The following is a 288358-nucleotide window of genomic DNA, read 5'->3' as shown; positions in this document are numbered from 1 at the left end:
AGTCGTCAATGACTAGGGTTTCAATTTGTCAGAGCTAATGGTGGGAGGCTTCGGCGTCTCAGACCCCGTAACGGGAGGAGGAGAGACCAGAGAAGGCTCAGCCTCTGCCTCCGACATGTTGCTTAATGGGGAGAACTGGTAAAAAGTTTCTGTCGGCTGAATGAGTGACACCGGTTGAGCATTCCTACAACATTTCCTTCCAGAAGCCATGAGAAAATTGTCTGGCTTCGGGGACTGTGCAAGGGGATCTATACTACTATCTGTACTTATTGGTGGCAGAGACGCTGTTTCATCCTTTTCCTTCACTTAAAATTCCCCTTGCCTAACGATTGCGTCTGAAGCTGGGCTTGCAGCACAGCTATCCTCGCCATAAGGCGATCGTTCTCCTGTATAATATGAGTACAGCGACTGCAATTAGAAGACATAATGTTAATGTTACTACTTAGCTTCGGCTGGTGGAGGTCCTCACAATTACATCCAGATAAAGCGCCCGGGGTGAAAAAGTTGAGGGAAAAACAAAAAATATAAACGGTAATTAAAAAGTAAAAACCGTAAAGTTGGCAGGTAGCAAAGTAAGGTTAGTAACAAGCAGCATGTCTACAAGTTGTGACCGGAAATGACGAGACTGAGAGATGCCACAGGGATGAGACTGAAAATACTAATGGTATTTTCACCAGCCGTGCTTACAGAGGTTCTTCATAAACCTTCCAGCACCTTCCAGGTTTCTTGTAAACCTCGTTTTACCGGCTTCTTATTTAATTGGTCAGTTTGTTATCCAAATGCACATCATTTGAATGGTTAAGTACCTAAGAAGGTCTTATCCTGAGTCACCAATGGAATCAAATATAATTGCCTACACAAGCGTATTTTTGCAATAGGAAAGTATGTTTGGCATACTTGAGGAATGATTTGTTAATTATCCCATGCCAAAGGAATGAGTGAATAATTGTTTCCATTTACGGGGGAAATGTACATCAGCACTTTGTTAAATATATACAGCAACAGATTGTTTAAAACAATTTCAAAAAGATAACTTTTCACATACTTAGTCATACTGTCTGGTACTTCTAATGGTCATGGTATTTGTATTGTTTTGCCAAATATGGAATTGTTTTAAGATGGTCATACTATGGATCATTTAGCTATTTGATTTAGAATTTTAGGACAGTTGGAATTTTAGGACAGAGGAAGACATCCACAGGGGATTATCATATTGTCATGCTGGTCATTGGCTTTGAGATTGAATTGAACATACATTTACACATTGACATCTTCAAAGGTAGAACTTTTGCATATGGGTGTGTAATTATTTTGGTGCGTAATTGACACGTTTGGTGAGTAACTGATCAGTTGTTACCAGCTAAAATATTGTAATCAGATGAATGATACTTTTAAAAAACTAGATGATTACTTATTGGATTACTTTTAAATCAGAAAGGATGTTTGTGAAAAAATACATTGACACCTTTCTGTTTTCTCAATGACATTCAATTCAGCACTGAAAAAAGTTGCAATTTTAAGTTTGTTCCACCTGAGCAAGTCTGACCACAAGTCACAGACCATTATTATGAGGCACCAAATGTTCTTGATGGATCCATTTTGTCTTCTTCGAATGCTTCTTAAGGGGTAAAGTAATCAGATTATGTAATTAGGAACTGTAACATGATTACATTTAGAAAGTAACCTACCCAACCCTGTTTGTAGGCTAATAGCAATTATGCATGGTGAGAGGTTCAGGAAGTTCATTAATATATTATTTGATATATCCTTCCTCAAGGGTTCACATTTCCTCCTATGAATAGACTAACAAGAACAATAACTAGTATTTATTATCAGTGCAATTAATGCATGATTCCATGACTAGCCTAACATCTCAGGCATTTCTAACAGTAAATTAATATGAGAAGAACTCTGCATAAAATGCATATGCTATTGAAGCATAGAAATGGTCAATTCAGTAGAATAGGGGCTCTATTCAATCTGCGGAGGCGAATGCTCCTGCTTTAGCAGAGACTACAGGAATTTGCAACGTTTCCGCTTGGTTAAAATGGGTTACTCATACCAACGTCAACACGTTTAACTGACTAATAGGCTATGTTAAAACCAACCTCAGTGACGCCCAATGCGCTTGCATAGGCGCGCACTTAAATAAGCGGTCTTGTTTCTGGACCAAAGAAATCAAGCATCTATTTGAATCCAAAGGAGAGGTGCATTAGCCTACATAATGACGGTATGTAGAAACATATGCTTAGTCTGTATGAAAACGGTATTTTTAGTTCATTGCAATTAATTGAATATGAATTTGTGAACCTGCTGTATAAACAAAGTGAATGACAACCTGTCTGTTCTATCTCTACAGCTCTTTTTTATGTTGATGCTAGTCAGTGCTGATGCCAGTATGGCACTACACGCCCGAACTTTCAAAAACGATGATCGTTACTCTGGTCTTTCGTTAGTGTGTGACCGCTGTCCACCTGGAACGTACCTCCGCGCGCCCTGCAGTGCAACGCGAAAGAGCGACTGTGCGGAATGTCCCAATGGGGCATACACTGAATTTTGGAACCACATCTCCAAGTGCCTGCGCTGCAGCATGTGCGCCGAGAACCAGGTTGTCAAGCAGGCGTGTTCTCCATCCAACAACTGCGAGTGCGAGTGCAAGGAGGATTACTACTTCAACGAGAGATACGAAGCATGCATCAAACATAAAGAATGTCCCCCCGGGTATGGAGCGAATACTACAGGTATGGCTAAAATAGAGGCCGCGTTTTACATACAGAAAATGTTATACGCCAAATGACTATTTCCACTTAATCTATTTGATTTAAACACTTTCTTATCATCACCGTTTACAGTCTATAGTTCCATATTCATAGGTTGCATGTTCAGATGTCTCAGTCTCTCCTGATTGTGTTTGTCTTGGTTTGGATTGTAAAAATGGCATTTTGGTATCAATAACAAATCTGCGAATTAAGATGGATTAAAGGGATACTTCAATTATTTCATTTATGTAGATATGGTTCATTTCCACGAAAGCAGTCTATAGACATGTAGTGACTGCAATACACACTATGGTTTAGTTAAACTAGCCACGCAAACAATTAGCAAACATGCAAATCAATTCCCCCGTTCAGCATGTACCGAATGTCAAACCCAAATCAAATCTTAAATGGATTGTGTTCCTCATTTAATTGGTAAAACATGATTTTGAGATGAATAACGTGGCACACATTTCAAAATATTTCCTCAGGTACACCACAACAAGATACAGAATGTGTGCAGTGCCAGGCCGGATTCTATTCTGAAGTTTCCTCCGCAAAAGCGACCTGTCTAGCGCAATCAAACTGCAAAATTGGTGGACTGCGCGTGGTTCTGAAAGGCCAGGACTGGCACGATAAACTGTGCGCCTCATGCCATGACCTCAGAACTCGTGGTAAAACACATTTTGAATAACAATATTTATAATGAACTAATCATTTGTGGCCTCTACTGAGTTTAAGTTTCCCAACCATGTTTTTTTAAATTTTCAGATGGAGCTGAATATCTGCATGAAATCCTCCCTACGTTCTTCATTCAACTTCACCAGACAATGGGAATCAAAAGAATGCGTCGGTTAGCAATGAGGCTGCCACAAGAGGGAGGCAAGAAACCGCTCATAGGAACGGTCATGAAGCTTAATAGAAGGGGTATTCACGACTTTATGAACAGTTGGGACCAAGGTGCAGGGAACGATCAGGTTAGGAAACTTCCTGAGGTGTTGAGGAAGATAGGGGCCTTCAACATGGGAGACAAACTAGAGCGTAAACTGGCATATATCGACCAGCAATCCAAACTCTGTGAAGAGTTAGTTGAAGTAGCCCAAAATTAGTTCAAGTAGCCTGTCATCCCCATCTTCTGAATAACATATTGAGCAGGACAGCAAAAAGTTATTCAGTTCAACAGGTGTCCATTCATTTTAAATGGTCCATATAGGGTATGTGGGCTATACAGTCTAGACCAGGGTTCTCCAATAGGTTGCCCGTGGGCCAAATTCTGCGCTTGGTTTTTTTATTTGACCACACAAGTTCTGGGCAAAAAAGAAGAAGATGTTTTTTATAGGCCTATATAATTTTCTTTGTTGGACATAAAATATTGTAATATCACCAGGAATCAGCTCAAAGTCATTTTAATTTAGGAAATCTGTTCCCAAGTATTCCTACACATACATAGGGGTATACTGTATGTGATTGTATCCCAATGTGATCAAGGTTTGAAATTATTCTGCTTTTGTCAAACACTATATCTGTTTGGGATTCTTGCGGTCGATTTGCAGTGTACAAATGATTTAGAACTATTCAAAAAACATTCCTTACCCCAGGATATTTCAACTGGTGACTATCCGGCAGAATAAAGAAAAAAGGTGCTCTCAGTTTCTGCATAAATCTGATAGATTTCTTGATGGGACAAACCAGCTTTTTCTGTTAAGCTGGGCTGAATCGCGTTTGGGTATACCTTTTTTCCCATTATTTATAACTGTGTTGCGGCCCCCCGACCATGCACTCAAGGAAAAATCGTCCCAAGGCTGAATGTAACTGGGGACCCCATGTCTAGATATATTGTTTCACTGATTGTTTCATTAAATGTATCATGTTCCTACCTCTGTTGCAATCAATGGTTACGCCTTCAAACACACACACACACACACAAAATGTTGCTGTTATGCAAACATGTTTTGTGATTTTGTTGCATTTTAAGAAAGATTTCAAGATTTAAGAAATATTTTTTTATTTATTTAAGGCACACTTTTTGTATATGGAAAATGTTCTAATATAGTATAAGATAGAATCCATAAAGCTGTCCTTAAATGCTTCTTGCAATAATGTTTCTTCCTTTTCATGTAATTGTTCATGTGAGACACAAGGACTTTGGGCTACTCTTACATAAATGTCTCTCTACACTTCAAAGTAGCATTTTTTTTTATTTGTGAAAAGTTGTCTTTTTTATTTTGCTTTAAACTTTACACAGCACATATGTTTGCAGTAATCTCGGCACCCATAACCAAATAGACTATCTTTCGCACACGTAGATATACTATACAGTACAAGTTTCTGATCTGCTAAAGCCATTTTTCACTGAGTGTTACCCATGGAATGTGTAATCAGTTCAATAGTCAATAAAACAATTCAACATACACGCTTGACTTCCTTGCCCTGCTTCGTGAAGAGTTTTCATTATTATTTCAGCTGAAAGATTTACATTTAATAACTTGACATAAGCATTGCTGTATCCACTCAAATAACAAACTCTCAATTTACGCAAATAATCTGCAATGAAATAATCCAGGCAATAGCCCAACTATTGTGTGAGTCATCGCTTACTTTTAGGCTACAGACAATAAACTGAGATCTAGATCTAAAGATCTGCTTTAAAGAAGTGCTCCTCTGTGTTCTCCCCGGTCATCATCACCTAGGAAATATCATCAAATCAAATGTATTTATATAGCCCTTCGTACATCAGCTGATATCTCAAAGTGCTGTACAGAAACCCAGCCTAAAACCCCAAACAGCAAGCAATGCAGGTGTAGAAGCATGGTGGCTAGGAAAAACAACCTAGGAAGAAACCTAGAGAAGAACCAGGCTATTAGGGGTGGCCAGTCAGTCCACTGGCTGTGCCAAGTGGAGATTATAACAGAACATGGCCAAGATGTTGAAATGTTCATAAATGACCGGCATGGTCAAATAATAATAATCACAGGCAGAACAGTTGAAACTGGAGCAGCAGCACAGCCAGGTGGACTGGGGACAGCAAGGAGTCATCATGCCAGGTAGTCCTGAGGCATGGTCCTAGGGCTCAGGTCCTCCGAGAGAGAGAAAGAAAGAGAAAGAAAGAGAGAATTAGAGAGAGCATACTTAAATTCACACAGGAAACCGGATAAGACAGGAGGGGTACTCCAGATATAACAAACTGACCCTAGCCCCCCAGTGTCTCCTGACCCCTTCTGTCTCAGCCTCCAGTATGTATGCTGCAGTTTATATCTATTAACAGCAGTTGATATCAGTGCAATTGGTGAGTTGTAGCATACATGTTAGAATAAAAAATATACACAGTCTGATTGTGCAATGTTGGTTAAAATGGTCTAGCAAGCTGAAGGCTTCGATATACTGGACATCAGGGGACTTTATGGTTCTTATTCCAGTTTAAAATGGCCAAGTAACTTTTTTGTTTGTTACTTAGGGATATAACCCCACCCACTTTGCCAAAGCACAGCCCCCACACCACTAGAGGGATATCTTCAACCACCAACTTACCATCCTGAGACAAGGCCGAGTATAGCCCACAAAGATCTCCGACACGGCACAACCCAAGGGGGGGGCGCCAACCCAGACAGGAAGATCACATCAGTGACTCAACCCACTCAAGTGACGCATACTCAACACAGTGTTGTACTATTTGCTTAGTCATCACATGCTCATCAGTACATTTTACATTTTATCAGGCTTCATCACAACCCCTTTTCGTGTGATATACCACATACAGTACGTGCCCACACTTAAGGATTTTCACCCCACATTTTCGCCCCTTAAATGCGCAGTCATGGCCATCATTATCACTGACTGTGCACAATGTCATCCACATAACCAGACAAATAGGCTGTGTAATCTCAGTAATACTGACAGACGCTGCTGGAGGACATACTTTTCTGATGAACGATTAGGGAGTGTGTGTTAGGCAAGCAGTGTGTCACACCACCCTTGTTTTTAAAGACAGATGGCCTTCAGATGCTTTGTCATTATGTAAACACAGCAAAACACTGAAGGCTTTTTATGAGTAGAAGGAAAAAGGAAATAGTAGCTGAAGGGGAATTTGAGCATAGTTGTATTCACTTCAATGCATAGCAGCTGGCTCTGGGAAAGTACAGTAAAACTGTATTATACCCTGCTGAGAAGTGACAAAACAGCTGTTTGTGTTTCAGGATACATACCTTGTAGGGACCCGGGATCCGTATTGGCCCCGTTCTGAGTACGGATTCGGACCATGGCTCGCATGGAAGTTAGAGAGGCGGACCAGTAGCTGGAAGGTTCAAGCCCAGGGCCTGGCGATAAAAGTCTGGTCTCTGCTCCCAGGCACCATTCACTGCCGTTGTGCCCTTGAGCAAGGCACTTAATAACCCAGCCACACTGATCTGCAACTGACACTATGCTACTCCTATCCTTGTGTGTGTATGTAATGGAGGTTGGGTATTGTGACAATGAATCAAGCAATTTCAATTGTAAAAAAGAGAATGTATTTTGATGTATTTATACTTTTTTTACAATGACAACAACAGCACAGTGACAACAAACATCAAAACATGACAATAAACAATAGAAGGGGAGGGGGTACCTTTCATAAATACAGACAATTGAAATATTAGGCTATGCTCTATGGTTTACCAATCAAATCAAACTTGATTTCTCACATGCACCAAATACAACAAGTGTGGACCTTACCGTGAAATGCTTACTTAAATCCCTTAACTCTTCCTGAACTACACTGTTGGTTAAGAAAGTATTTACTAATATTTATTTAAACTAAAGTAAAAAATGATAAAAAGTAACACAATTAAATAGCAATACGAGGCTGTATACAGGGGGCACCGGTACCGAGTCAATATGCGGGGGTACAGGTTAGTCGAGGTAATTTGTACATGTAGGTAGGGGTGAAGTGACTATGTATAGATAATAAACAGCGAGTAGCAGTAGTGTACAAAACAAATGGAGGGGTTGGTCAATGTATCGCTTGCCGTGCGGTACCTCTGTGCGGTAGCAGAGAAAACAGTCTATGGGTGACTGGAGTCTCTGACTATTTTTGGGCATTCCTCTGGCATTCCTCTGGCACTGCTTATTATATACAGTTGAAGTTGGAAGTTTACATACACCTTAGCCAAATACATTTAAACTCAGTTTTTTTTTACAATTCCTGGCATTTAATCCTAGTAAAAATTCACTGTTTTAGGTCAGTTAGGATCACCACTTTATTTTAAGAATGTGAAATGTAAGAATAAGAGTAGAGAAAATTATTTATTTCAGCTTTTATTTCTTTCATCACATTCCCAGTGGATCCGAAGTTTACATGAACTCAATTAGTATTTGGTAGCATTGCCTTTAAATTGTTTAACTTGGGTCAACGTTTTGGGTAGCCTTCCACAAGCTTGCCACAATAAGTTGGGTGAATTTTGGTTCATTTCTCCTGACAGAGCTGGTGTAACTGAGTCAGGTTTGTAGGCCTCCTTTGCTTGCACACTGCTTTTCAGTTCTGCCCACAAATTTTCTTTAGGATTGAGGTCAGGGTTTTGTGATTGCCACTCCAATACCTTGAATTTGTTGTCCTTAAGCCATTTTACCACAACTTTGGAAGTATACTTGTGACCATTGTCCATTTGGAAGACCTATTTGTGACCAAGCTTTAACTTCCTGACTGATGTCTGAGATGTTGCTTCAATATATCCACATAATTTGCCACATAATCCACCTCTACGCAGACGACACCTTTCTGTATACATCTGGCCCTTCTTTGGACACTGTGTTAACTAACCTCCAAACAAGCTTCAATGCCATACAACACTCCTTCCGTGGCTTGCAACTGCTCTTAAACGCTAATAAAACGCTAATAAAACCAAATGCATGTTTTTCAACAGTTCGCTGCCGCACCTGCCCACCCGACTAGCATCATTACTCTGGATGGTTCTGACCTAGACAACTACAAATGCCTTGGTGTCTGGCTAGACTGTAAACTCTCCTTTCAGACTCATATCAAACATCTCCAATCCAAAATTAAATCTAGAATCGGCTTCCTATTTTGCAACAAAGCCTCCTTCACTCACGCCGCCAAACATACCCTTGTAAAACTGACTATCCTACCGATCCTCGACTTCGGCGATGTCATTTACAAAATCACTTCCAATACTCTACTCAGCAAACTGGATTCAGTCTATCACTGTGCCATCTGTTTTGTCACCAAAGCCCCCTATACCACCCACCACTGCGACCTGTATACTCTAGTCAGCTGGCCCTCGCTAAATATTCGTCGCCAAACCCACTGGCTCCAAGTCATCTATAAGTCTTTGCTAGGTAAAGTGGCGCCTTATCTCAGGTCACGATAACAACACCCTCCCGTAGCAAGTGCTCCAGCAGGTATATCTCACTGGTCATCCCCAAAGCCAACACCTCCTTTGGCCACCTTTCCTTCCAGTTCTCTGTTGCCAGTGACTGGAACGAATTGCAAACATTGCTGAAGCTGGAGACTTACATTTCCTTCACTAACTTTAAACATCAGCTATCCGAGCAGCTAACCGATCACTGCAGCTGTACAGTCCATCTGTAAATAGCCCAACCAATCTACATATCTCATCCCTATATTGTTTTTATTTACTTTGCTGCTCTTTTTTCTAATGTGTTATTGACTGTATGCTTGTTTATTCCATGTGTAACTCTGTGTTGTGGTTTCTTTTGCACTGCTTTATCTTGGCCATGTCGCAATTGTAAATGATAACTTTTTCTCACCTAGGTTACCTAGTTAAATAAAGGTGAAAATTAAAAATAAATTTAAAATTTAAAATAAAGCTAACTGGATGGAATATGGGGGAAAATGCACCAAATTCTTGTATAATCTTCAACATAGAAATGCTACCAAAAATTATTTACTGAAACTTGTTACAAATTATGTAGTCACCCATAATTCACCAAATTATATTTGGAAAGAGGTAGCAAAGTACTTTACGTATATGTTTTCGTTTCAGTCTCCTCCATCTCCACTAACCAAAGTAAATTTTAAGGATTTTTTTCTATTCATTTTATTTTTTGTTTTAAAACTTCTCTAGGATAGGTGGGACGGAAGCTGGCAAACATCCAGCGAAAATGCAGAGCGCCAAATTCAAATAAATTACTATAAAAATTTAACTTTCCTGAAATCACACATGCAATACACCAAATTAAAGCTACACTTGTTGGGAATCCAGCCAACATGTCAGATTTGAAAAAGGTTTTACAGCAAAAGCATACGATGCTATTATCTGAGTATAGCACCTCAGCAAACAAACACAGGCAATCATATTTCAACCCGCTAGGCGCGACACAAACCCCAGAAATAAAGATATATTTCATACCTTACCTTTGAAGATCTTCCTCTGTTGGCACTCCAATATGTCCCATAAACATCACAAATGGTCCTTTTGTTCGATTAATTCCGTTGATATATATCCAAAATGTCAATTTATTTGGCGCGTTTGATTCAGAAAAACACCGGTTCCAACACGTGCGACATGACTACAAACTATCTCAAAAGTTACCTGTATTCCTTCTCCAAACATTTCAAACAACTTTCCTGATACAACTTTAGGTATTTAACGTAAATAATCGATCAAATTTAAGGCGGAATAAACAGCATTCAATTCCGGAGGAAAACAAAGTGGAGCCTGCTTTTCAGGTCACGCGCCACTTCCCTCGTTCTGAACAGTGCTACTTCTTCATTTCTCAAAGGAAAAACCTCAATAATCTACAAGGTTATGTTCTGTTATACTTACAGACATCATTCAAACAGTTTTAGAAACATCAGAGTGTTTTCTATCCAAATCTACTAATAATATGCATATCTTAGTTTCTGGGCCTGAGTAGCAGGCAGATTACTTTGGACACGCTTTTCATCCGGACGTGAAACTACTGCCCCCTATCCCAATGAAGTTTTATTTTCTGTTTTAACCACTCCTATAAGAGTTGTAGATTATCAGACAACAGGACCCAAGTGGTAAATAGATCCCCAGTCCATTTTGAAAATGTCAGAGTTGTGAAACAAAAATTCTAACAAAATGCATAGCGCATAGAATTAAAAAGGTATTGTCGGATATTATTCCTCCTAATCAGACAGTTTTTTTTACATGGACGATACATTGGAGATACTTTAAGACAAGTACTGGAAACAATAGAACACTATGACAAATCTGGGAAACCAGGCCTGGTATTCATAGCTGACTTTGAAAAGGCTTTGTCACAGTCGTTATACGAAGGATACCAAGGCGCAGCGTGATATGCATACTTTCTTCTTTTATTGAAGAAAGAACGCAGAACAAACTAACAAAATCACAAAACGACCAGGAAGCTATACAAAACGGGTGCTGACAGGCAACTACACATAGACAAGAACCCACAAATACCCTAGGTAAAATGGCTACCTAAATATGGTCCCCAATCAGAGACAACGATAAACAGCTGTCTCTGATTGGTAACCAATTCAGGCCACCATAGACATACAATGCCTAGACTTACAAAAACCCTAGATATACAAAGAACCCTAGATAATACAAAAACTAACATACCCACCCTAGTCACACCCTGACCTAACCAAAATAATAAAGAAAACAAAGATAACTAAGGTCAGGGCGTGACAGGCTTTTGATAAAGTACGACTGGAATTTATATATAAATACCTGGAATACTTTAATTTTGGATAATTTCTTATACAATGGGTTAACGTTATGTATCGTAACCTTAGGTGTAAAATAGTCAATCATAGCTACAGTGGGGCAAAAAAGTAGTCAGCCACCAATTGTGCAAGTTCTCCCACTTTAAAAAATGAGAGAGGCCTGTAATTTTCATCATAGGTACACTTCAACTATGACAGACAAAATGAGAAAAAAAATCCAGAAAATCACATTTTTTATTAATTTATTTGCAAATTATGGTGGAAAATAAGTATTTGATCAATAACAAAAGTTTATCTCAATACTTTGTTATATACCCTTTGTTGGCAATGACAGAGGTCAAACGTTTTCTGTAAGTCTTCACAAGGTTTTCACACACTGTTGCTGGTATTTTGGCCCATTCCTCCATGCAGATCTCCTCTAGAGCAGTGATGTTTTGGGGCTGTTGCTGGGCAACACGGACTTTCAACTCCCTCCAAAGATTTGAGAAGAGGTTGAGATCTGGAGACTGGCTAGGACACAAAATAAATTCTCACTACAATGCATTTTAATAGAAAGTGTGCAAAAATAGATGAAATCTTGCTACCATAGAAAATAAAATATCTGTCTATTTGTGGAAAAATAATCCGGGTTAACTCTTTAGATATATCCCAGATTACCTATTTGTTTATGGCCTTGCTTATTACACCTAGCAACTTGTTTTCAAAATTATATGAGCAAAAAATATTACATTTAAAAGTCAGAGAAAATTAAACGGGCCTATTTATATAATGAATATGAATTCGGAGGGCAGAAATAATTTAATATTAAAGCATTAGGCCACTCACTAAAGGCTTCAGGCATACAAAAGTTATACTTAAAGTTATACTGCCTCACTCATGTTAAAGAATGGCGTTTTCCCCTTTATTCAGAATACATTTTATTCATTTTTGGCTATTTGAAAATGAAAACATCTCCAAAATATCGCTATTTTTAAAACAAGCCATAGAAGGTTGGTTGCAATTTCAGTTTAAGCCACCAGAAAAGACTAAACAAATATTGTCGGCTGGGTGGTAGCCTAGCGGTTAAGCGGTTAGGCCAGTAACTGAAAGGTTGCGGGTTCAAATCTCCAAGCTGACTATGTGAACTCTGTCAATGTGCCCATGAGCAAGGCACTTAATCCTAATTGTTCTGGATAAGCACATCTGCTAAATGACAACAACAAAAAATACAACAAATATAATGGTTAAACTCAAAAAATACTAATGAATAAAAACAGTATAATCTTTGCAAATTATATCATAACAAAAAATATATGGAAATGTCTGCTCTACTGAAAATTACAACCAACTATTGGCAGCATTACTGCAAAATGGAAGATGCATGTGAAAGGGGGAGAAAGTAAGGAACTTGTCTGTCGGCCCTGCATTAAAGACCAAAAATGGTTAAAGAAAAATGTTGTAAATAAAAAATTGTGAATGTTATATACACTACCTTTCAAAAGTTTTTTGTCCATTAAAATAACACCAAATTGACTCCTGGATGCTGGCCTTCTAGGCAAAGTTCCTCTGTCCAGTGTCTGTGGTACTTTACTCATTTTAATATTTTATTTTTATTGGCCAGTCTGAGATATGGCTTTTTCTTTGCAACTCTGCCTAAAAAGCCAGCATCCCAGAGTCACAAAGACCCGGCGGATGGATCCAAATATCTCCAAATTAGACTCCAGACCAAAGGAAACATTTCCACCGGTCTAAAGTCCATCGCTCGTGTTTCTTGGCCCAAGAAAGTCTCTTCTTATTATTGGTGTCCTTTAGTTGTGTTCTTTGCAGAAATTCGACCATGAAGCCCTGATTCACACAGTCTCTCCTGGACAGTTGATGTTGAGACGTGTCTGTTACTTGAACTCTGTGAAGCATTTATTTGGGCTGCAATTTCGGAGGACGGTAATTATTTTGTAAAAAATTGTGTGTGAATTTTATGTCTTTTCACCCCCAATTTCATGGTATCCAATTGTTTTTAGTAGCTACAATCTTGCCTCATCGCTACAACTCCCGTACGGGCTCGGGAGAGACGAAGGTTGAAAGTCATGCGTCCTCCGATACACAACCCAACCAAGCCACACTGCTTCTTAACACAGCGCGCATCCAACCATGAAGCCAGCCGCACCAATGTGTCGGAGGAAACACGTGCACCTGGCAATCTTGGTTAGCGCGCACTGTGCCCGGCCTGCCACAGGAGTCGCTGGTGCACGATAAGACAAGTATATCCCTACCGGCCAACCCCTCCCTAACCCGGACGACGCTAGGCCAATTGTGCATTGCCCCACGGACCTCCCGGTCGCGGCCGGTTACGACAGAGCCTGGGCGCGAACCCAGAGTCTCTGGTGGCACAGCTGGCCGAGAACGGTAATTCTAATGAACTTATCCTCTGCAACAGAGGTAAATCTGGATCTGCCATTCCTGTGGCGGTCCTCATGAGAGCCAGTTTACTCATAGCTTTGATGGTTTTTGTGACTGCACTTGAAGAAACTTTCAAAGTTCTTGAAATGTTCTGTATTGGCTGACCTTCATGTCTTAAAGTAATGATGGGCTGTCGTTTCTCTTTGCTTATTTCAGCTGTTCCTGCCATAATATGGACTTGGTCTTTTATCAAATAGGGCTGTCATCTCTATACTCCCATATCTTGTCACAACACAACGGATTGGCTCAAACGCATTAAGAAGGAAAGAAATTCCACAAATGAACTATTAACAAGGCACACCTGTTAATTGAAAGGCATTCCATGTGACGACCTCATGAAAATGGTTGAGAATGCCAAGAGTGTGCTAAAGCTGTTATCAAGGCAAAGGGTGGCTATTTGAATATAAAATATATCTTGATTTGTTTAACACTTTTTTGGTTACTACATGATCCCATACATGTTATTTCATAGTTTTGATGTCTTCACTACAATGTAGAAAATAGTAAAAATAAAGAAAAACCCTTGAATGAGTAGGTGTTCTAAAATTTTGACCGGTAGTGTGTATGTATATATATATATATATATATATTAACTGCATCATTGTTGGTTAAAACTTGTTGTAACTCCCATCCCGTGAACGGGATCATTGTCATCATCTGACACTAATTAGCATAACGCAACAAACATAAATATTCATAGAAAATATTCCTATTCATGAAAATCACAAGTGAAATATAATGAAACACAGCTTAGCCTTTTGTTAATCAGCCTGTCATCTCAGATTTTTAAAATATGCTTTACAGCCAAAGCAAGACAAGCATTTGTGTTAGTTTATCAATAGCCTAGCATAGCATTATGTCCAGCTAGCAGCAGGTAACTTGGTCACGAAAATCAGAAAAGCAATCAAATTAAATCGTTCACCTTTGGTGAGCTTCGGATGTTTTCACTCACGAGACTCCCAGTTAGATAGCAAATGTTCCTTTTTTACAAAAATATTATTTTTGTAGGCAAAATAACTCAGTTTGTTCTTCACGTTTGGCTGAGAAATCGACCGGAAATTGCGGTCAAGACAACGTCGAAAAATATTCAAAATTAGCTCCATAATATCGACAGCAACATAGAAAACGTTGTTTATAATCAATCCTCAAGGTGTTTTTCAAATATCTATTCGATAATATATCCACCAGGACAATTGGTTTTTCAGTAGGAGCGAGAGGAAAAATATAATAATAATAATAATAATATATGCCATTTAGCAGACGCTTTTATCCAAAGCGACTTACAGTCATGTGTGCATACATTCTACGTATGGGTGGTCCCGGGAATCGAACCCACTACCCTGGCGTTACAAGCGCCATGCTCTACCAACTGAGCTACAGAAGGACCAAAAATGGCTACCTCTGAGAGCCATCAGGTGACCACTTGCGCAATGTAGCCGCTTACGGGTATTCTTCAACATAAAGGCGTGAAACTACGTCACAATGCTGTAGACACCTTGGGGAATACAGAGAAAAAAGGAATGTGGTTGATAGCCCATTCACTGCTCAATAGGGACGCATCGGAATGCAGAGCATTCAAAACATGAGTCACTTCCGGATTGGATTTTTCTCAGGCTTTTGTCTGCAATATCAGTTCTGTTATAGTCACAGACAGTATTTGTACAGTTTTGGAAACGTTAGAGTGTTTTCTATCCTAAGCTGTCAATTCTATGCATATTCTAGCATCTTGTCCTGACAAAATATCCTGTTTACTTTGGGAATGTTATTTTTCAAAAAATGAAAATACTGCCCCCTAGTCACAACAGGTTTTAAGGGCTTGTAGTAAGCATTTCATTGTTAGGTCTACACCTGTTTAATTCGGTGCATGTGACAAATATAATTTGATTTGATATAAGCCCTGTGCAAGACCTTCATTTGAATAATTGTATACCTTACAAAGTTGTGTTTTTCCATATTGCATCCCATCCCACTGAACTGTGGTGAGAGATACACCCATGTCCTCTTCCAATTTCCTGTTCCCAACATAACTGAGTAGGGATGTTGCTGTTTGGGGAAGAGGCCAACCAGCTTGTATAAGGTGGAAACCATTCCTTTTCCAAGATCAAATCAAATGTATTTATATAGCCCTTCGTACATCAGCTGATATCTCAAAGTGCTGTACAGAAACCCAGCCTAAAACCCCAAACAGCAAGCAATGCAGGTGTAGAAGCACGGTGGCTAGGAAAAACTCCCTAAATAGCAGCATTCCTCAGTTTGATGTCTAGCTCACTTTTAGATCCCACATCAATACCTTTTGAAGAAATACACTTGAATATGGGTTATAATTTAGGCATGTAAAACTAATGGCATCCTACAAGGGTTGGGGTTGATTATATTTCAATACAGTAAATGAAAGGGTCAATTTTTATGAGGATATTCATCCATTCATTTATTCGTCTGTTCCTAAAATTGAGTTTCACTCCAAGAATTGACTGCACTGATATGGAATTGACTCCATACTGAGTGCCTTAAAGTGCTGCAAAGTGTGTGTCCAGAAAAAACACACAAGTGTATCATGCAAAGTGTTCTATTTTCATTTTGTTAATGCAGCTATTACATAGCCGCTATTACAATTTTGCTATGTGTAGTTCTAGTTCTAAAAACAGACACAGCACATAGCCTATCATACATTTGTTTTGTAAATATATGATGAGGATGTTTTCACTATATGTACACAGATAGTACAGTATAAGATGCATGCTGCTGTCACGAAAGCTTTTTCCCTGAATAGGGTTGTCTGGTTTCTCAGTGCATAACTGACAGTGCATTCAGTCTATGCAAATGACTTTATAAAAGGAAATTTGACTCTAGGTACGTGCTGAGTAGAGTCACATGCTGACTAGACAAAAAAATAGAAAGCATTACATTATACCAATGAGATCTAAATACAGCATCAACTCACCTGCAGCCCATACAAATGCACAAATCCTTCTAAGCAAATAGCATGCTGTGCCTGGCTTTGCTTACGTAGAAATTCTATAAAACCATTAAAAACTCAGTGCTTTTACCATCTTGAGTTTCTCAATTTGAAGATGCTGTACTAAACAAAAAAATATTGAAAAAAGTGTTATTCTGCATGTGAATTGATTGTCTGGTCCTACAATCTGGTGGTCAATGATCTTTGAGAAACTCAAGACCACCTTGGCCTAGCAGGAAATAGAGGTATTCAGTTGTGTATAGTACTACAGTCTTGTGTATTGTGCCAATTTGAATAGAAAAATCATATGGGCTAAAATTATCCCATCTAATTTGACTGTTGCGTATGCTTATGTCAATGGCTATTCAACCAACCAAAGCCCTAGAGATACAGTGCCTTCTGAAAGTATTCACATTTTCCACATTTATTCATGTTACAGCCTGAAATTAGAATGGATAAAGTTTAGATTTTTGGTCACTGTCCTACACACAATCACCCATAATGTCGAAGCAAATTATGTTTTTAGAACTTTTTACAAATGAATTAAAAATGAAAAGCTGAAATGTCTTGAGTCAGTAAGTATTCAACCCTTTTGTTGTGGCAAGCCTAAATAAGTTCAATATGTAACGGCCGATTCCGGACAGGAGAAGCAGGTCAGACATTTATTCGGGAACTGATGTGGGAACAGACAAGGAAACAAGACAGGAACAGCGTCTGAACACGGGTAAACGGACATGAGACAAATAATCCCAAAGCAGGGAACGGGAGTTTGGGAACAGACAGACATAGGGAAGGTAATGACACAAGTAATTGAGTCCAAGTGAGTCCAATGATCGCTGATGCGCGTGATGGGGTGAAGGCATGTGTGCGTACTGAAGGTGGTTTGAGTGCGTAGTGCTGAGGATCCTGGCACCAGGGGGAGGAAGAGCCGGAGCAGGCTTGACGTAATAAGTATTAAACTCCTTTGTTATGACAAGCTTAAATAACTTCAGGAGTCAAATTTGCTAAACACGTCACATAATTTGCATGGGCTCACTTTGTGTACAATAATAATGTTTAACGTGATTTTTGAATGACTACCTCATCTCTGTACCCCACACATACAATTATGGAGATGGGTAAGAAATTGAAAATCCCTTTGAATATGGTGAAGTTATTAATTACATTTTGGATGGTGTATCAATACACCCAGTCACTACAAAGATACAGGCATTGTTCCTAACTCAGTTGCCGAAGAGGAAGGAAACCGCTCAGGGATTTCACCATGTGGCCAGTGGTAACTTGAAAACAGTTACAGAGCTTAATGGCTGTGATAGGAGAAAGCTGAGGATGGATCAACAACATTGTAGTTTCTCCACAATACTAGAAAAGTTCAAGGAAAGCCTCACACTCTAGGAGCTCACCCTCCTAGGGAGGGTGACATGTTTGATGCCAAAGTAACGTAGGGACGATATTGAGTGGTTTGCTTAAAAAAATGGGATACAATACTAACCTAATTGATAGAGTGACTAGAAGAAAGCCTGTACAGAATAAAACATATTGCAAAACATGCACCCTGTTTGAAACAAGGCACTAAAGTAATACTGCAAAAAATGTGGCAAAGCAATTCACTTTTTGTCCTGTATACAAAGTGTTATGTTTGGGGTAAATCCAATACAACACATTACTGAGTACCACTCTCCATATGTTCAAGCATAGTAGTGGCTGCACCATGTTATCGGTATGCTTGTAATCATTAAGGACTGGGAAGTTTTTCAGGATATAAAATAAACAGAATGAAGCCAAGTACAGGCAGAATCCTAGAGGAAAACCTGGTTCAGTCTGCTTTCCACCAGACACTGGGAGATTAATTCACCTTTCAGTCGGAGAAAAAACGAAAACACAAGGCCAAATCTACACTGGAGTTGTTTACCGAGAAGACAGTGAATGTTCCTGAGTGGCCGAGTTACAGTTTTGACTTAAATCTTGAAAATCTATGGAAAGACCTGAAAATGGTTGATCAAATACCAATTTGACAGCTTAAAGAATTTGGAAAAGAATAATGAGCAGTTGTTGCACAATCCAGGTGTGAATTAGAGACTTACCCAGAAAGCCTCAAAGCTGTAATCGCTACCAAAGGTGCACCTAGAAAGTATTGACTCATGACTGTGAATACTTATGTAAATTACATATATCTGTATTTAATTTTCAATACATTTGCACACAAAAATACATGTTTTCACTTTGTCATTATGGGCTATTGCGTGTACATGGGTGAGAATAAAAAATATATATATTTTGAATTCAGGATGTAACACAAGTCAACGGTATGAATAAGTCAACGGTATGAATACTTTCTGAAGGCACTGTACATGGCTCTCAGTCCAAAAAGTATTACATCATATTACAAACACCTTGTACATCAAGGAGACGGACTCATAGTAATTTATAATAATTGATATGTTCGTTCACCTCAATATTGACTCTGTCTGTGAGTCAGAGGCCTGGGTGCCATATCTTGGGCAATATGAGGCGCTGAACATTCATTTATTGTATACAACTTTTCGTCTTCACATTTAAAAAAAAAGAAGCTATCTTCTAATGTTAGCAGAGTAAAATATAACAAATATTCTGACATGCTAAACTGAGTGAACTCAACTGTGAATGGTCCTGGCGTACCAAAAAAATGTGTTAAGGGAAGCCTGTTTGGATTCTCCCCTATCACATCGCATCAGGAGAATTACGTCATTGACAGAAACAACTTGAATTGTTGCATCTCATTGTGTTGTTGTCTTCCGGTAGCTAGCTAAAATTGTCCCTTTCCTAAATTAGCCATGGATGGAAATAAGGATTTGGACTGGTGGTTTTACTTAATTCTCAGTACTGGCCAGTGAGTATAACGGCGATTCTGATCGAACCATAAATGAATACATTGTGCCCCTGGCCTGAGCGAATGGAAGTTATGTAGCTAGATGTAGAATGCGAATGTTAAATAGCTAAAGTTGCTCATGAAAATAAATTAGGCTAGCGAGCAAAAATTTCTATTCTGCCACTGTGTCTTCTTATTGTCTCGGATTTAGGCCTATATATCACAGTCGCAAGGTCCATGAACTAATAGGTTATAGAGCAAACAACACAATTATCACAACACAGGTTGTAATATCGCTTTTTTACAGGTTTGACTTCCTCAGTAATTTTACCCACGCACTGCTACTGTTTATGTATGTCATCGTGGTCCTGAGCAATGTCTTTGGGTCAAGGCTGACTTAGCCACTTTAGTTCATGCGTAGGCTGCTACACATAAACTTACCCATATAGAAAAAGTTCAAGAACGTTGTATCTTAACCGGCAATGTTTGCCATGTCAAATACCATTGTAATGACTGTTCATTTTGGTGGTCTACAAAGGAAAGTATTTTCTGGGAAAAAGCACAGGATACCTTCACTTCTATGTGCTGAATCAGACCACTGTCTGTTCCAGAGAGTTGTTCATTAAAACCAGACCAGGAAAGGTCATGTGCCCAATTATGTTAATTATTAACAAACTACAAAGTAAACTTGAAATCCACTGTAATTCTTCAAACCACATGGGCTTCCTGTCATCAAATCTACAGAGCTGTTCATTTCCGCACCAGAAAGTATCAAGAATTTTGTAATGAGACCCACTGTCTGTGTCAATTCACTTTTGGTCACCCGAGTGGTGCAGCAGTCTAAGGCACTGCATCTCATCGTTAAAGGCGTCACTACAGACACCCTAGTTCAAATCCAGGCTGTATCACAACCGGGTGTGATTGGGAATCCCATAGGGTGGCGCACAATTGGCATCGGCCGGTGTAAACCGTCATTGTGAATAAGAATTTGTTCTTAACTGACTTGCCTCGTTAAGTAAAAAAGATCTATATATTGAAGACTCCTAAATGCTGATACTCATGTATGGCTTTTGGGGGGATTTCCAGGAAATTCTCTGCAGTGAAATTTGATTATCTTAAAACATAAGGATCTGTTGCCATCTTGTGGCCACAAAATGAACAACAATCAAATGACCTATTTGAGTGTGTAAACAAGCACAAGACAGTTAACGGGATAAAATAGTAAAAAGTTGTTCAAAGTAAGGAAGCGCTTGCTTGTCCGAGTAAAGGCAAATTGCTTCCTCCCTCCCTTCTGCCCTCGTTCACTTCCCTTTATGAATATGAACGAAGGGTCGAAAAAAAAAATTGGTGGGGCAATTCTAACATTAGTAAATTCTTTGTCAGAAAGGATGTTTGATTTTAAGAAAATCATTGTGAACGTGGCCATTTTAGGCCCTTTTAGACCTACTCATGACCCTATTATCAGTGAACTGTAGATGATTCAGACATCTTGGTGTAATTTTACTTCTTATATTTTTCTCTCAAATATAGAGTATGTCTAGATTCTGAAATACAATGTTTCTCATTAATTTATTCAAAATAAAAAATACATTAATATTTAAAAAATGTACCTTTTAGATTTTCCTTCTTTAAAAAAAATATTGTTTGTGACTATATACTCTTCAAACACACAACATTTCCAGAGTGGGCTCTCTGGTACTTTTAATGATATGACCCATTGTATACATAGAAATTGAAATATAGGTAATTAACCAATCACAGCCTTCCTTTAGGATTGCACATTCAGCAAATCACCAGCAGAGGGAGTTCCCTTTGAATACATTTTCCGATTCATTGTGTTGGTGGTGCTCAAAAAATGTATATTTCAGAATTAGCAGAGAGCCCACTCTGGAAATGTGATGTACTTCTAGCGATATTGTTACAAACAATATTTCTTAAATTGAACAACATTAAAAAGTGTACATTTGAGATATTAATATTATTATTTTTTATTTATTCGAATTTATTTCAAATGTATAATAAAAAAATTAAATACCATATTTACATAAGTATTCAGACCCTTTAATCAGCACTCTGTTGAAGCGCCTTAGGCAGCGATTACAGCGTTGAGTCTTCTTGGGTATGACGCTACAAGCTTGACGACCTGTATTTGGGGAGTTTCCCATTCTTCTCTGCAGATCCTCTCAAGATCTGTCAGGTTGGAAGGGGAGTGTCACTGCACAGCTATTTTCAGGTCTCTCCAGAGATGTTTGATCTGGTTCAAGTATGGGTTCTGGCTGGGCCACTCAAGGACATTCAGAGCATTGTCCCGAAGCCACTCCGACCTTATCTTGGCTGTGTGCTTAGGGTCATTGTCCTGTTGGAAGGTGAACCTTCGCCCCAGTCTGAGGTCCTGAGCATTCTGAGCACGTATTTTTTATCAAGGATTCCTCTGTACTTTGCTCTGTTCATCTTTCCCTCGATCCTGACTGGTCTGCAAGTCTCTGCCTCTGAAAAACATCCCCACAGCATGATGCTGCCACCACCATGCTTCTGTAACAGTATAGCTTCCGTCCCTCTCCTCGCCCCAACCTGGGCTCGAATCAGGGACCCTCTGCACACATCAACAGTCACCCACGAAGCATTGTTATCCATCGCTCCACAAAAGCCACGGCCCTTGCAGAGCAAGGGGAACCACTACTTCTAGGTCTTAGAGAGAGTGACGTCACCGATTGAAACGCTATTAGCACGCACCACCGCTAACTAGTTAGCCATTTTACATCGGTTACACTCACCCTCCTTTTGACCTTCTCCGCAACACCCAGTGATCCGGGTCAACAGCATCAATGTAACAGTATAACTTTAGTCCGTCCCCTCGCCGGGCTCGAACCAGGGACCCTCTGCACACATCAACAGTCACCCACGAAGCATTGTTATCCATCGCTCCACAAAAGCCACGGCCCTTGCAGAGCAAGGGGAACCACTACTTCTCGGTCTCAGAGCGAGTGATGTCACATAATGAAACGCTATTAATGCGCACCACCGCTAACTAGCTAGCCATTTCACATCGGTTACACTTCACCATAGAGATGTTGCCAGGTTTCCTCCAGACGTGATGCTTGGCATTCAGGCCAAAGAGTTCAATCTTGGTTTCATCTGAGAGTTATTTAGGTGCCTTTGTGGGCTGTCATGTGCCTTTTCCTGAGGAGTGGCTTCCGTCTGGCCCCTCTACCATAAAGGCCTGATTGGTGGAGTGCTGCAGAGGTGGTTGTCCTTCTGGAAGGTTCTCCCATCTCCAAAGAGGAACACTGGAGCTCTGTCAGAGTGGCCATCGGGTTCTTGGTCACCTCTCTTACCAAGGCCCTTCTCCCCTGATTGCTAAGTTTGGCCGGGCAGCCAGCTCTAGGAAGACTCTTGGTGGTTCCAAACTTCTTCCATCTTCGGGATAAAGCTGTAACGTAACAAAATGTGGAAAAAATCAACTGGTCTGAATACTTTCCGAATGCACTGTAAGTCTAAAAAGGGCCTAAAATGGCCACTTACATAAATCAAAATCAAATACATTTTTATTTGTTACAGGCTTCAGGTGTAGACTAACAGTGAAATGCTAACTTGTGTGGCCTTCCCAACAATGCACAGAGAAAAAAAGAGAACTCATAGAAAATAAGGAATAAATACAGAATGAGTAATGTTAACTTGGCTATATATGCATGGTACCTGTACCGAGTCGATGTGCAGGAGTACAGTGGCAAGAAAAAGTATGTGAACTCTTTGAAAATACCTGGATTTCTGCATAAATTGATCATAAAATGTTGATCTGACCTTCATCTAGGCCACAACAGTCTGCTTAAACGAATAACACAAACAATTATACGTTTTCATGTCTTTATTGAACACACCATGTAAACATTCACAGTGCTGGGGGGAAAAGTATGTGAACCCTTGATTAAATAACTGGTTGACCATCCTTTGGCAGCAATAACCTCAACTAAACGTTTTATGTAGTTGCGGATCAGACTTGCACAACGGTCAGGAGGAATTTTGGACCATTCCTCTTTACAAACCTGTTTCAGTTCAGTAATATTATTGGGATGTCTGGTGTGAACCGCTCTCTTGAGGTCATGCCACAGCATCTGAATCGGGTTGAGGTCAGGACTCTGACTGGGCCACTCGAGAAGGCGTATTTTCTTTTGTTGAAGCCATTCTGTTGTTGATTTACTTCTGTGTTTTGAGTCATTGTCTTCTTGCATCACTCAACTTCTGTTGAGCTTCAATTGGCAGACAGACAGCCTAACATTCTCCTGCAAAATAGCTTGATAAACTTGGGAATGCATCTTTCTGTCGATGATAGCAAGCCGTCCAGACCCTGAGGCAGAAAAGCAGCCCCAAACCATGATGCTCCCTCCACCATACTTTACAGTTGGGATGAGGTTGATGTTGGTGTGCTGTGTGTTTTTTTTTTCTCCACACAGTGGTGTGTGTTCCTTCCAAACAACTCAACTGGGGCGGCAGGTAGCCTAGTGGTTAGAGTGTTGGGCCAGTAACTGAAAGGTTGCTAGATTGAATCCCCGAGCTGACAAGGTAAAAATCTGTCGTTCTGCCCCTAAACAAGGCACTTAACCCACTGTTCCTAGGCTGTCATTATAAATAAGAATTTGTTCTTAACTGACTTGCCTGGTTAGTTAAATAAAAAACTGTAGGTTCATCTGTCCACATAATATTTTGCCAGTAGCGCTGTGGAACATCCAGGTGCACTTTTTCAAACTTCAGACGTGCAGCAATGTTTCTTTTGGACACCAAAGGCTTCTTCCGTGTTGTCCTCCCATGAACACCACTCTTATTTAGTGTTTTACGTATTGTAGACTCGTCAACGAAGATGTTAGCATGTTCCAGAGATTTCTGTAAGTCTTTAGCTGACACCCTAGGATTCTTCTTAACCTCATTGAGCCTTCTGTGCTGTGCTCTTGCAGTCATCTTTGCAGGACGGCCACTCCTAAGGAGAATAGCAACAGTGCTGAACTTTCTCCATTTTTAGGTAATTTGTCTTACCATGGACTGATGAACATCAAGGCTTTTAGAAATACTTTTATAACCCTTTCCAGCTTTATGCAAGTCAACCATTCTTAATCTTAGTTTTTTTATAGGGCAAGGCAGGACTAACCAACATCTCCAATCTCATCGCATTGATTTGACTCCAGGTTACCTGACTCCTGACTCCAATTAGCTTTTGGAAAAGTCATTAGCCTAGGGGTTCACATACTTTTCCCAACTTACAGTGTGAATGTTTAAATTACGTATTCAATATAAACAAGAAAAATGCAATAATTAGTTTAAGCACACTGTTTGTCTGTTGTTGTGACTTAGATGAAGATCAGATTAAATTTTATGACAATTCGAAGGGTTCACATACTTTTTCTTGCCACTGTAATTGAGGTGGATACTGTATGTAGATATAGGTAGGGGTAAAGTGACTAGGCAACAGGATAGATAATAAACAGAAGCAGCAGTGTATGTGATGAGCCAAAAGAGTTAGTGCAAAAAGAGTCAATGCAGATAGTCCGGGTAGCTTTCTGGTTAACTATTTAGCCTTATGTCTTAAGTCTTATGGCTTGGGGGTAGAAGCTGTTCAGGGTCCTGCTGGTTCCATACTTGGTGTGTCGGTACCGCTTTTGATGTGAACCCCCACTTAAAGCTCTCAACCCGCTTCACTACATCCGCATCAATGTGGATGGGGGCGTGCTCGCCCCTCTGTTTTCTATAGTCTACGATCAACTCCGTTGTCTTGCTGACGTTGAGGGAGAGGTTGTTGTCCTGGCACCACACTGCCAGGTCACTGACATCCTCCTTATAGGCTGCCTCATCGTCGTCAGTGATAAGGCCTATAACCGTTGTGTTGTCAGCAAACTTAATGATGGTGTTAAAGTCATGAGCAGCCATGCAGTCATTGGTGAACAGGGAATGTTGAGGGTCAGAGTTTATCATGATTTTCTCAAAAATGGTTTGTGATACAAAGGTAAAAAGCATGTCAAACATCCTTCCTCCTAATGAAGTTTTTCTATGTGAGAATTGAGAGAACAATCTGAGATATAAAAATATATATTCGGGCTACGCTGGCATGGAATTCCCCAAGGACCTTCCTTTAGATACACTATGGAGGTGTATTTTCTTGTCACGTCCTGACCATAGAGAGACTTTATTTTCTATGGTGGAGTAGGTCAGAGCGTGACTGGGGGGTTAGTCTAGTTTATATTTTCTACGTGGGGTTCTAGGTTGTTTTTTCTATGTTGGGGTTTTGGTATGATTCCCAATTAGAGGCTATCGTCTCTAATTGGGGATCACACTTAAGTAGCATTTTTCCCACCTGTGGGTTATGGGATATTGTTTATGTTTGGAGTTAGTGCAAATAGCACCTCAGTAGTCACGGTTTGTTCATTTATTGTTTTTTTGTTGTTAAGTTTCACTAATATTAAAGTATGTGGAACTCATACCGTGCCGCATCTTGGTCCGACCATTATTACGAACAACATGACATTACTGTATTTACTTATGTCAAAATTTGGCTTGGATGCTGTATGGTTATAATATTACTTGTTTTTTTATCTCATAAAAACACACAAATCCTTACATTTAAGAAAACAATATGCTTTTGCTCATAGGTGTGGTAAGGTATGCCCCTTTCTATTCAATGAAGTCATATCTGGACAATATTTATGTCTGTTTTTGGGACAAGTTTTGGCTCAAAGCACTCCCAAGAGGCAAACGTTCTGTTTAGCTATAGTCAGCAACTGTAGCCTACAACTTCGAAGACGCATTTAAAAGGTTGGCTGCATATGACACATATGTTGTGTTTTTGAGAATTATTGCTGGCTTAATAACTAAACTTGGGAAACCATTAATTGAAGTTGTTGAAGTAGTAATCAGCAGTTGTATTATACTGTAATGACTTTGCTGTACTTATGGTAGCCTAGGCCTACTCTTTAGTGGTTCTTTACCTGCACAGAGTCAGAAAGATGTGGCATAATGTCACCAGGCAGGACCTGGCCATTCTGCCACCCTAGGTTAGACAAAATAATGCTTCCCCTACTAGAAGTCCCAGTAAGCAAAATGACGTTGAAAAGACATCTAAAATACATATTTTCCAGACGTTGAAATCAGGTTCATTTTAGGCTCTGAATTAAAGTTGAAACTACATTTCTAGACATCTATGTTTTGGCCAAATCAAGGCTGGTCCAGACCAGTCAAAATCTGAATAAACATAGATGTCTGCACCAAAAAAACATGTCCAAATGGCATCGGTGTCGTCCCGTGCTTACTGAAGTATTGCCTACAGTGTCACCTGAAATGTTATTTTATGAATGCCCATCCATGTGGGCTTCCGAGTTGCTCAGCAGTCTAAGGCACTGCATCTCAGTGCAAGAGTCATCACTACAGTCCCTGGTTTGATTCCATGCTGTATCACATCTGGCTGTGATTGGGAGTCCCATAGAGCAGCGCCCAGTGTAGTCTGGGGTAGGCCATCATTGTAAATAAGAATAGGTTCTTTACTGACATGCCTAGTTTTAAAAAAAAAATGTGGTAGGCCCACTGCTTTTAACACTTGCTGTTGCATTGGCTTTATCAGTCCTGATTTCTGTAATGAATACATTTGTCTATTTAAACTCAGAATATCAGCTACCCAACTTTATCAGGAGTTATCCTGAGCCTATTTGCAATGCATTTACACAGCGGGAAATGCAGAAGTATTTTATTTTTTCGTTATGATCAGGATACAAACTTGAAACACTGATCATGACAATTTAGCCTACCGGATTAAGCTCCTGGATAGCAGTTGTAGCCTGATTGTCTATTATATATTGTCCACTTTACTTTGACCTGTCCTATTTTTAGGATATTTGGTTTGTTAACATGACAACGCATTTTGTATTTGATTGGGCGCCATTTAGGTGAGGTTATTTGATCGGAGAAACATGCACGATGTAAAAACGTTCCATCTCATTAAGTGTAAAACGTATCATCACTGTCATACATTTTATATCCAGCGTGTATGCTACAGAAAAGGCCACACACTATTTCTACTACATTATTTATTTTGGAGGATTTTTTTTTTTTACAGAATGTTGGTGAAGTGCCGCTGCGATTCATCTCTCCAACAGCACCCTGGAGAGGCGCGCTGGGAATGGACAAGATAAAAAATATATTGGATCCCTGCCTTTTTACAAAGCTTATCACAGGGCGGCATCAACAGTCACCTAAAAAGCCCATATGCCAATGGTTGAGAGAGAAATTGTCGTTGTTTTGGGGCATATTATGTGAGGTTTTGTGTTGTTGGAGGTGCGCCTTGGACAGTAGCTCAGAAAATGCCGCACTCGTCAATCTGCCGTGATAGGTAGGCAGCCGCTTCCTGCCTAATGAGCGGGCCGGCCCTGCCACCAGGTGTCACATTTTCCCTACTTGACTTCGGTGAGTAGCCTACCTTTTGTTGAGGAGGGAGGGATCATTCAGGAGTTTGCTGAAAGTATGTGATTATTTTTTTGCAACAGACTCGCAGAGTATGCTAGTCCAAGCATAACGTCGTCTTCAATTTTTCTCATGTCATTGTATTCGTTAATTTCGGCTCTTGAGCTCCAAAAGGTACATTGCTCTGACGCGCTCGAGGATGAATGGAGAAAGTAAGCAAAACGACCCCAGGTACTCAAGAAACTGGACTAGGCTACTCGTCGGTGGATAACTTTACATTTTAATCCATGTCGTGCTTAGTCTTTGTGCTTTTGTAACTGCACATAACTCTCCTAATTCTTAAACATGTCTGAAGAAGATACGGGTATTCCTAAGGAGTTGCTGGGTAAGAAACTTTTTAACAGTAATGTAATTTATTTGGCCTAAAATTAACGTTACTATTGCATTGAAAATGTTCATTTTAAATTGCTCAACGACTATGGGGGGGATAAACATGATATGTCAGCTGTTTCGAGCTCCACCTGATTGCCACATACATTTGTACACAAAGTTGGAAAGAAGAAATGGAGCTGCTCTTCTCTTGAGAAATTCCCCCAGAGTGTGATGACACCATTGGGATGACACATGCCTCCTCTAGGATAGACCAATGTATGGATAAACCATTGTCATACTACGCAAAGCACAGGACATACAACAAGCACAGACGGTCATATGAGATTTCTTCCTCAGTTTTTCTCACAGTTCTTTCAAATTGTTAAATTTTTCTTTTGAGAATGGACACTGATCAAGTTATGGAACCATCATGAAAACAACTGCAAAAACAGTTTTCAGACATTAGTTTCAGAGAACTGTGGATGCATAAATAGATGTCCAAAAATGGCAGTCTGGGCCATGTTTGGAAATCTCTCTGTCTGTAAATGTTCTGATCTGAGTTGATGACCTCATGTCCAGAGAGTGATGTAATCCAGAGTTTCCCCCACTCTTGCCAGGATTCCCTGAAGAAAAACAAGACTACATTTTTTTTTAGGTGCCTCACCTAAACAGATCAGTCCCTCCCTCAGCTGGTTTCCTGGTTGGCATCTGGCTTCCCTTTTAATATAAAATTGACAACAGAATCATGAAACCTGTAAGAGGCAGACGCTGGTTAAAGCTGTGTTTGGTATTACATGGGAGAAGAAAGTGCACAAATGTTGAATTGCTAACCTCCCTAGCACTACCATATGGCCTGGGGGAAACCCACTACCATATGGCCTGGGGGAAACCCACTACCATATGGCCTGGGGGAAACCCACTACCATATGGCCTGGGAGAAACCCACTACCATATGGCCTGGGAGAAACCCACTACCATATGGCCTGGGGGAAACCCACTACCATATGGCCTGGGAGAAACCCACTACCATATGGCCTGGGGGAAACCCACTACCATATGGCCTGGGGGAAACCCACTACCATATGGCCTGGGAGAAACCCACTACCATATGGCCTGGGAGAAACCCACTACCATATGGCCTGGGAGAAACCCACTACCATATGGCCTGGGAGAAACCCACTACCATATGGCCTGGGAGAAACCCACTACCATATGGCCTGGGAGAAACCCACTACCATATGGCCTGGGAGAAACCCACTACCATATGGCCTGGGAGAAACCCACTACCATATGGCCTGGGAGAAACCCACTACCATATGGCCTGGGGGAAACCCACTACCATATGGCCTGGGGGAAACCCACTACCATATGGCCTGGGGGAAACCCACTACCATATGGCCTGGGGGAAACCCACTACCATATGGCCTGGGGGAAACCCACTGTCTATGGACTGTGGTATTTTCAATACTTATGAGTTACTTTTTGAATAGTGGTTACGAAACTGGCATTAGGTCCACTGTTGATACATCTGTTTAAAAGAAACAGCTCAATGCAGGCAAAGTGAATCCTAAGTTGGGTTTTATTTCCTATCAAAAAGCATTTCTGCTTCTGTTATTAATATGATTTCCCAGGCCAAGCATGAGTTATTTATGATTTTATAAAGGCCTCCAATAAGCCTACATGCAGTAGAGGAAACGATAGCGTGATCGTATCAATCTTCCAATTTGTTCCTCCTAGAGAGTCTGAGAGATGCCGTGGGAAGGAAGATCAAGCTCACCCTGAAGAAGAGGTTGAAACTGGAGGTCAAGGGTGACAAACTGGAGAACCGAGTTCTGGTAAGACATCAGGCCTGCATTCTAGGCTCCCATATAATTGGTTTCTCATTGTGCAGTTCTCTAAATGTAGCGTTAAATATGCAGACACAACACAACCCTTCTATGTAGGAGAACATCAACTTGTCATTCTGAGCAACCCAGTGTTTGTAATTTTAAATGTTACAGGATGAGCCTCCACAACTGTCTAATTTTTGTTAGCAACTTCAGAGCACTTTCAAAAGAGCGCCAAAATGTATTGTGTTTCAATTGGAATATCAGTTGCCTCCATCAAACCCAAGGAATACCAGAGACCCTTCGGCCTCTTTCCAAACAAAATTCTTCATAAGGTGTTGCAAGCTGATCTTCTTTATCCCTAAGCCCTGGGCCATGTTCATTAGGCATCGAATGGAAGAAAACAGACTAATACATTTTATTTGCGCCTTTCAAAATACCCAAGAACATGTACAGAATAAGAAACACTCTTTTTCATTTTCCATTGTAAAAGGTTTTCCATTTCATGCTCTAATGAATACAGCCCTGTATAGACACTATTCAGTCTCACCTCATACTTAGCAACTTCATCATCCTTTAACCCTTTTCTCTAAGCCGTGGGCCAGAAAAGACATGAAAAGCATCAGACCCAACTTTCAAAAGACATTTGAGTCCTCAGTCTCAGTGTAATATTGTGTAAGAGGAAGAACAATGGATAAAGTGGTGTGGGAGTAGGCCTACTATTGGATATGGGCCTATCTTGTTTCATGTAACTGCATGTCTCTAAACCCTGTCTGTGTGTGTGTGTAATACTACTCAGCAGACAACATATAACAGTGTGTGGATTTAAAAAACTAAGCTTCTTGGACACTCTTGGCACGCTAATGTTTGCTGTACCACCCTCAAGAGTAAACAGACAAGAGCAAGGTTCTGTTTTAATTGTAGAACATGTGCAGCTTACTAGCTTTGGGAGATACTCTGAAACACCTATGTGTTTCCTAGTTCATAAAAAGGACAAATGTTGGCAACTGATTTTAAACACATAGTATAATGAGGATATAACTGGCTTGTTACTCTAAATACGCATCCTCAACTCATGAAACTCGATGCCATTTTCACATTTGAAGGCATATCATTTCTGGAAAGTTGTCCTTCCTTAGAGTTCAGTGTGAAATGGGCATATTGTTGGTTCTGGGGGCCTATTGGACACGGTGTAGGCTCTGGGGGCCTATTGGACACGGTGTAGGCTCTGGGGGCCTATTGGACACGGTGTAGGCTCTGGGGGCCTATTGGACACGGTGTAGGCTCTGGGGGCCTATTGGACACGGTGTAGGCTCTGGGGGCCTATTGGACACTGTGTAGGCTCTGGGGGCCTATTGGACACGGTGTAGGCTCTGGGGGCCTATTGGACACGGTGTAGGCTCTGGGTGCTTATTTTCTTTGTAAAGTTTCACAATTTGGTGGCATGTATGTTCACTGTCTCCTGTCTTGACTTGACACAACATTTCCCCACAGGACACTGACTGAGATCATCAGACACTGATTAACACCGCCCACCACATTGGCACATTCTTAGGCCTTGCTAGAATTGGGATTGTAAATTAATCCGCCAAACTCAGTGGTCAAAATTGGGTTGAGTTGTCTTTACTTTTTAAGACACAATGGATAAGTGGGTCTTACCTGTAAGAATCATTATGGGATTGTGAAATGTATGTGTGTCTATGTGTGCATGATTAGTGTGTGTGTGAACATGCAACACCCCTCCCCCTTTTACACCTGAGATACTTGAAAATAAAATACAAATCTGAAACAGGTTGTCCAGAGCAGAGAGGGGCGGGGTCTCCAGCCTCACACCCAGCCATTGGCTCACTAAGCCACTATCAATGCTCATATTTGGCCTTGAGTGACTTCACTCCAAAAACCCACATACCACAGCTATCTGATCCACAGACAGTTCTCTCTTTCTCCTCTTGACTATAACTTTGTATTCACCTGTAGCATGATACTTTTGCATGTCTCTAGAAATGAGTTAGCTACCACAGTGTGATTTCAATTGAGTTTTCTCCAGTGTCTTTAAGAATAGAAAGGTTTAACACACAGAATCTATAGTTAAAACAAGAGACCATGTTCTTTACGTGTGTCCCAACTCTAGGTCTCTTTCACTTGGCTCTACAGTTGATATTTAAATTTCTTCTAGACAATAACAGCTGCAAACCGCTGGTGGAAAGGCTTAGTACTGTAACTCTGTCCAGTTCTAGTTGTACAGTTGTTGACTTCTGTTACGTCTCTGATCTGTCTCGCTCTCCTACAGGCTTTGGCATCCCATCGGGTCTTTCTGCTTACTGCAAGGGTCCCTGCCAAGGTAAGGGGGAGTGTGCCGTGTGTGCGAGGTGAGACGGCGTACATGCACATGTGAGACACTGAGTGTTTGAATGTGTGTTACTGTATACCCTGATCTTCCTATGTCTCAAATAGCTGCGTCCCACAGAAGCTTAAACACTAGTTTACTAGTGTGCTACATTTGTGCATAGTGCTACGGGAGTTAACATCAATATTACTCAAGGCCATTTAAGTTCTTGTAAAGTTGAAATCGCTGCAACTCCCTTTTATGTACTACGTAATGATGACAGACAGGGAATTCACTCCATTACGACACATAGTGAGTGGGGTGACTTCTGTCTGGAGGAATTGAGGATACCTCAATTAGACTGACTGTCTTCCTCCCGCCCCCAGTCATCCATGATGGTCCTACTTGGGAATGTTTGGTTAGTCTATCTCCGAGCGTGCTCCTGCTTGTTTTGGAGGAGCGTTTCTGGAATTCTCTCTGGTACAGTTGCTGGCCCAAGGAGCAAGTCTCTGCAGATCTCTCCCCTATTTCTGTTTAATTCTTTTGACTCTCTCCATTTTTAGGTTTTTCAGAAAGCATTGACTGTTTTTCTTTCCCACAGGCTGTGTTCACAGCTGCATTGTGGGTAAACATGTCAGATGTCATGGCATATGGTGGGACCTGCTCACTTGTGCCAGGCGATAATGTGCTGGTTAACGAATACCAGTAACTGCAATCTTTGGACTGTGCATTTCATGAATGTGGTTAATTACAAATACAGTGCCTTCAGAAAGTATTCATTTTCATTTTGTTGTGGACAAAGTGGGATTAAAATAGTTGTTTGTCAACGATATACACACAATTCTTGGTCATGTGAAAGTGGATGAAAAATTCAAAAATTTGTTAGTGTTTTATTTTTCAGAAATTAATTATCTTGATTAGATAAGTATTCAAACCCCTGAGTCAACACATGTTAGAATCACATTTGGCAGCAATTACAGCTGTGTGTCTTTCTGGGTAAGTCTTAAGAGCTTTGCACAACTGGATTGTACAATATTTGCACAACTGGATTGTACAATATTTGCACATGATTCTTAAAAGAATTCTTCAAGCTCTGTGAAGTTACTTGTTGATCATTGCTAGACAGCCATTTTCAAGTCTTGCCATAGATTTTCAAGCCAGTTTAAATCCAAACTGTAACTAGGCCACTCAGGAACAGTCCATGTCATCTTGGCAAGCAGTACTGTTATTGACCTGCTGAAAGATGAATTTGTCTCCCAGTGTCTGTTGGAAAGCAGACTGAACCAGGATTTCCTCTTGAATTTTGCCTGTGCTTAGCTCTCATCTCCGTTTATTTTTATTGTTAAAAAAACTCCCTAGTCCTTGTCGATGACGAGCATACCCATAACATGATGCAGTCACCACCATGCTTGAAAATATGAAGTGGATTTGACACAAACATAACGCTTTGTATTCAGGACATAAAGTTTTTAAAAATTGCCACATTTTATTTTTATTCTGTATGGTAGTGGTCACCAACCTTTTCTGGGTCAAGATCACTTTCTGATCAAAATGCAAGCCAAGATCTACCACTCAGATTTTTTTTGAGCATGACTTAAAAAGCGTAAGCCTATGCAACATTAACCTTTTAAAAACAGTACTGTAGCAATGAGGTTTGTGCAGTGGGCTATAGGACCAATACATTATCACTGCATATTAGCTTTGCATGAAATGCCTTGCCAATGCATTGTTGTTCAGGCCATTTAAAACATATATATTTACGTGTAGGCTATAATATGACCACACTGGTAATAGATCAGTTGTTGTATTACTTGCGAGACACAGCTGAGTGAGCATGCATTTAAATAATTAGCTTTTTATTTTACTGTGCTAATGGTGCCTGCATCTGATGCTCAGTCTCATCGGAGGGAGAGAGCAGCAGACTGAGGGTCCGCCTCTCAACGTCCCGCCGATCCCTTTCCTCTGCTGACCAAAAGGGGACATCGTCTTCCAGCTAATGGCGAAAAAATATTATGGGGTAGTGTGTGTGTGTAGGCCATTGACAAATCTAAATGTAATCCATTTTCAATTCAGGCAGTGTAACAACAAAATGTGAAAAAAGTCCATGGGTGTGAATACTTTCCGAAGCTACTTCTTCAATTACTAGTCATTAAAACCAATGCACTTAAAAAAAAAATTAAGTTGCACTATTTGCAGAGCCCTACAAGTATTCATGCTAATTCCTCTTTCGGGTGTATTTTAGTCTTATACTCGTAACATCTGGAAAGGTGAAACCCCTGAGGTGATTTTTGGTAACACTAGGCTACATGCTTATTACAAGTTATACATAAAGTATTATAGCTGCAGGCTAAAGTTTTAGCATTTAGTTTTCCTGTATCCTGGAAAGAAGTCATAGTATGATGGTGTATGGATTATTATACGCTCTGTGTACGACAGAGGCTCAGTTTTTCCTGGGAGTAAAATCTTGTCCTTGGAGTTTTGTGTTCCGAGCAAAGACATTGGAGGGATTTAACAGCTGGAGGGGAAGGTTTTTCTTTCCTCCTTCAGCCTGGGCCTCTAGCGTCAGAAAGATAGCAGCTCTGGATTAGTTTGACCTCCTCTCTCTCTCCCCTGTCATCCTGCCAGTTGTGTGTGGGTGGGGGGGCTGTATTGGGGTTTGTCCATCTACACTATATATACAAAAGTTTGTGGACACCCCTTCAAATGATTGGATTTGGCTATTTCAGCCACACCCATTGCTGATGTGTATAAAATTGAGCACACCGCCATGCAATCTCCATAGACAAACATTGTCAGGAGAATATCCTTACTGAAGTGCTCAGTGACTTTTAACATGGCACCGTCCTAGGATGAGTTCCAAACTGCCTCTGGAAGCAACATCAGCACAAGAACTGTTCGTCGGGAGCTTCATGAAATGGGTTTCCAAGGCCGACCAGCCGGACACAAGCCTAAGATCACCATGCGCAATGCCAGGCGATGGCTGGAGTGGTGTAATGCTCGCCGCCATTGGATTCTGGAGCAGTGGGAACGTGTTCTCTGGAGTGATGAATCATGCTTCGCCATCTGGCAGTCCGACGGACGAATCTGGGTTTGGCGGATGCCAGGAGAATCTGCCCCAATGCATAGTGCCAACTGTAAAGTTTGGTGGAGGAGAAATAATGGTCTGGGCTGTTTTTCATGGTTCGGAGTAGGCCACCTAGTTCCAGTGAAGGAAAATCTTAATGCTTCAGCATAAAATACATTCTAGACAATTCTGTGCTTCCAACTTTGTAGCAACAGCTTGGGGAACGCCTTTTCCTGTTTCAGCATGACTATGCCCCCGTGCATGAAGCAGAGGTCCATACAGAAATGGTTTGTCGAGATCAGTGTAGAAGAACTTGACTGGCCTGCACAGAGCCCTGACCTCAACACCATTGAACCCCTTTGGGATGAATTTGAACACTGACTGTGAGCCAGGCCAAATCACCGAACATCAGTGCCCGACCTCAGTAATGCTCTTGTGGCTAAATGCTGCGGAGACTTGCTTCCATTGTTCCAACATCTAGTGGAAAACCTTCCCAGAAGAGTGGAGGCTATTATAGCAGCAAAAGGGGGGACCAACTCCATATTAATGGTCATGCTTTTGGAATGAGATGTCCACATACTTTTGATAATGTTGTGTATCTCAGTGCCTGTTTATGACTTTGTGTCTTTTTTTTTTGTCTGTGTTGGCCTTTTATAGCTGTGAAAGAGAAAGTGGACACGTGTACTTCACATGTTTTTTGATTTTATCAATGTGTTTTCCAACATTTTGATTCCATACCTTTTTTTCATTTTTAGAGTATAGTACAGATTTTTGTTGTTGTGTGGTTTCAGATTGAACAGACCTTCAATTACCTAGATATACAGGGGATCATTAGTAACCAGCCCACTCAGGTAAGATAGTCCTGGCTTTAAACATTAAACAACTTCTGTTGAAACCAAACATGTTACAGACAGTATCAGTTGACACTGTGTTGCGCCCCCTACAGTTGTTGTTGGAGTATGACCGAGGCCAGCTGTCCCTGAAGCTTGGCTCTGTGGAGGATGTGGATGAGGTGGTGGCCCACATTGGGAGCTGTCTACACAGAATCTGTCCAGGCCTCTCCCCAGCGTAGGTCCCCTCTACTTTGTCACGCACTCTTTTTTTACTTTCTTTATTGTCACTTCATTATTCTTTGACTCATACAAGCACATACATTAGTGAGTCACTCATTCACTCGCTTGCGTGCTCATTCACTCGCTTGCGTGCTCATTCACTAGCTTGCGTGCTCATTCACTCGCTTGCATGCTCATTCACTTCCTCAGTCAGACTGTCACCCACTGTCACCCACTCTCACTTTACTCATGTCCGACATGCTAAAGTGACAGTGTGTGTTTTGTCCTCTGGGCTGACATGATAGAGTGACAGAAGTCGACATGGTAAAGTGACCGTTTGTGGTGTGTCCCCTGCACTGTGAAAGGAAGGCGATGAAGAAGTTGACCCTGAAGCCTCCTGAGAGGACGGCCGCCCTACAGTCTCTCTGGGAGGACCAGGCCACCACAGACCTAGGGCCATGTGGTAACGTTATAATATAGAACATATTTCACAAAAATCCCAACTGTAACATAGTTGACTTTCTGAATTCACCTCTCTCATTCTCTCTTAGGTGGTTTCTCCCACATGTACTGGTGTCTCTGTGACCAGCTGGGTCTGCCATTCAGAGAGGAGGTGCAGTGGGTTAGTAGATATCTCTTCATTTAATATTGCTAATTGATCATAGTGGAACGGGGCAATTTATGGAGGTCCAGTAGCCTGAATATCCTATTCATGTAGATGGGCATCTGTGCTAAAGTTTTCTAACATTGTATTTCTTGAAATACATGTATACTGACCTGGTTTGACATCCTGTGGGTTATTTTAGCTATATCAGTGCAAATTTCGCCGTTGTTTGAGTTATTCCCATCTTGGTCACGTCTCTCCATGTTGCCCAACAGGATGTGGACACAATCTATCAGACCCAGGACACCAGGGAACTGAACCTGCAGGATTTCGTACATCTTGATAACCGGTAACTTCACTGTTGTCAAATGTACACATAGCGTGAACAACCGTGTCTTTTATACCATTTTGTTTTTGATAATCAATGCTATTTACTTCTCCTCCAGAGATTTGGTGGCCATCATTGTGGTCCTGGAGTATAACCAATGGTTCACCAAGCTCTCCACAAAGGACTACAAACTGGTACATGCCATTCTGAACCGTGCTGGTGACGAATTTTCCATTTTCTGTTACACTTATGAAGGGAAAAACTATTTGCCATCGTACCGTTCAACATAGGTAAATAAATTGGAGAAACAAGCATCATGCCACTCTTGAAGAGAGGTGGAAGTTAAATAAATTGTGAATATTTTACATTAAGCCTGTACTGAAGGTATATGCATTATGATTAGTGCTGGGCGATTAACTGAAATTTCAGTTAATATAATTTTAAAAAACTAATTGACCAACGTCGGTTCAATTATTTGAATTCCATTTTGTTCTGTTTTTTTTCTTCAAAGTTTCTCTAGAGATAAATCAGATCAAGCCCGAACTGTGCGATGTAGAAGGGAGTTATTCTAATATTCTTTCCCACAGAAAACGTCATAATTAACTACTCTGGTCTGTGTGGGGTTGTTTGGGGTTTCTTTTACGCCTGCTATGTTAGGTTAGTATGGGGTAGACATGGAGAGGGAGAAGAAATGGAGAAATGGTTGCTTCACAAGGGATCTCTATCTCTAGGGATCTCTATCTCAGTGATTTGATAGTTTGTATTCAGCAGTCATTAAAGTGTCAACTGCACATTTTAGAGTGGCCTTTTATTATCCCCAGCAGATGGTGCAACCTGTGCAATCACCATGCTGTTTAATCAGCTTCTTGGTATGCCATGCCTGTCAGGTGGATGGATTATCTTGGCAAAGGAGAAATGCACACGAACAAGGATGTAAACAAATTTTGCACAAATGTGAAAGAACTAAGCTTTTGGTGCATATTGAAAATGTTGTGCATCTTTTATGGATCTTTTTATTTCAGCTCAGGAAACATGTGACCAACACCTTACATGTTGCATTTTTGTTGTTCTGTTTTTGAAGAACTACTAAAATAGGGATTTTGTCAGACAGCATAGAGATGAGATGATGACTTGGAATTAAATAAGTCATCAAATAAAACAAATGTAATATATACAACAAATTAAATATTTTATTAAAGTGATAAATTCTGGTTAATAAGTGGTAAGCAGTAATGGGCAGTCGCTACCATCACGGGACTTTTATCAAGTTGTTTTATTCTGTGTTACAGCATTCAACCCACATAAAGCAGACTGTAGTGCGTCCGTTTAAAACATGATTGAAATCGAAAACCCTAAATGTTTAATAATCATGCCAAAATGACCTCAAACACTAATATCTCAGCACTAATTTAGGATGCAGTTAAAATGCATTGTAAGACTTTCATTAAGTGCTTATTTTGTATTGAAACCATTCTTTATTATATAACTTCCACTATCCTCTGAGAGTGGCTGAACACGCAATTGTAAAGGGGACACTGTCCACAGCAGGAAGAGGACAGCTGTGTGTGTATAAAGGAGTGTGTGTTCTGGTGGTGGCAGGCAGAGAGGAGGCATGCGGATGAGATGTCAACAAGCTCTTATTAGTCAGGGATGGTGTGACTGCTGCTGATACTTAGTCATAGGAGGTGTGTGTTTGCTCGCACACTGCGTGTGTTTTGGTGAATGTGTCCTTGTGTGTGTTTTGCATTTGCGTTCTTGTGTGTTTATGCATTTGAAAGGTTTTACGTTTTTGTACAGTAAGTTATGCATGTGTTTACACAAGCCTGAGCTTGTTACTTTTCACACTGAAGTGTTTGCTTGCAGTCCACAGATGTGTGTGAACAAATTCTGCGAGTTGTGTCCCGCTCCAGTCGCTTAGAGGAGCTGGTTTTAGAGAATGCAGGTCTCAGAAGGTGAGCACTAAGCACTGGTAATAAGCTCTACTGGCTTTATTTTATCCCATACACACACACACACACAGATGCGGGTGCAAACACAAAACGCACACACAGTTTCAGAATGAATCATGCTCTCGAACGCAGCCACCTTCCATGCATGCTGTTCAGTGGGAAGCTAAGGGAGCAAGCTCACACACTAGTTAAATACATGACTCACTATTATCAGAAATATACTTCATGTAGAAAATACTGAGAGAACTTATGTAGAGCTCTGGGGAAAAAGTGTACCCAATTGAGCTTCAGCCCAGCCCAAACGAAAAAGGGGGAATCGGGTTCTCGACTGAGGGACTTGAAAATCCCCAAAACATTCTTTACCCCTGGATACTTCAACTGGTGACTATCCGGAAGAATAAAGAGCACTCTGTTTCTGCGTCAATCTAATAGATTTATTGACAGGACAAACAAACATTAGGCTCTGATGAAGGTGATTCATGCCGAAACGTAAGCATGTTTTTCTTTATTCTCCCAGATAGGCACCGGTATCCTGGGGTAAGGAATGTTTTTGAGATTATGTAGAGCTGTGTCTTTTCTTGATATTTTCAGTGATTTCGTGCAGAAGCTAGCCAACGCTCTGACCTGCAACCCTGCCTCTGTACTTCACACCCTCAACCTTACAAACAACTCCCTGGAGGACAAGGGTACAACAAACTCCCTGCTTTCATTTTTTTATTATGATATTCAATGATTTAGATATATAGGAAAATGCACAGATCAAGAATTCTAGCTTCTATTATTCTGTCCTACGTTGGCATGGATCGTCTCAATGGCCAAATGTGTGTCTCAAAGTTTTAAGTTCATGAAAGGTTTAAGTCTGTTCATAAGTTTGTAATGTACTGCATTGTTTTCTAGGCATATCTGCTCTCAGTGCACAGCTTGCCAAACTCCCAACGGGTCTCAAGCATTTGAACCTTTCAAAGACCTCCATATCGCAAAAAGGTATTGAAATCCCTAACCGATTTCCTTGACAAATATCATGTGTTATGTCATTTCCTCTGAACTTCCTGTGCATGTGTTGTCAGGGGTTAACAGTCTGGCTCAGGCGCTGAGTGCCAACCCTGCTGTCCCCACTACCCTCACACACCTGGACCTCTGTGGGAACTCACTCCGAGGAGACGACCTCTCAGTATGTACATCTCCTGGTAGAAGTTGCTAGCACAGATCAAGGATCAGCTAATACTCCACAAAGCCTAATCTTAATCATAAGGGGAGGGAGTGCAGAACTGATCTTAGGTTAGTGTTGTATTGGTAACATAATCAAAAGCATAAATGTTCTGTCCTGGCTTTCATATGTTTCACACAGGCCACAGAAATGGTTCCCCCTTCATTGTACTCAGTGTTTTGTTGTTTTCTTCATAATTTCTCTGACTCTTTTCACAGAATCTGTACAATTTCCTGGGTCAACATAACAGTCTAGTAACTCTGGATCTGTCCAGCAGTGACTGCTGTCTGGACCAAGTAAGTGAACCCCCATCCAATCCTAAAAATAATTCACACTGCTATAGTTGTACAATGATTGGACATTTGGACTTTAACCCTTTTTATGGGCACATTACATACAGTGGGGCAAAAAAATATTTAGTCAGCCACCAATTGTGCAAGTTCTCCCACTTAAAAAGATGAGAGGCCTGTAATTTTCATCATAGGTACACTAAATACTTTGTTGTATACCCTTTGTTGGCAATGACAGAGGTGAAATGTTTTCTCCAAGTCTTCACAGGGTTTTCACCCACTGTTGCTGGCAGATCTCCTCTAGAGCATTGATGTTTTGGGGGTGTTGCTGGGCAACACGGACTTTCAACTCCCTCCAAAGATTTTCTATGGGGTTGAGATCTGGAGACTGGCTAGACCACTCCAGGACCTTGAAATGCTTCTTACGAAGCCATTCCTTTGTTGCCCGGCGGTGTGTTTGGGATCATTGTCATGCTGAAAGACCCAGCCACGTTTCATATTCAATGCCCTTGCTGATGGAAGGAGGTTTTCACTCAAAATCTCACGATACATGGCCCCATTCATTCTTTCCTTTACACGGATCAGTCGTCCTGGTCCCTTTGCAGAAAAACAGCCCCAAAGCATGATGTTTCCACCTCCATGCTTCACAGTAGGTATGGTGTTCTTTGGATGCAACTCAGTATTCTTTGTTCTCCAAACACGACGAGTTGAGTTTTTACCAAAAAGTTATATTTTGGTTTCATCTGACCATATGAGTTTTTACCAATCTTCTTCTGGATCATCCAAATGCTCTCTAGCAAACTTCAGACGGGCCTGGACATGTACTGGCTTAAGCAGGGGGACATGTCTGGCACTGCAGGATTTGAGTCCCTGGCAGCGTAGTGTGTTACTGATGGTAGGCTTTGTTACTTTAGTCCCAGCTCTCTGCAGGTCATTCACTAGGTCCCCCCGTGTGGTTCCGGGATTTTTGCTCACCGTTCTTGTGATCATTTTGACCCCACGGGGTGAGATCTTGTGTGGAGCCCCAGATCGCGGGAGATTATCAGTGGTCTTGTATGTCTTCAATTTCCTAATAAGTGCTCCCACAGTGGATTTATTCAAACCAAGCTGCTTACCTATTGCAGATTCAGTCTTCTCAGCCTGGTGCAGGTCTACAATTTTGTTTCTGGTGTCCTTTGACAGCTCTTTGGTCTTGGCCATAGTGGAGTTTGGAGTGTGACTGTTTGAGGTTGTGGACAGGTGTCTTTTATACTGATAACAAGTTCAAACAGGTGCCATTAATACAGGTAATGAGTGGAGGACAGAGGAGCCTCTTAAAGAAGTTGTTACAGGTCTGTGAGAGCCAGAAATCTTGCTTGTTTGTAGGTGACCAAATACTTATTTTCCACCATAATTTGCAAATAAATTCATAAAAAAATCCTACAATGTGATTTTCTGGATAGTTTTTTCTCATTTTGTCTGTCATAGTTGAAGTGTACCTATGATGAAAATTACAGGCCTCTCATCTTTTTAAGTGGGAGAACTTGTACAATTGGTGGCTGACTAAATCAACGTTTTTGCCCCACTGTAGCTATTCTAAACCAAATCAAAAATCCATATTAAGTAGATTAGTTTAATTGTAATAATATGCAGTTGGCCTCCCGAGTGTTGCAGTGGTCTAAGTCACTGTGTCGCAGTACTAGAGGCGTCACTACAGACCTGGGTCTGATCCCAGGCTGTGTCGCAGCTGACTGCGACCGGGAGACCCATGAGGCGGCGCACAATTGGCCCAGTCCGGGTTAGGGGAGGGTTTGGCTGGCCGGTATGTCCTTGTCCCATCGTGCTCTAGCGACTCCTTGTGGTGGGCCGGGTGCATGCATGCTGACTATGTTTTGCCAGTTCAACAGTTTTTCCTCCGACACATTGGTGCGACTGGCTTCCGGGTTAAGCGAGTAGTGTGTCAAGAAGCAATGCGGCTTGGCAGGGTCGTGTTTCGCAAGACTCATGGCTTTTGACCTCTGCCTCTCCCGAGCCCATACGGGAGTTGCAGCAATGAGTCAAGACTGTAACTACCAATTGGATATCACAAAATTGGAGAGAAAAAGTACAACAAAAAATTATAGTATGCAATGACAGTGAACATGACATATTTGGATATCATGTGAGCACTGTTTATAAGTAGCGTGCTGTCTGCTTTTGATATCACTTATAGTTATATTTATGGATCTTGTTGTTATATTTGTTGCTATGCAAATGGCCATTCCATTTCATAAAATACTGTCTGTAGTTCCCTAGACTGTGAACTTGGATAAAAGATGTGATGTCACTTGACTAGTCCATGTTGTTCAGATGCTCAACACCTGTCTTCCAGGTCTGCACTTCACTTCTACGAGGTTCTCTCAAGCACCTCTCAGTGCTCAACATGTCGAAGAGTGTTTTCTCTCACAGGTGAGCCATACAACAACAGAATCACTTGCTTATGCTAAAATAAGCCTGTCACTCAATAGTTGCTGTTGTCTTCTATGTCCATGTGTCGTATACTGCTCAGTTTGTCAAAGTGAGAACACCTGAGAACTTCAGAACAAATAACCCAAGTGTGTTGGCCTTCTTTTTAACCCACAGGAGAAGTAAAGATGTCCCGCATTCCTTCAAGCAGTTCTTTGGCACTGCACTGGCGCTGAGCAGTGTCAACCTGTCTGGAACCAAGCTCCCCCTGGAGGCACTCAAGTGAGCTTGCAGTCTGCTCCATTTAACTGTATTACACCAAGAATGAAAATATGATCTAGAAAACTGGAGAATATTCCTGGAGAAACTGTGCATGTCTGTAAATGGTTAGTGATGTATCTTTTAGACAGGATGTCATAGTTATTTGGCTTTTTAAATGTTTTTATGTTAAAGTAGTATGGAAACATTACTTAAAGTTGCAGTGAACAAGAAAGCAATCTAATAACACCAAGTATTAAATTCCTGCATACTTCAGTCTGCTTTGATTTAACTGAATAGAAAATAAACCGTTGAGTTTGAATTAGTTTCTTTCTCTTCAGAGCACTTTTACTAGGTCTTGGTTGCAATCCTAATCTCAGTGAAGTATCACTGGATCTCAGCAGCTCTGAGGTAAGAGGCTGAACTACTGCCTTGGCCCTGGCACAGTTACCTGAATCTCCTGAGGGAGAAATTAAAGGGGAAGTCTACTCTGAAATAAAATTCTAAAATTAAATGTCTTGACACCCCTTTATTATTTGGGCTGATGCTCTGCATATTCTGAATTTGAATTACTTAGCTTTATTTACTTGTTGTACCCTGAATGACAATCAAATACATCACCAAAATACACTTGCTATCCTTTCTCTTAATGTTTTGTTTGTTACTTCAGCTAAGATCTGGAGGCTCTCAGATTCTGGAGGGCTGCATAGCTGAGATTCCCAACATCTCCAGCCTGGACATCTCAGACAACGGTGAGGCCTGAGTAGACACTGTATGTACATTGATTGTGAATGTACCCTGATTTTTTTACTTGATATTGTGTTAAATGTGATGCTCAGGTTTGGATTCAGACCTGACCACTCTCTTGGTGTGGCTGGCCAAAAATCGCTCCATCCGCCACCTCTCACTGGGCAAGAACTTCAATAACATCAAATCAAAGTACGATACTTAATTACCTTGGAATTTGATTTTTTAATACTCATTTTAATTAGCCTGTCACTTAATATCCTCCTGTTTGTATTGTCCTCTCTGTCTGGAATGTAACGACGTATGCATGTCTTCCCGCAGAAATTTGTCTCATGTCTTGGACAACCTGGTGCACATGATACAGGAGGAGGAATCGGTGAGTTGACTCTTATGGTGACACTTAGCCATAACAGCTTAGCATAAAAATGTGTCTTGACCATTCATTACCATCGTTCAACTAACCTCTTTGTCACTTAGCCCCTGACGTCCCTCTCCCTGGCCGACTCCAAGCTGAAGGGAGATCTGTCCATCGTGCTGAACGCTCTGGGCAGCAACACCAGCCTGATCCGGGTGGACATCAGTGGCAACGGCATGGGAGACATGGGGGCCAAGATGCTGGCCAAGGCCCTACAGATCAACACCAAGCTCCGGTAAGAGGTCAAGGCTCAAGAAGAGGTCCACAAGGTTCAGCTGTGCCAAGCTCCAATACTGCATAATATGGATTCTACTATATTATATTCTTTGTCATCTCTTATGCGTTTTGTACAGGACAGTTATGTGGGACAAAAACAATGTCAGCCTACAAGGCCTCCAGGATGTGGCAGCTGCTTTAGAAAAGTATGTATCTCTGTGTGTCACAATTTTATATTTATTTATACTCCTCTGCACATCTTCCCATGGATATTTTGGTTAGGATATATGAGTAGGCATACACTTATTTACATATACAGTACTGTTACCCTCTCTTTCTTTCAGGAACCACACCATTCGCTTCATGCCTATCCCCATCATCGATGCTGCCCAGGCCCTCAAGGCCAGCCCTGAGAAAACCGAGGACGCCCTACTAAAGGTCAAAGTTCACATTTGTCTGCATGGTGGATATGAACTCATAACAGAATTGATGTCAATTGTCATTGATAAGAAGGCATCTATAGCAGTGTTGAATGCAAAAATGGTCACATTTCCATCAACATGAATATTATTATATTTTTTAAACGTTTAATTTTTTATATCGATCTCTACAAATCAATTCCCCTGCAGATGGAGCAGTATCTCCTAAGGAACCACGAGACTCGAAAATACCTCCAAGAGCAAGCTTACCGGCTTCAGCAAGGCATTGTCACGACAACCACACAACAGGTGACCCCTCTGTTTATATGTTTGATATGTAACTTTGGTATTTTATTTGAATCCCCATCAGCTGTTGCAAAAGCAGCAGCTACTCTTCCTGGGGTCTACATAAAACATACAGAGCATCAATAGACAAGAACAGCTCAAGGACAGAACTACATACGTTATTTAAAAAGGCATACATAGCCTACATATCAATGGATACACACAAACTATCTATGTCAAATAGGGCGTTGTGCAGCCAGGTGTTGCTTTATCTGTTTTTTGAAACCAGGTTTGCTGTTTATTTGAGCAATATGAGATGGACGGAAGTTTCATGCAATAAGGGCTCTATATAATACTGAATGCTTTCTTGAATTTGTTCTGGATTTGGCCACTGTGAAAAGACCCCTGGTGGCATGTCTGTTGGGATAAGTGTGTGTCAGAGCTGTGTGTAAGTTGAATATGCAAACAATTTGGGACTTTCAATACATTGACTACATCACTTTTGATAAGAAACATTAGTCTCTCCACAACTCTTAACCAAGAGAGACTGGCTTGCATAGTATTTATATCAGCCCTCTGATTACAATGAAGCGTAATACATGCCACTCTGTTCTGGACCAGCTGCAGCTTAACTAGGTCTCTCCTTGCAGCACTGGACCACACGACTGGACAATAATCAAAATGAGACAAAACCAAGTAATTTAGTCTCCTCAACTTGTACAACAGCCATACCATTCATTACCAGATTCAGCTGAGGTCTAGAACTTAAGGAATGATTTGTACCAAAACAATGCTCTTAGTTTTAGAGATGTTCATGGCCAGTGTATTACTGGCCACCCATTCCAAAACAAACTCTTTGTTAAGGGTTTCAGTGACTTCATTAGCTGTGGTTGCTGATGCGTGTGTGGTTAAGTCCTCAGCATACATGGACACACATGCTTTGCTTTAATGCCAGTGGCAGGTCATTGGTAAACTTACATAAGAGTAGAGGGCCTAGAGAGCTGCCCTGCGGTACACCACTCTTTACATGTTTGACATTAGAGAAGCTTCCATTAATGAAAACCCTTTGAGTTCTATTAGATAGATTTGAATACACAAAATGGCAGAGGTGGAAAAGCCATAACACGTACATTTTTTTCAACAAAAGGTTATCTACAATAATATCAAAGGCTGTACTGAAATCGAAAAGTACAGCTTCCACAATCTTATTATTATCATTTTCTTTAATTTGTCTCGGCACTTTTTGGATAAATGTTAGTAGTACATTGAGTAGTACATTGAGTTTCCAATGTAGAAATTTAAAGTTACATAATACATTAAGTGTTGAATGCCAATAAACCATTACATTACATCCTCTGATAACCTCTGAACCCTCCTGCCTTCTGCTGCTCCAGATGATGGACATGATCTGTGTAAAGGTGCAGGACCACCTGAACTCCCTGAGGTATACAGAGACTGACGTCGTCCAGGAGGACATGAAGGTGGCCAAGAACCTCATGAAGGACGCCAGGAACTCCAAAAGAGTGAGCTGTGAACCAGACATATTGTTCTCATAAAATCGGTAGAACATACAGTATGAACGCAGAAGTGATAGAGCGTGGATTTCAACTTTTGATCTAGAGAGACAAAAATGACAGGGTAAACATTAACCTCAAACTCTACATGGGACATCCTGGTTAAATAACATTTAGAATGAGGATACAAGAATGAGGATACAAGAAAAGAGAGCCTCAAACTCAAATGTTTTTATTTTTGTCTCTTCCCCTCCCTGTCTGCCCCTCCTTCCAAACCCTGCTCATCTACCTAGCTGCTGCCCAACCTGTATCACATGAGGGGATCTCCTGGTGGCATGGGCAGCCCCATTCAGGACAAGCTAGAGTCCATGGCCGGAGAGATAGCCAGGGTCATGGATGGACAGCTAAAGGTATGCAACAGTCAACACAGCAGTAAATGAAAAATGTATTTTATTTTTCGAGACAGATATTTTGGGTGTTGATTTATCTTAGCGAATAACATAGTCCAGTCCTCGAAGTTGGATGTTTTTGTTCTGCACAAGTGGTCATGTGCTTAATGATTCATTGAGTAGTTGGGCTTGAACAAAACTATGCAACCTGAGACACTGCCCTAGTCCTTGCAGCAACTGTGAATCCTGATTTAAGGATTTTGAGACTGATTCCCTGACCTGTCAATGTTTTTAGTTTGCTGTTTTATGATTTTGTTATACTCTTGTGAATTCTATATTTTTTTACTAGATTACTTGTAGTTTTTCATGTCTGTCTGTAATTGTGTAATTACTTGGTGCTGCCTATCTTGGCCAGGATGCTTTTAAAAAGATTTCAAACCTCAATGAGCCCTTCCTGGTACATTTTTATTTATTTAAATGGAATAACAATGTAAGCTAGCACAATTAACTTGCCAACCCCGCTTCTCTCTCTCTCCCCCACTCCCAGACGTTGTTGCAGTCTATGGTTGACACTGCTGAGGGCCTCTGTCCCCATGTGATGAAGAGGAGCAGCCTGCACCAGGAGCTGATGAAGGCAGGTGCAGGAAGGATGACCATCCCCCATAGCTTCATCACCACCACACTACTGGAACAGTCAGGAGTCGACATCATCAACAAGATCAGGTGATCACCACATGGCCTGGTCAAGATCGCTAGCAGATGTTCTCATACGAAGTGACTAACAACAAGTGCATTCAGCTAAGGAGAGGAAAACAACAAAACACTAGTATCTACAAAAGCAGTTTGATGCTGGGGTCTGGTCCAATGGTAGTCCTGCTGAACCCGGACTACGCATTGCCTGCTTTGTGCCCATCACAAGTGACCTTCAACAGATAAACGCTGGGGGGGCTGGATTGGAGGAGCCCTTTTGAGACCTAATCAGTAAATCATTTCATGTGTAGATGGTATCAGTTAATGTGAATTCAAACTGAATCAGTTCCTTGTGATCTGATCTGTGTATGACATCTTAGACCTATTGAAATAATGATGATTATGTCACATAGCCTTAGCTGATAACCTTGCAATGTAATGTAAACGTCACTCTCAGAAAACGACTGTAACATAGTCTGTAACTATATGCAGCCTAGTCTTGATACATTGCAGGTAGTAGAGAGGTAGTATCTGCCTCATGTTCTCCTCTCTGTCACACAGTGAAGTGAAGCTCAGTATGGCTTCCTTCCTCTCAGACCGTATCGTGGATGAGATCTTGGAATCTCTGTCCCGTTCCCAAAACACTCTGGTCAGTACTGTATATTAAAATAGATTATTTATCTTCCGCACACATGCACACACACACACACACACACACACACACAGAGAGACACAATAATGCATTTTTGCTTAAATTACTTGTAATCCCGATTTGGGGTAATTCTGCCCCACATCAAAGCAAATACCGTTGAAGAAACACTGACCGTTTATGCCTTTTCCTCCCTTCCCACCCCAGGCAGAACACCTGACCAGGAAACCTCAACCTCTTCTCCACCAGGAGCCCAACAAGATGGAGGTGCTGGAGGAGACAGTCCTCCAACCTGAGGCCCAGACCCAGGAGCAGAGTCCTCACCATCCTGAGAGGCTGGAGGAGATGGACACATGTGTGGTAACTAAGACTAGTCCATGTGAAGTTTTGTGATCCATATCTGCTGTACTGAAGCATGACTCACCTGCTGACTGTTTTTTTTCTCGACTGTGTTTGTGACCTGCGGATGACACCCAAGTCCAAAAGGAAGAGCATTCTCTGCAGGATGCTGCGGCCTGTATCTGTGGCCTTTGGTGAGTTTATTTTCTACATCCCAGGTACAGTAGATCTGGTCAAATACATTTAGATTAGAGTAGTAGTAATAGTAGTAATTTCAGCAACTTGGAATGAGAGAGGTTTGGTTTTGCCTCGTCTATTGATGGTTAGTTGTTCATCAGAAATGGAGTTTGACTTGGACAAGGCCCTGGAAGAAGTGCCTATATATGAGGAGGATCCGCCCCCTCCTGCCCCATCGGACAAGAAGCCGACTTACTTTGGCGAGCTGCCCACTATGGAGGCCCGAAAGCTAGAGCACCACACCAAGCTCCGCCCCAAACCGAAAAAGAGGACCAAACCTAGCCGAGAACCAGTAAGAGGCCTTCCACCTGCCCCCTCTCTCCACCTGCCCCTCTCTTTCTCCCTCTTCCACTCTTTCTATGTCTACCTACTATTCTGTATTGCTTGATGTAGGCCTAAATATTTTGGGTTTTCAGCGGGAACCAATCTGCACCTCTCCACCACCAGAAGTGGAGCAGAATGACCTCCTGGGGAAAGTGGATGAGGGTGTTGATGAATTCTTCTACAAGAAAATCACCAAACTTAGTTTTAAGTGAGTCTTAATTCCTATTAGGCTGAACTCTTCCCAAAAAGTAAATGACATTACTCAATGTTTTAGAATAAATTATTCTAGTTTTCATAAGATTGAAATAACTCTGTGTTTTGTGTTAAAGCATGCAGCAGTAAGGCATCAATGGCTAGATTGTTTGCAGGCTAACTAGCTATGGGTAAATGCCAAAATAAAGGAAACACAAGTGTCTTAAGGCGTTGGGCCAGAACAGCTTCAGTGAACTTTGGCATAGATTCTACAAGTGTCTGGAACTCTATTGGAGTTGTTGATGGTGGCGCAAAACCCAGTGTCAGGCGCCGCTCCACAATCTCGCATCATTTAAAGAAAAATGTATTTAACCTTTTATTTATCTAGCCAAGTCAGTTAAGAACAAATTCTTATTTACAATGACGGCCTACCGGGGGACAGTGGGTTAAATGCCTTGTTCAGGGGCAGAATGACAGATTTTTCCTTTTGTCAGCTCTAGGATTCAATCCAGCAACCTTTGGGTTACAGGCCCAACGCTCTAACCATTAGGATACGTACTGTCCCCATAAGTGTTCAATTGGGTTAGGATCTGGTGACTGAGACACACACACACACACACACACACACTTTAAATCCCCTATGCTCATTTGAGACCCCTTTTTCAAAGTCGCTGAGATCTCTAGCTATGGTAGCCAAAATAATGGGCAACTGGGAATTTGTATACATGACCCTAAGCACGATGGGATAATAATTGCTTAATTAACTCAGGAGCCACACCTGTTTGGAAGCACCTGCTTTCAATATACTTTGTCCCTCATTTACTCAAGTGTTTGCTTTATTTTGGCTGTTTACCTGTACCTTTTTAATACCTGTATTTAGACGTTGTTAATTATAGAAGTTGTGAGTGTGTACTGTTCAGCAAAAGCCTTCTTTAACATTTCCAGACGACCCACCCTGAGGGGCTCCTCCAACATCCAGGAGGGGTCGGAGAAGAAACGGGAATCCCGTAAAAGCGGCTTCCTTAACCTCATCAAGTCTCGCACCTCGAAGTCTGAGAAGAGCCATGGAACAGCTGCCATCACCACCCCAGCTGCTGCGACTGTCAGCACTGTGACAGAGGAGCCCTTGTCCCCCAAGGCTCCGTTGTGGGACCACTCTGAAATCTCCCCTGACCACTCACGAAAGCCACCAACACCTGAACCCACTGAGGAACAGCACTCCGAGAGTGACAGTAAGGGTAGTCCTCATGGTGGCCGGCACTTTGGAGTCCCCGTAATGGGCCCCCTAATGGGATTGGACCTCCTGGCGGAGATGAGAAAAATGCATGAGAAAATAGTCTCTCATAAGGTGGGTAAACTGACCAGATTTAGCTCCTTTTGACTCTGTTAAGTGTATGAGTCAGTAGCACCCCTTAGCACAGCGTTTCCCAAACTAGGTGCACGTTTTGGTTTTAGCCTTAACACTACACAGCTGATTCAAAGGAGCAAAGCTTGATGATTTGTTGATTATTTGAATCAGATGTGTAGTGCTAGGGCAACGTGAACTCCTTAGAGTCCCGAGGATCGAGTTTGGGAAACCCTGCCGTAGCATCATTGAACTACTGAATAATGACCTTCTTTACAGGGTAACACACAACCTCTTCTGAAAAAGTCCCAGATAGTAAGGAATAAACAGGGAGATGGTAATACGTTTGTTCTTTTAAAGTTACACTTTCCTGTCTTCAACTGTAGATCGACCAGTCACTTGGAAAGCTACAGATTGTCATGAGTGGATAACTGTGAAGGTGCTGCCCTGTAGTGGCTTTATATGGAACATCTGTGTCTCAGCTTGGTTCAGACTGTTGAATACAGAACCATGCAGTGGAAAAAACAATTGTACCTCTAGAATCAGGTTTAGGACTAAAGACATTGGTCATACTGAAAGACGTTTGTTTGTTATTTTTTTACAGTCGGACTCTTCAGACAAGGCAGATGATAAAAAAGGTGAGTTGGCCTCTATATCCCAATCAGGTAATTAGATTATGAATTTGAATTACATTTAGTGATATCTTAATCTTTATGTACAGAAGGATGGCTCAACTTAATTATGCTACGTCTGTCTTGCCATGCAGCTTGCCAGCTGCCATGTGGTACAATAAAAGTGAACAGAATGTTTAATTAAAATAGAGCCCTAGCTAACACTTTGTTTAGACAGTCCCTTGTAGAAGCTCTACGAACCATACCCGCTGTTGCTGTGTCCAATATGGGTCGTCTTTGTTATGTCTCTCTGTAGGAAAGCCAAAGGGTCAAACATCGTCGATAGTGCCCAGGTCTAAACCCACCGGTGTTACACCCAGATCCCCAGCACCCCAGAGCATCAAGCCCCACATGGGACCACACACTTTGGGACCCCTGAGCCCTCGTGCCAGCAGCAGCCACAACCCAGGTGGGCATATGACAAAGTATACTTTATTGATAGTGATACTCAGATGGCAAATAAAGGCACCAGAAGCAAAAATAGATGATTACTTAGTTTATTGTGATTTTATCTTGCCTTAATTTGTCCTATTGTCTATAACCATTCTTTATTTTGTCTATTTTTCACCCTCAGATGGCACCCCTGACTCCTGTCTTGGAAACGTATCCCCAAAAGGACCACTGCCCGCCCCTCGCCTGAAGAGAGAGCCCTCAGACTATGAGAGGGAGGAGGAGAGTAGCCACATTAATGGTAGGTATATCTATTACCTGTGTGTCCTCCATCCAGAAGAATTGATTTGGGATCAGCTCACCACAGTCCAAAGTGTTCATATTGAAATCGAATAAACAAAGCTGTTTTGCTTCATGTAAAGACAGAGATTTATTTCAATTCACTGAGAACATAGTATGATTTAGAAATAGTCATTATGTGAGTTTGATGGAATTGAATAGACACCTGGTATGATTGAAGAATAAAAGCATTGTTCATCCTCATCACTCTCTCCGTCAGTTGAACTCACAGGAGACCCCAGACCATTTGACTTGGACCAAGAGATGGACAGGTCTGCAATTGGTGGGAGACAGTGGTCCTCCCTGAAGCGCTCCAGTTCTGTGGTACAGGAAGTAGAAGGTCGAGAACGCACCAAGTCCCTCCCTGCATCTGGTTAGACCAATTACCTTCTCTCCTTCAGCTATTTAAAAAAAATATTTAAACTTAAGACTCGTACAGTGTTGTAGTGTTGGGTGTATCAACTAATAGTAGTAAAGTAGGTTGCAGCAGTTTTGGCAGGTCCAATAGTTGCCATACCTTTTGAATACCATGCAGTGTTACTGGCTGTTCACAGTAATCATAGTTGTAGGGGTTGCACCAGGAGCTCCAGTAGCTATTTGTGTTGGTTTATAAGTACTCACACAGCTGTGACATTGTTTGTAGTACCAGTAGTTATGGTTGTAGGCCACCAGTTGTAGCTTCCTCATTGCTTAGTACCATATCAGCTCACACACCGCTCTCTTGCAGTGAGACCTTCATCCACGGTGGACCTTGTCCACTGCCAAAGCCCTGGGGTGTTTGCTAAAGACAACACCGAAGAGGACTTCTCTCCTACCCCTGACACGGACCAAAGACAGAATCTCAGGCCTGGCAACATGGAGGACACCATGACGACATCCCAGTGTAGAAAGAAAAGCTACATCTAGATTCTCTCTACTTTCTCCAAAGTGTTCCATGTAGTGTCCAAGTGTGGAGAATTGTAATGCAGCCAAAGAGGAAAGAACCCCAAAAAAAGCTTATGGACTAATCCATGCCAGTACCTTACTCTGAATTCTCTTACTTTAAACAAAGACTGTTGATTGGCTTATTCAATCAACCAATAAGCACTGCTGTGTTTCTATGTCTACTTTGCATGTTATGTATTTATGTAATAACACACTGAAAGAGACATGCATGTGTTGAAAACTACACTACATGACCAAAAGTATGTGGACACCTGCTCAATGTAACATCTCATTCCAAAATCATGGGCATTAATATGGAGTTAGTCCTCCCTTTGCTGCTATAACAGCCTCCACTGTTCTGGGAAGGCTTTCCACTAGATGTTGGAACATTGCTGTGGGGACTTGCTTCCATTCAGCCATGAAAGCATTAGTGAGGTCGGGCACTGATGTTGGGCGATTAGGCCTGGCTCGCAGTCAGCGTTCCAATTCATCCCAAAGGTGTTCGATAGTCAAGTTCTTCCACACCGATCTCGACAAACTATTTCTGTCTGGACCTTGCTTTGCACACGGGGGCATTGTCATGCTGAAACAGGAAAGGGCCTTCCCCCAAAGTGTTGCCACAAGGTTGAAAGCACACAATAATTTAGGATGTCATTGTATGCTGTAGCATTAAGATTTCCCTCCACTGGAACTAAGGGGCCTAGCCTGAACCATGAAAAACAGCCCAAGTCCATTATTCCTGCTCCTCCAAATTCTACAGTTAGCACTATGCATTGGGGCAGGAAGCGTTCTGGCATCCGCCAATCCCAGATTTATCCATCGGACTGACAGATAGTGAAGCGTGATTCATCACTACAGAGAATGCGTTTCCACTGCTCCAGAGTCCAATGGCAGCAAGATTTACACCACTCCAGCCGACACTTGCCATTGCTCATGGTGATCTTAGGCTTGTGTGCGGAAGCTCGGCCATGGAAACCCATTTCATGAAGCTCCCAACGAACAGTTATTGTGCTGATGTTACTTGCAGAGGCAGTTTGGAACTCAGTAGTGACTGATGCAACTGAGGACAGGCTATTTTTACGTGCTTAGGCAGTCTGGTTGTGTGGCCTACCACTTTGCGACTGAGCCGTTGTTTCACCTAGACGTTTCCACTTCACAATAACAGCACTTACAGTTGCCCGGGGCAGCTCCAGCAGGACAGAAATTTGACGAACTGACTTGTTGGAAAGGTGGAATCCTATGACGGTGCTACGTTGAAAGACACTGAGCTCTTCAGTTGGGCCATTCTACTGCCAATGTTTTTCCTATGGAGATTGCATGGCGGTGTGCTCGATTTTATACAACTGTCAGCAACGGTGTGACTGAAATAACCAAAACCACTCATTTAAAGGGAACTCCACATACGTATATGTATGTACAGTACCAGTCACACCTACTCATTGGACACACCTACTCATTCCAGGGTTTTTCTTTATTTGTACTATTTTCTACATTGTAGAATAATAGTAAAGACATCAAAACTATGAAATGACACCTATGGAATCATGTGTTAAACAAATCAAAATATATTTAATATATTAGATTCTTCAAAGTAGCTGCCCTTTGCCGTGATGACAGCTTTGCACACTCTTGGCATTCCCCTAACCAGCTTCACCTGGAATGCTTTTCCAACCGTCTTGAAGGAGCTCCCACATATGCTGAGAACTTGTTGACTGCTTTTCCTTCACTCTGAGGTCCAACTCATCCCAAATAATCTCAATTGGGTTGAGGTTGGGTGATTTTTGGAGGCCAGGTCAGCTGATGCAGCACTCCATCACTCTTGTTCTTGGTAAAATAGCACTTACACAGCCTGGAGGTCTGTTGGGTCATTGTCCTGTTGGAAAACAAATGAAAGTCCCACAGCGCAAACCAAATGAGATGGTGTATCGCTACAGAATTCTGTGGTAGCCATGCTGGTTAAGTGTGCCTTGAATTCTAGAAAAATCACGACAGTGTTACCAGCAAGGCACCATCACACCACCTCCTTGCTTCATGATGGGAACCACACATGTGGAGATCATCCGTTCACCTACTCTGCGTCTCACAAAGACACAGCAGTTGGAACCAAAAATCAACATTTTTGGACTCATCAGATGAAAGGACAGATTTCCACTGGTCTAATGTCCATTGTTCATGTTTCTTGGCTCAAGCAAGTTTATTTTTCGTATTGGTGTCCTTTAGTAGGGGTTTCTTTGCAGCAATTCGACCATGAAGGCCTGATTCACGCAGTCTCCTCTGAACAGTTAATGTTGATGTGTCTTGCTTGAATTCTGTGAATAATTTATTTTGGCTGCAATTTCGGAGGATGGTAACTCTAATGAACTTATCCTCTGCAGCAGAGGTAACTCTGGGTCTTCCTTTCCTGTGGCAGTCCTCATGAGAGCCAGTTTCATCATAGCGCTTGATGATTTTTGCGACTGCACTTGGAAACTTTTTAAAGTTCTTGAAATCCAGATTGACTGCCCTTGTCTTAAAGTAATGATGGGCTGCCATTTCAATTTGCTTATTTGAACTGTTCTTGCCATAATATGGACTTGGTCTTTTACCAAATAGGGCTATCTTCTGTATACCTTGTCACAACACAACTGATTGGCTCAAATGCATTAAGAAGGAAATTCCACAAACAACCTTTTAACAAGGCACACCTGTTAATTGGAAATGCATTCCATTTGACTACCTCGTGAATCTGGTTGAGAGAATGCCAAGTGTGTGCAAAGCTGTCAAGGTAAAAGGTGGTTACTTTGAAGAATCTCAAATATAAAATATATTTTGATTTGTTTAACACTTTTTGGTTACCACATGATTCCATATGTGTTATTTCATAGTTTTGATGTCTTCATTATTATTACAATGTAGAAAATAGTAAAAAATATAGAAAACCCCTTGAATGAGTAGGTGTGTCCAGAATTTTGACTGGGGGTGGTTACATTGTGCCACGGGCACATTGATCTAGTAAACCTTTATTAATGACAGGCATAATATAACTTTGATTTATCGTGATTTATATGAAATACATTTATTGTGGGACTTGGTGATGGTTTCCAGTTTAATTGGTTAAATTGATTTGTGCTAAATACATAAAAAAAACAATGCTTTGTAACAAAAACCTTTTAATGTGGTTGCCAATACTCCTGCATATTTGTACCAATAAATCATATGTATACTGCCACGTAGACTTGCATCGTATTGCCTAATATAACTAACCAATTAATTGTATTCATTTTTACCATGCTTTCCTTGCGGACGTTGTCTCCAATTGTTTGGGGGCAACCCCTATTGCGCACATAGTTGAATGTCGTAGTTAAGTTCCTTCGTTTGCATTTGGTGGCGTTTAGACTGAACTGCAGCGAAGGAAACATAATCAATAGTATAGAAAACCTCATCAATCTCCTATTTCAAATCCACACAGTCAAAACTTCCATTTTAATTTCACCATTTTAAAATTTTGGATTTGCGCCGGTGTATTGGACACGAGGTACGATGGACAATGCTTTTGACAACCTGGATGCTGTGGGCTTCCTACAGATTTGGCAACATTTCGATGTTGACGGTAAGATCTTACTCTTCAATAATTGGAACTGTATGTCGTCTTTTAAATTACTATTGATATTCATCTGTACGCTTATCAGGCAATGTTTTTCATCGAAAGTCCGTGCGCAAACTCACATCTGAACTTTACACCATGTCGTGCAGATAAAACAATACAGAAATAGGGTTTAATTCATCTTATGTTATACATGTATTTGTTTTTAGATAATGGTTATATTGAAGGAAAGGAATTGGACGACTTTTTTCGACACATGATGAAAAAACTTGGGATGAGCGTAAGTAGGCAATTGTAGGACTCCACGGTTCCTTTTCCTTGTCATACCCAATGCATACTGTGTACAGATAACTAATAATAACTACAGTAAGATTTGGCTACTAACATCCTAGAATACCCTAATTAGACCTACTTTGCTCTGTTTTGTTGGGGGCATTCAAGCGATGTCAACATTAGATAACCTCCGAATCCAATCATTAGTCCTCGTTTTGTCTTTCATTGAAATGACATGTATTCTGTCAAAGTGATATTGTACAGGTAACACTGAATGAAATACTCAAACAAGTGCAACTACTTAATTGGGGAGCCCATATGTGGAATGTGTTCAAATGTCTCGGTGTTGTTCCTAAAGGATGAAATAACAGATGACAAAATTAGACGAGTGAAAGAAAGGTTCATGTCAGCTTATGACACCACAGCGGATGGTCGCCTGCAAATCCAAGAGGTATGTTTACTTGTATTTATTCATACATAAATTCTTCCCCATTATTTGTCGATGGGTCATTTATTATTAAGTATACTTACAATCCAGAGAAAGGGGGGGGGTAATTGGATTGTGATCAAAATGTCCTCACAACACCTTTTTGTGTGAAGCAGCCTTGAAACTACCTAATTGCTCCTTCATTTGCGTCATGCTATTGCCTTGCTTCATCTTCGCATTGTAAGGTTGTCATTGACCACATGCAATTAATTATGAGTTGATGTCAAATTAAATTGTCTAATTTTGCAACTCATTTCGGCTTTGACATTTAGTTTTCCTTGTCCATAGACTGTATTTCCATACATTTTATGTTGAAAGAGGAGTTATGCCTGTTGAAGCTGAGGGGACACTTACCCCTTAAATTGTAGGAAGAAAATACAGAAGATTTAGTTTATTTTACACAAAATTAGCCATCCGGGATTGAATAATGCCTGCCTGTGATTGTTAACTCATTTCATTGAACATAAATGTTCCAGTTGGCCACCATGATGCTACCGGAGGAGGAGAACTTCCTCCTACTGTTCCGCAGAGAGACGCCATTGGACAACAGTGTGGAGTTCATGAGGGTAAGATCAAAGATCCCATACAGTAGGAAGTGTTGCGGTCCAAAAGTATTTGACATATGCATAAAAAATACAATCCTATTATTGGTTGGGTAGTGTGTCCTATATTCTCTTGAGCACTTTCATCACAGCTAAATGTGCCTCTCACTCCCCAACAGATCTGGAGAAACTATGATGCTGACAGCAGTGGATACATATCAGCTATAGAGCTCAAGGTACATTCAAAGAATGCCCTTCTACTAATTTCTATGCTTTCAGTGAGACCACTGCCATGGCCCTCTCAGAGACATTGTCTTAAGCTAGTTGTTGTCTACTTTCTAAGTAAGAATCAATGAGTGGCCAGAGTTGTTCTTGTTTACATAGTTGATCTAGGTCTCTGACACGTGTTGCTTTAAGGGTCTTTTGGAAGGATGCCCATTATCCTCTTATGTGGACAGATCAATAGGGTTGGACTGATTTTATATGATTAAATCGAATATTGTGATATTTGACATTATCATGGCGTGCAAAACGATATATATCATGATGTGCAAGGCTATACTCCATTTGAACTTTTCAAATCCAAACTGCCATTTTCAGGCTGTATCAATATGTTGAAAATTAAGTCTCTAAATTAATTAAATAAGCCTTATTGTTTTGCCATGCTAAGAATAATTCATTAGAATGTGGCTATAATATTGTAAATAAGCAAAAAAATTGCACTGTCTGGAATGATGTAGTCATTAACGGCGCGAAATGATTATATCGGCTGTCGCGATATTTGGAGTAACATATCATAGTGACCCCAAATTTCGTAAGTGACCCCAAATTTCAACCAACCCTACAAGGCAAGACAGAAGTACTTTTCTTCAAATTTATAAACACTTGATGGTTTCTCGTTTATAGTTCACCCACAGTACATTTACTGAAGAGGAATTGTACAGGATGTACAGTACATTATACTATTTATGAACACTTTGATTCAGAATGAGGGACAAAAGTGTTATGGCATAGGAACCGACTTCTCCGGACTCCTCCCTCTTCCTGACAGCTAAAGGTCCAAAGCTTCTGCACATGTGCAGGATTCTCTACTTTGCGCATAATCTCTGCTCTGCTCATTTAATAAAGTTAGATCAAAGCTGAATCAATGTCTGCAAGATCACATAATGATAGTATTCTACATAACAGAACCAAATTGAATAGCTTAGTATAACGTTACTATAAGACAAAAAACACATTTGTTTAAGAGCTTTTAGGATGATTGTGTGAATTGTCACATTTTTCTCTCATGTGGCCAAAACTCAAGTGTGCACCATCAGGCAAAATACACTGAGTGTACAGTACAAAACATTAAGAGCACCTGCTCTTTCCATGACATTGGAAGGTGTTCTTAATGTTTTGTACACAGTGTATGTGCCTTAATTGAAACTAAGCACAGGTATGCTACAGTTTAACACCACCGGCTCTAAAATTCACTCACTGTACATAATTCAAAACTGAAGGCTAGTACAAAACAACATTGTATAACTCAAGAAGATCTAATGCATATCCCCATGAAACGTATTGAGATCAAATGGTTGGCCTGCAGATGCTGCATGGGCGTTTCACCGGTAAAACTTCTGGAATTATCATTCACGTTTGACAGTGAGAAATGTGAAGGGAGGGTGCCAACCAACATTTGTGTGTAAAGTAGAGGTAAAGAAACAGGTGTGTAAAGTAGAGGTAAAGAAACAGATGAACAAAATGTGATTCAGCTCTGGGGACAGGGGATCCAAGGGGGCGGGACAAGAGCGGTTGCCTACAGATTTGCAGTCTATGCCTTTTTTATTATGTATGTATTTATCCTTTATTTGACCAGGGATGTCCCATTAAGAGACCACTTTTTTCACTTGAGACCAAGGCCCATGTTTATCAAGTGTCTGAGAGTAGTAGGAGTACTGATCTAGGATCAGTTTTAGATTATAATAAATGGATCCTAGATCAAGATATTAAACCTAATCTTAGATCAGCACTCCTACTCTGAGACACTTGATAAATATGGGCCCAGATTATCCAGTTGTCCGTCTTCCTCTGTGTAACAGGGTTTCCTGCAGGACCTGTTCCTCCAGCACAAGAAGACCATCTCCCCCAACAAACTGGAGGAGTACACCGACACCTTGGTAACAACGAGCCCCAGCTCCTTTATTCTATGTCTCCATTTGAGGGCTCTTGGTCAAGAAGTGCTAAAAGTAGTCAACCTTTACAGCCAATCGTCTTCCTCTCCTGGGTCTGATGTGTGTGTGTGTGTGTGACCCAAACACAGTTGTCTCATCACAGATTGCCTTTGAAGAGGTTGAAAATAATCAAAAGCATGTAGGAGACGGTTATCTATTGATACCCTGTTCAATGGGCAATTCAATTTGGATGATTGGGGGAGAGCTATACATAGAAATGCTAATATGCCATTCAATGTATTAAGGAGTGCACTAAAGGAGTTATTTCTCATTGATGTATGTAATTGGCGGTAATACCCTTGGTATTCACTCCCCTCTATAGTATTAGTAATTGGATGGTACTGTGATGGAGGGTGATCAGCTCTTTAAAGATATTCAGAGGTGATATGATTTTCACTGTTTAGCCATTGTCATTGTGGACCATTTAATTAATTACTGTGTGTGCGTGCGCATGTGTTTTTATATATCAGTGTTGGTGTGTGTGCACAACATGGGAAATACACTGGTATCATCTGAATTAGGTTCTCTTTGGTATTGTTGTACAGTGTTACACATGACATGTCACCAAGTCAAATTCTGAGTGTGCAGTGGTGATTTTAGCATGTAAATCTTGGTGGGGCAAAGCCACAACGCTAAACAATACATTCATTGCACTATAACGGTGACAAACGGTGCCCACAAACTGTTAGGGCCTACAGTACATAAAGTTGTCCCAACATCTTAGCACTGCTTGTCTGGCTGCGAAACAGTTAATTCAGCCTCATTTTCCAGCCTGTTAAAACAAACATACAGTGGCTGACTTACATAAACAAATATGTTTTTTTACTGACAATTGTACAAACTGTGGCATAAGAGGATGACGAGCGGATAAGAGGCAATTCATAATTTCAATTAAGACATTAATGAGCGAGCTACGATGGACGTTGTCAATATAACTATTCGTTCAGCACTTTTGAAATGTACAGCGGCAGAATTCAGAACATGGGCCATTCTTAACAGTATTCTCATTGTCTGTACACCAAGTCAGAACAGTGTGCAAAGTTATGAGGGAGGGACGGGACCAAATTTATTAGGGTGAGGCACATGGGCTAACAGCTTACTACACAACATACACTTAGTGTTACTTTCTTGGCTACAGTATACATATCTCCCTGGCATATTACGTAATTTATGCAGCAGCATACAAGACATTTTTGGAGTCACTTTGTTGTGCTTTGCTCACTTGAACAGGAAGGTGGCGAGGTGGTCCATCTTGTGGGCTCTAGAAAGAAGCCTGACATCCTAACTTCGAATTCTGAGTTGGATGACCATTTAAATTATCTTCTGTGTTTTCCCAGTCACAGCTAGTTCCCAGTTGTCTTGAACTACCTGATGTCTGAGATTTCCCAGTTCCGAGTTTCCAGTTGTTTTGAACGCGGCTGAATTCATGCTGCATTGAAAGCATGGCCAATGTATTCAACATTTTCTGGCCCATGTCGTTATCCTCCTTTTCGTGATATCCAATAGGTAGTTATGACCTTGTCTCATTGCTGCAACTCTCCTACGGACTCTGCAAAGTTGAGTGTCAAGCCACACCTCTTCTTGACACACTGCCCACTTAACCCGGAAGCCAGCCGCAACAATGTGCCGGAGGAAACACTCGACCTGATGACCAAGGTCAGTTTGCAAGAGCCCGAGCCCGCCTCAAGGAGTCGCTAGAGCAAGATGAGACAAGAACATCCCGGCCGGCCAAACCCTCCCCTAACCGGACGACGCTGGGACAATTGTGCGCCGTCCCATGGGTCTTCTGGTTAAGGCCGGCTGTGACACAGCCTGGGATTGAACCCAAGGCTGCAGTGGCACCTTAGCACTCATTGTTGAATTTGCGATTTCCGACTTCTTGTATAATGTTTATGTCCAATGGCCGATGAGCACCGATTTGTTTTATCTATAACTTCTCTTCATATGACAAGGATTGAAAAATATTTGCCAGTAGTTTGTCATCTTTGAAAGTATGATGTTGATATGATAATAATATAATAATAATAATAATAATATATGCCATTTAGCAGACGCTTTTATCCAAAGCGACTTACAGTCATGTGTTCATACATTCTACGTATGGGTGGTCCCGGGGATCGAACCCACTACCCTGGCGTTACAAGCGCCATGCTCTACCAACTGAGCTACAGAAGGTCAGTCCAATCACAGCTACTGTAGATAAAACGTGATTTGATGTCATTTTATCTGTGGCCAATGACCTTGAGCCTTCTTGGATGGGCTCTTCTAATGTAAGTCTATGGCAGCACACAAGGGACTGGAATTTTCGAGCTCTACTTGTAGATGTAGCTATTACGTAGTGTCTCCATGAGGGACAGAACACTGAACCAATCATGATGCAACTAGAGAACATTACCAACCCTTACACTCCATATTTTCCGCTGGCTGCCCCACACCCACAGAAAGCACTGAGCTAGGCTGAAAAACCTGCATTTTGGAGCTGCCCTACTCAAGAAAGCATTTTGTTTGCAGCTGTATAGCTCAATTATTTTTATTTTCGAGTTTGAAAACTGATATGTGACATGTATTAATGCCAAAACAATAACATGCTAAGCAGGTGGGGCTAAAAACAGGTGGGGCATAGCCCCACCTGCCCTGAATGATGCGTCGCCACTGTGAGTATGTGTAAATGTTCTTGGCGAATAAAGGTGATTCTGATGTGTATGTACTTTGACAAACTATCTAATAATTCTGATGCTTCATTCTGTTTATATTCCCAATAGATGAAGATGTTTGACAAAAACAATGATGGCAGGCTGGATTTGAATGACCTAGCCAGGTACTATTTATTTAGCAATTGTTCTCCTACATTGCTAGGTGGCTCCTATTGTGCCTAACTGTTTTCCTTCTCCCAGAATCCTTGCTCTGAAAGAGAACTTCTTGCTGAAGTTTGACATGAATGTAAGTATAACATTTGTTGATGAATTTAGCTGATAACTTGCAGTCAGATAAGACTTAAGACATTGTCAATACATGCTCCATCTTCAATTAATTACTGTAGTGATCATTGGCTTGAATTAGAGGAACAAAATTGTGGGTGTTGCGGTACCACTCTGTTTCAGGCTTGCAGTCAAGAAGACCGGAAGAGGGACTTTGAGAAGATATTTGCCCACTATGATGTTGTAAGTCATTATACGTTTAGCCACAACATAATTGTCTTCAACTTCAATTGGGATTGTAAGGTTGATGGTGATAAGCATATTAAATAAAATTAGTGTGTTGCTTATGATTTGTTGTGATTTTACTGATGCTTCATTGGCTTTAATTATGAAGAAATATATATATATATATCAGTATAAATGGGCTAGAACACACCGCTGTATTGGAAGTGGATCAGTACAGGGGCGTAGGCACAGGTGGGCCTGGGGAACCAAGCCTAAACACACATAACCAAAACAATGTTTTTGTTTTCTTTATAATTGTTCATGCTCTTTACTTGTCAGTGTTCCAATTTGTCTTTTTACCCTAAACATGCAAACACCATCTGATAGAATTCATAGCAAGCAGTCACTGGGTTAGTCAGATTTGCTTAAATATAACTGGCTCGATGACCTGTAATGACATTCACTCTCACTGGATGGGTTGCCAAAAATAACTAATTGAAAGCCACACCCCCAATAAGCAATAAATATGATTGCATTGAGGCATATGCCACTGTTCTTCTATGGCTATATGCACCATGCCACTGCCTATTTCATATGTTCATTTAGCAAACAAGACAGCTCATAATCCAGCCCTCTGGCAAAATGTGTAGAATAGCATTATATGAGCTATAAAACTGCACATTTTCTTCTGCTCCATGGCAAAATGTGTAGAATAGCATGGGATTAGCTGTAAAACTAAAATTATTCTCTTTGCCCCATGGCAAAATAAGTAAAACTGCAGGATGTTGGCTACTTTTTTGGGATGGGGGCACCCACATTTCTGCAGGCCCAGTACAAAGATGTATTCACAGAACGTAATGCCTGTTAAAGATATAGTGCCAGGAATGTATTTCATCATTAAGCTTCTAATGCCATTATTAACTGAAGTGGTAGTCCTGTTGCAGTGCCATGCTCTTCCGTGCTGCATGATTGTGGATGTGTGATGTAGTTATACATTATCCCATTAAGCAGAATTTAGATGCTGTCCTCTTTTATAATCTCCCAAGGCACATCAGGTGGTTGTCTTCATCTCTTTTTCTGAAGTCAGCCATTTTTGTTGTTGTTGTTGTTAACAGAGTAAGACGGGTGCTTTGGAGGGTCCGGAGGTGGATGGCTTTGTCAAAGACATGATGGAACTGGTCACGGTAAAAAAAAAAAATGTTTTGCTTTACCTTAATCTACAAATGTACTTATGTTATTTAACTTATGATGTATTAACTTAGATATATGATGCTCCTATATTGATTCTGCGTTATTGTAAGTTATGGTTTCCGAATGTAGGCCTGGGTGCGGGTCCCACTTCTGACACCATGTTACTTTATATTTAAATGGATGAAGCAAAGAGAATTGAGTCAAGTTAACAGAACGTCCAACTGTAGTAGACTGTGAAGGGCTTGAGCTGTGATTGGTCTTGAGCTAATGGTTTGAATATGCTTCCTTTATACCGAACATAGCCTACCATTAGTGGAACGGACCTGGACAAATTCCGCAAGGTCCTGCTGGGCCACTGTGACATGAACGGTGATGGAAAGATCCAGAAGAATGAACTGGCCCTCTGCCTCGGCCTGAAATACTCCAGTTAATAGTACTAATTACCCTAGTTAGCACCACAGGCTAACCGCTAACTCATTGATAGCATGCCGCAATGCAATAGCTCATAGCTTTTAGACAACCAAAGAGCATTGCATGATGGTTGGTTGAAAGGAAGTTGTTGCATAGAGTAGACCCATTGGGGAATTTGTTTTGTGATCCTTCATTTTGTTTGACTGTATCTGTTGATGACAATTCTGAGTACCTTTGAGAATGTTGTGTGTGTGTACTATTTCGTTTGCACGTTGCATACGCCTGCCTATAACTTGCAAAAATATAGTGGTGAAATAAGTATTTGGGGATTTAAGTTTTGGAATATTTGTGGGTTGTATTGATTTAATTACCATGATGGTTGCATTTACTTGTCAGAACTCTGTTGTTTTTATGTGCAAATAATATGGTGAAAATAAGTGCCATTAATGGTTTGACATTTCACATTTCAATGGTATTCAATGGTATTTGTAGAGAATGTACTATCAACATGTAAGACAATGTAACATGTAATGCAATACAGTATGACAATCTCTGTGTCCCTGGTCATCTCTGTATGTTTCTCCAGTCTGTAACAACAGTCTGCAAACACAAGCTAATGCAGTTCTATTATTGAACTAATCATCACTATTTTCATAACCACAACTTGATAAATAGTATGTGTCTGTTGTATACCCATTGTATCAGAACAGACAATGTTGTGAGCCTTGGGCACAAAGGAAAATATTGACACATGATGATGTCTGGGCTTCCATTCTCCATGATCTGTCCTTTTGTGCAATAATGGATTTTCAGAGTTTCATTGCTTTAATGCTTGGTAACCAGAGCTTTTCAAAGGCACAACAGCCAAAATGCTATGGAAACAGATTAATCAGCAACTCAAAGCACCCATTAAAGAGATATACAAAGCAAATATGGTTGATAGAAAGTAGACCAGAATGGCTTTGAAAGCTTTTCATACGTCCATTGGGCACTGTGTAATTCTGCGAAGCCAAGGCTCATAGTGCACTGTTGTCTAGTTGGAGGCTGATGTCATTGCTAAAAGCCCCACCAGATGCCTGACTAAGGCAAGTGAAGTATCTCTAACCTAACAGCAGCTCACAAGCAGGAAAATTAGAGGACAGCAGTCAAGAGAGTCATTATTGTGTCACTTGCTGTGCCTTCAAATTACTGACCACAGTATAGTTGTTTCAATATCCATACTGTATATTACTTAATGAGTGTATATACTACATACTATTAGTTCAATTTAGCATACTGTAAACGAACAGTGTCCTTTCAGCTGAGCATACTAGCGCTCCGCCTTCTACCCGAAGTTGATGCTGTTGCTTTGCAACCTCTTGCTAGTTTATTAGCATAACAAATTACTAGCCAGACTTCGGGTGTCTTCGTAAATTCATTCTGGAGTGTCAGAGTGCTGTCTGGGCGTCGTCAGATTGTCCATTCGTAAATTCAGAGCGTTTCGCTCTCGGGGCGTACACTGGAGGTTCGGGCTGAGGATCAGGGTTGATCCGAGCATTCTGGCCTCAACGGCTGTCAAACACCCAAACTAACTGGCTAACTACTTACAGACACATGAGAGAACACCTCACTCTGGTCATTTTACTCACCCAAGCAGAAATTTACTGACATCGGTCACATTCAACAGGTGTTGAGTGTTTCTAAATTCATCAGTTATTTATTTACTCTCTGTGTTGAGTGTGTAAATCCATCCGTTTTTCGCACTCTGCCTCTAGCAGTCAGACGAGAGTGCTCTGAAGTTGGAGTCGATAGGCCAGAGCAAATTTAAGAACGGACCTGAACGACTATACCATGTAGCTAAACTATGACTATGAGGCTAGTTGAGAACAAGTTCTCATTTGCAACTGCCACCTGGCCAAGATAAAGCATAGCAGTGTGAACAGACAACACAGAGTTACACATGGAGTAAACAATTAACAAGTCAATAACACAGTAGAAAAAATGGGAAGTCTATATACAATGTGTGCAAAAGGCATGAGGTAGGCGAATAATTACAATTTTGCAGATTAGCAATGGAGTGATAAATGATCAGATGGTCATGTACAGGTAGAGATATTGGTGTGCAAAAGAGCAGAAAAGTAAATAAATAAAAACAGTATAAAAACAGTATGGGAATGAGGTAGGTGAAAATGGGTGGGCTATTTACCAATAGACTATGTACAGCAGCAGCGATCGGTTAGCTGCTCAGATAGCTGATGTTTGAAGTTGGTGAGGGAGATAAGTCTCCAACTTCAGCGATTTTTGCAATTCGTTCCAGTCACAGGCAGCAGAGTACTGGAACGAAAGGCGGCCAAATGAGGTGTTGGCTTTAGGGATGATCAGTGAGATACACCTGCTGGAGCGCGTGCTACGGATGGGTGTTGCCATCGTGACCAGTGAACTGAGATAAGGCGGAGCTTTACCTAGCATGGACTTGTAGATGACCTGGAGCCAGTGGGTCTGGCGACGAATATGTAGCGAGGGCCAGCCGACTAGAGCATACAAGTCGCAGTGGTGGGTGGTATAAGGTGCTTTAGTGACAAAACGGATGGCCCTGTGATAGACTGCATCCAGTTTGCTGAGTAGAGTGTTGGAAGCCATTTTGTAGATGACATCGCTGAAGTCGAGGATCGGTAGGATAGTCAGTTTTACTAGGGTAAGCTTGGCGGCGTGAGTGAAGGAGGCTTTGTTGCGGAATAGAAAGCCGACTCTTGATTTGAGTCGAAGGCCTTGGCAAGGTCGATGAAGACGGCTGCACAGTACTGTCTTTTATCGATGGCGTTTATGATATCGTTTAATACCTTGAGTGTGGCTGAGGTGCACCCGTGACCGGCTCGGAAACCAGATTGCACAGCGGAGAAGGTACGGTGGGATTCGAAGATGCTCAGTGACCTGTTTGTTGACTTGGCTTTCGAAGACCTTAGATAGGCAGGGCAGGATGGATATAGGTCTGTAACAGTTTGGGTCCAGGGTGTCTCCCCCTTTGAAGAGGGGGATGACTGCGGCAGCTTTCCAATCCTTGGGGATCTCAGACGATATGAAAGAGAGGTTGAACAGGCTGGTAATAGGGGTTGCGACAATGGCGGCGGATAGTTTCAGAAATAGAGGGTCCAGATTGTCAAGCCCAGCTGATTTGTACGGGTCCAGGTTTTGCAGCTCTTTCAGAACATCTGCTATCTGGATTTGGGTAAAGGAGAACCTGGAGAGGCTTGGGCGAGGAGCTGCGGGGGGGGCGGAGCTGTTGGCCGAGGTTGGAGTAGCCAGGCGGAAGGCATGGCCAGCCGTTGAGAAATACTTATTGAAGTTTTCGATAATCATGGATTTATCGGTGGTGACCGTGTTACCTAGCCTCAGTGCAGTGGGCAGCTGGGAGGAGGTGCTCTTGTTCTCCATGGACTTCAGTGTCCCAGAACTTTTTGGAGTTGGAGCTACAGGATGCAAACTTCTGCCTGAAGTAGCTGGCCTTAGCTTTCCTGACTGACTGCGTGTATTGGTTCCTGACTTCCCTGAACAGTTGCATATCGCGGGGACTGTTCGATGCTATTGCAGTCCGCCACATGATGTTTTTGTGCTGGTCGAGGGCAGTCAGGTCTGGAGTGAACCAAGGGCTGTATCTGTTCTTGGTTCTGCATTTTCTGAACGGAGCATGCTTATCTAAAATGGTGAGAAAGTTACTCTTAAAGAATGACCAGGCATCCTCAACTGACGGGATGAGGTCAATGTCCTTCCAGGATACCCGGGCCAGGTCGATTAGAAAGGCCTGCTCACAGAAGTGTTTTAGGGAGCGTTTGACAGTGATGAGGGGTGGTCGTTTGACTGCGGCTCCGTGGCGGATACAGGCAATGAGGCAGTGATCGCTGAGATCCTGGTTGAAGACAGCGGAGGTGTATTTGGAGGGCCAGTTGGTCAGGATGATGTCTATGAGGGTACCCTTGTTTACGGAGTTAGGGTTGTACCTGGTGGTTCCTTGATGATTTGTGTGAGATTGAGGGCATCTAGCTTAGATTGTAGGACTGCCGGGGTGTTAAGCATATCCCAGTTTAGGTCGCCTAACAGAACAAACTCTGAAGCTAGATGGGGGGCGATCAATTCACAAATGGTGTCCAGGGCACAGCTGGGAGCTGAGGGGGGTCGGTAGCAGGCGGCAACAGTGAGAGACTTATTTCTGGAGAGAATAAATGTTGGGTAGTTAGTTAAATAGCATAAAGTAAATATACTCTGAAGTTTGTTGTACTAGTAGCTAAAATAACATTACAGTAGGTAGTTAAAATACCCGGCTGTTACATACCAAGGTAAAGACAGTTTCAGGTTAGATATTCGATGGCTTGGGCCCCTCTTGGGGCGAATCCATTCCAGGGCGCCCTGTCCTTCACAAAGAAAAAGAACTCTACCCCCGGGCTCCCGCCAACTTCTGCAGGATCGGTCGCGTTACCACATTGGATGCCTCGTGGCGCCCGTCTCCGCCAGTCCGTGGACTTTCTGAAAGTAGTTTGAGATCAGTAGGTCACATTACCAAGGAGCTTTTGAGATTTGAAAGTTGGAAAATTAATGTAAAATTGTGTGAGATGAAAATGGACAAACTACAGGGTGTGTAATATAGAAGGGTAGTCAGTGGACATTCTGAACCTTCTTTGAGTCCAGTCGGTCACATGCCAAGGAACTATTGCAATTTGAATCATTGAAAAACATTGAAAATTCATGTAAATTGCTTGCGATTAAAATGGACAAACTAAAGGGTGTGCAATGTGTAGGCTAGCTGAGTGTAGATTCTGAACCTTGTTTGAAGTCAGTATATCAAATGACCAAGGAGCTTTTGAAGTTTGAAAAATTAATGTAAAAACTTGTGAGATGAAAATGGATGTGCAATGTGTAGGCCCACTGAGTGTACATTCTGAACTTTGTTTAAATTCAGTAGGTCACATGACCAAGGAGCCATTGAAATTCAAAAATGTTAATAAATAATTTAAAATAGTGCTAGACGTAAATCGGCGCAGAAAAAGTGTGTGCAATGTGTGTCTACGGGTTAGCTAAAACCATTTTTATTTTACCCCTTTTTCTCCCCAATTTCGTGGTATCCAATTGTTTTAGTAGCTACTATCTTGTCTCAACTCCCGTACGGGCTCGGGAGAGACGAAGGTTGAAAGTCATGCTTCCTCCGATACACAACCCAACCAAGCCGCACTGCTTCTTAACACAGCACGCATCCAACCCGGAATCCAGCCACACCAATGTGTCGGAGGAAACACCGTGCACCTGGCAACCTTGGTTGGCGTGCACATAGGAGTCGCTGGTGCGCGATGAGACAAGGATATCTCTACTGGCCCTCCCTAACACGGACAACGCTAGGCCAATTGTGCATCGCCCCACGGACCTCCCGGTCGCGGCCGGTTACAACAGAGTCTGGGCACAAACCCAGGTGGCGCTGCAGTACAGCGCCCGTAACCACTGCGCCACCCAGGAGGCCAGTTAGAATCAGTTTTGAAAGTTTTAGGAGTAATAGTTAAAGAACTATTGAAATTTGAACATTTTGATTTGTCAACATGTTGACGGTTCCGAACTGCTGTTGGTGGACGTAAGGAAAACTACAGGTGAATATCCGTCAAATATCCAACCTGAATCTGTCTTTACCTCGGTGCGGTACATATTACTGTAATGATATGCTATGCGGTTCGTTAGGATAGCGTAGCTAACAAATTGTCAGACAACATAATGTGTAACGTAACTTATTTGAAAAGTCATTACTTTATTACTTTGCTCAACAATTTCTTATCATTTGTCATAATTAGTTAAAGCAACAAATTTGTATCCGCTCTCGTTGGACTTCGGCTACATATTTTCCGTAATTTTCTTCAAATCTGAAAACGTGAACCATTTTCTTAAGAATTGCATTATGGGCCCTAAAAGCACAGAAATAGTGTCCATCGCTTTGGTGAATGTAGTACGACATCTGGAAACTTTTGCATGCTAACTGTATCCATACTATGACTAATAAGCATACAACGTAATCAAATTTACATCACAAGTAGTATGGTTAGAATGAGTATTCGAACACAGTTCGTGACTTTTTTCGCTCTGAACTCAGTAAGAATGCATTAGTCATGCTACCCAACTCTTAAATCCGTACTTGTCCTGAGTGAAGTTGAAGCTTTCAAAGCATTTAAAAGAAACATTAAAACAAATGGATATCGGTCATAGAAATCATTTTTCAAAAAAATAGAAGATCAAGGTACATAGAGGTACATAGACTGCTATATAACTAGTCAGTTTTTATTTTATTTTTAATATTTCATGTAACCAGTTAGGAACAAGTTCTCATTTACAACTGCGACCTGACCAAGATGAAGCAAAGACCTGACCAAGATGAAGCAAAGCAGTGCGACACAATCCCATAGAACATTTGTGGGCAGAACTGAAAAAGCATGTGCGAGCAAGGAGGCCAACAAACCTGACTCAGCTACACCAGCTCTGTCAGGAGGAATGGGCCAAAAATCACCCAACTTATTGTGGGAAGCTTGTGGAAGCCTACCCAAAACGTTTGACCCAAGTAAAAAAAAATGTAAAGGCAATGCTACCAAATACCAATTGTGATGAAAGAAATAAAAGCTGAAATAAATCACTCTACTATTATTCTGAAATGTCACATTCTTAAAATAAAGTGGTGATCCTAACCGACCTAAAACAGGGAATTATTTACCAAGATTAAATGTCAGGAATCGTGAAAAACTGAGTTTATATGTATTTGGCTAAGGTGTATGTAATCTTTCGACTTCAACTGTAGTTGGGTGGGCTATTTACAGATGGGTTATGTACAGGTGTAATGATCTGTAAGCTGCTTTGACAGCTGATGCTTAAAGTTAGTGAGGGAGATATGAGTCTCCAGCTTCAGTGATTTGTGCAATTCATTTCAGTCATTGGCAGCAGAGAACTGGAAGGAAAGGCGGCCAAACGAGGAGCTGGCTTTGGGGGTGACCAGTGAAATATACCTGCTGGAGCGCATGCTACGGTGGGTACTGCTATGGTGACTAGTGAGCTAAGGCGGGGCTTTACCTAGCAAAGACTTATAGATTTCCTGGAGCCAGTGGGTTTGGCGACGAATATGAAGCGAGGGCCAGCCGATGAGAGCATACAGGTCACCTTGTTGGGTAGTATATGGTGACAAAATGGATGGCACTGTGATAGACTTCATCCGATTTGCTGAGTAGAGTGTTGGAAGGTATTTTGTAAATGACATCGCCGAAGTCAAGGATCGGTGGGATAGTCAGTTTTACGAGGGTATGTTTGACATCATGAGTGAAGGATGCTTTGTTGCGAAATAGGAAGCCGATTTAATTTTGATTTGGAGATGCTTAATGTGAGTCTGGAAGGAGAGTTTACAGTCTAACCAGACACTTAGAATATGTGGACAACTACAAATACCTAAGTCAGAACCGTCCAGAGTAGTGATGCTTGAGGGGTAGGCAGGTGCGGGCAGCGATCGGTTGAAGAATATGCATTTAGTTTTACTTGCATTTAAGAGCAGTTGGTGGCTACGGAAGGAGAGTTGTATGGCATTGAAGCTCGTCTGGAGGTTTGTTAACACAGTGTCCAAAGAAGGGCCAGAAGTATACAGAATGGTGTCGTGTGCATAGAGGTGGATCAGAGAATCACCAGCAGCAAGAGTGACATAATTGATGTATACAGAGACAAGAGTGGGCCCGAGAATTGAACCCTGTGGCACCCCCATAGAGACTACCAGAGGTCCGGACAACAGGCCCTCCGATTTGACACACTGAACTCTTTCTGACGTAGTTGGTAAACCAGGCGAGGCAGTAATTTGAGAAACCAAGGCTGTTGAGTCTGCCGCTAAGAGTGCGGGGATTGACAGAGTCGAAAGCCTTGGCCACATCGATGAATACGGCTGCACAGTATTGTCTTTTATCGATGGCGGTTATGATATCGTTTAGGACCTTGAGCGTGGCTGGAGGTGCACCCATGACCAGCTCGGAAACCAGATTGCATAGCGGAGAAGGTACGGTGGAATTCGAAATGGTCAGTGATCTGTTTGTTAATTTGGTGAGAAAGTTACTCTTAAAGAATAACCAGGCATCCTCTACTGACAGAATGAGGTCAATATCCTTCCAGGATACCCGGGCCAGGTCGATTAGAAAGGCCTGCTCGCTGAAGTGTTTTAGGTAGTGCTTGACAGTGATGAGGGGTGGTTGTTTGACCGCGGACCCATTACGGACGCAGGCAGTGAGGCAGTGATCGCTGAGATCCTGGTTGAAGCCAGCAGAGATGTATTTAGAGGGCAGGTTGGTCAGGATGATATCTATGAGGGTGCCCATGTTTATGGATTTAGGGTTGTACTTGGTAGGTTCCATGATAATTTGTGTGAGTTACCTGGCCCTGCCATTGTTAGAGAAGAGGCCATCAATTGAACACAAAAAAATCAATTTCAGATATTTGAGATGTATTCATTCATTACCTCCTGGTTAATCAAATTGTGTTTATGCTCTGTTCTTTAGGTGACCCATAGCGGTTTGGCATGTGCAACCAAAGATTGAAACCTGAAAATAACATGTCACAATCCATTCCCTGGATGGATCTTCCACCACACTGCTAGACAAGATTTTAATAGATTGTAGTGGGTGGAATGTAATGAATGGGATGGTAGCAAACACATACAACCAAAAGTTGTGTTTATAATTGTTTTTCCCCACTAAAAAAAATGTACGGACAACATTAATTTGCATGTTTTTGATACTGTCACATTCATTTAATTCCAGCCATTACAATGAGCCTGTCCTCCCCATTGATCCCTCCACCACCAGCCACAGTGAGTCTATTTTATCTCCCCTGTTGCCGTTACAGGTGGGTTCCCCCATACCAGTGGTGTAAAGTACTTAAGTAAACGTTTTTTGGGGTATCTACTATTTATAATTTTGGCCACTTTTACTTCACTACATTCCTAAAGACAAAAATGTAGTGTTTTCTCCATACATTTTCCCTGACACCCAAAAGTAGCTTAGTTTGTAAATTATGTCAGTGTTGGAGCGTGCCCCTGTCTATCCATATATTTTTTTAAACAAGACAATCGAGACACTCTTGTTTGTTTAGTACTGTATAAGGAATGTGAAATGATTTATACTTTCATTTGGACTTTTAATACTTAAATATATTTTTTGCAATTTTTTGCAATCCCACCGTACCTTCTCCGCTGTGCAATCTGGTTTCCGAGCCGGTCACGGGTGCACCTCAGCCACACTCAAGGTACTAAATGATATCATAACCGCCATCGATAAAAGACAGTACTGTGCAGCCGTCTTCATCGACCTCGCCAAGGCTTTCGACTCTGTCAATCACCAAATTCTTATCGGCAGACTCAACAGCCTCGGTTTTTCGGATGACTGCCTTGCCTGGTTCACCAATTACTTTGCAGACAGAGTTCAGTGTGTCAAATCAGAGGGCATGCTGTCCGGTCCTCTGGCAGTCTCTATGGGGGTGCCACAGGGTTCAATTCTCGGGCCGACTCTTTTCTCTGTATATATCAATGATGTTGCTCTTGCTGCGGGCGATTCCCTGATCCACCTCTACGCAGACGACACCATTCTATATACTTTCGGCCCGTCATTGGACACTGTGCTATCAAACCTCCAAACGAGCTTCAATGCCATACAGCACTCCTTCCGTGGCCTCCAACTGCTCTTAAACGCGAGTAAAACCAAATGCATGCTTTTCAACCGATCGCTGCCTGCACCCGCATGCCCGACTAGCATCACCACCCTGGATGGTTCCAACCTTGAATATGTGGACATCTATAAGTACCTAGGTGTCTGGCTAGACTGCAAACTCTCCTTCCAGACTCACATCAAACATCTCCAATCAAAAATCAAATCCAGAGTCGGCTTTCTATTCCGCAACAAAGCCTCCTTCACTCACGCTGCCAAGCTTACCCTAGTAAAACTGACTATCCTACCGATCCTCGACTTCGGCGATGTCATCTACAAAATGGCTTCCAACACTCTACTCAGCAAACTGGATGCAGTCTATAACAGTGCCATCCGTTTTGTCACTAAAGCACCTTATACCACCCACCACTGCGACTTGTATGCTCTAGTCGGCTGGCCCTCACTACATATTCGTCGCCAGACCCACTGGCTCCAGGTCATTTACAAGTCCATGCTAGGTAAAGCTCCGCCTTATCTCAGTTCACTGGTCACGATGGCAACACCCATCCGTAGCACGCGCTCCAGCAGGTGTATCTCACTGATCATCCCTAAAGCCAACACCTCATTTGGCCGCCTTTCGTTCCAGTACTCTGCTGCCTGTGACTGGAACGAATTGCAAAAATCTTTGAAGTTGGAGACTTTTATCTCCCTCACCAACTTCAAACATCAGCTATCCGAGCAGCTAACCGATCGCTGCAGTTGTACATAGTCTATAGGTAAATAGCTCACCCTTTTTCACCTACCTCATTCCCATACTGTTTTTATACTGTTTTTATTTATTTACTTTTCTGCTCTTTTGCACACCAATATCTCTACCTGTACATGCCCATCTGATCATTTATCACTCCAGTGTTAATCTGCAAAATTGTATTATTCGCCTACCTCCTCATGCCTTTTGCACACATTGTATATAGACTGCCCATTTTTTTCTACTGTGTTATTGACTTGCTAATTGTTTACTCCATGTGTAACTCTGTGTTGTCTGTTCACACTGCTATGCTTTATCTTGGCCAGGTCGCAGTTGCAAATGAGAACTTGTTCTCAACTAGCCTACCTGGTTAAATAAAGGTGAAATAAAAAATAAAAATAAAAAATTACATTTACTTTTAATACTTACAGTGGGGCAAAAAAGTATTTAGTCAGCCACCAATTGTGCAAGTTCTCCCACTTAAAAAGATAAGAGAGGCCTGTAATTTTCATCATAGGTACACTTCAACTATGACAGACAAAATGACAAAAAAAATCCAGAAGATCACATTGTAGGATCTTTAATGAATTTATTTGCAAATAATGGTGGAAAATAAGTATTTGGTCACCTACAACCAAGCAAGATTTCTGGCTCTCACAGACCTGTAACTTCTTCTTTAAGAGGCTCATCTGTCCTCCACTCATTACCTGTATTAATGGCACCTGTTTGAACTTGTTATCAGTATAAAATACACCTGTCCACAACCTCAAACAGTCACACTCCAAACTCCACAATGGCCAAGACCAAAGAGCTGTCAAAGGACACCAAAAACAAAATTGTAGACCTGCACCAGGCTGGGAAGACTGAATCTGCAATAGGTAAGCAGCTTGGTTTGAAGAAATCAACCGTGGGAGCAATTATTAGGAAATGGAAGACATACAAGACCACTGATAATCTCCCTCGATCTGGGGCTCCACGCAAGATCTCACCCCGTGGGTTCAAAATGATCACAAGAACGGTGAGCAAAAATCCCAGAACCACATGTAGGGACCTAGTGAATGACCTGCAGAGAGCTGGGACCAAAGTAACAAAGCCTACCATCAGTAACACACTACGCCGCCAGGGACTCAAATCCTGCAGTGCCAGACATGTTCCCCTGCTTAAGCAAGTACATGTCCAGGCCCGTCTGAAGTTTGCTAGAGAGCATTTGGATGATCCAGAAGAAGATTGGGAGAATGTCATATGATCAGATGAAACCAAAATATAACTTTTCGGTAAAAACTCAACTCGTCGTGTTTGGAGAACAAAGAATGCTGAGTTGCTTCCAAAGAACACCATACCTACTGTGAAGCATGGGGGTGGAAACATCATGCTTTGGGGCTGTTTTTCTGCAAAGGGACCAGGACGACTGATCCGTGTAAAGGAAAGAATGAATGGGGCCATGTATCGTGAGATTTTGAGTGAAAACCTCCTTCCATCAGCAAGAGCATTGAAGATGAAACGTGGCTGGGTCTTTCAGCATGACAATGATCCCAAACACACCGCCCGGGCAACGAAGGAGTGGCTTCGTAAGAAGCATTTCAAGGTCCTGGAGTGGCCTAGCCAGTCTCCAGATCTCAACCCTATAGAAAATCTTTGGAGGGAGTTGAAAGTCTGTGTTGCCCAGCAACAGCCCCAAAACATCCCTGCTCTAGAGGAGATCTGCATGGAGGAATGGGCCAAAATACCAGCAACAGTGTGTGAAAACCTTGTGAAGACTTACAGAAAACGTTTGACCTCTGTCATTGCCAACAAAGGGTATATAACAAAGTATTGAGATAAACTTTTGTTATTGACCAAATACTTATTTTCCACCATCATTTGCAAATAAATTAATTAAAAATCCTACAATGTGATTTTCTGGATTTTTTTTTCTCATTTAGTCTGTCATAGATGAAGTGTACCTATGATGATAATTAAAGGCCTCTCTCATCTTTTTAAGTGGGAGAACTTGCACAATTGGTGGCTGACTAAATACTTTTTTGCCCCACTGTAAGTATATTTAAAACCAAATACTTTTAGAGTGTTACTAAAGTATTATTTAACTGGGTGACTTTCACTTTTACTTGAGTAATTTTCTTTTAAGGTATCTTTACTTTTACTCAAGTATGACAATTGGGTACTTTTTCCACCACTGGCCCATACAAACGTCTGATTCCTGTTATTTCATCCAGCCCAGCCGGAACTGACCGTAATGACGCTGTGTGCTCTTTGTCATTAACTCCACCGGCTCTGTATTTAAAGTGCCAATCCAGGGCCTCTTTTGGTTTTGCACGCCTCCCTTTCGGACTAAGCCATTCTCAAATGCATCAGAGGAGCCTGTGCCAACACAGAGCAGCCATAGAGGAAATGAAGACAGCCTCTAATCAAGATGTCTGTACCAAGGGATGATGGGAGGATTATTAGCACGGATTTGGAGTTGGGAGGAAAGAGGGGGATGCCAATATAGGGATGCTGTTTGGGGGCTCTGCAGCTGTGCCACATAATAAGAAATAGAGCTGGTGGAGTCTGATGGCTAAATTAAAGACTATGTAATACTCGCTGATAGCCTGGAGCTAATGATGTGCCTTTCGATTCTCTATGGTTGTTGACCTATTGCCAGGGTCCCCCAATAACAAATGTTTCATGTTGCAAAACATTTTTACTACAGTGTGTGTTAATGAACAGAACCCTATGTTGGGACACTGACTTCCAAGGGGGAAGCTTGAGTGTACATTGATTGATAACACATTTCCTGCTGTGAGAGAAGTTGAGTTTTCTGTCTGAGTCATACGCTATAGTTATGATACCTGTGTGTACTAATAATACTTTTTAAAAGCTAGGAGTGAAAGTATCATCAGATACAAAATGTAGTAAATGTTATTACACCTGGCTTGATGGCACAAAACATGGGACCTCCAGTAAGAAATTAAACATGTTTTTTTCTAGTCATAGAATATTCAACAGGCCTTGAGGCTGAGGTGCAGTAAATGGCAGACTACTATGTGGATGGTGTGAGATTTTCCACAAGTGTTAATTTTATTAAATGACATATTCCTAAGGGAACAAGCTACATTCAATTAGATCCCACAAAAATCTGATATCTCAGTCTCAATGTGTTTTTACTGTCAATATTTCATGCCTAATGTGATTGATTGTGATGAAAATACAGTAGCTCTTGTAGCCTATGCCACTTTTGCAATCATGTGAGGACCTCTTGTGGTAGTCTGTGGTACACTACAATTCGTAGCTGCCCTCATTCATAACCAATTACAACCAGAATCCAAACCTATACCTTAACTCTAGCTTCATGTCCACATCCCGGTTCAACCCTAACCCTAGCCTCAACTACAACCCTAACATTAACCCTAGCTTCATGTCCACATTCCAGTTCAACCTTAACAGTTCAACCCTAACCCTAGCCTCAACGACAACTACAACCTTGGTGTATCTTACTCTAACCTACTTTGTACTCTACTCAATCACAACCCAAACCCTAGCGACAACTGATCCTCATCCCATTGATGTCATGGCAACATGGCACTGTCCACACCTTAGCACACATGCACTCACTCTCGCAAACACACACACACACACACACACACACACACACACACACACACACACACACACACACACACACACACACACACACACACACACACACACACACACACACACACACACACACACACACACACACACACACATTCATGCTACATACACATCACAACTCTACCAGAATCATATTTATTATTGCTAAATACTGCACAATTTTAACACTTGCCTGCCAATCCCCCCTTCCCAAAAACAACTGTAAATATTGGACAAATTGTGCTCCCTGTATTATACTTACATGTATGCTAAACATTTTATTATATTTTACTGAACCATTTACTTTATGTTCGTATTTTATTATTTATTTGTATTGTTGCATTGTCGAGATGGAACCTGCAAGTAAGCATTTCATTGGCCAGTGTGTATCTTGTACATACCATGTGTATCTTGTACATACAGTACAACAAATAAAACTTGAAACCTGATGGAGATAGTGTTACTAGAATAACCGCTAGGTGGCCATAGCTGCATTGGTTATACAGTACTGTTCATTTGAACATAAAAAATAGGATAGTGAAAACATTGCCCATTTTGGCTTACCACTGTATTATGTTAATGGAACTTGGTTTAGCTTTGTGTCAATTTACTATGACAAAGAATTATGGCTAGAAAGGAGATGGAATTCTATTTATTTACATACTTTCTCTCCCTGTCCCTAACCTGTAGCTATCCCTTCTCTCCCTGTTCCTAACCTGTAGCTGTCCCCTCTCTCCCTGTTCCTAACCTGTAGCTATCCCTTCTCTCCCTGTCCCTAACCTGTAGCTATTACATCTATCCCTGTCCCTAACCTGTAGCTATCCCTTCTCTCCCTGTTCCTAACCTATAGGTAGGGGTAGGTTGACCTCAGGTCTTTCCACTGGAAGCCCGGGGTAGAGGGAGCGGGGGAATCTATCAAATAGCGCACCTCTAACTTTTTACAGTACTAATGCAATTAGTTGTGCAATTTAGTTTGTACATTTCTTGTTTGAAGTACAATAGTGTAATAATCAGGTTCTCTTCTTTATAAGTGTGTTATTGTATTTCTTTATTTGTGTGATTTAGGATTTGTGCAATTTAATTTTATTTGTGTGATTTTTGTTGGCATTGGGGTAATAGTGTAACAATTCGATTCTCCTTTTTATTGTCACTTCTTTTTAATATTTATTAGTCTTATTTTTGCATATATATTTATATTTATATCATTTTAAATGTTATGATTACTTATTTGTGTTGTTCCAAATGTCTGAATAAAAATGACAGTTAGTGCAGAATGGTGCTTTTTTTGTGGGGCTGAAGGGGAGTTCGCCCAGGGAGCCATACAAGCTAGAACCGCCACTGATTACAAGTATAAGTGATCACATATTTCAAATGAGCCTACTAGTTTGACAAATTAGCCTGCTGATGACTATAGCTAGAGGTCCCTGGTTCAATCACAATACACATAGTAGGCCAGGATACCCCCAAAGTTTTCTGAGACCCCCCCAAAAAAAGGTTGTATAAATACTGAACAAAAATATAAATGCAACATGACACAATTTCAAAGATTTTACTGAGTTACAGTTCATATTAGGATATCAGTCAATTGAAATCAATTAATTAGGCCCTAATCTTTGGATTTTACATGACTGGAAGGGGCGCAGCCATTGTTGGGCCTAGGAGGGTGTAGGCCCACCCACTTGGGAGCTAGACCCACCCACTCGGAGCCAGGCCCAGCCAATTAGAATGAGTTTTTCCCCACAAATGGCTTTATTACAGACAGAAGTATTCCTCAGTGTCTTCAGCTGTCCAGGTGGCTGGGTAGCCTAGTGGTTAGAGTGTTGGACCAGTAACCAAAAGGTTGCAAGTTCAAATCCCCAAGCTGACAAGGTACAACAACTCTGTCGTTCTGCCCCTGAACAGACAGTTCCTAGGCTGTCATTGAAAATAAGAATTTGTTCTTAACTGACTTGCCTAGTAAAATAAAAAGATGATACAGTTGAACAAGCCAGAAGTGGGCTGGTGTGGTTGCATGTGGTCTGCTGGTTGGATGTAAAGCTGAATTGTCTAAAACAATATTGGAGGTGGCTTATGGTAGAGAAATTAACATTTCATTCTCTGGCAATGACTCTAGTGGATATTTCTGCTGTCAGTATGCCAAATGCATGCTCCCTCAAAACTTGAGACATCTGTGACTTTGTGTTGAGTGACAAAACTGCACATTATAGAATGCACCACAAGGTGCAACTGTGTAATGAATGATCATGCTGTTTAATCACTTTCTTGATATGCCACACCTGTCAGGTGGATGGATAATTTTGGGCCCAACACTTTACATGTTGCGTTTATATTTTTTGTTCAGTATATATCTGTTTTTGTTGGACATAAAATACACCAGCAAATCAGCTCCAAGTGATTTTAATTTTGGAAATCTGTTCCAAAGTATTCCCACGCATAACAGAGAAATATAATTGATGTAATTTTATACAAATGTAAGCAAGGTTAAAATTATTATGTTTTAGTCAAATATTATATCTATCGGTGTTTATTGCGGTCAATTTGCAGTCTACAAATTATTTGTAATTATGTTCTGGCACCTGAACATCCGTTGAAGAAAAAATCGGCGCACGACTTAATCTACTGTATTTCATGATCCCTGATGTAGACAGGCCTACTATGCGTTTATGACATGTGAAATCTAAATCTCACATGACATCTAAGGATTACTGACTGTATTAGATGTGATATAAAAACATATTTACTGTTTAGTTTTTTCCACACCCTTTGTATTTTATTATATGATCCACTCACGACCATGCATGGAAGTACAGTAGCCTCGTAGACTGCTAGCCTCAAAAGGAGGGGCGACGCGGACGCGCGCCCAAGTTTCGCAAGCTCACGCGCATGAGTAAAACACTTGCAATTCGTATGTCAGCTGTGGCAAGAAACTTCATGAACCCTCGACTATGCCGTGATAATCCTCGAATTGTTTTCGTTTTTATCTCACGTTTTTCAACACCTGGTGTTTTCTCTATGAGTTAATATTTTTATTCTTCTTTCAGTATGGTCTTAAACGCAAAAACATGGAATTTATCTCTGTGTGGATACTAACGTGGGGTTTATATCTCACCGCTGTTTTGCTTTCCATCGTTCGGGAGTGCGGCATACAGGATACTGCAGCAAGTCTTTGAAAGGATATTTGCCATTAAAAGAGACTTTACCATTGAGTTAATTTTTCAGTCAGTATTGGAGAACAGAAAACACATTTTCACTACAGTTTTGGCAAGATAAACAGTCCATACAGTGCTGAAAATGGAGACTGTCATTGAAAGAGAATGCAGTGCACTCGGAGGACTTTTTCAAACAGTGATAGGCGACATGAAGGTAACACCTTGGGGACTAATTCATTAATTGTGTATTTTAATATTTATTTAGGCTTCGTAGGGTATTGTTTGTCTTTTTTATGTTCTATAGAATAATACGTTTTGTTGTTATGGCAGTACGTGCCCTTATATGTTGACACCTACTGTAATCGGTGTGACATTGACTGTGATAGATAAATGGCATGCAATTACATTTGATGTTGCAGATAACCATATAAATTCAAAGAGTGGCAGTCTGGGAAATGATTGTGTACAGCCTAGGCTGCATGCTTTGCTAATTGTACATTTAGGCTAGCTATTAAATTGCGCTCACTGAGGGACTGCATAGAATATAGGTCCGTCCGCATGGTGGGTGTGTTCTGATTCATTGACATTGAGCGGGTGCATATAAACGGCTAAATGATCCAGGATATGGATTAGAATAGAACGCTCTAATCCACGTCAAGCAAGTAGCAGAAAATGCATGTCCTACGAAGGTTTGTTTCCCCTTGACTTTTGTTCTGGGGAAAGCAAGAAAATATGTATCTCTGTTGAGATCAGGAACTCATTTAGGCTACGCACCTCTTTTATTTAGCTTCCTCATAAACTCAACAGTTAGAAATTAAATACGTAATATTTTTGTCACAATGTCATCTCAGAAGGAAGCATGACAATTTGTATTTTCTGTGCTTAGCCTATTAATCAGTGATAAAAATAAATAAATTAATGAGCAGATTGGCGATTGTGCCCCCAGTCTGCCCCAAAGTGGCAGAGTGCCTATTCACACCTGTTCCCACCTGTTCCTCTGATAACGGAATGCGGGGAAATGGTGGCAGATGACTTCAAAAGGGTGTGAACTGTGAAGTTTTGCTGAGTACAGAGAGCCACCATTTGGGTTTATGGTAGATACATGTTTGATGTAGGAGAATAGAGTTTTAGATTGGGAATCCAACCAACTGAAAACCATGATGTCCAGGATCTGGTTTGAGACATTTTTGCAAAGCAATGTAATCAAGTCCGCTTAACAAAAAATTACTTCTGAGAAATTAAGGGCAAACCATTTGAGAAATAGGCTACTTTTGTAGATTTTGATGACAACAAATGTTTTTCAATTGTCTAACATTAGGCTGAAGTACAGTGCATTCGGAAAGTATTCAGACCTTATTCTAAAATGGATTAAAGTAATGTTTTTCCTCATCAATCTACACACAATACCCACAATGACAAAGCAAAAACAGGTTTTTATATATTTTTTCAGATATATAAAAATACAAAACAGAAATACCTTATTTACATAAGTATTCAGACCCTTTGCTATGAGACTCGAAATTGAGCTCAGATGCATCCGGTTTCAAATTATCATCCTTGATATTTCTACAACTTGATTGGAGTCCACCTGTTGTAAATGTAAATGTAAATGTAATTGATTGGACAGGATTTGTAAAGGCACACACCTGTCTATATAAGGTCCCACAGTTGACAGTGCATGTCAGAGCAAAGACCACGACATGAGGTCAAAGGAATTGTCAGTAGAGCTTCGAGACAGGATTGTGTCGAGGCACAGATCTGTGGAAGGTTACCAAAAAATGTCTGCAGCATTTAAGGTCCCCAAGAACACAGTGGCCTCCATCATTCTTAAATGTAAGAAGTTTGGAACCACCAAGACTCTTCCTAGAGATGGCCGCCCAGCCAAACTGAACAAAAGGGAGAACCTTCCAGAAGGACAACCATCTCTGCAGCACTCCACCAATCAGGCCTTTATGGTAGATTGGCCAGACGGAAGCCACAGCTCAGTAAAAGGCACATGAGAGACCACTTGGAGTTTGCTAAAAAGGACCTAAAGGACTCTCAGACCATGAGAAACAAGATTCTCTAGTCTGAATGAATCCCAGATGTAACTCTTTGGCCTGAATGCCAAGCGTCACGTCTGGAGGAAACCTGGCACCATCCCTACGGTGAAGCATGGTGGTGGCAGCATCATGCTGTGGGGATGTTTTTTAGCAGCAGGGACTGGGAGACTAGTCAGGATCGAGGCAAAGATGAACAAAGAAAATTAGAGAGAGAGCCTTGATGAAAACCTGCTCCAGAGCGCTCAGGACCTCAGACTGGGGTGAGGTTCACCTTCCAACAGGACTACGACCCTAAGCACACAGCCAAGATGACGCAGGATTTGCTTCGAGACAAGTCTCTAAATGTCCTTGAGTGGCCCAGCCAGAGCCCGGACTTGAACCCAGTTTACCAAATGTATTTCTGAATACATCAATGATGTTGCTCTTGCTGCTGGTGATTCTCTGATCCACCTCTATGCAGACGACACCATTCTGTATACTTCTGGCCCCTCCTTGGACACTGTGTTTAACCTCCAGACGAGCTTCAATGCCATACAACTCTCCTTCCATGGCCTCCAACTGCTCTTAAACGCAAGTAAAACTAAATGCATGTTATTCAATCAATCACTGCCCGCACCTGCTCGCCCGTCCAGCATCACTACTTTGGACGGCCTTGACTTAGAATACGTGGACAACTACAAATACCTGGGTGTCTGGTTAGACTGTAAACTCCTTCCAGACTCACATTAAGCATCTCCAATCCAAAATTAAATCTAGAATTGGCTTCCTATATCGCAACAAAGCATTCTTCACTCATGCTGCCAAACATACCCTCGTAAAACTGACCATCCTACCGATCCTTGACTTTGGTGATGTCATCTATAAAATAGCCTCCAACAGTCTACTCAACAAACTGGATGCAGTCTATCACAGTGCCATCCGTTTTGTCACCAAAGCCCCATACACTACCCACCATTGCGACCTGTACGCTCTCGTTGGTTGGCCCTCGCTTCATACTCGTCGCCAAACCCACTGGCTACAGGTTATCTACAAGTCTCTGCTAGGTAAAGCCCCGCCTTTTCTCAGCTCACTGGTCACCATAGCAGCACCCACTCGTAGCACGCGCTCCAGCAGGTATATCTCACTGGTCACCCCCAAAGCCAATTCCTCCTTTGGTCGTCTTTCCTTCCAGTTCTCTGCTGCCCATGACTGGAACGAACTGCAAAAATCTCTGAAGCTGGAGACTCACATCTCCCTCACTAGCTTTAAGCACCAGCTGTCAGAGCAGCTTACAGATCCCTGCACCTGTACATAGCCCATCTGTAAACAGCCCATCTATCTACCTACCTCATCCCCATATTGGTATTTATTTATTTTGCTCCTTTGCACTCCAGTATCTCTACCTACACATTCACCTTCTGCCGATCGACCATTCCAGTGTTTAATTGCTATATTGTAATTACTTCACCACCATGGCCTATTTATTTCCTTAACTTACCTCATTTGCACTCACTGTATATAGACTTTTTGTTTTATTTTGTTCTACTGTATTGTTGACTGTATGTTTTGTTTATTCCATGTGTAACTCTGTGTTGTTGTATGTGTCGAATTGCTACGCTTTATCTTGGCCAGGTCGCAGTTGCAAATGAGAACTTGTTCTCAACTAGCCTATCTCGTTAAATAAAGGTGAAATAAAAATAATTTAAAAAATAAAAAACCAGATCGAACATCTCTGGATAGACCTGAAAATAGGTGTGCAGCGACACTCCCCATCCAACCTGACAGAGCTTGAGAGGATCTGAAGAGAAGAATGGGAGAAACTCCCCAAATACAGGTGTGCCAAGCTTGTAGCGTCATACCCAAGATTACTCAAGGCTGTAATCACTGCCGAAGGTGCTTCAACAAAGTACAGAGTAAAGGGTCTGAATACTTATGTAAATGTGATATTTCAGTTTTACATTTTTTATACATTTGCTCTAATAAAATAAACTGTTTTTGCTTTGTCCTTATTGGGTATTGTGTGTAGATTGAGGGGGGGAAAAAACTATTGAAACCATTTTAGAATAAGAATATGTAACAAAATGTGTAAAAAGTCAAGGTGTCTGAATACTTTTCCTTAATGCACTGTATGTTCATTCATGATAGCCTTATACAGCCATTTCAGACATGTTTCTCTGGACCTGTGTAATAAACCATTTTCGTGGGTTGAGAGCTTTTCCAAAGGGCACCATGAATTACACTCTTGTCTACTGGCTCATGTTTACATGTGTGGGTGGGGATTGTCTGTGTGCCTATATTTGCTCGCCAATATTTGTGCTTAAATTGAATCAGCGTGCTGGTTGGTGTGTGTGTGAGTGTTAATACATAATTTAGATACTGTTATCACATCTCTTTGTGTAAGCAGATATATTACCATTCATTTGGTAAACTGGAACCAATTTCCCATGCTTTTTCTGAGCTCCAAGCGTATTTTAAACAGAGTATAAAAACTGCAGTATGAATGACAAAAATCATGGAATTCAGTGCTAATTGAATAATGTCAGAATATAAAGGTTCTATAAAGGTTGACATTTATGTTTTATTCGTGAGTTATATGAACATGGGCTGGTTTCTGGACACAAATGAAGCCTATTCCATGACTAAAATACATACGCTACTCAATGGAGAGTCTATTTTTAGTCTAGGACTAGATTTAAAAATGTGTCTGGGAAACCACCCCATAATATGATGTGATACGATACAATATACTTTATTGTCCATTTACATGGACATTTATTTTTGGACGTCAGCGTACAAATACACTTGCAAATACGTACATGCAGTATGGAAAACTAGAACGTTAATACACAAGTCACACACGAAAATTTCCACATATTCAAAGTCTCTGCAGCGTACTGTCCAACCGTGCATTGGGTCAACATCTGTCCTATGTCCCACTGTTCAGCAGCCTGATGGAATGAAACTTGCCCTGCTCCTATTCTTACTGAACAGTGGGGACCCTTAATCTCCTTCCGGAGGGCAGCAGCTCAAAATGTTTTATTCTCTATTACCCATTCAGTGTATACATGTTTGAGCACCATTACATTATTAATCTGTTGGCTCGAGGTTGAAGGTAATGCTATTGAAAGCATTGGATGAAGGCCTACTTGGGTTTATTAATCAGTATTTGACGGGTCATCATAATCACTCTGGCTAAAATAATCCTCTCACTGGGGGGGGATTACTAGATGAACCATAGAACGGAAATGGATAGAAGAGAAACAAAGCAGCAGAGCTCTAGGGTTTATGACCATAAGTTGATGGATCCATGAGAAGTCTTGTTGAATATGGAGCCATGTTCTTTCTACCCATTTCTGAGATGAGCACCATGCATCAGAAGTGCCTGAATCAATGCCTGATCTTTTTGTTTGCATGATTCATGCGTTTAAATTCACTGCGTTTATACAGTCCTTGCATTGAATCTGAAATGTCATATGCGATGCTAAAATGATCTCTCAGTAGGAAATCAACACATACTGTAGAAGCCATATTAAGTGGGTGGCATGGTGAATTCATGCAGTGCGTATTTCATGGTATTCCTCGCCCGGTGATGTAAATGATGTCGGCGGGTGCCAAGGAGATTGAAGTGCAGCGTCATTGCCTCCGTCCTGTTGTCACGGTAACCACAGTGGAGGGCTAGTGCTGTGGAGGAACAAAAGGGGCCCGAGTGGGGCGCACGTCACACGTATTACTCCTCTCCGGGGGGTTGGGCTCGGGCACTAATCAATCACTCAAGAAATATCACCTTGACAATGACAAGTCTGACGGTGTTCTATCTGGTTAACCCCACCGCCCCATAATCTGATTGTTTGGCCCCATTATCAACTCATGTTTGCTATCCTGTCCGATCACAGTAAAAAGGCCTATAGTAAGCATTACCTACTGTGTTTTCTATGTTTAAAACAGTATGGTTGGGGGCAGTTATTTGAATAGTTCAGAAAATGAATTGAAATGCTGATCTTGAATGTAAAATTTGCCATGTTCATGTATTACTCAAAGAGTGGAGGAAATTGAGCTGGAATTGAATTAATCCACCTAAGTGGTTTAACCCCTGTCGTCCTGTGCAGATCTCTTCATCAGTCATGGACACACATACGTGCGTGCGCACGCACACACACACACACCTAAGAAGACACTTGTGTTTGCCCACTCAGCGAGCATGTCACTTCCAGATAGAGGTCGTTCGTTACCTGTTGACCTCCACAGCCTCTAGCCTTCCAGCTGTAGTGAGGCCTTGTTTACCTAGACCCAGACTGCCCTGGTGAGATGTTTTCTACATGGCCCCCCAGACCATAGCTGGCTAGCGACCGCTCTGTCCTTTAACCACCGCAGCCCTGCATTTAGATGTTAGAGGCCTGTGAAGAGAGGACTATGCGCTTCAACCGGAGGCCAACAGGTCTTTAAACAGGCAGGCTAACCTACTGTCAACCTCTGTGATGATGAAAAACTAAGAGAAGCGTCTTGAAGGCTTCTTATGATGTTTGAAGTCTATTCCACTTTTTAGAACTCTTCGGTTTACAGTAGTTCAACTTTGCTCATGGTAGCCTACATTCTTAACAGAGATACCGCAATGCAGTACTGGGACTTTCAATTGAACCCAATTTGATCCTTACTGTATCATATGCATGTGGGCTATTGTTTACGTGGAGTGAGAGTGGGGTCTACAATCTCAGTATGGGTCTATGGATTCACTTTATTGATCTCTCCCATTGTTGCTCTTTTATCTGAGATTTGATCAGATATGAGCTTGCGGACATGTTGCATTATAAGTATGTTTGTGTGTGTACACTTCATCCTCACACTTTCTCATTTTATCTCCTCAGAGCAGTTACCCAGTGTGGGATGACTTCATCAGCAAGGCCGGGAAGCTACAATCACAGCTCAGGTAAACAAACAAACACACACACATACTGTGTGTCTCTATTTTTCCCGAATACACACACGCATGCACACACACCCTCCATTTACCCAACCTCCTCATAAAAAACCTAATCCCTCTTCAAATGTTCTTCGTTATCTGTCTAGAAGATTGTCACACACACCCGGCCTGGTCTTGTCTGCGTGTTTCTGGATCATTGGGCTTGGCACCGGCTTACAGTTGTGCACAGTCACAGCTGAAGGTCATGCGAGAGAAAAAATAAATTAACCTTTCATCAACTTAGATTAATGATCAAATCATAAAGTCATTATCTCGGCACGCTAGATCAGCGCAGCGCGCCAGAAGCTTTTATTGCAACCCAGGGTTACACTGGGTTAACCCGCTGAAAAACGTCTCTACTTCGTCGTCCCGCTGAGGTGTTGTGGGAAAAAAGTGTTCCTGAGAAATCCTACCATTTACTCTCCACAGGTAGAGCAAAATAACAGTACATGCATTTTTCTAGTTGAATATTCTTAACCACATGGTACACTTTTATTTGTTATTTTTTTATTTAACTAGGCAAGGCAGTTAAGAACAAATTCTTCTTTACAATGACGGCCTACCCTGGCCAAACCTGGACGACGCTGGGTCAATTGTGGGACTCCCAATCACGGCCAGGTGTGTACAGCCTGGATTCGAACCAGTGACTGTAGTGACGCCTCTTGCACTGAGATGCAGTGCCTTAGACCGCTGCGCCACTCGGGAGCCCAAAAATGGTGTGTCTAAAATAGCTTATGTGTGAAGCCATTTCTTTGCATCTGTGTACTGTACTGCACCATGCATGTACGTGCTTACGTGACACCCACCTCTGCAATCTAAAACAGTAGCAGTGCACCAACTGCATGTGAAAGGAAGTGAGTTCCGGTGTGCCAAAGGGCAGATGTCCAAACCCTCTGCAGATCCAATTGTGTGCAATCTAGTCTGGGTGTTTTCCTAACATCGCTTTAAAGGAGAATTTAGCTTTTTTAAATGGCATCTTATAAAAGGGTCCAGACCCTTTTTTTAGGGATTCACATCCTCATCCTCGTTGTGCAGTACGGGGGTTCTGAAAAAAACATGAATAAATGCTCCAAAAACACCCACATATGTCCTTTTTAGTTTCTCAAAAACAAGTGCCTGGACCCTTCTACAACTTGCCATTTACATCAACAATTTTAATTGGGTGTAAATAAAACCTAAATGATTTTTTAAGTACATCATCTGAATGTAGAATATACAAGCCTACTCTTTAGGTTACCGTGCTCTGCTTTAAATAACTAAGAATGCATGCCTCCACTTAGCCTTGTGTTTTTCTGAGCTCAAATGAGTCATTACTTCATTAAGAATGAGAGAAAAGCAACCTTTCGATTGCACATTGTACAAAAGAGTACCATCCTGCAGCATGTGGCTCAGTTGCATTTCCTGAAATGATTTATGACATCAAATTGGATGATGATACCTTGCCTACCTACTGAATTCAATTTCAGCTTAGTTTCTTGTCAACAAAGGTCAGTCTCTACTTGATACAATTTCAAGGTCTGGAACAGACAATTTACTAATGGATTTGCTTCTCTGGCTGCATGATAATCTCAAAATACAGAAATGCAAGAGCATAGAGGTAAAAAGGCCCCAACAATAATCTAGGTTAAATCTATTGTGACCCCTTTCTCCACACTTTTGTCCCCCCATGCAGTGTGGTTGCTTTTGGTTACCACCTAAGGGGGTTTGAAATTGTGTAAATATGGGGATGGGGGGGGGGCAACAGAGCTAGATGGAAGGACCCACCCCACCTATACAATTATAGGGGAAACACTGACCCAACCATGACCAGCCTACTAACCCTTTCCCTGAGCATATGGGGCTACTAGTGAAGTGATTCAAACCGTGGTAAATATGAGTGTTGTATGGTTGTTGGCCTATATTGTACATATGGTATGTTCTGCTGTCAATAACAATCAGAATGGTGACCAGCTGTGTCTATGTCATCTTCCAGGACGACAGTTGTCGCGGTAGCCGCCTTCCTGGATGCCTTTCAGAAAGTGGCTGATCTGGCAACCGGCAGCAGAGGTAAGCAGATGTGCATCATAGCCGGGGGGCAATGAAGTGTGTGTGGTTTGGAGGGTGAATGGCAGTGAGGTATTGTGGGGGCTGGTTGTGATGCCAAGGACACGTGTTGCCAGAGGAAATCATGTTTTCTCCGTGTTGCTGTTGTAGTCTTTCATGTTCTATACATGAGTCTGGTTGTCTTGATCATTTAGAATGATTTCCAAAGATCCACATCACAAGATCCATGTCCCTCTTTAGCCAGCTCTCTACTTGGCCTTTCATTTGGACTTCAAAGAGCCACTAAGAGTCATGCTCACTCACCCTCCTATTAACCTCTTAACCTCTAACCTGACATGCTGGCAGACACTTGAACCCTGAGGCGTCCACATCATTGATGGATGCATTTACAGTATATCCAGGTCTTGGAAACAGATGTGTACATACCCAGTATCCTAATACACTATGGAAGCGTTTTTGTCAACAAACAGCTAAATGTCAACATAACTGGAGCTGCCTTGTCATTTCTGAAGGCATGATACTACCTAACTGACGATGTGGTGAATATTTTGGCCATACCCACTTTTATGTGGTAATAGTGAGCGTATTACATTTATGACAGCCTTACGAATGCTTTATGAATGTCTTCTTAAGGAGTAGCCTCGCTCACCTTCAACAATCTGAACTGTCAAGCTTCCATCAGCAGTATTGGTGGTTATAAGGTGGTTGACAGAGTGGTTGTAACATGCAGGAAGGGGTGGTTTGTGGCTAGGTCAGGGTTGGTCTGTCTGTGAAGGGTGTCACATTTTAAATTGGTGCCTAGAACTGTCATGTTCCCTCAAACACTTTAACTTTTTCCAGTGTAAACACGAGAAGATGGTACAAAAACACGACTGCGAACTGTGGTTGTCGTCGCTTCAGGTGCAGGTTTGTTTTGAGACCACTTTTATGTGTTGATACTGAGAGCCTCAAGAGAGGGTTTACAGTTGAAGTCGACAGAGAGTGCATGTCCTGAATAGAATGGACATCTTTTGGAGACTTTTGTCACTTTAAGTGGTAAGGTGGGATACACAACAATGGACAGGGTGAAGTGTGAATGGTGACCTTCTTTTCCACTCCTCTCCTCATTTTTCTCCCTCCTTTCTCTGTCAGAGTCCAGGCTGTTTCAATAACATGTAGACAGACTCATACCCGCAGCGATTAGTAAAGTTTTAGGCCATAACAAAGGAAATGCATTGGCCTTTAGTATCAATATGTAAAATAAATAATTTCATTATTAAAACCCCTCTGATTCTTCTGTAATATGATCTCATCCCTTCCGATCCAAATACACGCTTTTCAATACCTCACTCACTTTATTCAGTCCTATAATGTTTATTGGTTCTGGCTGCCATAGATTTAGTTTAATCCTACATAAGCTACATAACCCTATTTATACATGTCCACGTATTTATATCCTCTAACTGTGTATTATCACAGCCAGTCAGTCAGACGCTCACAAGTCAAAAGCCACAGTTGGAGGCCTTTCAACACAAAGGATGAAAGGTCAACATCTGACAATACCTTTCAACTGTGTAGGTGTACGGGGATATCAACCCAGCGCAGGGAGGAGTCACAGCGGAAATAGCCAGCAGTAATGAATAAAGCATTTTCTTATACGGAGCACCTCAATCCAGTTTGTCTATGTGATTTCTTTCAAAACCAATTTTTGAATAGGCTTTTGTCAATCTATTATGTAGTATTGCCTAGGAGAGAGATTCTGAACTGGTGGCTCAAAAAAAAGTTTTGAATGTGTCACGGTTGTCTGAGTAAAGAATTGACATAAGCTAGGTAGGATGTGTGTAAATATAATAATAATAATATATGCCATTTAGCAGACGCTTTTATCCAAAGCGACTTACAGTCATGTGTGCATACATTCTACGTATGGGTGGTCCCGGGAATCGAACCCACTACCCTGGCGTTACAAGCGCCATGCTCTACCAACTGAGCTACAGTGTAGAAATGTAACTTAGGTTTTTTAAATAATTCAATCTCTGAACAATTTCTCTTCAATCACAGTATTTCCAAAATAGAGCTATTGTATTAGCAGCACTGTTTTGGGTGATTTTGTGGTCTTTGTGGTTTATTAACGTTCTTCGTCAAGAATATGGGCAAAATTGTATTATTGACAATGAGAGGTGGGGATGTTGTTCCCTTGTCATATAATACCAATATAGCATAAAGAATTGTTTTCCAGATTGCATTTCGGCGATTCTTTTTCGCGACGCGAACTTTGGGTCGCGACTGAGACAACCTGGTTCAATTTGGGTCCCGAGGCAAAACCAGTGGAGAACCACTGGCCTAGGAGAGTAGGGTGAAGAATGAGATTGTCTGCCACAGAGTAGTCCAAATGTGTAGTCAGCATGTGTATGTTTACAGATGTCTTTGTTGTGCGATAGGTCCGTCTTTGCTCCATGTCAACAGGCATTGTCATATAGACATGAAAACGTCATTATGGCAGGTTCCATAGATGCGTCACACTGCACCGTGATTAACCATTGGCTGTCTTTGTGTGCGAGTCCCTAGACGGGGGAGATAGACTGAGTGTAGGGAGGGACATTTTTCAATCTAAAGTGGAGTACACCTAAAATAGCAGAGCCTTGCCCTCCTTCTTTTTTTATTACTCGGTCTGACTGCCTGGGTGTGGTGTGAGACAGGCCGTATTATGACCACGTACGGTCAGGGTGGTGACCGCGGTCAGGGTGGTGACCGCGATCAGGGCCCAACACAACGTCCAGTCAGGGCTTTGTTGATGGGACACACAGGGCCACTAATGTTTGTCTTCTTTGTGCCCTTTGTTTGTGCCTTATGCGTCTTACAGGGTCATTTGCTCCAATGCGTGTTACCTATTATCCACTTATGCAGTCACACAGCCTTTGAGTAACTATAAGGTTCCTAAAGGATAGGCCTACAATTGTCAGTGCCCAGCCCAGATGGTCTAAACTACCAGTTTAAACAGTCACACTACTCAAGTCCACGCCTCTATCCTTTATCCTTAATCCAGGATGAACACTCCTTTAGTAAGCTACGCTATGCCCCAAACTCATTTTCATATCTATCTGCGTCTCAAAGAGGCCGTCACGAGCGGGTGGCCATATCTGCTTGGCTCCTGTCCTGTCCATCCACACAGCAGCTAGTCACAGCCAGACCGGTGCTCATGGCAACAAGTATGGAAATCAGGAGGGCTGGTCCCACCTCTGGAGCCATGCTGCAGGAGTACTTAGCTGCTCAGCAGTGGGATGCAGCATAAGCAATGGAAGTAGACCATTATGAAGTGTAGTGTATGACATAAGTGTGTTATGACACCTGACATAGGACTTTGTTTATGTTGATGAGCCCTTCAGTGTGATGGAAATGTGATTTCAATTTCCAATGGATCTGAACACCAATGTTTGTGAAGGTGATGATTTCTTGCACCAGATCATGTAATAAGCCCTTTGTGTTATTTAATGGACATTTGGCACTCAAATCGAATGCTAAGTGCACCATAGAACTAGAAGTTACAGAACAGTCATCACTTCCAAAAGCAAGTATTAAACACATGTTTGCTACTCTAGCACACTCACATTTGAAATTTCAGTTTGCATGCAACAAGCATTCAACAGCTAAATCTATCCTGCTTCCTCTGACGCAGCACTGCTAATGCCTTTATATGAAAATCTGGAGACACAGTCATTCTGCCTGCTCTATGCTATATCCACCTATTTGCTATGTACTGTGTGGGTGTGGTTGCCATGGCGCCCCACTGCCAGGAAGGATTCCTTTCTTGAAAGGCTCGGGGTGTTGTGGCAGCAGCCGCGCCAGATGTCAGCAACCATTCTGTGTTGCCTTTTAGAGGTTTAGATCATGCAGGTAAAAAGGCTAGCCTGGTCCCAGATCTGTTTCTGCTGCCTTGACAGCTCATACATGTGAAAAAGACTAGGAGTGGCCAAGACAGCACAAAGACAGTGGCGTAGCGCAGTTTCGCATGGCTCCCTGCAAGGCCCCTCATGGGGCAGAGAAAAAAATGAAGTATTCTAGATTATTTCATGCTATTTTACACATTTTGCCCTGAGGCTGAGAGAAAATGTTGCTGTTTTCGAGCTTAGAGATCCTTGAAAGATGGAACAATCTCAACTTTTTCCCCACAAATATTAGTCTTAGTATTAACAAAATGTTAAATTATATATTTTGATAGCTTATACTTTGGTCTATCACACCATGTAAAGGAACAACCTCCTAATTATTATACATTTTTCATCAAACGCAACAAACTGGATTTTTGTCAACTCCGGCAGACACCATGAAAGTCATTTCATTTTGACAATAATGGTCCAACAAGTGTTTAAAGGTCTTGATTGTTTAATTCTAAAATTAGATGATTGAAATAAGTAATATAAATCTCCAAACATATTTTTATTTTATAGCACTCAAAATGTTCCAGGGCTAGTTACATTTAGAACATAAAACAACATTTACAAAGCAAAAATTATCCCTTAGGTCTAGCATAGCAAATTGTTTAAGCAAATGTTGCAGGACAGTGGTTACAATATTTTGAGTCCATCAGAGTTGACAACAGATATGGAAAACAGACATTTTTTTTACTCCAAAAATAAAAGTTCAATACAAACATTTGTAAAATATGGGAAATTATTCACCAATTATTCATTTGAAAATCCCCAATAAAAACACAACCATTTTATCAAATCTTTCAGCACTCTGATGGAGTTGACGTTCGACAAAAAGCTGACAGAGTTGATGTTTTATGGAGACAAAAATGTCTGTTTCCTTCTTCATTCAAGTGGTATACACAGTAGCAGTTGAATTGCTTTGTGGCTCTAAAACGTAATTAAAAGTAACATATCTTAACCAAAATTAATATTCTATCAGGCAGACAGTTTAGGATTGTGACCATGGTGATTTCAAAATTGTTTGTTTAAATCTATCAAAGCTAGAGAACTTTACAGACCACGAGTGGTCTTGTTGCACTACATGTAATGAGGACATGAATAAGGGGTCTTTATGGTATAGTTGACCCTGCTCATTCCTGATTCATTTAGGATTTTAGACAAATCTGACAGACTTGACCAAATCTCGGGACACATATTTTAGGAATCACAGTTTTGAGAAATATTCTTTCAAGTCACAGAGGGCTATCGCAAGAAACTACATAAAATAATTTATGGATATTAACTGAAAATGATTAATATCCATGGGGGGTGTGGAGAAATGACTGTTGCAGCAGGACTTGCATCAACGTCACATGCAGTGGTTAAATTTGAAGGGAATGGAGTTCCACCTCCTTAAGTAATATATAATATATATGCCATTTAGCAGACGCTTTTATCCAAAGCGACTTACAGTCATGTGTGCATACATTCTACGTATGTAGAATTGAACCCACTACCCTGGCGTTACAAGCGCCATGCTCTACCAACTGAGCTACAGAAGGACCGTTTAGTTTAGAGACCTTAAGTTTAGAGACAACCGTCAAAAATGGTAATTGAAAAACAAGGCCTACTGAGAATATGAAAATGTGAATATCCACATCAAACCATATGCTAGGCCCTAATTGATGATTGTAAAATGTACTACAACATACATAAAACCTTCAGACAGATGATATGTTGTTATTATGTAGATTAGTTGGTGGACCACAGTTTCAACACCGACCCATAAGCTGATTTGATGTGGCCGGCCAAGGCCTTTTTGTTTATGTCCCCTGGAGGACATGCAAGTGGGCAGATCACCGGAGGATGCACAGTGAGTGGTCCCCACACAGACAGAAGGACAGGCATGCCAGTCAGTACGAAAGGCCTCTGTGTCGTCAACAGTACAGATGGACTCCTTTGGCAGCTTCTGCTTTTATGATTTCATCTCTGAAAAAGAGAGAGATCAAATTCACTGCATCGCGAAAGACAAAGCATTGTTATAATCTCGAGAGATTTCCATTGCAAATGTTCACTGTAAAGGGGTAGATTTGTTGAATTGTTTGTGCTAGTGCAAAGGTAGAACCAATTATTTTCCAAAGGGTTAATCAAAGGGTTTACGATAATATCAAAGGCTTACTAAGGGGATGCCGGAGACCTAAAGGTAAAATGTGGCAACCTCGTGTTTTAGCTTTGTGCTTTGTTTTTGTTCGTTTTTTCTAGGCCCTTTTGAAAATATCAGTGCAAATTTTGACCAGGTAAATCACATACTAAACTTAGCAAAAAAAGAAACGTCCTCTCACTGTCAAGTGCGTTTATTTTCAGTAAACTTAACATGTGTAAATATTTGTATGAACATAACAAGATTCAACAACTGAGACATAAACTGAACAAGTTCCACAGACATGTGACGAACTGAAATGGAATAATGTGTCCCTGAACAAAGGGGGGGTCAAAATCAAAAGTAACAGTCAGTATCTGGTGTGGCCACCAGCTGCATTAAGTACTGCAGTGCATCTCCTCCTCATAGACTGCACCAGATTTGCCAGGTCTTGCTGTGAGATGTTACCCCACTCTTCCACTAAGGCACCTGCAAGTTCCCGGACATTTCTAGGGGGAATGGCCCTAGCCCTCACCCTCCGATCCAACAGGTCCCAGATGTGCTCAATGGTATTGAGATCAGGGCTCTTCGCTGGCCATGGTAGAACACTGACATTCTTGTCGTGCAAGAAATCACGCACAGAATGAGAAGTATGGCTGGTGGCATTGTCATGCTGGAGGATCATGTCAGGATGAGCCTGCAGGAAGGGTACCACTTGAGGGAGGAGGATGTCTTCTCTGTAACGCACAGCGTTGAGATTGCATGCAATGACAACAAGCTCAGTCCGATGATGCTGTGACACACCGCCCCAGACCATGACGGACCCTCCACCTCCAAATCGATTCCGCTCCAGAGTACAGGCCTCGGTGTAACGCTCATTCCTTCGACGATAAATGCGAATCCGACCATCACCCCTGGTGAGACAAAACCGCGACTCGTCAGTGAAGAGCACTTCTTGCCATTCCTGTCTGGTCCATTGATCGTGGGTTTGTTGCCGGTAATGTCTGGTGAGGACCTGCCTTACAACAGGCCTATAAGCCCTCAGTCCAGCCTCTCTCAGCCTATTGCAGACATTCTGAGCACTGATGGAGGGATTGTGCATTCCTGGTGTAACTCGAGCAGTTGTTGTTGCCATCCTGTACCTGTCCCGCAGGTGTGATGTTCGGATGTGCCAATCCTGTACAGGTGTTGTTACACGTGGTCTGCCACCGCGAGGAGGATCAGCTGTCCCTCCTGTCTCCCTGTAGCACTGTCTTAGGCGTCTCACAGTACGTACATTGCAATTTATTGCCCTGGCCACATCTGCAGTCCTCATGCCTCCTTGCAGCATGCCTAAGGCATGTTCACGCAGATGAGCAGGGACCCTGGTCATCTTTCTTTTGGTGTTTTTCAGAGTCAGTAGAAAGGCCTCTTTAGTGTCCTAAGTTTTCATAACTGTGACCTTAATTGCCTACCGTCTGATAACTGTTAGTGTCTTAAGGTGCATGTTCATTAATTGTTTATGGTTCATTGAACAAGCATGGGAAACAGTGTTTAAACCCTTTACAATGAAGATCTGTGAAGTTATTTGGATTTTTACTAATTATCTTTGAAAGACAGGGTCCTGAAGAAGGGGCATTTCTTTTTTTGCTGAGTTTAGTAAATCACATTTAGTTAATTAATTCAATTTTTGGGTTGATTTTGCTGAATCTACTTTCCTTAGTAGCTAAGCCTGACAGACTTACCTGGCAGTTTTGGCCACTGTTTAACAACATTCAACCTAGCAGCTCACCCTCAAAGGAAACCTCCCTGTAGTCCCTGCAGTCTCTCTATCTAAGCCCACAGCTTCACCTCAAATCTTTGTAGCTCTATGAAGCTCTACTCCCGACCCACCCACCGCTACCCTGTGGGTGAAATCTACAACAAAGGGTATGTTTCTTCCGAATAATTTTACATGAGTTGTTTGCCACAAGATCATAAATGATTCAATTAGAGAAACCTCAGTAGATTCCATTAGATAATGAAGTAATGGTTGAGGGATAAATCCTAGGCGTTGCACTCAACCTAAAAGTGTATTCTCTCTGCAGTTCACGGAAAAGTCGGTTTATGGCAATGGTGTGGCCAGGTCTCTTCCTGTTGCGTGCCTAAACTGCCCTATAGTGTCATGGCCCAAGTCCCATAATGTACTCTGGGAAACAGGAGACCACTATGTATCTACTCTACTCTCAACTCAGTGGCCACGTTCCAACAATCTCATATCCTCCTAACCTCATCTCTTCTCCTTCAGTGCCACTGATCTGAAAGGATTTGTTCCCGAACGGTCTCAAATGTCCTCCTACCCTTGTCTCCTTTCCTCTACTTCCACTGATCTGAAAGGACTTGTCTCAAATATCCTCCTTCCGTCATCTCCCATCCTTCACACCTACTGGTCTGAAAAGACTTCGTAGGGGAATGTATCAAGGCAAAATCATATTCCATGCATTCACATGTCGGAGGCCACGAATGAAAGGACATGAGGAAAGGAAAGTCGAATGTGTTCCAATGTGTGTGGTCTGGCAGAGTTGATAGGGCAACAAGCCCCACCTGTCCCCCTCCATATAGATTATACTGGCATTAATTGAGTGTGTAATAATGTAAATACAAGCAGGCTGATGTGGTCTGTAGCATAGCAACAGCAGGCGGAGTACCTGACGTCACTGGGCACTTGATCAACTGTCAGTATGTTTGGAATTGAGGGAATGTGCTCTGCTTCTCTAGATGCATACATGAAATGCCTCCCGCAGATTCAGTGCTATGTGTGTGATGCAATTTACATGGTTGGCTAGGCTAGTAGAAGGATCTGAGGCATAAATGACAAGTATTCTCAGACTGCTTGTGATGTGTGAAGTGGTCAGTGGTAGCCTGTATGAAAGATAGAAGTGTTGACGAAAACCCATAGCTTATGGCACCATATGATATACTGTAAGAGGGTGGTATAACGACTCCTTTCTCTCTCTCTCTCTCTCTCTCTCTCTCTCTCTCTCTCTCTCTCTCACACACACACACACTTTCTCTCTCTCTCATCCATGCATGCATTTAGTTTAATCCAGTTGTTATCATTCAACACCCTCAATTGTGGCATCCTCAAACATTTAGCTATCTAATTCTCATGCAAGCAGTGTGTGATAGCTGGGTAGCTGGCGAAGCACGCTATCGATGTAAAAAAAACAGCGACTGTCATTTTTTGTTACCAAGATGATCGTGAAAATAGCTGAATACCTGCATCCAACTATCTAGCGTGTTTGGTTATGTTCTCCCCCAGCTGACCGTACAGCCAGAGTACATGCTTGAATTATTAACTAGGATCACCCAGCAGGTGAGTCTCTGTGTTCTTTCATGTACTTCACATCACCCCCACCCCCGTTTAATTAGTTATGAAGCCCTGCTCGCCTCTGCTCGTTAGTGTGAATCAAACAGCATAATTTACAGACCTTACGTCTGTTGATATCTACTCTAAAAATGTATTTACTATGAATGTGATGTGGTTGTCTCACTTAGCTATCTTCAGATAGAATAAGAGCATCTGGTAAATGACTAAAATGTAAATGTAAAAATGTTGGTCTGTTACCAAGGCCCAGTATAGCCCGGTAGTTGTGTAGCCACAATGGAGTAGATGGTAGAAGTTGGTGATAGAACTGGTCCAGGGTCAGATATTGTATTTTGCTTCCTAATGGTCAAGGTTGGTGTAGGGGAATCTGATCTGTGGTTAGAGGTGTAGATGTATGAGGAGCTCCATGGTAAAAACCTGCTAAGAATCAAATACAATTTTTATTTTTTATTTGTCACATACACATGATTAGCAGATGTTATTGTGAGTGTAGTGAAATGCTTGTGCTTCTAGTTCCAACAGTGCAGTAATATGTAACAGTAGTCTAACAATTCCACAACAACTAATACAGACAAATCTAAATAAGGGGATGGAATAAGAATATATACATTTAAAGATATGGATGAGGGATGACTGGGCGGCATAGGCAAGATGCAATAGATCATATAAAATACAGTTTATATATATATATATGAGTAATGCAATATATGTAAACATTATTAAAGTGGCATTATTAAAGTGACTAGTGATCCATGTATTAAAGTGACAAATGATTTCAAGTCTGTATGTAGGCAGCAGCCTCTCTGTGCTGGTGATGGCTGTTTCACAGTCTGATGGCCTTGAGATAGAAGCTGTTTTTCAGTCCCTCGGCCCCAGCTTTGATGCACCTGTACTGAACTTGACTTCCGGATGGTAGCGGAGTGAACAGGCAGTGGCTCGGGTGGTTGTTGTCCTTGATTATATTTTTGGCCTTGCTGTGACATCTGGTGCTGTAGGTGTCCTGGAGGGCAGGTCATTTGTCCCCGGGGACGGGTTGTGCATACCGCACCACCCTCTGGAGAGCCTTGCGGTTGTGGGCAGTGCAGTTGCCATACCAGGTGGTGATACAGCCCGACAAGATGCTCTCAACTCTCTACAAGATCTTTCAATCGCCAAGGGCACTTGTCATTGTCATGAAATGTGAAGCCCACGTTATGAGATACTACTCTACTTGTTTATACACTATTGTCCATTGTCTGAAGCATGTTGTCTGTCACACAAATCAGCAGTCGACTGGTGAGAGCCCACAGGGAGAAGAGATGCCAGGGAGAGTTTAGTGGTCACCAGGAGAGCAGAGCATCTAGTAAAGGTTGAACAGCTCTTCAATAATTCACACTCAATAATTCAATAATTCACACTTGGTTGTGACTTTTGAGTTGCGGGATTAAAAATAAAAAAGAACGTTGAATTTAGGTCAAAACAAAGTTGATAGGTCACTGATCTCTTGATCGACTCCCAGTTTCACCTATCTTTTTGCCAAAACATGTTGTCATTGAACATGAACCGGATGCTCGGCTAGCCAATGCTGGTAGCAACAGAACATAGTGCTTGGGTGGAGTGTAAAAGAGAGCAGCTACCCTCTTCTACCTCAGAAACACTATGTTCCATTTAGAATATGTGGGATTCGAATCCCGCATTGTGACAGTTTACAGTAAACTCGGTAGTGTTTGTGTTAACTCTCACGGTGTACCATTTCCATAAATGCACTGTTGTTGTCTCACATTAGCCTAAATATACAATGTTCCTAGAACACTGCAGCATAGTATTTTAAAATGAGAGTACCTCAAGAAGGGACACGGTTACTGTATGGAAGGGGGTAGGGTTGTCTGACAACCGTTTCTCAGTGCTTTGTTGCACACCCCAGTTAGAATACATCCATCACTGCTTTTGTGGTGCACAAACAACACACACCTCGTCCGACACAATTTCCACAAACAGCGCCACTCACATGTTGGCAAGCCTTCAGGCAGCTAGCTAGAGAGAGCATGATTCCAAAGATACTGCAGATTGCCCTAGATCCAATATATACTAGATAGATAGATCACTATAATAGATGCTATCGTCAGATCAAAGCCACAGGTTAGGCAGCGGAGGCCCAAACATAGAGTGGCGCTGTGCCTGAAGCAGGCTCTGTGTGGTAAACATGATGGAACGGTGATATGAATCACAGTGTGCACATTCTGGGACAGTCAATGAAGATGTGTGCGTTAGTATTATATTAAGTGCTTTCTCTGGTTGCTGGGAATTCAGAAATCAGTTGAGTTACTTTGTATGCATTTAGTTTTCTTCTTTGATGGGACTACATATAGGGAAACATGTTCTATTGCTTCAGAAACACTGGAGTGGGATGAATTAGGTACTTCTAAAGAGGAGTAACTGAGTTCATTTGATCCTGGGAGTAGCCGTACCTATCAGGGCGTAGATGTTGCACTGTCATACTCCCAATGTTCCAAGTTTTATCCACTGTTTATTAAAGTGTTATAGAGCATGGCCTCAACAGGCTTCAACCATGCAGACCACGCACAGTTTGACTGTGGCCCAATTCTCTTAATAGACATAAAATAACTTGAATACAAAACACCCCTCTCTCTCTCTCTGGTCTGATATGATGAATTCATGGCTGGTTTGTTTAGTAGGCGTTTTGCTTTCGAGGCGAGCCAGGGATCCAGAAGCCAGCCGGTCAGAAGAGTTCAGTCCCGCTCCGGAAATTGGGCCTCATTAAATCCATGCTACCCTGAGGGCACGATCACAATGCACGATCAACCCCGATGCGCTAGCCTGATATTTCCATATCAGACATGCATGTGTATGGGAAAAGACATGACGATAGCGCAGGAACTGATTAGGAATCTAGCAGGGCTGAGTGAGAGTGAATGAGTGAGTGAGCGCAAGCAAGCACACTGGATAGCAGGATGTGACCTACATCCTCCTCCATCCTGCTTCTCTGTCTAATTTCAAAGCCCCAACAGAATTAATGAAACAGACCGGATGATATCTTGCTGCACTAGAGGATGAAGGAGGGAACTAGGAGGACGAGGACAGTGACACATTCAAAGGATCCTCTAATATAACCGTTTCCATTGGGATCATTTTTGGCGTGAAACGAGTTGGCTGTTGTCTTCATTGTGTCGGAGGGCCTTTTCATTTCTACCTCTCTAAGAATTACCTCAATGTTTTTTCAATAAATGAAAGCTAATTAAATGCGAGTGGGGTACGGGAAGCGGTCCCGTCGGTAACGTTACCCCCACCGCCTCACTCGCGTTTCAAAGTGAATAAACACCAATTAACCGTCTACCCCAAATAAGCGTGCCACGCACCAGCCCCTCGTATGGGGAGATAAGGTGGGTAACAAAGCGAGCGGCGCCTCACCAAATAACTATGCTAATCACAGCTGATTACGAAGGCTAGGTACAGTACAGTGGAATTGTCTAGGTTTTAAGAAGAACAACCTACGTTTTAAGTGCTCTCCTTTCAAACCTCCATTACTCCCTGGTCGTCAAGGTTGTAGACGCTTCATTTTGTCCTTCATTTCATCATGGCTCTGTTTTCTCCTGCCCATGAACTTTTACCTGACGAAAGCTCAACATAGGCTTATCATCATAACGGTGTTCCTTCTTGTTCAGATTTGGCCTGGTTATGTGGGTAGGCCATAAAAGACTTGAGTAAAATGGGGATTAGGACCACATTTATTTTAGCCCTAGATGTCTTTCAGCCGCGGTCCGGGTCATCTCGCAACTAGGACTAGACGGTGTCACATTGTCGCTCATTAAGTCTGGTGAATAATCCCAGACCCGGACCCAGATATGTGTGTCAAATACTGAGGGATGAAAAGAAGAGAACTAGGCCTCTGTGGCACGGGGCTGGAAGACGACAAATGGAGTGAGAACCAAATGAAGAGATTGAAGAGAGAGGTGTATGTTTGTGTGTGTGTGTGTGTGTGTGTGTGTGTGTGTGTGTGTGTGTGTGTGTGTGTGTGTGTGTGTGTGCGTGCGTGTGTGTGATGGATACTCTGGGGCTTATTCTTTTAGCATTCAGCTGCAGTACACACACAGGAAACAGAGCCATGAGTGTAATGCCAATGGGTAGTAGTGACTGAGGCTGCCAGTGGAAAAGTGTTTTCCTTTCCTCACTGGTGGCTTTTAGCTACAGATTACTGCTCCAATGAGGGAATTGATTTTGGTTAGAGACTAGTGACAAGAACTGGGTCATATTCATCTGGCCACACCGTAGCAAACAATTTTTGCAACAGAAAACAAAACAAAAACTAGTCTTTCTTATTGGGCAAGTTCAGGTAGTCCCTCCCTGTTTCAGTCCGTTTTCTTCTATTTGATGCGTAGTTAATACAACCCTGGAGTGGAATACAATGATGGGAGGGATGTACTGGATTAATACATAATGTTGTCTTGATTGGTTGACCTGCATAGTTATACTGCAATTAAGAAAAAGAAAACAGAATCCTGTCAAACGGAATGTTATTTGAAACCACACCCTAACTGCTGCACTTAACATCAGTTGAATTTCATATTAGTCCCACAGTCTTCCATGTGGCCTGCTTTGGTTTTCACAAGATGTACCCTCAGTTTGTCTTACCCTCACAGTTTGTGAGACACTTTCTCTCTCCCAGTCGTCTCTTAGTAAATAGAGCCATCCTCAAAAGCCCTTATGAGGAAATACCAAGAGGCTGTGATGTCTCTTCGAACTCCTTGGCCCAGCCAGCCCTACCCGTCCTCTAGGGCTTTATGTCTGCCTGCATTCCTATAGCCGTCCTGTCTACCATCCCTACTCTCAGCTGTCAGTAAGTAGTCCAGTCTCTATGCCCCCCCCCAGCCCCAGGCAGCTACAGGACCACCAGGTGCCAATGTACCTAATATAGAAGGGAGAGCCTTCTTCAATCTGATAGTCTGAACAGTTGCATAGAGACCAAAACCTGGGTTCAAATAGCCTAATATTTGTTTTCTTTTCAAATACGTTTAGGATTTGATTGAACCTGCAGGCAGGGTTTGCAATTTTGCACTTTTGGGACTAAGTACCATTGGTTCCCTTGTGCCAGGTGAGCTCAATCAAGCTCAGCTTAAAAGCTCAGCTTAAGTATTTGAAAGAATATTTATATTATTTGAACCCAGGTCTGATACAGACTGCACTGCAGTCTATCTTGTAGAGTCTGCACAGTCATACAGACACCACCTGCTATGGTATGAAGGTTGACTGGGCTCTACAGGGCTATAAACTGGGCTAATGGGGTGATAGGATGAGTGGGAGGGAAGGAGGTTAGGGGGTTCTTTGGGATCTTATTTAAAGAATCTTGGAGGAATGTGAAGGCTGTACCCCCACCCTTGAAGCTATTCGGAATGTGCGGTTCATTAGTTTCCGCCCTCACTGTCTTGATGAGGAACACCACGGGTGAGGAATTTTTAAAAGGAGTTAAGATGACCTTGTCGTCTGTAACGAACTGACGTAACACCATCCAAGACTGTCAGAGGGATTTGATATTGACAGCTTTCAGATATTCCACCGTGTCATGATTGGACCTGGCCATCGTCTCTCAGCCAATCAGAGCTTCCTCAGCAGTAATTGTGACATGATCACAATTGGGTGTTTTTGTTGACTTCACAGGTTGTCACGACTGTTAGCATAGTGGTGTCGCTGGCGATTTTGCAGTAGAATTTGCAAACTTTAACCACAACCTTTTCCTCAAATGTGAGCTTCTTTTCGAAAAATAGTTCTGTTTAGCTAAAAACATCGGACCTTGGGTGACTTTTCTCTATTTCAAGGCAGCGGCTTATACTCCTTACTTTCTTAATAAAGTGAATAAAATGTCAGATTTGGTGGAGGAAGGGATTAGTACCACATTGCTCTATCCATTTTCCTGGCTACAATAGGCCTCATGACAATTGCCTCGATTTAAAAAACAAAGCCAAAGCCCAGACACATAAAATCTAAAAGAGTTAGCTTCATGGTGGTGCACTGAATGAAACCACTGCCACGTTGTACCATCCTCATCATTTCCGTTGTAAGCATGGGGTCTATGGCTCCGTCTGGCCCCATCTCTCAGCCTCGGCCATGTCCTCATCTGCTCCAATTCCCCGTCCCAGTTCTCTGCCTCCGCTATAGTCCCCTGCGGCGCCGAGGCTGGGATGGCGCTAGCACTAGCGTCGCGTCACACGTTAACACAGAGGGACAGGGACAGTTCCGCCTGCCTTCCCAGACTCCCGTCTTATGAAAGGGCCATTGTAGGACACTGCTGTATCTAAGCAGATATATAGACAGTGTTGTGTTTCACGATCAAGAAAAGCTGGGTTGTTGGTAGCTTAAATATGGTGCTCAGCCGAGCTAGGGTTAATTTAGTCTCAGTTTCAGTTTCCCTCCCATCAGGGCCTTCCCACATTTACACCCACAACAATCCATTCAAAACAAACCACAGACAAAACAAAGTCTACACGACTGTTTCTCATCTCCAGTTTGTATTTTCCTCCCTGAGTAGGCGTCTGACTACCAGTAGCAGTGTGGTGAGTCTTCATGCCTGCGGTCTGTGCTTGTTTGCGGCCCTGCCTTGCCCATCCCAGGCCACACACACACACACACACTCCACACCACAGCATCCTTGAGAGACACCACACATTCTTCATGCCCTGTCACGTTGTGTGAGCGTCAGTGGGAGAGGGAAAGAACAGCTCCGTTCCTGTTAGCTACTCAGGAGGGGGCTGATGCACTGAAATATAGAGGCAGGTGGTTGAATGGGCTTTCAGAGTAACCTAAGGAAATACACAGCAGATAGAACAACATTCGAAATTGTCCCACTGATCTTGATATAGTAGTCAGTGACATACTATGTAGATTTTGTTCAATTATTTTTTATTTTTTCCCTCACATTACCACCCATCCCCTAATTGTAGTGAACTAATGGACAATAACACTTAGGCTTCTACTTCTAGCTATACATACTATATATATTTTACGGACACAATGCCTTTTACAATAGTTATCTTTTGTTTGTTTTTAATCCCATTCTTCAGCTATCCTCAAATCCTCCCATCTATCTCTGAAGACCGTCCAATTTTGATTTGTCATATATTTGTAACTCAGCTGTTTCACAAAAGTTCTGAATCTCTATACTTATCTTTACGGACACAGTTAGCTAACTATTGCGCTTAACAACTTCGGTCCCTGGGCCAAAAACATACATTGACATCTACATTTGGCTGTCTTGTCTGGAGCAGACAGAATTATGGCGACACAGGTTGGTAAACACACTAAACTGTTGGCTCTGGTCTGGACAAAGAGGTGAATCGATCAGGCTGATTGTCAATAAAATGCCACTAACTCTGCTGTGATCAATACGTGTGTGTCAGATGTGGCCTGTTTGGCCAGAGGGCGTTGGCCAGCCTGCAAAGTCAGCACAGCGTGGCAGCACTAAACTACATCCTAAATGGCACCCTATCCCTATATAGTGCACTACTTTCCACAGGGCTCTGGTCAAAAGTAGTGCACTATATAGAAAATAGGGTGCCATTTCACATAAACCCTACCAGCTTCCATTGCTCTGTATATTTCAAGCACTCTGAGAGCCTATGCTGTAGCTAGCTATGTAGGTTCCTTTCTGGTTTGTAGTATATTGGAGTCATGCTTTCTGTAGGTCCCTTTCAAACTATTCTGGGCCGATTGTTCCGCAACTAGATCCAAACCCTTGAAGATATTTTACGACAAAGCTCATAAAAAGGATTTGTGTTAGTGTTAGTGTTGTTAGTGTCTGTCGATCAAGTTAATTTACAAATGATACATCAGCATAGACAGGTACTAGTTGTCTTCAATATGAATAGGCTATGTCTATATGTATCTACTGAAATGCTCTGTCATACTACAACGACCATACTGACAGATAGAGACATCAGAGGCAATCTTCCTCCTGCATCAAAGAGGAGGAGAGGAGAGAGGAGGAGAGAAGAGGTAACTCACTGAAGGTGAGAGAAGGGGAGAGGGAAGGGGGGGGGGGTGAGAGAGGGCGTGAGGAGAGGGTGAGAAAGAAGGAAGGTGTTGCTGCAATGCAGTGCTCATCATGCCACAGGGCCCCCATGTCACAGCTATTAATAAGGAGTGCTATTCCATACATCAGCTATTCACGAGGGATCCTGGCAACCAGAGCCCCCGCGCCAACCAACCAGGTTATTTATAGATTTGGGGGTCAGGAGATTTTTCTGAGACTGGTAGTGTAGGGGCAGGACTTCACATACTAGGAGTAGGAGACAGTATGTGCGTGTGTGGAGGGGATGTGAGGAGATGGGGGGGGGCCTGCATGCCCATGTGTGTGTGTGTTTTGTGTGCGTGGAGCAGGAAATATGTCCGGAATTTTCCAAAGGTCTTCTGGATTTCAATTAGATGTAAACACACCACCACCAGAGTACTGTAGCATATAAACACTGCTCACTATGTAAGATTGTGAGCGAAAGACTGTGTTGAGAAAGAGTTGAATTGTCAGAACTGTGGTATAATGCATTAGGGAGGAGCTGGAGCTTTATTACAGATGGATGCCGTTCAGCAGAGGAAGTCCGATACATTTGTTCTGTATGTAGAGAGCGATAAGGAGTGAGATGGAGAGAGATTTATGTTTACTGCCGCGGTCTCCATGGCAACCCTCGAGCATCCTGGGGTGGAAAAATTGTATTTTTCCCATCGTTGCTGTCTGGCCTTTTGCTGGAGACCTGTCATATTGACAAGGCACTGAAGAGCTCATGTTAGAAAAACATAACTTTTCACTGCTTCTACAGAAATGCAGAGATTTGAATGGCAGTGGAGCGAGTGATAGGATAGGATACAACTGTATTAATCCATCTGCAGCTAACTTCTGAGTTTGGCATCATACGCTCCTTCCTATAAGAGACAAAACTTACAGTTATAGATCTGGATGTCCAGTGGGTACTTGAAAATAAAGAGCTCCATGTTACACACAGATACATAATAGGACAGGAGTCATTATCCCCCGAACAGCTGCTGAACTGAAGGAGCACTTTACAGATGTAGGATCCTAATTTGAGCCAGTTTGCTACAGCAGGAAAATAATCCTGCAGCAACAAGAAATGTGAATTATTATGTGGATTATAATTCATGGACATTTTTATAGGCGTTGATCCATTCTTTCGTAAGGGGAAATCAAGTCTGACATTTCGAAGTGGAAATTACAATCTTCAGAAGTGGTTTAAACCTCAAATACACTACATGTTTTAAAAGCTCTCCTGCAACAGGGGGATCAAATTAAGATCCTATCTTTACATAATACTGTAACATCTGCTTCCAACTCACACTCACACACACACACGCAGATCCCCGGAACGCAGTTCACACTCCCAAACACCCAGATCCCCTGAACGAAGCTCACTCTCCAGATCCCAATCACCTGAATTATAATCACCTGTTCACACACCTGTATGTCATTATCTCATACTTTTCTGTTCTTCGCACCCCATCACTGTGAGGTATTGTTTGTTTTGTGACACGTCTTTCGGAGCTCTGTTTTTCCCGTGATGTACTCCTCCCGTGTATGATGTTTTTTTGCCTGCCTCACTAACGACGCCTTTTGCCTTTCCCTGCCTGTACTTTAGCCTGTCGGATTTCCTGTTATCTAGCTATTGCCTGATCTCCCGGACTATGTTACTAGCCTTTTCCCTGCCTGTACTGTTGCCCTTTTGGACCCTCTGTGTATGACCTTCTGCCTGCCCTTAGACCCAGCTACCTGCCTCCTCCTGTGGTCTTTTGCAATAAACACCTGCTGCGCCCTGCGCTTGAAACCAGCTCTCTGTCTCCCCTCGTGTTCATTACAGTAACACAATACCTCAACCCCCTTAAAAGATGTAACTCCCCCATTCATTTTTAATAGCTTTACATGGCCAATCTCGGCAGATGGAAATATCGGTAAGAAATACCACACCATGCAATAACATATGGAAATATCAAACCACAGCACATTATTACAGTTCTGTTAATGCAATAGTAGATGGATGATGGAGTGGTCATGTAAACAGAGTGACGACAGTCAGACAACCAATACACAGAAACCTACTGAATGATAGATGAGGAAGATATGGAAAGGAGCTTAGAATGTGAACCATGGCCACTAATGATTGTGAGCACCAGTTCATGGTTGGATGAATTGACATGAATGGTATTTTAATAATTCATCGACTTAAACCCCAGCTATGGATATTGAAATATATCACGGTACTTCCTAGGCGATCAGTGACAGTCCGCTGAAATGTATTTCGAGTATGAAATGTATTTGGTTTGAGAAACATCATAAGAGCATGTACTGAATTGGGTAAAATACTGTTGAAAAACTATTTTCTTTTACAGTAATGACTAAATGCACAAGCTATTTTCTGCATTGCCCACGGTTTGAAATGATGTCCATCAGCAAGTGCAGCAATACAATGCAGAACTCAATAAATTAGCTACAGTGTATCTGGCCATTCCATTGTCCACTGCACCATTGAATCACACACCCACTTGTTATAATGGAATGTTTTTGAAGAACTTCCTCCTCCCATAGAGCAGCCTGGGTAAGGCCTGAATCTGTGGAACAATAACCCAGGAGGGAGTCTCTGTCTGGGGGAGAGAGTGGCCATCTGTCCCATGGTGCCTGTATAGCTATTAGCTACTACTAGTCTGCTACTGTTGAGTCCTAGTCAGTCAGTACAGGGGGGGTTGGGAAGAGGTGGGGCTTTTTTTTACTGTCAAGGGAAACCAGAGGGGCTTTGTGGAAGATGACATTACTTTTTATTCTGGCGAGGAATCTTTCAACACTTCACACCCTCCTCCTCTACTCTCTCCTTTTTATCCAGAGAGGTGAGGTCATAGGCTTTGTTTGCTTTTCACAAAAAACACGAACGGTCACACTTAAGTGATTTGGGCTCTGTGTGTGTGTCAGTGAGTGACGCAATGAACAGTGTCCTACCTTTTCCCCCAGCAAGCTCCTCCTGATAGTCCTAGACTTAGACAGACCAGGCCAAATGGGACGGGTGTGGGTGTGTTAAAAGTAGTAGCATTTTGAGAAACCACCATGTCAGCTAAGTGATGTGCTCTGCCTGTCTTTTGACCCCTGTCAAAAGGACCTCTGTTGCTTCAGCCCTCCACTGTGAAACGAACTCTCCTGTTCATTTACATATAAGGACATTATGAGTCATATATGTTGTCCTCGGGGATAAAACATATGAGATACTTGTAGTATTTTGATTACTGCACTTTTCACTGTTGCGCTCTTACATCTCTATCAGTTCTTTGAAGCTGTAACACAAAGTGATTGACAATGGAATCGGCTGTAAAATGTTCATATCAGTGACTAAGCTTGAAATAAATGGTGATATCATAGTTTAATATGAAAGCACTTCTACGCATCCTCTGAATGTTTGTGATTTTGCTCATGGATACATTTGTGAACCTGTTCAATAACGACAACAACCTTCAATCATTTGTCTAGGGAACAGCAAATCGTTACAAACCATAACGTGAGATGAGATCCCTCTTCAACCATCTCTGTCTGACAGATTGTGTTGTTGGTCTGGTTTCAGGCGGCACCAGAGACATCGGTTCAGCCCTCACCAGGATGTGTATGAGGCACCGGAGCATCGAGGCCAAGCTCAGGCAGTTCTCCATGTGAGTCACCGTCATCTCCGCCTCTCCGTTCTGCCTTTTCTCTCTCTATTCCATCCTTCTATCTGTCTGAATGCGCTCATTAGCTCATATTGTGCAGAGAGTGAAATAAGATAAGCAGAGTGAAATGAGGAGATTAAATTGCTTTACAGTGCCTACACACACCAGACGCCTAGAGGAACACAACCCCAAAAATGTATTTTGTACATTATCTCTGCTAAGGATCGTTATTCTCCACTCTGTTTGATTTGAGTTGTAATCCCCACCCAAGGGTTTTCATCGACTGCTTGATTAACCCTCTGCAAGACCAGATGGAGGAGTGGAAAAGAGTGGCCAACACGCTGGACAAGGACCACGCCAAAGGTAGGGGCTACACACACACACACACACACACACACACACACACACACACACACACACACACACACACACACACACACACACACACACACACACACACACACACACACACAGTAAACTACCTCTACCTCATACACTTTCTCAAACCTCTCCACACTACACTCTATTCCTTCACCCCATTATTGCCTGCGGTCGTACAGTATAATTCGCATACACTCATCACCTCCATCTACTGCAGTAGCACTCTGGTTAGCTAGATATCGCACTTCATACTCCCTTGTGTTTAAAGGAATTACTTTACTTAGTCTGTAGTTCAACAGTGCTTTTATATGCTTCGACTAACCACTTCAAACCCAATCCCCCTCTCCGCTCAATAATACCCAACCTGGGAGTTCAGTTCTCCCCCGTAGAGAAAAAAAAGAGCAGTCCCTCGTTGCAGGGTTTGATTCCAGTCACCACTTGTCATACTGATGTTACGACAGGAAGCGAGTCCCTCAGAACAAAGATCAATGAGATGTTTTTTTTTTTTTTTTAGGAGTCGCCCTCGTTTCGGTTGTTCGCCGCACTTCAAAGCACTGACAATGGTAATGTGCGACACGTCGTGTCCACTGTGTTTCCCTTCCTTCCACAGAGTACAAGAAAGCCCGTCAGGAGATCAAAAAGAAATCCTCTGACACTCTCAAGCTGCAGAAGAAGGCAAAGAAAGGTAGGGTAACTGTAAGGATGCCTGGTGTCTTGTTTGGACTGCTTATGGTGCCTGAGGATGCCTGGTGTCTGGTTTGGACTGCTTATGGTGACTGAGGATGCCTGGTGTCTGGTTTGGACTGCTTATGGTGACTGGTTTGGACTGCTTATGGTGACTATGAGGATGCCTGGTGTCTGGTTTGGACTGCTTATGGTGACTGAGGATGCCTGGTGTCTGGTTTGGACTGCTTATGGTGACTATGAGGATGCCTGGTGTCTGGTTTGGACTGCTTATGGTGACTGAGGATGCCTGGTGTCTGGTTTGGACTGCTTATGGTGACTGAGGATGCCTGGTGTCTGGTTTGGACTGCTTATGGTGACTGGTTTGGACTGCTTATGGTGACTATGAGGATGCCTGGTGACTGGTTTGGACTGCTTATGGTGATTCTGAGGATGCCTGGTGTCTGGTTTGGACTGCTTATGGTGACTGAGGATGCCTGGTGTCTGGTTTGGACTGCTTGTGGAGACTCTGAGGATGCCTGGTGTCTGGTTTGGACTGCTTATGATGACTAAGGATGCCTGGCATCAGGTTTGGACTGCTTATGGTGACTGAGGATGCCTGGTGTGTGGTTTGGACTGCTTATGGTGACTCTGAGGATGCCTGATGTCTGGTGTGGACTGCTTATGGTGACTATGAGGATGCCTGGTGTCTGGTTTGGACTGTTTATGGTGACTGAGGGTGCCTGGTGTCTGGTTTGGACTGCTTATGGTGACTATGAGGATGCCTGGTGTCTGGTTTGGACTGCTTATGGTGACTGAGGATGCTTGGTGTCTGGTTTGGACTGCTTATGGTGACTGAGGATGCCTGGTGTCTGGTTTGGACTGCTAATGGTGACTATGAGGATGCCTGGTATCTGGTTTGGACTGCTTATGGTGACTATGAGGATGCCTGGTGTCTGGTTTGGACTGCTTATGGTGACTATGAGGATGCCTGGTATCTGGTTTGGACTGCTTATGGTGACTGAGGATGCTTGGTGTCTGGTTTGGACTGCTTATGGTGACTGAGGATGCCTGGTGTCTGGTTTGGACTGCTAATGGTGACTATGAGGATGCCTGGTGTCTGGTTTAGACTGCTTATGGTGACTCTGAGGATGCCTGGTGTCTGGTCTGGACTGCTAATGGTGACTATGAGGATGCCTGGTGTCTGGTTTGGACTGCTTATGGTGACTGAGGATGCCTGGTGTCTGGTTTGGACTGCTTATGGTGACTGGTTTGGACTGCTTATGGTGACTATGAGGATGCCTGGTGTCTGGTTTGGACTGCTTATGTTGACTGAGGATGCCTGGTGTCTGGTTTGGACTGCTTATGGTGACTATGAGGATGCCTGGTGTCTGGTTTGCACTGCTTATGGTGACTCTGAGGATGCCTGGTGTCTGGTGTGGACTGCTAATGGTGACTATGAGGATGCCTGGTGTCTGGTTTGGACTGCTTATGGTGACTGAGGATGCCTGGTGTCTGGTTTGGACTGCTTATGGTGACTGGTTTGGACTGCTTATGGTGACTATGAGGATGCCTGGTGTCTGGTTTGGACTGCTTATGTTGACTGAGGATGCCTGGTGTCTGGTTTGGACTGCTTATGGTGACTCTGAGGATGCCTGGTGTCTGGTTTGGACTGCTTATGGTGACTGAGGATGCCTGGTGTCTGGTTTGGACTGCTTATGGTGACTGAGGATGCCTGGTGTCTGGTTTGGACTGCTTGTGGAGACTCTGAGGATGCCTGGTGTCTGGTTTGGACTGCTTATGATGACTAAGGATGCCTGGCATCAGGTTTGGACTGCTTATGGTGACTGAGGATGCCTGGTGTGTGGTTTGGACTGCTTATGGTGACTCTGAGGATGCCTGATGTCTGGTGTGGACTGCTTATGGTGACTATGAGGATGCCTGGTGTCTGGTTTGGACTGCTTATGATGACTAAGGATGCCTGGCATCAGGTTTGGACTGCTTATGGTGACTGAGGATGCCTGGTGTGTGGTTTGGACTGCTTATGGTGACTCTGAGGATGCCTGATGTCTGGTGTGGACTGCTTATGGTGACTATGAGGATGCCTGGTGTCTGGTTTGGACTGCTTATGGTGACTATGAGGATGCCTGGTGTCTGGTCTGGACTGCTAATGGTGACTGAGGATGCCTGGTGTCTGGTTTGGACTGCTTATGGTGACTATGAGGATGCCTGGTGTCTGGTTTGGACTGCTTATGGTGACTGAGGATGCCTGGTGTCTGGTTTGGACTGCTTATGGTGACTGAGGATGCCTGGTGTCTGGTTTGGACTGCTTATGGTGACTGGTTTGGACTGCTTATGGTGACTATGAGGATGCCTGGTGACTGGTTTGGACTGCTTATGGTGATTCTGAGGATGCCTGGTGTCTGGTTTGGACTGCTTATGGTGACTGAGGATGCCTGGTGTCTGGTTTGGACTGCTTGTGGAGACTCTGAGGATGCCTGGTGTCTGGTTTGGACTGCTTATGATGACTAAGGATGCCTGGCATCAGGTTTGGACTGCTTATGGTGACTGAGGATGCCTGGTGTGTGGTTTGGACTGCTTATGGTGACTCTGAGGATGCCTGATGTCTGGTGTGGACTGCTTATGGTGACTATGAGGATGCCTGGTGTCTGGTTTGGACTGTTTATGGTGACTGAGGGTGCCTGGTGTCTGGTTTGGACTGCTTATGGTGACTATGAGGATGCCTGGTGTCTGGTTTGGACTGCTTATGGTGACTGAGGATGCTTGGTGTCTGGTTTGGACTGCTTATGGTGACTGAGGATGCCTGGTGTCTGGTTTGGACTGCTAATGGTGACTATGAGGATGCCTGGTATCTGGTTTGGACTGCTTATGGTGACTATGAGGATGCCTGGTGTCTGGTTTGGACTGCTTATGGTGACTATGAGGATGCCTGGTATCTGGTTTGGACTGCTTATGGTGACTGAGGATGCTTGGTGTCTGGTTTGGACTGCTTATGGTGACTGAGGATGCCTGGTGTCTGGTTTGGACTGCTAATGGTGACTATGAGGATGCCTGGTGTCTGGTTTAGACTGCTTATGGTGACTCTGAGGATGCCTGGTGTCTGGTCTGGACTGCTAATGGTGACTATGAGGATGCCTGGTGTCTGGTTTGGACTGCTTATGGTGACTGAGGATGCCTGGTGTCTGGTTTGGACTGCTTATGGTGACTGGTTTGGACTGCTTATGGTGACTATGAGGATGCCTGGTGTCTGGTTTGGACTGCTTATGTTGACTGAGGATGCCTGGTGTCTGGTTTGGACTGCTTATGGTGACTATGAGGATGCCTGGTGTCTGGTTTGCACTGCTTATGGTGACTCTGAGGATGCCTGGTGTCTGGTGTGGACTGCTAATGGTGACTATGAGGATGCCTGGTGTCTGGTTTGGACTGCTTATGGTGACTGAGGATGCCTGGTGTCTGGTTTGGACTGCTTATGGTGACTGGTTTGGACTGCTTATGGTGACTATGAGGATGCCTGGTGTCTGGTTTGGACTGCTTATGTTGACTGAGGATGCCTGGTGTCTGGTTTGGACTGCTTATGGTGACTCTGAGGATGCCTGGTGTCTGGTTTGGACTGCTTATGGTGACTGAGGATGCCTGGTGTCTGGTTTGGACTGCTTATGGTGACTGAGGATGCCTGGTGTCTGGTTTGGACTGCTTGTGGAGACTCTGAGGATGCCTGGTGTCTGGTTTGGACTGCTTATGATGACTAAGGATGCCTGGCATCAGGTTTGGACTGCTTATGGTGACTGAGGATGCCTGGTGTGTGGTTTGGACTGCTTATGGTGACTCTGAGGATGCCTGATGTCTGGTGTGGACTGCTTATGGTGACTATGAGGATGCCTGGTGTCTGGTTTGGACTGCTTATGATGACTAAGGATGCCTGGCATCAGGTTTGGACTGCTTATGGTGACTGAGGATGCCTGGTGTGTGGTTTGGACTGCTTATGGTGACTCTGAGGATGCCTGATGTCTGGTGTGGACTGCTTATGGTGACTATGAGGATGCCTGGTGTCTGGTTTGGACTGCTTATGGTGACTATGAGGATGCCTGGTGTCTGGTCTGGACTGCTAATGGTGACTATGAGGATGCCTGGTGTCTGATTTGGACTGCTTATGGTGACTCTGAGGATGCCTGGTGTCTGGTCTGGACTGCTTATGGTGACTATGAGGATGCCTGGTGTCTGGTTTGGAGTGCTTATGACTGGAACCAGGCTCTCTGTGACTTTGAAGGTAAATCCGATTTGGTGGTGGAGGGAGGAGACAAAAGCGTTGATACTGAATTCTACCAAGACACATCTCATACCGTCCCAGGTGACATGGCAAAGGGTCAGAATAGTTATGGGATGAGAGGCAGAAGAGACAGTTATTTTTGGGAAGTTATCTGTCTGGATTTAAGGAGGGACTATATTGTGCAAATAACAATCCATTGGATTTTATTACAGACCTTATATCTTTACGATTTTGGGCCAAACATATAATATATTCCGCAATGCATAAGTTAATAAGGATATGTGTCAATTCTGCAACCTGTAGCTATTTAAGAACAGGTCTCCTTTTCCTGGGTCTAAACTGACTGAGATTTTTCCTTTCTACTCCAACTGCCATTGTTGCATCTGATCACGCCCCTGTTCTTTCCAGCTGACGTGTTCGGTAAGTCGCTGCCCCCTGTAGCTCCCTTTGTGTCACGGTTCTCTGTTGACCTGTTGACCGCCGTTGACCTTTCCCACCTGTGTGTGGTCTCGTCACCGTTCCCTGTCACATTGTCTACTGGTCTGTTTCATATTGTGAGGTCACATTCCTCACTCAAGGGTTAAAAATCTCCTGAATGCCCAAAATAGTTCCTCGTCCCTGCTTCTCTTCTTCTTCCGGTCTCCCCTGAGGTCCCCTCCCCCACCCACAACCCTCACTGTGTCATGAGTTTGGTCTGCTTCCAAATATACCTCACTGACTCCCTTTGGCTTTTCGCTGCAGCTTAATTTTGTATCATCAGGGGAGATCAGGAATGGGGCAGCATCACTAAATAATTGTGGAATTCATTATCTGTCTGGCTCCAACATACAGGTAACTGCCAAAATAAAGGTAACACCAACATAGTGTCTTAATAGGGCGTTGGGCCATCACAAGCTGCCTAAACAGTGTCAATGCACATTGGCAAAGACTCTACAAGTGTCTGGAACTCTATTGGAGGGATGCGACACCATTCTTTCATGAAAAATTCCATCATTTGGGGTTTTGTTGATGGTGGTGGAAAAAATGTCTAAGAGGCACAGCTCCAGAATATTGCATAAGGGTTCAATTGGGTTGAGATCTGGTGACTGACACACACACACACACACACACACACACACACACACACACACACACACACACACACACACACACACACACACACACACACACATTCTCAAAACTGTCCTTCGCTCACTATCTTCCATAGTGAGCAGTGTTTATATGCTACAGTACTTTGGTGGTGGTGTGTTTACATCTAATTGAAATCCAGAAGACCTCTGGAAAATTCCAGACATATTTCCTGCTACGTATGCTCCTTTGAGACCCCTCTTTCAAAGTCTCTGAGATCTCTTCTTCTAGCCATGCTAGCCAAAATAATGGGCAACTGAGCATTTTTATACACCCTAAGCATGATGGGATGTTAATTGCTTAATTACCTCAGGAGCCACACCTGTTTGGGAGCACCTGCTTTCAATATACTTTGTGTCCCTCATTTACTCAAGTGTTTATTTTGGAAGTTACCTGTAGATCTCCACTAAAACCACTTTTAAATGAGCCATTTCTGTATTGCACAGTCACAGCCAACAATCAGGGCCTCTTCTCTGACAGCTCTGATATGATATAGACTTGTGAGCACTTTTCAACCTCTTGTTGTTTAGAGTAATGTTTTGATCTGACTCCTGCACTATGTCTCACCCTCACCATGTTCTGCCTGTTATGAACCCAAGTACAGCTTGTATTGTGATATACCTGTTTACAGAATTTGTAGATTTGAGACATATATCATTCATGTTTGTAGAGGTTTCCAATGTTGTTATATTCAATGTGATAGAATGCTAAAACATTATGAATGGTACTCCCGGGCGTGCATTCACCATACACATGAAAAAATGAGACATCTGCATCATGAACCAGTCTGTTTTAGTTGCATAAAATGTCTGTTATGATTGTATACAAGACCATATTATCCTGACCGTCAAAATAGTTTGATTTCCACCTTCAAACCCGCCCGTAAGACAAAACAAACAGGACCGAGAACTGACCCCTGAGGAACCTCAAATGTGGTCAGAGCACTCTGGTCCAATAGTCTCCTTAGCCTATTATATAGTGCAGGGAAACTCCCCCAGTGCATTCCTATGAGTGTAATGAGAGCAATGGAGAGCATCAACATGCCGAATGTGATCCAAATGTTGGTTCTGTGTCCCTTTAAGGAATTCCGTTGCAGTGCTTTCCCTGGAAAATAAGAAGAGCCTCCATCTATCTAGCCTTAACCACATAACTAGTACTGGCTCTTCTGAGAAATGTTACATTTTAATTGCATGTTTACGTCCCTAAAACCTACAGAGGAGATTACTGAACGTTTCTTTACCAGTTCAGACAACAGTTGTATTATTTTAGCACACCATGATACTTAATTTACAGTGATTGTGCGTTGTACATTAGTTAATAGACCAATAAGAAAGAGAATTCCAACACTTTTTTTATTCATTGATATGACTCATCTAGATTTTAGAATGTCAGTAAAACCAAAGACAGTTTTGATACAATTAAGTGGTTGATTTTGAAAGGGTAAAATGCCCAAACTCAGAACAATGCACTGTTTTGCGTTACATAAGTGCACTTCAATGGGGGGGAGACAATATCCTGCTTTAACTCTGTGTACATTGCCTAGGGCTGTGGTTCTTCACTGTGTTCCTGAATGCTGAGCTTGTGTAATATTGTGAGGGTGTGACCCTGATGTAAACACCAACCGGTTCCACAGCATGATTTGATTGGTGCTTGAGATAGCACTGTGAGGATTGCGCTCATAGATATAAATTAGTGATCAAAAGATTAAGTGTGATGTAGTACAAGGGATTGGTTGGAATTGTAATTACAAAGATGGTTGGGACTGTGGTGATGGTTATATCTATATAACTATATATCTAAGGATGATGGTGACAACTGAAAACCACAACAATTGAATTAAAACATATCTATAAGAGACATTGGTGACTTTTCGTCCTGTTTTCACCTCAGAATTCTTTCGGTCATAAACATCTGGCTTGAGACTGAAAATAGTTTATTTTGCTGTGTACTCAGATAGACCTTGTCTTAACCCTAAATTAGGATCAAACTAACAAAGGTGGTGTGTGTGTGTGTGCGCGTGCGTGCCGCAGGCCGGGGGGACATCCAGCCCCAGCTGGACAATGCCATGCAGGACATCAGTGATAAGTACCTGCTTCTGGAGGAGACAGAGAAGCAGGCGGTCAGGAAGGCCCTGGTGGAGGAGCGGAGCCGCTTCTGCACCTTCGTCTCCATGCTGAGGCCCGTGGTGGTGAGTCCCCACCAACAGCCTGTGTTGTCAAACACAGGTCATTTGTTAGGGTTTGCTGGGCCGAAGAAGATATGTAGAAATTAAGTAGAATCTGCGAACACAATTGTTTCAACACATTCTAACCAATCATGTTGTTCTAACAAATGAGTTCCAGCCAATAGCATCTTTGTTATGGATGTTAATATACAGTGCACTTCGTCGGTCCAAACAACCATCTTATCCTTTTAAAGTGAACTATTTGGAGATTTTTTTTAATGAAGGTGTTTGTGTACCCAAGTGTTGCATTTGTTAGTAAATGTTTATTCTGTAAGTATACACCATATGTGCTAGTCCATGCTGTTCACTTTACTTCTCCTCTGCACCTGTGAACGTGATTAATGTAATCTATTTTAAGTTGTTCTATTGCCATTGAATATTGCTCTCCAAAGAGATTCAGAAAAATCCCATTAGAGGGATGACCTGCTTCAATTCACTGAAGTCTAAAAGTAGTACTATTGAGTCGATGGAGAACAAGCTCAAATTTGAAGTGTATACCACAATTATAAGTTAGCACAAGCCCTTACACCAACCCGCCTTTCTTGTTCATCAGGAAGAGGAGATGTCCATGTTGGGGGAGATCACTCACCTGCAGACCCTCACTGACGACCTGAAGGCTCTGACCATGGACCCGCACAAGCTGCCCCCCGCCAGCGAGCAGGTCAGTGATTTGGTCCGCACTCTCAGGACAGGGCTAATAGTCCTCTTTTTGCATGTTACACTCGTGTTCTGGATATCTGTAAGTGTTCCTGTGTTACTGATTCACATGATTGGAGGTGCATTGGTAAATACCTCTATTTCCCTGTAGAAATAGGGCTGCCAATTGCTTTTTTTTTTTTACAAGATGTTTGGTTTATAAATTGTCTTGTTGTGACATTCTTCCTCCCAGGTCATTCTGGACCTGAAGGGATCTGAGAGCAGCTGGTCCTACCATACCCCTCCTTCCTCCCCCAGCACCATAGCATCCAGGAAGTCCAGCATGTGCAGGTTAGTGAGCATGCCCAATAATCACCACTACACCAAAAACCTCTCTGCTGATAGTAGTGACTGGGAGTGACGCCTAGCATCAGTCCTCCTCCGTCATCTGATGGATCGGAGCTGGAACTGCAGCTTTGGCATTATTTCCATAATTGGGATGTTTACAAATGTGAGGCCGCAGTGGCCTCTCCGAAATGAACGAGTTAATGATCAATGATTTTCGAGGAGGCCTGTTGTGTGAGGCACTAGGGCCAGAGAGACCATCCAATTTGTTTTCCAGGCAAGCTTGTTAGCAACCTCTGCTTGTGACTGGCGCTGAAACATATTCAAATGGTAGCTGTTTGCAATGTGCCTAGTAACAGTCTTTCAGTAGAAAACCATTGGCTCTCCTGGAAGGTTGGATACATTTTAGCTGGTTTGTAAACGGATAAAAAAACGGAAAGCCGTAAATATTGTTTTGACTCAATATTTATTTATCTATTTACTTAGTTAAGACAGTTGAGAACCAGTTACCAATATCCGTAGTAACCAAATGACTTGTGTTCTCTCCTCATCTCTCACAGTAGTCTGAACAGCGTCAACAGCAGCGACTCTCGCTCCAGCGGCTCTCACTGCCACTCCCCCACCTCCCACTACCGCTACCGGAGCTCCGCCCTCCCTCAGCAAGGCCCCGCCCGCCTCTCCAGTGTCTCCTCCCATGACTCTGGCTTCATCTCCCAGGATGCCTATCAGTCCAAGTCTCCCTCGCCCATGCCCTCTGACACCAACCCACAGGTACTACAGAGAAACGAGCCTGAGAACAGGAACTTATGGTGACAATAATTATGGCTCTGGTCATATTCAAATCAAATTGTATTTTTCTACAGGTGTAGAACGTACCGTGAAAAGCGTACTTACAAGCCCTTAACCTTTCTAGGGCGGAACCCCTCGACAACATTCCGCTGAAAAGGCAGTGCGCGAAATTCAAAAATATTTTTGGAAATATGTAACTTTCACACATTAACAAGTCCAATACAGCAAATGAAAGATAAACATCTTGTTAATCTATCCATCATATCTGATTTAAAAAATGCTTCACAGCAAAAGCACAACATATGATTATGTTAGGTCATAGCCACGTCGAAAAAACACACATCCATTTTCCCAGCCAAAGATAGCAGTCACCAAAAGCAGAAATATAGATAAAATGAATCACTAACCTCTGATGATCTTCATCAGATGACACTCATAGGACATCATGTTACACAATACATGTATGTTTTGTTCGATAATGTGCATATTTATATCCCAAAATCTCAGTTTACATTGACGCCTTACGTGCAGTAATGTTTTGATTCCAAAACATCCATAATAAACATTGATAAAAGATACAAGTGTCATTCACAGAATTAAAGATAGACTTCTCTTTAATGCAACCGCTGTGTCAGATTTAAAAAAAACATGACGGAAAAAGCATAATCTGAGAACGGCGCTCAGAACCCAAAACAGCCAGAGGAATATCCGCCATTTTGGAGTCAACAAAGTTAGAAACAACACTATAAATATTCACTTACCTTTGATGATCTTCATCAGACTGCACTCCCGGGAATCCCAGCTCGACAATAAAGGACTGATTTGTTCCATAAAGTTCCATCATTTATGTCCAAATAGCCACTTGTTGTTAGCGTGTTCAGCCCAGTAATCCATCTTCATGATGCGCAGGCACTTCGTCCAGACAAAAACTCGAAATGTTCCATTACAGTCCTTTAGAAACATGTCAAACGATGTATGGAATCAATCTTTAGGATGTGTTTAACATAAAACATCAATAATGTTCCAACCGGAGAATTCCTTTGTCTTCAGAAAAGCACTGGAACGAGAGGTAACTCTGTCGGGAGCGTGCGTCATGAGACCAAGGCTCTCTGCCAGACCACTGACTCAAAAAGGTCTCATGAGCACCTCCTTTATAGTAGAATCCTCATTCAAGTTTCTAAAGACGGTTGACATCTAGTGGAAGCCGTAGGAAGTGCAACTTTATCCATATCTCAATGTGTATTCGGTAGGCCAAGCTTTGAAAAACTACAAACCTCAAATGTCCCACTTCCTGGCAGGTTTTCGCCTGCCATATGAGTTCTGTTATATTCACAGACATCATTCAAACAGTTTTAGAAACTTCAGAGTGTTTTCATCCAATACTAATAAAAATATGCATATATTAGCATCTGGGACAGAGTAGGAGGCAGTTCACTCTGGGCCCGCTATTCATCCAAAAGTGAAAATGCTGCCCCCTATCCCAAAAAGGTTAACCAACAACGCAGTTCAAGAAATAGAGTAAAGAAAATATTTACTCATAATTTTCAAAAAAATTAAGTAACACAATAAAATAACAATAACAAGGCTATATACAGGGGGTACCGGTTAGTCGAGGTAATTTGTTCATGAAGGTAGGGGTAAAGTGACCATGCATAGATAATAAACAGCGAATAGCAGCAGTGTAAAAACAAAGGGGAGGGTCAATGTATATAGTCCGGATGGCCATTTGATTAATTGTTCAGCGGTCTTATAGCTTGGGGGTAGAAGCTGTTAAGCAGCCTTTTGGACCTAGACCTGACGCTCCGGTACCGCTTGCCTTGAGATAGCAGAGAGAACAGTTTATGACTTTGGTGACTAGTGTCTTTGACAATTTTTTAGGCCTTCGTCTGACATTGCCTAGAATATAGGTCCTGGATGTCAGGAAGCTTAACCCCAGTGATGTACTGGGCCGTACGCACTACCCTCTGTAGAGCCTTGCGGTCGGATGCCGAGCAGTTGCCATACAAGGCGGTGACGCAACCGGTCAGGATGCTCTCGATGGTGCAGCTGTAGAACATTTTGAGGATCTTTTCAGTCTCCTGAGGGGGAATAGGCATTGTCATGCTCTCTTCACCACTTTCTTGGTGTTTTTGGACCATGATAGTTTGTTGGTGAGGTGGACACCAAGAAACTTGAAACTCTCGACCCGTTCCACTTCAGCCCTGTTGATGTGAATGGGGGTGTGGTCGACCCTACTTTTGATGTTATGACTGCTTTATCTACACCCCTCAAACAGACATATTACAGAAACCCCAAACCCACTCTGAAGAAGTAACATATGAACTAAAACATATATGCACATACACACAGACGGTAACAGAGACATTGTATTCCATCCGACACTTCACTCTCTCCACCTGGGCTTTGTTACTGGTCAGAGAGAATCCTCCCAGGTTGCTAGGTAACGGGAATCATTAGAGACAGCAGTGGTGGCGTCGCTGTGGGAGACTGTGCAGATAGATCTCGATGAGTCATTCTCAGTCACACCCCCATTACATTACATTAGACCAGTTGAGCCACAGGGGCGAGCAGCTGGGAGCTAGCCCAATAGACAGCTGGGTCTGATTGATTACACACACACACACACACACACACACACACACACACACACACACACACACACACACACACACACACACACACACACACAAAGTGTGTTTAGTCACTGTACATAGATCATGTAAAGGCCTTATGTACTGTATACCTGTATGACAACTACAGTGTTAGGTCAGGCTTGTGTGGTCTCAGGTGGCTGGAGATATGCCTGCTTTGTAGCTGCTCAACTCAAACAATGCCCTATGTAGTTCTAATTACCATTAAAATGCTGTGCTATGTGGAAGGCTTTTAATGGCTGAAAAGCGCAGTTGTTGTTTTAAGTGACAGTTTAAACAGTGGTCAAGTCGAATACTGTGGCTATTTGATTATAATGTAGGCCTACCAGAGTGGCCTGCCATCAAAAACAATGGAGAAAATGCATCCCATAACATTTTGAAAAATCCCTCCAGCAGCAAAGCACCCGCACAACATGATGCTGCCACCCCTGTGCTTCACAGATGGGATGGTGTTCTTTGGCTTGCAAGCCTCCCCTTTTTCCTCCAAACATAACAATGGTCATTATGGCCAAACAGTTCTATTTTTGTTTCATCAGACCAGAGGACATTTCTCCAAAAAGTTGGATCTTTGTCCCCATGTGCAGTTGCAAACCGTAGTCTGGCTTTTTTATGGTGGTTTTGGAGCAGTGGCTTCTTCCTTGCTGAGCGGACATTCAGGTTATTTTGATACAGGACCTGTTTTACTGTGGATATAGATAATTTTGTACCGGTTTCCTCCAGCAACTTAGTGTATGTAAGTTTCTGACCCACTGGAATTGTCATACAGTGAATTATAAGTAAAATAATCTGTCTGTAAACAATTGTTGGAATAATTACTTGTGTCATGCACAAAGTATATGTCCTAACTGACTTGTCAAAACTGTAGTTTGTTTACAAGAAATTTGTGGAGTGGTTGAAAAACAAGTGTTAAAGACTCCAACCTAAGTGTATGTAAACTTCCGACTTCAACTGTAGGTCAATGGTCTATTTGTATATAGGTCTACTGCAGCTCTGATAGCTTATGCCGTCAATGTAATAGAATCCTACTCCGATGTGTTCTGCCTACAACATCTCTTGCATAGTTTGTTTTGTTTCGGTATGTTTTATTGAAAGTGGCAAATATTGCATTCATTCGATCACAATTGCCACAGTAAAGGGAACCGTTGATAGTGTTAACTAACAGGGGAAAAGTTCAGTGAAGTTCAGTCACGTGCTTCTCTCCTGTGCAGCAGTCCTGGGGAAGCTGCTCGGGAGTCTCGGCGCAACTGTGCTCAGCTTGGAGGGAACATTGCTAAGCACCTATGACTATACAATGGACTTTATTAATAATAGTAATCTCTGCATCTGCATATTGTTAGCCGTTTAGTGTGTAACAAGTCACACTTATATGCAGAACTTTCATGCTTTGCTGTAGTGCTTATAGTTTTTATATGATACAGTATGATATGTTTTCCTTCTTGTTGAGGTTGCAAATACATCATGTTTTTCTTCTGTTCTTTTTTTCTCTGTCCTTCTGTCTGTGCATCTTGTCTTTTTTACGCGTCTCTTCATGGCTGGTCTGTTTTGAACTGCTTCTTTATATATTTGTGTGTGTGTGTGTGTGTGTGTGTGTGTGTGTGTGTGTGTGTGTGTGTGTGTGTGTGTGTGTCCTCTGTCCTGCTGCACGGCTTTGCTGTAGACCTCTGGCTCTTCATCCTCGGCCGCCTCTGAGACTTGCCAGCCTGTCAGTGAGGGCAGCTGCTCCTCCTCCTCGTCCTCCTCCTCACCTGCCTCCTCTAAGGAGACCTGCTCCAGCACTAGGGTGGAACAGGTGAACACACACACACGCTTAGACACTCAGATACGTACATACTCCCCTAAACATGAGCAGTATTATTAAGTACACTGTTTTGCTGGTTGATCAAACCTCCCTCATTCCTGTCACATAGACAACAGGGTCATGTTCAGTCGGCCTTAAACACGGGAGCATTCTTATTGGTTAAGTTCAGGTAGTAGCCTACCTTCTCCGTTTCACTTTGGTTCAAAATGTGCCTACTGAACGTGACACAGGTGTCTGCTACCATGATTTGATATTATAATTATATTCCATCTGATTTCAGACGTGTGCATTATTTTCACCTTATTGTTTAATACCCAGCAGCCGCCCCTTTGAATTATCATTTCTCATTGTTGTGCCACTTTGTCCTCCATTCACATTCAGCTGTCAAACGGGCACGATCATCAACATCACGGGCCATCCACCGCCCTCTATCTGTCAGGCGGGGGCATGCAGGAGGTCTACCCCGACCTCCCTCCATCCTCCCCCTCCACCCCCCTCGCCTCGCCCTCCTACTCTCCCACCTCCCCCGTGTGGGCATGGTCGAGACCAGGTTCTGCCCTCCTGGTCGACTACCCCCCCTATTGCGCCCTGGGTCCGGGCATGATCCCCTCCTCCAAGGTCCCCACCTGGAAGGTGCGTCCATTCTATCATCAACCGCCTCCTCTTTCTCCTTCTTTTTCTCCTCTTCAAGTCTCCCCTGTGGGTGATCGGACACTAATACAGGTTTCGAATCACAGAGAGATTGCAAACACTCTGGTAACATTATGCTAGTATTTATATGTGGAGTCAGTCATACAGCATAAAGTCATATGTCATTCATAAAGGCATGAATGCTATACAATCAGTTTGTCCTTTTTCTTCAGTTTTCTGCTTAATGAACACAACAGAGCAGAGCTATTCTTTGTAGGCTTTGCTCAAGAGCTTTGTCTTTCTGTGTTGTGCAGGACTGGGCCAAGCCAGGGCCCTATGACCAGCCCATGGTGAACACCCTGAGGAGGACCAAGGAGAAGAGGGAGACTCCAAATCCCAGCAGCCCCCAGGCCACCACACCAGGGGACGAGCCCCAGAGAGCCAAGGGAACCAACGCAGTCACAACAGCCAAGGTAAAATATACAAAGATATAGCTACACCCATAATTTCAGATACATGTGGATACTAATACCAATACCCCAAATGTAGAGCTGTACAGTATATATGACCATGTTTCATTAGAATGCGATATATGTGTTTATATTGTACAACAGACCTGGGCTGTATACATGTCAAATATTTACTGTATACTATAAGAAAAACTCAATCAAGCACAGCTTAAGTTTAAAAAATATATTTACATAGTATTCATGTAGTATTTAACCCAGGTCTATTGTACTGTTAAATGCAGTTGTCTGTATGGTGTGAAATATGCTTTTAGTATATACAGTGCATTCAGAAAGTTCAGACCCCTTGACTTTTTCCACATTTTGTTGCGTTACAGCCTTGTTCTAAAATTGATTATATCGAATTTTTCCCTCATCAATTTACACACAATACTCCAGAATGACAAAGCAAAAACAGATTTTTAGACATTTTTGCAAATGTATTAAAAATAAAACACATATCACATTTACATAAGTATTCATACCCTTTACTCAGTACTTTGTTGAAGCACATTTGGCAGCGATTACAGCCTTGAGTCTTCTTTGGTATGAAGCTACAAGCTTGGCACACCTGTATTTTGGGAGTTGCTCCCATTCTTCTCTACAAATCTTCTCAAGCTCTGTCAGGTTGGATGGGAAGAGTCGCTGCGCAGCTATTTTCAGGTCTCTCCAGAGATGTTTGATCGGTTTCAAGTCCGGGCTTTGGTTGGGCCACTCAAGGACATTCAGAGACTTGTCCCAAAGCCACACCTGCATCATCTTGGCTGTGTGCTTAGTGTCATTGTCCTGTTGGAAGGTGAACCTTCGCCCCCAGTCTGAAGTCTAGCGTTCTGGAGCAGGTTTTCATCAAGGATTTCTCTGTACTTTGCTCCGTTCATCTTTCCCTCAATCCTGACTAGTCTCCCAGTCCCTGCCGCTGTAAAACATCCCCACAGCATGATGCTGCCACCACCATGCTTCACCGTAGGGATGGTGCAGGTTTCCTTCAGAGATGACGCTTGGCATTCAGGCCAAAGAGTTAAATCTTGTTTCTCATGGTCTGAGAGTATTTAGGTGCCTTTCGGCAAACTCAAAGCGGGCTGTCATGTGCCTTTTCCTGAGGAGTGGCTTATGTCTGGCCACTCTAACATGACAGCTTGATTGGTGGAGTGCTGCAGAGACGGTTGTCCTTCTGGAAGGTTCTCCCATCTCCACAGAGGAACTCTGGAGGTCTGTCAGAGTGACCATCGGTTTCCTTGTCACCTCCCCGACCAAGGCCCTTTCCCCCAATTGCTCAGTTTGGCCGGGCGGCCAACTCTAGGAAGAGTCTTGGTGGTTAAACTTCTTCCATTTAAGAATGATGGAGCCACTGTTCTTGGGGACCTTCATTGCTGCAGACATTTTTTGATACCCTTCCCCAGGCCTGTGCCTCGACACAATCCTGTCTCGGTTTTTGCTCTAACATGCTCTAATAAGGCTGTAACGTAACAAAATGTGGATAAGTCAAGGGCTCTGAATACTTTCCAAATGCACTGTATATTGCTGTATGCTTGCTGTTATGTGAATTTATATAGGGTTGAATTCTGACATGAGAAGTAGATTTAACATGGACTTAAGTCAATAAAACATGGACTTACTGTACATCATTTAAATTATTATATATATGTTTTTATTTAAGTCTGTTATCTCCTGCAAAATACCAGTCTACATGTGCAAATGGCATATTTCTAAGTTTGAAGTTAAAAAGTTCTATCCGATGACATCATTAAAAGTTAAACTTTTTAACCACAGATCATAGAAACGCGCTGTTTTCAGACATGTAGAGTGGTATGGTGTTAGAGATTATGAACATGAGGTTGAAAAGTGGCAGAATTGTTCTTTTAAGGCAACTTCTCTCAAGTCTGAATAGGGCCCATATTGCATGTATAAGCTATATGTCTTAATGTGTGTCAGCAGGAGGAGACGGAGGCCCATGAGGAGCTGGCCCTGGCTCTGGCCCGCGGGTTGCAGCTGGATATCCAGCACTCCAGTAGGGACTCCCTGCAGTGCTCCAGTGGCTACAGCACCCAGAACACCACACCCTGCTGCTCTGAGGACACCATACCCTCACAAGGTACTGTAGTGTGTATCCCACCTCATGTTAGGGGTAATCAACATCAGTTCTTAATATATACAGTATAAAGTCAATGTATGTGATATTTGATAGGGATCCACTCACTTTGAATTATAGTGAGCAATAGTAGGTAATAGTCATGTTTTGACTTCAGGATCTGAACCTCTGTCTAATGGCATTTTGTTATCAGCGTCTAAAATGTGCATTTGAAGTGTACTGCATGTTAAAAGTGTAAGTGACAATGATCCTCATATCATCTCACCAGTGTCCGACTATGACTACTTCTCCGTGGGTGGCGACCAGGAGACGGACCAGCCCGACTTCAACAAGTTCTCCACCATCCCCCGCAACAGTGACATCAGCCAGTCCTACCGCCGCATGTTCCAGGCCAAGCGGCCGGCCTCCACAGCGGGCATCCCCCCCACAGCCCCCTCCCCCGGCAGTATTGTCACCCCCGGGGTGGCCACCATCCGCCGCACGCCCTCCTCCAAGCCCAACCTGCGGCGTTCCTCCGGAGGCCTGGGTCTGGGTCTGGGCCCCATCCCCATCAAGCCCCCCATGATCCCTGTCAAGACGCCCACTGTTCCCGAGCACCCCGGGTTGTTCTTCAGAGGAGAGGGCGAGGGAGGGGGACAGCTGAGCCCACTCTCTTCAGCGGGGGACAACAGCTTGGTGTCTCCCAAGGCACCCTGGGATGCTCAGGCCTCCGATCCACCCACTCCCCCACCTCAGCCTGGTAGCAGGTTGTCAGAGTGGGACCGTGAGGCCCTGCCGGAGGTTCAGGAGGAGGAGCCTGGCTGCGGTGAGGGGGAAGATGTGCTCTTGGCCATACGGCGAGGGGTCAAGCTGAAGAAGACTATGTCCAACGACCGGTCAGCGCCACGAATAGTGTGAGAGTGCGAGGTCGGGCTTCCGCTCAATGGAGCAGATTGAATCACCTACATACAGTAACTCAGTGTCTTCACCCTATAGGTTTAATAAAAGGGTGGAAGTCTGGATGCGTGAAAATATGCACGAAAGGAAGGGAGGAGGGAACGGACTGACAACTGCTTTGACTATTTTCAAATGACGAAAAATATCAAATCTTTTATTTGTATGTACATATTTATATTTTGATGCGTTTGTATGTTTTGCGTTCGATGCTCCTCTTAGTACTTTCTCCTTTTGCCTGTACATTGTCATGAAAGGTGCCAAAAGGCTTCGAGCTGAATTAACTTAAATGACTTTATTTTACTGAATAGGATTAATAATTTCTGTGAAAACACATAGAAGGTATAGCAACAACAACAAACATTCATGGAGATAAAAACACATAAAGGTAAGATTGTGTGCAGGAAAGGAGTACATAAGAAAATAACCACGTATTTTACTTTTCTGTAATAGAGAAGAATGAGAACAAATACGTTTAAATACATCCCACTATCAATTGGAAGCTTCTTAGTCAACAAAGGACACAAGGACCTGCAATCCTTCATCTACTCAGTGGTTGTCAACTGGGGTGACATCATTTGTCAATAGTAATATGTTGCACAGGTTTCTACCTTGAATGCAACTCAGGTGTCAGTGGAAGCACTCATTGATTGGTGGTTATAGAATAGAAGTCTTTAATTTCATGTTTTTCTCTATAATTAGAGAAGTTCCCATTACGCAGAGATTGATCATTTATTTCAATATAAGTGATGCTGTGCTAAATGTCATACAGAGGATTCATACGCAAATGTAAATGGAAAACGTAAAAAGTGCTCGTCCTGCTGTGAAAATACTAGTACTCTGTGAAAGCTATTCTAGTGGTGATCACTGGTAACTACAACTCATTCGATCACAAGCTAATCGTATTAGTAAATGTAAAAAAATATATATAAAAAATAAAGAGTTGGAAAGGTTACAAAGTCGAGTTTGTGTTAGCTTGTGTTCAGCACAGTCAGCTGAATGAAGTCAGAATTCACTTTTGCGACTACCTAAAGTATTTCTCAAGATGACATGGCCTAATATGTAGACATGCAAAACGTTCTTTTTCCCACTTTTTTCACGACGCCATACTTTAGTTAGTGGTGTGTAAGCTGTAGCACAGGGGTATTGTCAAACATAATTTCAAGACAACCCATTAAACTAAATAGAGTAATGCATGTTATTTTACATTTTTTACTCTTAAGTGTCAAAGCTCGTTTTTATACTGAACCTACCTATTTATCCCAACACATTTCCCCCATTTAAGAGCAGTTGGACTTTCTGCATAACGACTGAAGCCTGATTATTATTCCATCCAAGACAGGGGAAACTAAAGATAGGTAACAGGGGAAACTAAAGTGTGGCCGATGCAACAATATGCTCATGACGCTAAACATCCTGTATAGCTCCTGACTCAATTATTCTATACAATGGTCTGATAGTCCATGTAATATACTGTAGTTCCCCCGTTGATGTAGCGATACGTTGCTAAATGGTTAAAAGTAATACATTTGTTTTTGGTCATGGTAAAATACTCACTCCTTGTAAATACAAGGTTTTGTCCCAATGGTCTGCAACAGTTTCCTTTCCTTCATGGCCAGATGCAAGAGGTCTTGGCCTACTTATTACTTTTACCTGTCATATATATGATGTAAACTGTTCATCTTGAAGTTCATTGACAAGAGGGAAAAGAGGCAATGAAAGGAAGGAGCGTTGGGATGCAGATTGGGATAGATTGACATACACTTTAGTACTCTAGCCTTGCAAGTCTGTTGTTGACCTAGAGACATGTTTGGACAGAGTTGACCTCTTTCTGTGCCACTGGCGTTCTAAGATAATTGTTCAGTTCCTGAATTCTGTCTCCTATTTTCTATGTAACAGTTGTTTCAGCTAAAAATAAAGATGTAGCAGAATGTAAGTCTGTTGAAAAAGGTTCTAAAAGTGTTTGGGATTTTCTGCTTTCTAAATGTCTTATTTGTTGTCGTACGATTTCCTGAAAATAAATGGAGATCATAAAATCGGTATCACTTGCTCAAGATACGCCGCAATGCATAAAGAGACATCAAGCATTTCCCAATAATTATACTAATTTATTTAAACAGAGGTCCTTGTACAGGGCAAATAACAGCTACAGTACATTTGAAAGTCACCTGCTTTTACAACTAAATAATTACTGTCAATTCAGGCAGGGTGGAATACCTTCTGACAAAGCTTACTGCAACCTCTTCCAAAACTATTCCATTAGATAAATATCTTTACAGAGGGACAGTAATTCACAAGGAGGGGAATCTGCATGCTGTTGTGTGGTAGAAGGTACTGTGGTGAGCTGCCATTTGCTGTTATTACCAGGTAGTGTCATCCGGGGGCTGAAAGACGGGACGCTCCCTGGGGCGGGTGGCGTACTGCCACCACAGAGGGGGCAGGTCGCAGTTCTTGTGGACTGGGGGTAAGGCCTCCGACTTGGGCCCAATGGCAGGGGTCACTCCCTGCAGCTCCTGGACCTGAATCGAGATGACACCACCAACAGTGCAAATTTCAACAATTCATATAGATTGATTAATAAGGCAATCTGACGTGAGTATACTCAATTGATTCATTGGGTTATTTCATTAATATGAACATTGTTAATCTGTCATATTTCTAATCCAACAGGAAGGGAGTAATTGAAGAACTTCAAAAGAAAATATGCCTGATTATGCCTTGAAAGAACATTGCATAAAATCTAAATGTTCCCAGACTTCCCACTCAGGCACTTTTTGGAGGATGTAGGTTATTGGTGAGTGTACTTGTCAGCATATACAAAGATATATGAATGCACTAAGTCCCGCTGTATAAGAGCTTCTGCTAAATGACTAAAATGTAAATGTTTTTAAAAATTGTGAACATCAAACCATGCATTCTTTAACTTTGATGCTTGGTTTAGCACAGACAATGTTACTTTCACAAGAACATATAAGAATGGACAGAATTCCATTTGTGGAAAAAGGACTGTAGCCTGACCTACCTCTCTGTCCCAGCTCTGTTCTCGCAGGTTCTTCCACTGCTCCCTCTTGGCAAAGTAGGATACATGGCCGTCTGAGGGATGCCAGTGATCTAGACACCATTCAGGGACCTGCAAAAACAATACAAGAAATCAGAAACAGACAATGCATGGCTTCACTATTGTAGCATTTGAGGGTCAACAGCAAAGAGGATTGAATCAGCAGCCCAGTAATTAGAGCAAGCACACTACCTCCTGTGCCATAAGGTCCAGACCTTTGTCAGAAATCATAGTAGGCAATGGTAGGCAATGTCATAGGCACTTGTGAAGTCCTTACTTTTTTTTTCCCAGTATAAGCAAAGATCGTACCGTATGAAAAGATTTAGATGCACTATTGTAAAGTGGCTGTTCCACTGGATGTCTTAAGGTGTATGCACCAATTTGTAAGTCGCTCTGGATAAGGGCGTCTGCTAAATGACTTAAATGTAAATGTTAAATGTAAGATCACAGACAACACTTCAACAGAAATCCCAGTTCACGCTGGTAGGCAATGTCATGGGGGCGTTGGCTAGCAAACTCATGCACAGAAACACATCCTCGGGTCTAACGGTCTCTCGCACCGAACTGCGCATGTGCAGGCCGTCAAATCAAAGGCACTCCTTCAATATAAAGTTGTTTTTGACAAAAATTAAAACGTGCCTGTCACTTTCACGAGGTTGGTGCAATAACATGCTGGGGGTATATTTGAGAATCAGTTGTATGTATCCGCAACGCACAATGGACATCCTAATTTAGTTAGCTACCTTGTACATTTCATATCTTTCATAGGAAGTTCCTCCTGGAGAGTCAGGGAAGAGGTAAGGCTGTGTGTGTTGGTTAGACCAGATTTCCTCCTCTCCTGCATCATAGTGGCTTTGACCATGTCCTTCTAATCCTTGGCCTTGTCGAAGTGGGCCCTTCACAATCTCGCATAGAAGCGTTTTTTTATCTCTGGAAACCAAATAAGTAAGGGTAGTACCACGGTTAGTGTCAACAATAACAGGCTAGTACACTCAGTCAGTTGTGTATACTAATGTTAGACACACTATCAAGAGTACCGTTACAGAGCACCGATTTGAACAGATAGCTACTTTTGTTTGTCCAGCAGCTGGATAGCATGTCAGCGAGTGTAACATTAATCACACAGGAAAACAGAGGGTGACCTACCTAGTTAGCTATTGTAGTTAGGTTAAGGTGACCAGATTTCTGAAATTAAAACCTGGGACATTTCCAGTACGGCGGTCAATATATAATTAAAATATCCAATGTTATCATCTATGAAATAAAAAAGGGGGACAATTCCAGTTTTGTGTATTTAGTCTAACAGGCACACTGTGATAGAGAAAACAACTATATTACAGAAACACTACAGACAAGACAGAACTGTCCGACCTGAATAGCCATTCAGTGGTCCTGGTAGTCTGGGAAGACTAAGAGCAGAAGAGATCATGAGCAAAATTGAAAAAACAGACAATAGTCTATGTGAAATGCTTTACAATGTAATAAAGAAATAAGATGCTGATGAGATTGGTAACTACATAATATACTTATACCAACCTAATATGTATATTTCTCAGAAGAATGAATTTTCTTCAGGATTGCTCTGTCTTTGGCCAGCTTCTCCATGAACTCCTGGCAGGGGAGGTTGAAGTTTGTCTTCACAATAAGCATGGCCTTGATGGTAGGAACAGTGAACCTATTTCTTGCTGCTGTCCATAGAGCATTTATTTGGGAGAACACTCTCTCGACTGGTGCATTACTTCCAGCACATGTCAACAGACGCTAATCTAGCCAGGTTAGGGTGCGGGATGTCATTCTCTTTGAAGTGTATAACCACTATGCTCCATCTCTGACTAAGCGGTGTCTCAGACGTTTTCCATTCTTCAAGCGATCCCCCCTTTAGGAACTCTTGCAGGCCAGTAACCTTGTCACACAAGGCCTCCTCATTGATGGTCACATTGGGGTATTTTTCCTGCAGTGTGCCTGCTGCCTTCTGGATCTCTTCACGCCGAGGTTGCCTTTTTAAAAGGAGACGATGTAAATCTTTTAGATTATCTGTGTGCTTTCCCCATGCTTGCAAGTAGTTCACAGCCATAGTGAAGAACGATTGGGATGTTTTGAGAAAGCTCTCTTTAGACATGGCTCCATTTTCCTCTAGCTCTCTCAGAAGTCCTCTGACAAACTGGAATGAAGTTGTCATCACGTCTTACAGTCAATTTTGCCTCAACGTTTCTCAGAATTGTAGCTGACTCCACCGCACAGCGGTCCTGGCCTTCAAGCATCTTGATCGTGCCACTGAATATGGTCAGGTTTCCATGGACAAAGGCCAGCTAAAGTTCAGTCAGTGGATCTTCGAACATTGTTTGCAGGACAACAGGGCATTTGTCTTCAGAAAGTAAAAAGGATTTCAATGGCACATACCTTTTCAGCACTCTTTCTAGAGCAGGGAGCATGGACAGCCAGCGAACATTGCTGTGTCCTAAAATGTTATGGTACTCCTGGTCAACAAACTCACAAAAGGCTTTCAGTCTCTCTACTCTGACAGTGAAAATATGAACATATCCAAATATCTTTGTGAGCAGGTACTCAACATCATATCCAAAGCTGTTCTGGCCGTGTTATGAATGATGTGGGCAGGACCACCTAAGCCAATCACCCCGCTGCTGAACATTTTTAACTTTGGTATGGACATTGACCCTCCCCATCCTATTCAGTCCTCCAAAGTTGGTATTTGTTGTCGGCAGAGAAGAATGTTTTCCAGGTTACATTTTGGGATGACTTTACACTGCCGTTCTTCTCCGGCTGCCAATTGAAAGAGAGGAATTACAAAGGGTGCAGTGAACCATTCTATCGTCTTGACCTGAGCGTATAAATGGACATTTTCTCATGTTTTTCATAAGTGCATTTCCGTTTCTTGGAAAGAGTCATTGTATCTCCTCTGTCTGCTCTTCACTCTCCTTGTGTCACTCTTCTTACTCTCAACTTTTTCTTCTCCTCCAATTGTCTTCCTGATCCCTCCTCTTTTCTTCCTTCTCTTCACCTTTCCACCTCACTCTTCTACACTCTCCTTGCTTCACTCTTTTTACTCCCTTCATTTTCCCTTCTCCTTCCTCTCCAATCTCTATTAATAAATAGCATACAATTAGATAAAATATTTTGGTTAACAGATTCCCATTACTTGCCTCATTCTTGTATTTCATCTTAAAAACATTGTTTGGACTAATAAATTGGCAGGCTTTGTAACCATATCGTTACCTTTCCTTCTATCCATGAATATTTCTAAATATATTTTCACACTACTTATTATAATGCCAAACCATTAAAATTGTAATCTACAAAAAATATTCTCGAAATTAATTGTGCATTCATTTAATATCATATTTTCAAAATAGCCCGTCCACTGAATGTTTACATGTGAACGTTTTTTAAAATCTAGCAACCATAACAGTAGCTAGCTAACCTAACTAACCTAGTCTACATAGCTAACGTTAGCTAGCATAACGAGTTTAAAACCTTATAGAGCAGATCATCTATCTATATAATAAATTGTGACATAACATTACTAGCTAGTATCTCAAACGAGTGTAATTTACCTGGCTTGAAAAGACGTTTGTGGTGATGTTGTGGATTCACTTAACACTTGCTAGCTTCTGGACGAGTCTTCCACAGCAGTTCTCTCTATAACTTTCTCGAGCACGTAGTTAGTAGAAGAAGAGTGAATTAAGATGCTTTGGCGAGCAGCCCCCTCTGCTGGACAAAACAAACACAATGCGATTGAGACGTCAACCGGTAGGCTCTGCTGCCCGGTCTTTCTTGCCAAGTAAAATATTTCACTTTGAGGTCCATTTTTAACGCACAGTTAAAAACGGGGACATGTCCGGGAACGGCTCCAGGCGGGGACTGTCCCCGGAAAACGGGGACGTCTCGTAAATTAGGTTCTAGTTGGTTCCATGCAGTCGATACCAGCATTGAACATCATCCCAACGACGACAACTTTGGTTTACCTAAAAATACACCATGATTCAAAGTGCCTCAATACTTTTTGATTGTGAGTAAGGTAAGTAAGCAGTGTCACTATAATTTTTAAACTGTCTGCTGTCACCTTCGGCGGCGAGGAGGATTGTGGGACATTGGACGTCTGCGATTTGGCAATTTGCTGACCAGGCCGGACACGTCGCGTGCGCGAGCGTCGCAAAATAAATTTAGAAATCCATGTTAATTAAATTATTGCACCCACACTGCGCGCGCGCGCCAACGAGCGTCTGCGACGCCAAAGGCTAAAATAGAGCTCATTTCTATTTCTGACGCAGATTGCGCTGAAAGTCCTGCCTCTCCCATCTCCTCATTGGTTTATAGAAGCAGTTACTCAGTGCCAACTCCTCATTGGTTATACCCACGTGGGTGACTGAAAGTCGAAATGTTTTGCCGATAGTCGTGGTAATAAAATGAAAGTTTAGATGCGATCACCATATAAATTAAACGATGAAAAAGGCTGGAAGGAGGAGAGATGACTAGAAACGATTCGGTTGGCCGTTTAATGTGTGGATTAATTGTCGGGGTAGAGGTCCTTGTGCATTTCAGGTAAAATAACTTAATTAACTCAATCAACCTAATTAAAAATAATATGTCAAATTGAAGGCAAGGAGCACACAGCGTACATTTGTACACGACCATGTCTCTATTATGCGTGGGAATAATTGGGAACAATTGGGAACAGATGTTCTAAATTAAAATCACTTGGAGCTGATTTCCTGGTGTTTGTACAGTCTTATGTTCAATGAAAATGTAAAAAACGAAATACCTATTTTTTTTGGTTCAGAAAAGTTTTGGGGCCAAATAAAATTGGGGAATCCTGGCATACAATATGTTATAGTGATGACTCAAACTAGATTTATTCATTCATTCATGCTAATCTGAGCATTACCAGCTACATTGATTTGATTAACCCTGTGATAACTGAATGTCTGGTTGTTGTTCAGGATATCTTTTTTAAAATATATATATATCAATCCCTCCTTTACCTTTCTGTTCCAGACAAGTGCTTGAGGTCATGGCTGCTGCAAGGAATGAGGATTATGTGGAGAGTGCAAACACCATTTACAACAACACTATTAAAGTGTTCTTACTGGAAGCTGATTACATTTCCTGAAATATATTTTCCTTGACCTCACTTGAAAATGCCCTTTTCCCCTAGGGAAGAGCATTTCATGCTACACTTCAAAAGTAGTTTATGTTTACACCATCTTCCAACTGGTTCCAACTGCTCATAATAGGACTTGCTGGTGTCAATCAGTAAATTCCTAGAAAAATGCTTTATCGCCAACTTTGCATGGAGAATTAAGTTAGCATGGCATAAGAAAGTTCCTTCAATTGGAGTCAAACCAAAAATATGATACTCATAATTAAATACACTTTTTCCCACAATGAATTTAAGTCATCCCACAAATCAGTATGGGTGGAATTCCGACCCGAGTTAAGCGGTTGTAAATTAAATGTAATTCCCTTTTAATGCACTTTTCTCTCTATGCGTATTCTGAGAATAGCATGCTATTCACCCACTAGTCGTTTGGGGTGGAGATCAAATAAATTAAGGTGTGGCGGAGGTGTGTCTACAGATACGACATATTCTAACCTTTACTTAATTCCCTAATAATTCCACCACCTTTATACGCAAGGAAACCATGAATAAGGTCTAGTGAGCCTACCAGTTCCAAGTGGAAAAACCATCTATACTGAACAAAAATATAAACACAACATGTAAAGTGTTGGTTCCATGTTTCATGATTTTAAATACAACTTCCCAGAAATGTTCAATTAGCACAGAAAACATATTCCTCTCAAATGTTGTGCACAAATTTGTTTACATCGCTGTTAGTGAGCATTTCTCATTTTCCCAGATAATCCATCCACCTGACAGATATGGCATATGCTTAAACACCATGATCATTACACAGGTGCACCTTGTGCTGGAGATAATAAAAGTACACTCTAAAATGTGCAGTTTTGTCACACAACCCAATGCCACAGATGTCTTAAGTTTTGAGGAAGCATGCAATTGGCATGCTTACTGCAGGAATGTCTACCAGAGCTGTTGCCAAAGAATGTAATGTTAATTTCTCTACCATAAGCCTCCTCCAATGTTGTTTTAGAGAATTTGGCAGTACATCCAACCGGCCTTAAAACCACAAACCACATGTAACCACGCCAACCCAGAACCGCCACATCTGGCTTTTTCACCTGCGCGGTAGTCTGAGACCAGCTACTTGGACAGCTGATGACACTGAGGAGTATTTCTGTGTGTAATAAAGCCCTTTTGTGGGGAAAAACTCATTCAGATTTGCTGGGCTTGGCTTCCCATTGGGGGGCCTGGCTCCCAAATGGGTGGGCCTATATCCTCCCAGGCCCACCTGTGGTTGTGCCCCTGCCCAGTCATGTGAAATCCATAGATTAGGGTCTAATTCATTTATTTCAGTTGAGTGATTTCCTTACAGTATGAACTGTAAATCCTGCAGTATGAACTGTAATTAAGTAACATCATTGAAATTGTTGCATTTACATTTTTGTTCAGAATACTTTACTTTTTTCAAGAGAAATAACATCATTCTCCATGCACTGTAATTTACAATTTGATAAGAAATTAGTAATCTGTTTGGGTATGTGAATTGTAAATATAATTTACACTTGTTTAAGATCTATTTGACCTTATAATCACTGGACACAAATGTGAAACAGTCACATGTCAGTAAACTGACGCATATCAACTTTCCAACAGTAAAGTTTATGAAATGCTGTGCCATTCTGCAGAATTTTAATTGTAAATGCTGTCATGGCTGTGTGGTTGTTGCTGAGGATCATTAGTAACAGTTGATAATACACTGCTCAAAAAAATAAAGGGAACACTAAAATAACGCATCCTAGATCTGAATTAATTAAATATTCTTATTAAATACTTTTTTCTTTCCATAGTTGAATGTGCTGACAACACATATCACACAAAAATGATCAACTGAAATCAAATTTATCAACCCATGGAGGTCTGGATTTGGAGTCACACTCAAAATTAAAGTGGAAAACCACACTACAGGTGGATCCAACTTTGATGTAATGTCCTTAAAACAAGTCAAAATGAGGCTCAGTAGTGTGTGTGGCCTCCACGTGCCTGTATGACCTCCCTACAACGCCTGGGCATGCTCCTGATGAGGTGGCGGATGGTCTCCTGAGGGATCTCCTCCCAGACCTGGACGAAAGCATCCGCCAACTCCTGGACAGTCTGTGGTGCAACATGGCGTTGGTGGATGGAGCGAGACATGATGTCCCAGATGTGCTCAATTGGATTCAGCTCTGGGGAACGGGCGGGCCAGTCCATAGCATCAATGCCTTCCTCTTGCAGGAACTGCTGACACACTCCAGCCACATGAGGTCTAGCATTGTCTTGCATTAGGAGGAACCCAGGGCCAACCGCACCAGCATATGGTCTCACAAGGGGTCTGAGGATCTCATCTCGGTACCTAATGGCAGTCAGGTTACCTCTGGCGAGCCATGGAGGGCTGTGCGGCCCCCCAAAGAAATGCCACTCCACACCATGACTGACCCACTGCCAAACCGGTCATGCTGGAGGATGTTGCAGGCAGCAGAACGTTCTCCACGGCGTCTCCAGACTCTGTCACGTCTGTCACATGTGCTCAGTGTGAACCTGCTTTCATCTGTTTAGAGCACAGGGCGCCAGTGGCGAATTTGCCAATCTTGGTGTTCTCTGGCAAATGCCAAACGTCCTGCACAGTGTTGGGCTGTAAGCACAACCCCAACCTGTGGACGTCGGGCCCTCATACCACCCTCATGGAGTCTGTTTCTGACCGTTTGAGCAGACACATGCACATTTGTGGCCTGCTGGAGGTCATTTTGCAGGGCTCTGGGAGTGCTCCTCCTGCTCCTCCTTGCACAAATGCGGAAGTAGCGGTCCTGCTGCTGGGTTGTTGCCCTCCTACGGCCTCCTCCACGTCTCCTGATGTACTGGCCTGTCTCCTGGAAGCGCCTCCATGCTCTGGACACTACGCTGACAGACACAGCAAACCTTCTTGCCACAGCTCGCATTGATGTCCCAACCTGGATGAGCTGCACTACCAGAGCCACTTGTGTGGGTTGTAGACTCCGGCTCATGCTACCACTAGAGTGAAAGCACCGCCAGCATTCAAAAGTGACCAAAACATCAGCCAGGAAGCATAGGAACTGAGAAGTGGTCTGTGGTCACCACCTACAGAACCACTCCTTTATTGGGGGTGTCTTACTTATTGCCTATAATTTCCACCTGTTGTCTATTCCATTTGCACAACAGCATGTGAAATTTGTCAATCAGTGTTGCTTCCTAAGTGGACAGTTTGATTTCACAGAAGTGTGATTGACTTGGAGTTACATTGTGTTGTTTAAGTGTTCCCTTTATTTTTTTGAGCAGTGTATAAAAAAAGATACAGATAGCCTACTATTGTACACTATGCTCTCTTATAATTCTATATACAATAACCTTCCAACATAACCATGGGTTGAAGAACTGATTGTGGCCATTTTTAGAATGAATCAAACCACCGTTTTCTTTATTTTCACAACAGGCCCTCCAAACCTGTTCTTTATGATTCATAAATACTTTCTTAAACAATCTACAAGATGAGTATTTTTAAATTTGATGAAACAGAGACGAACATGCATATAGATGGATGGCTTTCTTTCATTCATCCCTAATATGAACCCAGTTCTCTCAATATATTCTAGTGAGCCTGTCGACAACATTTTTACTAAAAGGTCATGTATTTAAAGGGATGGCTTAAGATAGTGGGGAGAACAAGTATTTTATACACTGCCGATTTTGCAGGTTTTCCTACTTACAAAGCATGTAGAGGTCTGTAATTTTTCATCATAGGTACACTTCAACTGTGAGATACGGAATCTAAAACAACTATCCAGAAAATCACATTGTATGATTTTTAAGTAATGAATTAGTATTTTATTGCATGACATAAGTATTTGATACATCAGAAAAGCAGAACTTAATATTTGGTACAGAAACCTTTGTTTGAAATTACAGAGATCATACGTTTCCTGTATTTCTTGACCAGGTTTGCACACACTGCAGCAGGGATTTTTTCACATTGCTCCATACAGACCTTCTCCAGATCCTTCAGGTTTAGGGGCTGTCGCTGGGCAATACGGACTTTCAGCTCCCTCCAAAGATTTTCTGGCTAGGCCACTCCAGGACCTTGAGATGCTTCTTACTCCTTAGTTGCCCTGGCTGTGTGTTTCGGGTTGTTGTCATGCTGGAAGACCCAGCTACGACCCATCTTCAATGCTCTTACTGAGGGAAGGAGGTTGTTGGCCAAGATCTTGCGATACATGGCCCCATCCATCGTCCCCTCAATACGGTGCAGTCGTCCTGTCCCCTTTGCAGAAAAGCATCCCCAAAGAATGATGTTTCCACCTCCATGCTTCACGGTTGGGAAGGTGTTCTTGGGGTTGTACTCATCCTTCTTCTTCCTCCAAACACGGCGAGTGGAGTTTAGACCAAAAGGCTCTATTTTGTTCTCATCAGACCACATGACCTTCTCCCAATCCTCCTCTGGATCATCCAGATGGTCACTGGCAAACTTCAGACGGACCTGGACATGTGCTGGCTTGAGCAGGGGGACCTTGCGTGCGCTGCAGGATTTTAATCCATGACGGCGTAGTGTGTTACTAATTGTTTTCTTCGAGACTGTGGTCCCAGCTCTCTTCAGGTCATTGACCAGGTCCTGCCGTGTAGTTCTGGGCTGATCCCTCACCTTCCTCATGATCATTGATGCCCCACGAGGTGAGATCTTGCATGGAGCCCCAGACCGAGGGTGATTGACCATCATCTTGAACCTCTTCCATTTTCTAATAATTGCGCCAACAGTTGTTGCCTACTCACCAAGCTGCTTGCCTGTTGTCCTGTAGCCCATCCTAGCCTTGTGAAGGTCTACAATTTTATCCCTGATGTCCTTACACAGCTCTCTGGTCTTGGCCATTGTGGAGAGGTTGGAGTGTGTGGACAGGTGTTTTTAATACAGGTAACGAGTTCAAACAAGTGCAGTTAATACAGGTAATGAGTGGAGAACAAGAGGGATTCTTAAAGAAAAACTAACAGGTCTTTGAGACCCGGAATTCTTACTGGTTGGTAGGTGATCAAATACTGATGTCATGCAATAAAATGCAAATTAAATACTTAAAAATCATACAATGTGATTTTCTGGATTTTTGTTTTAGATTCCGTCTCTCACAGTTGAAGTGTACCTATGATAAAAAATTACAGACCTCTACATGCTTTGTAAATAGGAAAACCTGCAAAATCAGCAGTGTATCAAATACTTGTTCTCCCCACTGTAAATGTGCTGAAACCTCTATTGAATGAAAACTCCACGAGAAAATCTGTTGGCCAGTAAGTGGGAGGGTTTTCAGTGGTTGAATGAAATTGATGAGAGCACGCAAGGTAGCCACACCTGCAAAGCACATTATGTGACTGGATAAGGTAGTCTGAATATCAAATATTGAGAGGTGTGTAGGAAAGGTGTACATTTCCTAAGTCTGAATCGGCCCCTAAATTAATCAACATGCCAAGTGTCATTTGACTGATCTGTGTGTGTTTAGATTGAGCAAGAACCCCCTCATGCATTTAATTATGTTCCAGGGAGAGTTGGAAATGAACCATCATCGATTGCAAAAACATACATCAAAATGTTATTAGTGATTTACTGAAAGCTGCTGAAAGACAGATATTCACCAGCTGTAATATCTCATTCACAACATCTGGGAACTCGGAAATCTCCAACTTGTGATTTTTTTTTTTTTAAACTAGGCAAGTAAGTTAAGAACAAATTCTTATTTACAATGACGGCCTAAGAACAGGGGGTCAACTGCCTTGTTCATGGGCAGAACGACAGATCTTTCTAGATCTCCAACGTTCAGACCTGAATATCACTGACGTTATGATTTGTCCTCGGTTTTTCCCGGAGTTCCCTGTTGTCTTGAAAGTGCCATAACGGCATGTCGACAATGTCCAAGGCAAAGATTTTTTATAACTGACGCCAGATAGGCCACGGCCTGTCGTTTCAAATGGGATAAATGAATCCTAGGGGGAAGAACAAGCAATGAGGTGGGCAGAGCCAAGCACGAGCTTAGCGAAAGACTATTGCCGCGTTTTATGACTTATTTGCATATTTCCGTTAGGGAACGCCTACTCTGTGACGTTCGTGTGTGCAATAACTCAATTTGCCCTTTGCACACCTTTCACACTTAGTCCACTCTGTTCTTAACATATTATAGTTTTGAAAACAGAAAACTGTATTGAGATCAAATGTTTCATATATGAGAAAATTCGCTACATGTTCGCCAAATCCATCTTTCTCCATCTTTTCCACAGGCGGCCACTGGGCTTCTTCTCACCAACATATTTGGTAGGGAAAGGAAACGCCAACCGGATGCTTCACAATTTGTACATCCGGTGAAATATGTGTCTCATTGTTCTATCTGTGTCCGAGAGGGTTCAAAAAGATTAGCAACTTCCGCGTTCTTTGCATAGCAACAGGCGAAGATGGCGGATTGTACGGACCCAGTTAAATAACGTGTGGGAAGTTGAAACTGAAAAAAGACAGAAGTTGGGGTTTTAAACTCTAAAACGGAGTGACAGAGTCCTCCAAAGACTTACATCGTAAGCCATGGCATCAGCTAATGTCCGGATCGGTCAACAAGCCTTGACGGTGCTGGATGTGGCACTTCGCGTCCCTTGCATCTTTATTATCGACGCCATTTTTAACTCTTACTATGATCCTGGGTCAGGATGGGCCGGGACAGCGGGGAAGATTTTAATCCGAGTAATGGGTAAGATAATTATTAGTTTTGGACCCCTACATGCGAGCAAGTACCACCCTCTTGACAGCTAGTTAGTTACTATTGTACACATCAGGGTGGCTGAGCCGCGTCACGTAAATGGCGAAGGGCCTCGACTACAGTCCATTCCTTCCAAAGCCGATTTACCAGCGATAACAACTCGAAGACCTTGTTTTGCGCAGTTGTTAGCCAGCTAGGTAGCTAATAACTCTACCCCAACGAATTGTATGCTTCCTAGTACAGTTAGCTAGCCAACTAAGTAACGCGTTAACTAATATTTGTCATATGCCTGTCTATCAAACAAATGAATTACAGCCAGGTGTCTTAAGATATTTTACTGAGGGCCAAGTCGTTAGTAAACTTGTGAAGAATAAGCTAAACCAGTTGTCCATAAAGGACAACTAGTTCATTGTGTGGCCTTCATTTTGTCTTGTCAATACTGTCAGACAAACCTCTAACTAGCTTGCAGAACTCAATGTGCCTTTTTTCCCAACAATGTTTGCGTGACAAACAGCCTACCTACCTAGTATAGAAGTTACACTATATATAGAAAGGTATGTGGACACTCCTTCAAATTAGTGGATTTAGCTATTTCAGCCATACCCGTTGCTGACAGGTGTATAAAGTCGAGCACACATGCATGTAGTCACCGTAGACTATGGAACGCCGCTTGGGTCTTTAGATGCATGTCAAATATCACTCGTTGACGCGTTAAATTAAGCTTTTAATTTGACACGTCAAATAACAAAATTCTGTTGTATGTTCTGAATTTGCACGTGCAAGCCAAGCGCCACCACTGTCAAACTGTACTAAAGAAGTCTGCAAACAAGCACACACTGGCCACGAACAATGTGTTTACAATACCGCGTTGGTAATAAGGCATTATTTGTTCGACCGCCAAACGCTAACGTTATAAGCAGCCAGCTAGCATCATCTGGCTAGTGAGGCTCGACCTGACCGGGTTGTGTTGTGAAGCTAGCCAATAAGGATTAGGCACATTAGTGGAATTTGCGGTTTGCCTTCAAAATAAAAGTACCTCTTTTGAAAGCGATGCAGAAGTTTACAATTGGTGAAATCATGCCATATTTAGACGATATGATGTTAAACAAGGTTGGCAATGAAATGGGGTATCAGTCTCCTCTGTGACACCCTCAGAACACAACTGTGAAGAGTTTACGCAAATATTAGCGTTGTAGTTCTTATTGCGGGACTGTGACTGTGAAATCAGCTCCCCACTCAGCATATTGCATGTATTGACATTCATATTGCACTGTACAGCTTTACATTTACATTACATTTACATTTAAGTCATTTAGCAGACGCTCTTATCCAGAGCGACTTACAAATTGGTGCATACACCTTATGACAACCAGTGGAACAGCCACTTGCATCTAAATCTTGTTGGGGGGGGTGAGAAGGATTACTTACCCTTACTTACCCTATCCTAGGTATTCCTTGAAGAGGTGGGGTTTCAGGTGTCTCCGGAAGGTGGTGATTGACTCCGCTGTCCTGGCGTCGTGAGGGAGTTTGTTCCACCATTGGGGGCCAGAGCAGCGAACAGTTTTGACTGGGCTGAGCGGGAACTGTACTTCCTCAGTGGTAGGGAGGCGAGCAGGCCAGAGGTGGATGAACGCAGTGCCCTTGTTTGGGTGTAGGGCCTGATCAGAGCCTGGAGGTACTGAGGTGCCGTTCCCCTCACAGCTCCGTGGCGAGCACCATGGTCTTGTAGCGGATGCGAGCTTCAACTGGAAGCCAGTGGAGAGAGCGGAGGAGCGGGGTGACGTGAGAGAACTTGGGAAGGTTGAACACCAGACGGGCTGCGGCGTTCTGGATGAGTTGTAGGGGTTTAATGGCACAGGCAGGGAGCCCAGCCAACAGCGAGTTGCAGTAATCAAGACGGGAGATGACAAGTGCCTGGATTAGGACCTGCGCCGCTTCCTGTGTGAGGCAGGGTCGTACTCTGCGGATGTTGTAGAGCATGAACCTACAGGAACGGGACACCGCCTTGATGTTAGTTGAGAACGTCAGGGTGTTGTCCAGGATCACGCCAAGGTTCTTAGCGCTCTGGGAGGAGGACACAATGGAGTTGTCAACCGTGATGGCGAGATCATGGAACGGGCAGTCCTTCCCCGGGAGGAAGAGGAGCTCCGTCTTGCTGAGGTTCAGCTTGAGGTGGTGATCCGTCATCCACACTGATATGTCTGCCAGACATGCAGAGATGCGATTCGCCACCTGGTCATCAGAAGGGGGAAAGGAGAAGATTAATTGTGTGTCGTCTGCATAGCAATGATAGGAGAGACCATGTGAGGTTATGACAGAGCCAAGTGACTTGGTGTATAGCGAGAATAAGAGAGGGCCTAGAACAGAGCCCTGGGGGACACCAGTGGTGAGAGCGCGTGGTGAGGAGACAGATTCTCGCCACGCCACCTGGTAGGAGCGACCTGTCAGGTAGGACGCAATCCAAGCGTGGGCCGCGCCGGAGATGCCCAACTCGGAGAGGGTGGAGAGGAGGATCTGATGGTTCACAGTATCGAAGGCAGCCGATAGGTCTAGAAGGATGAGAGCAGAGGAGAGAGAGTTAGCTTTAGCAGTGCGGAGCGCCTCCGTGATACAGAGAAGAGCAGTCTCAGTTGAATGACTAGTCTTGAAACCTGACTGATTTGGATCAAGAAGGTCATTCTGAGAGAGATAGCGGTAGAGCTGGCCAAGGACGGCACGCTCAAGAGTTTTGGAGAGAAAAGAGAGAAGGGATACTGGTCTGTAGTTGTTGACATCGGAGGGATCGAGTGTAGGTTTTTTCAGAAGGGGTGCAACTCTCGCTCTCTTGAAGACGGGAGGGGCGTAGCCAGCGGTCAGGGATGAGTTGATGAGCGAGGTGAGGTAAGGGAGAAGGTCTCCGGAAATGGTCTGGAGAAGAGAGGAGGGGATAGGGTCAAGCGGGCAGGTTGTTGGGCGGCCGGCCGTCACAAGACGCGAGATTTCATCTGGAGAGAGAGGGGAGAAAGAGGTCAGAGCATAGGGTAGGGCAGTGTGGGCAGAACCAGCAGTGTCGTTTGACTTAGCAAACGAGGATCGGATGTCATCGACCTTCTTTTCAAAATGGTTGACGAAGTCATCTGCAGAGAGGGAGGAGGGAGGGGGGGGGAGGATTCAGGAGGGAGGAGAAGGTGGCAAAGAGCTTCCTAGGGTTAGAGGCAGATGCTTGGAATTTAGAGTGGTAGAAAGTGGCTTTAGCAGCAGAGACAGAGGAGGAAAATGTAGAGAGGAGGGAGTGAAAGGATGCCAGGTCCGCAGGGAGGCGAGTTTTCCTCCATTTCCGCTCGGCTGCCCGGAGCCCTGTTCTGTGAGCTCGCAATGAGTCGTCGAGCCACGGAGCGGGAGGGGAGGACCGAGCCGGCCTGGAGGATAGGGGACATAGGGAGTCAAAGGATGCAGTAAGGGAGGAGAGGAGGGTTGAGGAGGCAGAATCAGGAGATAGGTTGGAGAAAGTTTGAGCAGAGGGAAGAGAAGATAGGATGGAAGAGGAGAGAGTAGCGGGGGAGAGAGAGCGAAGGTTGGGACGGCGCGATACCATCCGAGTAGGGGCAGTGTGGGAAGTGTTGGATGAGAGCGAGAGGGAAAAGGATACAAGGTAGTGGTCGGAGACTTGGAGGGGAGTTGCAATGAGGTTAGTGGAAGAACAGCATCTAGTAAAGATGAGGTCAAGCGTATTGCCTGCCTTGTGAGTAGGGGGGAAGGTGAGAGGGTGAGGTCAAAAGAGGAGAGGAGTGGAAAGAAGGAGGCAGAGAGGAATGAGTCAAAGGTAGACGTGGGGAGGTTAAAGTCGCCCAGAACTGTGAGAGGTGAGCCGTCCTCAGGAAAGGAGCTTATCAAGGCATCAAGCTCATTGATGAACTCTCCGAGGGAACCTGGAGGGCGATAAATGATAAGGATGTTAAGCTTGAAAGGGCTGGTAACTGTGACAGCATGGAATTCAAAGGAGGCAATAGACAGATGGGTAAGGGAGAAAGAGAGAAAGACCACTTGGGAGAGATGAGGATCCCGGTGCCACCACCCCGCTGACCAGAAGCTCTCGGGGTGTGCGAGAACACGTGGGCGGACGAGGAGAGAGCAGTAGGAGTAGCAGTGTTATCTGTGGTGATCCATGTTTCCGTCAGTGCCAAGAAGTCAAGGGACTGGAGGGAGGCATAGGCTGAGATGAACTCTGCCTTGTTGGCCGCAGATTGGCAGTTCCAGAGGCTACCAGAGACCTGGAACTCCACGTGGGTCGTACGCGCTGGGACCACCAGGTTAGGGTGGTCGCGGCCACGCGGTGTGGAGCGTTTGTATGGTCTGTGCAGAGAGGAGAGAACAGGGATAGACAGACACATAGTTGACAGGCTACAGAAAAGGCTACGCTAATGCAAGGAAATTGGAATGACAAGCGGACTACACGTCTCGAATGTTCAGAAAGTTAAGCTTACGTAGCAAGAATCTTATTGACTAAAATGATTAAAATGATACAGTACTGCTAAAGTAGGCTAGCTGGCAGTAGCTGCGTTGTTGACACTACACTAATCAAGTCGTTCCGTTGAGTGTAATAATTTCTACAGTGCTGCTGTTCGGGGGGCTAGCTGGCTAGCTAGCAGTGTTGTTTACGTTACGTTGAGTTAAAAGAACGACAATAGCTGGCTAGCTAACCTAGGAAATCGGTCTAGACTACACAATTATCTTTGAAACAAAGACGGCTATGTAGCTAGCTATGTAGCTAGCTACGATCAAACAAATCAAACCGTTGTACTGTAATGAAATGAAAATGTGATACTACCTGTGAATGCGACCGGGTTGTTGGGTTCTATTCAGTAGACGTTGGCTAGCTGTTAGCTGCTAGCTGTTGGCTAGCTAGCAGAGTCTCCTACGTTAAGGACGACAAATAGCTGGCTAGCGAACCTCAGTGAATTAAGATAATCACTCCAAGGCTACACACACTAAACTACACAATTATCTTGGAAACAAAGACAGCTATGTAGCTAGCTAACACTGAACTAATCAAGTCGTACAGTTGAGTGAATAGCACTACAGTGATGCTAATCTGTGTGCGTTAGCTAGCGTTGCTAGCTCCTGGGCGAATAGCAGTGAAGGCTACGTTAGGGCGACGAAATACGAAATACGATAATTAATGCAATTATCTCTGATACAAGGACGGCTATGTAGCTAGCTAAGAAGAATGGCTAAGATTATGTAGCTAGCTAACAGTAAACTAATCAAGTCGTACAGTTGAGTGAATAGCACTACAGTGATGCTAATCTGTGTGCGTTAGCTAGCGTTTGCTAGCTCCTGGGCGAATAGCAGTGAAGGCTACGTTAGGGCGACGAAATACGATAATTATGCAATTATCTCTGATACAAGGACGGCTATGTAGCTAGCTAAGAAGAATTGCTAAGATTAGACAAATCAACCGTTGTACTATAATGAAATGTAATGAAAAAGTTATACAACCTGCAGAGCGAAGTGCGAATGCGACCGCTCGCTCCAACCGGAACCGGAACCTAAGGATTGGGGATCAATGAAGTGGGCTGTCAGTCTACTCAACACCCAATATTTTTCCCAACGTCCTCAGAGTTATCAGACTTCAAAACATCAACACAGTATTGTTTTTCCTCTGGAATAGTGTTCAATACACAATAAATGTGCCTCAATTGAGTTGTTTCAGAGTCCTGCAATAAGAGCTACGACACCAATGTTCTCTGGGTGTCACCGAGTAGACTAATACCCCATTTCATTGATCCACAATCCATAGGTAATGCTGTACCAGTAAAATAAGTATGCCCCAGTGCAATACATCCCGTGTGATTTTTGTCAAATTATCTTTTGATTTCAAATAACATTCCAACCTCGTTTAACATGATCAATTATGACAATTCTATTTGTATTCAATTGCATCACTGTCAATTTTGAAGGCTAACCGCAAAGTCCACTATTGTGGCTAGCTTCACATAGATGGGTCCGACCACCATTAATCAAATAAGAACTGTCTTGTAAATTAGGGTTATTTTAGATGACACCTAGCTATACAGTTAGCTAGCTAACTATACAGCTACTGAAACAGATTGTTGTTTTTGGGGAAGAACATTGTTTGCATCTATCAGCTAGCTAGCTTTTTTTATGACCAGCGCTGTCCAGAGCTTGGGGAAGGGCAGGTGCGCGAGACAACTTTACCAGCATCATAGCATACATATCGATGAATCATTGTGACATATGAAATACGAGTGAGCGTAATCACTGTGTAATAACTATGTACAAAATTAATGAACGTGTTAAATTATTATGACATGCAGTCATACCCAGGTCCTGATTGGTCAACAAGCTTATTGGACACGTCAAATAGTGCACGTGCAAGCCAAGCGCCACCACTGTCAAACTGTACTAAAAAAGTCTGCAAACAAGCACACACTGGCCACGAACAATGTGTTTACAATACCGCATTGGTAATAAGGCATTATTTGTTCGACCGCCAAACGCTAACGTTATAAGCAGCCAGCTAGCTTTATCCAAACGGCATTCCATAATAGACAAACATTGGCAGTAGAATGGCCTTACTGAAGAGCTCAATGACTTTCAATGTGGCATCGTCATAGGATGCCACCTTTCCATTAAGTCAGTTCTTTGAATTTCTGCCTTGCTAGAGCTGCCTGTTATTGTAAAGTGCAAACGTTAAGGAGTAACAATGGCTCAGCCATGAAGTGGTAGGCCACACAAGCTCATAGAACGGGACTGCTGAGTGCTGTACAGTGTAAAAATCGTCTTTTGTCGGTTGCAACACTCACTACTGAGTTCCAAACTGCCTCTGGAAGCAACGTGAGCACAATAACTGTTAATTGGGAGCTTCATTAAATGGGTTTCTAGGCCAAGCAGCCGCATTGCCAAGTGTCGACTGGAGTGGTGTAAAGCTCGCCACCATTGGAGCAGTGGAAATGCGTTCTCTGGAGTAATGAATACCCTTCACAATCTGGCAGTCCCATGGACAAATATGGGTTTGGTGGATGCCAGGAGAACGCTACCTGCCCCAATGCGCCCAGTGCCAGCTGTGACGTTTGGTAGAGTAGGAATAATGGTCTGGTGCTTTTGTTCATGGTTCGGGCTAGGCCACTTAGTTCCAGTGAAGGGAAATCTTAACGCTACAGCATTCTAAATGATTGTGTGCTTTCAACCTTGTGGAAAAGGTTTGGGGAAGACCTTTTCCTGTTTCAGCATGACAATGCCCCTCGTGCACAAAGCGAGATCCATACAGAAATTATTTGTCGAGATCGGTGTGGAAGAACTTGACTGGCCTGGACAGAGCCCTGACCTCAACCCCATCGAACACCTTTGGGATGAATTGGAACACCGACTGCGAGCCGGCCTAATCGCCCTATATCGATGCCTGACCTCACTAATGCTCTTGTAGTTGAATGGAAGCAAGTCTCCACAGCAATGTTCTAACTTCTAGTGAAAAGCCTTCCCAGAAGAGTGGAGTCTGTTATAGCAGCTAAAGGGGGACCAACTCCATAATAATGCCCATGATTTTGGAATGATATGTTCTAGTAGGTGTCCACATACCTTTGGCCATGTAGTGTACCATGTAATGTTTTTCAGACACATTTTTAGTTTGCCTTGCCAGAAGAATCCGACCCTACCGTTGTGGTTGTTTACACTGAGCTGCACTGGGGTAGGAACGCAATCATGGTTACATTAAGACACCATGAAGCCGGCGTGAGATATGGGTTGGAAAACATACTTCGATGCATTGATGGGATATGCCACTGTACTCCATTAGACCTTTATCCACACGGATACATCGAAGATTAATGGTAGGGTCGGTATTTTCTGGCAAATAGTTCGCCTAAACTGTAAGATACAGCCAAATGACTGATTCCTCTCCAGCTAACTGTAGATCTAAACCTTATCATAAATCAATACTTGTTATACAGTAGGGGGTTTATTTCTTGTGATGGCATGAAGGTAAAACATTTTTGTTGTTGCATGCACTGCAGAAACAATTTGTATGTTGACAATATGGTTTCAATTTGTTTCAGGTATCACGGTCTCCAGTGTGGTCCTGGTGTTATCACAGAAGGCCCTATTCAAGGTCTACACACTATTCTTCGCTGTGCTCCTGGGAGTTGCGGCCGTTCTTATCAACTACTACGCCACATCTCACATAGACTTCTACAGCGCCTACTACAAAGCAGCGCTGGGCTTCAGACTCCTCCCACGAAATGGGCCCACCCTATGGCTGGGCATGGCTGTGGTGCAACTCCTTTTTGGCATGGGCTATGTGGTGCTGCTAAACCTTCAGTCTGTGTTTGCTGCTCTTATGGTCCTGGATATCATGATTCCGCTGTTGGGGCTCATAATCGAGCTTCCCGTGGACGTACGGCAACTGGTAGCGGTGGCCTCTGGCCTGGCACTGGCTCTGAACACAGCTGTGTGCCTGGCCCTTAAGCTCAAGTGGTTCTACTACTCCTGCCGCTATGTCTACCTGCTGGTGCGTCACATGTACCGCATCTACGGGCTGCAACTTCTGGTGGAGGACACCTGGAAGAGGATCCGCTTCCCGGACGTGCTGCGTGTCTTCTGGCTCACACGCATGACAGTGCAGGCCATCATCCTAGTCTACGTGGTCAAGGTCGTGCGGCACGAGAGCGGCGACCACAGCTACCTGACGTGGGACGTTTTCTGGGACCTGTTCAGCAACCTCATCATCAGCGGCTGTGACTCTATGCTGACAGTGTTGGGCATGAGCGCGGTCATCTCCTCCATCGCGCACTACCTGGGGCTTAGCATCCTAGCATTCATCGGCTCCACCGAGGAGGAGGACAAGCGGCTGGGCTTTGTGGCACCCGTTCTCTTCTTCATCCTGGCCCTGCAAACGGGCCTGAGTGGTCTGGACCCAGAGGAACGGCTGGTACGGCTCAGCCGCAACATGTGCCTTCTGCTGACTGCCATCCTGCACTTCATCCATGGCATGACGGACCCCGTGCTCATGTCGCTGAGTGCCTCGCACGTCTCCTCCTTCCGCCGCCACTTTCCGGTTCTGCTGGTGTCGCTCTGTCTCTTTGTGCTGCCTGTTGTGCTCAGCTACGCCCTGTGGCACCACTATGCCCTCAACACCTGGCTGTTCGCCGTCACTGCCTTCTGCGTGGAGCTCTGCCTCAAGGTGGTGGTGTCGCTGACGGTCTACGGCCTCTTTATGGTGGATGGCTACTACAATGTGTTGTGGGAGAAGCTGGACGACTACGTCTACTACGTGCGCTCCATGGGCAGCATCATCGAGTTTGTCTTTGGCGTCATCATGTTTGGCAACGGCGCCTACACCATGATGTTTGAGGCGGGCAGCAAGATCCGCGCCTGCATGATGTGCCTCCACGCCTACTTCAACATCTACCTGCAGGCTAAGAACGGCTGGAAGACCTTCATCAACCGGCGTACGGCCGTCAAGAAGATAAACTCTCTGCCGGAGGTGAAGGGCGACCAGCTGCGTGACATTGAGGACGTCTGCGCTATATGCTACCAGGAGTTTGCCACGTCTGCGCGCATCACCCCATGCCAACACTACTTCCACGCACTCTGCCTCCGTAAGTGGCTCTACATCCAGGACACATGTCCCATGTGCCACCAGAAGGTGTATATTGAGGAGGAGGTCCGGGACAAGGCACCCTTCTCCAACAACAACGGCTACGTGGCGCCAGGCGGGGATCTAGGCCAGTTTGCAGCGCCCGGCGGGGCAGAGGACGAAGTAGCCGCAGGTGGGGCTGAGCCTGAGAATGAACTACTGGAGGATAATGACAGTATTGAGTATGACGATGATGAGTGGGGGACACAGAACAGGGAAACGCCTATAGAGGAAGACTATATTAATGATGACACAGACTCTAATGGGGACTGATCAGAATATAGAGAGAAATATATTAAATATATATATATTTAAGTTAAAAACAATTTTCTCAATATCAGGGATGTCATTTATTTTCTCTTTTTAGATTTGTTTCCTTTCTTGTTTGTCTTTGGGCTAGCTGCAGAGGTGTAATTGCTATGACTGAGTGTGCCTAGGTGGTTGGGTGTCCCAAGAGGTGCAGTTCAGTGTGAGACCCACATTCCTCGTGTTTTGTAGGGATGCCGTTGGTCATGTGTTTGCTGTTTTGCTGAAAGAAGGTAAGCTGGGAGCCGAGAGGGGTTCCGCAGCGCCGCGCTAAGAAGAGGTTTAATTAAAACGTGACGTGCTACTGTAATCACTGATATACCTCTTATCATTACTACTGGTCTCTTGTGTGACCTTGGTTAAATTGTGTACGTTATTGTACATGTAATAAAAACACGTTCCCTTAGAAAATATGTTGTATTCAAATTAGTGTTTTGACTGTACTTTACTTCGATTTCAACAGATGTTTGAGTCATACCTTGAAACTGAAATTGCATCATGTTTTGATCAGACCATGTGTTAATTAAATGATCTCTGCATTTCAACTAGCTCACTTCAAATAGTTGTAGCCATAGCCGCGGGAAGTAGGGGTGCTGAGGGTGCTACAGCACCGCCTGAAAAATATGAATATAAACCATTTGAACTGTTTTTGCCTTTTTTTTTTCTTCTTACAAAAGCAGTGCACCGCACCTTTAAAGTTGAACTGACAGCTTTTTAACTACTTTGCAGATATGAAACAGAACCTTAATATCAGTAAAAAAAAAAATCTAATTCCCAGTTTATGCTATAAAACCAACTTTAAGAGGTGTTAAAAATAGGTTATATTTTACTCAACATTCCATGATGTACACTTAGGCATTGTTGGCAGAATAGATGGATGGAGGTGACTGTCAGATTAATATAATTCACCAATACATTTCTTGATAGTCCACAAAATATTGCTATCAGGTTGTAAATCACAGCTGGCCTGGTACATTGTTTGCTCCCTCCATTCGGGATGCACTTTCAGTTTCAATGACTCAATATTTTGGACAAAAACGGACGAATGTAACGAAGGGCAATGATCACAGGTCAGTCATTACCATGGCTAATAAACTAGTGTATCAATTTATGTACCAAGTTAAAAACACTGAGCCTAGCTAGCTGCTAGGAGGATGTCATGCCATTGGAGGAGTGGGTGAGTGACTGACTTTTTCCCCTCATATCGTTTTTCGATGGCTAGAGATGCAGATGTCATTTGGTTAGCTAGCAAGAACTTGAACAACTGTTATCCAGTTAGCCTGAGTGAATTTTCGAATGCAAGAAATGCACTATCTACACTGATTTTCAGAGCGCTCTCGTCTGTGTGTCAGGGCACAGAATAACTGAATTTACGAACGCACAACTGCTAGATATGACCGGTGTCAGTAAACATAGGCAAAAAAATAATAGTTAACATGTAAACAGCCAAACCAGCTCTACTAGGGCGATTAAAATGGTCAGAGTAAGGCGTTCCTTCATTTGTGTCTGGAAGTAGCTAGAAAGTTAGCCAACTTTAGACAGTTAGCGTGGGAGTTTGGTTGGGACAAGAATTAATGCATTGGCAGGCAAGCTGCAGAAGGACGAGTAGGCTACAATTCCCCATTTATCAGTGCAATTTTGACGGGCAACTTGCTGAAATTTTGAGATGGTTTAGCTAATGTCCCGTATCTTGTTGTTGATGTGCATAACTGAGGGAGAGAGAGACTACATTTTCATGGTTGTTTGATCAGTAGGACTGTAAAGTTCCTAAATCTAAGAGGACTCCCGTGGTATTTACATATTTTCAGAAATCCATTCAGGTGTATTTGTGACTTCTGGTGAATGCATTCTAATCTAAAGGCTGCGTTGTTGCAACTGCCTGTAAACACACAGTCCAGTTCAAAGTGAATGATGGCAGGCCTGTGTGGCAAATAGCTTGTTTACGTAAATGCCTATTGTAGCTCTGATTTGCTATGGTGGACCGGTCTGCGTAGACTTCTGGGCGAGACAGATGTTTTATTCACTGAACTGTCTATTAATTGTACAAACGCAGGGCCGCATTCCCGCTCTATATTGCTGTATAATTTTCACAAATGCCTTACTATACGTCATTCCAAAACATTCTAAGAATTTATGAAAATGACTACGTGCTTGCTTGTCAGATTTTTTTTTAAAAGGTGTCATTCCTCCTGGGGGTGTGAACGGATTTTAATATAAAATGCTGTCAGTTCACTTTAAGAGTGCTAGTGGACCGATATAGTGTCCGTAACTCAGGCAATAATATTTTTTTCTGCACCCCTTCACTTATTGCGTTTAGCAAATGAGAGCTATTGTCAAGGAAGAGAGTTTGTGTTTATAGAGGACGTATCGCCCCACCTACGGTCAACCAATCATGTCAACACGGAGCCCTCCGCATTGTTACAAAATTTGAGAGGCGTCTGTCGATGCCGTATAAAGCTTGATTTGGCCTCTGCATGCCTCCAGATGATTGGCTATTGCGTAACACCAGGCCTCCGAACACATGGTCGGATCAAGCATAAATGGGCTTTAATCCACTCTATTGCAGTTTTAAAACACAACTAAAATTACATTATTTAAAAATGGCAACAGCTTCCGGAGAAAAAGTTTACAATGTTATTTTCAATATAGCTTTAAAGTGGTTTGGTCAGTAAGTACCCAAGAATACCTTCAAACAATGTAGTAAATGCACCCTTTTCATCACAGCATGATATGATGAGCAGTGATGAACTTTGAGCTGTTTTGACAAGTACCTAGGAGGAACTAGCAGGGATAAGAGATCGACATTTTCCAACTCTGCCTACAACACACACACACACACACACACACCAAATTCAAACCTTTACAAACCAAATGCTGAATCCTCACATAGATACTTGACAATGCAGCCATTATTACACATTCTTTGGCAAAACAAAGGTACTTCTGATCACACATGGCTACTCATGTAATAATGCCTCGAAATAAATTGAGTAGCGCATCCTGTTTTAAACCACAAGGTGGTAACATTACAGCATTTTTATAAACTTTGCTTTACAAACAGACAGCATGGGATGATTCCCTAGTTGTTGGATATTTGATTACCCATTTAGCCGAATGTATGTACATTGGACATTTAATTTTGTAATGACTGATTAATTTAAATTTGATAAGTTTTGTGTTGCATTTTGGGAGATGTGGTTTACTACTACTCGAGGCGGGGCTCAGTTATGATGAAACTTGGACCAACAAATATCTCTGGAGACGTGGTAGCAATAATAATTAATCTAGCTAGATGAATATATCAGCTCAATGTAGTAAATGATGATCGAGGAAGAACCATACTGTATTTGGGAGAAAAACAACTACATGGGTCGCAAGTGGAAGTAATCGAGGAAGGCTTCCAGTCGACGACTCGGCTCATAACATTGAGATCAGTTTTTTTGGGCCATATCAAGACTGTCTGAGGAATTGCACGGACGTTTGCAGTGAAATTGCTTTTTTTCTCAAGCCAAAAAGTGTGGACCCGACGCCACAATATTATTTTCTTACGGATCATCGACTCCTATTGGCAGGCATGCCAGAGTCTTTGGTGACATGCGGTTTTGTGCAATTAGCTTAAGTTGGCTAGCTAGCTATTGTTTTCCTTTCGCGAACTGCTCTGTCTTGCCAAACACATTTAGTAATATATTATTCCAGAAATGCAACAGGAGTCTACTGCAGTTTGTTAACTACATTAGTATTTCCAAAATAATAGAAGAGTGGACTTTCACTTTGCATATGGGCATTACTTTATCTACAAAGTAACGTTGCAACTTGGCAATAATAGCTAGCTAGTTTGACTTTACTTGCTAGTGTGGTTTGGCTAGTTTGACTGCTCTCAAATGATTACGCTAACGCGTTCAATGTTGGCTACTTACGTTACTACAGCAAACACCATGGTACAGTAAGCTAGCTAGTTTTTCGAATTGGCTGGTTGGCAGTGCTGTTCAATGTCAAACTGGAGGAGAACCTATCCATCTTATTTGAAGGCTTTTGGGATACACCATTTTTTATTTGTACGAACAACACATTTGCCCCCTTTGCCACAATGTTCAAGCTTTGTCTTCAGAGAACTCTAGGATACACAGCAAGAGCAGTGCTGGAAAGTGTCACTGCCGGAAAGGTTTTGAAGGTGTCCCACGTGCAAAGCTGTTGGATGGGAACGCTCGGACTCAACGAGCAGCGGGAGCACCTGAACTCTCCAAAAAGAGCAAAAGAATTCATCTACAGCCTTCACCCCAAAGAAAGAACATGTTTACTCAAAGAACTGCAGAGCTTTGAGTCCATAGCAATAGCACAAGGTAAGATAAAAAAAAACAGTTATTGTAATGAAGTTATGTCCAATTTCAAGGGTCACTAATGGATATGGTTTCAGATAAATTATAGTCCAAATCTTTCAGAGATGAGTAGAAATAAGTGGAGGGCGCCCAACCAGAGTGAGTTGGGGTGCAGCCAAAAAAATGCAATCATTGAAAGGGAATAGGCGCAACGCTCGCCCAACATTGAACATGATTTGTTTTATTTAAAGCAAGGTTAAAAGAAGGCCATTGAAGTCAAAAACGTTAATCTTTTAAGCATGCTTAAAATATATAGAGAATCATGGTGGGCGTGTTGCTCCTTTTCAAATAGAAAGCAACATTTTCACAAGGCGTTTGGTGGGGTTAGTTAGGAGACACCAGCGTGGAAGCCACTTATGATTCATACCTCTTTTCAAGGCGTTGCCTGTAACCTGCCCCCTCTCCCATTTCTATAGCCAGAATAGATTCAGACCCCTTGCTTACAGCTGCACTGGGTATGAATAGAATTCCAGATTTTGATTAAGATGCGGTAGAGCCAGCTTGGAAAACGTACCCCAACTGTGAAACAGATAAGATTGACGGTACTTCTCTGTGTAATATTTGGTATATTGTGACTTCAGAATACAATGCATTTCTCATGTCTGGATTGAGGTATGTTTTCTGAGTGTTATCTCTCGGCCGGCTCCGCAGTGTCACAACCAAAACAAAAGCAAATGCATCCAACAAGCTTGGAGTAATTATTGCGTGATAAGAATTTGGGACTATATACCAAACTTTTGACCAATTCAATACTAGTGCTGTCTCCGACTTAAAAAAAACAACAACTTGTTTGACCGAAAGTCATTTATTCTTTCAACCAATCGATTGCAAAAACAAATGTACTCATAGTTTTCCACATAGACGCACCCTATGTGTTTTAGTAAAATCAACTATATCCATTGAGCTTGTCTGATGCTTTATGCTTACGGTTTGATGCCTTGAGGGTGTCAGAGATCTAGATAAGCAGAAGAGAAAAAAAACGTAACCAGAACCCAACTATTCTCCTCCCGCCCCTGCTGGCTTTCGCAGTTTCTGCCATTACTCTCCTGAAGATACCGGTAAAATGCTCCATGAGGTGTCTGCAAACTTTCTCATGTGGAATGCCAATTTATTTTACCATTTCTACTAGGGATGCATGATATCGGTGAACATATCGGAATCGGCCGATATTAGCTAAAAATGGCAACATCGGTTTCGGCCCAATGTCTAGTTTAACTGCAATGTTAAAAACGGATGTCAAAGCTACCGTGCATACCTATATGACGTAATGACGCCACATAAAATTTTGCGCTACATGTGCAACACCACATTCCTAACCTAGCCCACACAATGTCTGCTGTGTGAATCGAGCAGTCATTTGAAACAGGAAGAACATTTCTGCAAGACAACTCAAAGGCAAAATCCATTAAAGCCAAGATAATGGAATTCATTGGCCTTGACAATCAACCGTTCTCTGTCGTGGGTGATATTGGCTTTTGCCGACTGGTCGAGCACCGGTACACAATTTTTCAGATGTTGCCCTACCGGAGTTACAGTAATAGCGTCACTGCTATTAGCTTCACAACATACATACTATGGAATGCTGTTTGGGTCTTTGTGTGTCAAAAAAGATACGGTAGCACTGTCAAAGTTGTACAAAGAAACTGTAAACACCGGCCACAAACTATGTGTTTACGATACCGCATTGGTAATAAAGCATAATTTGTTTGACCGCAACTTCTGGAGTAGCTAGCTTTAGCGTGGTACCTAGCTTGCACCAATACAACCAGCCTGAAAACAATGACCAGTAGAAACTGCAGTCATTTTCATTATTCTTCGCAATGATTTAGGAATCCTTGTGAGTAAGTATTAGCTAGGTTGCCACTTGTTGTTCACCTATTGAAATTGAACTTCAGCTACTTAACCCTGTTGCCCAAAGCAAACCTTTATAAGCAGCCAGCTAGCTTCATCTGGCTAGTGAGGCTCTGGTTATGTGTTGTGAAGCTAGCCACAATAAGGATTAGGGACAATAGTGTAATTTGCAGTTTGCCTTCAAGATAAAAGTATGTCACTGACAGTGATACAAATGAATACAAATAGAATTATGCCATACTTTTATTTTGAAGGCTAACCGCAGTGTTCACTATTGTGGCTAATCCTTATTGTCAATCAAATAAGAACTCTTATAAATTAGCGTTATTTTAGATGACACCTAGCTATATAGTTAGCTAACTAATGATAGTTACTGAAACAGATTGTCGTTTTACTATGTTTTCAGGAAAGTACATAAACTCAGCAAAAAATACACTTACCCTTTTCAGGACCCTGTCTTTCAAAGATCATTTGTTAAAAAAAATCGAATAACTTCACAGATTTTCATTGTAAAGGGTTTAAACACTGTTTCCCATGCTTAAGTTGCTGCAGGGGTGCTGAGATGTTGGTATGGGTAGCCAGGTGGAAAGCATGGTCCGTCGTAGAAAAATGCTTATTGAAATGATTGATTATCGTAGATTTATCGGTGGTGACAGTGTTTCCTATCCTCGGTGCAGTGGGCAGCTGGGAAGAGGTGCTCTTATTCTCCATGGACTTTAGTATCCCAAAACCTTTGGGAATTAGTGCTACAGGATGCAAATTTCTGTTTGAAAAGTTAGCCTTAGCTTTTCTAACCGACTGAGTATGTTGGTTCCTGACTTCCCTGAAAAGTTCCATATCACGGTGGCTATTCGATGCTAATGCTAATGTTCTTAGTTCTACATTTTTTGAATCGGGCATGCTTATTTAAGATGGAGAGGAAAGCACTTTTGAAGAGCAACCAGGCATCCTCTACTGATGGGAAGAGGTCAATATCCTTCCAGGATACTCGGGCCAGATCGATTTAGAAAGGCCTGCTCGCAGAAGTGTTTTGGGGACCGTTTGACAGTGATGAGGGGTGGTCGTTTCACCGCGGACCCATTACGCACACAGGCAGTGATCGCTGAGATTCTGGTTGAAGACAGCAGAGGTATATTTAGAGGGCAAGTTGGTCAGGATGATATCTAAGAGGGTGCCCTTGGTTACAGATTCAGGGTTGTACCTGATAGGTTCCTTGATAATTTGTGTGAGATTTAGGGGATCTAGCTTAGATTGTAGGATGGCCGGGGTGTTAAGCATATCCCAGTTTAGGTCACCTAACAGTACGATCTCTGAAGATAGATGGGGGGCGATCAATTCACATATGGTGTCCAGGACACAGCTGGGGACTGACGAGGGTCTATAACAAGCGGCAACGGTGAGAGACTTGTTTCTGGAAAGGTGGATTTTTAATAGTAGAAGCTCGATTTGTTTGGGCACAGACCTGGATAGTATGACAGAACTCTGCAGGCTATCTTTGCATTAGATTGCAACTTCGCCCCCTTTGGCAGTTCTATCTTGTCAGAAAATGTTATAGTTAGGAATGGAAATTTCAGGGTTTTTGGTGTTCTTCCCAAGCCACGATTCAGACACGGCTAGGACATCCGAGTTGGCGGATTGTGCTAAAGCAGTGAATAAAACAAACTTCGGGAGGAGGCTTCTGATGTTAACATGCAGGAAACCAATGTTTTTACGGTTACAGAAGTCAACAAATGAGAGCGCCTGGTGAATGGGAGGGATGCAGGAGGCTGCAGGACCTGGGTTAACCTCTACATCAACAGAGGGGTAGGATAAGAGTATGGCTAAAATAACTGGTCGTCTCGTGCTTTCGGAACAGAGAGTAAAAGGAGCAGATTTCTGGGCGCGGAAGAATAGATTTGAGGCATAATGTACAGACAAGGGTATGGAAGGATGTAAGTGCAGTGGAGGTAAGCTTAGGCATTGAGTGACGATGAGAGGTTTTGTCTCTAGAGGCAACATTTAAGCACATTGAGGTCACCGCATGTGTGGGGGGTGGAACAAAAGGGCTAGCTTAGGCATATTGAGCAGGGCTAGAGGCTCTACAGTGAAATAAGGGGGGATCACTAACCAAACAACAATAGACAAGGCATATTGACATTAGGGAGAGGCATGTGTAGCCGAGTGATCATAGGGTCCAGTGAGTAGCTAGGCGAGCTAGTGACACGGCGATTGACAGCTAGCAGATGGGCCTCAGGGGGACATCGCAACGGAAGAGCCTGTTGAAACCCCCTCCTTCAGTTACGTCGGCAGACCAGTCGTGATAGCTCGGCGGGGCTCCGTGTCGGCAGCAAAGTGTCCAGGCCAATTTGCAGAAGTTACTGAGGCCCAGGAATTGTCTGATGGCTCTCTTCGGGTCGTCGGGAGATGGGCCTAGCTCCAGGCTAGCACCAGGCTAACTGGTGCTTGCTTCGGGATAGAGACATTAGCCAGGCGTAGCCACTCGGATAGCAGCTAGCTAGCTGCGATGATCCAGAGTAAAGGTTAAGAACTTGCGGTAGGAATCCGAAGATGTGGTAGAGAAAAGCAGTCCGATATGCTCTGGGTTGATATCGTGCTGTGCAGACTGGCAGGAATTGACCGGGCTGAGGCTGGCAGATGTCCGAGTTAACGGTGATGACTGCTAGCAGTGGATAACTGACTAGTAACTAGTTAGCTGGCTAGCTCCTGAAGGGGGTTCCGATTCTAAACTATACAAAAATAGCAGATCCATACCACATTGGGTGAGGTGGGTTGCAGGAGAGTATGTTCAGTCCGTAGATGGAAATTGAGATTAAAAATATAAAAAATGTATACGAAGAAAAACGATATAGACGGGACAAGACAATTAAAACCGACATCCCACTGCTACACCATCTTGGAGTATTGTGTGTATTAAAAAAAATATATATAATCCAATTTAGAATAAGGCTGTGGAAAAGGGAAGGGGTCTGAATAGTTTCCGAATGCACTGTAGTCACTTGTCATGAGATGTGAATGTCGGATACTGCTGCCTTGTTCCACGTCACCCTGTCTTCATGTTCAACAGGAAATCCCCAGGAGAGTCGCTTAGTGATTCAAATAACTTTCTAGTATTTTTTTTTTTTACAACCTTGTCACTAGTTGTAAGCCTTGTGATTACGACATCAGCTTAAACAGCTTTTAACACAGAAATTGCATTGAATATCAACGCAGTATGGCGTTGTAGTAATGGGCTCTTTGAAATGATAACCCTGTTATCCAAACAAGAATGCAACTATGTGCCAAGCATCATAATGAAAATATCAAGGGATGATTGTCTGTTCACCCAGCACCAAATCTGTAATGGCAAGACCATGTCTCAGCATTTTATGCAAATATACCAATAAGTTGATTTTTAATTTGGAGTGGTCAGAAGTGTGTTGAATAAATGCAGTTTCCCTCCCTTAGAATCCATTAAAAAGCAATTGTTAGTCTTGTCTGCAACTCCAATTTCAGTCAAATCGTTTTAGCAGATTTCAGGCTTTTTTGAGCTATGTAGTCATTTTACAATCTCTATGGCATCTGGCTGCATTGCCCATTGTTCACTGGCAAACAAAACATCTTGGCACATATTTCCTTTTTTCCTCTCCAATTTAATTTAGGATATATTTACTTTCACTGCTTTTATGGAGATTAAATTGGCCATCAGAGACTAGACACAAACGCAATTTTCTCCAATTTGGTTCCTAGCAGCAGGTACAGCTACTCTTATCTGATGTGTTGGCTGCTGGAGAAGTGCCAGTTCCTCAGAACTGTGGCAGCTGGCAGATGGTGACGATTGCCACAGACGAGATGAATAGACAGCTCTGTAATTAGGCAGAGGCAGATGCACCACTCCAGCTAAGCTCTGAGGGAAACAACCTATCATTGCAGCACTGCTGCCTGCTGTGCCAGTTGTTCAGAAAGGCAATTTAGAATGCAGTGTTGATATCGCTCTAAAATTATGTTGTCTAGGTCTCACTGATTCCTCCGAAATGAATGAAGTGGAGGACATTGGAGTTGCAGATGACATATGTAGCCTTATGCTATTTCTCATTGAACATCTACTGGCTGCAGATTGCACAGATATCAATTTTGGAGTCATAGAAGTTTTGGGATATTTTCCCATCTGCCCAGTCTTTCCCCCCCATGAGTCAACAGAAATTAAATCAAACCATAAGCCTTTGTTGTGCCAGATGGTGTTGTTTCCTCAGCCACTACCAACATGTTTATTATTGGTTTTAGAGCGACAAAGGTAAAAAGCTCTGGACATTCACATCCCATTTGTCACGCTCCCTCAAGCACTTTTTTTTCCAGTTGCAACATAAGTTTGTGGCTTCTATAGTCCACACTAAAAACCTATTCTCTTTTATGAGCGGCTGTGCACTCATGAGCAATCTGGCCTGCTGCTTTTGATTTAATAAGTAGGCTATTTCATGACATCAATTGTATTTCCATCCCCATTTAACTGCGTCAGTTGGGGGTCACCTCACCCTAGTCTTGGGTTACCCCTCCAGAAATAGCGCCCCAACCCCTCTGTCTCAAGGGAGCATCTTTGACCTATTCCAACCATGGTCACATTTAGAGTTGTGAATCTGCTTAGCGCTGTGCTGGGGTTTGTGTGTTTGTTTTTAAAACTGAACTCTTAATGAAGGACCCAATTGGGGTTAAAGGCATTTGTCTCCCATAATTCACCCAGGATGCACCTGGCCACCGTCCCAGAGTGCAACCTGCTCTAGTGACCAAATGCATCTAAAACTGGAATTGCAAACTCAATCTCTTTTATGAGACATGGAAATAAATCACCTTTCCACTCTGGACCCATGCTGCTACTATCACAACCAGGGGTTAGAACCAAAAATAATTTTCCAATTGCTTCGTTCTGAACAGTACCACTTATTTATTTGTTACTGTTCCGACCAGCAAAATAAAGTTCTGAACCAGTTGGAACCCCCAAAAAGTACCTGATTTATGTCGTTCCTTTTTAACCTGAAAGTCTAAGCCTTTAGGGGGGACGGGACTTTAATATACAGTTTTGATTCTGTTCCTCTAATAAATTTTCTGTTCCCTAAACCGGTTCCAACACCTGACTACTACTAATGAATGGGGGGGACTACCGTTACATGATTAGTAATGGGAGACGTCCATGCCTGTCCACATTCACTCCCACAAAACAGCTGACTGACTAGTAGTACAATAACTTCTTAACACATTTAATGAATATCCTACCCAAGATTTTTTTTCTCCCATTGAATATTGGCACCTCTTGGCTAGAGCGGCGTAGTTCATTCAACGTTAGGCCTATACAGTGAATAATATGCTGGAATGTTTGCAGAAACACATCTGTGCCAAGCTTTCTGGGAGAGAAAAAATGAGGGTGGATTAGGATCTGAAAGGTCTCCCCAAGTGCACATAATTTTGCAAATATAAATGTTTGTTTTTGATGTTCTTGCCTTTCAGAGACGCAAGAGACTTCACCGCTTACTCAAGCTCAGATCCGATACGGTAAGATGAAAACTGTCACTCAAATTATGTATAAAATGTTTTTTGTACCATAGAGATATTTATAGCTCAAAAGTTTTCACAGTGGGGATCAAAGAGGTCGTCCCTTCCATAGCCACATTATACACCTTGGAAAAGAGTCTCTAATTGTCTTATCAGCTTTGTTTCACAGTCGCTCTACTCTAGTGCTATTTATCTCAAAATAACCAACAATATAGTGTGTGTGGGGAAATCTTTGAGTCAGCCATTGAAAATGACAGTGTCAGCTTTCGAACAGTGGTACTGAGCTAGTTTTTGCCAAGCTGTTTGACAGTATAGAAATTGTCAGTAGTACATTGTCCCCATAAACATATAGTACAGGCAGGCACAAACAAGCATGTGTGAGTCACTTAGTGACAGGGTAAGTGTCAGTCACTCGCATCACTCAACAGGAACATTCCTATTCATATGATGGAGACAACTCCCAAGACAGATTGATTTTTAGCAGCAAACTATAAGAATATTTGTATTTTTAATATTCTTTACAATTTTGCTTGCAGTGCTCCTACACAATGCAATCCCCTTCATTGGTTTTGGCTTCCTGGACAATGCCATCATGATTGCGGCAGTAAGTGTTATGACTTTTTTAGGTGGTTGAATTTACGTATAGTTTAGTTTTAAATTAGCATTTTAAATGTATTTTGTATTTCACATTGTAGATGGTCTATGGGAGGATGAATTGAGATTTGTTTTGTTTTTGGAAGTCAACATGAATATCTAACACCAAGAAACAATTGTAATATTTCTGCTTTTGACTTTTAGGGAACCCAGATTGAGTTGTCTATAGGGGTCACCTTTGGACTATCGACCATGGCAGGTAAGATTGATTGTGATCTGAAACATTCAAATGTAGCAGCAGCTCCCTCAATGGACATTGGTCGATTTGGAATACTTCAACATTCTGAGTGGTGCAGTGGTCGAAGGCATTACATCTCAGTGAAGAAGCGTCACTTCTGTCCCTGGTTCGAATCCAGGCTGTATCACATCCGGACGTGATTGGGAGTCCCATAGGGCGGCTCACAATTGGCCCAGCATCGTCCGGGTTTGGCCGGTGTAGGCGTCATTGTAAATAAGAATTTGTTTTTAAATTACTTGCCTAGTTAAATAAAGGTTAAATAACATTTAAAAATAACACCCTTACAGGGGTCAATTATCTTACAGTATAACCAAAAGAGCAAAATAAACAGTCTAGATAGCCTCTTACCAATGGGGTATATTAACTGTTGCTATGGATACCACATCAAAAGATACCCCAGTCCTGATTTCAGAGTGAAACCAAAAGTACATATTGGGACGACCATCTGATTTGGAAGGTGATGATGGTATACCCAGTCTAGTATATTCCATATCCTGTGACATATGGCATTCATTTTACCCTCCACTATGGTGGCTGATGGATTTTGTAGGCTACTTTTTTGGAAGCATGTAGGCTACTGTCCCTGAATGGAATTCAACTGAGAAAAATGATTTTGTTTATTTGGTATCTGCTTTTTCCATTGATGACTACGGCAGCTATTGCAATTGGGCTAAAGCATCTCCCGAGAATTGTGGGATGCTTTTGTTTAGAGTAGACTATGTTTCCCTCATGCCAAATTAATATGTATTTAACTGATTGACCACTGAGCACATCTGATCAATCCCAAACAACTGCTTTTGCAAGGTTTTGGATTTGTTAGACTGAGATACTCACATTCTGCTTATGCTCCCCAAAAATACATTTTAGTGCACTAAAACAAAAACACATTTCGGGATGCAACACTAGTGTGTGGAACTGAATTCCTGGACCACTCTAGCACCTTGGGGTTCACTTTTGCATTATCACCACTATCCAAGAAATAATGGTTTAATCAGTGAGTACAAGAACATATAGGTGCTTGCCAAATCCAATTCTCATAGTCAGCGCTGTCTAATGCTGGCTCATGTTAATACACATCGATCTACTTGAATTCATTGTGCTTGAAATTGGCTCATCTCATCCATAATTTACCAAGTGCTATTATATAGTGCCACTACACATCCTCACCCCAGTGCAATTTATGGTTGCTCCTTATCCCAGTGTGATGCACAAGCAGCGTTTTCACGATGCTCTCAGGGTTTAAAGCAGCCAGATCTAAGTAGTTCCTTGGGCTGGTCAATATTGTGGCTGATGTTTGAGAGCTCCCTGATGCTAATGAAATGGAGTGATAATACAATTCAGTACACTGATCTAATTGCAAACTGTAGAGACAGTGGCTGAACTTAATTTTTTTCAATTTTAAGTATCAACAGCCTTTCAGCATTGTTACATGTTTAAACAAAGGTCAGAAGAACAGGAGCAGTTGTATTGAAAAATATTGAACTGATTTTGAGAATCGTTTGGTTGAAAGACTATGCATAAATCCCTGTTATTCCCCTTCTGTTACAGCTGCAGCTCTTGGGAATCTGGTTTCAGACCTGGCTGGCCTTGGGTAAGAGGACCAACCACTCCTCCGTTAGTTCTATCACAGTCTAAATATTAGACCTATCAAAGCTGTGCAAGTATTTCGGGGGTACACGTTACTGGGTAGACGGGTATGATTATGAAATGAGTGTGAATTTCTTTTCTGTGAAAATTCAAATTTGACCTTGAAATGGAAGGGTAATAAAAAATGTACATGACTACCATAGCTAGGTTTCTTACAGTGCCTTGCGAAAGTATGCGGCCCCCTTGAACTTTGCGACCTTTTGCCACATTTCAGGCTTCAAACATAAAGATATAAAACTGTATTTTTTTGTGAAGAATCAACAACAAGTGGGACACAATCATGAAGTGGGACACAATCATGAAGTGGAACGACATTTATTGGATATTTCAAACTTTTTTAACAAATCAAAAACTGAAAAATTGGGCGTGCAAAATTATTCAGCCCCCTTAAGTTAATACTTTGTAGCGCCACCTTTTGCTGCGATTACAGCTAAGTCGCTTGGGGTATGTCTCTCAGTTTTGCACATCGAGAGACTGAATTTTTTTCCCATTCCTCCTTGCAAAACAGCTCGAGCTCAGTGCGGTTGGATGGAGAGCATTTGTGAACAGCAGTTTTCAGTTCTTTCCACAGATTCTCGATTGGATTCAGGTCTGGACTTTGACTTAGCCATTCTAACACCTGGATATGTTTATTTTTGAACCTTTCCATTGTAGATTTTGCTTTATGTTTTGGATCACAGTCTCAGGTCTATTGCAGACTCCATCAGGTTTTCTTCCAGAATGGTCCTGTATTTGGCTCCATCCATCTTCCCATCAATTTGAACCATCTTCCCTGTCTCTGCTGAAGAAAAGCAGGCCCAAACCATGATGCTGCCACCACCATGTTTGACAGTGGGGATGGTGTGTTCAGGGTGATGAGCTGTGTTGCTTTTACGCCAAACATAACGTTTTGCATTGTTGCCAAAAAGTTCAATTTTGGTTTCATCTGACCAGAGCACCTTCTTCCACATGTTTGGTGTGTCTCCCAGGTGGCTTGTGGCAAACTTTAAACAACACTTTTTATGGATATCTTTAAGAAATGGCTTTCTTCTTGCCACTATTCCATAAAGGCCAGATTTGTGCAATATACGACTGATTGTTGTCCTATGGACAGAGTCTCCCACCTCAGCTGTAGATCTCTGCAGTTCATCCAGAGTGATCATGGGCCTCTTGGCTGCATCTCTGATCAGTCTTCTCCTTGTATGAGCTGAAAGTTTAGAGGGACGGCCAGGTCTTGGTTGATTTGCAGTGGTCTGATACTCCTTCCATTTCAATATTATCGCTTGCACAGTGCTCCTTTGCATGTTTAAAGCTTGGGAAATCTTTTTGTGTCCAAATCCGGCTTTAAACTTCTTCACAACAGTATCTCGGACCTGCCTGGTGTGTTCCTTGTTCTTCATGATGCTCTCTGCGCTTTTAACGGACCTCTGAGACTATCACAGTGCAGGTGCATTTATACGGAGACTTGATTACACACAGGTGGATTGTATTTATCATCATTAGTCATTTAGGTCAACATTGGATCATTCAGAGATCCTCACTGAACTTCTGGAGAGAGTTTGCTGCACTGAAAGTAAAGGGGCTGAATAATTTTGCACACCCAATTTTTCAGTTTTTGATTTGTTCAAAATGTTTGAAATATCCAATAAATGTCGTTCCACTTCATGATTGTGTCCCACTTGTTGTTGATTCTTCACAAAAATAACATTTTATATCTTTATGTTTGAAGCCTGAAATGTGGCAAAAGGTCGCAAAGTTCAAGGGGGCCGAATACTTTCGCACGGCACTGTATATTGTCCTTCTGTGGGCAGTCTTGCAGGATACGTGGAAATCCTAGCTTCCAGGCTAGGAATGCAGGTTCCTGACTTGACCCCCAAGCAGGCAGACATGTGGCAGACCAGGGTTAGCTCGCACATGGTGAGTGTTTAGAAATTATCTTTATGGGCTGGCCTAGTACTGGACTAAAAATCTTAATCTGGTTATGAGAAATTGGCCATATATAAATTGAGATATTTAGAGGATGGCTGGGTTACTAGTTATCCATGTTCAAAGTGTTATGATAACCTAATAGACATGCAATATTCTCAGGGAAAAGGCATTGGAGTCACAATCGGATGCATTCTCGGAATGTTCCCCCTGCTATTCCTAGGGGATGAAGATGAGCACAAGAAAAAAGAAGCACAAACAAACACCCCGAACTCTTAACAGCATGTAAACCATTTTTTTGGTCTTGCGTCAATTGCAACAAGCATCAGCAGCATGATTTTAGTTGATCTCTATCTCTGAAAACCTTCTCTATTTCATTATATATGCCATTTACCAGACGCTTTTATCCAGTGACTTAGTCATGGGTGCATACATTTTACGTACGGATGGTCCCGGTAATCAAACCCACTATTATGGCACTGCAAGCGCCATGCTCTACCAACTGAGCTACCAGATAATCTTCTGAAAATGTATTATGAGCCATTAGGCTTATAAAGTAGTTGCATTTGATGGCAAGGTATTTTCGCAGGATGGATTTCGTTGATGGGTTGAACATTTGTTTGAGATTAAGTTAAACCAATGTACACTTCCGGTCGAAAGTTTTTGGAACACCTACTCATTCAAGGGTTTTAATGAAATGTTTTACTATTTTCTACATTGTAGAATAATAGTGAAGACAAACTATGAAATAACACATATGGAATCATGTGGTAACCAAAAGTGTTATATTTTACATTTGAGATTCTTCAAAGTAGCCACCCTTTGCCTTGATGACAGCTTTGTACACTCTTGGCATTCTCTCAATCAACTTCAGTCTTGAAGTAGTTCCCACATGTGCTGAGCACTTGTTGGCTGCTTTTCCTTCACTCTGCAGTCTGACTCATCCCAAACCATCTCAATGTGGTTTAGGTCGGGGGATTGTGGAGGCCTGGTCATCTGATGCAGCACTCCATCACTCTTGTTCTTGGTCAAATAACCCTTACACAGCCTAGAGGTGTGTTGGGTCATTGTCCTGTTGGAAAAACAAATGATAGTCCCACTAAGCCCAAACCAGATGGAATGGCGTATCGCTGCAGAATGCTGTGGTAGCCATGCTGATTTAGTGTGCCTTGAATTGTAAATAAATCACTGACAGTGTCACCAGCAAAGCCCCCCCCTCTATAAATACCTCATCCTCCATGCTTTACAGTGGGAAATACACATGCGGAGATCATCCATTCATCCACACCGCATCTCACACAGCGGTTGGAACCAAAAATCTCAAATTTAGACTCTAGACTAAAGGACAAATTTCTACCGGTCTAATGTCCATTGCTCGTGTTTCTTGGCCCAAGCAATTCTTCTTATTGATGTCCTTTAGTAGTGGTTTCTTTGCAGCAATTTGACCATGAAGGCCTGATTCACACAGTTTCCTCTGAACTGTTGATGTCTGTTACTTGACCTCTGAAGCATTTATTTGGGCTGCAATTTCTGAGGCTGGTAACTCTAATGAACTTATCCTCTGCAGCAGAGGTAACTCTGGGTCATCCATTCCTGTGGCGGTCCTCATGAGAGCCAGTTTCATGATGGCTCTTGATGGGTTTTTGCGACTGCACTTGGAAGAAAAATTCCGTTCTGGACATTTTCTGTATTGACTGACCATGTCTTGAAGTAATTGACTGTCGTTTGTCTTTGCTTATTTGAGCTGTTTTTGCCATAATATGGACTTGGTCTTTTACCAAATAAGGCTATCTTCTGTATACCCACCTACCTTGTCACAACACAAGTGATTAGCTCAAACGCATTAAAGAAAGAAATTCCACAAATTAACTTTTAATAAGGCACACCTGTTCATTTAAATGCATTCCAGGTGACAACCTCATGAAGCTGGTTGAGAGAATGCCAAAAGTGTGCAAAGCTGTCATCAAGGAAAAGGGTGGCTACTTTGAAGAATCTAAAATCTATATTTTGATTTGTTTAATTAGCTTTTTTTTGTTACATATTCCATATGTATTATTTCATAGCGTTGATGTCTTCACTATTATTCTACAATGTTCATCCACCTCTGGCCTGCTCGCCTCCCTACCACTGAGGAAGTACAGTTCCCGCTCAGCCCAGTCAAAACTGTTCGCTGCTCTGGCCCCCCAATGGTGGAACAAACTCCCTCACGACGCCAGGACAGCGGAGTCAATCACCACCTTCCGGAGACACCTGAAACCCCACCTATTGTAAAGTGACTGTTCTACTGGATGTCATAAGGTGAATGCACCAATTTGTAAGTCGCTCTGGATAAGAGCGTCTGCTAAATGACTTAAATGTAAATGTAGAAAAGAGTCAAAATAAAGAAAAACCCTTGAATGAGTAGGTGTTTTAAAACTTTTGACAGGTAGTGTATGTGATTATCATGAGTTATTGCAAGTTACTCATAGACTCATCCCTGTTGGCCCACTGATAGACTACACTGCAGTCAATTGGTTTACATTTTATCATGGAGTTGTTGGAAGCTGAAATGAAAACACAAATCATGTTGTCGGTCTTCAAGTTTCACAATTTTGGCAAAAGATAAAACCAAGGAAAATGTAAACTGTTACCTTGATGGTATTTTATTTTTGTTCTGATTGAAACATCAACCGGTTGAACTAGCTTGTACATTATAGAATATTTTCAAAGGATTCATCTTTTGTTGAGGAATTTCTGTACAATTATATGATTTTTTTTTTTTGTCAACAAGGAAAAGGGGATTACTTTATCATTTGACAATCAGGTCACGAATGCTGTTTATAGCACTACCAACCCAGTTTTTCAGAAGTTACAAACATACCTGTACTATACACACACTACATTGAGAATGCATAATGCCGTGGGTTCCTAGGATGTCAACATCTTGAATTGGCTAACTGTTGCTAACTAGCCTTTACAATTATTTTAGAAAAGCCTATTTTCACAGTCCATACCATTGAAGTGCCTCAAATTGTATTTGTATTAATTTTTTTGACCTTTTTAAACACAAGCACACAGATTTTTATTTTGTGAAAAAGTATTTAAATTGATGTTTGAAAGCGTCATTTTTAGTATGTAAATGTTTGCTAATCTGCTTTATTTTGGAGAAATTAAGGAAACCGTTTCTGAAGTAAGCTGAACAATTAAGTGTAAAACTGCACTCACTACAGTATGTGTTCTAAAACAGGTTGGATTTATGTGCACAGAAGACGAGCAATACAATGTTTCTTAAAATGCAATTACTGCACCTATTTTGTTGCCAATATTATATACTTTTTGTAGGATAGCTACGAATTTGTTTATCTGAGACAACCATTTACTTATGGTGGCCTAAAATCAGATTTTTTAATAGATATAATCAAACTAGTCATTTGTGTGAAAGGAAATTATTTGTTTTCTGTCTATTTGAATATCGGTATTCGTTTTCTCAGTTTGCCTTTTTTGATTTCAATAAATGCAGAACTTAAACTGGAATGCCCCTCACCACACTGCTGTATTTCCTCATGAATTGTAATGAATGTTCATAATGACCCTTATTATTTAAACTATTACTGCTAAATGCAGTTTTGTTGTCAGCAATGTACTTGGATGTAAAAACACCATTGCAGCACAACCAGACTAAAAAGAAAGTGTGCACCAAGGTGTAACAAATGGTTTGATAGTTTTGTTTGAAAGCAATGAATGTTGTTGTGGGTGAGTAGTATTTCTGCAGTTTGGTCTTGATCTCTCTACATCCTTCTCTTTAGCACTAATCGCCATGCACAATTTCCTCACCTCTGCCCTCTGGTGGCTGAAACATTTGTATATGCCTCGGCTCATTCCCCTTACTGCTATTTCTCCTGGCGTTCTCTGGTCTTGCTTGTTGCACCAATTTCCCCTCCCGTGGAATCTTTGTTTTTGCCTGATTTCCATCAATTATCTGAATAGGCATCTCCCCGTCCTTGCTATCCAACTCTTCGCTCTCCCTTATTGGTTATTGCTCCACCATGATATCTCAGTAGACCTCTCCATCTCTCCTCCTTGTGTCATGTTTTTTCTTTGTCCCCATTAATGAACATGCAAGAAAGTCTCATGCTAATGAGAAAGCTACCGGCATTCATTTAAACAAATATGGACTTATCGTCCAATGCTCTTCCCCACTACCATGTGCATAAAATGTATCTATGCTGCCATGTTTGCATTTTAAAATGTATACTTATACCATTGAAGAGAAAATACTTGTGTAAAAAGACTGACTGCTCTTGTATTTTGCAACAATGATTTAATAAAACATGCAAACAATGTTTTACGGTTCTAATACTTTTTATAAAACTGTTCTGTCCTGCCTCCCCATCCCTCCTTTGTGCCTGTGCAAATGCATGCTAAAGGGGTATGCTTACCTTAATCCAACACCTTGTGATCTTGTTACGGAACATTTGGCGTGTTGGGTTGAGAGTTGCTGGACCTAAGTCTTAGTCCTGGTTGGGGCCACCCCCTGAATGCTCTACAGTATTTTACAGGTGCTTAATCAATATAAATTACAGATAATAAAAATACGAAATTCTGTCATCTTTTAATTGAACAGGTCGCTAGACACGTGTCCCTTCAATAATATACCTTTGCTAACCAAGTTTTTCTTTAAACTAGTATTTTGTTTTTACTAACCGTTCCTAACAATCTTTAGTTCTTTGTACAGCTAGACAAGAGGTACTTAATTTTTTCCCCTTGTGTCACCAGGTTTTTCTTTCAACTAGTATTTTTATTAATTGATTAAACATTTCATCGAGTGTCTGTGTTGCCAAGGGCTAAAAAAGAACTCCTTTCTATTTCTGATGCAGATCGCACTGAAAGTCCTGCCTCTCCCATCTCATTGGTTATACCCACGTGGGTGATTGAAAGACAAACTGTTTTCCCGGTAGTCGTGGTAATACTATGAAAGTTTAGATGCCGATCACCATATAATTTCAACGATGAAAAGGCTTGTCGTGATCTCGTTTGGTGTGGGGGGGGGGGGGTCCAAAATAAATGTATGCACGATAGCACACGATGGTGCACGCCCGGTTTGAGTTTGTTGTGATGTGACTAGTCCTGATGCTCCTCCCTCTTTTTCTCCTGCCCCGCTACACAGCTTCTCTCTGCAGGCGGTCACTGAGTCTGAAGTGTGAAAGGAGCTTCTTAAACTTTACCCTAATAAAAACATCTGGTTCAGATGGTTTAGATAAAGAAGAAATCAAGGTTGCAGCCCATGTCACCACCGAGCCTCTCCTCTCTGAGGAGGTTCCCGGTATTTCGAAGGCAGCCACAGTGCGTCCTTTATTTAAAGGGGAGATCAAGCTTTGATCCTAATTGTTATAGGCCAATTTCTATCTTGCCCTGTTTATCAAAAGTGTTGGAAAAACTCAAACAACTGACTGGCTTTCTTGGTGTCTATAGTATTCTCTCTGATATGCAATCTGGTTTCTGCTCTGGTTATGGATGTGTCACTGCAACTTTAAAGATTCTAAATGATGTCACAACTGCCCTTGACTCTAAGGAATGTTGTGCTGCTATATTTATTGACTAGCTTTTGATAAGGTAGACCAGTCCATTTGTGTAGATTGGTTAAGGAGTATTGGTGTCTCTGAGGGGTCTTTGGCCTGGTTTGCTAACTACCTCTAAAAGAGTGCAATGTGTAAAGTCACAATTAATCAATCAATCAAATGTATTTATAAAGCCCTTCTTACAACAGCCGATGTTACAGAGCGCTACACAGAAACAGCCTAAAACCCCAAGCAGCAAGCAATGCAGATGTAGAAGCATGGTGGTTAGGAACAACTCCCTAGAAAGGAAGAAACCTAGAAAGGAACCATGCTCTGAGGGGTGGCCAGTCCTCTTTTGGCTGTGCTGGGTGGATATTATAACAGTACATGGGGCGGCAGGGTAGCCTAGTGGTTAGAGTGTTGGACTAGTAACCGAAAGGTTACAAGTTCACAATCCCCGAGCTGACAAGGTACAAATCTGTCGTTCTGCCTCCGAACAGGCAGTTAACCCACTGTTCCTAGGCCGTCATTGAAAATTAGAATGTGTTCTTAACTGACACGCCTAGTTAAATAAAGGTTTTAAAAAAATGTAAAACATGGCCAAGATGTTCAAACATTCATAGATGACCAGCAGGGTCAAATAATAATAATCACAGTGGTTGTAGAGGGTGAAACAGTCCAGCACCAGTAGTTAGGAGATACCTACTACAACCATCACCCAAATCACACACATTCCTGGGTCGCTCATCTTTTCTGTTCACTGCAGCTAGCGACTGGAACAAGCTGCAAAAAACACTCAAACTTTTATCTCCATCTATCTCTACATTCAAAGACACATCATGGACACTCTTACTGACACTATCGCTCTTTGTAAAGATTAATTTCCCCAAACCACCAGATTTCATACAATAAACCTAGCCCAGTCTTAACGTATGGTGGGTTGCGACGTGTCAAAGTAAATGTATAATTATTTCATGAATTACTGGAATTGATTTGGCCAAGTTCATCTGCGCTCTCTGTTTAGTACGCTCTCTGCTTAGCTGCGGTCTCATCAGTTTGTTAGCGGTTCGCGTATGAGGGAGATGCCCGGTTTACCGGATCTTTTTTGAGGGAGATGCCCGGTTTACCGGATCTTTTTCTTGAAGATCACTCTGCAACACACTGCAACACACGCAGTGTTGCCAACTTAGCGACACTTTAAAAAAAAAAAAAAAAAACGACTAGCGACTTTTCTGGTGTTGTTGGAGACCTTTAGAGACTCTGACGTGAAAGCACGTATCGTTCTTTTCTCAACGAGCAGCACGTGCTGCCGTGGGCCCCACCCCCATCCCAAAGCACTAACAGGTGGCCCAGTCCTCGCATAGCAGTCCCTCCCAGGTGCAGTCAGAGCAGGAGATGTTCACCCCTCCACGTCCAGACTGCAAATGAATCGTGCATGCGGGAAGCCGCCACTGGCTGATCCCGCCCTGGCTTAAATTCAGGACGGGATGTAGATGTAAAATGTTCTTTGTCTAAAATAAATCACTGCACAAAAATAAATCACTGTATTTGACTCACACAGCCTCAGTCACTTACTCACCTTGTCCACTGTGTGTGTGCCTGAGTTTCATTTGTAGTTCCAAACGTATTTAGGGTGTTTTTTACTCACTTTTTGTCTCTCCCACGACGTTATTCCTCTACAGCGTCCATCACAATTACATGCACATGGTCAATTATGCAAATTCGGTGATGTCATTTAGCAACTTTTAGGACAGCCAATAGCTACTTTCCTTACTGAGGAGTTGGCAACACTGGGCTTGACATTCCCACTTGACGCTGTCATCAAATTGAGTCATGTTAGACAAGTTCTGACTGAGCTCAATTGTCATGAAACGGATATACAGCGATGAGTTTCTCTCTTTCATACAAACTTACAACGAGGAGTGCCAACAATGTGTTTTGTGTGTGGAAGTGCTTAGTAATGAGTCTCTCATAACGAACAAATTAATAAAACGACACGTCCTGACCAAACATCCACAAACATCCACGTTCTTTCAGAACAGGGCAGAATGATTCAGGAAACAGTGCTTCGACAGTGGAAAATACATATGTTCTGGTCCAGTTTGGCACCACATACCTATGCGAGTCAGGGTTCTCAACTCTGACATACTTAAAAAACAAGTACAGAAACAGTTTCAAGGCTGAGCATGACCTCAGTGTTACACTGTCAAAAACAGAGTCAAGAATAAACATGCTCTCATCAGGACTGTGTGTGTTTCCTGGTGTAACACGGGCAGTTGTTGTTGCCATCCTGTACCTGTCCCGCAGGTGTGATGTTCGGATGTACCGATCCTGTGCGGGAGTTGTGACACATGGTCTGCCACAGCGAGGATGATCAGCTATCCGTCCTGTCTCCCTGTAGGGCTGTCTTAGGCGTCTCACAGTACAAACATTGCAATTTATTGCCCTGGCCACATCGACAGTCCTCATGCCTCCTTGCAGCATGCCTAAGGCACGTTCACGCAGATGAGCAGGGACCCTGGGCATCTTTCTTTTGGTGTTTTCCCAGAGTCCGTAGAAAGGCCTCTTTAGTGTCCTAAGTGTTCATACCTGTGACATTAATCGCCTACCGTCTGTAAGCTGTTAGTGTCTTATAGACCGTTCCACAGGTGCATGTTCATGAATTGTTTATGGTTCATTGAACAAGCATGGGAAACCGTGTTTAAACCCTTTACAATGAAGATCTGTGAAGTTATTTGGGTTTAATGAGGTCATACATGTTCTCCTGGGATTATTCAATACGATTTGGAGTGAGAGGGTTATACCTTCGGGTTGGAAACATGCAGTAATATTACCTTTAGTGAAGCCTGGTAAGGACCCTTCATGTGCTGATAGTTATAGACCAATACCACTGACCTGTAACTTGTGTAAACTGATGGAAAAGATGATGATCATATTTCCTGGAACATGGAGATTTATTGAGTCAATGTCAAAGTGGATTCCGTAAAGGTAGATATACTTTGGATGCATTAGTAAAGGTGAGCAATGAAGTTGAAAAAACTGTTCATGAAAGAATGAATGGGTTACTGTCTTTTTTTTTGCCATTGAAAAGGCTTACGACACTATGTCGAGAGAAGGTCTACTGATTAAGATGGAAAGACTTGGTATTGGAGGGAGATTATATAACTGGGTTTTGGCCTCCATATTTAAATCACTCTTTTCAGGTTCAAATTAGAACCCATTTTATCTGATGCCTATGGAGTTAACAATGTTATTCCTCAAGGCAGTGCTATCAGTCCTATTTTGTTTGACATTATGATTAATGATGTGTTTTCAAATGTAGGTAGGGGTATTGGGGCTTCCCTATGGAGCTATTTGGAAGAGGGGAAGGAATGTCATGTGATTAAATATATTCAACAAGCTATAGTGGATGTTGAAAGATGGTTAATTGACTGGGGTTTTAAATTGTCAGTGGCAAAGTCTTCTTGTATGTTCTTCTCGAAGAAGAATGTCGCTGATAATATACAGTTGCTTCTGTATGGACAGTCTATAGGGAGGGTTTCTGAGTACAAATATTTGGGTCTATGGTTCAATGAGCGATATACATGGAAACATCATGTCATAAAAGTTGAAACAAAGTAAGGTGGTGGATGTTAAACGCTCAGTCTCTGGATATGAATGGGGTGCTGACAGACAATCGTTGATGGATATTTATAGAGGTCTGATCAGGATGACAATTGATTGGTTTATGATTTATGGAACAACAGCGACGACTTGGCTTCAGAGGCTGGACAGCATCCAGTATATTGCTTTAAGGATATGTATAGATATACAGTACCAGTCATGTTTGGACACACCTACTCATTCAAGGGTTTTTCTTTATTTTTACTATTTTCTACATTGTAGGATGCCAAAAGTGTGCAAAGCTGTCATCAAAGCAAAGGATGGCTACTATGAAAAAACTCAAATATAAAATATATTTTGATTTATTTAACACTTTTTTGGTTACTACATGATTGCATATGTGTTATTTCATAGCTTTGATGTCTTAACTATTAATCTACAATGTAGAAAATAGTAAAAATAAAGAAAAACCCTGGAATGAGTGGGTGTGTCCAAACTTTTAACTGGTACTGTATGGCATAAAAACATTGTCATTAGCTTATTGGGTTAGGTTGAATGGCTGTGAGGTTGTGCATCCCACTGCTACTGTTCTAGTTGGGAATATACTAGTAGGCAAAGCAGTGGTTTTGGTTGGACAGTTGGAAAGCTTGCTGATGAGAAGTGGTTTGAGGGAGTCGGAAGATGGCCCTTCTGTGGTGATAGGGGACGTTCCTCCATGGTTACTCCCAGATCCTGTTGTTGATCTAACCTCGGTAGACAAAAATAAAGATAGGTCAGAAGTCAGTGATATAGGGAAACAGGTTGACAATTACATTGCTAGAAGTTATGTTTTTTTTTACTGCTTTTCCAGATAGTGGGCGCATAAGAGCAGTCATTTACATTCCTTGATTTGATGTTAATATATGTAGAAGACTAACAGATTAACTTTCAGTATACTCAGTTGAACTGTTGGTGATAATAGTTGCCCTCCAGTGGGTAGAGGATAGGATGTACAACATGTTGGAATTATAGTATGCTCAGATTCTGTCATATTTTAATAGTTTATCATCTGGTAAATCTAATAGGATTGATCTACTATTGGAGGTATTCATGTTATTATAGAGAATTGAGAGACTGGGTGTAGTAGTGAGATTGTGCTGGGTCCCAGCACATTCGGGTGTGGAAGGGAATGAAGTTGTAGACCATTTTGACAAAATAGCTTTGAAACAAGATATAATTTACATGAATGTTCCACTGGGTTGAAGTGAGGCCAAATGTAAGATCAGAGCCATTTTGATAGATGTGTGGCAGAAGAGATGGGACTCTGAGCCCAAAGGCAGGCATTTGTATGCCCTCCAAAGAAAGGTTGGTGAACCAATATTCAAAGGTCCGATTAGGAAGGAAGAGGTGGTGTTTGCTTGATTAGAACATTGTACATTAAACTCGTTGTTATATCTGGTTGGCAAGCATGTTAATGTGTTTTGTCTGGAGTGTGGTGGATTGAAACAGTGGAGCATGTGCTATATTGTTGTAAATGTGTTGAAGAGAGGGAAAGATTGAAGTGTAGGGTCATTGAGTTTGGAAGGGATTTGGGGGAGGGTCTATTAGAAGTTAGTAGGGCTGTTTTTTATTTTATACTTCTGAGTTAGGTAGGAGGATTTAGAAATGTTGTAAACCGTGATTGACCACACACTCCAGCACAGTAGGTGTCGGCATGCGCCTTGTTTGCGGACTACCATTATATCATAGAAGAAGCCGTGTCGTCTGCCGAAAACTCACGCGAAGAAGAAGCTGCACGTTAACGTGATAGTGTAGTTGCAGAGAATTTGTGACTACGTTTTAGACCGTAGCTCTGGCCACAACAATATAGCTGAAATTGATTGATTATATTATGGAAAGCGACACCGAGATGGAGGACTTCGATAGCAGCGAGGAGGGAAGCAATTGGTCTGATGATAGTTACCTTGCAGACGAAGACTTCAGCTTCGAATATCAGGAGGGAGTGGATCCACACGAGGACGCGTAAGTAGGAATAATCACTCCCAGAGTGCATACTGTACCCAGTCAACACACCGGCCGAAATCTCACCGAATCCGTTAGAACCATTTTACCACAGATAGAAAAAATAAAATATTTTACCCGATCTATACATGTGAAAGCATCCGCTTGGCAATTTCCACTGGAAGCCAGTGGGAAAATCAATAAGGCCGCCGAAATTCTGCACATTTTCTAATAGATTCAACATTTGATGCCAATACAGCTTTCTGTTTCCAAAAGTATAATTTTGTAGATTTGACCCGTTGCCGTTGTTTAGTGTCGCGAATTGAGTTATTGCACACTTCAAAGTAGGCGTTCCCTAACAGAAATATGCAAACTTTTGTTAGAACGCGCCAATAGGATCTCGCTAGCTCGTGCTTGACTCTGCCCACCTCATTGCCTGTTCTGCCCACTAGGATGAATTTGTTCACATTGGAAACGACAAACCATCTTGAGTAGGTGTGTCCAATATTTTGCTGGTACTGTACATCCAAGGGAGATGTGCTTCCCTTGGAAGACCAGGAGAATGAATTCCAACAGTCAACCATTTCTGTTTGAGTCGTTGTGTGTATAGCTATATGTAAAGCTTGGTAATGTTAGCCAATTTGTCAGGCAATGTTTTTTTTGCACTGTCACTAAAGGATGGTCTGCAATTATGCAGGAATTTGGCAAACACCTTCCCATTCAATCAATAAATCAAATGTATTTATAAAGCTCTTCTTACATCAGCTGATGTCACAAAGTGCTGTACAGAAACCCAGCCTAAAACCCCAAACAGCACGCAATGCAGATGTAGAAGCACGGTGGCTAGGAAAAACTCCCTAGAAAGGACGGAACCTAGGAAAAAACCTAGAGAGGAACCAGACTATGAGGGGTGGCCAGTCCTCTTCTGCCTGTGCCGGGTGGAGATTATAACAGAACATGGCCAAGATGTTCAAATGTTCATAGGTGACCAGCAGGGTCAAATAATAATAATCACAGTGGTTGTAGAGGGTGCAATAGGTCAGCACCTCAGGAGTAAATGTCAGTTGGCTTTTCATAGCTGATCATTCAGATTATCTCTACCGCTCCTGCTGTCTCTAGAGAGTTGAAAACAGCAGGTCTGGGACAGGTAGCACGTCCGGTAAACAGGCTAGGGTTCTATAGCCGCAGGCAGAACAGTTGAAACTGGAGCAGCAGCACAACCAGGTGGACTGGGGACAGCAAGGAGTCATCAGGCCAGGTAGTCCTGAGGCATGGCCTGAGGGCTCAGGTCCACACAGAGAAAGAAAGAAACATTTAGAGAGAGTGTACTTAAATTCACACAGGACACCGGATAAAGTAGGAGAAATAGTCCTGAAAAAAACAGACTGACCCTAGCCCCCCGACACTTAACCTCTTGATCCTACCTGGCACGCAGGCGTCCCATCTAGAGATCTGGAAATGCAAATGCGCTACGCTAAATGCTAATAGTACTAGTTAAAACTCAAACGTTCATTAAAATACACATTCAGTGTATTGAATTAAAGCTACACTCGTTGTGAATCCAGGCAACAAGTCAGATTTTTAAAATGCTTTTCGGCGAAAGCATGAGAAGCTATTATCTGATAGCATGTAACACCCCAAAAGACCCGCAGGGGACGTAAACAAAATAATTAGCATAGTCGTCGCTACACAAACCGCACAAATAAAATATAAAACATTCATTACCTTTGACAATCTTCTTTGTTGGCACTCCTAGATGTCCCATAATCACTATTGGGTCTTTTTTTTCGATGAAATCGGTCCATATATAGCCTAGATATCAATCTATGAAGACTGTGTGATAAACGAAAAAAAAATAGCATCTTATAACGTAACCTCATTTTTTAAAATTAAAAAAGTTGACGATAAACTTTCACAAAACACTTCGAAATACTTTTGTAATGCAACTTTAGGTATTAGTAAACGTTAATAAGCGATCAAATTAATCACGAGACGAAGTGTATTCTATAGGGGTCCGTCTGGAAATACTGTCCGGTGAAATCTCAACCAAAATATCCGGTCGGAGACCTGAAGAAAAAGCCTGTCTCTTGTTCGTTTGACCAAGAAACAAAGACTAGGCAAATGACAAGACTGTTGACATCGTGTGGAAGCTGTAGGTACTGCAACCTCAGCCCCATTTAATGTCGTTCGTCTATAACAATGGGTTGAAGTGGCGGATGGATATATTTTCCCATTTTCAGTGATCAGATTTTACTGCACTTTTCGATGAAACGCACGTTGTTATAGTCACAGCCGTGATTTAACCAGTTTTATAAACGTCCGAGTGTTTTCCATCCACACATACTAATCATATGCATGTACTATATTCCTGGCCTGAGTAACAGGGCGCTGAAATGTTGCGCGATTTTTAACAGAATGTTCGAAAAAGTAGGGGGTAGGATCAACAGGTTAAACTATTGCAGCATAAATCCTGAAGGCTGAGACGGGAGGGGTCGGGAGACACTGTGGCCCTGTCCGATCATACCCACAGACAGGGCCAAACCCCACCCACTTTGGTATAACCCCACCCACTTTGCCAAAGCACAGCCCCCACACCACTAGAGGGATATCATTCATAGGACCTATGAGTCTTCAATAAAGACTTGAAAGGTTGAGACCGAGTCTGCATCTTTCACATGGATAGGCAGACTATTCCATAAAAATGGAGCTCTATAGGAGAAAGCCCTGCCTCCAGCTGTTTGCTTAGAAATTCTAGGGACAGCAAGGAGACCTGCGTCTTGTGACCGTAGCGTACGTGTAGGTATGTACGGCAGGACAAGAATCGGAAAAATGGGTAGGAGTAAGACCATGTAATTAGCAGTAGAACCTTGAAATCAGCCCTTGCCTTAACAGTAAGCCAGTGTGGAGAGACTAGCACTGGAGTAATATGATAACATTTTTTGGTTCTAGTCAAGATTCTTGCAGCCGTGTTTAGCACTAACTGAGGTTTATTTAGAGCTTTTTCCGGATAGCCGGAAAGTAGAGCATTGCAGTAGTCTAACCTATTAGTGACAAAAGCATGGATATATTTTTCAGCATAATTTCTGGACAGAAAGTTTCTGATTTTTGCATTGTTACGTAGATGGGGGGAAGCTGTCCTTGAAACAGTCTTGATATGTTCGTCAAAAGAGAGTTTAGGGTCCAGAGTAACGCAAAGGTCTTCAGTTTTATTTGAGACGACTGTACAACCATCAAGATTAATTGTCAGATTCAACAGAAGATCTTTTTGTTTCTTGAGACCTAGAACTTGCATATATGTTTTGTCTGAGTTTAAAAGTAGAACATTTGCCACCATCCACGTTCTTATGTCTGAAACACAGGCTTCCAGGGAGGGCAATTTTGGGGCTTCACCTTGTTTCTTCAAAATGTACAGCTGTGTGTCGTCCGCATAGCTGTGAAAGTTAACATTATGTTTCTGAATGACATCACCAAGAGGTACAATATATAGGGAAAACAATAGGGGTCCTAAAACAGAGCCTTGAGGAACACCGAAATTTACAGTTGATTTGTCAGAGGATAAACCATCTACAGAGACAAACCAATATCTTACAGATAAGATCTAAACCAGGCCAGAACTTGTCCGTGTAGACCAATTTGCGTTTCCAATCTCTCCAAAAGAATGTGGTGATCGATCGTATCAAAAGCAGCACTAAGGTCTAGGAGCACAAGGACAGATGCAGAGCCTCGGTCTGACGCCATTAAAAGGTAATTTAACACCTTCAAGTGCAGCCTCAGTGCTATGATGGGGTCTAAAACCAGACTGAAGTGTTTCATATACATTATTTGTCTTCACGAAGGCAGTGAGTTGCTGCGCAACAGCTTTTTCCATTTTTTTTTTGAGGAATGGGAGATTTGATATAGGCCGATAGTTTAAAAAAATATTTTCTGGGTCAAGGTTTGGCTTTTTCAAGAGAGGCTTTATTACTGCCACGTTTAGTGAGTTTGGTATACATCTGGGGGTTATGTTCAACATAGGAGGGCCAAGCACAGGAAGCAGCTCTTTCAGTAGTTTAGTTGGAATAGGGTCCAGTATGCAGCTTGAAGGTTTAGAGGCCATGATTATTTTCATCATTGTGTCAAGAGATGTAGTACTAAAACACTTGAGTGTCTCCCTTGATCCTAGGTCCTGGCAGAGTTGTGCAGACTCGGGACTACTGAGCTTTGGAGAAATACACCGATTTAAAGAGGAGTCCATATTTAGCTTTCTAATGATCATGATCTTTTCTTCAAAGAAGTTGATTAATTTATCACTGCTGAAGTGAAAGCCACCCTGTCTTGGGGAATGCTGCTTTTTAGTTAGCTTTGCGATAGTATCAAAAATACATTTAGGATTGTACTTATTTTCCTCAATTAAGTTGGAAAAATAGGATGAACGAGCAGCAGTGAGGGCTCTTCGATACTGCACAGTACTATAATAATTTTGTAATTAATAGTACCCGTGAAACACCAGTCTCAACGTCAACAGTGAAGAGGTGACTCTGTGATGCCATTGGAACACAGGAGTGATGGTTGCTGATAATGGACCTCGGTACGCCTATGTAGATATTCCATAAAAAAATCTGCCGTTTCCATCTACAATAGTCATTTACAACATTAACAATGTCTACACTGTATTTCTGATCAATTTGATGTTATTTCAATGGACAAAAAAATTGCTTTTCTTTAAAAAACAAGGATATTTCTAAGTGACCCCAAACTTTTGAACGGGAGTGTATATTTTGCTCAAATATATGTTTTATACTTTAGTGTGTGTACTTTAGTGTATTTATACCTGGAATATCGCTTTTCAACAGGAAAAGTAGAAACATCGCTGGAGTCTGTATTTTTTTTTACGCCCGATGGGACACCCAATCATGGCCGGTTGTGATACAGCCTGGAATTTAACCAGGGTCTGTAGTGACGCCTCTAGTGCTGAGATGCAGTGCCTTAAACCGCTACGCCACTCAGGAGCCCCGTTTAAAAGAAGACAGACTGCGGATCTGACTTTTCTGGACCCCGCTTCCCGACGGCTGGGGCTTTTTCGCATGTGCAGGATTCTCTACTTTGCGCATATTCTCTGCGCTTTCCATAGAGAATCTCTCTAATTTCTCTCATTCAATTGCGATTCGTGAATGACGATTATTCCAAATTTTTCTGGTGAAACATGCAGCATCTGCATATCAACCAGATGATGTTAACCTCTTAAGCGCACCCGACACGCAGGCGTGCCATCTAGCCATCTGGAAATGCAAATGCTCTACGCTAAATGCTAATAGCACTCGTTAAAACTCAAACGTTCATTAAAACACACATGCAGGGTACTGAATTAAAGCTACACTCGTTATGAATCCAGCCAACAAGTCCGATTTTTAAAATGCTTTTCAGCGAAAGCATGAGAAGCTATTATCTGATAGCATGAACACCCCGAAATACCTGAAGGGGACGTAAACAAAATAATTAGCATAGCCGGCGCTACACAAAACGCAGAAATAAAATATAAAACATTCATTACCTTTGACGAGCTTCTTTGTTGGCACTCCTAGATGTCCCATAAACATCACTATTGGGTATTTTTTTCCGATTAAATCTGTCCATATATACCCTAAATATCGATCTATGAAAAGTGTGTGATCCAGGAAAAAACAGCGTTTTAAAACGCAACGTCCTTTTTTAAAATTAAAAAAGTTGACGTTAAACTTTCACAAAACACTTCAAAATACTTTTGCAATCCAACTTTAGGTATTAGTAAACGTTAATAATCTATCAAATTGATCATGGGGCGATGTGTATTGAATAGCTCCACGTCTTCAAATCATGTTCGGAAATTTCTCCTTCAAAACATTCTGTCGGAGACCGGAAGGAATGGGCTCTCTCTTACTCGTTTGACCAAGAAACAAAGCCCAGGCAATTGACAAGACTGGCGACATCGTGTGGAAGCTGTAGGACTTGCAATCTCAGCCCCATGTAATTTGCTTTCCCAAAGACAATACATGCAAGTGGCGGATTGATATTTTTTCCAGATTTTGGTGATCAGTTTTTCTTCCGCTTTTTGATGAAACACACGTTCTGTTATAGTCACAGCCGTGATTTAACCAGTTTTAGAAACGTCAGAGTGTTTTCTATCCACACATACTAATCATATGCATATACTATATTCCTGGCATGAGTAGCAGGACGCTGAAATGTTGCGAGATTTTTAACAGAATGTTCGAAAAAGTAGGGGGTAGGCTTAACAGGTTTTAATAAACTGTAGCATTGTCTACCTGTATTTAGTTTAAAGCAAAGCACATATTTTGCCTAGTGGAGTAAAGGATCCTGCACATGCGCAGAGGCTTCGGGAGCTTTAGCAGTCGGGAGGAAAGGTCCGGAAAAGTCGGATCGGCCGCCACTCCATTAAAAAGATCTGAAATCAAAATGACATACTTGAAAATGAATTCTCATTTCTCAGAATGATTTTTTATTTTTTAAAACTATTTGACAGGCATATTCCTCAGTTTGTAAACCTAACAGATTTATCTTAGACGGTGGGTGTCGGCCACATTGAATTGACATGAAATGTTGATGTGTGAATGTTGAACCATGTAGACGACAGCAGTAGGAGATGGTAAATTAATTGTGTTCTGTTGTCTAGTCCTAAGTAATAGTGTTGACTCAGTGAATTGCATTATTGTAAACATGTTCATATTTATCTTCATAGTCTTGATTGGGAAGAGGACTCAAATGAATCAGCAGGCGACACACCAAGGAAAGAGAGCCAATCTGAGAGCGGGGTAAAGTGTTCTGATTCTCCAGAAGAACCATGGTTACCATGCAAAGGTTCACAGTCAACAAGGACATCAAGGTATTTACCAACTTTCATAATCCATCAGTGTTTCCGCTATAGTCATTTAGCTGCAGTCATCGATATTTGACCCGCTGTATTTTTCTATTATCAAGACACCTGCTGGTAACTCTTAACTTGTAAGGACAGGTCATGAGATGTCCTAAGTATCTGTAGACTAGGTGTGACTCTTATGACTAAAGAGACTTCATGCATAGTTTTTATTTTTACCCATAAGAGTAGGAGTAAAATGTCTATTCTCAGCACCAAAAATCTGAATTGGCCTGCCTGTGTAAATGAAGCCTAACAAATCTGAGACCATATTCAGCCTTAGATGTCTTCGAGCCAATATGCCTATAGAAAGTCTACACCCCCATTCAACATTTCACCGTTTGTTGCCTAATAGCCTGGAATTAAAATACATTAAAATAGTTAAAAAATAATAATAATAAATCGCACACCAAGTTAATTGGCCTACAACTGTGTTAAATTGTAGTGATTCACATTATTTCAGCAGTTCCTGTATGTTCCTTCTGCTGGGTAGGTGAATTGCAAAACAAACAGTCAACCATAAGCACCAAGGAGCTTTTAATAGAACTCCAGGACAAAGTGGTGGAAAGGCACAGGTTCCTTGAATATCACTTGGAGCACGGTCAAAACGATTATTAATAAATGGAAGGTGTATGGCACCACCAAGACCCTGCGTAGATCAGGCCATGCCTCCAAACTGGATGACCGAGCAAGTAGGAAACTGATCAGAGAGACTACCAATAGTCCAACGGCAACTTTATAAGAGCTTCAGGCTTTTATGGCCAAGATTGGTCACAGTGTGCATGTCAAATCAAATTTTGTTGGTCACATACATGTATTTAGCAGATGTTATTGCGGGTGTAGCGAAATGCTTGTTTTCTTAGCTCCAATAGTGCAGTAGTATTTAACAATACACACATCTAAAAGTAAAATAATGGAATTATGAAATATATAAATATTATATTGAGCAATGCCAGTGGCATTGACTAAAATACAGTAGAATAGAATACAGTATATACATATGAGATGAGTAAAGCAGTACGTAAACATATTAAAGTGACTAGTGTTCCATTATTAAAGTGGCCAGTGATTCCAACTCTATGTATATAGGGCAGCAGCCTCTAAGGTGCAGGGTTGCATAACCGGGTAGAAGCTGGCAAGTGAAGGCTGTTTAACAGTCTGATGGCCTTGAGATAGAAGCTGTTTTTCAGTCTCTCGGTCCCAGCTTTGATGCATCTGTACTAACCTCACCTTCTGGATGATAGCGGGGTGAACAGGCTGTGGCTCGGGTGGTTGATGTCCTTTATGATCTTTTTGGCCTTCCTGTGACATCTGGTGCTGTGAGTCCTATCAATTGTGCATCTGTAAAAGTTTTAGGGGCCAAGCCAAATTTCTTCAACCTTGTGATTTGTAGAGGTGCTGTTGCATCTTCTTCACCACACTGTTTGCGTGGGCGGACCATTTCAGATCGTCAGTGACGTGTACGCAGAGGAACTTGAAGCTTTCCACCTTCTGCACTGCGGTCCCGTTGATGTGGATAGGGGCGTGCTCCCTCTGCTGTTTCCTGAAGTCCACGATCAGCTCCTTTGTTTTTGTTGACGTTGAGAGGTTATTTTCCTTGCCCCACTCTGCCAGGGCCCTCACCTCCTCCCTGTAGGCTGTCTCGTCATTGTTGGTAATCATGCCTACTACTTTTGTGTCGTCTGCAAACTTGATTGAGTTGGAGGCGTGCGTGGCCACGCACACAGGGAGTACAGGAGGGGGCTGATCACACACCCTTGTGGGGCCCCTGTGTTGAGGATCAGCGAAGTGGAGACGTTGTTTCCTACCTTCACCACCTGGGGGTGGCCCATCTGGAAGTCCAGGACCCAGTTGCACAGGGCGGGGTACAGACCCAGGGCCTGGAGCATAATAATGAGCTTGGAGGATACTGTTGAATGCTGAGCTATAGTCAATGAACAGCATTCTTACATAGGTATTCCTCTTGTCCAGTGCGATGGCGATTGCATTGTCTGTGGCTATATTGGGGCGGTAAGCAAATTGAAATGGGTCTAGGGTGTATGGTAGAGGTGATATGATCCTTAACTAGCCTCTCAAAGCACTTCATGATGACATAAGTGAGTGCTATGGGGCAATGGTCATTTAGTTCAGTTAGCTTTGCTTTCTTGGGTACAGGAACAATGGTGGACATCTTGAAGCAAGTGGGGACAGGACAGCAGACTGGGATAGGGAGAGATTGAATATGTCCGTAAACACTAGTGATTTCTGTCCGATACCGATATCCAATATTTTCCTTGCCCCCCAAAAAACGGTACCGATAACCTATATTTAAAATTTTAGCAGCCTTTTTTTTATACATTCTAGTACAGTTAAATAGTTAGACCACTGTGTCCATGTATGTGTTTTAAGGCACTGCATCTTAGTGCAAGAGGCATCACTACAGTCTCTGGCTAGAATCCAGGCTGTATCACATCCAGCCGTGATTGGGAGTCCCATAGGACAGCGCTCAATTGGCCTGGTGGCGTCCAGTGTAGGACGTCATTGTAAATATGAATTTGTTCTTAACTGGCTTGCCTAGTTAAATAAACGTTACACACACCACACTGACCAAAAAGTTATTTTGTTGGCATTTACATATGTCCCCATTACCAGTAAAACATCATCAAAACCTATTTCTTTCACGTATTTGCTGTGCTGTTTTGTTGTTCAGTCATTTAATTCTCAACAAGGATTTCTATGGAACGCCGTTTGGGTCTTTGCATGTCAAAAAAGATGCATGTCAAATAACACTATTTGTCATGTCAAATAAGCTTGTTGACCAATCAAGACCTGAATATGACTGCACGTCACATAATAATTGAATGTGTTCAATATTTTTTTACGTAGTTATTACACATTGATTACACAATCACTCGTGTTTCATTTGTCACAACAATTCATCGATACGTATGCTTTGATGCTGGTAATGTTGTCTCGCGCATCTACAGTGCTGATCATTTAAATAAAAGCTAGCTAGCTCATGGATGCAAACAATGTTCTTCCCAAAAAACATAGCAAAATGGCATCTGTTTCAGTAGCTATAGTTAGCTAGCTAACTGTATAGCTAGGTGTCATCATCTAAAATGAACCCTAATTTATAAGACAGTTCTTATTTGATAAATGGTGGCGGGACCCATCTATGTGAAGCTAGCCACAATAAGGATTTTCCACAATAGTGGACTTTGTGGTTAGCCTTCAAAATAAAAGTATGTCATTGACAGTGATGCAAATGAATACAAATAGAATCATGCCATAATTTAATAGATCATGTTAAATGAGGTTGAAATGTTATAAAAAAATCAACAAAAGACAGTAATTTGACAACCTGTTCAAATCACACGGGATGTATTATACTTTAGAAATGCACTGGGGGCATACTTATTTCACTGGTCCAGCCTTACCTATGGATTGTGGATCAATGACATGGGGTATCAGTCTACTCAGTGACACCAGGAACATTAGCAATGTAGCTGTTATTGCGGGACTATGAAACAACTGTGAATTGAGCCACATTTATTGTCAACTGTTATATAAATAATCCAATATCAAGCATTACTAGCAGACCAACGCTCTGGTTAAACCGGGTGCCCTCAGATAACTCTGGGCGCAGTGCCCTCAGTCAAGTCTAGAGCCTGTGTGCAATAACATAATTATCCTCGCACAAAACAGTTCAAGGGAAGGACATACAGCTGCCATCACGCAAATATACTCCCCTGTAAAACTACAAAGAGCATCATCCTGCAACACTAGCGAGTTTAGAGTGCCAAACTATCTCACTGACATTGAACCCTTCATGCACTCCTGCATAAACAGGAAACACCTGGGCCTAAAGCAGACATTACCAGTCCCTAATTCCACGCTTCCTTGACACACATACATCTCATGAAGCAACGCACACTCACACTCCACCCCCCCTACTGGTCGGGTGACGTGAGCAGAGAACTCTGCTGTGCACCAATGGGGCGCCTGCTCTGGCTAGAGCAGGCCCGCCTCCAACTCTTCAGGACCAGTCAGAAGACCAACACGACGAGACTCCACCTACATTATTCTGTGTATACATTCTGTTGTAAACTCTGGCTGGGCTGCCTAATTATTCTGACTTCTCACAGAGTCACATTGCTTAGGTCCGTGCACGATAAACGGCAGGACAGGATATCTTTGACTCAATAAACTGCCTTTTGATACACCTGATTCCACTCTGTCCAGCGTCGTTGTTTTGCATTCCCTCTCCATATGTAAACACCAACACAACCTATGTGTATTGAACACTATTCCCGAGGAAAAACAATACTGCATGGATGTTTTGGAGTCTGATAACTCTGAAGAGAAAAAAATATATTGGCTGTTGAGTAGACTGATACCCCATTTCATTGATCCCCAATCCTTAGGCAAAGCTGTACAGTGCAATATGAATGTCAATACACACAAGGCTAACTAACTTGGGAGCTGATTTCACACAGTCACAGTCCCGCGATAGGAGCTACAACTCTAATATTTGCGTAAACTCTTCACAGTTGTGTTCTGTGGGTGTCACCAAGTAGACTGATACCTCATTTCATTGCTTCACATCCCAACCCTGTTTAACATTATCTAGTCAAAATATGGCGTGATTCCAACAATTTTAACCTTCTGCATCACTTTCAAATGGGTACTTTTATTTTAAAGGCAAATTGCAAATGTCACTATTGTGCCTAATCCTTATTGGCTAGCTTCACAACACAACCCGGTCAGGTCGAGCCTCACTAGCCAGATGAAGCTAGCTGGTCACTTATGACATTAGCTTTGGGCAACAGGGTTAAGTAGCTGGCTGTTCAATTTCAAAAGGCAAACAACAAGTGACTAGCTAGCTAATACTTAAAAGGATTCCTAAGAATAGTGAAAATGACTGCAGTTTCTACTGGTCATTGTTTTCAGTCTGGTTGTATTGGTGCTATCTAGGTACCAAGCTAAAGCTAGTAAGCTACCCCAGAAATTGCGGTCGAACAAATAATGCTTTATTACCAACACGGTATTGTAAACACATAGCTCATGGCTGGTGTTTCTTCTTGTTTGTAGACTCTTTTTTTATACAGCTTTGACAGTGGTACTGATATTTGTGGTGGCGTTTGACTTGCACGTGCAAATTCAGAACACACAACATTCTATAATAGAACTGTGTATTTATATGTCAAATTTAAAAGCGTATTTATCGCGTCAAATGGTAGTATCTTTTTTGACACGCAAAGATCCAAACTGCGTTCCATAGTATGTTGTGAAGCTAATAGCAGTAACGCTATTACTGTGTAACTCCTGTAGGGCAACACCTGAACAATAGCGCATTTGGTAATGTTAGTGTGTACCTGTGCTCGACCAGTCGCTAAAGCCAACATCACCCACGACAGAATGGTTGATTGTCAAGGGCAATGATTTCCATTATCTTGCCATTAATGGATTTCGCCTTTGAGTTGTCTTGATTATATTGTCTTACTCTTGCAAATGACTGCTCGATTTGTTGACTGCTCGATCCACACAGAAGACATTGTGGGCTAGGTTAGGAATGCTGTGTTGCATGTGTAGTGCTACATTTTACGTGGCGTCATTAGTCATAAAAAATACCTTAGCATGGGTACTTCCTCTGCGTTTCTGCCTATAGGAAGGGAGGAGTAAAATGGAGTCGTGATCAGATTTGCCAAATGGAGGGCGGGGGAGAGCCTTGTAGGAATTTCGAAAAGTTGAGTAGCAGTGTTTTTACAGAGTGAATACTACAGTCAATGTGTTGATAGAACTTCGGTAGTGTTTTCCTCAAATTTGCTTTTTTAAATTCTCCAGCTACAATAAATGCGGCCTCAGGATATGTGGTTTTCATTTTGCATAAAGTCCAGTGGAGTTCTTTGAGGGCTGTCGTGGTATCAGCTTGAGGGGGAATATACACGGCTGTGACTAACCAAAGATAATTCTCTTGGGAGGTAATATGGTCGGCATTTGATTGAGGTATTCTAGGTCGGGTGAACAAAAGGACTGTATGTTGTCACAAACACACCATGAGTAGTTAATCATGAAACATACACCCCCTGCCTTTCTTCTTTCCGGTGAGTTCTTTATTCCTGTCTGCGCAATGTACAGAGAATCCAGCTGGCTGAATGGATGGGGACAGTATATCCCGATGTTTCATATTTCTATTTCACATTTCTGTTTCATATTTTATGTTATTTCTGTTTCACGGAAGTATGGCTATGTTACAATCCCTGATGTCTCTCTGGAAGGAGATCCTCACCTTGAGCTCGTCTACTTTATTATCCAGAGAGTGAACATTAGCGAGTAACATACTCTGAAGTGGTGGATGGTGTGCGCTAGGGCTGGGCGATATGGCCAAAATCTCATATCCCGATATGGGTCATTTCACGTCCCGATAACGGCACATATCACGATATACACATTTTCTGTAAATTCAATGAATAAATAGTTTATATAAAATTACCATGTGTAAAGGCCTATTTCTTATTACATTTGGTACCTTGGGTCGAGTTTTAGCACAAACTCACGTAAACCACGCCATGTCTTTGTAGATATAAGTTGTAACGCCAGCTGTTATCTCCTATCTTCGTGATTATTTGCCATATGGTGTGCCGCGGGCAAAAGCCTCTTGCAACGTCTGAGTCGGAGGTTTGTTTTGGGCACTTGACTGTACCTTTTTGGGTCTCATCCGTAGACTCTCCGTTTGTTTCACATGACTCTTGCCTAGGTGGTAAAAGAGGTTAGTGGTGTTTGAGCCTGTTGTCTGGACCGGCCTGCGGCATATTTTGCAGAGGACGGTTTTCTGGTCCGTGTCAGACTTTTCATACCCAAACCACATCCATGTGACCGAAGTAGCCCCTCTTTTAGGTACGGGCTCTGTGTCACGTTCACTCTCCTCCAAATCAAATCAAATGTATTTATATAGCCCTTCGTACATCAGCTGATATCTCAAAGTGCTGTACAGAAACCCAGCCTAAAACCCCAAACAGCAAGCAATGCAGGTGTAGAAGCACGGTGGCTAGGAAAAACTCCCTAGAAAGGCCAAAACCTAGGAAGAAACCTAGAGAGGAACCAGGCTATGTGGGGTGGCCAGTCCTCTTCTGGCTGTGCCGGGTGGAGGTTATAACAGAACATGGCCAAGATGTTCAAATGTTCATAAATGACCAGCATGGTCGAATAATAATAAGGCAGAACAGTTGAAACTGGAGCAGCAGCAGTCAGGTGGACTGGGGACAGCAAGGAGTCATCATGTCAGGTCGTCCTGGGGCACGGTCCTTCGGCTCAGGTCCTCCGAGAGAGAGAAAGAAAGAGAGAATTAGAGAGAGCATATGTGAGGTGGCCAGTCCTCTTCTGGCTGTGCCGGGTGGAGATTATAACAGAACATGGCCAAGATGTTCATACATGACCAGCATGGTCAAATAATAGTAAGGCAGAACAGTTGAAACTGGAGCAGCAGCATGGCCAGGTGGACTGGGGACAGCAAGGAGTCATCACGTCAGATGGTCCTAGGGCTCAGGTCCTCCGAGAGAAAGAAAGGAGAGAATTAGAGAACGCACACTTAGATTCACACAGGACACCGAATAGGACAGGAGAAGTACTCCAGATATAACAAACTATTGCAGCATAAATACTGGAGGCTGAGACAGGAGGGGTCAGGAGACACTGTGGCCCCATCCGAGGACACCCCCGGACAGGGCCAAACAGGAAGGATATAACCCCACCCACTTTGCCAAAGCACAGCCCCCACACCACTAGAGGGGTATCTTCAACCACCAACTTACCATCCTGAGACAAGGCTGAGTATAGCCCACAAAGATCTCAGCCACGGCACAACCCAAGGGGGCGCCAACCCAGACAGGATGACCACAACAGTGAATCAACCCACTCAGGTGACGCACCCCCTGCAGGGACGGCATGAGAGAGCCCCAGTAAGCCAGTGACCCAGCCCCTGTAATAGGTGGTTCGTTGCTCCAGAGCCTTTCCGTTCACCTTCCCACTCCTGGGCCAGACTACACTCAATCATATGACCCACTGAAGAGATGAGTCTTCAGTAAAGACTTAAAGGTTGAGACCGAGTTTGCGTCTCTGACATGGGTAGGCAGACCGTTCCATAAAAATGGAGCTCTATAGGAGAAAGCCCTGCCTCCAGCTGTTTGCTTAGAAATTCTAGGGACAATTAGGAGGCCTGCGTCTTGTGACCGTAGTAGCGTACGTGTAGGTATGTACGGCAGGACCAAATCAGAGAGATAGGTAGGAGCAAGCCCATGTAATGATTTGTAGGTTAGCAGTAAAACCTTGAAATCAGCCCTTACTTTGACAGGAAGCCAGTGTAGAGAGGCTAGCACTGGAGTAATATGATCACATTTTTTGGTTCTAGTCAGGATTCTAGCAGCCGTATTTAGCACTAACTGAAGTTTATTTTGTGCTTTATCCGGGTAGCCGGAAAGTAGAGCATTGCAGTAGTCTAACCTAGAAGTGACAAAAGCATGGATTAATTTTTCTGCATCATTTTTGGACAGAAAGTTTCAGATTTTTGCAATATTACGTAGATGGGAAAAAAGCTGTCCTCGAAATGGTCTTGATATGTTCTTCAAAAGAGAGATCGGGGTCCAGAGTAACGCCGAGGTCCTTCACAGTTTTATTTGAGACAACTGTACAACCATTAAGATTAATTGTCAGATTCAACAGACGATCTCTTTGTTTCTTGGGACCTAGAATAAGCATCTCTGTTTTGTCCGAGTTTAATAGTAGAAAGTTTGCAGCCATCCACTTCCTTATGTCTGAAACACATGCTTCTAGCGAGGGCAATTTTGGGGCTTCACCAGGTTTCATTGAAATGTACAGGTGTGTGTCATCCGCATAGCAGTGAAAGTTAACATTATGTTTTCGAATAACATCCCCAAGAGGTAAAATGTATAGTGAAAACAATAGTGGTCCTAAAACAGAACCTTGAGGAACACCGAAATTTACAGTTGATTTGTCAGAGGACAAACCATTCACAGAGACAAACTGATATCTTTCCGACAGATAAGATCTAAACCAGGCCAGAACATGTCCGTGTAGACCAATTTGGGTTTCCAATCTCTCCAAAAGAATGTGGTGATCGATGGTATCAAAAGAAGCACTAAGGTCTAGGAGCACGAGGACAGATGCAGAGCCTCGGTCCGATGCCATTAAAATGTCATTTACCACCTTCACAAGTGCCGTCTCAGTGCTATGATGGGGTCTAAAACCAGACTGAAGCATTTCGTATACATTGTTTGTCTTCAGGAAGGCAGTGAGTTGCTGTGCAACAGCCTTCTCTAAAATTTGAGAGGAATGGAAGATTCGATATAGGCCGATTAGTTTTTTATGTTTTCTGGGTCAAGGTTTGGCTTTTTCAAGAGAGGCTTTATTACTGCCACTTTTAGTGAGTTTGGTACACATCCAGTGGATAGAGAGCCGTTTATTATGTTCAACATAGGAGGGCCAAGCACAGGAAGCAGCTCTTTCAGCAGTTTAGTTGGAATAGGGTCCAGTATGCAGCTTGAAGGTTTAGAGGCCATGATTATTTTCATCATTGTGTCAAGAGATATAGTACGAAAACACTTGAGCGTCTCTCTTGATCCTAGGTCCTGGCAGAGTTGTGCAGACTCAGGACAACTGAGGTTTGGAGGAATACGCAGGTTTAAAGAGGAGTCCGTAATTTGCTTTATAATAATCATAATCTTTTCCTCAAAGAAGTTCATGAATTTATCACTGCTAAAGTGAAAATCATCCTCTCTTGGGGAATGCTGCTTTTTAGTTAGCTTTGCGACAGTATCAAAAAGGAATTTCGGATTGTTCTTATTTTCCTCAATTAAGTTAGAAAAATAGGATGATCGAGCAGCAGTAAGGGCTCTTCGGTACTGCACGGTACCGTCTTTCCAAGCTAGTCGGAAGACTTCCAGTTTGGTGTGGCGCCATTTCCGTTCCAATTTTCTGGAAGCTTGCTTCAGAGCTCAGAGTTTTTAGGGGTGCAACTGCATCTAGGGTATTGCGCAAGGTTAAATCGAGATCCTCAGTTAGGTGGTTAACTGATTTTTGTCCTCTGGCGTCCTTGGGTAGGCAGAGGGAGTCTGGAAGGGCATCAAGGAATCTTTGTGTTGTCTGTGAATTTATAGCACGACTTTTGATGGTCCTTGGTTGGGGTCTGAGCAGATTATTTGTTGCAATTGCAAACGTAATAAAATGGTGGTCCGATAGTCCAGCATTATGGGGAAAAACATTAAGATCCACAACATTTATTCCATGGGACAAAACTAGGTCCAGCGTATGACTGTGACAGTGAGTGGGTCCAGAGACATGTTGGACAAAACCCACTGAGTCGATGATGGCTCCGAAAGCCTTTTGGAGTGGGTCTGTGGACTTTTCCATGTGAATATTAAAGTCACCAAATATTAGAATATTATCTGCTATGACTACAAGGTCCGATAGGAATTCAGGGAACTCCGTGAGAAACGCTGTATATGGCCCAGGAGGCCTGTAAACAGTAGCTATAAAAAGTGATTGAGTAGGCTGCATAGATTTCATGACTAGAAGCTCAAAAGACGAAAACGTCTTTTTTTTTTGTAAATTGAAATTTGCTATTGTAAATGTTAGCAACACCTCCGCCTTTGCGGGATGCACGGGGGATATGGTCACTAGTGTAGCCAGGAGGTGAGGCCTCATTTAAAACAGTAAATTCATCAGGCTTAACCTGTTAGTCCTATAGGGGAAGTATTTCATTTTTGGATAAAAAGACGTGCCCGTTTTTAGCGCAATATTTTGTCACGAAAAGATGCTCGACTATGCTTGGAATTGATAGTTTTGGAAAGAGGACACTCTGACGTTTCCAGAACTGCAAAGATTTTCACTGTGAGTGCCATAGAACAAAATCTACAGGCAAAACCAAGATGTTTGAGCGACCAGGAAATCAACAGGATTTCTGGAGGCACGTTTTCCATGATCGCCTTATATGGCTGTGAATGCGACAGGAATGAACGGACACTTCCTATCGTTTCCCCCAGGTGTCTGCAGCATTGTGACGTATTTGTAGGCATATCATTGGAAGATTGACCATAAGAGACTGCAATTACCAAGTGTCCCGCACGGTGTCTGCGTGGAAATTGGTGCGCAAAAGTCAGCTACCAGTATTTTTCCATCCGAATCAGAGAAGAATGCACGCTTCCAGGGACGGCATTTCAATGAAGAGATATATGACAAAACACCTTGAGGATTGATTCAAACAACGTTTTCCATGTTTCAGTCGATATTATGGAGTTAATTCGGAAAAAAGTTCGACGTTTAGGTGACTGAATTTTCGGTTAGTTTCGGTAGCCAAATGCATAGTAACAAAACGGAACGTTGTGTCCTACACAAGCATCTTTCAGGAAAAACTGGACATCTGCTATGTAACTGAGAGTCTCCTCATTGAAACATCTGAAGTTCTTCAAAGGTAAATTATTTTATTTGATCCCTTTGCTGGTTTTTGTGAATATGTTGCGTGCTAAATGCTAACGCTAAATGCTAAGCTAGCTATCACCACTCTTACACAAATTATTGATTTTCTCTGGTTCTAAAGCATATTTTGAAAATCTGAGACGACAGGATTGTTAAGAAAAGGATAAGCTTGAGGGCAGGCATATTTATTTAATTTCATTTGCAATTTTTAGAAATCGCTAATGTTGTGTTATGGTAATGAGCTTGAGGCTGTAGTCACGATCCCGCATGCGGGATGGGGCGGACTAAGAGGTTGCCATGTTTCAGTCAGGCCAATCACATCAAGATTATGATCAGTGATTAGTTCATTGACTATAATTGCCTTTGAAGTAAGTGATCTAACATTAAGTAGCCCTATTTTGAGATGTGAGGTATCATGATTTCTTTCAGTAATGACAGGAATGGAGGTGGTCTTTATCCTAGTGAGATTGCTAAGGCGAACACCGCCATGTTTAGTTTTGCCCAACCTAGGTCGAGGCACAGACACGGTCTCAATGGTGATAGCTGAGCTGACTACACTGACAGTGCTAGTGGCAGACTCCACTATGCTGGCAGGCTGGCTAACAGCCTGCTGCCTGGCCTGCACCCTATTTCATTGTGGAGCTAGAGGAGTTAGATCCCTGTCTATGTTGGTAGATAAGATGAGAGCACCCCTCCAGCTAGGATGGAGTCCGTCACTCCTCAGCAGGTCAGGCTTGGTCCTGTTTGTGGGCGAGTCCCAGAAAGAGGGCCAGTTATCTACAAATTCTATCTTTTGGGAGGGGCAGAAAACAGTTTTCAACCAGCGATTGAGTTGTGAGACTCTGCTGTAGAGCTCATCACTCCCCCTAACTGGGAGGGGGCCAGAGACAATTACTCGATGCCGACACATCTTTCTAGCTGATATGCACGCAGAAGCTATGTTGCGCTTGGTGATCTCTGACTGTTTCATCCTAACATCGTTGGTGCCGACGTGGATAACAATATCTCTATACTCTCTACACTCGCCAGTTTTAGCTTTAGCCAGCACCATCTTCAGATTAGCCTTAACGTCGGTAGCCCTGCCCCCTGGTAAACAGTGTATGATCGCTGGATGATTCGTTTTAAGTCTAATACTGCGGGTAATGGAGTCGCCAATGACTAGAGTTTTCAATTTGTCAGAGCTAATGGTGGGAAGCTTCGGCGTCTCAGACCCCGTAACGGGAGGAGTAGAGACCAGAGAAGACTCGGCCTCTGACTCCGACGCGCTGCTTAATGGGGAAAACCGGTTGAAAGTTTCTGTCGGCTGAATGAGCGACACCGGTTGAGCTTTCCTACAGCATTTCCTTCCAGAAACCGTGAGAAAGTTGTCCGGCTGCGGGGACTGTGCCAGGGGATTTATACTACTATCTGTACTTACTGGTGGCACAGACGCTGTTTCATCCTTTCCTACACTGAAATTACCCTTGCCTAACGATTGCGTCTGAAGCTGGGCTTGTAGCACAGCTATCCTCGCCGTAAGGTGAGTACAGCGACTACAATTAGAAGGCATCATGTTAATGTTACTACTTAGCTTCGGCTGTTGGAGGTCCTGACGAATCGTGTCCAGATAAAACGTCCGGAGTGAAAAAGTTGAGGAAAAAAATAAATAAATATATGAACGGTAATTAAAAAGTGAAAATAGTAAAGTTGTCAGGTAGCAAAATAGGTTGGCAACAAAATGCACAGCAACTTGAAAACAAGCAAATTTCCTTCCACACGGTACGTTGACAAAATATTGCCGTAAAGTGTGATTTGCGACACAACAAAATAAATGATAGAAAAACATCTATCGTCACACGATATACAGTTGAAGTCAGAAGTTTACATACACCTTAGCCAAGTACATTTGAACTAAGTTTTTCACAATTTCGGACATTTAATCCTAGTAAAAATGCTTAGGGCAGTTAGGATCACCACTTTATTTTAAGAATGTGAAATGTCAGAATAATACTAGAGTGATTTATTTCAGTTTTTATTTATTTTATCACATTCCCAGTGGTTCAGAAGTTTACATACACTCAATTAGTATTTGGTAGCATTGCATTTAAATTGTTTAACTTGGGTCAAACATTTTGGGTAGCATTTCACAAGCTTCCCACAATAAGTTGGGTGAATTTTGGCCCATTCCTCCTGACGGAGCTGGTGTAACTGAGTCAGGTCTGTAGGCCTCCTTGCTCGCACACGCTTTTTCAGTTCTGCCCACAAATTTTCAATAGGATTGTTGTCAGGGCTTTGTGATGGCCACTCCAATACCCTAACTTTGTTGTCCTTAAGCCATTTTGCCACAACTTTGGAAGTACGCTTGGGGTCATTGTCCATTTGGAAGACTCATTTGCGACCAAGCTTTAACTTCCTGACTGATGTCTTGTGATGCTGCTTCAATATATCCACATAATTTCCCAACTCATGATGCCATCTATTTTGTGAAGTGCACCAGTCCCTCCTGCAGCAAAGCACCCTCACAACATGATGCTGCCACCCCCGTGCTTCACGGTTGGGATTGTGTTCTTCGGCTTGCAAGCCTCCCCCTTTTTCCTCCAAACATAACGATGGTCATTATGGCCAAACAGTTCTACATTTCTCCAAAAAGTACGATCTTTGTCCCCATGTGCAGTTGCAAACCATAGTCTGGCTTTCTTATGGCGGTTTGAGCAGTGGCTTCTTCTTTGCTGAGAGGACTTTCAGGTTAAGTTTGATATAGGACTTGTTTAATGTGGATATAGATACTTTTGTACCTGTTTCCTCCAGCATCTTCACAAGGTCCTTTGCCGTTGTTCTGGGATTGATTTGCACTTTTCGCACCAAAGTACGTTCATCTCCAGGAGACAGAACGTATCTCCTTCCTGAGCTGTATGAAGGCTGCATGGTCCCATGGTGTGTTTATTTGCGTACGATTGTTTGTAGAGATGAACGTGGTACCTCAGGTGTTTGGAAAATGCTCCCAAGGATGAACCAGACTGGTGGAGGTCTACAAAAACAAATTCTGAGGTCTTGACTGATTTCTTTTGATTTTCCCATGATGTCAAGCAAAGATGCACTGAGTTTGAAGGTAGGCCTTGAAATACATCCACAGGTACACCTCCAATTGACTCAAATTATGTTAATTAGCCTATAAGAACCTTCTAAAGCCATGACATCATTTCTGGAAATTTCCAAGTTGTTTAAAGGCACTGTTAACTTAGTGTAAGTAAACTTCTGACCCACTGGAACAGTGAAATAATCTGTCTTAACAATTGCAGGAAAAAATGTCTTGTCATGTTTAAAGTAGATGTACTAACCGACTTGCCAAAACTATAGTTTGTTAACAAAAAAATTGTGGAGTGGTTGAAAAACAAGTTTTAATGACTCCAACTTAAGTGTATGTAAACTTCCGACTTCAACTGTATATCTTCCAGCCATAGTGTGCACGCCTCTTAAGTCGACTAGAAGGCCACTCCGAATTCCTCTTCTCCACCGGCTGTATTTTGGAGCAGCCTCTGAAATAAGTTCAATTGCCATGGGGGGGTACGAACCAAGCATCCAATTCGGAAAAGTCGTAATGCTGGTGAGCTACCGCCGCTCTGATATTACATACAGTCGGAAATAACTTTTGGATAACACAAAAAAATTTGGGCTAATATTGTAAAAAATAACACAAAACTAAATACTGCAAAGTTGTTAGGAGTTACCATATCTGTCGGCGCCATCTTATGTGTATCATGTGACAACATTATCCCAAGCACCCCACAAATCTGGCATGTAGGGTGACAAGAAAGAAGCCATTACTCAAGAAAGCCTTGAATACCATTTGAATTATGCTTTGTTGTCTGACTAAACTAAAAATTTAACTTGTGCGGAAAAAAATGCGAAGCCTTACAGCACCATCCCTACTGTGAAGCATGGTGGTGGCAGCATCATGTTGTGGGGATGTTACTCACCTGGAAAATGAATGGAGCAAGAGAAGTCCTTGAGGAAAACCTGCTGCTCTCAGCAAGAAAGCTGAAGTGTACCTTTCAGCATGACAATGACCCGAAGCACACAGCCAAAGTTAGTGGAGTGGCTCAGGAATAAAAAGGTAAATGTCCATGAGTGCCCCAGTCAGAGCCCCGACCTAAATCAAATCGAAAATGTGCTGTCCATCAACATTCCCAAGGAACTTGACAGAGCTTGAACAGTTTTGTAAAAAATAATACATTGCCAAATCTAGGTGTGCAAAGTTGGTAGAGACCTTTCCCAACAGACTCACAGCTGTAACTGCTGCCAAAAGTGTGGAGTATGGTGTGTAGATAAGTGGGAAAAATCCCTATTTAAATGCATGAATCTCTGAGGCACTGACAACAAAATTTGAAAAAAGTTAGTGGGTGTAGACTTTCTATAGGCACTGTGTACCTAGTTCTTGTCTTTTTAACCTTCAAGTTTGAAAGTGAATTGAAGTCCAATACAGATGGCAATAGCTGTCGCTCAATTGGAAGTGTTGTGCAAAACATGTTTGCTGAATTGATAATTACTCATGTTTATTTTCATAGTGTTAAAACGGATGAAGATGAAGCCCCACTGCTGAGCACCTTGCATCCAGACCAACAGCGTAGCCCGTCAGTGAATTTGTCAACAAAGACCTATTCTCCACGTAAAAGAGTGCCGGCCTCACCCTCATTAAAGTCCAAAGTACCACGTCTCTCAACCCCAAGAAAAAACTCTCGCTTACCACACAGAACAACCGAGTCAGATCAGCCATGGAAAACAGAGGAACACCCTGATGAGGGTCCTCAACCTTTGAGATTTTGTCCAAGCAGACCTCCTGGACCTCAAGTAGATCCCTCAGCCATGTACTCACCGTTAGACTTATTTCAAATGTTTTTTACAAAAGTCACGGTCAGAACCCTCTGCGACAATACAAATAGACAAGCGGCTAGAAACATTGGTAGGGGCAAAAAGTTTAAGTGGATAGATATAACTGTGAAGGAGTTTTACAAATTCATTGGATTGGTCTTCTTTACTGCTCTGGTTAAGACAAGAGCTATCAGTGATTACTGGATAACAAACTCCATCTTCTCAATTCCGTTTCCAGCTACTGTGATGAACAGGGATAGATACAGAATCATATCATGGAACATTCACATGAGTGATCCTGATGAGGATGCTGTCAATGACAGTAAAAAGGGCACTCCTGAATATGATAGGCTATTTCGGCTCAAACCATTAATGAATGACATTCGTCATGCCTGCATGTCCTGTTTCCACCCACATAGAAACCTGGCTGTAGATGAACGGATGGTGGCATCAAAAGCAAGAAATGGGTTGATTGAATATATCAAGTCAAAGCCCACTAAATTTGGCTTTAAGATTTTTGTGTTAGCTGACTCCAGCAATGGCTATACAGTGGACTATGCTGTGTATATCGGTAAAAACACGTTTCCCGTTGGCTTTGGAATTTGTCACGATTCAGTGATGTCCCTCGTAAGGCCCTCTGTTCTTGGCTCAGGTTACCACGTGTATCTTGACAACTACTTCTCCAGCCCAAAATTATTCAAGGACTTGTTTGATATGAAAATGGGAGCTTGTGGTACCATGAGGGAAGGCAGAATGGGCTTCCCAAGATCAGAAGAAAATGCGCTGACCAAGAAATCCCCAAGAGGATCTTTGCGGTGGATAAGGGAGGGCTCCCTGCTCTTTGTGAAGTGGAAGGATGCCCGGGAAGTGTCAATGGGTACCACCATTCATCAAGCGTATGGAGGGGAGACAATAAAAAGAAAACGCAAGAATAAGGATGGCAAATGGTCTCATGAGTCAATTCCAGTACCCACCCCAATTCTAGAATACAATAAAAACATGGGAGGTGTTGACTTATCTGACCAACTGATTACTTACTTCTCAGCCCACCGCAAAACAATGAAGTGGTACCGAACATTGTTCTACCATTTTGTGGACATAGCGACTACTAACAGCTACATCATTCACAAGGATCTGTGTAAAGTGAACAAGATGCAGCCCATGACCCACAAAGAATTCACACAAGCGCTCGTGGCCCAGCTCTGTGAGGTGTCCATTGAGACTCAGTCCAAGCCGACAAACACTGGACATACACCTGTCCCGATCAAGCCTGTGGCAGACAAAAGCAAGAGAAGTTCTGCAGGACGAAAGCGATGCGAACTCTGCAAGAAATCGGGACACTCCAAAGACACTCCCTGGAAGTGCAATGAGTGTGGCGTACCACTTTGTGTCATTCCAGACAGAAATTGCTTTCATGATTGGCACAACCTTGAGGGAATGGCCCCAGTTGAGTATCAGTCTTCGGACTCTTGAGTAAAGCTGTAAGACTTGTGCAGCTATATCCTATCCATCGTAGATGAGGAGTGCTGTTGGATCTGTGCCTTATTGCAAATTTGAGTGTATTTAAACAAAATGCTGCTCTTTTTCTATTTTTACTTTTGATAGGAGTAATACTTTTGTGTTGTTTTTCAAAGATAATGGATATCAGGCCAAAAATGTGTCAATAGGGAAAGGTTAAATACAGTGGGGAGAGCAAGTATTTGATACACTGCCGATTTTGCAGTTTTTCCTACTTACAAAGCATGTAGAGGACTGTAATTTTTATCATAGGTACACTTCAACTGTGAGAGACGGAATCTAAAAATCCAGAAAATCACATTGTATGATTTTTAAGTAATTAATTTGCATTTTTATTGCATGACATAAGTATTTGATCACCTACCAACCATTACGAATTCTGGCTCTCACAGACCTGTTAGTTTTTCTTTAAGAAGCCGTCCTGTTCTCCACTCATTACCTGTATTAACTGCAACTGTTTGAACTCATTACCTGTATAAAAGACACCTGTCCACACACTCATTCAAACAGACTCCAACCTCTCCACAATGGCCAAGACCAGAGAGCTGTGTAAGGACATCAGGGGTACAATTGTAGACCTGCACAAGGCTGGGATGGGCTACAGGACAATAGGCAAGCAGCTTGGTGAGAAGGCAACAACTATTGGCGCAGTTATTAGAAAATGGAAGAAGTTCAAGATGACGGTCAATCACCCTCAGTCTGGGGCTCCATGCAAGATCTCCCTCGTGGGGCATCAATGATCATGAGGAAGGTGAGGGATCAGCCCAGAACTACACAGCAGGACCTGGTCAATGACCTGAAGAGAGCTGGGACCAGTCTCAAAGAAAACCATTCGTAACACACTACGCCGTCATGGATTAAAATCCTGCAGCGCACGCAAGGTCCCTCTGCTCAAGCCAGCGCATATCCAGGCCCGTCTGAAGTTTGCCAATGACCATCTGGATGATCCAGAGGAGGAATGGGAGGAGGTCATGTGGTCTGATGAGACAAAAATAGAGCTTTTTGGTCTAAACTCCACTCGCTGTGTTTGGAGGAAGAAGGATGAGTACAACCCCAAGAACACCATCCCAACCGTGAAGCATGGAGGTGGAAACATCATTCTTTGGGGATGCTTTTCTGCAAAGGGGACAGGACGACTGCACCGTATTGAGGGGAGGATGGATGGGGCCATGTATCATGAGATCTTGGCCAACAACCTCCTTCCCTCAGTAAGAGCATTGAAGATGGGTCGTGGCTGACCTGAAACATGACAACGACCTGAAACACACAGCCAGGGCAACTAAGGAGTGGCTCCGTAAGAAGCATCTCACGGTCCTGGAGTGGCCTAGCCAGTCTCCAGACCTAAACCCAAAAGAAAATCTTTGGAGGGAGCTGAAAGTCCGTATTGCCCAGCGACAGCCCCGAAACCTGAAGGATCTGGAGAAGGTCTGTATGGAGGAGTTGGCCAAAATCCCTGCTGCATTGTGTGCAAACCTGGTCAAGAACTACAGGAAACGTATGATCTCTGTAATTGCAAACAAAGGTTTCTGTACCAAATATTAAGTTCTGCATTTCTGATGTATCAAATACTTATGTCATGCAATAAAATGCAAATTAATTACTTAAAAATCATACAATGTGATTTTCTGGAGTTTTGTTTTAGATTACGTCTCTCACAGTTGAAGTGTACCTATGATAAAAATGACAGACCTCTACATGCTTTGTAAGTAGGAAAACCTGCAAAATCAGCAGTGTATCAAATACTTGTTCTCCCCAATGCATATGGTTTTTTGGGATGTACTATTTGTAAATAACTTGTGTTATTAACTTGTGCTGTTTTTCTTCAGCAATATTGTGTTCTGGTATTCTAGTGTGTCATTAAATCCTGCATGACTCTGCACACACCTTCACACCATTGCCTTCCGTTTGATCACAATTATCTTTATCAGATTACATGGCCTGACTTTTTCCACTATGTAATCGCTCAATTTGAGTCAAGTGAAGGTGTTTTAAAATGTACTGTACTGGTCAATGATGTGGAGTTTAAACAAATTGCAACCTTATGGCTCATAATGTGGTGAGGCTACTATGACTAACAATGTATTTTCAGATGTGAAAGAATCAACCTCAAAATAACCCAGCTTTTCTCCCTCTGTTTTACTGTCATATTTTTTTTTTTAAATGTACTTCATGCAAGAGTAGTTATTACAAGAAACTTCCTCTACGATGAACCAACCTTGTATATTATTTGTGGAGTTTCTCTTTTCCACTGTGTAGTAATGGTTATTTTGTTTTACCAAAAAGGTTCTACTCCAAAATACCACTCCACCCGCTTGCACGTAGATCAACGAAGTGAAGCTCATAGTAAGCCTTTGGGAATCCCCGGTGTCTGATGCATGCCGTTTGGTGCTACGCAGACCCGGTGGCGATCGCGAGACAGAGGGAGTTTTGATGTAGAACGTTTGCCTGATGAAGTCATGCTAGAAGGGAGAAGTGTGCAGGAGGGTATGGGTACAGCCATCACTGGTACAGAGAGACCGGAACAGTTTGGGCTTTAGTAAGGTTGGCTTCTTGGAGTTTATTGCCATGGTCATTAATTGTACCACACAGATGGAAAGGAAATCTCAGAAGATTGAATTGGTGATAGCAGCAGCAGTAGAGAAGTTTTTGGGTATCAGAGATTTTAGTGCAGAAGAGCTAGAGGTGGTTTTGAGAGAAGGGTGTAGGATCTGTTGGGGCCAAAGTAGTGGGAAGGGGTGGTGGGGTGTGTTGGGGATAGTGGTAGTGTGTGTGTGTGTGTGTGTGTGTGTGTGTGTGTGTGTGTGTGTGTGTGTGTGTGTGTGTGTGTGTGTGTGTGTGTGTGTGTGTGTGTGTGTGTGTGTGTGTGTGTGTGTGTGTGTGTGTGTGTGTGTGTGTGTATAAGGGCTGTTAGATGGTGGTACAATCCCCCCCATTTTCCTTGTATGTAATATTTTACAAATGTGCAATGCACTTGCCAAACTGAAAGGCAGCAATATGCAACAACACGTCTAGTCTGCAGGAAAGCCACACGAAGAAAACAGAAATAGGAACAAAGAAATCAGGATTACCGTTCTCCTAGCAGCAGGCTATTATGCTGGCAGCACAAGTGCGGTTTTCTTTATTCCAAAATAAGAGTCCCCTGAAAAGACATGTTAAACTTGGGGAATATCGATTATTTATGTTTTTGCACTCCAGTGCAGTAGAACGTTTTATCCAAAACATTGCTACCACCTTTGGAAAAAATAAGTTGATCATTTGTTGAATTCATACAATTTCTTTAAAAAGTGAACACAAACACTGGTATGTCATGTAGGCTATATTTAAAAAAATAAATACACTTTTGATAAAACACATGTTATTGGATTTACTCAATAGATACGGCAACATTTTTATTGGTCTCTGTATTAAATGGGTTTACATTTACATTTACATTTAAGTCATTTAGCAGACGCTCTTATCCAGAGCGACTTACAAATTGGTGCATTCACCTTATGACATCCAGTGGAACAGCCACTTTACAATAGTGCATCTAAATCTTTTAAGGGGGGGGGGGGGTGAGAAGGATTACTTTATCCTATCCTAGGTATTCCTTAAAGAGGTGGGGTTTCAGGTGTCTCCGGAAGGTGGTGATTGACTCCGCTGTCCTGGCGTCGTGAGGGAGTTTGTTCCACCATTGGGGGGCCAGAGCAGCGAACAGTTTTGACTGGGCTGAGCGGGAACTGTACTTCCTCAGTGGTAGGGAGGCGAGCAGGCCAGAGGTGGATGAACGCAGTGCCCTTGTTTGGGTGTAGGGCCTGATCAGAGCCTGGAGGTACTGAGGTGCCGTTCCCCTCACAGCTCCGTAGGCAAGCACCATGGTCTTGTAGCGGATGCGAGCTTCAACTGGAAGCCAGTGGAGAGAGCGGAGGAGCGGGGTGACGTGAGAGAACTTGGGAAGGTTGAACACCAGACGGGCTGCGGCGTTCTGGATGAGTTGTAGGGGTTTAATGGCACAGGCAGGGAGCCCAGCCAACAGCGAGTTGCAGTAATCCAGACGGGAGATGACAAGTGCCTGGATTAGGACCTGCGCCGCTTCCTGTGTGAGGCAGGGTCGTACTCTGCGGATGTTGTAGAGCATGAACCTACAGGAACGGGCCACCGCCTTGATGTTAGTTGAGAACGACAGGGTGTTGTCCAGGATCACGCCAAGGTTCTTAGCGCTCTGGGAGGAGGACACAATGGAGTTGTCAACCGTGATGGCGAGATCATGGAAAGGGCAGTCATTCCCGGGAGGAAGAGCAGCTCCGTCTTGCCGAGGTTCAGCTTGAGGTGGTGATCCGTCATCCACACTGATATGTCTGCCAGACATGCAGAGATGCGATTCGCCACCTGGTCATCAGAAGGGGGAAAGGAGAAGATTAATTGTGTGTCGTCTGCATAGCAATGATAGGAGAGACCATGTGAGGTTATGACAGAGCCAAGTGACTTGGTGTATAGCGAGAATAGGAGAGGGCCTAGAACAGAGCCCTGGGGGACACCAGTGGTGAGAGCGTGTGGTGAGGAGACAGATTCTCGCCACGCGACCTGTCAGGTAGGACGCAATCCAAGCGTGGGCCAACTCGGAGAGGGTGGAGAGGAGGATCTGATGGTTCACAGTATTGAAGGCAGCCGATAGGTCTAGAAGGATGAGAGCAGAGGAGAGAGAGTTAGCTTTAGCAGTGCGGAGCGCCTCCGTGATACAGAGAAGAGCAGTCTCAGTTGAATGACTAGTCTTGAAACCTGACTGATTTGGATCAAAAAGGTTATTCTGAGAGAGATAGCGGGAGAGCTGTTGAGTTTAATACAGAGTGCTGCTGGTGACTCCTTATTCCATTCACTGCAGTGCAATACATGGTACATTATATGGGATACTTGTAAAGCACTTTACTACTGGTCTCAAATTGGGGTGGAAAATACTCAGTCGGGTCTTTACTAACCAAATATGGTTAGTTTTGACATGGCCTGCTGCTGGCTTTTCACTCTGGCCCCACCACAGCCCCAATAAAATAAATAAACGGTACATGGGATACTTAATAGCTTGTAGAGAGAACTTATCTACCTGTCTCCGATACAGTGGGGTGGGATATACTCAGTAGGCTCTCTCTCTACTAACCAAATGTGTAGTTTTTAAACTAATAGTTGAACCAAGTCCTATTTCAGACAGGTAGAAAAGGACGCTATACAAGTCGATATGTGTCCCATGTAGTCTATTACAGTGTATTGCATTGAGGACTATGGAGGGCAGGGTTCCCACGGGTCCTTGAAATCCTTGAAAGTTTGTGAATTTGAGAGAAAATAAATCAAGGCCTTAAGTTTTTTGAAATAGACAAATAGACATGGGTTGTTGAAAGTGCTTGAATTTATATATTTTGTTCAAGAATAGAAATTGAAGTTCTTTAGATTTAAAAAAACAACTTAACATCAGTAATAGGCTACGCCGCTGTCTGCATGTGTCTCCCGCTGTCTGTGCGTCCTTGTTTCACGAGCCACCTGCCTCGGAGAGAGTGCGACGGTCACGTGCGTGCAAGAGTGATTGAAGTTGAATAAATCAGGTTAAACAGCTCAAGTTAACGTTAAGTGAAGCTTCAGCTATGCCTGGAAAATGTAAATTCCTCGACAAGTGGGTCACCAAAAACTGGCTTGTTAAGGAACCGCTATGCAGAGTGTTAGATTTGCGTCAATTCGAATATGGTATCAGGATAAATATGACAATGAGTCACCGATTGTATACTATGTATTTTTTATTAGCTAAGCAATAATAATATATAATAATAATAATAATAATAAGCAATAAGTGGTAAATGCAATTTTCGTATATACCGGCTCTCTGTCCCACCTCGCAGGGCAAACAGAGAACTGACTTGTTCTTGACAAAGATATGATAAATATACCTTGACAGAAATAGTTCCTGCTTCTGAGCCGGAATGTCAGAGTAGAGACTGGGCGTGGTTTAAACTCACCCAGCCCATCTTTGATTGTTGGCGCAGAGGCTAGTCCCAGCCCCCTAAGCGCTTCAGTTGATAGATGTAACTGTTGCTGTGAAGAATATCTATGCGCTCATGCTCGATACCGTTATCTCACACCTGGCTCCTGTTATCTAACAAAAGACGTTTGTTCTCGCATCACTGTTCTGAATGTGCCTCCCCAACTCATTGCACAGTCCCTGTCTTCATGTTATTCTGTATTTGTCCATCATGAGAAATGCTCATGGCCCTGAAACTGTTAACAATGTTTCAAGTCAGCTATGTTGCAAAACACATACATACATCCACACAAGCCAACAGCAGATAATATTCAATCACATATATGGTAACGGGCTATAGTGCATAACAGAATCCTCATAAGAGCCTGCAGAAAATCAATTAAAGTACACACCATGGGCGAAGCAGCTCTGACGAGCTACGCTGCTAGAGCATCACACAGGCAGTGTTGCCAACTTAGTGACTTTGTCGCTATATTTAGTGAGTATTCAGATCCCTCTAGCGACACATTTTCAAAAAATCGACTAGCGACTTTTCCTGATGTTATTGGAGACTGACGTGGAAGCATGTATAGTTCTTACTCTTCTCAACGAGCAGCGGACGCTACCGTGGGCCCCGTCCCAAAACACTCAAAGGCGGCCCAGTCCTCACGCAGCAGTCCCTCCCAGCTGCAGTCAGAGCATTAGATGTTTACCCCTCCGTGCCCAGACTGCAAATTAATCGCGCATATGGGAAGCCGCCGCTGGCTGATCCTGCCCTGGCTTACATTCAGGGAGGGATGTAAATGTAAAATGTTCTTTGTCTAAAATAAATCACTGCATTTGACTCACACAGCCTTAGTCACTTACTCACCTTGTCCACTTTGTGTGTGCCTCTGTGACATAAGCTACACATCTAGCTGGCTAGCGCATCATGTCCCAGTCTAAACTGTACACTCAAAAATACAGAAAGGAGTGGGAATCAAAGGCTGGTTGAAGCCGTTTATTGGACGTGATACACGGGCATACTGCCTGTATTGTAAGGCTGATTTCTACGCCAAACATAGTGATGTAAAAAAATACTCAAAAGGCAAAGCCTTATAACAGTTCCACACAAAACAAGCTGCCATTTATAGTTAATAAAAATTGACTGCAAAAAAGGCTGAGGCCACCATGGCATTAGCTATCGCTGAACACTGTTCTGTTCCATGCTGGCATGTGATCACATTGGAGAAGCATGTAGAGCTGCTTTCTCAGACTCCACTGCTGCAACCCACTTCAAAATGCACAGGTCAATGTGCACAGAAATTATGACTGGTGTTCTAGCAACATACTTTCTGAAAAGGTTGGTCGCAGATGTGGGTGACAAGCGTTTCAGCCTCCTGCTCGATGAGTCCACAGATGTAAGTGTTTCTAAGTACCTAGGGGTGTGATAACTTTAGTGACACCAAGCAGACAATTGTATCACCATTTCTGGGGCTTGTTGAGTTGGAGAGAGGAGATGCCAAATCTATAGCCCGTGCTGTTGTGGCTTTCATCGAAGTGTCATCTATCCTGGGGATAGGGACTGCCTCATGCCTCACTGAAAACAATGGACATGTATAACATACCGTACTCATTGAAGTAAATTGCATATATTGCAATGTAATACATTAAGAGCATGCATGCATAAAATAAACTTAATTTGATCTTGTCACTGCAGATTGGGCATTTGTATCCAGCTACAAAATCGTCTAACAAAATAACTAGAAATGACCACTGTGTCTCTAAATTTACGTAATGTAATTTCTAGGTTTTCTGTCACTTTGTCCTTCAGATTTTGGCCTCAGACCTGAAGGTAGTTGTACATATTTGTGCTAGGATACAGACAAAGAAATATTATTGGCTTGACAACATTACACAGGATTGAGATCTATCAGTATTATTTGTGGAATTTATATAGGGGTGGCCATCACAATAATATAGGGATATATCAGGGGCTATTTGTACCATGTACCATGTTAAGGATGAAATCCTCTCCCCAAGGCCTCCCGAGTGGTGCAGCGGTCTAAGGCACTGCATCCCAGTGCTAGGAGCGTCACTACAGACCCGGGTTGTAATCAAGGCCGTGATTCGGAGTCCCATAGGGCAATGCACAATTGACCCAGCATTAGGGGAGGGTTTGGCCGGGAGGGCTTTACTTGACTCATCGTGCTCTAGCGACTCCTTGTGGCTTGCCGGGCCGCTGCAGGCTGACTTCAGTTGTCAGTTGAACAGTGTTTCCTCTGACACATTGGTGTGGCTGGCTTCCGGGTTTAGCTAGTGGGTGAAGGGTGGTTTGGCGGGTCATGTTTCAGAGGACGCATGACTCGACCTTTGCCTCCCTAGTCCGTCGGGGAGTCACAGCAATGAGACAAGATTGAAATTGGGGAGAAAAAGGGGGTAATAGGAAAAAAAGAAATCCTCTCCCCCCTCATATCGTGTTGAAGCACGCTGTGCATCTGAGTTGGTGGTCTTTGAGAGATAGAAGATGAAGAATCTCAAATCAAGTCCATATGGGTATCTAAGGTCACAGAGTACCAGAGCCTACCGCTCGCTTTGTACACATGACTGCTCGTGTACAGTCACACGTCACCTACTTCCAGTTGGACATCTGCCACAGGCACATACACTGGCACAGGAGGGGTAAACAAGGAGTATATCATTTGACTCCTGAAACAACTGTCTTGCCGCTGTGACATATTGTTCCGGTAACAAAAAGTGAAATACAATCACAATCAGATTACACACAGATGTGTACTGGATCATATACATATGTGATATGGCATTGGTTGAACACTATGCGACTAATGTATTGTTTTGTCATGTCTTGCATATAAGATGCACTATAGATGCACTACACATGCACTATATTGAGCTGGACTTCATTAAATTCCCTGATGCTCTCGCAGTCCAGTCTTGCTAAACTCTATGTTGATTACAAAGTAGAGGCATAACTAATTTGTCATACTGACATACAGTACCAGTCAAATGTTTAGACACACCTAATAATTCAAGAGTGGTTTCTTTATTATTAACATTTTCTACATTGTAGAATAATAGTGACGACATCAAAACTATGAAATAACACATATGGAATCATGTAGTAACCAAAAAAGTGTTAAACAAATTAAAACATGTTTTAGATTATTGAAAGTAGCCACCATTTGCCTTGATGAAAGCTCTCCACACTCTTAGCATTCTCTCAACCAGCTTCACCTGGAATTAATTTTCCAACAGTCTTGAAGGAGTTCCCACATATGGTGAGCACTTGTTGGCTGATTTTCCTTCCCTCTGCAGTCCAAATCATCCCAAACCATCTCAATTGGGTTGAGGTTGGGTGATTATGGAGGCCAGGTCATCTGATGCAGCACTCCATCACTCTCATTCTTGGTCAGATAGCCCTTACACAGCCTGAAGGTGTATTGGGTCATTATCCTGTTTAAAAACAAATGATAGTCCCACTAAGCACAAATCAGATGGGATGGCGTATCGCTGCATGATGCTGAGGTAGACTTGCTGGTTAAGTGTGTCTTGAATTTGAAATAAATCACAGACAATGTCACCATTAAAGCACACCTCCTCCATGCTTCATGATAGGAACCACACATGCGGAGATCATCTGTTCAACTACTCTGTGTCTCACAAAGACAGAATCTCAAATTTGGACTCATTCTACCGAAAGATAGTTTTCCACCAGTATAATGTTCATTGCTCCTGTTTCTTGGCCCAAGCACGTCTCTTCTTATTATCGGTGTCCTTTAGTAGGGGTTTCTTTGCAGCAATTCGACCATGAATGCCTGTTTCACACAGTCTCCTCTGAACAGTTGATGTTGAGATGTGTCTATTACTTGAACACTGTCAAGCATTTATTTGGCCTGCAATTTCTTAGGCTGGTAAATCGAATGAATTTATTCTCTGCAGCAGAGGTAACTCTGGGTCCTCATGAGAGCCAGTTTCATCATAGCGCTTGATGGTTCTTGCAACTGCACTTGAAGACATTTTCAAAGTTCTAGAAATTTTCCAGATTTGTCCAGGTCAGCTGGAACTGGTGGCCATCCCTGCCTCGATCTCTGGTGGCCATCCCTGCCTCGATCTCTGGTGGCCATCCCTGCCTTGATCTCTTGTGGCCATCCCTGCCTCGACCTCTGGTGGCCATCCCTGCCTCGACCTCTGGTGGCCATCCCTGCCTCGATCTCTGGTGGCCATCACTGCCTCGAACTCTGGTGGCCATCCCTGCCTCGATCTCTGGTGGCCATCCCTGCCTCGATCTCTGGTGGCCATCCCTGCCTCGATCTCTGGTGGCCATCCCTGCCTCGATCTCTGGTGCCCATCCCTGCCTCGATCTCTGGTGGCCATCCCTGCCTCGATCTCTGGTGGCTGGGTGGCAGGAGTTTTCTTATTATTATCGTTAGAGTTTAAAAGAAATATTGGTGTGCTTTATAGATTACATTTTCTTCTGGAGTTTACTCCGATGGAATGACTAGCAAAGCTGTAACCAGTTGGCTGGGCTGATAGTGGGGTCGAGTTTTGAAGATAGAGATACTCATTCATGAGTTGTAGAATGGGACAGTGGCGATTTTAGCATGTAAATCTTGGTGGCGCAAACAAACAAAAAAATGTGGGGGGTGCATGCCAGCAAAGCCACTACACAACACTAAACAATACATTAATTGTACTATAATGGTGACAAACGGTGCCCACAAACTGTTAGGGCCTACATACAGCTGTCCCAACAGCAGAGTCCCAACAGTTTACCAATGCTACACCTGGCTATCAGAGGAGCCTTGTCTACGGCTGACTAATGTGGTTTCTGTTGAGATGTACAAAGTATGGCATAAGGAGATGACGAGCAGATAAGAAGCAATCTGGATATTCGATTAAGACAATGGGAGAGCTAAGACGGACATAGTCAATATAACTAATTGTTTAGCACTTTTGAAATGTACAGTGACATAATTCAGAACATGGGCTGTTCTTACAGTGTTCTCCCTGTACACCAAGTCAGAACCATAGGATATATAAAGGTTTGAGTTTATTTTATTTTTTACAGGGACAGTGCACATTAATCAACGTTTCAGTTAATGTGCCGGTTTTAGCCAGCCGGCTAATTTTCAACCGCAGTCCCTGGGCAGGTTATTAAAAACAATTACAATATAGACAATAGCAACAGGACAAGCAAGACATAGCATACAGACAGAGCAACATAGGACAAGCAAGACGTAGCATACAGACATAGCAACATAGAACAAAAAGCAGCAAGACAAAATTCATAAAAGCAACAGTGTTTCCACACCTCACAAGCTACAGACAACACACAGCTAGGGACCATGTTCACAAATCTGATTGACCTTTAGACATGGCTAAAGGTTGAATATAAGCAGACAAAGGATGCTCTTATAATATTCGATGATGACATTTCTCAGGTTATAGCAGGATATAGCCTACATGTGCACCACTAAGTCAGAACAGTAGGCAAAATTAAGAGGGGAAAATAAACCAAATCATGATGACGTCAGTGATTTTCAGGTCGTAGCTCTAGAAAGAGGCCCGAGTTCCCGACTTACAATTTCAAGTTGGATGACCGTTCAAAATTTATTTTCCCAATCAGAGCTGTTTTTTTCCTGAGTTCCCAGTTGTCTTGAACTCACTGAAGTCAGATTTCCCAGTTCCCGAGTTAAGTTGTTTTGAGTCTGGCAGAAATCATGCTGGATTGACAGCATGGCCAATGTTGAATGTTTATCATTTTAAGCTTGGAAAAGAGACCCAGAATTGGGACCACACACCCACTCCACTGAATAGCAGGCTAGTAATTGCTTTTCAATGCTTGCAGTTAGCCACTGATTACTCCTTGTTGAATTTGCGATTTCCAACATGTTGTGTAATGTTTGTGTCCAATGGCCGATGAGCACCTACACGTTTTTATCTACAATTTCTCTTCATATGACAAGGATTTGCCAGTAGATTGTCGACTTGATTCATGATGATGACTGCTAGCTAAGATTTTGAAAGTATGATATTGACATGGTCAGTGCAATCAAAGCTACTGTAGATATAACGTGATTTGGCGTAATTTTATCTGTGGCCAATGACCTTGAGCCTTCTTGGATGGGCACTTCTAATGTAACTCTATGGTAGCATTCAACGGGGCTTGGATTTTCGAGCTCTACACTTAGATTTGGCAGTGACGTAGTGTCCGCATGAGTGACAGAATACTGAGCCAATCACTGCGCAACTAGAGAACATTACCAACCCCTACGCTCTGTATTTTCCGCATTTTCCGCTGGCTGCCCCACCACAGAAAGCACTGAGCTAGGCTGAAACACCTGCATTTTGGAGCTGCCTTACTCAAGAAAGCAAATAAGAGACCATGTTTGTATGGAGGCTTTATTAACTCAGTGATTTGTTTGACATTTTTTTTAATTTTACATTGTTTGCAACTGATATGTGACACGTATTAATGCCAAAATAACTTGAAAAACATTTGTAGCTATAAATGTGGGGCTCAAACAGGCTCTGACCCACCTGCCCTGAGTGACGGGTCGCCACTAGAATGGGAACACAACAACAGCTATACAGTAAATTTCCCAAAACTCCAGTTTATTGCACAGATGCTGTGGTAGAAGAAAGCTCCAGCACCATGGGTAAGAGCTCAACAGAGAGCTAAGGCGAGCACAACATATTGTTCACTATACAACCACATGAGTGGGGAGCCGACACACCCGGAAGTCCCATTGTAACAATATTGTTGTGAAAGTTTAGGCATGTTTTGGTTTACTCATATTTGATAAACTATTAAGTTGCAACTTTACAGATTTCTGTCGCTGCATTCCAGGTCTTCTCCTGCGGTCATATTTACACCAACTGGAGAAAATATCCAGACATCTGGCGTCACAGGCCCGCTGCTTTTTGGATGGACCTCGAATACACACAAATGAAAATTAAATGTAGCTACACTACTGGGGATACATCAGGCAACATACAGTGCCTTGCGAAAGTATTCGGCCCCCTTGAACTTTGCGACCTTTTGCCACATTTCAGGCTTCAAACATAAAGATATACAATTTTATTTTTTTGTGAAGAATCAACAACAAGTGGGACACAATCATGAAGTGGAACGACATTTATTGGATATTTCAAACTTTTTTAACAAATCAAAAACTGAAAAGTTGGGCATGCAAAATTATTCAGCCCCTTTACTTTCAGTGCAGCAAACCCTCTCCAGAAGTTCAGTGGGGATCTCTGAATGATCCAATGTTGACCTAAATGACTAATGATGATAAATACAATCCACCTGTGTGTAATCAAGTCTCCGTATAAATGCACCTGCACTGTGATAGTCTCAGAGGTCCGTTAAAAGCGCAGAGAGCATCATGAAGAACAAGGAACACACCAGGCAGGTCCGAGATACTGTTGTGAAGAAGTTTAAAGCCGGATTTGGATACAACAAGATTTCCCAAGCTTTAAACATCCCAAGGAGCACTGTGCAAGCGATAATATTGAAATGGAAGGAGTATCAGACCACTGCAAATCGACCAAGACCTGGCCGTCCCTCTAAACTTTCAGCTCCTACAAGGAGAAGACTGATCAGAGATGCAGCCAAGAGGCCCATGATCACTGGATGAACTGCAGAGATCTACAGCTGAGGTGGGAGACTGTCCATAGGACAACAATCAGTTGTATATTGCACAAATCTGGCCTTTATGGAAGAGTGGCAAGAAGAAAGCAATTTCTTAAAGATATCCATAAAAAGTGTTGTTTAAAGTTTGCCACAAGCTACCAGGGAGACACACCAAACATGTGGAAGAAGGTGCTCTGGTCAGATGAAACCAAAATTGAACTTTTTGGCAACAATGCAAAACGTTATGTTTGGCGTAAAAGCAACACAGCTCATCACCCTGTACACACCATCCCCACTGTCAAACATGGTGGTGGCAGCATCATGGTTTGGGCCTGCTTTTCTTCAGCAGGGACAGGGAAGATGGTTAAAATTGATGGGAAGATGGCTGGAGCCAAATACAGGACCATTCTGGAAGAAAACCTGATGGAGTCTGCAAAAGACCTGAGACTGGGACGGAGATTTGTCTTCCAACAAGACAATGATCCAAAACATAAAGCAACATCTACAATGGAATGGTTAAAAAATAAACATATCCAGGTGTTAGAATGGCCAAGTCAAAGTCCAGACCTGAATCCAATCGAGAATCTGTTGAAAGAACTGAAAACTGCTGTTCACAAATGCTCTCCATCCAACCTCACTGAGCTCGAGCTGTTTTGCAAGGAGGAATGGGAAACATTTTCAGTCTCTTGATGTGCAAAACTGATAGAGACATACCCCAAGCGACTTACAGCTGTAATCGCAGCAAAAGGTGGCGCTACAAAGTATTAACTTAAGGGTGCTGAATAATTTTGCACCCCCAATTTTACAGTTTTTGATTTGTTAAAAAAGCTGGAGGGTCATGTCAGGATGAGCCTGCAGGAAGGGTACCACATGAGGGAGGAGGATGTCTTCCCTGTAACGCACAGCGTTGAGATTGCCTGCAATGACAAAAAGGTCAGTCTGATGATGCTGTGACACACCGCCCCAGACCATGATGGACCCTCCACCTCCAAATCGATCCCGCTCCAGAGTACAGGCCTCGGTGTAATGCTCATTCCTTCGACGATAAATGTGAATCCGACCATCACCCCTGGTGAGACAAAACCGTGAATGAAGAGTACTTTTTGCCAGTCCTGTCTGGTCCAGTGACAATGGGTTTGTGCCCATAGGCAACGTTGTTGCCGGTGATATATGGTGAGGACCTGCCTTACAACAGGCCTACAATTCCTCAGTCCAGCCTCTCTCAGCCTATTGCGGACAGTCTGAGTACTGATGGAGGGATTGTGCGTTCCTGGTGTAACTCGGGCAGTTGTTGCCATCCTGTCCCACAGGTGTGATGTTCGGATGTACCAATCCTGTGCAGGTGTTGTTACATGTGGTCTGCCACTGCGTGGATGATCAGCTGTCCGTCCTGTCTCCATGTAGCGCTTTCTTAGGTGTCTCACAGTACGGACATTGCCATTTTTTCCCTTGGCCACATCTGCAATCCTCATGCCTCCTTGCAGCATGCCGAATGCACATTCACGCAGATGAGCAGGGACCCTGGGCATCTTTCTTTTGGTGTTTTTCAGTCAGTAGAAAGGCCTCTTTAGGGTCCTAAGTTTTCATGTTCTGAAAGAGCTGCAAAACCTGGACCCGTACAAATCAGCTGGGCTTGACAATCTGGACCCTCTATTTCTGAAACTATCCGCCGCCATTGTCGCAACCCCTATTACCAGCCTGTTCAACCTCTCTTTCATATCGTCTGAGATCCCCAAGGATTGGAAAGCTGCCGCAGTCATCCCCCTCTTCAAAGGGGGAGACACCCTGGACCCAAACTGTTACAGACCTATATCCTTCCTGCCCTGCCTATCTAAGGTCTTCGAAAGCCAAGTCAACAAACAGGTCACTGACCATCTCGAATCCCACCGTACCTTCTCCACTGTGCAATCTGGTTTCCGAGCCGGTCACGGGTGCACCTCAGCCACACTCAAGGTACTAAACGATATCATAACCGCCATCGATAAAAGACAGTACTGTGCAGCCGTCTTCATCGACCTTGCCAAGGCTTCCAACTCTGTCAATCACCATATTCTTATCGGCAGACTCAGTAGCCTCGGTTTTTCGGATGACTGTCTTGCCTGGTTCACCAATTACTTTGCAGACAGAGTTCAGTGTGTCAAATCGGAGGGCATGCTGTCCGGTCCTCTGGCAGTCTCTATGGGGGTGCCACAGGGTTCAATTCTCGGGCCGACTCTTTTCTCTGTATATATCAATGATGTTGCTCTTGCTGCGGGCGATTCCCTGATCCACATCTCCGCAGACGACACCATTCTATATACTTTCGGCCCGTCATTGGACACTGCTATCTAACCTCCAAACGAGCTTCAATGCCATACAACACTCCTTCCGTGGCCTCCAACTGCTCTTAAACGCTAGTAAAACCAAATGCATGCTTTTCAACCGATCGCTGCCTGCACCCGCATGCCCGACTAGCATCACCACCCTGGATGGTTCCGACCTTGAATATGTGGACATCTATAAGTACCTAGGTGTCTGGCTAGACTGCAAACTCTCCTTCCAGACTCATATCAAACATCTCTAATCGAAAATCAAATCAAGAGTCGGCTTTCTATTCCGCAACAAAGCACCCTTCACTCACGCCGCCAAGCTTACCCTCGTAAAACTGACTATCCTACCGATCCTCGACTTCGGCGATGTCATCTACAAAATGGCTTCCAACACTCTACTCAGCAAACTGGATGCAGTTTATCACAGTGCCATCCGTTTTGTCACTAAAGCACCTTATACCACCCACCACTGCGACTTGTATGCTCTAGTCGGCTGGCCTTCACTACATATTCGTCGCCAGACCCACTGGCTCCAGGTCATCTACAAGTCCATGCTAGGTAAAGCTCCGCCTTATCTAAGTTCACTGGTCATGATGGCAACACCCATCCGTAGCACGCGCTCCAGCAGGTGTATCTCACTGATCATCCCTAAAGCCAACACCTCATTTGGCCGCCTTTCGTTCCAGTACTCTGCTGCCTGTGACTGGAACGAATTGCAAAAATCGCTGAAGTTGGAGACTTTTATCTCCCTCACCAACTTCAAACATCAGCTATCTGAGCAGCTAACCGATCGCTGCAGCTGTACATAGTCTATTGGTAAATAGCCCACCCATTTTCACCTACCTCATCCCCATACTGTTTTTATTTATTTACTTTTCTGCTCTTTTGCACACCAATATCTCTACCTGTACATGACCATCTGATCATTTATCACTCCAGTGTTAATCTGCAAAATTGTAATTATTCGCCTACCTCCTCATGCCTTTTTTAGACTCCCCTTTTTTTCTACTGTGTTATTGACTTGTTAATTGTTTACCCCATGTGTAACTCTGTGTTGTCTGTTCACACTGCTATGCTTTATCTTGGCCAGGTCGCAGTTGCAAATGAGAACTTGTTCTCAACTAGCCTACCTGGTTAAATAAAGGTGAAATAAAAAATAAAATAAAAATAATTGTGAGCTCCTTTGCCTACCGTCTGTAAGCTGTTAGTGTCTTAATGACCGTTCTACAGGTGCATGATCAATACAACCTAGAGGTACTAGGGGGCAGTATTTTCATTTTTGGGAGAGAAAAAAAACGTTCCTGTTTTAAACGTGATATTTTGTCAGGACAAGATTCTAGAATATGCATAGAAAACACTCTAACGTTTCCAAAACTGTAAAGATATTGTCTGTGAGTATAACAGAACTGATGTTGCAGGCGAAAGCCTGAGAAAAATCCAATCCGGAAGTGCCCCAGGTTTTGAAAGCGCTGCGTTCCAATGAGTCCCTATTCAGCTGTGAATGTGCCATTAACGAGCTTACACTTTCTACGTATTCCCCAAGGTGTCTACAGCATTGTAAGGTAGTTTTACGCATTTCTGTTGAAGAATAGCCGTAGGCGGCCACATTGCGTAAGTGGTCACATGGTGGCTCCGAGAGAGATTCTCGCGTAAAATACAGAGGTAGCCATTACTCCAATCGGCCCTACTGAAAAACGAATTGTCCCGACGGATATATTATCAAATAGATATTAGAAAAACACCTTGAGGATTGATTATAAACAACGTTTGCCATGTTTCTGTCGATATTATGGAGCTAATTTGGAATATTTTTCGGCGTTGTGGTGACCGCAATATCCGGGCGATTTCTCAGCCAAACATGAAGAACAAATGGAGCTATTTCGCCTACAAAAATAATATTTTGGGAAAAAATTAACTTTGGCTATCTACCTGGGAGTCTCGTGAGTGAAAACATCCGAAGTTCATCAAAGGTAAACGATTTAATTTGGTTGCTTTTCTGATTTCCGTGACAAGGTTGCCTGCTGCTAGCAAGGCATAATGCTAGGCTATGATAAACTTACACAAATGCTTGTCTAGCGTTGGCTGTAAAGCATATTTTGAAAATCTGAGATGACAGGGTGATTAACAAAAGGCTAAGCTGTGTTCCAATATATTTCACTTGTGATTTTCATGAATAGGAAGATTTATGTCCATTGCGTTATGCTAATTAGTGTCAGGCGATGATTATGCTCCCGGATCTGGGTTTGAGAGTCACATTAAGTGTTTATGATTCATTGAACAAGCATGGGAAACCGTGCTTAAACCTTTTACAATGAAAATCTGTGAAGTTATTTGGATTTTTATGAATTATCTTTGAACGACAGGGTCCTGAAAAAGGGACGTTTCTTTTTTTGCTGAGTTTACATACGATAGACTTTGGTTTTTAATGTAAAGAAATAACTAAATGTTATACCCCTTGATCTTCAAGAATAGGACATGGAAATATGGAAGTATAGCATAGCCAAATTGTTTTCCATGAGCATAACCCAAAAACCGAGGATTTATTAGCCAGCTCTACTCTGTTGTTTATGATTTTGTTGTCATGGAGGACTGATTGGGTTCATTGATTCAAGTTGAAAAATAAATGCTGCGCTCATGGAATGGCATGCTTTGAGCACTACTGAAAAGTGCTATTTACATGTGAAAAATGAATGCCATATGTTGCATTTGCTATTGTTTACCTTTTTTTGGTGACACTTTGATATCTTGATAATATGCAGCTGTTTAAAGGGCAGCTGAAACGATAACAAAACGGTCGCCCTCTGTTTTGGTAAAAAGCTGAGGGATAGGCCTGGAGAAATGTAACCACTCTCAGATTAATAGACAGAGCTATGGATGCAAGGACGGACCATCAATTATATCAAAATTGTTTTAACCATGTTATGAGGCTATAGAGTGTTGGTTTACATTTACAATGTCAAATCGAATCAAATTTTATTTGTCTCATGCGCTGGATACAACAGGTTACAGTGAAATGCTTACTTACAAGCCCTTAATCAACAATGCTTTAAAAAGTTAAGAAAAACGTGTTAAATAAAAAATAGATACACTTAATTATTATTATTTTTGATTAACAAATAATTAAGCAGTAAAATAACAATAGCGAGACTATATACAGGGGGGTACCAGTACAAAGTCAATGTGCAGGGGCACCGGTTAGTCGAGGTAATATGTACATGTAGGTAGAGTTAAAGTGACTATGCATAGATAATAGAGAGTAGCAGCAGCGTAAGAGAGGGGTCTGGGTAGCCCTTTGATTAGCTGTTCAGGAGTGTTATGGCTTGGGGGTAGAAGCTGTTAAGAAGCCTTTTGGACCTAGACTTGGCGCTCCGGTACCGCTTGCCGTGCGGTAGCAGAGAGAACAGTCTATGACTTAGGTGACTGGAGACTGACAATTCTTTGGGACTTCCTCTGACACCTCCATGTATATAGGCCCAGGATGTCAAGAAGCTTGGCCCCAGTGATGTACTGGGCCTTACGCACTACCTTCTGTAGTGCCATACGGTCAGATGCCAAGCCATTGCCATAACAGGTGGTGATGAATCAGTCAGGATGCTCTCGATGGTGCAGCTGGAGAACTTTTAGACACATGCCACTGTGTAGGCCCATGCCAAATATTTTCAGTTTCCTGAGAGGGAAAAGGTGTTGCTGTGCTCTCTTTGACTGTCTTGGTGTGTTTGGACCATGATAGTTTATTGGTGATGTGGATATATTGATTGGGTCTAACCTTTTTCAGCCAAAAAGTGTTGATGTGAAAATTGTTGCATTAAATCAAATCAAATGTATCTATATAGCCCATCGTACATGAACTGATATCTCAAAGTGCTGTACAGAAACCCAGCCTAAAACCCCAAACAGCAAGCAAAGCAGGTGATGAAGCACGTTGGCTAAGTAAAAACTACCTAGTGGCCAGTCCTCATCTGGCTGTGCCGGGTGGAGATTATAACAGAACATGGCCAAGATGTTCAAATGTTCATAAATGACCAGCATGGTCAAATAATAGGTCTGGGACAGGTAGCACGTCCGGTGAACAGGTCAGGATTCCAAAGCCGCAGGCAGAACAGTTGAAACTGGAGCAGCAGCACGGCCAGGTGGACTGGGGATAGCAAGGAGTCATCGTGCCAGGTAGTCCTGAGGCATGGTCCTAGGGCTCAGGTCCTCCGAGAGAGACAAAGAAAGAGAGAAAGAATTAGAGAGAGCACACTTAAATTCACACAGAACACAGGATAAGACAGGAGAAGATATAACAAACTGACCCGAGCCCCCCGACACATGAACTACTGCAGCATTAATACTGGAGGCTGAGACAGGAGGGGTCGGGAGACACTGTGGCCCCATCTGATGATACTCCCGGCCAGGGCCAAACGGGAAGGATATAACCCCACCCACTTTGCCAAAGCACAGCCCCCACACCACTAGAGGGATATCTTCAACCACCAACTTACCATCCTGAGACAAGGCCGAGTATAGCCCAAAGATCTCCGCCACGGCACAACCCATGGGGGTGCACCAACCCAGACAGGAAGATCACATCAATGACTCAACCCACTCAAGTGACGCACCCCTCCTAGGGACAGCATGAAAGAGCACCAGTAAGCCAGTGACTTAGCCCCTGTCACAGGGTTAGAGGCAGAGAATCCCCGTGGAAAGAGGGGAACCGGCCAGGCAGAGACAGCAAGGGCATTTTGTTGCTCCAGAGCCTTTCCGTTCACCTTCACACTCCTGGGCCAGACTACACTCAATCATATGATCCACTGAAGAGATAAGTCTTCAATAAAGACTTAAAGGTTGAGACCGAGTTTGCGTCTCTCACATGGGTAAGTAGACCATTCCATAAAAATGGAGCTCTATAGGAGAAAGCCCTGCCTCCAGCTGTTTGCTAAGAAATTCTAGGGACAATTAGGAGGCCTGCGTCTTGTGACCGTAGCGTACGTGTAGGTATGTACGGCAAGACCAAATCGGAGTGATAAGTAGGAGCAAGCCCATGTAATGCTTTGAAGGCATTAGCATGGTTCTGCTCATCATGGCAGTAATTGTGTCTTTACTGTAAATCCAATGCATCCAAAGTGTGCTTTACAGCTTGTTCTGCCTCATAATATTTGTTTTGGTCCCTTTCAGATCATAGCCACGTCAACAGTGGGCGTTCAGGCTTGTAAGAGACATGAAATATATGAAAGCTTTGGTGACCGAGGCTGGATGGTGAGCTTGTCTCACTAAGTTACTCATTCTACTGAATAGATAGTATCAAGAGCTAACATTGTGTCACCTTATTTGCTGTAACACAATTATTATTTTTAAGGGAAGCAAGGCATTGTGTGCATTTTAGTGTATTTTTATGAAGTATTTCTGATTGAAATATAGTCTGTTCTAGTCATTCATCTAATCTTGTCATTCCATTTCTATAGTATTTCTCTCCATTAGGATTGGGTCCTGGCTCCTACGGGCTACTGTGCCTTCTACTGTGATGGAGAATGCCAAAACCCTGCATCAACACCACTAACCACGCTATGATCCAACTAGAGGTCAGTATGCACTACTCCACCCTCTCTCACATGAATGCTAACATTGTTTTCAGTTGGAAAGACGCTAAATGGCTCAGACATTAATGGGAAATATGGCAAATAGAAACAGAAATACCCAAGATACCAGAGTCTACAATGGCAGACTCTTAATGTAGAGTACCGATAGTGAGAAGTTACATTCAAGACTGAAGCAATTGTGCCCTCTAGTGGTCGACTTTATACTATACCCCCTCTTTCCATGACAGACTGACCAGGTAAATCCAGGTGAAAGCTATGATCCCATACTGATGTCACTTGTTCAATCCACTTCAATCAGTGTAGACGAAGGGAAGGAGACAGGTTAAAGAAAGAGTTTTAAGCATTGACACAATTGAGACATGGATTATGTATGTGTGCCATTCAGAGGGTAAATGGGCAAGACAAAATATTTAAGTGCCTTTGAACGGTGTAAGGTAGTAGGTGTATAAAGAATGGTCCACCACTGTGGGAATCATTGGAGTGAACATGGGCCAGCATCCCTGTGGACACCTTGTAGAGTTCACGTCCCAGCAAATTGAGTCTGTTCTGAGCAACAGGGGGTGCAACTCAATATTAGGAAGGTGTTCTTAATGTTTTGTAAACGCAGTGTACGTCGGCCTACATATTTTGAAATAGTACAGAATCACACATCACAATTCAAAGCCATAAAGTGTGGGCCTGTAGTACCTGTAAATCACCTAAACTTTGTTTTTCATTTCCATATGAAAAGAATAATGCATAATTGTTCATGTAATAGTGTAATATTAGCCTCATAACTCCAGGAATATGAAATAGTGATGAAATAATCAAGTAAATAAAAAGACAGAGACAAATGCTTTTGAACTACTAGTTATTTTATTTAAAAATGTAAAATTCAGTGCAAAGTAATGTAGTGCATTTGTGTCTAGACCCCTGTGTGGTGGCAAAGTGTCACAAGAATCCTGTGGGGAGAGAAAACAAGAGAATACATTAATTCAATGGGTGTTAACTAATCAGGGTTCAGTGAAGCACTTCAAGTCCTCAATTCCTAAGAGAAAGAGAGAGAAATGTGGCCTTTCAGATCTCTGCAGTAGGACTACATGCTGGCCATGAGGTTCTCCAGGTGGTATTCCAGGAGGTTGGAGAGCTCAGTGACCAGAGACACTGGGTTAAAGTACCAGGCCAGCTGCTGCCCAAACATGTCATCTAGCAGAGCCATCAGCCCACCCTGAAGAGAACACCACACAACACATAGATAATGGCTCTAAATTACTAGCTTATCAAGAGCAGAGAGACAATGAGAGTTACTCCTTGTAAAATGGCATCCTGTTATTCATGAAAAAGTAAAGAGGAAGTAAACTAGGAATAGGGAAGTAAACTCTTGAATCTTACATTGAGCAGCAGCAGGTATCTCTCGGCCTTTGGCTCAATGCTGGCAGCTACGGGCAGGAAGGAGTACAGGAGAGCGTACAGACGCTCCATGAACCCACCAGGGTGCTAATGGAAAGAGAGGAGAGAAGTTTAAGTGAAATTACAAATAGAGAGACATCGAAACATGTACCAGTGAGATGCTACTTACCACCATCAGGGACTTCTGAGCTGTCATCATCCCAAATAGCACCAGTTCAAAAAGGACATCTATCAGGTTAACATGAAGGATCTAGGACAAGAAAACACGTTTGGAGAAAATAGGAATGATTTCAAATAGATCAGCTACTGTGATGTATAAAAGACATGCATGTGGAAGAACTCAAAGTGAGACTTGAAAGAGTTAATGAACTCACCTTTGCCTCAGCCAGCTCCCTCTCAATGTCAATCTGCTTGGAGGGGTCACTCAGGTAGTCCACAAAGTCGTTATAGGCACGGATGAATTCGGCCTCGTCCTATCACAAAGCAAAGAGCATTGACGTTAGTGAACAGAACACATTTCCCATCGAGGACGCTCTCTTTCCCTTGAATGAATAATGAGTTAGTGAGCTACCATGTGCTGGGCTTGAACCAGTGCGCCCATTAGGACCTTTCCTGCCACAAACAGATGGTTCCTGCTCAGGGTGGAACCAAGCAGGGTCTAGAGAAGAGGGAAGAGTTAGTGAGACACCCATCTTCCTCTTGGAGACAGACGGAACAAGAAGACACAGAGAGAAAAGGAAAAAGGAAGTCCACTCACAGTGAAGGCCTGGCGCAGGGAGACGAGCCTCAGGGCGATGTCCTCCACTCTCTTGGTGGTAAGGTAGAGGCTGTCGGAGGGAGGGAATGGAGCATGTCAACCATTAGGGTCAATGGGGATAACAGCATGGTGACCACTATCCTTCAGCATCTGGCAAGCCCAGACTACACAGACATTTAGAGGAACTCACTTTAGCAGAGGAACCTCCCTCTCCTCAGGCAGCAGGTCCTCCTCCCAGCCCTACAACAACAGAACAAACATTCAACATCAGTGACCAATGCAATGACATGACAAACAATGGGTCAATGGAAGGATCTTAATGCTACTAGTCAATAGTATGTGTACTGTAGGTGTGTGTGCAACATCTGACCTCATAGCAGTTGTGGCATTCAGGCTCTGGCTCAGTGAACTGCTGATTGGTGGGCGTAGACACGGAGGCAGCCTCCGACCACGCCGAGGAGGAGAGCAGCCCATCCGGCCCCATGTGGAGAGTGGCATACACCACCGAGACATCAGTCTGCTGCTCCAAAAACACACACAACACACCTGTTTACCACACACACGCATTATTAGAAAACAGAGCATATCTAAAGGAAAAACACCCAATAATTTCTGTTCAATATACATAAGAAAATGTATATTTACCTGGTAGCAGCCAAGGGTCACGTCCACAGACGTCTCATGGCGGAGGTGAGAAGCATACTGGGTCACCCTGCCAGCCATATACTGACAGAGAGAGACGATATGTTAAGGCCAAATGGAATAAGTGAAGAAAGCCTAATCTTGTACTATTTCGGTAGTATTTACATCTTACCAGGATCCAAGTGACGGACTGAACCTTGGTGGCACAGTAGGGGATGCCCTCTGGACTAAGCCTGGCTGTCTCCCTGGAGATGGCCCACACCAGTTGAGTCTCCAGGCCTCGAACCCTACTCACATGGTGCATCCTCACCACCACCTGCTGTGGAGAGAAACGACAAGTAACATCAACAAAACAACATCAGCCATCGCTGTAACATATTTCCATCAAGATCACATGACTCTGGCAATGTAAATTAGGACTAGATAGTTACAAAGACACATACCTGGGATCCCCCACGCATATAGGTGATAATGGGGCTGATGAACTGGAAAGTTCTCCAAGCTTTAGCCACCGGACCGGCATGGTTCTGCACAGGAGATGGGTGACATTACAATACATTCAGGTTAGAAACAGCTGATTACAGGAATTGTAACAGTGATGCGTGTGTGTGGGGGGGGGTCTCTTACTCTGATCACAACAGGCCCACAGTACAGGGGCTAAACCTAATCGGTATCAACTGCCAATTACCAGTGGCCTCCTAAAGCAGACAACAAAGATTTTTTAGAATTAATATCTGGGATACTTTTCAAACATAATACCAAAAACGTTCTGAAAATTGTACCTCAAGGATAGTCGGTACATCTGGCACATCCTCAAGGATGATAGCAGCATCCTGGACATCAAGGATGACTGGCAGCAGTGGCACATCCAACTGGACCTCATCCAGTACATTTGATTCTAAAATTAGTAGCAGGGATACAAACAAACAATTGTCAGGACGTAAAACATATCAAGCTAGCTTGTAACGTCACTACTAGTAAAAGTCCAACAGTGCTTCGCTTAGCAACAATTATTAAAGTTAGCGTTAGCTTGCAAGTCTGTATCACAGAAATAAACATTTCACAAATTACATTTCCGATGCTGAATGTGGTAAAATAAGAAGTTTAAAACTCCACGTACCCTCTTCGAAGTCGCTGTCGCTGTCCACCTCCCGACGATCGCGAACCCTGCAAAACGGAAAAAGACAACAAAAACAACCCACAAATGAATTTAAACAACCTGTCGACGAAGAAGGCTGCCCAGGTCCTCGCACTCTCTCCATCAATCTTGAAAAGCACCCAGGCATTTTCCAGTCGATGTTTCAATCTCAGGTCTCAAAAATCAGTCAAGTTTGTTGTTGTTGAACAGCAAATTGAAGTTGTTCTTGTTTTCGAACAGAAAACGTTCAATAGAACGCCGATATGTTCTATCGGTTAGATGTCTCTTGGCAACACATATTTTAGAAAATTGCATATTTAAAAATGGACAGCTGTGTTGCCATAGAAATTAGTTTGGAACTCTATGGTTATCATTAGAATCCTATAAAATTCCTGGTTTTCGTTGTAATTATATCCTATGTTGTTGGAATAATATAAAACAAAAATACCAAATGTTTTTTTAAAGTCACTAGCTAGGTCAATGGCCCATTGAAATGTTTAGCTTGTTTCATGGAAGTTGTTGTTGAACTTCTGAAAGTCTAGGCTTTGGCTCAGTGGGCTATAAAGACTTGTGGAGCACAGACAACCAGGGTTAAAACATATGACCACATTCAGACAAGGGGGGCGAAGCCAAAGCCCACTGAGGTTGGAGAGCACTGTAGGATCTGCATAATAATCATACCTCTTTTATAAACAGGATATTATTATCATTGATTATGTCAAAGTGTATGTATGAATAAATCTGATTGAACTTTTTCATGGCAGGTTCACCTTTTGAAGCTGGGTGAGGTTCCCAAAGCGTGCTGTGCTCCCACTAAGCTCAGTCCCATCTCTAGACTCTTCTACAACGAGATCCTAAAGAAGCATGAAGACATGGTGGTCAAGACCTGTGTATGCCTGTGACACCTGTGGCAACCCATCTATTCTACATCATTTTAATAAACTTCACTACCTTTGTTCCAAAATATATACCTTTGCAACCAGCAGTTGAAAGCAATAATCTGGCAATATGCAGATAAATAGATGTATCTACACTGTACAAAAAAATTAACGCGACATCCAACAATTTCAACGATATTACTGAGTTAAAGTTCATATAAGGCAATCAGTCAATTAAAATACATTCTTTAGACCCTAATCTATGGATTTCACATGACTGTGAATACAGATGTGCCTCTGTTGGTCACAGATACCTTTTTAAATGAAGACAGGGGTGTGGATTTGGGGCGGCAGGTAGCCTAGTGGTTAGTGTTGAGCCAGTAACCGAAAGATGCTGGATCCAATCCCCGAGCTGACAAGGTACAAATCTGTCATTCTGCCCCTGAACGTGACAGTTAACCCACTGTTTCCCGGGAAGGCCGTCATTGTAAGTAAGGATTTGTTCTTAACTGACTTGCCAAGTTAGAAAAAGGATAACAAGCCTTCTACTGTGATGGAGAATGCCTATATCCTCTGGGTTCCTGCATGAACACCACTGACCACGCTATGATCCAACGAGTGGTCAGTATGCACTACTACACCCACTCACATGAACGCTTACATTGTTTTCAGTTGGAAAGATGCTAAATGGCTTAGACATTAATGGGAAATATGGCAAATTGAAACAAAAATACCCAAGATACCAGAGTCTACAATGGCAGACTCTTAATGTAGAGTACCGATAGTGAGAAGTTACATTCAAGACTGAAACAATTGTGCCCTCTAGTGGTCGACTTTATACTATACCCCCTCTTTCCATGACAGACTGACCATGTAAATCCAGGTGAAAGCTATGATCCCATACTGATGTCACTTGTTCAATCCACTTCAATCAGTGTAGACGAAGGGAAGGAGACGGGTTAAAGAAAAAGTTTTAAGCATTGACACAATTGAGACATGGATTCTGTATGTGTGCCATTCAGAGGGTAAATGGGCAAGACAAAATATTTAAGTGCCTTTGAACGGTGTAAGGTAGTAGGTGTATAAAGAATGGTCCACCACTGTGGGAATCATTGGAGTGAACATGGGCCAGCATCCCTGTGGACACCTTGTAGAGTTCACGTCCCAGCAAATTGAGTCTGTTCTGAGCAACAGGGGTGCAACTCAATATTAGGAAGGTGTTCTTAATGTTTTGTAAACGCAGTGTATGTCGGCCTACATATTTTGAAATAGTACAGAATCACACATCACAATTCAAAGCCATAAAGTGTGGGCCTGTAGTACCTGTAAATCACCTAAACTTTGTTTTTTTCATTTCCATATGAAAAGAATAATGCATAATTGTTCATGTAATAGTGTAATATTAGCCTCATAACTCCAGGAATATGAAATAGTGATGAAATAATCAAGTAAATAAAAAGACAGAGACAAATGCTTTTGAACTACTAGTTATTTTATTTAAAAATGTAAAATTCAGTGCAAAGTAATGTAGTGCATTTGTGTCTAGACCCCTGTGTGGTGGCAAAGTGTCACAAGAATCCTGTGGGGAGAGAAAACAAGAGAATACATTAATTCAATGGGTGTTAACTAATCAGGGTTCAGTGAAGCACTTCAAGTCCTCAATTCCTAAGAGAAAGAGAGAGAAATGTGGCCTTTCAGATCTCTGCAGTAGGACTACATGCTGGCCATGAGGTTCTCCAGGTGGTATTCCAGGAGGTTGGAGAGCTCAGTGACCAGAGACACTGGGTTAAAGTACCAGGCCAGCTGCTGCCCAAACATGTCATCTAGCAGAGCCATCAGCCCACCCTGAAGAGAACACCACACAACACATAGATAATGGCTCTAAATTACTAGCTTATCAAGAGCAGAGAGACAATGAGAGTTACTCCTTGTAAAATGGCATCCTGTTATTCATGAAAAAGTAAAGAGGAAGTAAACTAGGAATAGGGAAGTAAACTCTTGAATCTTACATTGAGCAGCAGCAGGTATCTCTCGGCCTTTGGCTCAATGCTGGCAGCTACGGGCAGGAAGGAGTACAGGAGAGCGTACAGACGCTCCATGAACCCACCAGGGTGCTAATGGAAAGAGAGGAGAGAAGTTTAAGTGAAATTACAAATAGAGAGACATCGAAACATGTACCAGTGAGATGCTACTTACCACCATCAGGGACTTCTGAGCTGTCATCATCCCAAATAGCACCAGTTCAAAAAGGACATCTATCAGGTTAACATGATGGATCTAGGACAAGAAAACACGTTTGGAGAAAATAGGAATGATTTCAAATAGATCAGCTACTGTGATGTATAAAAGACATGCATGTGGAAGAACTCAAAGTGAGACTTGAAAGAGTTAATGAACTCACCTTTGCCTCAGCCAGCTCCCTCTCAATGTCAATCTGCTTGGAGGGGTCACTCAGGTAGTCCACAAAGTCGTTATAGGCACGGATGAATTCGGCCTCGTCCTATCACAAAGCAAAGAGCATTGACGTTAGTGAACAGAACACATTTCCCATCGAGGACGCTCTCTTTCCCTTGAATGAATAATGAGTTAGTGAGCTACCATGTGCTGGGCTTGAACCAGTGCGCCCATTAGACCTTTCCTGCCACAAACAGATGGTTCCTGCTCAGGGTGGAACCAAGCAGGGTCTAGAGAAGAGGGAAGAGTTAGTGAGACACCCATCTTCCTCTTGGAGACAGACAGAACAAGAAGACACAGAGAGAAAAGGAAAAAGGAAGTCCACTCACAGTGAAGGCCTGGCGCAGGGAGACGAGCCTCAGGGCGATGTCCTCCACTCTCTTGGTGGTAAGGTAGAGGCTGTCGGAGGGAGGGAATGGAGCATGTCAACCATTAGGGTCAATGGGGATAACAGCATGGTGACCACTATCCTTCAGCATCTGGCAAGCCCAGACTACACAGACATTTAGAGGAACTCACTTTAGCAGAGGAACCTCCCTCTCCTCAGGCAGCAGGTCCTCCTCCCAGCCCTACAACAACAGAACAAACATTCAACATCAGTGACCAATGCAATGACATGACAAACAATGGGTCAATGGAAGGATCTTAATGCTACTAGTCAATAGTATGTGTACTGTAGGTGTGTGTGCAACATCTGACCTCATAGCAGTTGTGGCATTCAGGCTCTGGCTCAGTGAACTGCTGATTGGTGGGCGTAGACACGGAGGCAGCCTCCGACCACGCCGAGGAGGAGAGCAGCCCATCCGGCCCCATGTGGAGAGTGGCATACACCACCGAGACATCAGTCTGCTGCTCCAAAAACACACACAACACACCTGTTTACCACACACACGCATTATTAGAAAACAGAGCATATCTAAAGGAAAAACACCCAATAATTTCTGTTCAATATACATAAGAAAATGTATATTTACCTGGTAGCAGCCAAGGGTCACGTCCACAGACGTCTCATGGCGGAGGTGAGAAGCATACTGGGTCACCCTGCCAGCCATATACTGACAGAGAGAGACGATATGTTAAGGCCAAATGGAATAAGTGAAGAAAGCCTAATCTTGTACTATTTCGGTAGTATTTACATCTTACCAGGATCCAAGTGACGGACTGAACCTTGGTGGCACAGTAGGGGATGCCCTCTGGACTAAGCCTGGCTGTCTCCTGGAGATGGCCCACACCAGTTGAGTCTCCAGGCCTCGAACCCTACTCACATGGTGCATCCTCACCACCACCTGCTGTGGAGAGAAACGACAAGTAACATCAACAAAACAACATCAGCCATCGCTGTAACATATTTCCATCAAGATCACATGACTCTGGCAATGTAAATTAGGACTAGATAGTTACAAAGACACATACCTGGGATCCCCCACGCATATAGGTGATAATGGGGCTGATGAACTGGAAAGTTCTCCAAGCTTTAGCCACCGGACCGGCATGGTTCTGCACAGGAGATGGGTGACATTACAATACATTCAGGTTAGAAACAGCTGATTACAGGAATTGTAACAGTGATGCGTGTGTGTGGGGGTGTGTGTGTGTGTCTCTTACTCTGATCACAACAGGCCCACAGTACAGGGGCTAAACCTAATCGGTATCAACTGCCAATTACCAGTGGCCTCCTAAAGCAGACAACAAAGATTTTTTAGAATTAATATCTGGGATACTTTTCAAACATAATACCAAAAACGTTCTGAAAATTGTACCTCAAGGATAGTCGGTACATCTGGCACATCCTCAAGGATGATAGCAGCATCCTGGACATCAAGGATGACTGGCAGCAGTGGCACATCCAACTGGACCTCATCCAGTACATTTGATTCTAAAATTAGTAGCAGGGATACAAACAAACAATTGTCAGGACGTAAAACATATCAAGCTAGCTTGTAACGTCACTACTAGTAAAAGTCCAACAGTGCTTCGCTTAGCAACAATTATTAAAGTTAGCGTTAGCTTGCAAGTCTGTATCACAGAAATAAACATTTCACAAATTACATTTCCGATGCTGAATGTGGTAAAATAAGAAGTTTAAAACTCCACGTACCCTCTTCGAAGTCGCTGTCGCTGTCCACCTCCCGACGATCGCGAACCCTGCAAAACGGAAAAAGACAACAAAAACAACCCACAAATGAATTTAAACAACCTGTCGACGAAAGGCTGCCCAGGTCCTCGCACTCTCTCCATCAATCTTGAAAAGCACCCAGGCATTTTCCAGTCGATGTTTCAATCTCAGGTCTCAAAAATCAGTCAAGTTTGTTGTTGTTGAACAGCAAATTGAAGTTGTTCTTGTTTTCGAACAGAAAACGTTCAATAGAACGCCGATATGTTCTATCGGTTAGATGTCTCTTGGCAACACATATTTTAGAAAATTGCATATTTAAAAATGGACAGCTGTGTTGCCATAGAAATTAGTTTGGAACTCTATGGTTATCATTAGAATCCTATAAAATTCCTGGTTTTCGTTGTAATTATATCCTATGTTGTTGGAATAATATAAAACAAAAATACCAAATGTTTTTTTAAAGTCACTAGCTAGGTCAATGGCCCATTGAAATGTTTAGCTTGTTTCATGGAAGTTGTTGTTGAACTTCTGAAAGTCTAGGCTTTGGCTCAGTGGGCTATAAAGACTTGTGGAGCACAGACAACCAGGGTTAAAACATATGACCACATTCAGACAAGGGGGGCGAAGCCAAAGCCCACTGAGGTTGGAGAGCACTGTAGGATCTGCATAATAATCATACCTCTTTTATAAACAGGATATTATTATCATTGATTATGTCAAAGTGTATGTATGAATAAATCTGATTGAACTTTTTCATGGCAGGTTCACCTTTTGAAGCTGGGTGAGGTTCCCAAAGCGTGCTGTGCTCCCACTAAGCTCAGTCCCATCTCTAGACTCTTCTACAACGAGATCCTAAAGAAGCATGAAGACATGGTGGTCAAGACCTGTGTATGCCTGTGACACCTGTGGCAACCCATCTATTCTACATCATTTTAATAAACTTCACTACCTTTGTTCCAAAATATATACCTTTGCAACCAGCAGTTGAAAGCAATAATCTGGCAATATGCAGATAAATAGATGTATCTACACTGTACAAAAAAAAATTAACGCGACATCCAACAATTTCAACGATATTACTGAGTTAAAGTTCATATAAGGCAATCAGTCAATTAAAATACATTCTTTAGACCCTAATCTATGGATTTCACATGACTGTGAATACAGATGTGCCTCTGTTGGTCACAGATACCTTTTTAAATGAAGACAGGGGTGTGGATTTGGGGCGGCAGGTAGCCTAGTGGTTAGTGTTGAGCCAGTAACCGAAAGATGCTGGATCCAATCCCCGAGCTGACAAGGTACAAATCTGTCATTCTGCCCCTGAACGTGACAGTTAACCCACTGTTTCCCGGGAAGGCCGTCATTGTAAGTAAGGATTTGTTCTTAACTGACTTGCCAAGTTAGAAAAAGGATAACAAGCCTTCTACTGTGATGGAGAATGCCTATATCCTCTGGGTTCCTGCATGAACACCACTGACCACGCTATGATCCAACGAGTGGTCAGTATGCACTACTACACCCACTCACATGAACGCTTACATTGTTTTCAGTTGGAAAGATGCTAAATGGCTTAGACATTAATGGGAAATATGGCAAATTGAAACAAAAATACCCAAGATACCAGAGTCTACAATGGCAGACTCTTAATGTAGAGTACCGATAGTGAGAAGTTACATTCAAGACTGAAACAATTGTGCCCTCTAGTGGTCGACTTTATACTATACCCCCTCTTTCCATGACAGACTGACCATGTAAATCCAGGTGAAAGCTATGATCCCATACTGATGTCACTTGTTCAATCCACTTCAATCAGTGTAGACGAAGGGAAGGAGACGGGTTAAAGAAAAAAGTTTTAAGCATTGACACAATTGAGACATGGATTCTGTATGTGTGCCATTCAGAGGGTAAATGGGCAAGACAAAATATTTAAGTGCCTTTGAACGGTGTAAGGTAGTAGGTGTATAAAGAATGGTCCACCACTGTGGGAATCATTGGAGTGAACATGGGCCAGCATCCCTGTGGACACCTTGTAGAGTTCACGTCCCAGCAAATTGAGTCTGTTCTGAGCAACAGGGGTGCAACTCAATATTAGGAAGGTGTTCTTAATGTTTTGTAAACGCAGTGTATGTCGGCCTACATATTTTGAAATAGTACAGAATCACACATCACAATTCAAAGCCATAAAGTGTGGGCCTGTAGTACCTGTAAATCACCTAAACTTTGTTTTTCATTTCCATATGAAAAGAATAATGCATAATTGTTCATGTAATAGTGTAATATTAGCCTCATAACTCCAGGAATATGAAATAGTGATGAAATAATCAAGTAAATAAAAAGACAGAGACAAATGCTTTTGAACTACTAGTTATTTTATTTAAAAATGTAAAATTCAGTGCAAAGTAATGTAGTGCATTTGTGTCTAGACCCCTGTGTGGTGGCAAAGTGTCACAAGAATCCTGTGGGGAGAGAAAACAAGAGAATACATTAATTCAATGGGTGTTAACTAATCAGGGTTCAGTGAAGCACTTCAAGTCCTCAATTCCTAAGAGAAAGAGAGAGAAATGTGGCCTTTCAGATCTCTGCAGTAGGACTACATGCTGGCCATGAGGTTCTCCAGGTGGTATTCCAGGAGGTTGGAGAGCTCAGTGACCAGAGACACTGGGTTAAAGTACCAGGCCAGCTGCTGCCCAAACATGTCATCTAGCAGAGCCATCAGCCCACCCTGAAGAGAACACCACACAACACATAGATAATGGCTCTAAATTACTAGCTTATCAAGAGCAGAGAGACAATGAGAGTTACTCCTTGTAAAATGGCATCCTGTTATTCATGAAAAAGTAAAGAGGAAGTAAACTAGGAATAGGGAAGTAAACTCTTGAATCTTACATTGAGCAGCAGCAGGTATCTCTCGGCCTTTGGCTCAATGCTGGCAGCTACGGGCAGGAAGGAGTACAGGAGAGCGTACAGACGCTCCATGAACCCACCAGGGTGCTAATGGAAAGAGAGGAGAGAAGTTTAAGTGAAATTACAAATAGAGAGACATCGAAACATGTACCAGTGAGATGCTACTTACCACCATCAGGGACTTCTGAGCTGTCATCATCCCAAATAGCACCAGTTCAAAAAGGACATCTATCAGGTTAACATGATGGATCTAGGACAAGAAAACACGTTTGGAGAAAATAGGAATGATTTCAAATAGATCAGCTACTGTGATGTATAAAAGACATGCATGTGGAAGAACTCAAAGTGAGACTTGAAAGAGTTAATGAACTCACCTTTGCCTCAGCCAGCTCCCTCTCAATGTCAATCTGCTTGGAGGGGTCACTCAGGTAGTCCACAAAGTCGTTATAGGCACGGATGAATTCGGCCTCGTCCTATCACAAAGCAAAGAGCATTGACGTTAGTGAACAGAACACATTTCCCATCGAGGACGCTCTCTTTCCCTTGAATGAATAATGAGTTAGTGAGCTACCATGTGCTGGGCTTGAACCAGTGCGCCCATTAGGACCTTTCCTGCCACAAACAGATGGTTCCTGCTCAGGGTGGAACCAAGCAGGGTCTAGAGAAGAGGGAAGAGTTAGTGAGACACCCATCTTCCTCTTGGAGACAGACGGAACAAGAAGACACAGAGAGAAAAGGAAAAAGGAAGTCCACTCACAGTGAAGGCCTGGCGCAGGGAGACGAGCCTCAGGGCGATGTCCTCCACTCTCTTGGTGGTAAGGTAGAGGCTGTCGGAGGGAGGGAATGGAGCATGTCAACCATTAGGGTCAATGGGGATAACAGCATGGTGACCACTATCCTTCAGCATCTGGCAAGCCCAGACTACACAGACATTTAGAGGAACTCACTTTAGCAGAGGAACCTCCCTCTCCTCAGGCAGCAGGTCCTCCTCCCAGCCCTACAACAACAGAACAAACATTCAACATCAGTGACCAATGCAATGACATGACAAACAATGGGTCAATGGAAGGATCTTAATGCTACTAGTCAATAGTATGTGTACTGTAGGTGTGTGTGCAACATCTGACCTCATAGCAGTTGTGGCATTCAGGCTCTGGCTCAGTGAACTGCTGATTGGTGGGCGTAGACACGGAGGCAGCCTCCGACCACGCCGAGGAGGAGAGCAGCCCATCCGGCCCCATGTGGAGAGTGGCATACACCACCGAGACATCAGTCTGCTGCTCCAAAACACACACAACACACCTGTTTACCACACACACGCATTATTAGAAAACAGAGCATATCTAAAGGAAAAACACCCAATAATTTCTGTTCAATATACATAAGAAAATGTATATTTACCTGGTAGCAGCCAAGGGTCACGTCCACAGACGTCTCATGGCGGAGGTGAGAAGCATACTGGGTCACCCTGCCAGCCATATACTGACAGAGAGAGACGATATGTTAAGGCCAAATGGAATAAGTGAAGAAAGCCTAATCTTGTACTATTTCGGTAGTATTTACATCTTACCAGGATCCAAGTGACGGACTGAACCTTGGTGGCACAGTAGGGGATGCCCTCTGGACTAAGCCTGGCTGTCTCCCTGGAGATGGCCCACACCAGTTGAGTCTCCAGGCCTCGAACCCTACTCACATGGTGCATCCTCACCACCACCTGCTGTGGAGAGAAACGACAAGTAACATCAACAAAACAACATCAGCCATCGCTGTAACATATTTCCATCAAGATCACATGACTCTGGCAATGTAAATTAGGACTAGATAGTTACAAAGACACATACCTGGGATCCCCCACGCATATAGGTGATAATGGGGCTGATGAACTGGAAAGTTCTCCAAGCTTTAGCCACCGGACCGGCATGGTTCTGCACAGGAGATGGGTGACATTACAATACATTCAGGTTAGAAACAGCTGATTACAGGAATTGTAACAGTGATGCGTGTGTGTGTGTATGTGGGGGGGGGGTCTCTTACTCTGATCACAACAGGCCCACAGTACAGGGGGCTAAACCTAATCGGTATCAACTGCCAATTACCAGTGGCCTCCTAAAGCAGACAACAAAGATTTTTTAGAATTAATATCTGGGATACTTTTCAAACATAATACCAAAAACGTTCTGAAAATTGTACCTCAAGGATAGTCGGTACATCTGGCACATCCTCAAGGATGATAGCAGCATCCTGGACATCAAGGATGACTGGCAGCAGTGGCACATCCAACTGGACCTCATCCAGTACATTTGATTCTAAAATTAGTAGCAGGGATACAAACAAACAATTGTCAGGACGTAAAACATATCAAGCTAGCTTGTAACGTCACTACTAGTAAAAGTCCAACAGTGCTTCGCTTAGCAACAATTATTAAAGTTAGCGTTAGCTTGCAAGTCTGTATCACAGAAATAAACATTTCACAAATTACATTTCCGATGCTGAATGTGGTAAAATAAGAAGTTTAAAACTCCACGTACCCTCTTCGAAGTCGCTGTCGCTGTCCACCTCCCGACGATCGCGAACCCTGCAAAACGGAAAAAGACAACAAAAACAACCCACAAATGAATTTAAACAACCTGTCGACGAGAAGGCTGCCCAGGTCCTCGCACTCTCTCCATCAATCTTGAAAAGCACCCAGGCATTTTCCAGTCGATGTTTCAATCTCAGGTCTCAAAAATCAGTCAAGTTTGTTGTTGTTGAACAGCAAATTGAAGTTGTTCTTGTTTTCGAACAGAAAACGTTCAATAGAACGCCGATATGTTCTATCGGTTAGATGTCTCTTGGCAACACATATTTTAGAAAATTGCATATTTAAAAATGGACAGCTGTGTTGCCATAGAAATTAGTTTGGAACTCTATGGTTATCATTAGAATCCTATAAAATTCCTGGTTTTCGTTGTAATTATATCCTATGTTGTTGGAATAATATAAAACAAAAATACCAAATGTTTTTTTAAAGTCACTAGCTAGGTCAATGGCCCATTGAAATGTTTAGCTTGTTTCATGGAAGTTGTTGTTGAACTTCTGAAAGTCTAGGCTTTGGCTCAGTGGGCTATAAAGACTTGTGGAGCACAGACAACCAGGGTTAAAACATATGACCACATTCAGACAAGGGGGGGCGAAGCCAAAGCCCACTGAGGTTGGAGAGCACTGTAGGATCTGCATAATAATCATACCTCTTTTATAAACAGGATATTATTATCATTGATTATGTCAAAGTGTATGTATGAATAAATCTGATTGAACTTTTTCATGGCAGGTTCACCTTTTGAAGCTGGGTGAGGTTCCCAAAGCGTGCTGTGCTCCCACTAAGCTCAGTCCCATCTCTAGACTCTTCTACAACGAGATCCTAAAGAAGCATGAAGACATGGTGGTCAAGACCTGTGTATGCCTGTGACACCTGTGGCAACCCATCTATTCTACATCATTTTAATAAACTTCACTACCTTTGTTCCAAAATATATACCTTTGCAACCAGCAGTTGAAAGCAATAATCTGGCAATATGCAGATAAATAGATGTATCTACACTGTACAAAAAAATTAACGCGACATCCAACAATTTCAACGATATTACTGAGTTAAAGTTCATATAAGGCAATCAGTCAATTAAAATACATTCTTTAGACCCTAATCTATGGATTTCACATGACTGTGAATACAGATGTGCCTCTGTTGGTCACAGATACCTTTTTAAATGAAGACAGGGGTGTGGATTTGGGGCGGCAGGTAGCCTAGTGGTTAGTGTTGAGCCAGTAACCGAAAGATGCTGGATCCAATCCCCGAGCTGACAAGGTACAAATCTGTCATTCTGCCCCTGAACGTGACAGTTAACCCACTGTTTCCCGGGAAGGCCGTCATTGTAAGTAAGGATTTGTTCTTAACTGACTTGCCAAGTTAGAAAAAGGATAACAAGCCTTCTACTGTGATGGAGAATGCCTATATCCTCTGGGTTCCTGCATGAACACCACTGACCACGCTATGATCCAACGAGTGGTCAGTATGCACTACTACACCCACTCACATGAACGCTTACATTGTTTTCAGTTGGAAAGATGCTAAATGGCTTAGACATTAATGGGAAATATGGCAAATTGAAACAAAAATACCCAAGATACCAGAGTCTACAATGGCAGACTCTTAATGTAGAGTACCGATAGTGAGAAGTTACATTCAAGACTGAAACAATTGTGCCCTCTAGTGGTCGACTTTATACTATACCCCTCTTTCCATGACAGACTGACCATGTAAATCCAGGTGAAAGCTATGATCCCATACTGATGTCACTTGTTCAATCCACTTCAATCAGTGTAGACGAAGGGAAGGAGACGGGTTAAAGAAAAAGTTTTAAGCATTGACACAATTGAGACATGGATTCTGTATGTGTGCCATTCAGAGGGTAAATGGGCAAGACAAAATATTTAAGTGCCTTTGAACGGTGTAAGGTAGTAGGTGTATAAAGAATGGTCCACCACTGTGGAATCATTGGAGTGAACATGGGCCAGCATCCCTGTGGACACCTTGTAGAGTTCACGTCCCAGCAAATTGAGTCTGTTCTGAGCAACAGGGGTGCAACTCAATATTAGGAAGGTGTTCTTAATGTTTTGTAAACGCAGTGTATGTCGGCCTACATATTTTGAAATAGTACAGAATCACACATCACAATTCAAAGCCATAAAGTGTGGGCCTGTAGTACCTGTAAATCACCTAAACTTTGTTTTTCATTTCCATATGAAAAGAATAATGCATAATTGTTCATGTAATAGTGTAATATTAGCCTCATAACTCCAGGAATATGAAATAGTGATGAAATAATCAAGTAAATAAAAAGACAGAGACAAATGCTTTTGAACTACTAGTTATTTTATTTAAAAATGTAAAATTCAGTGCAAAGTAATGTAGTGCATTTGTGTCTAGACCCCTGTGTGGTGGCAAAGTGTCACAAGAATCCTGTGGGGAGAGAAAACAAGAGAATACATTAATTCAATGGGTGTTAACTAATCAGGGTTCAGTGAAGCACTTCAAGTCCTCAATTCCTAAGAGAAAGAGAGAGAAATGTGGCCTTTCAGATCTCTGCAGTAGGACTACATGCTGGCCATGAGGTTCTCCAGGTGGTATTCCAGGAGGTTGGAGAGCTCAGTGACCAGAGACACTGGGTTAAAGTACCAGGCCAGCTGCTGCCCAAACATGTCATCTAGCAGAGCCATCAGCCCACCCTGAAGAGAACACCACACAACACATAGATAATGGCTCTAAATTACTAGCTTATCAAGAGCAGAGAGACAATGAGAGTTACTCCTTGTAAAATGGCATCCTGTTATTCATGAAAAAGTAAAGAGGAAGTAAACTAGGAATAGGGAAGTAAACTCTTGAATCTTACATTGAGCAGCAGCAGGTATCTCTCGGCCTTTGGCTCAATGCTGGCAGCTACGGGCAGGAAGGAGTACAGGAGAGCGTACAGACGCTCCATGAACCCACCAGGGTGCTAATGGAAAGAGAGGAGAGAAGTTTAAGTGAAATTACAAATAGAGAGACATCGAAACATGTACCAGTGAGATGCTACTTACCACCATCAGGGACTTCTGAGCTGTCATCATCCCAAATAGCACCAGTTCAAAAAGGACATCTATCAGGTTAACATGATGGATCTAGGACAAGAAAACACGTTTGGAGAAAATAGGAATGATTTCAAATAGATCAGCTACTGTGATGTATAAAAGACATGCATGTGGAAGAACTCAAAGTGAGACTTGAAAGAGTTAATGAACTCACCTTTGCCTCAGCCAGCTCCCTCTCAATGTCAATCTGCTTGGAGGGGTCACTCAGGTAGTCCACAAAGTCGTTATAGGCACGGATGAATTCGGCCTCGTCCTATCACAAAGCAAAGAGCATTGACGTTAGTGAACAGAACACATTTCCCATCGAGGACGCTCTCTTTCCCTTGAATGAATAATGAGTTAGTGAGCTACCATGTGCTGGGCTTGAACCAGTGCGCCCATTAGGACCTTTCCTGCCACAAACAGATGGTTCCTGCTCAGGGTGGAACCAAGCAGGGTCTAGAGAAGAGGGAAGAGTTAGTGAGACACCCATCTTCCTCTTGGAGACAGACGGAACAAGAAGACACAGAGAGAAAAGGAAAAAGGAAGTCCACTCACAGTGAAGGCCTGGCGCAGGGAGACGAGCCTCAGGGCGATGTCCTCCACTCTCTTGGTGGTAAGGTAGAGGCTGTCGGAGGGAGGGAATGGAGCATGTCAACCATTCGGGTCAATGGGGATAACAGCATGGTGACCACTATCCTTCAGCATCTGGCAAGCCCAGACTACACAGACATTTAGAGGAACTCACTTTAGCAGAGGAACCTCCCTCTCCTCAGGCAGCAGGTCCTCCTCCCAGCCCTACAACAACAGAACAAACATTCAACATCAGTGACCAATGCAATGACATGACAAACAATGGGTCAATGGAAGGATCTTAATGCTACTAGTCAATAGTATGTGTACTGTAGGTGTGTGTGCAACATCTGACCTCATAGCAGTTGTGGCATTCAGGCTCTGGCTCAGTGAACTGCTGATTGGTGGGCGTAGACACGGAGGCAGCCTCCGACCACGCCGAGGAGGAGAGCAGCCCATCCGGCCCCATGTGGAGAGTGGCATACACCACCGAGACATCAGTCTGCTGCTCCAAAAACACACACAACACACCTGTTTACCACACACACGCATTATTAGAAAACAGAGCATATCTAAAGGAAAAACACCCAATAATTTCTGTTCAATATACATAAGAAAATGTATATTTACCTGGTAGCAGCCAAGGGTCACGTCCACAGACGTCTCATGGCGGAGGTGAGAAGCATACTGGGTCACCCTGCCAGCCATATACTGACAGAGAGAGACGATATGTTAAGGCCAAATGGAATAAGTGAAGAAAGCCTAATCTTGTACTATTTCGGTAGTATTTACATCTTACCAGGATCCAAGTGACGGACTGAACCTTGGTGGCACAGTAGGGGATGCCCTCTGGACTAAGCCTGGCTGTCTCCCTGGAGATGGCCCACACCAGTTGAGTCTCCAGGCCTCGAACCCTACTCACATGGTGCATCCTCACCACCACCTGCTGTGGAGAGAAACGACAAGTAACATCAACAAAACAACATCAGCCATCGCTGTAACATATTTCCATCAAGATCACATGACTCTGGCAATGTAAATTAGGACTAGATAGTTACAAAGACACATACCTGGGATCCCCCACGCATATAGGTGATAATGGGGCTGATGAACTGGAAAGTTCTCCAAGCTTTAGCCACCGGACCGGCATGGTTCTGCACAGGAGATGGGTGACATTACAATACATTCAGGTTAGAAACAGCTGATTACAGGAATTGTAACAGTGATGCGTGTGTGTGGGGGGGGGGTCTCTTACTCTTATCACAACAGGCCCACAGTACAGGGGGCTAAACCTAATCGGTATCAACTGCCAATTACCAGTGGCCTCCTAAAGCAGACAACAAAGATTTTTTAGAATTAATATCTGGGATACTTTTCAAACATAATACCAAAAACGTTCTGAAAATTGTACCTCAAGGATAGTCGGTACATCTGGCACATCCTCAAGGATGATAGCAGCATCCTGGACATCAAGGATGACTGGCAGCAGTGGCACATCCAACTGGACCTCATCCAGTACATTTGATTCTAAAATTAGTAGCAGGGATACAAACAAACAATTGTCAGGACGTAAAACATATCAAGCTAGCTTGTAACGTCACTACTAGTAAAAGTCCAACAGTGCTTCGCTTAGCAACAATTATTAAAGTTAGCGTTAGCTTGCAAGTCTGTATCACAGAAATAAACATTTCACAAATTACATTTCCGATGCTGAATGTGGTAAAATAAGAAGTTTAAAACTCCACGTACCCTCTTCGAAGTCGCTGTCGCTGTCCACCTCCCGACGATCGCGAACCCTGCAAAACGGAAAAGACAACAAAAACAACCCACAAATGAATTTAAACAACCTGTCGACGCAGAAGGCTGCCCAGGTCCTCGCACTCTCTCCATCAATCTTGAAAAGCACCCAGGCATTTTCCAGTCGATGTTTCAATCTCAGGTCTCAAAAATCAGTCAAGTTTGTTGTTGTTGAACAGCAAATTGAAGTTGTTCTTGTTTTCGAACAGAAAACGTTCAATAGAACGCCGATATGTTCTATCGGTTAGATGTCTCTTGGCAACACATATTTTAGAAAATTGCATATTTAAAAATGGACAGCTGTGTTGCCATAGAAATTAGTTTGGAACTCTATGGTTATCATTAGAATCCTATAAAATTCCTGGTTTTCGTTGTAATTATATCCTATGTTGTTGGAATAATATAAAACAAAAATACCAAATGTTTTTTTAAAGTCACTAGCTAGGTCAATGGCCCATTGAAATGTTTAGCTTGTTTCATGGAAGTTGTTGTTGAACTTCTGAAAGTCTAGGCTTTGGCTCAGTGGGCTATAAAGACTTGTGGAGCACAGACAACCAGGGTTAAAACATATGACCACATTCAGACAAGGGGGGCGAAGCCAAAGCCCACTGAGGTTGGAGAGCACTGTAGGATCTGCATAATAATCATACCTCTTTTATAAACAGGATATTATTATCATTGATTATGTCAAAGTGTATGTATGAATAAATCTGATTGAACTTTTTCATGGCAGGTTCACCTTTTGAAGCTGGGTGAGGTTCCCAAAGCGTGCTGTGCTCCCACTAAGCTCAGTCCCATCTCTAGACTCTTCTACAACGAGATCCTAAAGAAGCATGAAGACATGGTGGTCAAGACCTGTGTATGCCTGTGACACCTGTGGCAACCCATCTATTCTACATCATTTTAATAAACTTCACTACCTTTGTTCCAAAATATATACCTTTGCAACCAGCAGTTGAAAGCAATAATCTGGCAATATGCAGATAAATAGATGTATCTACACTGTACAAAAAAATTAACGCGACATCCAACAATTTCAACGATATTACTGAGTTAAAGTTCATATAAGGCAATCAGTCAATTAAAATACATTCTTTAGACCCTAATCTATGGATTTCACATGACTGTGAATACAGATGTGCCTCTGTTGGTCACAGATACCTTTTTAAATGAAGACAGGGGTGTGGATTTGGGGCGGCAGGTAGCCTAGTGGTTAGTGTTGAGCCAGTAACCGAAAGATGCTGGATCCAATCCCCGAGCTGACAAGGTACAAATCTGTCATTCTGCCCCTGAACGTGACAGTTAACCCACTGTTTCCCGGGAAGGCCGTCATTGTAAGTAAGGATTTGTTCTTAACTGACTTGCCAAGTTAGAAAAAGGATAACAAGCCTTCTACTGTGATGGAGAATGCCTATATCCTCTGGGTTCCTGCATGAACACCACTGACCACGCTATGATCCAACGAGTGGTCAGTATGCACTACTACACCCACTCACATGAACGCTTACATTGTTTTCAGTTGGAAAGATGCTAAATGGCTTAGACATTAATGGGAAATATGGCAAATTGAAACAAAAATACCCAAGATACCAGAGTCTACAATGGCAGACTCTTAATGTAGAGTACCGATAGTGAGAAGTTACATTCAAGACTGAAACAATTGTGCCCTCTAGTGGTCGACTTTATACTATACCCCCTCTTTCCATGACAGACTGACCATGTAAATCCAGGTGAAAGCTATGATCCCATACTGATGTCACTTGTTCAATCCACTTCAATCAGTGTAGACGAAGGGAAGGAGACGGGTTAAAGAAAAAGTTTTAAGCATTGACACAATTGAGACATGGATTCTGTATGTGTGCCATTCAGAGGGTAAATGGGCAAGACAAAATATTTAAGTGCCTTTGAACGGTGTAAGGTAGTAGGTGTATAAAGAATGGTCCACCACTGTGGGAATCATTGGAGTGAACATGGGCCAGCATCCCTGTGGACACCTTGTAGAGTTCACGTCCCAGCAAATTGAGTCTGTTCTGAGCAACAGGGGTGCAACTCAATATTAGGAAGGTGTTCTTAATGTTTTGTAAACGCAGTGTATGTCGGCCTACATATTTTGAAATAGTACAGAATCACACATCACAATTCAAAGCCATAAAGTGTGGGCCTGTAGTACCTGTAAATCACCTAAACTTTGTTTTTCATTTCCATATGAAAAGAATAATGCATAATTGTTCATGTAATAGTGTAATATTAGCCTCATAACTCCAGGAATATGAAATAGTGATGAAATAATCAAGTAAATAAAAAGACAGAGACAAATGCTTTTGAACTACTAGTTATTTTATTTAAAAATGTAAAATTCAGTGCAAAGTAATGTAGTGCATTTGTGTCTAGACCCCTGTGTGGTGGCAAAGTGTCACAAGAATCCTGTGGGGAGAGAAAACAAGAGAATACATTAATTCAATGGGTGTTAACTAATCAGGGTTCAGTGAAGCACTTCAAGTCCTCAATTCCTAAGAGAAAGAGAGAGAAATGTGGCCTTTCAGATCTCTGCAGTAGGACTACATGCTGGCCATGAGGTTCTCCAGGTGGTATTCCAGGAGGTTGGAGAGCTCAGTGACCAGAGACACTGGGTTAAAGTACCAGGCCAGCTGCTGCCCAAACATGTCATCTAGCAGAGCCATCAGCCCACCCTGAAGAGAACACCACACAACACATAGATAATGGCTCTAAATTACTAGCTTATCAAGAGCAGAGAGACAATGAGAGTTACTCCTTGTAAAATGGCATCCTGTTATTCATGAAAAAGTAAAGAGGAAGTAAACTAGGAATAGGGAAGTAAACTCTTGAATCTTACATTGAGCAGCAGCAGGTATCTCTCGGCCTTTGGCTCAATGCTGGCAGCTACGGGCAGGAAGGAGTACAGGAGAGCGTACAGACGCTCCATGAACCCACCAGGGTGCTAATGGAAAGAGAGGAGAGAAGTTTAAGTGAAATTACAAATAGAGAGACATCGAAACATGTACCAGTGAGATGCTACTTACCACCATCAGGGACTTCTGAGCTGTCATCATCCCAAATAGCACCAGTTCAAAAGGACATCTATCAGGTTAACATGATGGATCTAGGACAAGAAAACACGTTTGGAGAAAATAGGAATGATTTCAAATAGATCAGCTACTGTGATGTATAAAAGACATGCATGTGGAAGAACTCAAAGTGAGACTTGAAAGAGTTAATGAACTCACCTTTGCCTCAGCCAGCTCCCTCTCAATGTCAATCTGCTTGGAGGGGTCACTCAGGTAGTCCACAAAGTCGTTATAGGCACGGATGAATTCGGCCTCGTCCTATCACAAAGCAAAGAGCATTGACGTTAGTGAACAGAACACATTTCCCATCGAGGACGCTCTCTTTCCCTTGAATGAATAATGAGTTAGTGAGCTACCATGTGCTGGGCTTGAACCAGTGCGCCCATTAGGACCTTTCCTGCCACAAACAGATGGTTCCTGCTCAGGGTGGAACCAAGCAGGGTCTAGAGAAGAGGGAAGAGTTAGTGAGACACCCATCTTCCTCTTGGAGACAGACGGAACAAGAAGACACAGAGAGAAAAGGAAAAAGGAAGTCCACTCACAGTGAAGGCCTGGCGCAGGGAGACGAGCCTCAGGGCGATGTCCTCCACTCTCTTGGTGGTAAGGTAGAGGCTGTCGGAGGGAGGGAATGGAGCATGTCAACCATTAGGGTCAATGGGGATAACAGCATGGTGACCACTATCCTTCAGCATCTGGCAAGCCCAGACTACACAGACATTTAGAGGAACTCACTTTAGCAGAGGAACCTCCCTCTCCTCAGGCAGCAGGTCCTCCTCCCAGCCCTACAACAACAGAACAAACATTCAACATCAGTGACCAATGCAATGACATGACAAACAATGGGTCAATGGAAGGATCTTAATGCTACTAGTCAATAGTATGTGTACTGTAGGTGTGTGTGCAACATCTGACCTCATAGCAGTTGTGGCATTCAGGCTCTGGCTCAGTGAACTGCTGATTGGTGGGCGTAGACACGGAGGCAGCCTCCGACCACGCCGAGGAGGAGAGCAGCCCATCCGGCCCCATGTGGAGAGTGGCATACACCACCGAGACATCAGTCTGCTGCTCCAAAACACACACAACACACCTGTTTACCACACACACGCATTATTAGAAAACAGAGCATATCTAAAGGAAAAACACCCAATAATTTCTGTTCAATATACATAAGAAAATGTATATTTACCTGGTAGCAGCCAAGGGTCACGTCCACAGACGTCTCATGGCGGAGGTGAGAAGCATACTGGGTCACCCTGCCAGCCATATACTGACAGAGAGAGACGATATGTTAAGGCCAAATGGAATAAGTGAAGAAAGCCTAATCTTGTACTATTTCGGTAGTATTTACATCTTACCAGGATCCAAGTGACGGACTGAACCTTGGTGGCACAGTAGGGGATGCCCTCTGGACTAAGCCTGGCTGTCTCCCTGGAGATGGCCCACACCAGTTGAGTCTCCAGGCCTCGAACCCTACTCACATGGTGCATCCTCACCACCACCTGCTGTGGAGAGAAACGACAAGTAACATCAACAAAACAACATCAGCCATCGCTGTAACATATTTCCATCAAGATCACATGACTCTGGCAATGTAAATTAGGACTAGATAGTTACAAAGACACATACCTGGGATCCCCCACGCATATAGGTGATAATGGGGCTGATGAACTGGAAAGTTCTCCAAGCTTTAGCCACCGGACCGGCATGGTTCTGCACAGGAGATGGGTGACATTACAATACATTCAGGTTAGAAACAGCTGATTACAGGAATTGTAACAGTGATGCGTGTGTGTGGGGGGGGGGGGGGTCTCTTACTCTGATCACAACAGGCCCACAGTACAGGGGGCTAAACCTAATCGGTATCAACTGCCAATTACCAGTGGCCTCCTAAAGCAGACAACAAAGATTTTTTAGAATTAATATCTGGGATACTTTTCAAACATAATACCAAAAACGTTCTGAAAATTGTACCTCAAGGATAGTCGGTACATCTGGCACATCCTCAAGGATGATAGCAGCATCCTGGACATCAAGGATGACTGGCAGCAGTGGCACATCCAACTGGACCTCATCCAGTACATTTGATTCTAAAATTAGTAGCAGGGATACAAACAAACAATTGTCAGGACGTAAAACATATCAAGCTAGCTTGTAACGTCACTACTAGTAAAAGTCCAACAGTGCTTCGCTTAGCAACAATTATTAAAGTTAGCGTTAGCTTGCAAGTCTGTATCACAGAAATAAACATTTCACAAATTACATTTCCGATGCTGAATGTGGTAAAATAAGAAGTTTAAAACTCCACGTACCCTCTTCGAAGTCGCTGTCGCTGTCCACCTCCCGACGATCGCGAACCCTGCAAAACGGAAAAAGACAACAAAAACAACCCACAAATGAATTTAAACAACCTGTCGACGAAGAAGGCTGCCCAGGTCCTCGCACTCTCTCCATCAATCTTGAAAAGCACCCAGGCATTTTCCAGTCGATGTTTCAATCTCAGGTCTCAAAAATCAGTCAAGTTTGTTGTTGTTGAACAGCAAATTGAAGTTGTTCTTGTTTTCGAACAGAAAACGTTCAATAGAACGCCGATATGTTCTATCGGTTAGATGTCTCTTGGCAACACATATTTTAGAAAATTGCATATTTAAAAATGGACAGCTGTGTTGCCATAGAAATTAGTTTGGAACTCTATGGTTATCATTAGAATCCTATAAAATTCCTGGTTTTCGTTGTAATTATATCCTATGTTGTTGGAATAATATAAAACAAAAATACCAAATGTTTTTTTAAAGTCACTAGCTAGGTCAATGGCCCATTGAAATGTTTAGCTTGTTTCATGGAAGTTGTTGTTGAACTTCTGAAAGTCTAGGCTTTGGCTCAGTGGGCTATAAAGACTTGTGGAGCACAGACAACCAGGGTTAAAACATATGACCACATTCAGACAAGGGGGGCGAAGCCAAAGCCCACTGAGGTTGGAGAGCACTGTAGGATCTGCATAATAATCATACCTCTTTTATAAACAGGATATTATTATCATTGATTATGTCAAAGTGTATGTATGAATAAATCTGATTGAACTTTTTCATGGCAGGTTCACCTTTTGAAGCTGGGTGAGGTTCCCAAAGCGTGCTGTGCTCCCACTAAGCTCAGTCCCATCTCTAGACTCTTCTACAACGACAACGTGATCCTAAAGAAGCATGAAGACATGGTGGTCAAGACCTGTGTATGCCTGTGACACCTGTGGCAACCCATCTATTCTACATCATTTTAATAAACTTCACTACCTTTGTTCCAAAATATATACCTTTGCAACCAGCAGTTGAAAGCAATAATCTGGCAATATGCAGATAAATAGATGTATCTACACTGTACAAAAAAATTAACGCGACATCCAACAATTTCAACGATATTACTGAGTTAAAGTTCATATAAGGCAATCAGTCAATTAAAATACATTCTTTAGACCCTAATCTATGGATTTCACATGACTGTGAATACAGATGTGCCTCTGTTGGTCACAGATACCTTTTTAAATGAAGACAGGGGTGTGGATTTGGGGCGGCAGGTAGCCTAGTGGTTAGTGTTGAGCCAGTAACCGAAAGATGCTGGATCCAATCCCCGAGCTGACAAGGTACAAATCTGTCATTCTGCCCCTGAACGTGACAGTTAACCCACTGTTTCCCGGGAAGGCCGTCATTGTAAGTAAGGATTTGTTCTTAACTGACTTGCCAAGTTAGAAAAAGGATAACAAGCCTTCTACTGTGATGGAGAATGCCTATATCCTCTGGGTTCCTGCATGAACACCACTGACCACGCTATGATCCAACGAGTGGTCAGTATGCACTACTACACCCACTCACATGAACGCTTACATTGTTTTCAGTTGGAAAGATGCTAAATGGCTTAGACATTAATGGGAAATATGGCAAATTGAAACAAAAATACCCAAGATACCAGAGTCTACAATGGCAGACTCTTAATGTAGAGTACCGATAGTGAGAAGTTACATTCAAGACTGAAACAATTGTGCCCTCTAGTGGTCGACTTTATACTATACCCCCTCTTTCCATGACAGACTGACCATGTAAATCCAGGTGAAAGCTATGATCCCATACTGATGTCACTTGTTCAATCCACTTCAATCAGTGTAGACGAAGGGAAGGAGACGGGTTAAAGAAAAAGTTTTAAGCATTGACACAATTGAGACATGGATTCTGTATGTGTGCCATTCAGAGGGTAAATGGGCAAGACAAAATATTTAAGTGCCTTTGAACGGTGTAAGGTAGTAGGTGTATAAAGAATGGTCCACCACTGTGGGAATCATTGGAGTGAACATGGGCCAGCATCCCTGTGGACACCTTGTAGAGTTCACGTCCCAGCAAATTGAGTCTGTTCTGAGCAACAGGGGGTGCAACTCAATATTAGGAAGGTGTTCTTAATGTTTTGTAAACGCAGTGTATGTCGGCCTACATATTTTGAAATAGTACAGAATCACACATCACAATTCAAAGCCATAAAGTGTGGGCCTGTAGTACCTGTAAATCACCTAAACTTTGTTTTTCATTTCCATATGAAAAGAATAATGCATAATTGTTCATGTAATAGTGTAATATTAGCCTCATAACTCCAGGAATATGAAATAGTGATGAAATAATCAAGTAAATAAAAAGACAGAGACAAATGCTTTTGAACTACTAGTTATTTTATTTAAAAATGTAAAATTCAGTGCAAAGTAATGTAGTGCATTTGTGTCTAGACCCCTGTGTGGTGGCAAAGTGTCACAAGAATCCTGTGGGGAGAGAAAACAAGAGAATACATTAATTCAATGGGTGTTAACTAATCAGGGTTCAGTGAAGCACTTCAAGTCCTCAATTCCTAAGAGAAAGAGAGAGAAATGTGGCCTTTCAGATCTCTGCAGTAGGACTACATGCTGGCCATGAGGTTCTCCAGGTGGTATTCCAGGAGGTTGGAGAGCTCAGTGACCAGAGACACTGGGTTAAAGTACCAGGCCAGCTGCTGCCCAAACATGTCATCTAGCAGAGCCATCAGCCCACCCTGAAGAGAACACCACACAACACATAGATAATGGCTCTAAATTACTAGCTTATCAAGAGCAGAGAGACAATGAGAGTTACTCCTTGTAAAATGGCATCCTGTTATTCATGAAAAAGTAAAGAGGAAGTAAACTAGGAATAGGGAAGTAAACTCTTGAATCTTACATTGAGCAGCAGCAGGTATCTCTCGGCCTTTGGCTCAATGCTGGCAGCTACGGGCAGGAAGGAGTACAGGAGAGCGTACAGACGCTCCATGAACCCACCAGGGTGCTAATGGAAAGAGAGGAGAGAAGTTTAAGTGAAATTACAAATAGAGAGACATCGAAACATGTACCAGTGAGATGCTACTTACCACCATCAGGGACTTCTGAGCTGTCATCATCCCAAATAGCACCAGTTCAAAAAGGACATCTATCAGGTTAACATGATGGATCTAGGACAAGAAAACACGTTTGGAGAAAATAGGAATGATTTCAAATAGATCAGCTACTGTGATGTATAAAAGACATGCATGTGGAAGAACTCAAAGTGAGACTTGAAAGAGTTAATGAACTCACCTTTGCCTCAGCCAGCTCCCTCTCAATGTCAATCTGCTTGGAGGGGTCACTCAGGTAGTCCACAAAGTCGTTATAGGCACGGATGAATTCGGCCTCGTCCTATCACAAAGCAAAGAGCATTGACGTTAGTGAACAGAACACATTTCCCATCGAGGACGCTCTCTTTCCCTTGAATGAATAATGAGTTAGTGAGCTACCATGTGCTGGGCTTGAACCAGTGCGCCCATTAGGACCTTTCCTGCCACAAACAGATGGTTCCTGCTCAGGGTGGAACCAAGCAGGGTCTAGAGAAGAGGGAAGAGTTAGTGAGACACCCATCTTCCTCTTGGAGACAGACGGAACAAGAAGACACAGAGAGAAAAGGAAAAAGGAAGTCCACTCACAGTGAAGGCCTGGCGCAGGGAGACGAGCCTCAGGGCGATGTCCTCCACTCTCTTGGTGGTAAGGTAGAGGCTGTCGGAGGGAGGGAATGGAGCATGTCAACCATTAGGGTCAATGGGGATAACAGCATGGTGACCACTATCCTTCAGCATCTGGCAAGCCCAGACTACACAGACATTTAGAGGAACTCACTTTAGCAGAGGAACCTCCCTCTCCTCAGGCAGCAGGTCCTCCTCCCAGCCCTACAACAACAGAACAAACATTCAACATCAGTGACCAATGCAATGACATGACAAACAATGGGTCAATGGAAGGATCTTAATGCTACTAGTCAATAGTATGTGTACTGTAGGTGTGTGTGCAACATCTGACCTCATAGCAGTTGTGGCATTCAGGCTCTGGCTCAGTGAACTGCTGATTGGTGGGCGTAGACACGGAGGCAGCCTCCGACCACGCCGAGGAGGAGAGCAGCCCATCCGGCCCCATGTGGAGAGTGGCATACACCACCGAGACATCAGTCTGCTGCTCCAAAAACACACACAACACACCTGTTTACCACACACACGCATTATTAGAAAACAGAGCATATCTAAAGGAAAAACACCCAATAATTTCTGTTCAATATACATAAGAAAATGTATATTTACCTGGTAGCAGCCAAGGGTCACGTCCACAGACGTCTCATGGCGGAGGTGAGAAGCATACTGGGTCACCCTGCCAGCCATATACTGACAGAGAGAGACGATATGTTAAGGCCAAATGGAATAAGTGAAGAAAGCCTAATCTTGTACTATTTCGGTAGTATTTACATCTTACCAGGATCCAAGTGACGGACTGAACCTTGGTGGCACAGTAGGGGATGCCCTCTGGACTAAGCCTGGCTGTCTCCCTGGAGATGGCCCACACCAGTTGAGTCTCCAGGCCTCGAACCCTACTCACATGGTGCATCCTCACCACCACCTGCTGTGGAGAGAAACGACAAGTAACATCAACAAAACAACATCAGCCATCGCTGTAACATATTTCCATCAAGATCACATGACTCTGGCAATGTAAATTAGGACTAGATAGTTACAAAGACACATACCTGGGATCCCCCACGCATATAGGTGATAATGGGGCTGATGAACTGGAAAGTTCTCCAAGCTTTAGCCACCGGACCGGCATGGTTCTGCACAGGAGATGGGTGACATTACAATACATTCAGGTTAGAAACAGCTGATTACAGGAATTGTAACAGTGATGCGTGTGTGTGGGGGGGGGTCTCTTACTCTGATCACAACAGGCCCACAGTACAGGGGGCTAAACCTAATCGGTATCAACTGCCAATTACCAGTGGCCTCCTAAAGCAGACAACAAAGATTTTTTAGAATTAATATCTGGGATACTTTTCAAACATAATACCAAAAACGTTCTGAAAATTGTACCTCAAGGATAGTCGGTACATCTGGCACATCCTCAAGGATGATAGCAGCATCCTGGACATCAAGGATGACTGGCAGCAGTGGCACATCCAACTGGACCTCATCCAGTACATTTGATTCTAAAATTAGTAGCAGGGATACAAACAAACAATTGTCAGGACGTAAAACATATCAAGCTAGCTTGTAACGTCACTACTAGTAAAAGTCCAACAGTGCTTCGCTTAGCAACAATTATTAAAGTTAGCGTTAGCTTGCAAGTCTGTATCACAGAAATAAACATTTCACAAATTACATTTCCGATGCTGAATGTGGTAAAATAAGAAGTTTAAAACTCCACGTACCCTCTTCGAAGTCGCTGTCGCTGTCCACCTCCCGACGATCGCGAACCCTGCAAAACGGAAAAAGACAACAAAAACAACCCACAAATGAATTTAAACAACCTGTCGACGCAGAAGGCTGCCCAGGTCCTCGCACTCTCTCCATCAATCTTGAAAAGCACCCAGGCATTTTCCAGTCGATGTTTCAATCTCAGGTCTCAAAAATCAGTCAAGTTTGTTGTTGTTGAACAGCAAATTGAAGTTGTTCTTGTTTTCGAACAGAAAACGTTCAATAGAACGCCGATATGTTCTATCGGTTAGATGTCTCTTGGCAACACATATTTTAGAAAATTGCATATTTAAAAATGGACAGCTGTGTTGCCATAGAAATTAGTTTGGAACTCTATGGTTATCATTAGAATCCTATAAAATTCCTGGTTTTCGTTGTAATTATATCCTATGTTGTTGGAATAATATAAAACAAAAATACCAAATGTTTTTTTAAAGTCACTAGCTAGGTCAATGGCCCATTGAAATGTTTAGCTTGTTTCATGGAAGTTGTTGTTGAACTTCTGAAAGTCTAGGCTTTGGCTCAGTGGGCTATAAAGACTTGTGGAGCACAGACAACCAGGGTTAAAACATATGACCACATTCAGACAAGGGGGGCGAAGCCAAAGCCCACTGAGGTTGGAGAGCACTGTAGGATCTGCATAATAATCATACCTCTTTTATAAACAGGATATTATTATCATTGATTATGTCAAAGTGTATGTATGAATAAATCTGATTGAACTTTTTCATGGCAGGTTCACCTTTTGAAGCTGGGTGAGGTTCCCAAAGCGTGCTGTGCTCCCACTAAACTCAGTCCCATCTCTAGACTCTTCTACAACGACAACGTGATCCTAAAGAAGCATGAAGACATGGTGGTCAAGACCTGTGTATGCCTGTGACACCTGTGGCAACCCATCTATTCTACATCATTTTAATAAACTTCACTACCTTTGTTCCAAAATATATACCTTTGCAACCAGCAGTTGAAAGCAATAATCTGGCAATATGCAGATAAATAGATGTATCTACACTGTACAAAAAAATTAACGCGACATCCAACAATTTCAACGATATTACTGAGTTAAAGTTCATATAAGGCAATCAGTCAATTAAAATACATTCTTTAGACCCTAATCTATGGATTTCACATGACTGTGAATACAGATGTGCCTCTGTTGGTCACAGATACCTTTTTAAATGAAGACAGGGGTGTGGATTTGGGGCGGCAGGTAGCCTAGTGGTTAGTGTTGAGCCAGTAACCGAAAGATGCTGGATCCAATCCCCGAGCTGACAAGGTACAAATCTGTCATTCTGCCCCTGAACGTGACAGTTAACCCACTGTTTCCCGGGAAGGCCGTCATTGTAAGTAAGGATTTGTTCTTAACTGACTTGCCAAGTTAGAAAAAGGATAACAAGCCTTCTACTGTGATGGAGAATGCCTATATCCTCTGGGTTCCTGCATGAACACCACTGACCACGCTATGATCCAACGAGTGGTCAGTATGCACTACTACACCCACTCACATGAACGCTTACATTGTTTTCAGTTGGAAAGATGCTAAATGGCTTAGACATTAATGGGAAATATGGCAAATTGAAACAAAAATACCCAAGATACCAGAGTCTACAATGGCAGACTCTTAATGTAGAGTACCGATAGTGAGAAGTTACATTCAAGACTGAAACAATTGTGCCCTCTAGTGGTCGACTTTATACTATACCCCCTCTTTCCATGACAGACTGACCATGTAAATCCAGGTGAAAGCTATGATCCCATACTGATGTCACTTGTTCAATCCACTTCAATCAGTGTAGACGAAGGGAAGGAGACGGGTTAAAGAAAAAGTTTTAAGCATTGACACAATTGAGACATGGATTCTGTATGTGTGCCATTCAGAGGGTAAATGGGCAAGACAAAATATTTAAGTGCCTTTGAACGGTGTAAGGTAGTAGGTGTATAAAGAATGGTCCACCACTGTGGGAATCATTGGAGTGAACATGGGCCAGCATCCCTGTGGACACCTTGTAGAGTTCACGTCCCAGCAAATTGAGTCTGTTCTGAGCAACAGGGGTGCAACTCAATATTAGGAAGGTGTTCTTAATGTTTTGTAAACGCAGTGTATGTCGGCCTACATATTTTGAAATAGTACAGAATCACACATCACAATTCAAAGCCATAAAGTGTGGGCCTGTAGTACCTGTAAATCACCTAAACTTTGTTTTTCATTTCCATATGAAAAGAATAATGCATAATTGTTCATGTAATAGTGTAATATTAGCCTCATAACTCCAGGAATATGAAATAGTGATGAAATAATCAAGTAAATAAAAAGACAGAGACAAATGCTTTTGAACTACTAGTTATTTTATTTAAAAATGTAAAATTCAGTGCAAAGTAATGTAGTGCATTTGTGTCTAGACCCCTGTGTGGTGGCAAAGTGTCACAAGAATCCTGTGGGGAGAGAAAACAAGAGAATACATTAATTCAATGGGTGTTAACTAATCAGGGTTCAGTGAAGCACTTCAAGTCCTCAATTCCTAAGAGAAAGAGAGAGAAATGTGGCCTTTCAGATCTCTGCAGTAGGACTACATGCTGGCCATGAGGTTCTCCAGGTGGTATTCCAGGAGGTTGGAGAGCTCAGTGACCAGAGACACTGGGTTAAAGTACCAGGCCAGCTGCTGCCCAAACATGTCATCTAGCAGAGCCATCAGCCCACCCTGAAGAGAACACCACACAACACATAGATAATGGCTCTAAATTACTAGCTTATCAAGAGCAGAGAGACAATGAGAGTTACTCCTTGTAAAATGGCATCCTGTTATTCATGAAAAAGTAAAGAGGAAGTAAACTAGGAATAGGGAAGTAAACTCTTGAATCTTACATTGAGCAGCAGCAGGTATCTCTCGGCCTTTGGCTCAATGCTGGCAGCTACGGGCAGGAAGGAGTACAGGAGAGCGTACAGACGCTCCATGAACCCACCAGGGTGCTAATGGAAAGAGAGGAGAGAAGTTTAAGTGAAATTACAAATAGAGAGACATCGAAACATGTACCAGTGAGATGCTACTTACCACCATCAGGGACTTCTGAGCTGTCATCATCCCAAATAGCACCAGTTCAAAAAGGACATCTATCAGGTTAACATGATGGATCTAGGACAAGAAAACACGTTTGGAGAAAATAGGAATGATTTCAAATAGATCAGCTACTGTGATGTATAAAAGACATGCATGTGGAAGAACTCAAAGTGAGACTTGAAAGAGTTAATGAACTCACCTTTGCCTCAGCCAGCTCCCTCTCAATGTCAATCTGCTTGGAGGGGTCACTCAGGTAGTCCACAAAGTCGTTATAGGCACGGATGAATTCGGCCTCGTCCTATCACAAAGCAAAGAGCATTGACGTTAGTGAACAGAACACATTTCCCATCGAGGACGCTCTCTTTCCCTTGAATGAATAATGAGTTAGTGAGCTACCATGTGCTGGGCTTGAACCAGTGCGCCCATTAGGACCTTTCCTGCCACAAACAGATGGTTCCTGCTCAGGGTGGAACCAAGCAGGGTCTAGAGAAGAGGGAAGAGTTAGTGAGACACCCATCTTCCTCTTGGAGACAGACGGAACAAGAAGACACAGAGAGAAAAGGAAAAAGGAAGTCCACTCACAGTGAAGGCCTGGCGCAGGGAGACGAGCCTCAGGGCGATGTCCTCCACTCTCTTGGTGGTAAGGTAGAGGCTGTCGGAGGGAGGGAATGGAGCATGTCAACCATTAGGGTCAATGGGGATAACAGCATGGTGACCACTATCCTTCAGCATCTGGCAAGCCCAGACTACACAGACATTTAGAGGAACTCACTTTAGCAGAGGAACCTCCCTCTCCTCAGGCAGCAGGTCCTCCTCCCAGCCCTACAACAACAGAACAAACATTCAACATCAGTGACCAATGCAATGACATGACAAACAATGGGTCAATGGAAGGATCTTAATGCTACTAGTCAATAGTATGTGTACTGTAGGTGTGTGTGCAACATCTGACCTCATAGCAGTTGTGGCATTCAGGCTCTGGCTCAGTGAACTGCTGATTGGTGGGCGTAGACACGGAGGCAGCCTCCGACCACGCCGAGGAGGAGAGCAGCCCATCCGGCCCCATGTGGAGAGTGGCATACACCACCGAGACATCAGTCTGCTGCTCCAAAAACACACACAACACACCTGTTTACCACACACACGCATTATTAGAAAACAGAGCATATCTAAAGGAAAAACACCCAATAATTTCTGTTCAATATACATAAGAAAATGTATATTTACCTGGTAGCAGCCAAGGGTCACGTCCACAGACGTCTCATGGCGGAGGTGAGAAGCATACTGGGTCACCCTGCCAGCCATATACTGACAGAGAGAGACGATATGTTAAGGCCAAATGGAATAAGTGAAGAAAGCCTAATCTTGTACTATTTCGGTAGTATTTACATCTTACCAGGATCCAAGTGACGGACTGAACCTTGGTGGCACAGTAGGGGATGCCCTCTGGACTAAGCCTGGCTGTCTCCCTGGAGATGGCCCACACCAGTTGAGTCTCCAGGCCTCGAACCCTACTCACATGGTGCATCCTCACCACCACCTGCTGTGGAGAGAAACGACAAGTAACATCAACAAAACAACATCAGCCATCGCTGTAACATATTTCCATCAAGATCACATGACTCTGGCAATGTAAATTAGGACTAGATAGTTACAAAGACACATACCTGGGATCCCCCACGCATATAGGTGATAATGGGGCTGATGAACTGGAAAGTTCTCCAAGCTTTAGCCACCGGACCGGCATGGTTCTGCACAGGAGATGGGTGACATTACAATACATTCAGGTTAGAAACAGCTGATTACAGGAATTGTAACAGTGATGCGTGTGTGTGGGGGGTCTCTCTTACTCTGATCACAACAGGCCCACAGTACAGGGGGCTAAACCTAATCGGTATCAACTGCCAATTACCAGTGGCCTCCTAAAGCAGACAACAAAGATTTTTTAGAATTAATATCTGGGATACTTTTCAAACATAATACCAAAAACGTTCTGAAAATTGTACCTCAAGGATAGTCGGTACATCTGGCACATCCTCAAGGATGATAGCAGCATCCTGGACATCAAGGATGACTGGCAGCAGTGGCACATCCAACTGGACCTCATCCAGTACATTTGATTCTAAAATTAGTAGCAGGGATACAAACAAACAATTGTCAGGACGTAAAACATATCAAGCTAGCTTGTAACGTCACTACTAGTAAAAGTCCAACAGTGCTTCGCTTAGCAACAATTATTAAAGTTAGCGTTAGCTTGCAAGTCTGTATCACAGAAATAAACATTTCACAAATTACATTTCCGATGCTGAATGTGGTAAAATAAGAAGTTTAAAACTCCACGTACCCTCTTCGAAGTCGCTGTCGCTGTCCACCTCCCGACGATCGCGAACCCTGCAAAACGGAAAAAGACAACAAAAACAACCCACAAATGAATTTAAACAACCTGTCGACGCAGAAGGCTGCCCAGGTCCTCGCACTCTCTCCATCAATCTTGAAAAGCACCCAGGCATTTTCCAGTCGATGTTTCAATCTCAGGTCTCAAAAATCAGTCAAGTTTGTTGTTGTTGAACAGCAAATTGAAGTTGTTCTTGTTTTCGAACAGAAAACGTTCAATAGAACGCCGATATGTTCTATCGGTTAGATGTCTCTTGGCAACACATATTTTAGAAAATTGCATATTTAAAAATGGACAGCTGTGTTGCCATAGAAATTAGTTTGGAACTCTATGGTTATCATTAGAATCCTATAAAATTCCTGGTTTTCGTTGTAATTATATCCTATGTTGTTGGAATAATATAAAACAAAAATACCAAATGTTTTTTAAAGTCACTAGCTAGGTCAATGGCCCATTGAAATGTTTAGCTTGTTTCATGGAAGTTGTTGTTGAACTTCTGAAAGTCTAGGCTTTGGCTCAGTGGGCTATAAAGACTTGTGGAGCACAGACAACCAGGGTTAAAACATATGACCACATTCAGACAAGGGGGGCGAAGCCAAAGCCCACTGAGGTTGGAGAGCACTGTAGGATCTGCATAATAATCATACCTCTTTTATAAACAGGATATTATTATCATTGATTATGTCAAAGTGTATGTATGAATAAATCTGATTGAACTTTTTCATGGCAGGTTCACCTTTTGAAGCTGGGTGAGGTTCCCAAAGCGTGCTGTGCTCCCACTAAGCTCAGTCCCATCTCTAGACTCTTCTACAACGACAACGTGATCCTAAAGAAGCATGAAGACATGGTGGTCAAGACCTGTGTATGCCTGTGACACCTGTGGCAACCCATCTATTCTACATCATTTTAATAAACTTCACTACCTTTGTTCCAAAATATATACCTTTGCAACCAGCAGTTGAAAGCAATAATCTGGCAATATGCAGATAAATAGATGTATCTACACTGTACAAAAAAATTAACGCGACATCCAACAATTTCAACGATATTACTGAGTTAAAGTTCATATAAGGCAATCAGTCAATTAAAATACATTCTTTAGACCCTAATCTATGGATTTCACATGACTGTGAATACAGATGTGCCTCTGTTGGTCACAGATACCTTTTTAAATGAAGACAGGGGTGTGGATTTGGGGCGGCAGGTAGCCTAGTGGTTAGTGTTGAGCCAGTAACCGAAAGATGCTGGATCCAATCCCCGAGCTGACAAGGTACAAATCTGTCATTCTGCCCCTGAACGTGACAGTTAACCCACTGTTTCCCGGGAAGGCCGTCATTGTAAGTAAGGATTTGTTCTTAACTGACTTGCCAAGTTAGAAAAAGGATAACAAGCCTTCTACTGTGATGGAGAATGCCTATATCCTCTGGGTTCCTGCATGAACACCACTGACCACGCTATGATCCAACGAGTGGTCAGTATGCACTACTACACCCACTCACATGAACGCTTACATTGTTTTCAGTTGGAAAGATGCTAAATGGCTTAGACATTAATGGGAAATATGGCAAATTGAAACAAAAATACCCAAGATACCAGAGTCTACAATGGCAGACTCTTAATGTAGAGTACCGATAGTGAGAAGTTACATTCAAGACTGAAACAATTGTGCCCTCTAGTGGTCGACTTTATACTATACCCCCTCTTTCCATGACAGACTGACCATGTAAATCCAGGTGAAAGCTATGATCCCATACTGATGTCACTTGTTCAATCCACTTCAATCAGTGTAGACGAAGGGAAGGAGACGGGTTAAAGAAAAAGTTTTAAGCATTGACACAATTGAGACATGGATTCTGTATGTGTGCCATTCAGAGGGTAAATGGGCAAGACAAAATATTTAAGTGCCTTTGAACGGTGTAAGGTAGTAGGTGTATAAAGAATGGTCCACCACTGTGGGAATCATTGGAGTGAACATGGGCCAGCATCCCTGTGGACACCTTGTAGAGTTCACGTCCCAGCAAATTGAGTCTGTTCTGAGCAACAGGGGTGCAACTCAATATTAGGAAGGTGTTCTTAATGTTTTGTAAACGCAGTGTATGTCGGCCTACATATTTTGAAATAGTACAGAATCACACATCACAATTCAAAGCCATAAAGTGTGGGCCTGTAGTACCTGTAAATCACCTAAACTTTGTTTTTCATTTCCATATGAAAAGAATAATGCATAATTGTTCATGTAATAGTGTAATATTAGCCTCATAACTCCAGGAATATGAAATAGTGATGAAATAATCAAGTAAATAAAAAGACAGAGACAAATGCTTTTGAACTACTAGTTATTTTATTTAAAAATGTAAAATTCAGTGCAAAGTAATGTAGTGCATTTGTGTCTAGACCCCTGTGTGGTGGCAAAGTGTCACAAGAATCCTGTGGGGAGAGAAAACAAGAGAATACATTAATTCAATGGGTGTTAACTAATCAGGGTTCAGTGAAGCACTTCAAGTCCTCAATTCCTAAGAGAAAGAGAGAGAAATGTGGCCTTTCAGATCTCTGCAGTAGGACTACATGCTGGCCATGAGGTTCTCCAGGTGGTATTCCAGGAGGTTGGAGAGCTCAGTGACCAGAGACACTGGGTTAAAGTACCAGGCCAGCTGCTGCCCAAACATGTCATCTAGCAGAGCCATCAGCCCACCCTGAAGAGAACACCACACAACACATAGATAATGGCTCTAAATTACTAGCTTATCAAGAGCAGAGAGACAATGAGAGTTACTCCTTGTAAAATGGCATCCTGTTATTCATGAAAAAGTAAAGAGGAAGTAAACTAGGAATAGGGAAGTAAACTCTTGAATCTTACATTGAGCAGCAGCAGGTATCTCTCGGCCTTTGGCTCAATGCTGGCAGCTACGGGCAGGAAGGAGTACAGGAGAGCGTACAGACGCTCCATGAACCCACCAGGGTGCTAATGGAAAGAGAGGAGAGAAGTTTAAGTGAAATTACAAATAGAGAGACATCGAAACATGTACCAGTGAGATGCTACTTACCACCATCAGGGACTTCTGAGCTGTCATCATCCCAAATAGCACCAGTTCAAAAAGGACATCTATCAGGTTAACATGATGGATCTAGGACAAGAAAACACGTTTGGAGAAAATAGGAATGATTTCAAATAGATCAGCTACTGTGATGTATAAAAGACATGCATGTGGAAGAACTCAAAGTGAGACTTGAAAGAGTTAATGAACTCACCTTTGCCTCAGCCAGCTCCCTCTCAATGTCAATCTGCTTGGAGGGGTCACTCAGGTAGTCCACAAAGTCGTTATAGGCACGGATGAATTCGGCCTCGTCCTATCACAAAGCAAAGAGCATTGACGTTAGTGAACAGAACACATTTCCCATCGAGGACGCTCTCTTTCCCTTGAATGAATAATGAGTTAGTGAGCTACCATGTGCTGGGCTTGAACCAGTGCGCCCATTAGGACCTTTCCTGCCACAAACAGATGGTTCCTGCTCAGGGTGGAACCAAGCAGGGTCTAGAGAAGAGGGAAGAGTTAGTGAGACACCCATCTTCCTCTTGGAGACAGACGGAACAAGAAGACACAGAGAGAAAAGGAAAAAGGAAGTCCACTCACAGTGAAGGCCTGGCGCAGGGAGACGAGCCTCAGGGCGATGTCCTCCACTCTCTTGGTGGTAAGGTAGAGGCTGTCGGAGGGAGGGAATGGAGCATGTCAACCATTAGGGTCAATGGGGATAACAGCATGGTGACCACTATCCTTCAGCATCTGGCAAGCCCAGACTACACAGACATTTAGAGGAACTCACTTTAGCAGAGGAACCTCCCTCTCCTCAGGCAGCAGGTCCTCCTCCCAGCCCTACAACAACAGAACAAACATTCAACATCAGTGACCAATGCAATGACATGACAAACAATGGGTCAATGGAAGGATCTTAATGCTACTAGTCAATAGTATGTGTACTGTAGGTGTGTGTGCAACATCTGACCTCATAGCAGTTGTGGCATTCAGGCTCTGGCTCAGTGAACTGCTGATTGGTGGGCGTAGACACGGAGGCAGCCTCCGACCACGCCGAGGAGGAGAGCAGCCCATCCGGCCCCATGTGGAGAGTGGCATACACCACCGAGACATCAGTCTGCTGCTCCAAAAACACACACAACACACCTGTTTACCACACACACGCATTATTAGAAAACAGAGCATATCTAAAGGAAAAACACCCAATAATTTCTGTTCAATATACATAAGAAAATGTATATTTACCTGGTAGCAGCCAAGGGTCACGTCCACAGACGTCTCATGGCGGAGGTGAGAAGCATACTGGGTCACCCTGCCAGCCATATACTGACAGAGAGAGACGATATGTTAAGGCCAAATGGAATAAGTGAAGAAAGCCTAATCTTGTACTATTTCGGTAGTATTTACATCTTACCAGGATCCAAGTGACGGACTGAACCTTGGTGGCACAGTAGGGGATGCCCTCTGGACTAAGCCTGGCTGTCTCCCTGGAGATGGCCCACACCAGTTGAGTCTCCAGGCCTCGAACCCTACTCACATGGTGCATCCTCACCACCACCTGCTGTGGAGAGAAACGACAAGTAACATCAACAAAACAACATCAGCCATCGCTGTAACATATTTCCATCAAGATCACATGACTCTGGCAATGTAAATTAGGACTAGATAGTTACAAAGACACATACCTGGGATCCCCCACGCATATAGGTGATAATGGGGCTGATGAACTGGAAAGTTCTCCAAGCTTTAGCCACCGGACCGGCATGGTTCTGCACAGGAGATGGGTGACATTACAATACATTCAGGTTAGAAACAGCTGATTACAGGAATTGTAACAGTGATGCGTGTGTGTGGGGGGTCTCTTACTCTGATCACAACAGGCCCACAGTACAGGGGGCTAAACCTAATCGGTATCAACTGCCAATTACCAGTGGCCTCCTAAAGCAGACAACAAAGATTTTTTAGAATTAATATCTGGGATACTTTTCAAACATAATACCAAAAACGTTCTGAAAATTGTACCTCAAGGATAGTCGGTACATCTGGCACATCCTCAAGGATGATAGCAGCATCCTGGACATCAAGGATGACTGGCAGCAGTGGCACATCCAACTGGACCTCATCCAGTACATTTGATTCTAAAATTAGTAGCAGGGATACAAACAAACAATTGTCAGGACGTAAAACATATCAAGCTAGCTTGTAACGTCACTACTAGTAAAAGTCCAACAGTGCTTCGCTTAGCAACAATTATTAAAGTTAGCGTTAGCTTGCAAGTCTGTATCACAGAAATAAACATTTCACAAATTACATTTCCGATGCTGAATGTGGTAAAATAAGAAGTTTAAAACTCCACGTACCCTCTTCGAAGTCGCTGTCGCTGTCCACCTCCCGACGATCGCGAACCCTGCAAAACGGAAAAAGACAACAAAAACAACCCACAAATGAATTTAAACAACCTGTCGACGAAGAAGGCTGCCCAGGTCCTCGCACTCTCTCCATCAATCTTGAAAAGCACCCAGGCATTTTCCAGTCGATGTTTCAATCTCAGGTCTCAAAAATCAGTCAAGTTTGTTGTTGTTGAACAGCAAATTGAAGTTGTTCTTGTTTTCGAACAGAAAACGTTCAATAGAACGCCGATATGTTCTATCGGTTAGATGTCTCTTGGCAACACATATTTTAGAAAATTGCATATTTAAAAATGGACAGCTGTGTTGCCATAGAAATTAGTTTGGAACTCTATGGTTATCATTAGAATCCTATAAAATTCCTGGTTTTCGTTGTAATTATATCCTATGTTGTTGGAATAATATAAAACAAAAATACCAAATGTTTTTTTAAAGTCACTAGCTAGGTCAATGGCCCATTGAAATGTTTAGCTTGTTTCATGGAAGTTGTTGTTGAACTTCTGAAAGTCTAGGCTTTGGCTCAGTGGGCTATAAAGACTTGTGGAGCACAGACAACCAGGGTTAAAACATATGACCACATTCAGACAAGGGGGGCGAAGCCAAAGCCCACTGAGGTTGGAGAGCACTGTAGGATCTGCATAATAATCATACCTCTTTTATAAACAGGATATTATTATCATTGATTATGTCAAAGTGTATGTATGAATAAATCTGATTGAACTTTTTCATGGCAGGTTCACCTTTTGAAGCTGGGTGAGGTTCCCAAAGCGTGCTGTGCTCCCACTAAACTCAGTCCCATCTCTAGACTCTTCTACAACGACAACGTGATCCTAAAGAAGCATGAAGACATGGTGGTCAAGACCTGTGTATGCCTGTGACACCTGTGGCAACCCATCTATTCTACATCATTTTAATAAACTTCACTACCTTTGTTCCAAAATATATACCTTTGCAACCAGCAGTTGAAAGCAATAATCTGGCAATATGCAGATAAATAGATGTATCTACACTGTACAAAAAAATTAACGCGACATCCAACAATTTCAACGATATTACTGAGTTAAAGTTCATATAAGGCAATCAGTCAATTAAAATACATTCTTTAGACCCTAATCTATGGATTTCACATGACTGTGAATACAGATGTGCCTCTGTTGGTCACAGATACCTTTTTAAATGAAGACAGGGGTGTGGATTTGGGGCGGCAGGTAGCCTAGTGGTTAGTGTTGAGCCAGTAACCGAAAGATGCTGGATCCAATCCCCGAGCTGACAAGGTACAAATCTGTCATTCTGCCCCTGAACGTGACAGTTAACCCACTGTTTCCCGGGAAGGCCGTCATTGTAAGTAAGGATTTGTTCTTAACTGACTTGCCAAGTTAGAAAAAGGATAACAAGCCTTCTACTGTGATGGAGAATGCCTATATCCTCTGGGTTCCTGCATGAACACCACTGACCACGCTATGATCCAACGAGTGGTCAGTATGCACTACTACACCCACTCACATGAACGCTTACATTGTTTTCAGTTGGAAAGATGCTAAATGGCTTAGACATTAATGGGAAATATGGCAAATTGAAACAAAAATACCCAAGATACCAGAGTCTACAATGGCAGACTCTTAATGTAGAGTACCGATAGTGAGAAGTTACATTCAAGACTGAAACAATTGTGCCCTCTAGTGGTCGACTTTATACTATACCCCTCTTTCCATGACAGACTGACCATGTAAATCCAGGTGAAAGCTATGATCCCATACTGATGTCACTTGTTCAATCCACTTCAATCAGTGTAGACGAAGGGAAGGAGACGGGTTAAAGAAAAAGTTTTAAGCATTGACACAATTGAGACATGGATTCTGTATGTGTGCCATTCAGAGGGTAAATGGGCAAGACAAAATATTTAAGTGCCTTTGAACGGTGTAAGGTAGTAGGTGTATAAAGAATGGTCCACCACTGTGGGAATCATTGGAGTGAACATGGGCCAGCATCCCTGTGGACACCTTGTAGAGTTCACGTCCCAGCAAATTGAGTCTGTTCTGAGCAACAGGGGTGCAACTCAATATTAGGAAGGTGTTCTTAATGTTTTGTAAACGCAGTGTATGTCGGCCTACATATTTTGAAATAGTACAGAATCACACATCACAATTCAAAGCCATAAAGTGTGGGCCTGTAGTACCTGTAAATCACCTAAACTTTGTTTTTCATTTCCATATGAAAAGAATAATGCATAATTGTTCATGTAATAGTGTAATATTAGCCTCATAACTCCAGGAATATGAAATAGTGATGAAATAATCAAGTAAATAAAAAGACAGAGACAAATGCTTTTGAACTACTAGTTATTTTATTTAAAAATGTAAAATTCAGTGCAAAGTAATGTAGTGCATTTGTGTCTAGACCCCTGTGTGGTGGCAAAGTGTCACAAGAATCCTGTGGGGAGAGAAAACAAGAGAATACATTAATTCAATGGGTGTTAACTAATCAGGGTTCAGTGAAGCACTTCAAGTCCTCAATTCCTAAGAGAAAGAGAGAGAAATGTGGCCTTTCAGATCTCTGCAGTAGGACTACATGCTGGCCATGAGGTTCTCCAGGTGGTATTCCAGGAGGTTGGAGAGCTCAGTGACCAGAGACACTGGGTTAAAGTACCAGGCCAGCTGCTGCCCAAACATGTCATCTAGCAGAGCCATCAGCCCACCCTGAAGAGAACACCACACAACACATAGATAATGGCTCTAAATTACTAGCTTATCAAGAGCAGAGAGACAATGAGAGTTACTCCTTGTAAAATGGCATCCTGTTATTCATGAAAAAGTAAAGAGGAAGTAAACTAGGAATAGGGAAGTAAACTCTTGAATCTTACATTGAGCAGCAGCAGGTATCTCTCGGCCTTTGGCTCAATGCTGGCAGCTACGGGCAGGAAGGAGTACAGGAGAGCGTACAGACGCTCCATGAACCCACCAGGGTGCTAATGGAAAGAGAGGAGAGAAGTTTAAGTGAAATTACAAATAGAGAGACATCGAAACATGTACCAGTGAGATGCTACTTACCACCATCAGGGACTTCTGAGCTGTCATCATCCCAAATAGCACCAGTTCAAAAAGGACATCTATCAGGTTAACATGATGGATCTAGGACAAGAAAACACGTTTGGAGAAAATAGGAATGATTTCAAATAGATCAGCTACTGTGATGTATAAAAGACATGCATGTGGAAGAACTCAAAGTGAGACTTGAAAGAGTTAATGAACTCACCTTTGCCTCAGCCAGCTCCCTCTCAATGTCAATCTGCTTGGAGGGGTCACTCAGGTAGTCCACAAAGTCGTTATAGGCACGGATGAATTCGGCCTCGTCCTATCACAAAGCAAAGAGCATTGACGTTAGTGAACAGAACACATTTCCCATCGAGGACGCTCTCTTTCCCTTGAATGAATAATGAGTTAGTGAGCTACCATGTGCTGGGCTTGAACCAGTGCGCCCATTAGGACCTTTCCTGCCACAAACAGATGGTTCCTGCTCAGGGTGGAACCAAGCAGGGTCTAGAGAAGAGGGAAGAGTTAGTGAGACACCCATCTTCCTCTTGGAGACAGACGGAACAAGAAGACACAGAGAGAAAAGGAAAAAGGAAGTCCACTCACAGTGAAGGCCTGGCGCAGGGAGACGAGCCTCAGGGCGATGTCCTCCACTCTCTTGGTGGTAAGGTAGAGGCTGTCGGAGGGAGGGAATGGAGCATGTCAACCATTAGGGTCAATGGGGATAACAGCATGGTGACCACTATCCTTCAGCATCTGGCAAGCCCAGACTACACAGACATTTAGAGGAACTCACTTTAGCAGAGGAACCTCCCTCTCCTCAGGCAGCAGGTCCTCCTCCCAGCCCTACAACAACAGAACAAACATTCAACATCAGTGACCAATGCAATGACATGACAAACAATGGGTCAATGGAAGGATCTTAATGCTACTAGTCAATAGTATGTGTACTGTAGGTGTGTGTGCAACATCTGACCTCATAGCAGTTGTGGCATTCAGGCTCTGGCTCAGTGAACTGCTGATTGGTGGGCGTAGACACGGAGGCAGCCTCCGACCACGCCGAGGAGGAGAGCAGCCCATCCGGCCCCATGTGGAGAGTGGCATACACCACCGAGACATCAGTCTGCTGCTCCAAAAACACACACAACACACCTGTTTACCACACACACGCATTATTAGAAAACAGAGCATATCTAAAGGAAAAACACCCAATAATTTCTGTTCAATATACATAAGAAAATGTATATTTACCTGGTAGCAGCCAAGGGTCACGTCCACAGACGTCTCATGGCGGAGGTGAGAAGCATACTGGGTCACCCTGCCAGCCATATACTGACAGAGAGAGACGATATGTTAAGGCCAAATGGAATAAGTGAAGAAAGCCTAATCTTGTACTATTTCGGTAGTATTTACATCTTACCAGGATCCAAGTGACGGACTGAACCTTGGTGGCACAGTAGGGGATGCCCTCTGGACTAAGCCTGGCTGTCTCCCTGGAGATGGCCCACACCAGTTGAGTCTCCAGGCCTCGAACCCTACTCACATGGTGCATCCTCACCACCACCTGCTGTGGAGAGAAACGACAAGTAACATCAACAAAACAACATCAGCCATCGCTGTAACATATTTCCATCAAGATCACATGACTCTGGCAATGTAAATTAGGACTAGATAGTTACAAAGACACATACCTGGGATCCCCCACGCATATAGGTGATAATGGGGCTGATGAACTGGAAAGTTCTCCAAGCTTTAGCCACCGGACCGGCATGGTTCTGCACAGGAGATGGGTGACATTACAATACATTCAGGTTAGAAACAGCTGATTACAGGAATTGTAACAGTGATGCGTGTGTGTGTGTATGTGTGTGGGGGGGGTCTCTTACTCTGATCACAACAGGCCCACAGTACAGGGGGCTAAACCTAATCGGTATCAACTGCCAATTACCAGTGGCCTCCTAAAGCAGACAACAAAGATTTTTAGAATTAATATCTGGGATACTTTTCAAACATAATACCAAAAACGTTCTGAAAATTGTACCTCAAGGATAGTCGGTACATCTGGCACATCCTCAAGGATGATAGCAGCATCCTGGACATCAAGGATGACTGGCAGCAGTGGCACATCCAACTGGACCTCATCCAGTACATTTGATTCTAAAATTAGTAGCAGGGATACAAACAAACAATTGTCAGGACGTAAAACATATCAAGCTAGCTTGTAACGTCACTACTAGTAAAAGTCCAACAGTGCTTCGCTTAGCAACAATTATTAAAGTTAGCGTTAGCTTGCAAGTCTGTATCACAGAAATAAACATTTCACAAATTACATTTCCGATGCTGAATGTGGTAAAATAAGAAGTTTAAAACTCCACGTACCCTCTTCGAAGTCGCTGTCGCTGTCCACCTCCCGACGATCGCGAACCCTGCAAAACGGAAAAAGACAACAAAAACAACCCACAAATGAATTTAAACAACCTGTCGACGAAGAAGGCTGCCCAGGTCCTCGCACTCTCTCCATCAATCTTGAAAAGCACCCAGGCATTTTCCAGTCGATGTTTCAATCTCAGGTCTCAAAAATCAGTCAAGTTTGTTGTTGTTGAACAGCAAATTGAAGTTGTTCTTGTTTTCGAACAGAAAACGTTCAATAGAACGCCGATATGTTCTATCGGTTAGATGTCTCTTGGCAACACATATTTTAGAAAATTGCATATTTAAAAATGGACAGCTGTGTTGCCATAGAAATTAGTTTGGAACTCTATGGTTATCATTAGAATCCTATAAAATTCCTGGTTTTCGTTGTAATTATATCCTATGTTGTTGGAATAATATAAAACAAAAATACCAAATGTTTTTTAAAGTCACTAGCTAGGTCAATGGCCCATTGAAATGTTTAGCTTGTTTCATGGAAGTTGTTGTTGAACTTCTGAAAGTCTAGGCTTTGGCTCAGTGGGCTATAAAGACTTGTGGAGCACAGACAACCAGGGTTAAAACATATGACCACATTCAGACAAGGGGGGCGAAGCCAAAGCCCACTGAGGTTGGAGAGCACTGTAGGATCTGCATAATAATCATACCTCTTTTATAAACAGGATATTATTATCATTGATTATGTCAAAGTGTATGTATGAATAAATCTGATTGAACTTTTTCATGGCAGGTTCACCTTTTGAAGCTGGGTGAGGTTCCCAAAGCGTGCTGTGCTCCCACTAAGCTCAGTCCCATCTCTAGACTCTTCTACAACGAGATCCTAAAGAAGCATGAAGACATGGTGGTCAAGACCTGTGTATGCCTGTGACACCTGTGGCAACCCATCTATTCTACATCATTTTAATAAACTTCACTACCTTTGTTCCAAAATATATACCTTTGCAACCAGCAGTTGAAAGCAATAATCTGGCAATATGCAGATAAATAGATGTATCTACACTGTACAAAAAAATTAACGCGACATCCAACAATTTCAACGATATTACTGAGTTAAAGTTCATATAAGGCAATCAGTCAATTAAAATACATTCTTTAGACCCTAATCTATGGATTTCACATGACTGTGAATACAGATGTGCCTCTGTTGGTCACAGATACCTTTTTAAATGAAGACAGGGGTGTGGATTTGGGGCGGCAGGTAGCCTAGTGGTTAGTGTTGAGCCAGTAACCGAAAGATGCTGGATCCAATCCCCGAGCTGACAAGGTACAAATCTGTCATTCTGCCCCTGAACGTGACAGTTAACCCACTGTTTCCCGGGAAGGCCGTCATTGTAAGTAAGGATTTGTTCTTAACTGACTTGCCAAGTTAGAAAAAGGATAACAAGCCTTCTACTGTGATGGAGAATGCCTATATCCTCTGGGTTCCTGCATGAACACCACTGACCACGCTATGATCCAACGAGTGGTCAGTATGCACTACTACACCCACTCACATGAACGCTTACATTGTTTTCAGTTGGAAAGATGCTAAATGGCTTAGACATTAATGGGAAATATGGCAAATTGAAACAAAAATACCCAAGATACCAGAGTCTACAATGGCAGACTCTTAATGTAGAGTACCGATAGTGAGAAGTTACATTCAAGACTGAAACAATTGTGCCCTCTAGTGGTCGACTTTATACTATACCCCCTCTTTCCATGACAGACTGACCATGTAAATCCAGGTGAAAGCTATGATCCCATACTGATGTCACTTGTTCAATCCACTTCAATCAGTGTAGACGAAGGGAAGGAGACGGGTTAAAGAAAAAGTTTTAAGCATTGACACAATTGAGACATGGATTCTGTATGTGTGCCATTCAGAGGGTAAATGGGCAAGACAAAATATTTAAGTGCCTTTGAACGGTGTAAGGTAGTAGGTGTATAAAGAATGGTCCACCACTGTGGGAATCATTGGAGTGAACATGGGCCAGCATCCCTGTGGACACCTTGTAGAGTTCACGTCCCAGCAAATTGAGTCTGTTCTGAGCAACAGGGGTGCAACTCAATATTAGGAAGGTGTTCTTAATGTTTTGTAAACGCAGTGTATGTCGGCCTACATATTTTGAAATAGTACAGAATCACACATCACAATTCAAAGCCATAAAGTGTGGGCCTGTAGTACCTGTAAATCACCTAAACTTTGTTTTTCATTTCCATATGAAAAGAATAATGCATAATTGTTCATGTAATAGTGTAATATTAGCCTCATAACTCCAGGAATATGAAATAGTGATGAAATAATCAAGTAAATAAAAAGACAGAGACAAATGCTTTTGAACTACTAGTTATTTTATTTAAAAATGTAAAATTCAGTGCAAAGTAATGTAGTGCATTTGTGTCTAGACCCCTGTGTGGTGGCAAAGTGTCACAAGAATCCTGTGGGGAGAGAAAACAAGAGAATACATTAATTCAATGGGTGTTAACTAATCAGGGTTCAGTGAAGCACTTCAAGTCCTCAATTCCTAAGAGAAAGAGAGAGAAATGTGGCCTTTCAGATCTCTGCAGTAGGACTACATGCTGGCCATGAGGTTCTCCAGGTGGTATTCCAGGAGGTTGGAGAGCTCAGTGACCAGAGACACTGGGTTAAAGTACCAGGCCAGCTGCTGCCCAAACATGTCATCTAGCAGAGCCATCAGCCCACCCTGAAGAGAACACCACACAACACATAGATAATGGCTCTAAATTACTAGCTTATCAAGAGCAGAGAGACAATGAGAGTTACTCCTTGTAAAATGGCATCCTGTTATTCATGAAAAAGTAAAGAGGAAGTAAACTAGGAATAGGGAAGTAAACTCTTGAATCTTACATTGAGCAGCAGCAGGTATCTCTCGGCCTTTGGCTCAATGCTGGCAGCTACGGGCAGGAAGGAGTACAGGAGAGCGTACAGACGCTCCATGAACCCACCAGGGTGCTAATGGAAAGAGAGGAGAGAAGTTTAAGTGAAATTACAAATAGAGAGACATCGAAACATGTACCAGTGAGATGCTACTTACCACCATCAGGGACTTCTGAGCTGTCATCATCCCAAATAGCACCAGTTCAAAAAGGACATCTATCAGGTTAACATGATGGATCTAGGACAAGAAAACACGTTTGGAGAAAATAGGAATGATTTCAAATAGATCAGCTACTGTGATGTATAAAAGACATGCATGTGGAAGAACTCAAAGTGAGACTTGAAAGAGTTAATGAACTCACCTTTGCCTCAGCCAGCTCCCTCTCAATGTCAATCTGCTTGGAGGGGTCACTCAGGTAGTCCACAAAGTCGTTATAGGCACGGATGAATTCGGCCTCGTCCTATCACAAAGCAAAGAGCATTGACGTTAGTGAACAGAACACATTTCCCATCGAGGACGCTCTCTTTCCCTTGAATGAATAATGAGTTAGTGAGCTACCATGTGCTGGGCTTGAACCAGTGCGCCCATTAGGACCTTTCCTGCCACAAACAGATGGTTCCTGCTCAGGGTGGAACCAAGCAGGGTCTAGAGAAGAGGGAAGAGTTAGTGAGACACCCATCTTCCTCTTGGAGACAGACGGAACAAGAAGACACAGAGAGAAAAGGAAAAAGGAAGTCCACTCACAGTGAAGGCCTGGCGCAGGGAGACGAGCCTCAGGGCGATGTCCTCCACTCTCTTGGTGGTAAGGTAGAGGCTGTCGGAGGGAGGGAATGGAGCATGTCAACCATTCGGGTCAATGGGGATAACAGCATGGTGACCACTATCCTTCAGCATCTGGCAAGCCCAGACTACACAGACATTTAGAGGAACTCACTTTAGCAGAGGAACCTCCCTCTCCTCAGGCAGCAGGTCCTCCTCCCAGCCCTACAACAACAGAACAAACATTTAACATCAGTGACCAATGCAATGACATAGTCAGCACATCTGGCACATCCTCAAGGATGATAGCAGCATCCTGGAATCAAGTATGACTGGCAGCAGTGGCACATCCAACTGGACCTCATCCAGTACATTTGATTCTAAAATTAGTAGCAGGAATACAAACAAACAATTGTCAGGACGTAAAACACATCAAGTTAGCTAGTAACGTCACTACTAGTAAAAGTCCAACAATGTTTCACATAGCAAGAATTACTCAAGTTAACATTAGCTTGCAAATCTGTATTACAGAAATACACAGCATCTCACAAATTACCTTTTCAAAGTTTAAAACTCCACATGCCCTTTTCGAAGTTGCACAAAAACAACCCACATATGAATTTGAACAATCTGGCGACACAGCTAACCGCCGACATCCACGCACTCTTTCCACCAACCACCCAGGCATTTGAATCAGAGAGGTGCGGGGGTCTGCCTTAAACGACAACTACGTCTTCGATGCCCGGAGAACAGTGGGTCAACTGCCTCGCTCAGGGGAAGAACGGCACTCTGTTCACAACATTGACATCAGCAAACCGCCAACCCATGTGACGCGTGATTAATCCTTTAAGAGCACACTTCTTCAGCGTGCCAGTAGCCATTGAAGGCAAGCATTTTCCCTCAGGTCAACCTGGTGAGTACGACGAGCATGCAGATGGGCTTCCCTGCAACTTTTTCTTACAGTTTGTGCAGAAATTCTTCTGTTGTGCAATCCCACAATTTCTTCAGCTATCCGGGTGTCTGATCTCAAACAATTCCGCAAGTGAAGAAGCCAGATGTGGATTTCCTGTGCTGATGTGGTTACACGTGGTCTGCCTTTGTGAGGCCGGTTGGACGTACGGCCAAATTCTCTAAATGACATTGAGGCGGCTTATGGTAGAGAAAGCAACAGCTCTGGTGGCCAGTCCTGCAGTCAGCATGCCAACTGCGCACTCCCTCATAACTTGAGACATCGGAGGCATTGTGTCATGTGACAAAACTGCACATTTTAGAGTGGCCTGTTATGTCCCCAACACAAGGTGCACTTGTGTAATGATCATGGTGTTTAATCAGCTTCTTGATATCCCACAGCTGTCAGGTGGATGGATTATCTTGGCCAAGGAGAAATGCTCACTAACAGGGATGTTAACAAATTGGTGCACAACATTTGAAAGTAATATGCTTTGTGTGTGTATTGGACATTTCTGGGATCTTTTATTTCAGCTGATGAAACATGGGACCAACACTTTTCATATGTTGCTTTTATATTACTGTTCAGTATAATATGTTGATTTTGAGTGTGAGAATGGTATATGAATAACACCCAATACCTCCTTCATTAAAGAAGGATCTTCGCATTTGACCTATAACCATACTTCACTCTTGATTAAACTATTCAAATCTACAGTAATTCAGATAATTACATCACCCTTTGTCATATATTTTATGTATCCAATCAAAGCTGTAAAGTCCTGTGACATACATATCTACCATTTTGATGGCTGTCTTGTTGAACCATGATTTTCTAATTGTCTCCTTTAGATGTACTGCACATGGTTCAATTAACTAGCTAAATATATATACCATAAGTGCATGGCAACAAAAAAAGATATGACTTTAATTATACATGTTTTCCAGTACAATTTAGTAGCAATGGAAAATGTCAAATTCTCTTTTTTTGCCATTTTTATATGTACAGAGGATCCAATACACCAGAATATGTCATTGACAACAGATTTCTGGAGGACTGTGTACTGCTATATTTGTAATACAATAAACTAGAATATTAATGGCGGAGGTTGATTTGATGCAGACGTGAGAGTAAATGCCAGTGAACACAGACCTTCGGAAATTGATCGACACTCTCATCCTAGACAGTGTTTACCCCTCTTCAGCTACATAGCATTGCAGTGTATTGGGAATACATTTGAAAATACTTCTAAGTATGCATTTGTCTGGTATGAGGATAGACGGAATGGATTTTAAATTGTATTTGACATACTAATCATAGTGTTCCGTATTTACAGCCATGTGAAATTGTATGCACTCACTGATGTAAATCACTTTGGATTATTAAGTCTCAAAGTCGCATAAATAATTATCAAGAACCCGGCACATTTTAAACCTTTTGATCAGCTGAACGCATTCATGCTACGTTTTTCGCAGACGTTTTACCAGGCAGGGGCACACAAAGTTCTAAGCAGTGCATTACCACTCAGAGCAGTTTGGCCTCTACAAGGGTTCATCGAGATGGAAATACAGGTATGATTTAAATCTACATGCCTTCTACAATTGCTTAAGTCATTGTCATTTATATCATTGTAATTCTGCAGAAAAAAGTGGCTGACATTTTTTTGCAAATCGTGATGACATTTCACAGTGAGGATAAGCAATATTTCTTCTGTCCCTCTTTTTTTATTCCTTGTCATTCACAGGTGTGTGGCCAAAGTGCACCACAATCTGTAGAGAAACTCTATGAGATGCTACAAGATCAAGAGCTGGTTCAGTCGCTGCAGATTCAGCTGAACATTGCGACAAGTATAAAGTCATCCTCTCGACATCTTCCAGAGCACAAGCAGGTGACAGCAACGATCTTTCAGTATTTAGAGGACTTGCAGATGAACATTGCAGCCAGCAAAGAACTACAGTATGAGGCTTGTTCACACTACTTTGACTTTTGCCCTTTGCTGTGAAAACAAAAATCTTGAGCACTGTTGAAGAGGCATACAGAAATGCAGAGGAAAAACTTACAATACATGTCAGATGGTCAGCCTGCCCTGGAGTTCCTCCAAGAAGTTAGGGTGTTTGATCCACGTCACATTGCGTTTATGGATGACCGAGTGTCCAGCTACAAGGCTATTCCAGGCTTCAGTAAGGTACCGAGAGATGAACTGGATGCCTACTTGACCAATGCAGTACCAGCAGCACTTAGAGCCACAGTGAGTGGGGTGGTGGATTTGGATATCTTCTGGGATGGACTTCAAGAGAGACTTCCTGTGCTGAGCACCCTGGCCAAACGCTACAAAGATGCAGTCTCAAACTCAGCTGATGCTGAGCAAAGCAACAGTATCTACAAGCTTGTGTTGTCCAGCCATAGGCGGTCAACCTCTAACAACCTACGAGCCTTGGTCTTCATGTACCACAACCAACAACTCCGCAGTGGAGGAATTGATATGGAGGAGGATAGGGAAGATGAAATGGAGGGTTACATTGAGATATAGGCCTAGATGAGCTAGGCCCTTGGTCACCAACCCTCCTCTCGTTATGTTCAGAAAAAGAGCTGTGTTTGTTCAAAAAAATAAACAGCCCAAAAGATCACTTTGTCTCAAATATCACTTTTTTTCTTGGAAAAATAGCCCTTACACAGCCTGGAGGTAAGTAAGTCTAAACCAGCTGGGATGGTGTATGGCTGCAGAATGCTGTGGTAGCCATGCTGGTTAAGTGTGCCTTGAATTCTAAATAAATCACAGACAGTGTCACCAGCAATGATCCCTCACACCATAACACCACCTCCTCCATGCTTTACGGTGGGAAATATGATAATTCGTTCACCCACACCGCGTCTCACAAAGACACAGCGGTTGGAACCAAAAATGTCCAATTTGGACTTTTTTTGTAAAAATTTTTTTTTAACCTTTATTTAACTAGGCAAGTCAGTTAAGAACAAATTCTTATTTTCAATGACGGCCTAGGAACAGTGGGTTAACTGCCTGTTCAGGGGCAGAACGACAGATTTGTACCTTGTCAGCTCGGGGATTTGAACTTGCAACCTTCCGGACTCCCGACCAAAGGACAAATTTCCACCGGTATAATATTCATTGCTCATGTTTCTTGACCGAAGCAAGTCAGTTACATTTACATTTACATTTAAGTCATTTAGCAGACGCTCTTATCCAGAGCGACTTACAAATTGGTGCATTCACCTTATGACATCCAGTGGAACAGTCACTTTACAATAGTGCATCTAAATCTTTTAAGGGGGGGTGAGAAGGATTACTTTATCCTATCCTAGGTATTCCTTAAAGAGGTGGGGTTTCAGGTGTCTCCGGAAGGTGGTGATTGACTCCGCTGTCCTGGCGTCGTGAGGGAGTTTGTTCCACCATTGGGGGGCCAGAGCAGCGAACAGTTTTGACTGGGCTGAGCGGGAACTGTACTTCCTCAGTGGTAGGGAGGCGAGCAGGCCAGAGGTGGATGAACGCAGTGCCATTGTTTGGGTGTAGGGCCTGATCAGAGCCTGGAGGTACTGAGGTGCCGTTCCCCTCACAGCTCCGTAGGCAAGCACCATGGTCTTGTAGCGGATGCGAGCTTCAACTGGAAGCCAGTGGAGAGAGCGGAGGAGCGGGGTGACGTGAGAGAACTTGGGAAGGTTCTTGTTATTGGTGTCTTTTATTAGTCGTTTTTTTGTTGTTGCAGCAATCGACCATGAAGGCCAAGAGTGTGCAAAGCTGTCATCAAGGCAAAGGGTGGCTATTTGAAGAATCTCAAGTATAAAATATATTTTGATTTGTTTAACACTTTTTTGGTTACTATATGATTCCATATGTGTTATTTCATAGTTTTGATGCCTCCACTATTATTCTACAATGTAAACATTTGAAAAATAAAGAAAAACCCTTGAATGAGCAGGCGTTCTAAAAACCTTTTGACCGGTAGTGTACTTCAACAGACAAAGCAAGCCTGTTAAAACAGCCGTGGAAAACTGAGAAAAACCCTGATGAGGCTCCTGACGATTTGACATTTCTGCCAGCCAAGCAGCCAGGAGTTTAACCAGAAGACCCCTCACCTGACAGCACTCCTCTGGACTTATTCAATGTGAACACTGTCAGAGCCCTCTGCCTCCACACAAACAAACAAGCTGATTCAGACAAACAACATAACACGGAAAGGGAGAAAAGAGGAAAAGCGTTGGTACAACCAAGTTTGACAATTTCATTGGAATGGTCATCCTCCGAGGTCAGCTGAAGTTTAGACATATGATGGTATTACAGGAGGGAAAATATCTTCTGAATGAGCTGTGCACGAAGGATGGGACTGCACCCATGACCCACCAAGCATTCATAGAAGAGCTTACCAACCAGATTTGTGGGGTGTCTGTTGAGCTATTAGAACAGGTGAGAAATGCACAATTGAGGATGAGAACTACACACGTACCTGTCCCTGTCAAAACACCTATCGCTGTCAAGAAAAAGGGTGTTGTAAAAAAGGTAATAAAGAGGTGCCTACAATGCAGGAAGAACGGAAAATGTAACGGAAAATGTAATGGAGTCACTATGGAAACTCCATTGAAGTGCCAACAGTGCCAGGTTGCACTCTGCGTCAGGCCTGACAGAAACGGCTTTCATGAAGCTCCTTTTGAGTTGAGCGAAGGACAGCAGTAAAAGAGAATCCGCTCATCTTATTTTAATAACAGATTGTCATTTTTTTCCCCTGAGGTTGACAAAAGTATTTTGAATGTGCTAGTGGTGCACATTTACTACAGAGTATGGAAACCGCACCACAGAGTATGGACATTCAGCGCCCCCCTACGAAAATACTTTATTTGGAGCAAATAAACGTACCTCGGTGACGATAAATTGTTAACCACAAGCAGCTATGCCCAAACAAAGCTTTATGTGGAGGTTTAGTAAGTTTACTGATGTGATGTAAACATTTACTTAATAAAAAAAATCACCTTTGGTTAAGCATTGGAGCTATTTGTTGTGTAAAAGACCTTGTGTTAGCTGAGTATTGTAAATATGAGGAAGCAGGGGAAAGTAAGAACCTTGAACAAGTAAGCCTTGTCTGAGTCAGAAGGGCCCTGTAGTGAGAGGCAGCTTGATGTAGTCCTCCAAGTACACCCCTGGACAGGACACGCAGGGCCTTACATCCCAATCACAATTCAATACGGAAGTGGTCAGGTGATGCGGATGCTACGCTACAGGACTGTTTTGCTAGCACAGAATGGAATATGTTCCTGGATTCATACAATGGCATTGAGGAGTATACCACCTCAGTCATCGGCTTCATCGATAAGTGCATCGACTACGTCATCCCCACAGTGACCGTACATACATATGTAACAGTACTCTTCTTGCGTTGTGTACAATCAGTCAGCAACACGGAACTCCAACATGTAGCACCAGTCATGTAGATGTATTCTGATAGGAACGGCACAAAATTGCACGTCATGCAATGCACGTCTCACCATCCAACTCTGCACTCACGCACGCTGGTTTGGTACTTGTTCACTGGGATAGTTACCAAAATAATACAATTACAATATACAATATAATATCTTTAACAATGTACCTGTTAGGAACGGCACAAAATTGTACGTCATGCAATGCACGTCTCACCATCCAACTCTGCACTCACGCACGCTGGTTTGGTACTTGTTATATATATATATATGCCATTTAGCAGACGCTTTTATCCAAAGCGACTTACAGTCATGGTTTGGTACTGTATACATTCTACGGGTGGTCAAGCGCCAT

General features: G+C 42.6%; 12 protein-coding genes and 1 long non-coding RNA gene across 117 annotated transcripts; 7 read left to right on the top strand and 6 right to left on the bottom strand.

The window, feature by feature from the left end:
- The first annotated feature begins 2096 nt into the window (after positions 1–2096).
- On the top strand, positions 2097–5167 carry LOC118398154 (tumor necrosis factor receptor superfamily member 11B-like). The gene is made up of 4 exons (XM_035793219.1): positions 2097–2230; positions 2360–2741; positions 3248–3430; positions 3528–5167. Exons 1-4 carry the CDS (start codon positions 2225–2227, stop codon positions 3863–3865), a joined length of 909 nt encoding a protein of 302 aa, XP_035649112.1. The 5' UTR covers positions 2097–2224; the 3' UTR covers positions 3866–5167.
- A 22836-nt stretch (positions 5168–28003) lies between these two features.
- On the top strand, positions 28004–57102 carry LOC118398153 (F-actin-uncapping protein LRRC16A-like). Of its 2 annotated transcripts, none has more exons than XM_035793216.2 (38): positions 28004–28112; positions 30219–30316; positions 32598–32648; positions 36489–36548; positions 36644–36765; positions 37115–37212; positions 37301–37371; positions 37629–37702; positions 37800–37875; positions 39545–39633; positions 40222–40316; positions 40528–40614; positions 40698–40801; positions 41056–41133; positions 43478–43554; positions 43729–43833; positions 44151–44220; positions 44480–44561; positions 44649–44748; positions 44878–44932; positions 45034–45206; positions 45325–45393; positions 45532–45625; positions 45817–45915; positions 47286–47414; positions 47699–47815; positions 48342–48517; positions 49046–49133; positions 49341–49493; positions 49612–49666; positions 49811–50001; positions 50126–50241; positions 51171–51573; positions 52175–52208; positions 52498–52650; positions 52816–52932; positions 53191–53343; positions 53698–57102. In XM_035793216.2, the coding sequence occupies exons 1-38, from the start codon at positions 28061–28063 to the stop codon at positions 53874–53876; spliced, it is 4143 nt and encodes a 1380-aa protein (XP_035649109.1). In that variant the 5' UTR covers positions 28004–28060; the 3' UTR covers positions 53877–57102. The 2 variants fall into 2 exon arrangements, with proteins under 2 accessions (XP_035649109.1, XP_035649111.1); XM_035793218.2 differs by lacking the exon at positions 28004–28112 and adding an exon at positions 28145–28494.
- A 105-nt stretch (positions 57103–57207) lies between these two features.
- Positions 57208–66294, top strand: LOC118398152 (secretagogin-like). The gene is made up of 11 exons (XM_035793215.2): positions 57208–57483; positions 57687–57757; positions 58109–58201; positions 58714–58803; positions 58959–59015; positions 60861–60938; positions 63755–63810; positions 63887–63932; positions 64094–64153; positions 65251–65319; positions 65629–66294. Exons 1-11 carry the CDS (start codon positions 57414–57416, stop codon positions 65755–65757), a joined length of 819 nt encoding a protein of 272 aa, XP_035649108.1. The 5' UTR covers positions 57208–57413; the 3' UTR covers positions 65758–66294.
- Positions 66295–82625: 16331 nt separating this feature from the next.
- LOC118398151 (protein MTSS 1-like) lies at positions 82626–133996 on the top strand. Of its 4 annotated transcripts, none has more exons than XM_052470350.1 (15): positions 82627–83125; positions 89795–89856; positions 91862–91935; positions 112903–112987; positions 113256–113347; positions 113976–114050; positions 121475–121632; positions 122222–122329; positions 122558–122655; positions 123210–123420; positions 127747–127878; positions 128269–128520; positions 128832–128990; positions 130956–131115; positions 131381–133996. In XM_052470350.1, exons 1-15 carry the CDS (start codon positions 83054–83056, stop codon positions 132007–132009), a joined length of 2367 nt encoding a protein of 788 aa, XP_052326310.1. In that variant the 5' UTR covers positions 82627–83053; the 3' UTR covers positions 132010–133996. The 4 variants fall into 4 exon arrangements, with proteins under 4 accessions (XP_052326312.1, XP_052326310.1, XP_052326313.1 ...); XM_052470351.1 differs by having other exon boundaries at positions 82628–83125; positions 130959–131115; XM_052470352.1 differs by lacking the exon at positions 127747–127878 and having other exon boundaries at positions 82626–83125.
- Positions 133997–134132: 136 nt separating this feature from the next.
- Positions 134133–138834, bottom strand: LOC118398150 (NADH dehydrogenase [ubiquinone] 1 beta subcomplex subunit 9-like). Its single transcript, XM_052470414.1, has 4 exons — positions 138676–138834; positions 135847–138203; positions 135068–135175; positions 134133–134564 (listed from the first exon to the last, which is right to left on the bottom strand). The coding sequence occupies exons 2-4, from the start codon at positions 135853–135855 to the stop codon at positions 134406–134408; spliced, it is 276 nt and encodes a 91-aa protein (XP_052326374.1). The 5' UTR covers positions 135856–138203; positions 138676–138834; the 3' UTR covers positions 134133–134405.
- A 7742-nt stretch (positions 138835–146576) lies between these two features.
- On the top strand, positions 146577–157322 carry LOC118398149 (E3 ubiquitin-protein ligase RNF139-like). Its single transcript, XM_035793211.2, has 2 exons — positions 146577–146962; positions 155026–157322. The coding sequence occupies exons 1-2, from the start codon at positions 146800–146802 to the stop codon at positions 156876–156878; spliced, it is 2016 nt and encodes a 671-aa protein (XP_035649104.1). The 5' UTR covers positions 146577–146799; the 3' UTR covers positions 156879–157322.
- A 2798-nt stretch (positions 157323–160120) lies between these two features.
- LOC118398148 (transmembrane protein 65-like) lies at positions 160121–177424 on the top strand. Its single transcript, XM_035793210.2, has 7 exons — positions 160121–161251; positions 168614–168658; positions 169195–169262; positions 169457–169511; positions 171099–171141; positions 172988–173093; positions 173265–177424. Exons 1-7 carry the CDS (start codon positions 160999–161001, stop codon positions 173379–173381), a joined length of 687 nt encoding a protein of 228 aa, XP_035649103.1. The 5' UTR covers positions 160121–160998; the 3' UTR covers positions 173382–177424.
- Positions 177425–183975: 6551 nt separating this feature from the next.
- Positions 183976–278847, top strand: LOC118398147 (piggyBac transposable element-derived protein 4-like). Of its 47 annotated transcripts, none has more exons than XR_008070956.1 (12): positions 183976–184243; positions 190938–191081; positions 230032–230112; positions 230319–230435; positions 235144–235878; positions 240590–241326; positions 246042–246776; positions 251481–252215; positions 256925–257665; positions 262373–263113; positions 267818–268558; positions 278717–278847. XR_008070956.1 is itself a non-coding variant. In XM_035793209.2 (3 exons), the coding sequence occupies exons 1-3, from the start codon at positions 184113–184115 to the stop codon at positions 208902–208904; spliced, it is 2052 nt and encodes a 683-aa protein (XP_035649102.1). In that variant the 5' UTR covers positions 183976–184112; the 3' UTR covers positions 208905–211159. The 47 variants fall into 47 exon arrangements, 1 of the variants encoding a protein (XP_035649102.1); XR_008070957.1 differs by lacking the exon at positions 278717–278847 and adding an exon at positions 273262–274224; XR_008070958.1 differs by lacking the exon at positions 267818–268558.
- Positions 231073–234527, bottom strand: LOC127909376 (uncharacterized). The gene is made up of 13 exons (XM_052470413.1): positions 234362–234527; positions 234024–234139; positions 233685–233768; positions 233414–233560; positions 233245–233325; positions 232970–233119; positions 232790–232839; positions 232600–232669; positions 232414–232500; positions 232217–232315; positions 232012–232092; positions 231825–231929; positions 231073–231394 (listed from the first exon to the last, which is right to left on the bottom strand). Exons 1-13 carry the CDS (start codon positions 234525–234527, stop codon positions 231260–231262), a joined length of 1371 nt encoding a protein of 456 aa, XP_052326373.1. The 3' UTR covers positions 231073–231259.
- On the bottom strand, positions 236479–262857 carry LOC127909374 (uncharacterized). 43 transcript variants are annotated; one of them, XM_052470399.1, is made up of 16 exons: positions 262807–262857; positions 256931–257020; positions 250700–250746; positions 244922–245037; positions 244766–244837; positions 244573–244656; positions 244302–244448; positions 244133–244213; positions 243859–244008; positions 243679–243728; positions 243489–243558; positions 243303–243389; positions 243106–243204; positions 242901–242981; positions 242714–242818; positions 236479–236836 (listed from the first exon to the last, which is right to left on the bottom strand). In XM_052470399.1, exons 2-16 carry the CDS (start codon positions 256987–256989, stop codon positions 236702–236704), a joined length of 1383 nt encoding a protein of 460 aa, XP_052326359.1. In that variant the 5' UTR covers positions 256990–257020; positions 262807–262857; the 3' UTR covers positions 236479–236701. The 43 variants fall into 43 exon arrangements, with proteins under 43 accessions (XP_052326359.1, XP_052326357.1, XP_052326358.1 ...); XM_052470397.1 differs by lacking the exon at positions 250700–250746 and adding an exon at positions 245260–245306; XM_052470398.1 differs by lacking the exon at positions 262807–262857 and adding an exon at positions 257359–257409.
- On the bottom strand, positions 238925–239346 carry LOC127909377 (uncharacterized). Its single transcript, XR_008070979.1, has 3 exons — positions 239317–239346; positions 239125–239208; positions 238925–239000 (listed from the first exon to the last, which is right to left on the bottom strand). It is a non-coding gene; the product is annotated as an uncharacterized LOC127909377 (long non-coding RNA).
- On the bottom strand, positions 258468–279195 carry LOC127909373 (uncharacterized). 8 transcript variants are annotated; one of them, XM_052470360.1, is made up of 16 exons: positions 279145–279195; positions 267824–267913; positions 261591–261637; positions 261253–261368; positions 261097–261168; positions 260913–260996; positions 260642–260788; positions 260473–260553; positions 260198–260347; positions 260018–260067; positions 259828–259897; positions 259642–259728; positions 259445–259543; positions 259240–259320; positions 259053–259157; positions 258468–258622 (listed from the first exon to the last, which is right to left on the bottom strand). In XM_052470360.1, the coding sequence occupies exons 2-16, from the start codon at positions 267880–267882 to the stop codon at positions 258488–258490; spliced, it is 1383 nt and encodes a 460-aa protein (XP_052326320.1). In that variant the 5' UTR covers positions 267883–267913; positions 279145–279195; the 3' UTR covers positions 258468–258487. The 8 variants fall into 8 exon arrangements, with proteins under 8 accessions (XP_052326320.1, XP_052326319.1, XP_052326318.1 ...); XM_052470359.1 differs by lacking the exon at positions 279145–279195 and adding an exon at positions 273696–273746; XM_052470358.1 differs by lacking the exon at positions 279145–279195 and adding an exon at positions 268252–268302.
- LOC127909375 (uncharacterized) lies at positions 269137–278379 on the bottom strand. 6 transcript variants are annotated; one of them, XM_052470407.1, is made up of 14 exons: positions 272480–273132; positions 272142–272257; positions 271986–272057; positions 271805–271888; positions 271534–271680; positions 271365–271445; positions 271090–271239; positions 270910–270959; positions 270720–270789; positions 270534–270620; positions 270337–270435; positions 270132–270212; positions 269945–270049; positions 269137–269514 (listed from the first exon to the last, which is right to left on the bottom strand). In XM_052470407.1, the coding sequence occupies exons 1-14, from the start codon at positions 272643–272645 to the stop codon at positions 269380–269382; spliced, it is 1443 nt and encodes a 480-aa protein (XP_052326367.1). In that variant the 5' UTR covers positions 272646–273132; the 3' UTR covers positions 269137–269379. The 6 variants fall into 6 exon arrangements, with proteins under 6 accessions (XP_052326367.1, XP_052326369.1, XP_052326372.1 ...); XM_052470408.1 differs by lacking the exons at positions 269137–269514; positions 269945–270049; positions 270132–270212; ... (9 more) ...; positions 272142–272257; positions 272480–273132 and adding exons at positions 274580–274957; positions 275388–275492; positions 275575–275655; ... (9 more) ...; positions 277598–277713; positions 277936–278379; XM_052470409.1 differs by lacking the exon at positions 270534–270620.
- Positions 279196–288358: the final 9163 nt, after the last annotated feature.

Source organism: Oncorhynchus keta, chromosome 19 (genome assembly GCF_023373465.1).
Source record: "Oncorhynchus keta strain PuntledgeMale-10-30-2019 chromosome 19, Oket_V2, whole genome shotgun sequence".
Lineage (NCBI taxonomy): Eukaryota > Metazoa > Chordata > Actinopteri > Salmoniformes > Salmonidae > Oncorhynchus > Oncorhynchus keta.
The sequence above is the reverse complement of the archived record's forward strand: the minus strand, read 5'-3'. Positions and strand labels throughout refer to the sequence as shown.

Excerpts from the sequence above, each read along its gene's own strand:
- LOC118398154 (XM_035793219.1), top strand. Across the intron at positions 2,742-3,247 it reads GTATGGAGCGAATACTACAG|GTACACCACAACAAGATACA; the intron begins GTATGGCTAAAA and ends ATATTTCCTCAG. Across the intron at positions 3,431-3,527 it reads CCATGACCTCAGAACTCGTG|ATGGAGCTGAATATCTGCAT; the intron begins GTAAAACACATT and ends TTAAATTTTCAG.
- LOC118398153 (XM_035793216.2), top strand. The coding sequence starts at position 28,061 with ATGAGCGGGCCGGCCCTGCCACCAGGTGTCACATTTTCCCTACTTGAC. Across the intron at positions 41,134-43,477 it reads GTGACTGCTGTCTGGACCAA|GTCTGCACTTCACTTCTACG; the intron begins GTAAGTGAACCC and ends CCTGTCTTCCAG. Across the intron at positions 49,494-49,611 it reads AGGAGATGGACACATGTGTG|TCCAAAAGGAAGAGCATTCT; the intron begins GTAACTAAGACT and ends ATGACACCCAAG.
- LOC118398152 (XM_035793215.2), top strand. The coding sequence starts at position 57,414 with ATGGACAATGCTTTTGACAACCTGGATGCTGTGGGCTTCCTACAGATT. Across the intron at positions 57,484-57,686 it reads GCAACATTTCGATGTTGACG|ATAATGGTTATATTGAAGGA; the intron begins GTAAGATCTTAC and ends ATTTGTTTTTAG. Across the intron at positions 63,811-63,886 it reads GATTTGAATGACCTAGCCAG|AATCCTTGCTCTGAAAGAGA; the intron begins GTACTATTTATT and ends TCCTTCTCCCAG.
- LOC118398151 (XM_052470350.1), top strand. The coding sequence starts at position 83,054 with ATGGAGACTGTCATTGAAAGAGAATGCAGTGCACTCGGAGGACTTTTT. Across the intron at positions 123,421-127,746 it reads CCTCTGACACCAACCCACAG|ACCTCTGGCTCTTCATCCTC; the intron begins GTACTACAGAGA and ends GCTTTGCTGTAG. Across the intron at positions 128,521-128,831 it reads CCAAGGTCCCCACCTGGAAG|GACTGGGCCAAGCCAGGGCC; the intron begins GTGCGTCCATTC and ends TGTGTTGTGCAG.
- LOC118398150 (XM_052470414.1), bottom strand. Across the intron at positions 134,565-135,067 it reads AACAGAGCTGGGACAGAGAG|GTCCAGGAGCTGCAGGGAGT; the intron begins GTAGGTCAGGCT and ends ATCTCGATTCAG.
- LOC118398149 (XM_035793211.2), top strand. The coding sequence starts at position 146,800 with ATGGCATCAGCTAATGTCCGGATCGGTCAACAAGCCTTGACGGTGCTG. Across the intron at positions 146,963-155,025 it reads GATTTTAATCCGAGTAATGG|GTATCACGGTCTCCAGTGTG; the intron begins GTAAGATAATTA and ends AATTTGTTTCAG.
- LOC118398148 (XM_035793210.2), top strand. The coding sequence starts at position 160,999 with ATGTTCAAGCTTTGTCTTCAGAGAACTCTAGGATACACAGCAAGAGCA. Across the intron at positions 171,142-172,987 it reads TCAGACCTGGCTGGCCTTGG|TCTTGCAGGATACGTGGAAA; the intron begins GTAAGAGGACCA and ends TTCTGTGGGCAG. Across the intron at positions 173,094-173,264 it reads CCAGGGTTAGCTCGCACATG|GGAAAAGGCATTGGAGTCAC; the intron begins GTGAGTGTTTAG and ends CAATATTCTCAG.
- LOC118398147 (XM_035793209.2), top strand. The coding sequence starts at position 184,113 with ATGGAAAGCGACACCGAGATGGAGGACTTCGATAGCAGCGAGGAGGGA. Across the intron at positions 184,244-190,937 it reads GTGGATCCACACGAGGACGC|TCTTGATTGGGAAGAGGACT; the intron begins GTAAGTAGGAAT and ends TTATCTTCATAG. Across the intron at positions 191,082-207,127 it reads CAGTCAACAAGGACATCAAG|TGTTAAAACGGATGAAGATG; the intron begins GTATTTACCAAC and ends TTATTTTCATAG.
- LOC127909376 (XM_052470413.1), bottom strand. The coding sequence starts at position 234,527 with ATGCCTGGGTGCTTTTCAAGATTGATGGAGAGAGTGCGAGGACCTGGG. Across the intron at positions 233,326-233,413 it reads AGTCCGTCACTTGGATCCTG|TATATGGCTGGCAGGGTGAC; the intron begins GTAAGATGTAAA and ends TCTCTCTGTCAG. Across the intron at positions 232,840-232,969 it reads AATGCCACAACTGCTATGAG|GGCTGGGAGGAGGACCTGCT; the intron begins GTCAGATGTTGC and ends CTGTTGTTGTAG.
- LOC127909374 (XM_052470371.1), bottom strand. The coding sequence starts at position 256,308 with ATGCCTGGGTGCTTTTCAAGATTGATGGAGAGAGTGCGAGGACCTGGG. Across the intron at positions 255,721-255,804 it reads ATGTACCGACTATCCTTGAG|GAGGCCACTGGTAATTGGCA; the intron begins GTACAATTTTCA and ends TGTCTGCTTTAG. Across the intron at positions 236,837-242,713 it reads GATACCTGCTGCTGCTCAAT|GATTCTTGTGACACTTTGCC; the intron begins GTAAGATTCAAG and ends CTCTCCCCACAG.
- LOC127909373 (XM_052470356.1), bottom strand. The coding sequence starts at position 267,202 with ATGCCTGGGTGCTTTTCAAGATTGATGGAGAGAGTGCGAGGACCTGGG. Across the intron at positions 265,515-265,644 it reads AATGCCACAACTGCTATGAG|GGCTGGGAGGAGGACCTGCT; the intron begins GTCAGATGTTGC and ends CTGTTGTTGTAG. Across the intron at positions 264,991-265,088 it reads TGGTTCAAGCCCAGCACATG|GACGAGGCCGAATTCATCCG; the intron begins GTAGCTCACTAA and ends GCTTTGTGATAG.
- LOC127909375 (XM_052470408.1), bottom strand. The coding sequence starts at position 278,101 with ATGCCTGGGTGCTTTTCAAGATTGATGGAGAGAGTGCGAGGACCTGGG. Across the intron at positions 277,515-277,597 it reads ATGTACCGACTATCCTTGAG|GAGGCCACTGGTAATTGGCA; the intron begins GTACAATTTTCA and ends TGTCTGCTTTAG. Across the intron at positions 276,233-276,352 it reads AGGGAGGTTCCTCTGCTAAA|CCTCTACCTTACCACCAAGA; the intron begins GTGAGTTCCTCT and ends TCCCTCCGACAG.